The sequence below is a fragment of the Acinonyx jubatus genome, chromosome A1 (genome assembly GCF_027475565.1).
Source record: "Acinonyx jubatus isolate Ajub_Pintada_27869175 chromosome A1, VMU_Ajub_asm_v1.0, whole genome shotgun sequence".
NCBI classification, from domain to species: domain Eukaryota; kingdom Metazoa; phylum Chordata; class Mammalia; order Carnivora; family Felidae; genus Acinonyx; species Acinonyx jubatus.
The window spans coordinates 1,720,637-1,948,975 of NC_069380.1; the positions used below are offsets into that span (position 1 = coordinate 1,720,637).

General features: G+C 41.6%; 3 protein-coding genes across 10 annotated transcripts; 1 reads left to right on the plus strand and 2 right to left on the minus strand.

The window, feature by feature from the left end:
• Positions 1–6,537: 6,537 nt before the first annotated feature.
• Positions 6,538–24,846, plus strand: IL17D (interleukin 17D). Its single transcript, XM_027064514.2, has 3 exons — positions 6,538–6,707; positions 7,073–7,368; positions 24,400–24,846. The coding sequence occupies exons 1-3, from the start codon at positions 6,693–6,695 to the stop codon at positions 24,716–24,718; spliced, it is 630 nt and encodes a 209-aa protein (XP_026920315.1). The 5' UTR covers positions 6,538–6,692; the 3' UTR covers positions 24,719–24,846.
• A 1,079-nt stretch (positions 24,847–25,925) lies between these two features.
• On the minus strand, positions 25,926–55,183 carry EEF1AKMT1 (EEF1A lysine methyltransferase 1). Of its 5 annotated transcripts, none has more exons than XM_027064512.2 (5): positions 52,836–54,476; positions 41,831–41,993; positions 37,911–37,993; positions 32,964–33,244; positions 25,926–26,054 (listed from the first exon to the last, which is right to left on the minus strand). In XM_027064512.2, exons 1-5 carry the CDS (start codon positions 52,904–52,906, stop codon positions 26,017–26,019), a joined length of 636 nt encoding a protein of 211 aa, XP_026920313.1. In that variant the 5' UTR covers positions 52,907–54,476; the 3' UTR covers positions 25,926–26,016. The 5 variants fall into 5 exon arrangements, with proteins under 5 accessions (XP_026920313.1, XP_026920310.1, XP_026920311.1 ...); XM_027064509.2 differs by having other exon boundaries at positions 25,955–26,092; positions 52,836–54,477; XM_027064510.2 differs by lacking the exons at positions 25,926–26,054; positions 52,836–54,476 and adding exons at positions 30,619–30,912; positions 55,029–55,183.
• A 4,267-nt stretch (positions 55,184–59,450) lies between these two features.
• Positions 59,451–174,471, minus strand: XPO4 (exportin 4). Of its 4 annotated transcripts, XM_053205688.1 has the most exons (24): positions 174,135–174,153; positions 145,153–145,258; positions 139,917–140,071; positions 139,665–139,806; positions 135,249–135,387; positions 125,205–125,321; positions 124,311–124,464; positions 103,826–103,938; positions 98,629–98,786; positions 98,204–98,378; positions 86,717–86,893; positions 85,967–86,109; positions 85,306–85,451; positions 84,322–84,499; positions 78,637–78,796; positions 77,985–78,154; positions 76,188–76,362; positions 73,329–73,622; positions 72,096–72,276; positions 70,578–70,696; positions 68,937–69,068; positions 68,273–68,389; positions 67,753–67,845; positions 59,451–64,418 (listed from the first exon to the last, which is right to left on the minus strand). In XM_053205688.1, the coding sequence occupies exons 4-24, from the start codon at positions 139,757–139,759 to the stop codon at positions 64,221–64,223; spliced, it is 3,234 nt and encodes a 1,077-aa protein (XP_053061663.1). In that variant the 5' UTR covers positions 139,760–139,806; positions 139,917–140,071; positions 145,153–145,258; positions 174,135–174,153; the 3' UTR covers positions 59,451–64,220. The 4 variants fall into 4 exon arrangements, with proteins under 4 accessions (XP_053061663.1, XP_053061560.1, XP_053061624.1 ...); XM_053205585.1 differs by lacking the exon at positions 139,917–140,071 and having other exon boundaries at positions 174,135–174,471; XM_053205649.1 differs by lacking the exons at positions 139,917–140,071; positions 174,135–174,153 and adding an exon at positions 171,466–171,501.
• Between the last annotated feature and the right edge of the window lie 53,868 nt (positions 174,472–228,339).

Here is a 228,339-nt window from a genome sequence, read left to right on the forward strand (position 1 = left end):
CGACCCGACTCTAGCCCCAGCTCAGTCCCTGACTGGACTGACATCATTAGTCCCAGATCATCTCTGACTAGCTGAAGAAAGAAGTTTCTCTGGTAACAGTATCATTTGCAGCCTCTGTGTTCTTATATATAACATTAGGCATCCAGTAAAAAGCAAAGAGCAAGAAAATGGCCAACAAACATAAAACGTAAATATAATCAGACCCTTAGATAATCCAGATAATGGATCTATCAGATGGGCTTTAAAATAACTATGATTAGTATATTAAAACAGAGGAAAGATGGACAAAATGAATGAAAAGGTAGAGAATTTCAACAGGATGTTGGAATCTAGGAACAAGAGAAAAACGAATACCCTAAAATTGAAAGATACAATATTTGAGATTGTCTTATTTGGATGCATTTAACAATATGATGGACACAACAGAAGTCCGGATTCATGAAAAGGTCATGAGAAAATATCCAAATTGAAGCACGAGTGAAGTAAGTATGCAAAGAATAAAGCAGATGGGAAGAGATATTTTGAACATGGTCAGAAGTTGAAATAAGCAGAATAGGGATCTCAGAAAGAGAGGACAGCACATTGGAGGTAGCGTCTAGAATTGTCTCAAATTGATGGAAGGCATCAACTCACAGGTGTAGGGAGCTCAGTGAACACAATGAGAGTGGATTCGAAAAGAGAACTGCACCCCAGGGGTACACGCGATGCTTAGAACCAAAGAGAAAGAAATGCTTTAAAATAGAAGAAAAGAGGGCACGCTATCTTAGAGGAACAATAATACGACTTAAGACTGACTTTTCCATAGAAATTATGGACTCAGAAGACAGTAAGAGTGGGATCTTTAAGGTGCTGAAAGAAGGGGTGCCGGGGTGGCCCAGTTAAGCCTCTGACTCTTGATGTCAGCTCAGGCCATGATCTTGCAGTTTGTGAGTTCAAGCCCTGCGTTGGGCTCTCCACTGACAGCTTGGAGCCTGCTTGGGACTCTCTCTCCCTCTCTTTCTGGCCCTCCCCTCCTCACACTGTATCTCTCTCTCACACATACATAAGTAAATAAAATTTTTAAAAAATAAATAAAGTGCTGAAAGAAAAAACTCTGCCAACCTAGAATTCTCTGGCAGTGAATAGATCTTTCAAATGTTGAGGTTAAAGACTTCTCCAACAAAATCTGAGAAAATTAATTGCCGTAAGACTAGATCTGTATAAGAAACACTTTATTTCTATAGGCTAAAGGAAAATTATCCTAGAAAGAAGCATGAAAAGCACCAAATGGTGACTATTTAAAACAACAATAGCAATGATTTGTGGGGTTTTAACATATATAGAGAAAAAAAAGACAATAGTTTCCCAAAGACTAGGAGGAAATATTCATCAGATTGCTCTGAGGTTACTGTATTGTTCAGATAGTAGCAAACTGTAATAAATCAAAGATACGTATTGAAGTCTCTAGAATAACAACTGAAATACAAGAATTTATGTTTAAAAATAGAACAAGAAACAAATATAGAAAGAATGATAAAAATCACCATCTCACAACCACCACAATAGTAACTGATTCAATAATCAGTTGTTCTAAAGCAAGTGGAGGAAAGTTTGATGAGAACAGTATATTTACACAGCCTCAAAGTATTTCCCCACAAATTACTCATTAATTACAAGAGGGAAAAATCCTAATTTTGGATAAATTTGGTGGACACCCTCAACTTGTGACCAAAATTAATATCACTAATAATGGGATGAATTAAAATCATGTGTCTCCTGATGTGATGCTGAGAGTGCCCAAGATTTCTTAGTTGATATTCTTCCCCAAAACACCTAACCTGAACCTACTCATGAGGAAGTATCCCAAATTGAGGAACATCCCCAACATCACTGGCCTGAACTTTTCAAAAATGTTAAGATCATGAAAGACAAGAATGTCAGGAAACTGCTCCAGATTAAAGGAGACAGACGTGTCAACAAAATGGACTGCATGGTCCTCATTCAGATCCTGGACTGGGGGAAATTTGCTCTAAAGGACACTGTAGGGACAGTTGGTTATATAGGAATAGGTCTATTAGATAATATGACTATTAAGTATAAAATTTCCTGGTTTTGATAATTGCACTGTGGTTATATAACTGAATGCCCTTCTTCCTTAGAAATACACACTAAAGTATTTTGGAACAAAGCGTCCTGATATCAGAAAAAAATACAATGATAAATGTGGGAAAATGTTAATAACGGATTTGAGTGAAGGATATATAGAGTTATTTGTACTATTCTTACAACTTTTCTATAAACCTGAAATTATTTCATAATAGAAGTTTTTTAAGCTAATGAAAGATAAAACATAATAAAAGTACTTGATTCATCCAAAAAAGGCAGGAAAGGAAAAATAAAGGAATAAAGAACAGATGGACAAATAGAAAACAAGTAACAGGATTAAACCCAATTATTTTAGAATTTACACAATATTAGTAATTACAAAAAAGTAAACCCAATTTTGTTAATAATTATATAATTAGTAAATGCTAATTATACTAGTAATTGTCACATTATTAAATACAGTAAATGTAAGATTACACTTTCCAATTAAATGACAAAGCTTATCAGACCGGAGTAAAAAATAAGGCCCTGGGGTGGCTGGGTGGCCCAGTCGATTAAGCATCTAACTCTTGATTTTGTCTCAGGTCACAGATCTCACGGTTCATGAGTTCGAGCCCCAAATCAGTGCAGAGCCTGCTTGAGATTCTGTTTCTCCCCTTCTTGTTCTCTCTCTCTCTCTCCCTAAGTAAATAAATAAAAACTTTTTTTAAACCATTTTTTAAAAGACCCAACTACATGTTACTTACAAGAGACACACTTTATTTTATTTTTTAATGTTTTATTTATTTTTGAGAGAGAGCGAGCGAGAGAGAGACAGTGTGAGTGGGGGAGGGGCAGAGAGAGAGGAAGGGAGAATCTGAAGCAGGCTCTAGGCTCTGAGCTGTCAGCACAGAGCCCAACGCAGGACTTGGGCTCATGAACCTCAAGATCATGACCTGAGCCAAAGTCCGATGCTTAACTGACTAAGCCACCCAGGCGCCCCACAAGAGACACATTTTAAATATAAGGGCTCAGATAGGTTGAAAGTGAAAAGATGGAAAAAGATATATAAACATTAATCCAAAGGAATAAGGACTAAGGCAGTGCTCAAGTATGTAAAAGGGTGCAAAAAAATCTAATTGGATAAACACAATTGACTGGCAATTATTGTATCATTTCAACCTTGTTAAAACTTACCGCAATGAAGCATTGGAGATAAATACCCAACTGGAGTAAGTTGAGCAGAAAATGGGAAGTGGGGTTTTGGAGCCAGAAAATAAAGACAGCTCAGAACATTTTGTTATAAAAGGAAGCAAATTAGATGGCTGATAGAGTGGGAACTGGGGTCAAGGGTTTATGAAACGTATCAGGAAAGAAGGCAGGATATATGAAAGTGAATGCGAGTAGGTCAGTATATTTGCTGGTAGAATAATAGGTCTCATCTGTGCGTGTGCAACATTTGGTGAGGAGGGAAATGGGTAGCAGAGATTTGAGAGAGAGGAAATGTGAGTGATCTTAGTAAAAGGGAATAGAACTGGAAAAATGTAATACATGTGTGTGTTGAATGCTAATGTGAGATTTGTGATCAGAAATTAGAATTAAGTCTAGTCAACCAAGTTGTAGGATTTCAATGGAGTTGGGATTATTGTGAGCAAATATTAAGAGGAAAAAAGGAGCAAGGGATTGTGTTTGCAACGGTGTGGTAATAGTGCTGAACCATGAACTCTAGACAAGGAGGGAAGGTCTCAAGAATGGGATGCTTAGAAAAGTGGTGAGGGAGGTAGGTAGGTAGTTAGAGGGTAGATACAAGACCTGATGAGATGAACGAATTACAGGAGTGGAGAAAGGAAGTGTCAAGGAGTAGGTATTTGAAACCATACGTTGGCATGTGGTACAGTTATTGGTAATGATGATGCCTGGAGTATGACAATACGATAGTTGAGAGGTAACGGGAGAAAAGATCATCGGACTGAAGGTAGTCATTTAGAATCAACTGTGTGGATGTCAGAGGTGCCAGGAATGATGAGCAGAAGTACCGGAAGATCCAGGAGCTAACCAAGATGGCAGCAAGAAAGAGAACCACTGGTGGGAAAATGTGACAGTCCTTTGAAGGAGGGAAGAAAGCTTGGGGAGGTAGGTACATCAGTAACCCACGAAGCTAAGCATGGACGTGGCCAACCTCACGCTGGCTTTTGGAATCATGGTGCCTGAAAGTTTTTCCCAACAGCTTGGGTCTCTTGGAAGTTGTGGCTGGTGCTGGAGTGGCTGAGTGAACGAGGGTTAAGAGGGAGGAGCTGCAAATGAAATCATCCGTGACTAGAAGGAAGGTGACATCTTCAGTAAAGAGCACCAGAGAGGCATTCATTTTTAAGGGAACGTGAGGAACTTGGTTTTGAGCATTTTGTTGCCTTTTTCTCACTTTTCTTAAATTTGGATTAAACAAAATTTTTTTTTTAAGACTGGCTTCCTCATGGTGTGACAGGAGTCCCGGCATGCCACAGGAAGATCATAGCCTTTTTGTTGTTGTGTTTAGTTTTTTTTTTTTTTTAATGTTTACTTTTGAGAGAGAGAAACAGTGTGAGCGGGGGAGACACAGAACCTGAAGCGGGCCCCAGGCTCCGAGCTGTCAGCAACAGAGTCCAACGCGGGGCTCAAACTCACGAACTGCAAGGTTGTGACCTGAGCCGAAGTCGCAGGCCTAGCCAACTGAGCCCCCCGGGCGCCCCTGGATTTAATTAACATGTTTATCTCACACGTGCGTACACACAGACTTGAGGGCGACCGACGAAACGCCAGACGAGACACTTTGCACCTGTTGCTACGTTCTCTCAACTGTCTAGTCTCGCAAAGATGGATTTTATGTCCTATCGAGTAGGTGAGTGTTTTCCGGTGAAACAGTTGGGAAGTAAATATTTTCTCATTCCGAAGTAATCAAGGGAGGAGAAGAGAGGTTGAGATGTCATCAAAGAATAGAAGGCATTTTATTGAACAATACACAGAATTAACAGTCTGGCACAATTCAGTTGTGTCACCTTACACATGAAAGGATGTCGTAATGAGACACAGTGAGCGTTTCCAGGAAACTATTGTGATGATGGTCTCTCTCTCTCTCTCCTAGAGGCCTCCCACATTTTTTATCAAATACAAAATAAGCAGCATTTGAGTACAGATCTTTATTCCCATTTTACCAGAAAAGGTAACAGAGAACACGAACAGTTTATCTGCCAGTCAGAAAAAAAAGTGTTTTATAACCTCAAATGTTTACTCACCAAGGGCTGTAAATGGCTTAAATTGCTTAAAATGGAGATTTCAGTGGGATTCTTAGCAGTAATTCCGAAACTCTTCAGTTACACAACGTTCAAGGCATGTAAAAGGGTTGTTTTTCTACACAGCATAACTGAAACGCAGTGGAATCAAGTGGACAAATTACCTCGTAGACAACCAGGGTAGTCAAATACAAAGCTGCAGACCCTTTAGGGAGCCATAAATTACCTCTTTTCTACACTCTCGGCTGGTATCAGTCTTTTTGTTTTCATTTGCGAAGGACTTCTGTAAAACGGCCGTTGACTCATTAGCCTGCCACCTAAAAAGCATCATTTTGTAGAATGAACAAATGAGCAAGTGTTCTTGGAGTATCTAGTTCCCCCATTTAAATACTTTTGTTTTAATTTATTCACAGACTATTAGGCTTATTTTACAAGACCACTTGCACTCACAGGTACCACGGAGTAGGAGTTCGCCAACAGCGTAACAGACCAGGGGATGCCCGCTCACAGATGTAAAAACACAAGTTGGGTTACAGATTTAGTGCTTTGATTTTAGAGTTGCTAGAAGAGGCACAGAAGGTTCATTTCATGAGTGTTGACGGGAAAGGCAATACGGCCTCTCACCCTGTGAAAAGGAGACTTTTTGATCGCTAACATAGTTATTTCTTAGAACTACGGAGTCTCGGAAGAGGAAGTCGTCCTCAAGAGGAGAATCCTTCTAGGTCTTAGCTCACTCCTTTTCCAGATGGCCCGTTCTGTTCTCGGAGAGCTTTCATTGCGAGAAGAATCTTTTTGCCCTGAGCCGCAACCCTTCTCCCCTAACCCACTTTCGAGCCGTGGGGGGCTTGCAGGCCGGGTCCTTCCTTCCTTGCGGGCCTCCTTCGGCCGGGCCGGCCGCCGCGCAGCACACGTCCCGGGCCTCGGGAGCCGCGACAGTCGCCCGGTGCGAGTCGGCGCCGCCGTCCTCCAGACGGCCGGGGCCGGGGCCGGGGGCGGGGGGTCCCGGGCTCGCGGGCTCGCGCAGTCCAGCAGGGGCGAGCGCGCGCCAGTCCCCGACGCGCGCGGAGCGGCCCCGCCGCGGTCCCCGGTCCGCCGACCTCGTGCCGCCCGCCCGTCCCCGCGCGCCTGCCGACGCGGGGGAGGAGGCGCCCGAGGGGGACTTCCTGCCGCCGAGTCCGGTTCGGGGGGCGGCCCGCACCCCGGACCCCGCGCCGGCCCCTCCTCGGCCGCGCGGCCCCCGCGGGAGGGAGGCGGGCGGATGACGAGGGTGTGGGGGCGTGAGTCTGAGGGCGGCGGGCTGCGGCGTCGCTGGCCGGCCGGGCGCGGCGAGCGGAGCGTCGAGGTCGTCGCCGCCGCGGGGGGATGGCGCGCGCGGGGGTAAGCGGCGCGGGCGGCCGTCAGAGGCACTCGCAGCCCAGCGCGCAGCAGCCCGGCAGGCACACGCACACGCGCACCCCGCAGCCGCCCCCCGCGCGGCCCCCGGCTCGGGGCGGCGGCGGCGGCGGCGGCCCGGGGCGCGCGGGCCGGCGCTGGGCAGGGCCCCGGGGCCCCCTGGGGCGGCGGGCGGGCGGGGGCGGCGCTCGGGGGCCCGTCTGGTCAGCACCCATCCTCCGGGCGGGCCTCACGGTCCGCGGCGCGACGGGGGCGGGGGGGGGGGCGGAGGGGTCGGGGGGGGCGGGGGCGCCCACCGGCTCCCAGACCGCGGGCGGGGCGCGGGCGCTGAGCGGCGGCCTGTCTCGCAGGTCTGGATGCTGGCGGTCGGCGTTCTGCTGGCGCTGGCGCCGGGCCGGGCCGCGGGCGCCCTGAGGGCGAGCAGACGCCCGGCGCGGCCGCGGGGCTGCGCCGAGCGGCCCGAGGAGCTCCTGGAGCAGCTGTACGGGCGGCTGGCGGCCGGCGTCCTGGGCGCCTTCCACCACACGCTGCAGCTGGGGCCGCGCGAGCAGGCGCGCAACGCGAGCTGCCCGGCAGGGGGCAGGCCCGGCGACCGGCGCTTCCGGCCGCCCACCAACCTGCGCAGCGTGTCGCCGTGGGCCTACAGGTGAGCGGCGGGGCCCGGGCGGGGCGGGGCCGGGGCAGGTGGGGCCGCGCGGGGCGGGGGCCAAGCGAGCGGGGTAGCGAGAGGGGCGGGGCGAGCGGGGCGCGCGGGAGGCGGGCAGGTGGGGCGGGGCGGGGCCGGCGGGAGGCGGCGGGTGGGGCGGAGGGCGCTAGGTGGGTCCGGGGGGGGGGGGGGGACGGGGCGGGGCGGACGGGGAGACGAAGGGCAGGTGGGGGGGGAGGGGCGGAGCAGGTGCAGAACCTGGGTGGGGAGCGGTTCGTGCCCACAGAAGCCCTGTCGCCTCCCTGGGAGGAAACGTGCTTCCCGCTCTTTACCGTCTCGCTATAGGGTGTGGAACGGACGTTTCTTGAGTACCTGTTCTTGGCCAGGTGTGTAGTTCGATGGGCTACGCGGAGGACCAAGCCAGGTGGTTCTTCATGAAGTTTTCCAGCGCTTTGTACGGGAGGCGCTTGCGTGGAAGTCCTGGTGTGGCAGGCCACAGACGTCTCTGGAGTGCCCGTGGCGGTCCAGGCGCTGCTGAGCGTTGAACCGTCAGGGGCCCATCCTCTGAGAGTGTAGTCTAAGGGAGGAGTGGGGATAATTGGGAAAGAAACCGTCGTGCGAGGCAGCACGTGACTTGACGCGAAAGCCGCAGAGTGGGACAGTGTCGAGCGGTGCGGGGGATCGAAGTGGCGTTGGAAATGCATGCCGGAGAGTGGACGTGATTCCGAGATTGGCCCGGTAGAGGGGTCATCTCGGAAGAAAGGAGCAGCGCGCGAGGCAGGCCGGGGTGCCCTGGGGCCTGAGCAGGGAGTAGTGAGGCCGGAGTGTGTCCAGCGCGCACTTACGACTGTCCTCTTCCCCGCTGTTAAGGCGGACTGTCATCGCCGTCGAGGGGCTCACAGCCAGCTGGACACCGCCACACGTGGAAGAGGCCTCAGTGAAAGAGGGAGGACAAGGGTGGTCCCGAGGGAAGCAGTGGCTGATGGGAAGGGGGAGGAGCCTGAAGAAGCGCGAGGGCGGGTGTGCTTGTGCGTGGCCGGCAGTGGCTGCAGAGGGAGCGGGAGCTAGGTTCGGCCTTAGGAGCAACGCCGCCAGTCCGAAATGCATCCTGCAGGGTGTGTTTTGATCAGGGAGGTCGTGTGACCGCTTTGTGTTTTGGGAAGCCCTCCCTGATGAGGGAGGGATGGGAGGGGGAGACGCCGGACTAACGCAGCGCAGTACTTCCGGCAAAAGGCAGTTAGGGTTTGAACTCAGGCGGTGGCAGGGGAGAAAAGGAGACCGGGATCCATTTGAAAGATATTACTTACAGAAGTGAAAGTGACAGGACTTGATGCATGCTGATCATACGTGGGAGTGAGGGGGCAGGAAAGGGTAGAACAAGTGTAATGCCTCCAGGCTCTAGTCCACACAGCTATTAAGATGTGCAGGGAGAGGCGCCTGGGTGGCTCCATCGGTTAAGCATCCGGCTCTTGATTTCGGCTCAGGTCATGGTCTCAGGATTCATGGGATGGAGCCCCCATCAGGCTCCATGCTGACAGAGTAGAGACTGCTTGGAATCCCCGCTCTCCCTCTCTCTCTTTCTCTGCCCCAACCCCCCCTCTCTAAATAAATAAATAAAGATAGATAGACAGACAGATAGATAGGTAGATGAGGGCTGCCTGGATGGCTCAGTCGGTTGAACGTCAGACTTTGGCTCGAGTCATGATCTCATGGTTGGTGAGTTCAAGCCCCACATCGGGCTCTCTGCTGTCTGGCCCACTTCAGGTCCTTTGTCCCCCTCTCACTCTGCCCTCCCCTGCTCACACTCTCTCTCAAAAATAAATAAGAAACCTTAAAAAAAAAAAAAAAAAGATGTGCAGAGAAAATGTAATGATTTTGTCTGAAACCAATCTAGGCGTCTCCAAGCCTCCACCTGCTGGTCAGTGGGCCTACCTTCTCCTGGCTACTGGGCAAAGAACCGAGTTCCCTTGTGGCTGAGCTCCCTCCCACCATGGACGGTGGGCCCAGAACCCCACCTCCTGCCTTCATCATCTCTTCATTCACCTGATGCCCGCAGGACACACATGTTGAACCATTCATTATGGTGGCTTCATTCTCTTGCTTTCCCTCTTTCTTCCCGCCATTCCCACAGCCCAAAAGGGTGGACTTTTATATCATCCTTCTTCCTCCAACCTCATGTTATACCTTCGATATGCTAAATAGCATTAGAGAAACTTGGAAGATCTCTCAAAACAACAGCTTGGCTTTTCCAGACAGAAGTGCTACCTCTGCGTTTTTCTACAATGAATTCTAATCTCTCCTGGCAAATAGATGCCTCCCAGACTAGGCTGCGGGCCGAAAGGCAGAAGCGTAACACACAGCAGTGATTTTTCAAGACCTCCTGTTGGGCACGTCCCACATTGCTGGCTTGGACTGTTGATGGTATTTAAGCAAAATGGAAAAAGTGAATGAGGAGCATTTTTTGGAAGGAAGCAAGTTCAGCACTAGGCCCGTTGAGTTTTATGTGCCCGAGAGGAGCAGATGCGTGAATGACCACGTGGCCCGCAGGTGGCAGGCCAAAGGAGAGATCGGGGCTGGAGCACGGGTCAGGCGTTGTCAGCCCTAGAATTCTGCATAGTACGTTAAATTGAGTCGTCCTTACTACCTTTCCTGGGGACTGACACCTGTGTCCCCTAGGAAAGATCCAGGAGCCGCAGGGAGGAGGGAATGGCTAAGGGAGGTCACGGACAAGAGCAACACACGGCATGGAGCAGTCCTGGCCTAGGCTGCCCAGGTCTGCCCGTGGAGCCTTTGTGCTGTGTGGAGCCGGGGAGCGGGGGTTACGTCTGCATCAGGTGGCTGGTGGCATCATCTGCGTTATCTGTCTTACTGTTAGCGACGGCGAGGCAGTTGCTCCCCCGGTGAGCAAACGGAGGCTCTCCCCCCTCGGAAGGAAGGACAGTCTTCGAGGGATGGGCACTGGTCAGGACTGCACGTTGCTGGGTGCTGACGCAGGCCCGGCCTTCTCCCGCCGAGAGCCGGCTCTGCCCTCCTGGCCTCTGACCACTTCCCACTGCCTCCTGAGTCCCTGGGAGCCTGGGAAAAGCAGTGCACGGGAAGCTCCAAAGCTCTTGCGTGTGGAAGGTGTGTGGAAGGATAGGATCGGTTTCCTCGTGGTGTCGTGGTGCCTGTGTAACCTGGGGGAAGAGTGTGCTCCCCCGTGCAGCCGTGAGCTTGGAATTGGAAGTGGTATTTAAGGCTAGAAACAGAACTCTTCAGGAGGGTGGACGGGGAAACGGACTGTCGGTCAGAAATATTGAAAGGCACAGAAAGGACCACTTAGGTGGATACGATAGAATTTAAAACAGAAATCTGGATTATAAGGTGGCTTTTTACTTTTAGCAGGGATGGACTATCCCATAAATGGTGTTGGGACAACTGAGTGACCAGCTGGAAAAAACACGGTTCTGTCTCACTTCCGTGTACAAGTAAATAAATTCCAAATGGTTCAAAGATTTAAATGTAAAAATACGACCACAAACACGTAAAAAACATGGTCAGTTATATTTACAGCCTTGGAGTGGAGCGTTAGAGAGTAGCTCACAGACCCCCAAAGCCGTAAAAGACAAGACCGATAAATTCAGTTACACAATTATATGCCATTTCTTCTTGGCAAATAAAAAGTAAAATAAAATTAGAAAGATACAGAGGCAAACTGGGAGACGTAGCCCACGTCCCAAAGGGCTCCTTCCCTAAAGACTTCCTGTAAACCAGTGGCAAAAATGTGTGCTGAAACAAGGAACAGAAGCTGTGGCCAGTTCCTGGGGAAGGAGGATCGAATGGCGGTCGTGTGGAACACCAAGAGATGCCCAATTTCAGGCACCGTAAGTGAAATACATATCAAAACAATGCTGAGAAGCCTTTATTTATTTTGGGGGTGCCCGTCAGGCTCCCTTGGCAAGGCGGGGGAAGGCATTCTCATACCGCAGAGGATACGCGTCGGGACAAGCGGGTATTAGCCATCCACACTTCACATTCGACCCAGCAGTTCCATCCCAACATCCCCCAAAAGGCAACTAGTTGGACAAAATGCCGTAAAAACAGCCAGAGAGAGGAATGGGGTGGCTGCGCACCCGCCTGAGGCGAGCAGCCCATCACTGCCCACAGGCGGATATGGCAGCGCGCAGTGTAGTGAGGACGGCAGGCTGCCTGCGTTTGTGTGCTAAGGACAAGCTGTTACATAACATACGCATATATAAAGTGGTACTTGAAAATGTACACACACACACACTGGGGCCCCTTTGGAGCCTGGTTATCATGGTGCCTTTTGGGGGGGGAGCCTGGAAACTGGGGACAGAGTAGGAAGGACTCTCACTTTTCACTCCTTTGTTACCTTCGAATTTTCTGCCATGTGCATGTATTTTTTATTTCAAAAACATCTTCATTTTTAAATTGAGAGAAGAAAGGGAAATTCTCCAACCGTGAGGAAAAAGCAGATAGTGAAGAAACAAAATTCAGCAGGTAACAACGGCCTTGGATGTGGGGAGAGCACTGGTCTGAAAAGAACTGCCCTGACAGGCCGTAGGGCTTCCAGAGGAGGCCCCGCAGATCCGATGGAGCCCTGGTGCCCCCACAGCTGGGCTGTGCTACGTCCGAGGACCCAGGCCTGGACAGGGCATGAAATCGGCCCAGGGGACAGGCATTAAATGGGAGAGCCAGGGCCTAACCCAGACCTCTGATTCCATTCAGCCCATGCTTCCCATCAGTATGCTAGTAAGAAAAGCAGCATTCAACTTCCAGAACATAAAAATATTTTCTCATTTACTCTGTGGCATCATGTTTGTTTCTCTTAAGCTTTAGAAACAAAATGCCAAAAATAAAATCCATGTGATTGCTCATTAAGCTTTTTTTTCAAAGCCAAATTGACATAGTAAGAAATGTATTGGAAGAACATTGAGGTTTATTAAGGTTTAAGGTACACATCACTCATTTACGTTGAAACCTCAAAAATAAACACCCACCGGTACTCGAAATAATTTTTAAGTTGTTTATATTTTTCAATTTTGGGTCGTAGTCTAAAGATAGCTTTTCTCTAGGATGGGAGTCATGCACAACAATTTAGTTTTAAGCTTTACTACTTTTCTATATAACTCTTTTCCTCCTGGGAATTTAAGAGACTGCACCTAAATTTATTTGACAATAACTCCAGGATCAGAGGAAGGGCAAGGAAGAAATGGAAAGAAGAAACAGGGGGAGTAGGAAAGAAGAGAGAGAACAGGACACTGTGGGGGGGGGGGGTTGGGGGAGCGAGTGACTTAGAAACAGCCCACATGGGGCGCCTAGGTGGCTCAGTCTGTTAAGCTGCAGGTCATGATCTCCCGGTTCGTGAGTTCGAGCCCCGCGTGGGGCTCTGTGCCGACAGCTCGGAGCCCGGAGCCTGCTTCGGATTCTGTCTGTCTCTCTCTCTCTGCCCCTCCCCCGTTCATGCTCTGTCTCTCTCTCTCTCTCTCTCTCTCTCTCTCAAAAGTAAATAAATATTAAAAAAAAAGAAGAAAGAAAAAGAAAGACACAGGCAGCCACCACCCTGGAACTGGAAGACGCGGTGAGACCCCCAGGGGGCAGATCCTTCCCGCGGGTGGCAGGGGCCGTGGGGGTGGGGGAACAGCCAAAGGAGAGTCCGACGGCACCCGCGCCAGAGGGGCTAGGCTGGTATTTTCCCGTGCCCGTGCAGAACCCAAGTTGGCCCCACTCCCTAGTTCCAGAACTTTCAGCAGGTGACTTTCAGGAAGAGGGGCACGGCAGCAGCAACAGCTTCCGGCTCACGCGTGGGTCGGGCGAGGTGACCACCGCCCCCTGGGCCAGACCGGCGATGCCCATTTCCGGCACGACCTTCACGTTCCGGTCGGGCGATCGTCGGAGGTTTAGCAATGCCGCACTTGGGAAGGATTTTCGTCGGGAAGGGTTGGAACGGGAAGCGTATTTTCGCCTCCCCCGCTGCAGACCGTCGGGCCAGCCAACCCCAACCGTCCCGTCTCCCGGGGCGGCCACGGCAGCAGCGCTGGCGTCCACTCCAAATCCTGGCGAGCCCGGGCGGTGCTCGGAGCGCAGTCCCTGCCGCTGGCCTCCTGCCTGCACCGGGCACCGCCTTTCACACCACTTTCCCCTCATCGTGTCGCTTTTACAAGCGTGAAAGGAATGAACGTTAACTAGAGAAAGAGAGAAAAGTTCGGAGTGTAATGTTGAACTTATCCCCGCTGCACCCAGCCCCCTTTTAAAATGTCATCTTTCTCTCAAATGCCCCTCTCCCCTGGGGCACTCGCACGTTTGGGTCCCGGCACTAAGAGGGTCCCCACGGGGAGGGAGGGGCCCCGGCCCGGGACCTCGGCGGTGCCGCCGCGCCCACCGTGACCGACAGGGGGCGGCGCCGCGCCGACCCGCCGGCTCCCGCGCCCGGGACCTGGCTTCTTGGGGAGGCCTGTCCCGGGCGATCTTTGGAACTGGGGGCGTCCTGTCTCGGTCGTAACGTTTCCCCTCAACAAGTTCACTTTTTCCAGCGTCCCTGCTTCAAATCTTCCGGTTATTCGAATGGCTTAAGAACCAACTAGAAAAGCCTGTCTGCCTCCGAGGGGTATCTGTACGTGGTGCGTCGGCACAGGTGCCGCTCGGCGCACGACCGGAAGGGCCGGGGAAGGGGCGGGGAGGAGGGGGGACAGGGCAAGAGCAGCGCCCCCCCCTCCTGCCCGGTGGGGGGTCTCCGGTCACAGAGGGCAAGGCGGCGGGGGGGGGGGGGGGGGCGAGGGGGTGCCCTGCTCAGCAAGCAAGCCCCGTGTTGTAGAGAAGGAACCGCAGCACCTCGTTGAAGAAATGTTGGTGTTTCCCCCCCCAAAAGCTCTTTATGGATAAGTGACCTTTGATTCGCCTCAGTACCGCGTAGATTTTTTTTTTTTCTCCGAGCTACTCAATACTGCAGGCTCTACTGCACCTATCACTGCTTCCAGGGTAAAAATAAGAGCATTGTCACGGAGCATTGTCATGGGATTAAAGTCTCTCTTTCTGAAAATAGATGCGCTCGTGGTTTTGCTTTGATAGTTATTTTCTTCAACTGCCCGGGCTTTGCTCTGGCATTCTGAGAGCAGCCAGGGATGATGATAATATTTCATCCCATCGTCACCTCTTCCAAATTTCCTCACCTGAATAAAATGTCTGTACCGTTAATACCAACAGAAACATTGAGCCAAGTCCTGGAAGGAACACACATACCACGAAGTGAAATTCCTTACGGTGTCTGTCTTCCAGAAATGACACATGAAGATTTTGAAGGACAGTACCCTGCTCACCAAATTAATGAGGTCAAAGAGAGTGATCTACTTGAGGACTCTTCCAGAATTAAATAGAGTCTAAGCTAATGTTTTGATATAAATTATTCCTCGTAACCAATGAATGGCAGCAGCTGGTTCGTTTCAGATCAAGGTGGGCGCCACCCTTCTGCACGCAGGAGCTTCGCCTGCCCCAAGGACGGACACATCAAAGATGGCTTTGAACCCAAATTCTGCAGATAGTTAAGCCACCCCGTGGGCATGAGCTATGTTTTTCCTTTGAAGAGATATTTCCCAGCTGCACTGAATGTGTGGCATCTGCCGTGACAAAAGAATGAAACCCTTTGAGCAGTTCTGGCCCTCATTCTGATTTCCCTTTCTCCCCCTTCCTCTGGGAAAGCTTTTTCTCTAAATTGTCTTCCACATTCTTTTCCAAGCCATCACTGTCTCTCCAGGCTTCCCTGATCGCCCGGATGAGCAGATTTTACGTGGCGTCAATGGATTTTCTGGTTGTAGATTTAGTTTACCGACGACCCCCCTCCTCTCCCCTCTGCAGAGCAGACTCGCGCAGCTGCAGCTGGCCTGTGCGGGCAGGACAGTGCGAGGGGCTGAGCTAGGTGAGCAGAAGACTTTGGACAAGCCCCTCGCCCTGTGGGTGCCTCAGTTTCCTCCTTGAATAAAGGGAGAAGACGCACAGGCAGAGCCCTTCCAGGTTCCCAGCAGCCCAGAGCCAGACCAGTTGGCAGGAGAGCCGGGTCAGTTCTGGAGCCTGCCTCGCTGGCTCGGCTTCAGGGCCGACCCCGATGCCAAGTTCAGGATCACAGCGAAGTTAACCTCAGTCCCCACACAGGGGCAGGGCTGACCCCTAACTCTCCTTGGCGGGCGAAGAGGGCCAGGTGAAGCCCGCTGGGGCTCTGACTCCTGGCATCAGGTGCCAGGTCAGACTTTGCTCTCCCGGGCCCATTTTTTCCATGTCCTCTTTCAGGAGAAATGCACAACTGATGTTTCCCTGGAGGGGCCAGAAGAGCATTTTCCAGAGTTCCTTGGCAGCATGCGTTGAAGATCTTGGCCCTCTCAGGCCTTGGGGAATGGAGGCGGGGGTGCAGCTCAGGCTGCTGGCCACAGCTTTCCAGTGGAGGGAATCTGTTTGTGGTCCTCATGACCCCGGCTACTCCCTGGCGGGTGAACAGAACCCCCCCCCCCGTAGCAGCTCTGGGCCTCGTCACGCACCATTCTTTCCCCCATGGTCTCATAACCACCCCCTCCCAGCTGTGGGGCTGGTTCCAAAGAGAAAAGGCAAGGTTGGAAGGTCACACAAACCCCATCTCAGTGACTCATTATCTCTCTTAGACCTGGAGACGTAATGGCCTCTGCCAGGGCTGCATTCTGGAATTATCTAGGGGGCTTTAAAAAACTACCAACACCCCGGCCCCACGCCGGGGTCGTGAATTGCAGATCTCTGGGGTGGGGGAACAGTGATCACTGGTTCCGGAAGCTCTTTTGTGTGTCTCCGGCGAAGTGCAAGTGAGATCTGCACACCATCCTCTACAATGCCAACTGCTTGTTGGGTGAACAGTGACCTTCTGCATTAGTTAGACTCCTGCAACTGGTGGGATCATGAAATTTGGGAAAAGGCAATCATCCGGTTGTTTGCCGTCAAAGCAGTCAATCTACATATGGCTAACCACCTCCCGGGGATGTTGCTGACTTTGCTGACGGTCGGTGTCCCCACTTCAAGTGAGCAAGACGAGTCACTTGGGCAGCTTCTCGGCATGTGGAGCTCCTGACTCAAGGGTCAAGTGTGAGAATCTGTTTTTAACAGACTCCCACGCGGTTCTTATGCAGGTGGTCCGAAAACCACGGTTTGGAAATTCTTGCTTCTGCCTTCTCTTTATTGCCTATCTCCCGGGCAGAAAGACGGGTATTTTTCAGAGGAATCTTAGCTCTCAGGAAGGGAAGTTGCTTATCCTCAGCTTTCCCCGAGGGCTGCCAGATGTCTTTGTATTACTGTGGTTTCAGAAGGTCTTGATATCTGGTAGAGCGAGTCCCCCTCCGTCTTCTTCAAAATTGTCTAGAGTATTCTTGGACTTTTTCTCTTTCTACGAATTTTAGGGTCAGCTTGTCAAGTTCTAAGAAAAATCTACTGGGATTTTGCTTAGAACTGCACTGACTTTCCAGATTAATTTGGGGAATTCTCTGGGATTTCAGAAACTCCATGGATTACGGTGTCCTTTCTAAGCAGAAGACATTGATAAAAAATAACACATTAATAGTCCTGCCATCAAGAAGTTCGGGGAAGTAGCCTGGATCAGACCCATCCACTCAACCACAAAGAACCAGGCAGGGGCCATGACTTGCCCAATGTCACCATCGGTAACTAAATTGGGCTGAAATTTTAGGTTCAAGTCTCGTATTGACTCCATCCCGCCCTTAAAAAAAAGTCTATTGAGCTGAACTCATTGACCTTACGATCTGGCAAACCATGACCCCTGAGGCAATTTCGTTTGCACTTACACCTTTTCAGCCCTTGTGGGTCCCCAGTCTGAACTGGAGAAGGCATTTTCTCCCACTTTGTACCTGGGTTTGGGGTCTTGGAATGGCTGTGAAGCAATCGTCCTGGGCCTCTGCTGTTTTGAGATCAAAATAAGTCTGTTTCGCAAAGCGGGCAGGTGAGCCATGCCGGCCGGTTTGTGCCAGTAAATCCCACGGCTATACTTGGGCATCAGATGGAGCGCAGCGCGTGGCTGCGGTTCTGTCTGCTGGAACGTACTCATTGTTCTCCCTGTGGCAGTCCTCGCGGAACCGCTTCGAATTGTTTCCTACCGAGTTCAGGGTCCCAGGGGCAGTGCTCTTTTCTGTCTCCTCTGCCACTTACATTCCTCTCCAAGCTCAGTTTCAATCACCTCTAATCATCCCTGGAGGACTTGTCCTTTGTTCTTGGATTAAGCTGGGCCAGCTGTCATTCGCTCAAGCCAAGCTTCACACGTGGCCCCAGGGACACTTTTGGATCCCGTCAGAGGGGAAAACTTGATTTGTTTCAAGTATGTTCCCGTGCCAAGCTTCCACGGAGCAGCATGCAGAAAATGTGAAGACAAAAGAATTATTGCTTACGAGGAGGCAGGACAGCCGTGCGGGGTTCTTGCTGGATTGCATTTCCATGTTTGGTAAGAGAAAAGGCTCCCTGTTGGAGTTTCTTCTGTCTCGTTTTTGTGGCGGCTTTCCTTAACCAGGAAGCACTCCAAGCTGGTAATTTCCTCAGTCTTGAGGCAGGAGGTTGGGGTGACAGGTTTTGGCTTCGTGTCTGTCCCCTGGCCATCTGAGGCTTCCAGACCTTTTCTCCTGACCTCTTTTCCCTCCCCCAACTAGTGTCCTTCACAATGTGTCTTGAGCTTTTAGTCTTCCACGGTGCTTGCTGGCGTCGATACCTACAATACTGGGTGTCAGGGGTGCGATATGCATCGTATCCCCTCCTTTGGTAGCTCATTTCTACTTTAAGAGAAACCTCCTGGTCATAAAACCACGATTTGAAAACCATCAGTGCTTACGCCTTCTTACTATGTTTTGTGTCCCACATACCAGGCAGAGGCGGGGGCAGGCAGATGTCTCTGTCACAATGCCTTAGCCCAGAGGTGTTACTGTGACAGTGGAAATTTCAGTCTGGGGGGACTTGCCCGGTAGGGCTGGGGTAGATATTTTGTCAGATGAGCCGTCTGACCATCACAGCATCAGGTGACTGTCAGTTCTGTCATTAACAGACGGTACATGGGTTGGTACATGGGTCGGTACGTGCGCGCTATGGTGCAGAGAAAGACAAATCCCAGTTGTTTGGAATCGAAAGGGATGTCTGATGCCCCCAGGTCACACGAGCATTCCAGAGGAGGAAACTGAATTTGAAGAGGCTGCCCCAGCCTTGATTTTGTCCTGGACTTGGGTCTATGCCACTATCAGAATGATCTCTCTAAACATCCACTGATCATGTCTCTACGTGATTCGGGTCCTTGTGTGGCTTCTGGTGGTCTGGAAAGTAAAATCAGACTTTTTGCTCTGATCTTCAAGGCTCCTGTACCCGTCACATTTCTTATTAAATCTTCACCCCCTGCACACTTAGGCATGCACTCCAGCTGCAGCCACCTGCTCACAGATTCCCACCCACCTGGTCTCCAGCTTTCTTGCCCTGGGGGTGGGTTGCTCAGCACTTCCTCCCCCTCCCTCGTCCAACTCAGCCCTCCTTGTTCTCTAAAGCCACCTCGGACTTCCCTGGCGCAGTAGCCTTGAGCCACCCGCACGTTCAGGGTGGTCTGTGGGCTTTGTGTTGCTTTGGGGGGCTGGCTTGAGCATTCATGGAGGGGCCACACCCTCTCCCAGTGCCCACCTTGGGAGCTTAAAAATTCTGCCGAATTAATAATCACTACAGACCTTCCATTTGGCAAATTCCCAGGGCACTGTGTAACTTCACAAGCATTTAGCACTATTTGTGTGTGTGTGTGTGTGTGTGTGTGTGTGTGTGAACACTCATGTATTTCATGTGTATCTGGAAAAGATAAGGACTCTGTTAAATAAAACCACACAGTACCATTAACACACTGGAGGTTAATACTTCCCTGATATCTTCTAATATTCAGTCAGGTCAAAATTCCTCGATTATAAGCATTTTTAAACTTAAAAATTTTTTCTCTGTATTTTTTCTGTTATATTATTTAAGTCTGTGTTTTGAAATAGTTTCAAACTAACAAAAAACATTTGTGAAATCAGTACAAAGAATTCCCATGTACCCTTTAGCCAGATTCCCCAAACGTCAGCATCATAACTCAGCAGAATTATCAAGAGCAGGAAACACGCATTGATAACAGTACTATAATCTGGAGACCTTATTCAGGGCAGCCCACCAATACCCCCTTTCTGCTCCAGGATCTAGCCCAGGCTCACACGTTGCCTCTGGTGGTCCGGACCCTCTAGTGGCCTTCAGCCTGCAACAGTCCCTCGGGTCTTTGTCTCTTGGGACATTGAAGAGTGTGGTCAGTTGTTTTGTTGAATGTCCCTCGGTTTGGGTTGGATAAGTTTTTTAAGCAGCCATGATATTTCATCCAAAAGGAGACACTGCACGTAGAAGGCTGCTCGACTCACGACTGCACCGAGACAGCAGGTGTAAAGCAGGTCAGCGACACCCCATGCCCCAGGCTTAGGTCACTCTACTCAATGCTCTTTTGGGTTCCTCCCTTTCCCGCTTGGAACAAACATGTGCTGAGTTTCCCACATTCTGTATGTTGTTGGTCATATCCTCACGGTGCCATTTAACGTGTTCCTCTGTCCCTATATTTCCAGTAAACCAGCCCAATCAACTCCAGTTTTTGACTAGCCCCTCTAAAGCATCTGCCTTCCTTGGCTCAGGGAACGCCACTCCTGATTCTGGCAATCTCGACAATGAGACATCTTCTCCCTTAAAAGTTGGCTTTCCCCTACTTGGCAATCAAAAAGAATGAAATCTTGCCATTTGCAACTATGTGGATGGAACTAGAGGGTATCATGCTAAGCGAAATTAGTCAGAGAAAGACACATATCATATGACTTCACTCATATGAGGACTTTAAGACACAGATCAACACAGGGAAGGGAAGCAAAAATAATGTAAAAACAGGGAGGGGGACAAAACATGAGACTCTTAAATATGGAGAACAAACAGAGGGTTGTGAGAGGGGGGACGGGCTAAATGGGTAAGGGGCCTTAAGGAATCTATTCCTGAAATCATTGTTGCGCTATACGCTAACTTGGATATAAATTAAAAAAAATAAATGTAAAAAAATTTTGAAAAACTGAAAAAAAGTTATACAACTAAAAAAAATTTGGTTTTCCCTATCTTTCATTTTGTCTCTCCACACACTCCCCTGAATGATCTTACTTAACCACCATTAACTATATGCTAATAATTTAAAAATCTCCACCTTCAGCCAGTATCTCTCTCCAGGAATCCAGACCATCTTCTACCCTGTAGTCTGAAAGATCTGTCTGAAATCCCATCTGATTGGATCACTTACCTTTTTAACATCCTTCCCATTGCCTTCAGGGTCCAATCCAAATTTGGCCGTGAACTGGAGGCCTCTTAATGACCCAGGCTCCACAGATGGCTCCAGCCCATCTTGTAGTTCCCCGTCTAGGCCGTGGTTCCTAACACCAACTTAGTCCCTCCACTGTACACTCTGCCCTGTGCCCTAACTACCCTTTCTCCCCTCTTCATCTGGACGAATCCACCCAGGAACCACCTTTGCTGGGAAGCCTCCCCCGCTGCCATGGCTGGATACACCCTCTAAGTGTGTGTGCATTTGTCTCCCTGGACGTACAGTAGATATGTGTTTCACCTACATCCTCACTATCCGAAACGTCACTGGCACTCAGGTGTTGACTGAATGCTGAAGGTGACTGGAGGCGGTACAAATTCCTTTTCCTCTGAACTTTAAGTTACGGTCTCATATGGACTTCAGGGTATGAAGGACAGGAAGCTGTGTGGTCCAGACCCACTGTCACCAGCTCACCAGCCACCGAACTCTTATTCTCATGCTAGGCCACAAGGATGAGTAGAAATACGGCCCCGACTCCTCCCTCCCAGGGGAAGGCGTAGAGAAAGTGAAGCTCTATCTCACGGGCACCCAGTGTTAGGAGGATGTGGGGCATAAAGAGGTTAAGTGACTAAGGGAATTGGAAAACTTTTAATGATCTGAATTGGACCCTGAATATGGCAAGATTTCATTGAGTCGACACTGGTTTGGGGGCGAGGGCATCGAGCAAACGCTTAGCTGAGGCACTTGCAGGGGGCACTCTGCTTGGGGATGACCGAAGGCTGGGACGCGCCAGGGACGAGACACCAAGGCTGGAGAGGTGTGGGGACCACGTGGTGGAGGCCTCTGAAGGCAAGGCAAAGGGCTTGGACTCTTCCCGACACGGACCCCCATAGCTCACCCGCGTACCCCAGTGAGGGGTGGGAATGAGGCTTCACAGAGGAGGCTGAAAAAGCTGGAATGTTACAGTGGACAGCTTCATCAGTCCTCGCGAGGGGAGAGCCCACCACATTCCAAAAGCTCCTGATGGCAGAACTCAGGAAAGAGTAGCGATAAGAAGCTCAGAAAGTCTTTTTCAGCTACTATTTTTGTGTTCATGTTGGAGGGAAGGATGAAGAGACAAGATCGGTGTAGTTTCAGTGTCGGGGCCTCGGAGATCACTCGATTGTGCTGACGGCCCCACCCTGCCCTGCTCCTGTTTGCGTGTAACAGATTTATCAGCTCTCACCCTGACTCTGCCCGGGTAGTTTGAGAGGGAAGCGGAAGGGGTCTGTGACCGAGCGCTAAGCCCCCAGCAGGGACACCTGTGTCTGAGGCCCCCTTGCTCCCCGCGATGCTGCTCCCATTCTTCTGGGCACCCCAAAGGGGAGCCTTGGAGTCACTGCTGACTTCTCCTCTGACCTCATCCTCCACATTCAAACAGTGGCTGCGTACCTGGAGATGTCCCTCTTGGCAGGCTCCAGTGGCAGGTGGGCCTGGGTCCTCTGGTGTAACGGTCACCCTTCTGCTCTGTGGCACCCTGCTGGTTCCTGGGCGCCCTGACCTCCTTTCTGTCTACGTGCAGCAGGTGCCGTCCAGCTCACCCACCGCTCTGCGCTCTGGGATGCACGGCTCCCCGAGTTCCTTCGGACTGTGTAAATGGCACGTAGCTGGCGGCGAGTAAACTTGCTGCTGTGTGAAGATAACCGCTTCTAGGCTCTTCCCCACCCAATCACGCTTCAGTCCACTAACGTCCAAAGACGTCGGATCCAAACAGAAAAAGAAACCCATGTCCTTTCCTGACACATCTGGAGCCACCCACCCTCATCCAGCCACTGACCGAGAGTTAACACTTGCCTCACCGACACGAGCTTCTCGATGGAGAAGCCTCTTGGCCAATCGGTCTAACGATCCCAGCACGCCCATGCCTCAAGTCCATTCAGGCTTCCACCCCCCCACGCCCGCACTCACAGCCAGCACTGTCCGTCTGCCCACCTTTTAGCTCCTTTCCGAAAGAAACCCTCAGCTCTGTTCTTGGACATCCCACTACTCGCTCACCCGCCCCCACTTCTAAGCCCCCTACTCCCCGTTCTTTAATTGGATGGTCCAAACACACTCTTAACCGGAAATTTCTTCACTTTGTGGATGAATTTTAGTCATTAGCAGCGAGGACCTATGGGAGAACCAGTCCAGAGGGGGTTCCATCTGAAGGACGTACAGCTGTGCAAACTCTGCAGGGTGAGGGCCAGCTCGGGCCACTGTCCCTCCCTGTGCAGCCACACTCTGCTCTCAGAGCACGCGTTAACAAAACCCGGATGAGAAACCATATACACCTCGAGGTCTTGTCTGTAAAAACCTTTGGGCACACCTCAAAAGCTTAAGATCATAGGCCCCTTTAAGATTTAAAAGCTTAGATCATAGGCCCCTTTGGCACGGCACACTGGGGGGCCTCCTGGGCTCGGCATGTTGTAGGGCTACGAACGTGTGGCTTGAGAGGTTAGAAGTCGTGGCTTCTGACTCTGAGAGTTTAGGGTCCCTACGACTCGGCTCCAGAAGAGGAAGAAACATTCAGAAGAGGACTGTACATGTTTTCGATGGGGAGATTAATGGAAGTGAGAATTTGGGGTCATAGCAGTCGCCTGTGTGAGGGGACATTAGGGAGGGGCCCTGGGTCCCCACTAGTGGCCAGATGGCCTCTTGGCTCACTGAAGGGGATGATGGGGGTGGGGGGAGGGGTAGAGTTCTGTCTGAAGGTGCTTTTTTTTTTTTTTTTTCCCTCCCAGGGAGCCATCTGACTCCGCCAAGCCCTAGACTCCTCTGGCGTTGTGGCAGCAGGCTGCTTTGTAGGTGTTGACGTTGGTTCTTGGCGTCCGACCAGAAAGTAGGGAGCCTTGGCAGAGAATGGAAATGATCACATGTAAACCGGCGTTCATTCCCCCAATGTTCCGGGCTGGCCAGGCTGCCCGCCCCAGTGCGGCTTTGGCCCCTTAACAGAGGAGGGCACACAGACCCTGACAGACAGACGGACACAGGGCCTACCCTGTGACCTTCTGGACAGGTGTCTCGAGCAAAGGCCCATGGCTCTGTCAGAGCCCGGGTGGCCAGTGTCTGCTCCTTGCAGAGATGGCCCCTTCCCGGAGACCAGCTGCAGAGCCCGGTGGCCGGAGGGGAGGCAGATCTGGGGCCTCAGGGACCACTGCTCTAAAGCTCAGGGCTGGAAGTTGTGGCCAGAGGCACAGAGTTTGTTCCAGGTTCTGGTGGGTGTACCGGTCACCTGTCAGTGAGCACCCCACTGGCTCACCGGCCCCCCGGCCTCTCTCAAGCCGCCTGCTGCCTCTGCCAGGCTGTAACTTTGGTGATGAATTTCAGGCATTAGCATGAATATATACATTTTCCTTTTCTATGTATGTTAGCGCAGACTCTGAGAGCGTTGTCAAGGAACGGCCTGAGAGTAGCTATAAACCCTGTCTTCACCGCTTGACATCCGGCGGACTCACGCGGTGGACCTGTTAGATCGGGGTCTCGCGTGCACGCTAACCGCCTGCCAGATTAACTGCCGGCCCCATCTTTCTTCCTGCCCCAGTAACCAGTGGTCCCCGGGCTTACCGGTCCCGAGGCCGAAATCTTTCGGAGGCTGCCCTCTCTCCGCGCGTCGTGTGTTCCGTTGCCCCAGGGCACGAACTGAGCCCGCGCCCTCTTCCCTGCAGAATTTCCTACGACCCTGCCAGGTACCCCAAGTACCTGCCCGAGGCCTACTGCCTGTGCAGGGGCTGCCTGACCGGGCTCTTCGGGGAGGAGGACCTACGATTCCGGAGCGCCCCGGTGTACATGCCCACCGTCATCCTGCGGCGGACCTCGGCCTGCGCGGGCGGCCGCTGGGTGTACACCGAGGAGTACGTCACCGTGCCCGTGGGCTGCACCTGCGTCCCCGAGCAGGAGAAGGAGGCCGACGCCGTCAACTCCAGCATGGACAAGCAGGGCGCCAGGCTTCTGCTCGGCCCCGGCGACAAGCCGGGCCGGCCCTGAGGCCCTTGCTGCCCGAGGCCCGCGTCCCCGGAGCCGCGTCGTAGGCGAGAAAGCGAGGACGCAGCGAGCAAACGGGACAACGGGACGCGCCTGCGCGGGACGGGCCCTCGGCCCCGCCGGCCGGCCCCCCCCCCGCTCCCCCCGCTTTCCTTCCGGGGACGCGACGTCAGGCCGGCGGCGGCGTGCGGCCGGGACCTGCCCAAGGTGGCTGGAGGCCGGGAGGGGAAAACGTGCGTCGGCGGCCCCCTCGGACTCCGAGCCTTCCCCGCAGCGCCTCGCACCGTCAGGGCCTCCAGGGGGAGGGGTGACCGTCCGGAGCCAGGTGGTAGGTGGTGCTTCCGGAAGGCAGTTGCTTTAAAAAGGTGGGATACATACCTACCTTTTTATTCCACTGCTTTCAACGGAGGAAAAGCTATTTTTATAGAAGGAGTTCTGAGCAATTCTGTTAAGAACTTTTTACGTCACGTGCATTTTCTAACCATTTCCTTTTCACTTGCTCTGGCAAGATTTTTTCAGAAGCACGATTGGAATCTTCAGATAAACTTTTTGGCTGGCGCGGTGGCCGTCCCCGGATTCGGCCAGGCCCCAGTCGCTGACCACACCAGAGCGGACGGGGCTAAATGTGACCCGCTTCCGCTGAAGGTCTCGCAGGCTGCCGCGCGGAGGACAGGGAAGCCCCGGGGCTCCGCTCGCCGCCCCCAGGCCAGGGGTTCCAGGGATGTCGGACTTGGTTTGTTCAGGAGCATACATGTGGCCGCAGATTCATACAGCTGAACATTTGTTTTCACTTTGAAAGCAAGTGGGGCCGAGTAAGAGGTGGAGGGATGAGGCGAGAGGTAGAATGTGCTGTCTCTGCCACGTGTCAAGAATCCAAGTCTCAGTTTCAGGGCCTCAGGAACTAGCGAATGGGAGAAGCCGGCCAACTTACGATTCCCAGAAGTCGGTATTGGGGGCCTCTTTTTCACACCCTGCGACGTGAGCTGAATCCATAGTCTCTTCTGTAGGTTGAACACCATTATTTGTAAAAGCGAGAATTTCTTTTTAAATCATTAAAGCAACGGTGGATGAAGGGTACGTTGGCCGCGTGCGTTTCTCTTGGGGCTCGGCTGGTTTCCAGAGGAAGCTAACAATCTCCACTTTATCTTAATTCCGTGGTTGAGATTTAAATTAAGTCTCATTTGGTCTTTGAAAGATCAACTGCTCCTGCAGTCCGTCTGTCTTCTCTTCCGTGACACCCCAGCCAAACCAAAAAGTGTCTTTCACTCTCAAGCTTCAGGGGCTGCACGAATCCCGGAACTTTAGCTTCCTAGTTGCCGAGAATCAGCCTTAGTTCGATCTGGAGGGAAGGTTCACGGAGAGAACTTTCAACTTGTGCTAAATAATGACAGAAGTTGTACATGAAAAACACATTGCTGAGCAAAATCCAGATTTTCCAAAAAATCAGAAATTCAAAATTGAAAGTGCTAGCTGTGGACAGGTCTAGACAGTCTGGGAATTTCTTCTCCGTTCCACCTCTGAAGCGGTGGTGAATGTGGAAAAAAAAAAGGTATCCCTAGTGGTAGTATATCTGGAGTACGTTCTTGTCCAGAAAGCAGAAGGTTTGGAGCAAACTTGCATTGCTAGCTCAACAACATCAAATTCGTAAGTTAAAAAGTGCTTTTCAAACCACTGGTTTGGGTAATTGTTCAGTCACTGCCACTGCTGGGTAACATTTTCCACTTACTCCTCAAATATAAATAGTGCAAACATCAGAGGAGAATAAACATTTGGAGAAAAGATCACGATTGTATTGTATTATTAGCTTACCTAAACGTAGCTTGTGAAAAGGTAGCACATTCCCAGTGGAAGAAATTAGCTTTCCATTCTATAGAACCAGAAAAGCAACCTTCCTTTGTATTTTTTCTCTGAATGGAATATTCATACACTTAATATTTCTCGAGCACTTGCCGTGTTCCAGGTACTGAGCCCCTGGGAGATACCTGTAAGCCAGGTGCAGTCTCCACCCCTAGCGAAAATATAACCGGCACTGGCTCTCCGAGCAGCTGGGTGTTTGTGGGCCACTCCTCACAGGAAGTGCTGCCCGGTGAATCTAAGCCCCATTTTTCTCACTGATAACGGGTGGTGCCGCCTCCTTGGTCACTGTGAGGACGGAACACCATTTGTAAAGCACCTGGTATGGTGCCTGGCACACAGGAGGTATTAGAACATATTGGCCTCAATGATTTACAAGTGACATTAAAAACAAGTATCAGGTTGGGGAGCTTGGGTGGCTCAGATGGTTGAGCATCCGACTCTTGATTTCGGCTGAGGTCACCATCTAATGGTCGTGAGATTGAGCCCTACATTGGGCTGGGCACTGAGCGTGGAGCCTGCTTGAGATTCTCTCTCTCTGTCTGTCTCTCTCTCTCTCTCTCTGCCCCTCCCCCATGCACGTGCATATACACACACACTCTCTCTCAAAGTAAATACATTAAAAAAAAGATTTGACCATGTTTTAAAAAAATACCAAGCTGTTCTTTCTCCGGGTTATGCCTATTGCTTTAGCAAGTATGTATCATTAAAATGACTTTTTGTGAGGCTCCTGGGTGGCTCAGTTGGTTAGGCGTCTGATTTCAGGTCAGGTCATGATCTCGCACTTCATGAGTTCAAGCCCCGTGTCGGGCTCTGTGCTGACAGCTCGGAGCCTTGGAGCCTGCTTCGGATTCCCTGTCTCCCTCTCTCTGCTCCTCCCTCGCTCATGCTCTGTCTCTCTCAAAAATAAACATTTTAAAAAATGACTTTTTGTATAAAAGTTTACAAAATCTATCACTAGGCAGCAGCGACCAGATAGAATATGTTGGACCAGATAGAAATGTTACCTAATGGGAATTAAAAATTTGGAAAAAAAAAATATGTTGGAGTAAGAGGGGGGTGATGGGAGATATTTCAGTGAGTAATAAGAGTTTATTGGGACAGAATTTTGTTCTTGGTAGAACTAAAGGGTTTTTTCCTTCTCTTCCTTGGAGCGGAGAGAGGTCATTACTGTTTTATCAAATAGGGAAATTCCCTGGCCTCAACTGAGCAGCTTCCCCCTCCCCCTGCGGGTCTCCAGGACACTGATTATTGTTCCCCACAGTTCACAGCGGGCCTTGGGTGGATGTGGGACTTCATGGTCCCGGGCTCCGCCCGTGAGACTTCCATAGCTTCTTCCCTCCTCTCCAAACGTGCCACGGTGACTACGTTCCGTCAAGGGATTCTGTCTGTCGCTGAAGAGCTCCGTGGCCACCCTTGGAATGGACACACCGTGCTGGTTCCTGAAGATTTTTTCCAACCAACCGACAGTATCTCCGCCGTATGCTTGTTTTAGAAAAACGGAACCGTTTGGGAATAGCGATCAACACCCATCACAAATGCCAGCAGCTCGGCTTGCAGGGGCCAATGACCCAAACTTCGCGGTTTACAGCATGTCTTGTAGCAAAGGCGAAGGGGAGAGAAGGGTCATTCTTGGCCCCCGGTTCCTGCTCTGAGAAAGGGAAGAGCATGAAGTGTCCGTTTGAAACGGGGCTTCAAAAGTGACTCCGGCGTTTCGTTCGTTCCAGCTGTCCGCGTTCCCATCGCCCCCAAACACGCAGCCGAGTAGCTGTACGGACTTCACGGCGGTCAGCAGACCGGATACTATCATCCTCCCTCTTTCCCCTCCTACTATGGTTACTTCGTGGCTCGGTGCAAATCTCTGAATTAGCAAAGGACTTTACAAACGTGTCCTTTTCAGCTTTTGAAGTGCTTTGGTCGGGTGTGAGAGGCGAGGGTGCTCCCAAGAATTCAGGAAGCTTACTTCCAGGCCTCCGGGCAGCATGGGCACCCCTTCCTCCCACCCCGCTGCTCCTGTGCCCCGTGTGTGCCAGCCAGAGGCCAGGGGCACGGCAGCCCCGCCTCGTGTTTCCCAAGACTCCAGAGGTAGAGACGCCGGCCTCTGATGAAATCCAGAAGCGGCCACGTGTGAACACAGGTTTCCTAAAATTGAAATCATGCAAGGGGTCCGCAGCAATAAAACACGCGTTGGCCGCCTGTTATTCAACGTGATTGCAGGCTTAATGCGCTGAGCCTTGTCCCTTCCCTCCCCCACCCTCTGTGAAAGAATAAGGTTTCTCTTCGTCATCTAAAGGCTAGACTTCTAGGAAAGCTAAAATTCTGTATTTCTAGGCTGCTATGTGCCCCCAATTCCTAAGTTACACATTACGTTTGTATACATGATTTGTTACTAACATTTATTTGTCGGTGGCCTAGGTAATTTTTACTAAACTGACTCATGAGGAAATAATAAGGTGGGGGTTATTTTCTAAAGAACATTTATTGAACCCTTCACATGTGCCAGGTGCCGATACACCGATAAAAATATAAATGTCTCATAAAAATACCAAGTGATTTTTTTTAAGTAAATGAAAACTTATCCCAAAGTAGAACAATAGAGGACTGAAAAGTTAACAGGCGGAGGCAAGCCCCCCCCCCCCCCCCCCCCGTTTCCTGGGCACACGCACGAGGCTCTCTGGGACAGGCGGGGTTTCCCGCGGGGAGCGGCCATCCCCCCTTCGCCGATTTTCAAGAGCCAACATTTCCCGCTCCCCCTCCACGTGCACTGCGGGTCCACCGCCCCACCGAGGACCTGGGGCCAGAGCGCTTCGGCGGGGAAACTGCCGGAAACCAGGTCAGAGAGAACATAAAGCTCTGCCGGCCAGCGACACATTTTGCTGCCTTTCACGTTTCGATAGCAAAGCGAGTCACGTGAGGTGGGAAGTGTTATTCCTTTCCCAGAGGGGTTATTTTTTAAGTTTTTATTTGCAAATGATTCTGACTTCACAGGAAATTGCAGAATTACTACAGAGAGGTCTTGTGTGTCCTTTCCCCAGTTCTCCGCAGTGGTAACATCTTACATAAGCGCAGGACCACAGCCAGGGAATGGGCATCCGTACCGCCCACACACCTGACTCAGAGCTCACCAGTGGTATGCGTGCGTGTGCACGTGTGTTCTGCGTGACACCGTCTGCGGAGTTTTGTGTCACCGCTGCACAGTCAAGATGCAGACCAGTTCCATGAAGGTCTCCCTTTCATGGCCACACCCACCCCCTACCCCCATCGTAACCTCTGCCGACCACCAATCTGCTCTCCATTCAAGAATGTTGTTATATAAATGGAAACACAGGAGGTAACCTCTGGGGACTGGATTTCTTCACTCAGCACAAGGCCCTTGAAATCCATCCAGTGGCAGGCATCAGCAAATCATTCCTTTGGGTAGCTGAAGAGGCATGTTCTGTGATGCGGATGCGTGATGAACAGTTTCTGCAGCACAACAGAGGCCAGCAGACTTCTCACCTCCTTTTTGCTGTAGTGTTTGGTTTGCTGATGGCACTTTCTCGGCAGCTCGGAGCAGCTGACGTGGCTTTAGCTGAGGGTGCGGGGGAGGGGGGTGCTGAGCGTGCGGCACCCGGGCTGCGCTCCTGTCATCCCTCCATAAATAGGGACAAGAAGGAAAAATCCAGAAGGCTCTAGTTCCGAGGATTATGAATTAATACTACTTCCAAGAATCATCACCTCCTTTCACGGAGGTAAGTGGTATCTCCTTCAGGGGCAGATCAGATGACGGTCCCCTTCACAAGTCCTGCGATGCCCCAGGAAAGCTGCCGAGAAGAATCAGCAGCCCATCGGGGAGAGCCAGAATGGGCCTGTTAAGGGGGCAGATGGCCTGAGGCAGAGGCCTGGGTCCTAATCCAGGCCTTGGCCAAGCCACTAAGCTGTCTGTACTTTGGCTTTAACCTGTACTTAGGTGAGGAGAGCGGATTTTAGACAGGTTCTAAGATTTCTTCCCAGGACAAATCCACAGACTCAAGTTGGCAAAGCCATCCCGAGCCCTGGCAACAAGGAAGTCATGATGAGATGCTGTATTCTTTATTTTGGAAATCAGGCCAGAGCCAGCCCCATTCTAGGGGACAGGAGGAGGTTATAGCTTTTCAATCTACCAAGGAAATAGTGAGAGAGAAACGTCACATAGGATCCTTTACTGTGTTATGTTACTATCTACACTGAGATTTCACGGTCTAGTCCAGAATCGTAATTCACATAACAGCGAAACTCATTTCCCAAGGTCCGGGTGTGTTTTGGAATAAATGTGCACATCTTCACGCCAAGAAGTTTCGCTGCCTCTTCTTCCATGACGGCACCTGAAGGGAACAAACCCAGTGAACTCGAAGCCTGAAATACCAACCACTGTGCCACCACGAGGGGTGAGGGGTTCTAGACTAGAATACGCGAGGTAATGAGATGATCATATCACTCAATAAATATGGGGGAAGGTCAATTCTTTATACCCTTTTTCACTTTCTTCAACAAATTTGCAAATTACCTACTTTTTTCCTTTTTAATTAACATTTTTTTTTGCTTTAAGTTTTTTAAGTTTCTTTTGAGACAGAGCGTGTGCATGCACCAGTGGGGGAGGGGCAGAGAGAGATGGAGAGAGAGAATCCCAGTCCCCACGCTCAGCTCGGCACGGAGCCTGACTCCGGGCTCGATCCCACGACCATGAGATCATGACCTGAGCCGAAATCAAGAGTTGGTCGCTTAACCGACGGAGCCACCCAGGCGCCCCTCCTTTTTAAAAAACAGTTTTCCTACCTCTACAAAACTGAGACACTTAGAAATTTAGAAATAAAGGCACATTCCACAAAGTAACATAAGGAGAGTAAAAATAATTACTAGGAACTAGTGTTTTCCAACTTTGAGTCAAGAACCCCACTCTCATTCACATCTAATCTTGCAAACTCATCGGCACTCATTCACACCAGCTTCTGGCTGACTGGTCCCCACGTCCCACCCACGGCCTGGCCCACGGCCACCGCTGTGGACACAGCCCCTGGGTGTCTCTGAGCACCTCTCCCGAGACACCCCACTGCAGAAAGTGCTTGTGCAGCTCACACAGGCAGGAGACCCAGGGTTCGCCCCAGATTCTCCCCTTCCCTCCACATCCGAGCATAGCGGGCTCTTCTGCCTTCACCTCGCTCCACCCCCGCCCGCCTTTTTACTGCCACACCTTGTCCACGCCTGTCTCAGCTGGACACGCCCTCACAGGGCCTGCTCCCACCTGTGCCCTAAATCCTTTCCGGCGCAGAGTGAAAGTGCACTTCTTGAGGCAAACTGGGTCCCATCAGTTGGGGGCCGACAGCTTTCAATGAAGGTCCCAACAATGGCAGCTGTCACCTGTAAGGGACCCTCTCGCCCCCTCCCCCCACTCCAGCCGTGCTACCGGCACACGCGATGGGGCAGGGCTCCCCGCACCCCTCTAAGAACCAGGGGCCACAGGCCCTGGGGGCCACCCCTCGAGGTCTCCCCTGGAGTGCTACTCCTCTAAGAACCCCTGCCTGCCCGGCCTGAAGGACACCCCTCATGGTTCTCAGTGCCTGCCGGGCCCTTCTGATTCTTTCACTACATTCTCAGAATTGGTCATCACCTCTCCCATCTGTCCGGTTACGTTTTTTAGCCCATCTTCTAAAACTAAAAGGTAGGCTCCACGAAGCCGGGGCCCCCGCCTGGCAGCTGGCACAAAGGGCTAGCAACAACCGTTGAATTGATAACCCTTAGGTAAATATTACTTGTGACAACCAGAGTCACCTTCGTGACAATTCCCCAGCTTCAGGGACAAGAGACCCCCTGCAGCTCTGCTCCCGGCTCGGCCCAGCCTGAGGGGCCCTGGACGCCGGCCGCCCCAAGGAGACAGACCATGAGGTGACGTTCTAGTTCTCCGCCAACGCTCCGCATGTCCACCTTAAGAAAGAACGCCACTCTCCCCAGTAAGAAAACTCTTCTGCTGGTGAGATCAATTTAACCTACTGTCTAGCTCTGTGACCTTGGGCAATTCAGCTTAACGTTATCAATTCCACATTTCTCTCATCACATGTAAGGCTGGATCAAACACTGCTACTATTCCTGATGAGGGTGAGTAAAAATAACACTCAGAGCACACTCACCATGTGCCAGACCACACCCTGTGTGTATCATGTCACTTAATTCCAATAACGCTGAAAGGAGGGTAGTGTTACCAGTCCCGGTTTACAGATAAGGAAACCTGGCACAGAGAGACTGGTTATATAACTTGCTTGAGGTCACACAGTGAGTGGTGGATTCAGGATTTGAGTTCTAAGATCGCTTCCAACTCCTGGAACCTAAGACTGGAATATCTCCTGGTCAACATTCGTGAGTCGTGCAATCCGGCACCTACCTGTGCACAGCAGAATCTTGCCCTGAGTCAGATACTTGATGGTTTCTGACGTTTTCCTGAGACATTCCTCGGAGAGATAGGGGGGATCTGCTATTACGATGTCAAAACTGTGTGCAGCAATTTTTTCAGGTAAATCCAATGGATTATTGTAATCATAGAAGACAAACTCCTCTCCGTATATAGCAAATCTTTTGTCATATTCAAAGATGTATATAGAAAAGTCTTCTCTGTGTAGCTCTCTCAGTTTCTGGTACACACTGGGGGCGCTCACACAGGCTATTCTAGAAAACAAAAGGAACAAATTCATGGAAGATCTTTAATGGAGAGCTACTGGTATCAAATAACAACGGCTTCACTAAAAAAAATAGGTCCTGTGTTCAGCTCTTCAAAGGGAATCACAGTGCAAGCTAATGTAAAGGCAGTAAATTTCAAGAGAAAACTATACTGTTTCGCTTTTAAGGAATACGGTGTTTAAAAATCCTGCAACTCATAAGGTATGAAAGGATAAATAAATGTGCTTTTCTAGTAAAAAATGTAAAACATTAGGAACACATTAGCAAGAAAGTTAGAAAGCCCAAGGCTTAAATTTGCTTATTATTTTCATGTTGGTCCTCATTTCAACATTTATTTCAAATACTTTTAGTCTCAAATTAATTCTTTTGAAGTTACTTTTTAAAAAAATTTTATTTTTTTTAAGTATTTATTTTTGAGAGAGAGAGAGAGAAAGTGAGCAGGGCAAGTGCAGAGAGAGAGGGGGACAGAGGATCCAAAGCAGGTTCCACACTGACAGCACAGAGCCCGATGTGGGGCTCAAACTCATGAACTGCGAGATCATGACCTGAGCCGAAGTCAGATGTTCAACCAACTGAGCCGCCCAGGAGCCCCTGATGTTACTTTGTAATATTCATAATCTAGGAAGAAAAATCCCAAATGATGCCTCAATAGCTCCAGTTTTCTGCAAAGATACCTTAAAATTCAATCGCAGTACGGACAAGCTACTTTAAAACTAGCAGATGCATCTCTGAACAGAAACCATGTTCCACGGACCGGGTGGGTCCCCGTGCCTGGCTAAAAAGCCTTCTCAGCCCCAGGGCACTGAAGCGTGTGATACACTCTGGCGATGATACACACGCTTCTATGGGAAACACGCGTGTCCCAGCCCAGGGACACAAGGGCCAGCAGGGCCCCCAGTCCAGGTGCTGCCAGAGCTCTGGTGAGGAGATAGGCAGAGGACGTGGGACGATGTCCTCACTGTGCTCAAAGATAACAGGCCACGACCCAGGCAAATATCTTCTGAGAAAGAGGGTGAACTACAGATAGTTTCAGACAAGCAAAGTCCGAGAGTCTGTCACCACAGACCTGCACGCAATTCCAAAGCACGTACTTGGGGCAAAAGGAAAGTGGTCTGAGGTGCAACAGGGACTGAGAGCGGGATGGCGATGACCTTGGGGGAGGCAGTGACCTTTATCATGCAGCAACAGGTCACCTTCCGCAGGGGATGCGACCGGAGCCCTGGAGTCTCGATGGGGAGTATGATGGAGGCTTAAATGGGACGTCCCCCGAGAGCACGCAAACAGTGGAGAGGGCGCACAGAAAGGGCTCAATAAGTGCTACTATTACTATTCATTTTGAATATTACGACAGAGCTCGAAAAAATACTGAAGATGCTTTTCAGAAAAAAATAAATTTCTTCCAAAGCCCTTTATTAATGGAAAAAAAGAAAATATGTGTAAATACTGTCATTAAGAAGAACCCAATAAGCATCTATATACAATGTTAAAAGAAAAAGAGCAGCAGAAACAAAAAAACCCCAAAAATTTAGGACTTCCAGTTTAAGATGCAGACATCGCACATTCATTTACATTTGCTCCCTCATGAAAACCTACTAAATAAAACATGAGTAAAATTCTTTTGTTTTGTTGTTTAAGCATAAACCGCCAAGAGCAAAGAGAATTCAAGAGGAGACCAAAACAAACAAACAAAAACCAAAAACCCCACACAAACCAACCAGCCAGCAAAACAAAAACCCCTTAAGAGAGGCAGAAAAGCAGGGCTCCTGGGTGACCCGGTAGGTTAAGCGTCAGACTTCGGCTGCCGTCGTGATCTCGTGGCTCCTGAGTTCGAGCCCTGCGCTGTGCTCTGGGCTGCCACTGCCGAGTCTGTCGGATTCTCTCTCTCTGCCCCTCCCCTGCTCGCTCTCCCTCTCAAAATAAAGAAATAAACTTAAAAAAAAAAAAAAAAAGCAGCAAAGCAAAGGGATAGCTGGTATTTGGCACAGTGGACCCAAAAAAGCCAAATCCCAAACTAGGTGTCATAGGTAAGCTGAGAAGCAACCTGGTTTACGTCCGAGGGCCCTCAGAGGCTCCGGAAGCTGCAGGACCAGGTCACTCAAGAAGTGGGGGTGAAGGTGGGGCTAGGAATAGGAGGGTTCATTGAAAGGTCTCTTTAAGAAGCTCATTCCCGGGATTCTCTTCCCTACCCCAAGTCTCTAGGTGTCTGCCCCTCTGCGACTGTGACAGAAAACTTTCCCCAAACTGAAGGACCTGAGTTAAAAGAATGAAAGGTTCTCCAAGCAGTACAGATGAGAGCACCACAGCAAGACCCAACGAATCCTGGGATTAAGAGAAAACCCTAAGCTTGTAGTGGGCAGGGATGGGAAAACACAGGTTTTCCTGTAAGAAATCAGAATGGCGTTGGTTTCTCAACAGCACCTACGGGAACCTGGAGGCAATGAAGCAATGCCCTCAAAACCTGGAAGAGATACCCAACAAAACTATCACAACCAAGGGGAAGGATAGAATAAAAGTATTTGTAGCCACGAAAGGTTTAACCACTTCCCTCCCATGTACCTTTTCTGTGGAAGCTATTGAAGGATGTACCAACCAAAGTAAGGCTGTAAACTAAGAACTAGGGTACAGGAAACAGGAACCCAGAACAAGAGAGAGGCAAAAGGCTCTGACGCATGATGGTGAAGGGAACACCAAGGTAAGTAAGACCTGTAGCAAAGCCAGACATCAACGAGTCCAGATAAGAGCAGCTTGCAAAGCCTTGGGAGTAACTTCCTTCACAGAGTTGGAACACATCTGAATTTACTGATAGGAGATTCGTGGAGCGTCTTAAAGTTAATTTATGATACGGACACAGAAATACATACAAAATAGAATTATTTTCTTCAGAAAAATGAAAAATTATACAGAAAAGGAAAAGAATAAGGTTCAACTGTGAAGAACATTTATGCTGGCATAATATAAACCCTGTTCTAACCAAGATGAGGATAAATCTATTAGGAGTGTGAACAAAAAGCATGCCTACTTGTGGCAGCTGTGGAGTATGAGAGAGAGCTAAATCCTCACGCTCCATAGTGAGAAGTCAAGAAATGTGGGGAGTAAGCTTAGAAATTTCCCTGGGCTTGCACCAATGCGTTAACAAGGCATCGAGAATTACAAAGCCGTAGGATGTTCACACCCAAGTTTGGGTAAACAAGATTAGGTGAATAAGGATAGAGAAGAGGGGCTAAGGCCCCCAGAATAAAGTGAGGGGGGGCAAAGGCCCCCAGAACAGAGAGGGGGGCAAAGGCCCCCAAGACAAAGGTATATGAGGTAAGCAAGATTAGGTATTCAGGGCGAAAGTGCCCCCCAATTTAGTACTACAGCAGAAAGCTGCTTTCACAGGAAGGAAGGACCAAGTTAGGTAAACAGGTAAATAGGGCTCTAGACTGCTAGGCTGCAGGCTGCAGGTGAGGAGCTGACTCACAAAAGAAAGGTGCCTTGTTAACCCTGAGGTTACTTGCTCTACCTGTCTCAGCCCCTAGGCTAGCTAAAATAAACAGAGGTGGGGCCTCATGTCCGCTGTAAACAACCTTCCGCTGGCCAGCCCCCAGGATTTTGTTTTGTATTAACCCAAACCCCTAAACCCGAATATCTTCAAGACCCCCTTTCCCTCGCGTCCATGAGTTAATGTTCACAGATTCATGGTCTCTGTGCACGTCCACCACCATGTTTGTAAGCCTTCTGATCCTAATAAAAACGGAGCGAGGACCCTTATTCAGGGCTCTTGTCCTTTCCCGGACAATAGTCATCTCTCGCTTTTAATCCTGCATCCGCTCTCTCGCTGGACAAGAGAGTACTTTAGGCTTAGAGTCTACGACAAAGAAATAACGTCTACAAGCGACAGACAGGTCAAGAAGTGCCAATATAAGCATGTATTTAGAAATATGGTTGTAAATGCCAAAAGCGTCCCTGAAAGGGAGCAGGAAAGGGGAGGGGAGTGCACAAGGGGCAAATGAGCAACATGGATATGGTTTCTGAACAAGCCTGGTAGGACCATTTGACGTTAATTATATGCATGTGAAAATTTTGATAAAAACTGAAGTGACAGAAAAGAAAACCTGTATTTTTAAAACTTCAGAAGTCAAACATTAAGATTTTTTTTCTTTTAGGCGTACCGGGGTGGCTCAGTTGGGTAAGTGACCGACTGCAGCTCAGGTCATGATCTTACAGTTGGTGAGTCCGAGCCCCATGTCATTGGGCTCTGCGCGCTGACAGCGCGGAGCCTGATTTGGATCCTCTGTCTCCCTCTCTCTTCCTGCCCCTCCCCAGCTCGCGTGAGCGCATGCTCTCGCTCTCTCTCTCAAAAATAAATAAACATTAAAAAAAACAATTTTTTTTTCTTTTTAAAAGGAAAACAAACTTTAGGAGTATAAAGGTAAGAAACAGATTAGAAAATGTTAAAATAAAGAAGAGGTAGGACATCTTACAATGAACGGATTTCTGTATTCCTGTTTAGGAACTGAGTTTTCAGCACTGGAGCAGTTCTCAATTTGTCATGTCCTGCAAACCATGGACTACAGCTACGGTTCCCACTTCTTATAAACCGCTGCTCATTTTGGAAGGACGTATTCAGTATCAATTCAGATAAGACAGAAGAGAAACAAAATCCGGACCTTACCTGCCACATTCTCCCGCGGCTGCAATGGCTTCCTTGGCAAGTCGCAAAGCGGTCTCCTGGCTGTACCAAAACTGGCTCAACTGCTGTGACAGAGCAGTGACTTGAAATCAGTTGACAACTGCCATACATTCCGTCCTTTTAATGTACGTCTACCACTCCAATGTGCATACGTTTCAAGTGTTTTTTTCTTTTTAAAACTAACTATTCTTTGGAATTATTTTAAGTAACAGAAGGCCCTAATTACTGGAATCTAGGCATTGAGCACCAGCGGCTGCTGACACCACAGAAGGAGACAACGGTCAACGTTTCTGCTGGTGGAAGAACATACTCCCGCCTTTGTGTGACTCTTGCCCCCAAAAACTGAACCTGAGTCTGATTAAGCCTCTAGGATCAACTACCCGCTAGCAGAACCACAAACAGAGGATGGAAGAACGTGTGAAATACCACCACAGGGATGAGAGGAGCGAAACTCAGTCCGTGGTCCTTTTCCACCGCCTCCTCTCTTTACCTTATGAGGACTTCCCGAGTTACTTGTCTTTTCCCTTAGGGGTAAGCTGTCATCTTGCTCCTTCTCTTCACGCTGGTTACCGATTTTCTTTCAACTTTTTAGTGATCCTTAATCATCCACTCACGTTTCTAAATTAAATTTTAAAGGGGAAAAGTGGATTCTCCTGCAATGGAATAGGCCCATTTCTCCAGCAGGCCTCCCTCTGGAATGGCCGTGCCAGGAGCCAGTGGTGGGAGGAGGCAAGTGTGTGCGGCCAGTGTCCGCTGATGGCTCTTAAGTCCAGCTTTGAAAACATTTCCAAAACATATGATCATTTCAACAAGTGCAAACCAAAAAACATTTAACAAAGTTCCACACCACTTCATGATTAAAAAAAAACCTCTTAGAAAAGCAGGAATAGTAAGGAACTTCTTTAAACTGATACAAGGCATCGAGAAAAAACCAACAGCCTTACAAAAATGAAAGATCTATTTTTTCCCCATAAGATAAGAAAGAAGGCAAGAATGTCTGCTTTCAATATTCTCATTCAACATTCTACTGCAAGATCCAGCCACTGCATTAGTGCAAGAGACGAAATAAGCGAGTGACAGTCAAAAAAGAAGTAAAACTGCTAACATTTGCACATTGTGTGGCTGTTTACCTAGAAAACACCAAGGCAGATAAATGTTTCTGAAGACAGAATGTACATATTCATTTGGATATATGTGAATATGAATTCACGTCTAAACATTCGCAGCTGCAGAACAATGCCGAGCCCCGGCCCTCCTTGCTTAGGAAGCTGGAGGAAAGCCCCAGGACACACGCGCACATGGTGTGGGGGTGGGGGGCGTGGTGTTCTACTTCACTTGATCTGGGTACAGTTTTCGGCAGTTGGCTACCAAGCTGCCCTTCTCCCTCACTCCAGCCTTGTCAGGGCACAGCTGTGTGTTTTGGCTCTCCTCACACCCTTCTAGAAAATAAAAATCCTCCTTTTAATCAATGTGCTGCACCAACATGGCTTTCAAAGTCAAATGCACTACTAGGCTTACAAAGAAAAACAACAGTCCCTGCCCCACGTCTCCCCACCAGTGAGTTCCACTCCTCAGAAGCACCTTTCAACTCTTCCTTTGATCATCTGTCTCCATATTTCCAAATATTATGCTTTAAATGCTCTTTTTAAAAGTTTATTGTTTGAGTGATCTCTACGCCCAATGTGGGGCATGAACTCACGACCCCAAGACTGAGAGTTGCACACTTTCCCAACTGAGCCAGCGAGGCACCCCTAAATGCTATCTCTTGATTTTTCCACTTTATACAATGTATTATATTATGACAGATGAGGATATTGCTCTGTCATGCACACCCTTCTCTGTCCCTCATGCTCCCCATATGGTTGTAACCTGTTTCTGGTTAAAATCATTGCCAGTGTTCATTGTGGGGCCAAATGACACATATCCTTCTAGGATGGAACCTTTTATTCTTCCTAGACTTAATAAATGTATCATTTGCTTGCTTCTCTGAGCCGACCTCTAAATCTTCCAACATACTCTGGCAGCTTCAGAGAAGCAGTGTCCCGGAGGCCAATACCATGAGATTTGCTGTATCTAAAATGTTTTTATTTTATCCTTCACGTTTGAGTAAGCTGAAATCTGGGCTGAACAAAATTCTACTCCCAATACCGAAGACACTGCCCCACTTTTTTCTAGTTTCTAACAAAGCTACTGAGAAGTGTGGTGTGACTCATCCTGAGACTTTGTAGGTGACCTGCTTTTCCTCTGGAAGGTTCTAAGATCTTGTCACCTGCATACAGAATTTTCAGAGTCCTGTAACCATGCGTCTTCGTGAGAATCTTCAGGTCTGGGAAGTTTTCTAATGTTCCCCTTTGAAGATTTCCTCTCCCCTTTATTTTCTGTTCTAGTTTTCTAGAATTCCATCCAATTAGTTAAATACTGAGCCTCCTGGATTCATCCTCTAGTTGTACAAAATGTTTTCTTTTCAGCACTTGCATCATTCTCTTTCTCTTTTTGCTTCCTATGAGATTTCCTCAATTTTATACACAAAACAAAACAAAGTATCAAAATTATAAAAATACTTAATTCTAAGTAGTGGGATTAGGAATAACTTATTTTTGTGTTCATGTTTTTACATTTTTCTACAACAACCATGGATTACTTTTAGAATCAGAAAAAAAAAAGCACATAATACTTAAAACATTAAGCAGAGGGAGAGGGAGAAAGAATAATGCGGTCCTTCAGGTTTCTGATACTCACCACCTACAAAAGCATCAAGCTACAAGGCAAAAGCATGTAAAGAAGGGGAATTGTTAGAAAGAGGCTTTTGTGTAGGTGGAAAATTTAGTGTAAATGTAAAGAAACATTTTTATCGAGTCAGTTTCAAACAGATGGTAAATAGGAGAATTTAATACAACTTAAGAGATCCAAACTCGACACAAAATGTAAAAGGATGTTAAAAAAAAAAAAAAAAAAAAAGAGTGTGAGAGATTCCTTCTAGGTGGGAAGTGATGGACAGAGACAAACCCACTACTGAGGGGCAGGCACAGACAAAAAGCCCAAGCTTCGTGTATCTCCTTCAAACGGTCTCCTTCAAAAGCTTACACTTCTAGGTTCTAGCTTAGGTTAGTTTCCCTCCACTCATTTAATTAATTCCCATTTTTAATTCCCATTTTTATTTATACCATAAAAATATAATTTAAATACATACTATGCACCAGAACCTATTAATATCTTTTTCAGAACTCCCTTTCATCTTTTTTCATTGCACATTTAAATGAGTTTCATTGCACGTTTAAATTAGTTACCCCATTTACCGCAGTATTATATTTTACCCCCTCCACAAGGATAATGGGCACCAGAAAAACCAACCGCAAGTGTCTGTGCACAGAAGGAAGCACAAGTTTGTGTTGGTCACAAGTGACATGTTGTCCCCCTGTCTGAAAAGTCCCCTTGTCTGACCACCAACCAGCCTGACCATCAGAACCAGGAAAATCCGCATTTAAACAGTCTTAAATGGGGGGCGCCTGGGTGGCTCAGTCAGTTGAGCGTCCGACTTCGGCTCAGGTCATGATCTCACGGTCCGGGAGTTCGAGCCCCGCGTCGGGCTCTGTGCTGACAGCTCAGAGCCTGGAGCCTGCTTCGGAGTCTGTGTCTCCCTCTCTCTCTCTGCCCCTCCCCCGTTCATGCTCTGTCTCTCTCTCTGTCAAAAATAAACATTAAAAAAAAAAAAAAAATTTAAACAGTCTTCAATGTTTGGGGACTGCTTTCTGTCTTAGCAGCGCACACAGGACATCAGCTCCTGAGGGGCAGGTGAGGCAGACGTGGGTGTGAGGCGGGACGCAAACACCAGACCGGATGGACAGGTGCAGAATCGGCAAGCAGCTCACCCACATTTCCTGAGACATGTGGAATGCACTTACCCAGTTCTCTTCTATTATTCCAATATTATATTTATCATCCCCGCCTGGGTTGCTTTGTTGCTTCTGCTCAGAATAAAATTCCTGGAGGGCTGCTAAGGCGTGGGAAGATAGCCGGGGGACATCATCATCCTCAGAGTCACTCATTTCACGAATCGTCTGTAACCTGCAAGTAAATGAACAAAGATGTTGTGCGGGTATTTTTTTTCCTTTCCCATCAAATAGCGATTTAGAGGGACACCTGGGTGGTTCAGTCATTGAAGCCTCTGACTCTTGATTTTGGCTGAGGTCATGATCTTACGGTTTGTGGGCCCGGAGCCCTGCATCGTCAGGCTGACGGTTTGTGGGCCCGGAGCCCTGCATCGTCAGGCTCTGTGAGCCTCTGTGAGCTGACAGTGCGGAGCTTGCTTGGGGTTCTCCGTCTCTCCCTCTGTCTGCCTCTCCCCCATTTGCACAGGACATTCTCTCTCTCTCTCTCTCAAAATAAATAAATAAACTTACAAAAATAGCAATTTAGAAATTTTTTATCTCACAGCAAGGATCCAAACTGGAAGTGAGGTTTTTGTTTGTTTTTCATTAATTAAAAAAAATTTTTTTTTTTTTTTTTTAATTTTAGAGAGAGAGCAAGCAGAGGAGGGCCAGAGAGAGACGGAGAGAGAAATCCCAAGCAGGCTCCCACATTCAGCGTGGAGCCTGACGTGGGGCTCAGACCCACATCTAAGAACTGTGAGATCATGACCTGACCTGAAATCAAGACTCAGATGCCCAACCAACTGAGCCATCCAAGTGCCCCTGGGAGTGGGTTTTATAAGGGAAACTCATATTTTAAATTTCTGAGATCAAACATCCACAGAGGTCTCCTACTAAACCACAGCTTAACAAATACAGGCTTCTCCTTTACATGTATCATTTTTACAAATGAGATTCTCCCATTTTTAAGACTCCTTGCAGAATGATTTTTTTTACCATAAATATCTAAAGACATATTTGGTTTTTTTCAGGCACTGCAATGGCCATGTGCAGACACTCACTGTGGACTCTCTGAATCAGAGATCTTTCCACCCACGAGTGTCACTGTTCAGGTGATCTAAGGCTCAGGGGTGTTATTGACAGGGTAACTGAAATTAGTATCGAAATTTAAAGGAATGACAAAGAGAAAGGGAAGAAGTAAAACACAGGGAGGGAGAAAAGGAAGATGTCTTGCAGGAACGGATGGCCAGGCCAGTCACTTCTTGTGGTACCACTGGAGTTAGCCAGACTGCTAGGTTAAGCCACAAGCTTGGTCTGGACAGCAAATTCTGCCCAAGGACTCCTGACCTCTCCAAGTTCAGAGGGTTCCCCAAACCACCCTCACATCCACTAATTTGCAAAAAAGACTCAGCACTCACTGAAAGCAATTATACTCACAGCTGCATTTATTACAGGGAAGGATACAAATTAGAGCCAGCCAAAGGAAGAGGTGCGTAGGGCAGGGTCCAGGAGAGTTCCAAACAGGAAGCTCCCGTGGCCCTCAGGAAGCATCACCCTCCCAGCAGGGATGTGGGACAATACGCACAGAGTCCTGCCAGCTAAGGAAGCTCTGCAGGCTTTGATTAAGGCTTTGTCATGCTGGCCTGAGTGACCGAACTATTGCCCACCCGAACTATTGCCCACCCGGCTGAAGTCAGCCTCCAGCCCCCCAACCAGGATGGCTGGATGTGACCTGAGGGACCTCCATGAATAACAAAGACCTTCCTATCACTTGGGAAAGTTTAAGTGTTTAAAGGTTACATCCCAAGAGCCATGACAAAGGCCAAACTTCCCTTTGACTGAGGTCATATTGCTTACTACACAGGTCAATACAGTTTTTTTAGTTTATTTATTGAGAGAGAGAGAGAGAGAGAGAGAGAGAGCGAGCAGGGGAAAGGCAGAAAGAGAGGGAGACAGAGAGAATGCCAAGCAGGCTCTGTGCTGTTAGCACAGAACCCAACGTGGGGCTCAAACTCATTAACTGTGAGATCATGACCTACGATCAAGAGTCTGATGCTTAACTGACGGAGCCACCCAGGGGCTGCCAAACACATTTTTAAGTCAAAAGTTATCTAAGAGAGTAACAACAACACTCCATTTGCTTTGTGTCACATTTTACATCAAAGTCTACACTTTTCAGCAGAGACTCCTCAAGAAAATTCGTCACGTTGCTCCCTTCCTCCTCCAAGACCTCTGGGGGTGTAGCTGATGGACAGTCTTGGCCTTCCGCCTGCGCCACCTACCAAGGGCAGCTGGTAAAACACCATTTGAACCTGGCGAATCCCGATGCTTAGGAAGAAGAGAGTTTAAAAGATGCTGAGCAGCCATTTCAAATGAGAAATAACTGCTTGATGCTTTTTTTCTCCTTTTCAAAATCAAAGAGACAGCCATTCCTAAAAACAACCAAAAAACCAAAACCAAGACCAAAAAAACCCTGTATATACCAACTACTGACAGTGTATTTTCACGTGCTAATAGTCTGTTGATTCCCTTTCCTTTCTTCATCAAAGACTTACCTGTAAAAGTTAACTAATAAAATATCTGGTCACACAAATTAAGCTAGAAATATAAATAAGCGTTCTATGAACAAGCAGTTTCCCCTCTAGGAAGAGAAGGAGCAAAACACAAGGTATATACACTATGATAGATTTATAAAGTTCAAAAACAAGTAAAATTAAACTATTCGTTTAAGGAACATATAGGCTTACATTCAAAGATAGGCTAATTTTGTTACTAAAACCTTCCTACGTAGAAGGCTCCAGGCTGAGAAGAGTCACTGATGAGTTCTATCAAACATATAAAGAAATGTTGATAATTTTATCACCCAGAAGACAGAGGAGAAAGGGATCCTTCCCAACTTGTTTAATGAAGCCAGATTAAATCTAACATGAACACGTGTCAGTATATAACTGGGCTCAACTCCCCATCAGATTTTGAGGGTGATCAGATATCAAAGGGGGTTGGGGGCATTGGTGGTAAGTGGTGGTGGTGGGTTTCTGGGTAAACTGATTTAGCAAGGTTCTTGCTAAAACTAGATTTTACAAAGTACACAGATGGGCCTAGAAGGTTCAGAAGCCTGACTCAAGGTTGGTCAAACAATCTTAGCTACAGGAAACTATGGCCTGCAGGCCAAATCAAGCCTGTGCCTTGTTTTTGCCAACAAATGTATTGGAAAACAGCCACACCCTTCTGTTTACATATTGCTTACAGTTGTTGTCCTTTTAAAGTTTGAACTCACAAACCACGAGATCACAACCAGAGCCGAGGTCAGATGCTTAACCTACTGAGCCACCCAGGTAGGTGCCCCTTGCCTACAGTTGTTTTTAATGATAAGCCTAAAATATTTATTATCTGGTCCTTTACAGAAAGTTTGCTGACTCCTGGTTTAACAGTATAAAAGAGAAAAGCCACATGATCATTTGCATGGATACTACAAAAGAATCTGACAAAATTCAACATCCATTCATGTTAAAAACTCTGAGCAAACTAGCTATAATAGGGAACCTCAATCTGAAAATGGGCACTGAAAAAAAACATACGCCTCATACTTTCTTAGTGGTGAAACACTGAATGCTTTCTACGCTCAGGAACAAGGGAAGGATGTTCACTGTCACCACATGCATTTAACATTATCCTGGCCTTTCCAGTTAATGCAAGAAGGCAAAAACAAACAAACAAAAAACAAAACAAACAGAAAGACAAAAAAAAAAGCAAGCATAAAGACTGCAAAGGAAGAAATGTCCCTATTTGGAGATATGATTATTCACAGAGAAAATCCTAAGGAAATAATGGTCTCATCCATGTGACCAGGTCAACATCAGTGGGGATAATTCACGTCAATGGCATGTACCTTTGATATGTAGTGATGAAAACAGCGCTTCATTTCCATGGTCTTCCCCTCAAAAAACATAATCCCAGTGTAAGCATGACCAAAACTCAGACACACCACAATTAAGAGACATTCTACAAAATATCTGACCAGTATTTGCCAAAACTGTTCGGTCATCAAAAACAAGACGAAAATGAGAAACTGTCACTGCTAAGAGGAGCCTAAGGAAATACGATGACTATCAGTAAGACAGTATGAGGTCCTAGAACAGAAAAGGAGTATTGCATAAAAACCAAGGATGTCTGAATAAAGTATGGACTTTGGTTAACAATAGTGTAGCAATATTGTTCATTAATTGTGACTAATGTACCATACTAACAGAAGATGTTAATAATAGGGGAAACGGAGTATAGGTATATAGGAACAACACGCTATCTTCATAATTTTTCTGTGAATCTAAAACTATTCTAAAATAAAGTTTATGAAAAAAATTTGTTTTAATGTTTATTTTTAAGAGAGAGAGGGGGGTTAGGAGGGGTAGAGAGAGAGAGGGAGAAGGAGACACAGAATCCAAAGCAGGCTCCAGGCTCTGAGCTGTCAGTCAGCACAGGGCTTGAACTCATGAACCATGAGATCATGACCTGAGCCAAAGTCAGACACTTAACCAACTGAGCCACCCAGGCGCCTCTATAAAGTTTATTTTTAGAAAATTTTAAGGAAGCATAACCAACTTCACCAACAAAAACTACTAGAAAGAGTTTATTGAAATTTCAGAGTACAAGGTCAATACAGAAAAATAAATTACATTTCTGTATTCTAGCAGCAAATAAATAGAAATTAAACTTAAAAGCAATTTTCCATTAAATAGCATAAAAATGCTTTGAATATATTTAACATAAAGGCTGTAAGATCTTGAAGCACCTGGGTGGCTCGGTTGGTTATGTGTCTGCCTCTTAATTTCGCTCCCTCTCTCTTGCAAAAATGAACATTAAAAAAAGGGGTGGGGGTAGGGGCACCTGGGTGGCTCAGTCAGTTAAGTGCAGGACTTTGACTCAGATCATGATCTCGAAGTTCAGAGTTCGAGCCCCGCATCGGTCTCTGTGCTGACAGCTTGGAGCCTGGAGCCTGCTTCGGATTCTGTGTCCTCCTCTCTCTCTCTCTGCCCCTCCCCCACTCGCTCTGTCTCTCTCTCTCAAAAATAAATAAACATTAAAAAAAAAAAAGACTTTAAGATCTCAATATTGAAAATTCCAAAGCATTGCTGAAAGAAATTAGAAAAGACCTAAATAAAAGGAAAGGTATACCATGCTCATGAACTAGATGAACCAGTATTATTAAGGTATCAATTGTTCCCAAATTGATCAACAGATTCAATATATCCTAAACAGAGTGTGTGTGTGTGTGTTTACTTAAAATAGAAACTGATGTGCTGCTTCTAAAATTTATTTATTTTGAGAGAGAGGCAGACAGACAGAGCATGAGCTGGGGGAGGGGCAGAGAGAGAGAGGGAGACACAGAATCTGAAGCAGGCTCCAGGCTCTGAGCTGTTGGCACAGAGCCTGACACGGGGCTCAAACTCACGGATGGTGAGATTGTGACCTGAGCTGAAGTCGGACGCTTAACTGACCGTGCCACCCAGGCGCCCCTCTAAAATTTATTTAAACATTCATTCATTAAAGGATATTAAGATTGCTTCCATTTTTTGGTTACTATAAATAAAGTAGTATGAACATCTATGTACAGTTTTACCTTTGTTTTCTGACTAAAGCTTTGTTTATATATACATCAAACAAATCATGGCACTAAACCACTTATCAATATTTTGATTAGCTTCTATATCCCCAGTGTGAGAAACAAATGGCCAAAATCAGAGTAGACCGATAAAACAAGTAAAACAAGTAAAAAAGAATGGCAATGCTGAGGAGAATGTAAGGATATTGGTACTCTAATTCAGGTAATAATTTAAATTGGTATAACCTCCTTTTGAAAAGAATCAGATAGTCTGGATATAAGAATATTCCTACTTGGGGAGGGGGGCACCTGGTGGCTCAGTCGGTTAAGCGTCTGACTTTGGCTCAGGTCATGATCTCACCATTCGTGAGTTCGAGCCCCGCGTTGGGCTCTGTGCTGGCAGCTCAGAGCCTGGGGCCTGCTTCGGATTCTGTGTCTCCCTCTCTCTCTCTGACCCTCCCCCACTTGTGCATGCACGCATGCGCTTTCGCTCAAAAGTAAATAAACGTTAAAAAAAATTAATTGAAAAAAGACTATTCCTACTTTCTGACCCAATTCTAATTTCTAAACTTTATATTTTGAAATATTTATAGATTCACAGGAAGTTATAAAACTAACAGAGGTCCAAGTATCCTTGACCTATTTTTTTTTTTTTTCTCATTCTAACAACTCTAAAAGCAGGACGTAACTTTAAAATAACGGTGTAGAAGTTTATTGTGGGCATGTTTTCTTAAAGTGGTGGTATTCTTATAGTCCATGGCATCTCGGACTCGATGAAATGGGATCACCGTACCAACTGCAGGTGGCAATGCAGTGAGCCATCCGTGCAGCACTTCCATCATTTTACAGCCTCAGAATAAAGTCACAAAGAGGTGAGGCTGTTCTGGGGGTTGGCACTGTCTGAGTGGTATCCGCGGGGAGGAATGGTGAAGAAGAGCGTGCTACTAGGGGATTCTGGGGGACTGTCTCCACACCTAGACAACTGTACTGGCCCAATCTGTCTGATGTGTTTCAACGTCTGAAAGACTATTTTTTAAATGTTCATTTATTTTGACACACAGAGAAAGCGTGAGCAGGAAGGGGCAGGCAGAGGGAGAGGGAGAGGGAGAGGGAGAGGGAGAGGGAGAGGGAGAGGGAGAGGGAGAGGGAGAGGGAGAGGGAGAGGGAGAGGGAGAGGGAGAATCCCAAGCAGGCTCCAAGCTCAGTGCAGAGCCTGACATGGGGCTCAATCTCATGACTGTGAGATCATGACCCGAGCTGAAATCAAGAGTTGGATGCTCAACTTACTGAGAGACCCAGGTGCCCTGATGTAGCTATTTTAGAACTCTAAAATCTCTTCAAAGGCTTGCAGTTTCGTCCAAAAGACAACTTCCAGTTAATTTGAGTTAATCTTGGCACATAGCTCAGCAGTGGCTACCCATCCCCCACTGCTTATTCCTGTGTCAGGTAGCTGTGCACATGATTCTACTTTGTGTTCGGTCTTAATATACAGAGCTGAGAGAGGATATGCTATCAAGTGTTTAATATTATTCACAGTTCCCCTAGAAATGAGAGGCACAGTGCCCCATGAAGGGCCACACGAAACCTGTCATATGTGGGGACAAGGAAGCAGACAGAGACCTGGAACTCTGTCTTTACTGCTAAGATGACTGGGAAGGAACTGGGTGGGGATGTCCCCTATTGGGCGCAAAGTAAAAACACACATTCTACAGTTTGCCGTTGGGAGCTTCGTGATATGACTTTGATGTGCCCATGAGAGCTGGTTTGCAGCAAAGGGGTAAGCAACTTTGGCCACTAGTTTGGCCCTGTAATTAACTGACACCAAATAAACAAATACAAAACCGAAGAACACACAATTTCAAAAGTTCCCGGAGCAGTTGGTACGCAACTTGTGGGAGCCAAGGTATGCAGTAAGGGCTCTGTCCTGCAAATACTGGGGATCTGTGTTCTGATCACTAACTGCTGCTTCTGATCATGGAGGCGGGGACACAGAGTCAGACAGCCATTACCACAAGGCTCCCACTGTTGTCATTACTTCCACCTCCAGCTGAAGCAACTTTCAGGGGATTTAAAGGGCCAACACTTCTTTCCTTGCTTTATTTTTCTCTTTTTCTCCTTTTGGGAGCCAGACATTTAAGGACTAGATCATTACACAAAGCAACTGCATATACAGGGGAATTTAGGTCACTGTACATGCCCAGGAAGAGGTGGAGGCTCAGAAAAGAACTGAGATAAGTTTACACCTCAGGCTGACACTCAGCACAGACAGCTCTACAACAATCAAAAAACAAAAATAATAAACAAAACAACAAAAACAGCAAATCCTTGGGAAGGGGGAGAATCTGATTTCCAGAGTTCCCACATTATTAGATTCAAATATCCAGTTTTCAACCAAAAAATTACAAGGCATACAAAGAAAATGGAAAATATGGCCCAATCACAGGAAACCAACAGAAACCACCCCTGAGAAAGATCAGATGGTAGACCTACTGTCTGAAAGATGCTAAAAGAATTAAATGAAGATATGGGGAAAACTAAGAAAATGATGTATGAACAAAATGGAAATATCAACAGAGATAGAAAACATAAAAAGGTATCAAAAGGGAATTCCAGAGCTGGGAATTACAATTACTGAAATGAAAAATTCACTAGAGGAATTCAAAAGCAGATTACAGTGGGCAGAAAATCAGCAAACTTGAAGATAATTGGAATTACTGAGTTTGCTGAAAAGACAGAATGAACAGAACCTAAGGCCATTGTATCAAGTGGACCAAAATACACATTGTGGGAGTCTCAGAAAGAGAAGAGAAAGGGACAGAGCAATTCTTTAAAGAAATAATGGCTGAAAACTTGCCAAATTAGGTGAAAGAACTATAAACACGTAAGAAGTATAATGAACTTTAGTATGATAAACTGAAAACACCCACACCAACACACATTATAATCACTATTAAAAGCCAAAGACAGAACCTTGAAAGCACCAAGAGAGGTGACTTGTCACATATTGTCACATAAAAGGGCTCACCAATAAGATCATCAGATTTTTCATCAAATTTTGGAGGCTAGATAGCAGTAGACTGATACACTCAAAATGCTGAACAGAAAAAAAAAAATCAACCAGCAACCCTACATCTGATGAAAACGTCCTTCAAAAGTGAGGAAGAAATTAAGACATTCACAGATAAAGAAAAGCTGGAAGTTTGTTACCACTAGACCTGCCTTGCAAAAATTGGTAAAGTGAGTCCAGCAGGTCAGAATAAAAGCACACTAGGCATGCCTGGGTGATTCAGTTAAGCATCTGACCCTTGATTTTGGCTCAGGTCATGATCTCACAGTTCATAAGTTTGAGCCAAGTACTAGGCTCTGCACTGTCAGTGTGGAGCCTGTTTGGGATTCTCTCTCTCTCCCTCTCTCTCTGCCTCTCCCCCACTTGCACTCTCCCTTTCTCAAAATAATAGACTTAAAAAAAAAATGAAAGGACACTAGACAGTGTAGAGTCATATGTAGAAAAAAAAGATCTCAGGATCTCAGGAAAGGTAAATGTGGGCAATTATAAATGCTAGTATTACTGTAACTTCAATTTATAACTCTACTTTTTGTTCTCCAGATTTAAGAGACTGATTGATACCCAAATGTCTATCAACAGACGAATGGATATACAAAGGAATATCATTCAGACTCCAAAAGGAAGAAAATTCTGATACATGGCTACACCATGGATGAACGTTGAGGACATTATGCTAAGTGAAAAAAGTCAGTAACAAAAAGACAAATACTCTATGATTCCACTGATATGAGGTACCCAGGGTCATCACATTCACAAAGACAGAAAGTAGAATGGCAGTTGCCAGGGGCTAAGGGGTGGGAAGAATAGGAAGTTGTTTAATGTGTATATAGTTTTAGTTTTACAAGATGAAAAGTGTTCCGGAGATGGACGGTGGCAATGGTTGTGCAACAGTGTGAACGTATTAACACTACTGAACTGTACACTTAAAAATGGTTAAGATGGTAAATTTGATGTTACGTGTATATTACCACAATAAAAATATTGGGGGAAAATGTCATTAGAGTGGGTATCAACTGACTGTTAAGCAAGGTAATTAGATTGTTGCCATGGCTCTGTTGTCTGGTTTCCCTGAAGAAGTCATATTTAAGCTAGGATCTAAAGAATAAGTTCTCCCTTCGGCAAAGAAAGGAGAAAGAGCACTCAAGGTAGAAGAAACAGCATCTGCATCAAGTGGTTGGTAAGAGAACTGATGTGTTACACAGTTTGAAGTAAATTAGGCGTAACTTCAAAAGAATGGCCTACTAATTCAGCAATAAACCAATGTCTGCAATGTACTGTTAATTTGAATTTTGTTGTTTTATAGTTTTGTTTCTACTGAATTTGAGAATGTGTTAAATTCTGTAGTTGTGGAAGAATCAAAAGCAGGATGAATTATTTACCTCTGAGGTTTTAATTTAGAATAAAAATAACTTAAATCAACATTGAGGTGTCTGCAAAAGTCCCACTGAGGAATGGTATGAAGGCTTTAAATTAGTAATTTTAGTTTACTGCGAAAAGCACAAAGAATAAATTTTTAGGAAAGCATACCAGGAGCTCTCAGGCTGGAGAATTTCCAGGTGGAAATTCCAAAGATTGGTGTGTGTGTGTGCATGCCTAACTGAGAAAGACTAAGAAAACAGCAAACTGATCTGCAACCTACTAAAAGGTCTCATTTTGGTTTGGTATTTCAGGATTAAGAGTTCCTTTCATTCAGGAAAAGAATTGGGCAACTATTAAAATCCAACGTCTCCTGGCAGAGTTGAAGTGTACAACCAGTTTCTGATCAAAGCTGTACCATGATACTGACTAGAAGAGGTAAATGAAAAAGAAAAGTATGTACGTGTTAATGTCTGTATGTACAGATATTGTGTGTGTGTACGTCCATATAGGCACATGTACATATGTATATGCTTGTCACAGACAGGAATATTTGAATTTTTATTTATTAGTACTAAGCACTTTCCACAGCTGCATATGTGGAGAGGACTTTCAAACTGCAGCTTGAAATCTGTTAGCTAATCATTTGGAAATAAAACATGAGGGGCGCCTGGGTGGCTCAGTCGGTCAAGCAGCCGACTTTGGCTCAGGTCATGATCTCGCGGTCCGTGAGTTCGAGCCCCGCATCGGGCTCTGTGCTGACCGCTCAGAGCCTGGAGCCTGTTTCAGATTCTGTGTCTCCCTCTCTCTCTGACCCTACCCCGTTCATGCTCTGTCTCAAAAATAAATAAACGTTAAAAAAAAAAAAAAAAAAAATTAAAAAAAAAAAAAAGAAAACATGAAAACCATAAAAAGAAAACAGCGACATTATGTGCAAAGTAACAAACTCCAAAAAGGAGTTTAAGAGAACTGTCTACTTTCATGGCGGTAAAAGGCAATTACACTTCAATCCATACCTTAGCATGAATTTTGTCTCAAAATAAAATTTTATCCTAAAGCTGATCAAATCCGTTCGTTTGGTAATCATTTATTGAGGAACTGCCTTGTACGAAGCACTGTTCTTGGTGATGGAAATCAAAATCCCAGTCCTCTTGGAGATTACATTCTAGTGAGGCACAGACTATATGCAATAGAAATATAAAGTATGAGTTGGATGATGATAAGATCAATGGAGGAACATGTGGAGAATGAAGGGGCTGCCAACTTTAGCAATCAGACTGTTTTCTACATTATTAAAGTGAGTTCAAGATTGTATCACTTGTTAAATGGGAAAAATTGAAATTTGCTTATGTAACAAACATTGCTACAGACGAAAAGAACTTCAGTTTCAATACACTAATTTTTTTACTCAAGTCACTACTTCATCCTATCTTTAGTGTTGTTTACAAATTTTCTAAGTGGGTTTATGAAATTGATGTAAAGAGATGTTCATGTCCAAAAGCGTTGGGGAGTGCTGTGTCATCTTATTATTGAACGGATGCTGAGCTGCACATGGCTCAAACGTGAGAACCGTGGTTCTCACAGGAGATTTTGCAACCACCTGCCCCAGAAAGGGAACATTCGGCCATGTCTGGAGACGTTTCTCGTCAGAACTGGGAAGGATGCTACGGGCATCTAGCGGGTAGAGTCCAGGAACGCTGGCAAATACCATTTAGGAGACGGTCCTCCGCAACAAGCAACTGTCTGGCCCCAAACGCCTCCAGTGCCACGGCTGAGAAACACACAAATGATTGTGATAATGTGGTGAGCCTTCTATTAGAAAAGCACTATTTAGTGCCATGGGATCAGAACAGAGAGCACGTACCGGCAGAAAACAGAAGTGAAACAGCAGGTGGCATTTTAACCTGGCCTTGAGGGAGAAGAAAAGATGAAGAGTGAGGATTACAGAGGGAACAGCGAGCAAAGGGCCGGACACATTAACGTGCAGCATCAGTAGGGATTAGCAGGCTCCTAGTGTACTGTGGTGGCTTTCTACTGCTTTAAACAGTACTTAACTCAATATAACTAGTGTAATCCTAAAGAGCAATATGCAAATCCAATTACATTTCAAATGTATACAATTCTACAATTGCTATATATCAGTTTTACTTAAAGCAAGCCACTCCCTCCCCCACTGTATAAATTCACACAGTATCGTATTGCCTTCTGCAAGTTATTTTAGTCAAGTAGGTGTGATCTAGTGGGGTGAGCATTAACTTAGAATTCATCCCAGGCACTTAAGTGGGGGGTGCGGTGGGAGAGAGGGGAAATCTGAGGTAGTCTGTGAGGCTCCCTCTGCGAACAGGTAAGAATAATCTAGATGTTCCCTACATATATTTTGCATATTGCCCTATGATTCTACCCTGAATCCGATTTACTGTCAGAAAAGGGCCATAATCTTTCATTTTCTTTTTATCTTTGCATATGTAGTTTTCCCTGCCTAAAATGCTTCCTTTCCTCTCCTTTTCTAAAATTCTATTTATCCTGTTATTTAAAAAATTAACTTCAAAAAAGGTTAAATTTACCCAGGGCGAAACACATACAGTCCCTAAGTGTACAGTGCGATGAACTGCGACGTATACCTCCACGTGACCTCAACCCCGATCAAGACACCCTTCCGGTCGTACACATCATCCCCTCCCCACCCCGGAAGTGTCCCCGGCCCCAGGCAGGTCCTTTACTTCGATCATACTGTACCACTAAGACGCTACTGCCCTCGTGCACTGCCAAGTGTCGCGTGTCCCCGCCAGCCCCTCGGGGGCTGAGGTCTCGCCCCTCCACTCTACACCCCGCGCCCGGCAGAGAGGCCCTGCCTCCTGAGGCCCCGGCAGACAGGTGTGGGGGCTCCAAGCACAGGGTAGTGGGCCCAATCCCACTTCTGACCGGAGCGGAGTTCTCTTACTGTCCTGGCCTGGGGGTTAAGTTTTCTCCTCCGCACCCGGGCCGCCTAAGCCCAGGTTGGGCCGCTCCTCACGGGCCCCAGCCCACGAGGCCAGGTCACGCGGCGCAGGGACCGCGCTCCCTCTCGGCTCATCTGCAGCTCGCCCTCCGTCCCCAGACACCATTAACTGAATCCCTCCGCCCTCACTGCACTGGCGAAAGGGTGACGAACGGAAAAAAGAAACCACAACCGACTCCGAAGCCGCAGACCAGCGCGGAAGCGACCCGACCTTCGCGCCCAGGTTCGTCCACTCAGTAGCCACGCGTGCGCAGTCACCCTCAGGTGCGACAGGGGTCGAGGCCGGCCCGTGCGGGCCCGCGCCGCGTCCGCGCATGCGCACACCCTCCGGCCCGAGGGCGCTTCCGGAAGACCCCGGAACGCAGTTTCCTCCAGGCGTTCCAGTCCTGCCGTTAACAGAGTGCAAGGGCGTGCTGTTGATAGGAGTTGTCCCCTCTTGTCTCTATCTTATAAATGACCTCCAAGAATAGTGGCAATAAAAAAAAAAAAATAATAAGGTTTTAATTAGATTCCCTTCCAATTAAACGTATTCCAAGTAGCTATTTGCACTTGAAACTGGTATGTTTCGCAAACATTAAATTTAGGCCTTTGTCTATTTATAGTTTACTCGGTCTTAGAGGAATTAAGACATTAAATTGAGGCTTTATATGCAGGAAGACTCTCAAACCCTGCACTTTGCTCCTATGATTTGCCTATCCAAACTTAATGTGGTTAAGTCTAGTTATATGCATTTTTCATTTGGGGGTTAGCTGCAAAAAATGGAAGAGATGTAAATGAGTGCACGATCTGATCGGTAAACAGATGATGCAAGGTAGAGGTCTTCATGATGAAATAAGACCAGCTACTAATTTGGCAAACAACGCAATTATGAGGCAACAACATTCTCCACGAAAACGATGGATACTATTTGGTCAGCTGACTTGCCATTACTCTTTCATTCAACGTATGTTAAGACCTCTAGCACAGTACCTACCACATAACAAGAACTTAATGTAGGAAATGTTCCCCTTCACCTTCGCTGTTACCAAGTCGTCAGATTTATTTTCACTCCCCAAGGCAATCTATATTATGTTCCTACCTTCCTTGCCTTCATTTTATTAATTTTATTATCTTGCTAAGTTTTATATATTCTCCCAAATACCTTTAAATCCTTTCTGGGACAAGGTGAGGATATAAATGAACTGCTGAGCTGCCAAACGATGCCATTTGGTAGTTCGTGAAAGAGGTTTACAACTTTGTGAGTACCATGCTTTCTATTTTAAATATAGTTTCCGGGTCTGTAACAACCCATGTTTTGTTTTGTTTTTTTTACTTTGAAAGTTTTGAACTGATGACAAATCTACTAAATACTTCAAAATCAGATGTAACTTAGCAAAAGAGCTGGAAAGAAAAATGTAAAACTAAAGGAAATCAATAACATGAACCAAGAAATAATTAATAACCAACTTTTATGGCAGTATATTTTTACAGAGGTAGTGTTCCATATATACAAGACTGCCTTGGCTTCTAAATTAACAGAAAAGTTTATGCTAAAGAAAATTAGTTTTGGCTTGAAACATCTTTTTAAGCGTTCAAAGTTTCAATTGCTTTCATATCATGTGAGACACAATAGTTACCTTCATGTAATGTATGACATGTTATTTTTATAATTAAAATGACCTAGATGTCAGAAAGTTCATATAATTATACTTCCACCAAGAGCGCTGACTGGCCAGACAGCATGTCTCACTAATACATGAAGATTAGAATTTTCCTGGTGAAACATTTTCATTGTAATTTAATGGTTATTAAAATCATAGAAAAATGTAAAACATCAAAAGCAATTTGACTGGTATTGAAGTAAAGTGAAGATTATTTGTCAAGTTAGACTTGAAAGATGCTTTCAAATCAATTTCAATTCAGGAATTACTCCTTTGTTTATTCAAAAATTATTTTTGTTCATCTCACTACTCTTCAGAAATGGTGCATAAAAGGAACAAAGATTACCCTGAAAAGGTTTCTTAAAAGATGAACTTACAGTCAAGTTTTTCCTTTTCTAAAAAATAACTAGAAATTACCTATAATTACAAGAACAGATTCTGGTGTTTTTCTTCCATTCTCCAAGTACTGTATTACCAAATTACTCAAATTAGCCTAAGCATGTTGCAAAGGATGTTCCCTAGAATTCTAGTCCCGTAAGATGCTTTGAGAAGAAACCATTAAATAAGCTAATGAAAATCTCATTAAGATCTTCTAGAGCTCCTGGGGCCCCCCCCGGGGGGGGGGGTCAGTTGGTTGGGTGACTGACTCTTGACTTCGGCTCAGGCTGTAATCTCAGTTTAGTGAGTTCAAACCCCAAGTCTTGCTCTGCACTGACAGTACGGAGCCTGCTTGGTTGGGATTCTCTTCCTTTCTCTGCCCCTGCCTTGTTGGTGCTCTCTCCAAAATAAATAAATTTTTAAAAGATCTTCTAGAGTTTTCTGATGTGCATTAGTGTAGTAAAGCTTTAACTTCACACAGGAAAACAAAACAAAACAAAACCTTGTTTCATTTCTCCAATTTATTTAGCAACAGCTAAGTTATAAAGAATTAGTGATTGGGGCACCTGGGTGGCTCAGTCAGTTAAGCATCCAACTCTTGATTTTGGCTAAGGTCACGATCTGTTTTGTGAGTTCGAGTCCCACACTGGGCTCTGCACTGACAGCAGGGAGCCTGCTTGGGATTCTTCTCCTCTCTCTGCCCCTCCCCCTGCTCGCACTCTCTCAAAATAAATAAACTTAAAAAAAAATTAGTGATTCATGAAACCTACTTTGGGAATCACTGTTGCGATTTTGTTGTTGTAGAATTACGAGGTGAATATTCAACAGAAACTGAAACCACCAACTTAAATAGATCAATTTTCTCGGATAGAAAAGAAGAAAAACTAATATGGTGAACTCTATTCCAATACTAACATGGTGGTTGTGGCTAGGTCACATTTTATTGATGTTTAGATACTACAGTACTTAAAAGTAATTAATGGCTACCAGGTATTGGACTTTACATTAGAACACATTGATGGATCAAAATGTGTTCTTAGAAACAATCTTTAAATATAATGCAATCTATTGAGCACCTATTATTATATCCAATGACCATGTTTAAATTTTTCCATTTAGGAAGAATGAACATTTATGGTCCTATGATACAGAGGATATATTAGGAATTGGATTTAGGGCTCTCTACCTCTCCCCTGTACTGTACCAGTTCATATGGCTTTACCAGGTCAGTCCTCAGAAAGGACTATCCAGGGCAGTGCAGTTATAAGAAGGGGTGCAAATGAATATTGCAGCCTAAGATCTCAGGATGTTAGAAGACTAACCCTGGCAGCAAAGTAAGCCAGAATGAACACTATCAAAACTTAAAACCGCTAACTACCGTGGAAATAAAAATACTTATTAGCACACCCCTATTTAACTGTCCTTTGCTTCAGTTTTTTTCATTCTTCGACTCCAGGAATCCTCAGAGACTTACCTCAGTTCACTGTCATGCTAGATGTTAAAAATAACCTACCAGGAAGGAGGTTGGTTCATGGGCTAGAACTAAGGCAGTGCACTGCTATTAGTACTGTATGGGACTTCTGAGCAGAAGACTTTCTCATTAGTTTCACCCAACATGCCTTTGCTTCCACTTAGTTTCAAAAAGAGAGTCAAACTGAACTGCCATTTGAAATGACAGAGAATGCACAAGACTCCATCTGGGATGCGACGCTTAAAACACAAACAAAAATGTCAACCTAATCAATGCACCAAAGGCATTATTCAACATAAAATGACTCAACATAAAATGACTATTTTTAGAGAGAACCATTAAAGATGACTATTTACAAATACTAATTTTTATATTTGGGGCCTTTAAAATCATTTATGGCTCTCTTCAAGAGACAGGTGATCAGCCTGTGCTTGAGGTCCCCCTCGAATGTAAGAGGGGAAACAAATACTCAACATGCACTCTACCTACTGTACCTCTTAAACAACCTGCTTTTTCTTATCTACCCTTGGAGTGGAATTACATTTCAACATAACCTAAGAAATACCATTATAAGTCAATGAATATTCAAAGCAAAATCAAGTTTAAAATAAATATATTTCAAAATGCATTTCCTTTTCTTAAAAAAATTGCTTTTCCACTGCACATGTTTACAAGATTGAAGATTGGGTGAAAGGTGAGAGTGTGTAAGTCTACCACAGAGCAGGATGGCAATTCACCACTTTCCCTGAAAAGGCCGAAAAGAAAGACCCGAACTACTAAAAATATTTACTACAAATATGCCCAAGTCCAGTGATTTAACTAGTCACTCTGAAAATGTTTCTAAAGCCAGGAGGTGAGATAAAAATAAATATGTTCAACATTACAGAATATAAACAAAACCTTTTCTTTCGGAATCCTGAATACTCTCTTAAGGTTTGGGTATTTTCCCAGAAGGTAATGCAAATCTTTATCTATACAGATATGTCTCATCCCATGTTTTTTATTTAAAATTATTTTATGACTGTGTAATGTCCCCAGTGTCAATCATCCTATGACTGTAAATGAACTAGCACCATTTCAATAAGCTTCATAAAATAGCCTAGCTAAATACCCACGAACAAATCACACATGGTCAAAACAAAAATGTAATAAAAATATTTAGTGAAAAGACACATTTTTAACTCCCATTTATGGATTTAAAAAATACAAATAAAATTTTATCAATTTGATATTCAGCTTGTAACTGGCTCAATACATAGCCTTGATTTATTTCCTAAAATCATATTGTAGCATCTTTTGAAAAATTAAATGCAACTTTATACCTTCATTAGTAATGTTAATAGAGGTAAATATTTAAACAGTATACTCTCGTCCCTGGGTCTCTTAAAAAAACTGAAAAGTCTTAGTGTAAGTTTAAAATTTTAATATTTATAAATTTAGAAAATTTTACACGTGCTGAATGGTAGCAGTGCTAACATTTTGTGACCATTAAACCACAAACTCACTGCATGGAGCTTCTTTCTTTGTACAGAGAACCAAATCACAATCCCAGTACTTGCAATGTGTCATAATTTTATGTGGTAAAAGACACCACTCCAGGAAGCCTGGGCTCAGAACACACTTGAGGTCAGATCCCCATCAGGTCCATAGTGCGGACACAGTATTTTTCATTTCAGGCTAGGAAAATGAGCTATCAGTACATACCTGACAACTCGTAGTAGCTAAGACTGAAAAGGAGAAAACTAAATCTCTCCACCGGTGAGAAGGGCTCGGAATAAGGGAGGAGTAAAACCCCAGTGGATGGGTGGAGGAAGATGGTTTCGGGTGCGGCTCAGGAGTCTCGGGCGTAAACTGCACCTCCCAGTCACCACCAAAGCCGTCTTACAGAGTTTGTCTTTCCAAAGTAGAGCGCACTACCGGCCAGAAACAGCTCCCTTCATCCACCCTCCTCAACCCAGAACGGACGGCCGTTATGAAGTCTGTAGCTTCACGTGGACCAAACAGATCCTCTGGCGAAGTACGTCCCGGGTTCCCATTAGAACCAGTCAGGAATAGCTCACACTTCTCACATCTAAACCTAAATATTTAAAGTTCAGCCTGAACCAGGGCACTTCAAATCAATTTGAGCTCAGCAATACACCAAACATGGACATTTGTTAATTTTAGAGAACCAATTTTTAACGAATCCTTAAATGTAGCATTTTACCAAATCAGAGAATATCCATTTACATTTTAAAACAATTTAAAACATTATTATATCCTCAAATCAGCTATGCTGTTTTGTAGAAGAATTTATAGAAAATTAGGTTAAAAACTTACATCCAATCAGTTCCTTATTCTCTGGTTAAAAACAAAAGCAAAAACTCTAAGAAGTACTGAGGTTCCTTGTGCCTTAACAGCGAATATTTTATTCAGGAACCGACATCATAATTATCCGTCAGACATAGCTACCTTAGTAAGGTTTAATGACAACCGCTTCTAACAGTAAGTGGCAAACAGAAACAAGTGGAACTGTAACAGACAAGAGTCTTTTAGGGGTTCAACTGACACTGAATAGTAGGACACTCGAACTTGAAATCCTTGAAACTGAAAGCTAGTTACCTTCAATACTTGAGAGATTCATACCAATATAAACAGAAATGGGATATATGGTGCTATTAGAGAGACAAAGACTTGACGTCTTGGGAAAAGAGAAAGTTCAATCAAAGACAGCAAGGGGAGTGTTACGTATTGCCAAGTGGGGGCAAATTATAGAGATGCTTGGTTTTGAAGTGAAAACTGAAAAAGGTAGTAACCATCATATCTGAACAGAGTAATGTAATATAATTAGAAACATGGTTTACAATGAAGGCTAAATTCTTTGAAAAATATTGCAAAGTGTTTTTTTTTTTTTTTTAACGTAAGCTGTCACACTTTAAACCCGACAAAAAACTCAATGCAGTGATGTTAACATGCCCCCGTCTTCGAACAGATTAAGAGGCAACAAGGCAGAAAAGACCCAGATAACTGTGTTGAGAAGGACGCTGTCAAACACTGCCAAGCAGTTTGACCCAGGCAGTCACCCATCCAGATGAACTGTAAAAGCAAACCAATGCTTTTAACAGAGCTACAAGAAGACAGTTACAGGTGCTGTTATATGGATAGAAACTGTGTATGGACCAAGTCCTTAGTGATTGTGCCCTGGGATTCTGCAGAGATTGTGCCTTTGGGAAAACAAATGGGCAAGGAAAATAAAAGAAATAAGTCAAATAAAGAATGAATTGAAACGAGAAGTTAAAGGATGCTATACATGAACAAAAGAAACTTTATAAAACATAAAATTCTAAAAATCATATCCTTGACAGTGTCCCTTTAACATATAAAAAGGGGGGCACAAATAATGTTTTTGTTTTTAGAACTCTTTTTAACAACTTAGTTTTAATAGTAGAAATCAATTTACTAGAATTAAGCCAGTGCTCTTTACACCCACTGGGCCAAGAACATTAAAACAAAACCCCAAAAAACTAGCGTCAATAAACATAGCCAAAGACGAAACTGGACAGAGTAAAACAAAAGACCCAAACACTAAACAAATATTCAATAAGGCAAACGTTAACACAAACACCCTGAAAAGAAGTCTTAGCCGTTGCAATTAAAGTGGCATCCCCGTTACCTAGAAAATGGTGGTTGCTTTTTCCTCCAGTTTGCCACTACTCAACGTTCAGGGGACACTGGAAACATTATTTGGTCCAATCTGAAGTAAATCTCACTTTAACTGAAACTGATCTAATGAAATTGCAGGACTATAATAAAATCTGGGCAAATTTAGCAAATACATTTCTGTCTAGGAAGAAGTTATTAAATACGGACACCTTTTTATTTACCAAGGTATTTCTTTCCTACTCATCTTTATTTATAATAATAATTTGATCATAGTTTTGTCATGGCAGACCTACCCAGTCAGTTGTGTATTTCAGTGTCCTTTGGCAAAGGGACTATTCTTATCGAACACACAGATACACACTGCTCACAACTCTTAAGAAAGCATGAGGGAGCTGGGAAACGTAAAACACCAAGAAAGAACATTGCCACAAGTTAAGGGAAAAAAAGAAGAAACCTAAAAATAAATGCACTTGTTCAAAGTGTTCTTAAAAATACGTGTATTTCATGAAGAGCGATCTTAGTTTTTTCCTAGCTGTCTTTTAAGATGTTTTTGCTCCACCTCAGTTATTAGTCAACAATAATCGAATTAAGAGTGACGTTCCTCAAAAAGTTACGGCCTTAGGCTTTGCATTCACTCGTGTCTAACATCACATGCACAGGTTGGATGTAATTTAGATGCTCCAGTTTTGTTAACTGTGAGTAGCACGGAGTTATACAAAGTTCTGCACAGTATCACGTGTGAAGATGCATATACTATATGCAATTCAGATATGAAGACTACGTTCGAAGGACAGTTGAGCCTGTAGGTGTCAAGGACACAGCAGGAGAAAGCCCACCCCTTGGAAGCAGTTTCAGAGCGAGCCTGTGCCAGATTCCTGTCACTGTGCTGTGGGATTTTGACATTGCAGTGGGCAGAGCTTCATACGCCGGCAGTTTATAAATTAGCTTTCATCTCCATAATTTAAGCTGGCACACAGAACTAAGGGGAGCATGGCAGCAGTACAAAAGTCCTGATTAGAAAAATCAAACTAGAGGATCTAAATAGGAAGTTTTTAATCTCTTAAATTAAATGTACATGGCTCCTGTGAAATGAGGAGAATGTCCACTCTAGCGTAATTATTGCCCCTAATGCCCCAACGTAGAATAGTCTGTATGAATCAGTAATTCACATCCTTTAAAATAGTTATTGCTTAAGCAAGCCATTCAGAAATAGATTATTAGCCATGGGCTACGTGGCTGAAGAGAAACATACCCAAAAAGTTAGACTACATACGAATGAGACTTTCATTTCACTCATAAACCCAACATAAATACACGATCAAAAGGGCACCAGATTCATAGCAGCTAACACCCTAAACCAACTCTGAAGCATCAAGACTTGATTTCTTACTAAAACAAATCTGCTCTTTTTTGTATTTTCTTCTTAAAATTAAGGCAATGAAATGGCTACAGTTCCTAAAGTTCTTTTTATGGAACAAAAATATATACCCATTTTCCCCCTCAAGTTCAGGCATCAGAGTGTGACTGGAGGCCTGTATCACACAAAGCCTGCAACACCAGGCTGATGTTACAAACAACAAAGAGCCAGAGTGTGTGACACAAGAAGCCAGCAAACACCTGATGTTTCTTCTTCCCGCTGAATTACAAACCGAATCATCAAAGGGAGGAAAAGTTTGAAAGCACAAAACCTCGGAAGAGTTTCCACTGTCTTTTGCATTGATTCAAACTTGTGGGGTGGCAGAGGGGAGGAGTGTGTTAAAATGAAGAGTCCAAGGCCCAACAAACAGAAATTCTGACTCTGAGGGTCTACAGTTGGGCCCAAGAATCTACCTTTTCAACCAGCTCCTCCAATGATGCAGGTGGTCTATGGACAACATTTTGAGAAACAATGCCGAGCATATGTCCATCTAATATATTTAATTTAACAGAAAGTCTACGCTTTGGCTAGCCACCTAATGTTTTGATAAGGGGGAAAGGCACTGAATGTGCATTTCATGGTGCCCATATCTGTTTGCACATATACGGAATTGAAAATCTTAGATCACCATTCAAAATCTACAAGACACATATGACAGACTGTGGCTAACACCCAACAGTGGAAGCTGATTCAAAGGTGACCTCTCCTGTTTCACTGCATTACATATCAAACTTTCAGGCTCTCCGAGATCCAAAACGGCCAAAGAACTGAAGAACAGGACAAGACTCAAGTCAGCTTTTAGCAATTCAGTGCACTTTGCAGAAAGGATCTAAATTAAGCATAAAGTTTTGTTGTTTATTTTACACAAAGGAGGCCACCAACATTTGCCATAAACTCTTCTAAACTCTTTAGGAAGGCCATCTTCTGCTTCCGGTCCAGCGTCGGAGGAGTGCTGCTTGCGGTGAGCTTGTTGAAGGCATCTGCTAATCTCTGGTAAATAACCGGGTCTTGCTGACTTGACAGTAATGTTTCAACCAACTCGGAATATTCAGCCTATTGAAGAGATAAAGTGTATACGTAAGAACATTTAGCTTCCTCAAATGTCACACAAGTAGATGATACCAGGTACTACCTTGTGGGATTTCTGAAAGGCAGGGTCTGACAACGGCTCTTCTTTTGCATTAAAGTGCAATTGTCATATAATATTCTATTAGTTTTGGGTGTGCGACACAACCATCCCACATCTAAATACACTGTGAAATGATCACAATAGCTCTTTTTTTTTTAATTAAAAAAATATTTTTTATGTTTCTTCATTTTTGTTAAATTTTTTTTTTTTAACATTTATTTATTTTTGAGACAGAGACAGAACATGAACGGGGGAAGGGCAGAGAGAGAGGGAGACACAGAATCGGAAGCAGGCTCCAGGCTCTGATCATTCAGCCCAGAGCCCAACGCGGGGCTCAAACTCACGGACCGTGAGATCGTGACCTGAGCTGAAGTCGGATGCTTAGCCGACTGAGCCACCCAGGCGCCCCTGTTTATTCATTTTTGAAAGACAGAGAGAGACAGAGCACAAGCAGGGGTGGGGTGGAGAGAGAGGGGGACACAGAATCTGAAGCAGGCTCCAGGCTCCGAGCTGTCAGCACAAAGCCCGACGCAGGGCTCGAACTCACGAACCGCAAGATCATGACCTGAGCCGAAGTTGGATGCTCAACCAACTGAGTCACCCAGGCGCCCCACAATAGCTCTTTTTACTGATTAATATTCACTGAAAGTTCACTCTATTCCAGGTACTGTTCCAGCCTTTTACATTAGTAACTCACTTTTTTTTAATTTTTTTTTTTTATTTTATTTATTTTAAAAAAAAAAATTTTTTTTCAACGTTTATTTATTTTTGGGACAGAGAGAGACAGAGCATGAACGGGGGAGGGGCAGAGAGAGAGGGAGACACAGAATCGGAAACAGGCTCCAGACTCCGAGCCATCAGCCCAGAGCCTGACGCGGGGCTCGAACTCACGGACCGCGAGATCGAGACCTGGCTGAAGTCGGACGCTTAACCGACTACGCCACCCAGGCGCCCCAGTAACTCACTTTTTATAACAATCCTATGAACAGCAGTACAAAAAGTACTGTTATTCTCCTGATTCACAGATGGAAGTACATACATATAGTGAAATTAACATGTCTAAGATCACACTTTCTTTTTTTTTAATCTTTATTTATTTACTTTGAGAAAAAAAGCATGTCAGGGAGGGGCAGAGAGACAGAGAGGGAGAGAGAGAATCCCAAACAAGCCCCACACTCAGGGCAGAGCCTGACACGGGGCTTGATCCCATGACTGTGAGATTATGACCTGAGCCAAAATCAAGACTCAGACACATAACCAACTGAGCCACCCAGGCAGCCCAAGATCACACTGCTTTTAAGCAAGAATCCATGCTGCTTGGCTCCTGAAGCCATGTGATTACCAAGTTTGTTGTATGTCTCCTCTCTATTTTTCAACCACATTATTCATATTTATTTTGCATTTTATGCATAGTCTAAGTCTGCAACCTGACTCTCAAGCATTTCCCAGGGCTTTCTATAGGCACCCTGTCCACACAGCTCTGAGGACAGCAGACCCGTACAAGGCAGACAGGAGCTGTCTGGGAGGGGGTGGCACAAGGGGAGGGGTATATTTCAGTCCTTTCTCAAGGTGAAGGTGCAGACATACCTCCAAACCAGTACTGGACTCAGTGGCTCTGGGAGAAAGGTCAGGAAAAGGGACCTAATAAATATAGGAGCATGGGGGGGGGGGGGGGGGGAAGGGATGGGGGAGAGATATGTAGTGCTTCTACTTTTAATGCCCCTTATAATAAAGCCTTATACAGAAGAGAGAGTGTGGGGTTAAGGAACATTCAACCAAAACAGCTTTCTAAGATAAGCTCTCTTGAGAAACAAACGAACAAACAACAAAAACTGGTCTGACACTATTTTTCATTAGCTTCTTGGGATATCATAATGGACCAAAGGGTGAAATGAAATATTAATTGCATTTGGAAAAGAAGAGTAAGGCACTGGACGCAATCCCTGACCCACAACACAAGCAGGGAACCAGGGTGGCCACCCTAAATGCCCTATCCAAGAGACATACCTACTCACAGAAGAGTAAGTATAAACTCCAAATCATTTCCCTATTCAAAAGACATGGTGGTCCCTCTGGGACCAGACCAGCAGATCTCATGCTAGCCAAACCTAATGCCTTGCTCCCTTTTTTACAATGTGTGAATATGTTGTTGTTGTTGTTGTTTAAAGGCATCTGGAATGCAATGGCTTATACATATGGGGACAAGACATCTATCTTCCTAGCAAGCAACAAGGAAGTAAAATGACACAGAAAGCCCACAGACCTGAGATGGGCACCATGTGCAGAGAGGACAGCAAGAACTCAAGCCCCAGAGTACCTTCAGCTTGGAGCGTAGATGGTATAGGAAGTCTACACGAAGGGAATCTTTAAGTTGTATGAAAAGGCCTCAAAATCCTATCTTTCTTTAAACAGGTAAATAAAATCAAGCCCTGAGTGCCACTCACAGCAAATGCAATGGACTCTATATACTTTAAGGGGAAAAAAAAGGCAAAGCATTTAACAAAAGCCAATTGCTTAGTCATGCTGGGACGTGTGCATGTGCTAGGGGGGTGGGGAGACCAAAAATTGGGGAAAGGAGTGTTGGGAAACTGGGGCAGCTGATGATCTAATATGGTTCTTCTCATACACTTGATGGGCACCTACTCTACCAGAATAGGGAAGGGACAGGTGAGCTAGCGTAACTTTCCTCCCATAACGTTAACCCCAAACAGTGAGTGCGTGCTTCCGAGTCTTTAAAGGCTCAACAAAATAAATTGAAACAATACACTCCTTTCCGTAGTATAATATGAAGCAACACACTTTCCCTACCATGACAGGAAATAATACACTGTTGATTTCCGCACTTTCTCAAGGCAGATCCTCTGGGTCCCCAGTCTTCTTCGTCTGGTCTCCCTTACAAAACTGTGAGTTCCTCAAGGACAGAAACTGTGCCTCTACTATTCTTTCATGTTAATTCTTGGTTCCAAGCACACTTGTTTACAAGGACAAGCTTTAGGGCAGTGATCAATGCAAAGGATGATTCAGAACAGGGGAGAAGGGAAAGTAAGTGCTTATTCACTGACAAACAGCTTGTCAGAAGAGCTAATGTGGAAATGAAGAAATACGCCCTCACTGAAAGCAAATGAAGCGCTGAGTCACAGATTCTCTAAGAACTGGGAGTATCAAAGGCCCACTATCTGCACAAACAATCTCTTTGCTGGAAGAAAAAAAAAAAAAAAAAAAGGGAAGAGACCCAACGAAGAGACTTGTGCCCAGTACCTGATGCAAGCACACCAACGTGTAGAAAGCTTCACCGGCTGCAGTGGTCATCTCTGTGTTGTGCTTTTGCAAAACCAGCATATCAAAAACCAGCTGAAATGACATAATACAAAACCTCTAAATAAAAATACATGATGATCGTACAATCTCCCATCCTGTGTCTAATCCAAAAAAGACAAAGAGGGGTGGCAGTTGCTCTTATTTATTAAATAAATCTGAAAATGGAAGAAAACACAGCTTTTTAAAGACCCAAGGATTTATAACAACAGAGGTTATTCCTTGCTGCGACATGTGCCATCATAAATGACCAGACTGTGACATTTGCCACGTCAGGTTCCAAGAACACACAAGTGGAGAATAAGGTGTCTAGGGAACTGATCTCCAGAAAAGCACAATGAACAGAAAGTAATTCTTTCCTGCCCTCTGAATGACGTAAGCGTTGCCTCATTCGAATGAAGATTTGCAGGCACGAACTGTACCAAAGCAGACAGCTTCACGACATGCCAGCCGAACATCTTACCTTTAGAAAGTGCCGTGTTGCTAGAAAAAGTGGTGAATCTGTTTCCTGTGCTTTTGCACACTGCTCAGCTAATGGCGTCAAAGCTTCCAGGCAAAGCTGGCAAACTTCCGAACTCATTCTGATCATGAAGGTCAAGGAACAGACTAGGTGTATTTAACTTATAAAAGATTAAAAAATCATGGCTATTATCAAATTCTAGGAATGACCACAGTTAAGTGAGTACCCTAGTGTGCAATATGTCTTTACAGGGTTGCGAGCTACACGACAAAAGGTTTCCAGTGTTTCGGAGAAGGTCTCGGACTGTAGATTTCTAATGTGTTTCTGATCATGAGCACACAACTGATAAAAAGCCTTAGTATTCTCTACTACCGGGCAGCTGAGATCAGAGACTCAACAACAGTCGACAACATTACTAATTGGGGCTCTTAATGAAAGAAAGACTGACTTTCGGACCAGGCACCAAAAGCCTTTGGGATTGATCTGTGAACGGAGGACAAGATGAGGTGAACTAATAAGAGAAACACACAATTAGGGCTGTTAGACGACAGCTTTCTTATGAAATAAAACTAAACACAAAGGAAAATTTAAAAATACAAGTTTTTAAAACTTTGGGAGATTTTTTCCCCCCAAAGGATAAATGATAATGATGTTCATTTAAAGGATATGATGTCATGCCTAGTTCTAGAGAGTACATCAGACTTTTAAAAAGATCTTCAGGAAGCTGTGGTATTTTTTCAGGAAAAATCTCACAGATAAATGTGATTAATTTGTAGTACTGATTACAAAGGGTTGGAAACTGAAAAAGAAATATTAAATATTTAGATGCTTAATGATATCTAATTTCTATTTTCATTAATGCAATAAAATAAATAACCAATAAACTTGTAAATATAATGATTTCTCTTAAAAGAATCAAGATATATAGAAAACATAAAGATCTAATTAAATATAAAAATATGTTTCAATAAAGGAAATATTTTAGTAACATGAAAATAATGTACAGTAGAAACAATTATCTTCTGGACAGTTAATAAAAGCTATCGCCAATTCCAGATAGTCTTGTTTACCTTGAAAAAGTAGACAAAGCAGCCAAATTTCAAATAATCAAATGACCTATAATTAAAACCCTTTTGCAAATGTGTTTATTTGATTTCCAGCATGTTAGAAAAATACAAGAAGGTAATACAGATTAGGATTATGCATGAAATAGAGTATTCACTCCTTCACACTTCTAAAAGTTGGTTGGACAGTCCTGGAAAACTGAAGTAAAAAGTAGGCAATCTACAGTTTAGCAATTCTTAAGAAAATACACATCTAAATGTGTAATGGTTTATTTGATGAGAACCCCCCCCACCCCCGCCCCTGCAACCAAACCAAAAAAACCCTAAAAGAAAGCAATATACAGAGCTTACGAAACTTCCCCATCCGACTGGTGGCCACATGAACACTCAGCTCACGGGTCACCAATCATCTCCCAAAGACACTGCTCAAGGAGAGACACATGTGGTCCCCGCCCACTCTGTGGGAATCTGACAGCACCTCCTACTCCTCAATGCAACTTCTAACCACTTCTCAACCGCTATTTTCTTCCTTCCCACGACCGACCTCTCTTTCCCTCTCCCACTCTACCTCGTTCGTGTTCCACACACATGCGCACGCACACACCTCCCTCTTCCTTCCCAGCCATGTCTTTGTCCCCACCCTCACCCTCTGTGACAACTCACGAAAGAGACTCCCTTCTTCTGCGGTACCAAAGGAGGAAGAAAGGGCAGCCTCGTCACCACCACACCCTCAATACTGACTGATGACCCCGAGACAGGGCGTCGTCAGAATGCACACAAATTTAAAAACCGTTAGTCTTGGTTTCTTACCATCCCATTTCTACATGGGGTTGCTGGAAAATGCCTTCTGCTGCTCAATCCTTAAAATCAGAGAATGATGTTCAAAAGCATGAGTGGAATACACCTAAACATATAACTTAATTTGCTTAATGACAAATGAGGGAATCAAAACTGCTAACATCAGAATTCAGTTTCTAAAAGAACCAGTTTTTTTTCTGTCGCTAATTATCAGTGAAGACAGGACTCTGGGGCAGGATTAAATGAGGGCATGAACCACGTACTGAGCTGCATGCGTGAGTATAAATGACACACAATGGGAACCAGAACCTCTGATTTTCGTGTGTACTTAACAGATAAGCAGGTACTTATACCTCCTTAATTAAATCAGAGGTATATTCTTGTCTACAACATCTTTGAACTCCGAGCAGACAGTTGGGGTTTTCACATTCACTGTCTTCAATTACCTTCAAAAGATCTTGTGACATCAGGGGCAGAATGAGGTTCACTCCATACAGAACAACATCAGCCGCGGACACAGACCTGTTTGCCGCCTGCCCTGGCTCATGTCCTCTGAACACCTCATCTGTTAAGACAAAAAGGTAGTCTTAGAATTGCAACATCAATAAACCTACAGAGTTACAGGTATTCCCGTCTTTGTGAGAAAGTAACAAAAGATGAAAACCCCTAAGCCAAAATATATCTATGAGTGGACATCTGATCAATCTGGCCCTGGGTCATCCCTTTGTATTTCATTTGTCAGGGTCTCTGATGCAGTATTCCATGTTCACATTATTATTCTACAGTGATGGAAACTAACGCTTCATGTTTTAAAAAGTAGAATCGAATCTACTGACAAGGAAGTTATACTGTGAGTTAAATAATTTCCACAGTAATATTTATTTTATCTATTAGGTGTGTGAAATTTTTCTATGCTGAAGAGGAATGGGGGAAAACAGAAATTAAAATGTTACAGAAGATGGTAGTTAACAAATAACTACCAATATTAAAAAGGCTTATTATCCTTAATCCATATAAAATGCATATAAATTAAGAATCCTCCTAAGACCTAAATAGGTAAATGAGGAAAATCCACAAACATCTATCAAACCCAAAGCCTAATGAAAAACAGTTCACTGCAATCATTAATGAAACAATGGAATTAAAAAAAATTTTTTTTAACATTTATTTATTATTGAGAGACAGAGGGAGACAGAGTATGAGCAGGGGAGGGGCAGAGAGAGGAGGAAACACAGAAACTGAAGCAGGCTCCAGGCTCTGAGCGGTCAGCACAGAGCCTGACGCAGGGCTCGAACTCACAAACCATGAGATCATGACCTGAGCCCAAGTCAGACACTTAACCAACTGAGCCACCCAGGTGCCCTGAAGCAATGAAAATTTTTAATGAATACTTAAAAAAATTTTTTTCAATGTTTATTTTTTAGGGACAGAGACAGAGCATGAGTGGGGGAAGGCAGAGAGAGAGAGACACAGAACTGGAAACAGGCTCCAGGCTCTGAGCTATTAGCACAGAGCCCAATGCGGGGCTCGAACTCACAAACCGTGAGATAACGACCTGAGCGGAAGTCAGAAGCTTAACTGACTGAGCCACCCAGACGCCCTTTTAATGAATACTTCTGACTCATTACATTAAAAATGACTTTTAAATGATAACATTTAAACTTTTTAACGTTCATTTATTTTGAGAAAGAGGAGAGAGTGTGTGACTGCACATGAGCAGAGAGAGAGAGAGAGAGAGAGAGAGAGAGAGAGAGAGAGAGAGAGAGAGACAGAATCCCAAAAGCCGGCATGCGCTGGGAGTGGAAACCTACGTGGGGTCTGTCTCATAAAGGTGGGAGCCGGACGCTTAACTGACTGAGCAACCGAGGCGACCCCCCCTTTATTTATTTACTTAGTTTTATCTTCCTTTGCTTTACAAAAAAGATAATTAAAATGAAATTCAAAACCCTCACACCTCACCTTACCTGTATCGCTAAAATCTATGAATTCTTTTGACAGAAGGTTAGTGAGAAGTTCCATGATGAGAAGCAGGTCTTGGTACTGTTCTTCCTCTGCTGTAACATCTATTCTTTGCCGCCCCAAGTTATTCTTAGAATATACTTGCAGCAAAGTAAGGCAGGCTTCATACAGGTTCATAGCTTTGGACTGTAAGAGAATGTGCATAAATCATACTTAGTTGGGAAAAAATATCAACCCTAAAAGAAACTTAAAATTATAATCTAATAAATTTACTCTGGATCCCAACAGTAGCTCGAACACTTGTTTGAAACTCTTATAAAACATTAAGAAAAATGAAACAGCATGCATTTAAGATTGCAGTTATGTTTTAAAAATCAGCAGTTTTCTAACGAAATTTGACATCCATTTTTTTTGTTCACTTGATAATACATACTAGAGAGATAATAAGATTTTGGCAACAGAACTGTTTTACTTCTGCTATTTACCTCTGTGTATACTATTTATTATTTTCAGATTTGAAACTGTTTAACTTGCAAAAGCACAGTGTACCAAACCATGGTCTTAAATATCAGAATGGCAACGGCCTGCCCTCTCAGTCATGCATCTATGGCTACATTTGTAACATTTATAAAATAACCTTACTTTTGAGCAAGTGCCTTTGATCTAACAGCAACAACAACAAAAATTTACAACTCAGGAACCCACATGAAATGATTTAAAACAAGATTTATGCTAATCCACAGACAAATACAAATATATTCCTTTAAGGCAGTTTTAAAACAGCTTTCTAAACGATTTCTAAACAGGGTAAAAAGTGTACCTGTGGTTACTGATTATAAAAGAATTTAGCTTGTCTAAATTATCCATTTGATTTACAAAGCAAAGATACAAACTGTCATTTAAAATTTTGAGCCTCAAGAGTTTCAACAGACAGAAATTGGTTAAATTTTTCTACTATTTGTCTTATCAGACACGCCTCATTTGAATGGCTTTGACTGAATAAAATAATATATATCAAAGAAATTACTGGTTTTACTAACAGTTTTAGGTCAGAACTGACTTTCCTTCCATAAGCCTTCCCCTGGATTTTGAGTTTTTTTGAAAAGTTCTGAAGTCTTTTTGAAAACTCCTTTGGATAACATTCACAGAATTTAAAGGAAAGTGTCTGTTATTTTGTTATACTTTCAGGAGTTCTGAAAGAGGAAAATCTGAAAGAGGAAAAATTAGAAAGTGCTTACCTCTCCAAGATAGCATATCTGTTTATGTGCAACTTCCACAAAAACTTCTATTATGAGATTGACGGTCTCTGGGGTATTTTTGTAAACTTCCATCAATCCAATGCAATTGGTAAGGAAGTCCATCAAAAAATTAAAAAGAATTGCTACGTTGTCAATCTGGGTAGCCTCCGCAATGCCACACAGGGCCTCCAGCGTGGCAGTGATCTCCTGCTTGACTTCCTCCTGCTGGCACATCTGCTGAAAGTTTTCTTGATTTATCACTCTTAAGAATCGCTGCTGAAGTGGCTGAAGGACCTGTCAAGTTAAAGCATCATTCTTCTAAAAGTTTAATTCCCACGATCCCTTTCTTTCAGCTTTACTCCCTCAACCTGGAGATGTCCCTTCTAAAACATTTCTGAAAGCACTGAAAACAATGATCGGAACTACATGCTATGTTCCCCATCACGAGGGGACGTGTAACTTCTAACCTACAGAAAGAACGAACACACAGTACACTGGTCCTTAGGGAAACAGAAATCAAAACCACAAGGCGACATCGCCTCAGGTCGTTTAGAATGACCACCATCAAAAAGACGAGACAGAAAGGCTGGCAAGGATGTGGAGAAAAGGAGACCCCTGTGCACTGTTAGTGGGGGTTGTCAACTGGGGCAGCCGCTAAGGAAAACAGTGAGGAGGACCCTCAAAAAATTAAAAACAGAGTTACCATATGACCCAGTAATTCCACTGCTGGGAATATATCCAAAGGAAACCAAGACAGCCCTTAATCAGACGTCTGCACCCCATGTTCACTGAAGCATTATTTGCAATGGCCGAGACATGAAAAAAACCTGAACGTCCATCCGTGGATGAATGGAAGGAGTTGTGATACATATGCAATCATACAGTTAGCCGTACAAAATGAGGAAATCCTACCATTTGTGACCACACGGATGAACCCTGAGGGTACACGTTAAGTAAGTCTGACAAAGAAAGACAAATACCATATGATCTTACTTAGATGAGGAATTTTAATACAATAAAATAATAAAATAACAAAACAAACAAAAAATCCCAACTCTCAGAAAAAGATCTGTAGTTGCTATGGTGGGGGTGGGGGGAGGTGGGAAAAGGGGGATTTGAACTTCCAGTTGTAAGATAAATTAAGTACTGGGAGTGTCACGTATAACATGGTGACTATAGGTAAACACTGCTGTATGACAGATAGGAAAAGTGTTAAAAGAGTAGATCCTCAGAGTTCTCATCACAAGAAAAGAATTTCTTTTGTTGTTTCTTTTCATTGTACTTATACGAGATCGTGGATGTTGACTGAAGTTCTTGCGGTAATCACTTCATAATATATATAAGTCAAACCACTGTGCTGTACACGTTTTGAACTTGCGTAGTGATGTCAATTACCCCATAAAAGTGGAAAAAGTATTATTTATGGAAAAGCAAATCAGCACATGCTATCACCTCACTTTCTAAAGTAATTTAGGTTCCAAAAACCACAAATCACGGAACATGACTTAGTCAATGCCATTCACAGAATTCTGTCACTATCATCATCTCTTTCCAGTGGATTAACCTCCCCCCTCAAAAAGATGAAAGTCTCCAAAGGGTCAGAGAGTAAGTATCAACGTTGAAGAATATGTCAACTCTGGCCCAACTATCCAATTACAATTTAGTACAGAAGCAGCCATAGATAAAATATAGACAATTGAACATGACTGTGTTTCCATAAAACTTTACTTAGAGAGAGAGACAGCAGGCCGATTTTGGTCCGTGGGCTCCAATTTGCCAAACCCTGCTCTACATTCAGCTCTGGACTGTTTTTCTCCTTTCCAATTTCTGTTGGCATAGAGTACAACTTCAGAAAATCAGTCCTGTCCTGAGTGAACATGCATATTCATGAAGATATCTTAATTCTAAAGCTATACATATGATAAAACAATTGTTTAAACTAGAAATATATGGTCAGCCTGGTTTTCTTCTGGTCTGAAGTCACAGATGACTGCCAAATTCTGTTACTGTGTCCCTTCTCAGACATTAAGAGCACTCTAGTCACAAGGATTATAGGCCAGCCACCTATACTGATACCTCTTGGTTCCTGACTTAAATCTAACTTACATAATGCAATGTGTTCACAGTGGTTATTGGTTGATTATGCATCCCCCCCACCCCCGCAACTGATATGTTGAAGTCCAAATCTCTAGTACCTGAGAATGTGGCCTTATTTGGAAACAGGGTTGTTGCACATATAATTAAATTGAGTTCATTAGGGTGGGCCGCTAATCCAACGACTGGTATCTTTACACCGAAATGCACACATGGAGAATATCATGTGAAGATGAGATTATGGTGATGCTTCTACAGCCTAAGAACACTAAAGCCTACCAGTCAACCACCAGCAATTTGGCAAGAAGCCTGGAACAGATTCTCCTTCATAGCCTTCAAAAGGAACCAACCTACCAACACCTAGACCTTGGATTCTGGTCTACACAACTCCAAGACAATACATTTCTGTTGTTTGCTCCACTAAGTTTGTGGCACTTTGTTACAGCAGCCTTAGCAAACTAATAATAATAATTTGCACCTCCTCATTCAACAGAAGCGGATATTTCACTGATTCTTCAGGCTCTCATTTGAGTTGTGGGCAAAAATGTGCCCATAATACAGAACGTTTGACAAAGTCATCACATATGCAGATATGGGCAAATTATAAGATGGTATTTGTAAAATAATAAGCTTCAACCTATTCCATTATAAAGGGAAAAACATTAGAGAAGGTATGACTGAAATGTTTCTGTCTCCACAGAGTATTTTATGCCACCACATAGGGTAAAACATAAGAAGGTCGATCCAAATAAAGGAAACTATTACCTCTGTCCAATACTGCTGTTTGGTTTCTGTGTCCATATGTGCAAAACCACCCAAGACAAGAGCCTTCATCAGTGTCCTCTGCACGGGACTTGACAGGAAGTTCAGAGGTGGGCTTCGACTTGCAAACTGCTTGGCTAAGTTCCACCAGTTTTCACACTGAATCACTAAGTTTGCTCTAGAAGCACAAGTAACAAAACAAAAGATGTATTACTTTACACTGCGTGTATACCGAGTCAACAAAAATGGAAGGTAACTGAATTTAATTAGTTAAAAAAAAATTTTTTTTTAACATTTATTTACTTTTGAGACAGAGAAAGACAGAGCATGAGTGGGGGAGGGTCAGAGAGAGAGAGGGAGACACAGAATCTGAAACAGGCTCCAGGCTCTGAGCTGTCAGCACAGAGCCCAACGCGGGGCTTGAACTCACGAACCACGAGATCATGACCTGAGCCGAAGTCGGCCACTTAACCGACTGAGCCACCCAGGCGCCCCTAATTAGTTTTTAAAGTATAGTATATAGTAAACTGATATAAACTTTGAAGTCACACAAGTCTGTGCTCAAATCCCATTAGTTGTTTGACAATGTAAAATTTATTTACTCTCTTATTTAGTTACCAGATCTGTAAAACAGGGTAACAACAGTAATAACAGCGTTAACTCTCATGGCTGATATGGATACTATAACTAAATAGTTACAATAAAATTAAATAAAATACTATATATGAAATGCTTGAAACAGTACAGTAAATTACAAGAACTCAATAAATAACAGTCAATGCTAAGAGTAATAACAATCACATTCCTATATAGTAAGAAAAATGTTTGGGGGTACCTGGGTGGCTCAGTTGGTTAAGCGTCCGACTTTGGCTCAGGTCATGATCTCACAGTTCGTGAGTTCAAGCCCCACACTGGGCTCTGTGCTGACAACTCAGAGCCTGGAGCCTGCTTCAGATTCTGTGTCTCCCTCCCTCCCTCTCTGTCCCTCCCCTGTTTGTGGTCTCTCTCTCTCTCTCTCTCTCTCTCTCTCTCTCTGTCAAAAATAACAAAAAAGAAAGAGGGGACGGGGGGAGAGAGAGAGAGAGAGAGAGAGACACACACACACAGAAGGAGGGAGAGAGGAGGAAAAATTTCCAGAGTTTGTTGTAGAAAACACTAAAACTCTTAATTTGCAAAATTATTAAATTATCAAGTTTTTCTCACCTTTATTTTTATTGCTTTTTAGGTTTATTTATTTATTTTGAGAGAGAGAGAGAGAGAGAGAGAGGGAGAGAAAACAAGCAGGGGAGGGGCAGGCGGACACAGAGAGAATCCTAAGCAGGCTCTGTGCCATCAACGTGGAGCCCAATGTGGGACCCGAACTCGTGAACCATGAGATCCTGACCTGAACCAAAATCAAGAGTCAGACGCTTAACCAACTGAGGCACCCAGGCGCCCCAAGTTTTTCTCATCTTTAAAACAGAATAATAGGATATCTGAAAAAATTAAATGAGACTACTAAAGTGTATTAAAATGTTTTTAAAACTATAAATTACTAAACACATATGTTTCTCATAATAGTCTTTGATGCCAAATCCTTGAATAGCCAAAGCAATCCTCAATTGTACCATGAGAAAGCTCTATTTACATTTATAGCAATAATATGATATTGACTGTGTCTTTTTTTTTTTTTTTAAACACATTGCTCCAAAATGCAGGGTCTATTTGCATTTAGGACCATGTAACTGTTTGCCACTTGAAAGACCACACACACACACACACACACACACACACACAATCAGCCTCCAATAATCACCTTACCTTTCTCTTCTTTCCACCAAAGTGACAAGGAGCTGCACAGTGTCATTTGCAAGGTCCTGCTCACTACTCCACACTGAGAGGTTACTGATGACTTTTTGTAAGAGGTAGCCAATAATCCACTGAGAACCTTCTGTATCTGCTCCAAATGCTGTACTGAATGGCAGACTTATCTTAAAGGAGAAAACAAAAATTTTAAGGTCAGAAAGATCAGCTTAAAAAGAAGTGCACAGAAAAACCAAAATGAAGTTGTTAGCATCTAAATCTGGAGTACCGTTTACTTCGCATCAATTTTATAAATGCATTCATTTCTGGGAGTCCAAAATAAAACCTCCTCAATCCACAGACATCTTCCAATGTGAGTTAACTTTATTCTCATTAACACACTAACATGGTGTTCATACCAAACACAAAGAACGTAAATTAATCCATTCCCACTAGTAATCTATAAATTAATATGGTCAAAATAAGCTGAATCAAACGATGTGCTCTAAGGAAAGGTATTAAAATCGTACATCGTTCATACAGTTCTCTTCAATGTGGAAGATGTTCAGCTCTTAGTTACATCTCGATGAGAAAATCACCAAGAAAAATATTCTCATTTCCACAAGTGTCGAATTCATAAATCCAAACAAAGCCAGTTTTATATTCTGACCTGATCGTATAGCTTCTCATCCACCAGGAGGTAAGTCTTTGCCCAGCGTTTTAGGAACCAAACAATGTCTTTGCCCATTTGAGGGCTTAGGAGGTGAGTGAGGTCTGCTCTTATTGCTCGAGATTCAACCTCTGAAACTCTGAGAACAGCAGATAATAGCCTGTAGGCATAAAAAAGAAGTCGTTTATTCTTCCATTTATTTGGCCGTCTAATAATAAATATTTGCTTCTGAAAAGTCCTTTTTGTTCTGTTTTCAACTCTCTGAATTTAGGCCAGGCTATAACTTGAAATTTTCATCAGCAGGATGAAAGTCCCCGTTCACTGCTGACCCTTCAGAAGCAGGAAACAAGACTCAGTCATGGGTAGAGACATCCTTCCGTGGAAGTCTCAGCATTACCATCCACAGAGATTTTTCACATTCGAAATGGACAGATACGTACAAGTAAAAGTTCAGAGTAAAGGCTATATTCTGCAGCCCTTCGTCACTACTTCACTCCGGGGTTAGCACTGTTTATTTTGACACATTTGTTATTTTATGGTGGAGGGTCTGGTAACTGACTTATCCAGAATGCTCTGAACATTAAATCTTGCCTCTAAATTGGACAGTCCTATATACTTCCTAACAAACTTGATTCTCACTGGTATTTTAAAATGCAAGTCTTGCTAAAAAAATTATCCACGTAAGCGTGCATACTGTCCTCTCCTACACTACATAATCCATACGGCTGTGTGGTGTTAATAACGGCATGATATGCAGAGAAGTTAGAAAGTCTTGTTCCGGGGGTGGGAGTAGGAGAGAAGAGAATCCGAAGTGATACATATGTAGCTTGACTTGAGCTAAAAGGCAAAGAAGCTGAGGATGTAATTGAAAGGATCCATTTTAACATCATTTTATAGATATCCTGCCAAGACCGGGACCCTAATCACCTGAACCTTGGCTTCTGCTACTTCTCTATACTGTTCTCAAGATGACTAAAAGTATCTCCCTGTAATGAAATCTTACATTTCAGTTCTTTGTCCAACTGTATATCTCGAAAGTACTAGATACTATTTATCGCCCTACCTTTTGAAATAATTTCTCCCCTTGAACCACACAGGTTTTTAAGTTTCTACCCCCAGAACATCCTTTTTCCCTATATAACACCTACTCCCTATACTACCTACCAGTGCTCAAATTTTCAAAAATTATTTTAGGGTGGATATGAACGAAAATACTCCAGGACCTCGCATTACATTAAGTTAATGTATCAGATTTTTCCCGTAAGAATAGTTTGAAATGATATAATCTGCAGCCTAACAGAATTTGAATTAAATAATTACAGTAACTTTCTAAACTTATGCACAGGAATTTAATTATCACTGTTTTGGTACCCACCATCATCCATTTGAAAAACAAGTTTTTCTTTAACAGTTGGAAACTTAATACATTCTTTTTCTCCTTAAATTTTTATTTCTTTTCCCCACAGGTTATCTTTCTGTAATACATTTTTATAGTCATTTTTATTGATCATACCACATCTATCTCTGAGACAAATGTCTAGTTATTGAAAAGTCATTTTAAAAAATTCCCAGTGACCATAAGACTTGGTTCTAAAATGTGTTTTGGACTTATTAGTATACAATTGAGCGAAGTATAACACAAATTTAAATTATTAAACATAGGGGTGCCTCAGTGGCTCGGTCAGTTAAACGTCTGACTTGGGCTCGGGTCATGATCTCGCGGTTTGTGAGTTCGAGCCCTGCGTCAGGCTGTGCGGACAGCTCAGAGCCTGGACCTTACTTTGGAGTCTGAGTCTCCCTCTCTCTCTCTGCCCCTCCCCTGCTCGTGCTCCTTCTGTCTCTCTCTCTTTCTCACAAAAAAATAAACATTTAAGAAAGTTAAAAAAAATTATTAAACATAAAACTAAAATTCTATGCATTTGTGAATGAGATTAATGTACCAGGATTTTGTTTTTCCAAATTAGTTCATGCATCTGTGAAAAAAAATGGCTAATTAAAAAATAAATTTTTTTAAAAAAAATTAGCAGCCATTAAAATATATATATATAAAATATATATATATATATATAATATATATATATAAAAATTCCTTATTCTTAGAATGAGACAGAGTTGAGCATAATTTGATTTGGTTCCTTTTTCATTTTTATAGAAACACTGAGAAAACCTATTCACATAAATGGAAAAAGCAGTTTTAAAATAGCAGGGTTCCTCAATTATCTGAACCTAGTTTTATGCAAAACATCACGAAGATCTACTATCAGAAACTATTTTTAATCATCTCTTAGCTGACAATTTGATTTCTTGAGCGTCCCGTAATGCAAAGGGCTGAAAAGCTCCTGGCCTGTAAAGTCCGTGTCATCCGCTACTCGGTCATTCACTCCCGACACCACACACACAATTCGGAACCGTCGCTTTATCTGGCACCGCGCGCTTTGACGCCCCTGCCTCTCCGTTATGTTAAGACTCAGAACGAGCAAGAGCCTTGCCTTTCTCTGGCAAAGCAGGAGCAACGTAAAGCAGCGCGGGCTCCTGCAGCCTCACTGCCACAGCCCGTCGGGCGAGCAAAATCCCACGGGGCCGCCTCTGACAGAACCTCTCACAGCCGCCTGCCTCTTTCCACCCCCACTTTTACCAGTGGAAACGCTTCCTCACCTGCCTGGTCGCCCTTTGAACCCACCTTCCACGGTACAATCCTGCTACTACCGTCTGACCGGTCCACCTGCCCGTCTCCGACGTTCTTTACCACTTTCACTCCTACCTCAGTCGCCCGATCCCCAGTGCCAACCCTACTTCTCCACCTCCGGAAACGTCTCTCCCCTCCACGTTCACATGTGAGCCACACCACACTTCCTCTTGCTTTAGGCCATGCTCTCCTCCCAGGCCTCGGCCTCTGCTGTTGCCGCTGCCTGGAATCCTCTTCACCTTTTGCTGCATGTTGCAAACTCCTACGCATCCCTCAACTATCTGCCTAAATAAATAAATCTCTCCAAAGCACCCCCTGATCCTTCCCCTGCCAACAGGTTAGGTAAACCCAGGCGCTCCTCTATCCCTCTTATCAGACTCCTGTTGTATCCTCAGATCCTGGCATACGGGGGAGGTGAAGGAACAACTCAAAACATTTTTGTAATTAAAGTGTAGTTGACACACACGTTACATACAAAACATTTTTGAATTGTTGATAATTCCAATTTCTTTTTTTTTTTTTTTTTTTTAGTATTTATTCATTTTTGAGAGACAGAGAGACAGAGTGTGAGCAGGGGAGGGGCAGAGAGAGAGAGGGAGACACAGAATCCGAAGCAGGCTCCAGGCTCTGAGCTGTGAGCACAGAGCCCGATGTGGGGCCTGAACCCACAGACCGTGAGATCATGACCTGAGCCGAAGCTGGATGCCTAACCAACCGAGCCACCCAGGCCCCCCGATATTTCCAATTTCTAATCCTAGTTTAATTTCTTAAGTATGGTATCTAAACATACTTCATATTTCAGACAGCACTCACAGTTTCCCATACTCTACAAATTAATCTTGAATTACTTTTGCATTCATAAACCAAAAGTCTGCAAAATGAGTCAGAGCTTGTTAGTTTCTCACATCTGCTATTATCACTCTGATTCAGACCACTATCATCTTTCTCTTGGATTACTACAACTAGCCTCTTCATTGGTCTCCCTGCTTCCATTTTTGTCCTCATAGTTTTACTCTCAGTGCAGCAGAGGAATCTTTTTGCACAGTTCTGCTCAAACCTTACGACAGCACCCTACTTCATTCAGAGCAAAGGCTAAAGCCTTGATCTGATATCCCTCTGTTTTCCCTTCTATCTTGATCTCCTGACAAAATTCCACCTCATTCTGCTCAACCCACAATGGCAGTTCTTACTATTGCCTGAATATGCCAGACGTGCCACAGGGCCTTAGCATTCCCTGTTCGCTCTGCCTGGAATACTCTTCACCAGGCCTTCACGGCCTCCCTCACCAACCTCAAGTCTTTGCTGACAAGTCACCTTCCAAATGAAGTCTGTTACTGATTACACTACTTAAAATTACACAGTCCCCGAATCTGCGCTCCAAATCCCCTCACCCTGTTCAGTTTCTTATCTAGAGCACGTAGTCTTCTAACACTATTTTTCCTTCCTTCCTTCCTTCCTTCCTTCCTTCCTTCCTTCCTTCCTTCCTCCCTTCCTCCCTCCCTCCCTCCCTCCCTCCCTCCCTCTCATCCATTCATTATCTTTCTCCTACAAGGAGCTTTAAAGGAGGAATGATTTTTGTCTGCTTTGCTCACTGATGTATCCCAAATGCCTACAACAGTACCTGGTACTCAATTAATTATTTGTCAGAGGATAAATTCTTCAAGAAATGTGAACTTTTTTACAAACAAGGAATGTTTCTCTCATACGCCTTTCAATTTCACATTAATTCTTTGGACTTAAAAAAAAAAAATAGGGTGTTTTTTTGTTTGTTTGTTTGTTTGTTTTTTTGGTTTGTTTTCCAACCCTCCATAGTCTGTGCTCTCAGATACAAAAATATTTTGCTCCCACACTGATACCTTAGACTGGCAAAAATTGAAAAAGCACTGAAAATACAAGGAAAGCATACCTGATGGTACTGCCCAGGCAAGAAATATGACAAAGAATATAATATGGCAGCCCTCTGAAATGAGCTGCCTTTGAAATTAACATTCACCATGAATCAAACCAAAGCAAAAGCAATGATTTTCACAAGCAATTAACCTAGCGCCTATAGTAATCCCCAAAAGAAGAGATAAAAATTTTGCAAAAATAAAGCATTGATATTTTATTTCAAACAAGAAAATAAAACAATAAAGGAAATAAATTCCTAAACATTTCCTTGATAGTTCATTAAAAAAAAAATCCTGTTTTCTACTGCACAGGTATAAATGATATCCATGTATTTTTGAATTAAATTGAAAAGATGAAGGGGACAGCACCCTGCTTGAGTTACTGATTCTGCAATTGACAAAAACCAGTGTTATTTCATTATTGGTGTATCTGCCTGCAACTTAACTTTAAAGATACTGAAATTTCAAATGTTGGTTTTAAATCCACTTGTAGGAGGATATTCGGTCTAGGTTTATCCTTCCTTAATTTCACCATTAAGAATTAATGAAAATTTTGCCACTACTCCTAGGAAGATCAAAGTGAATTCTCATTTGAGGCACACAATTGTCTTCTAACTTTACCTGACAGGACACTCAAGTTTCACATATTCAGAACAAATACTTCAATTTTATAAGGCAAGAATCATAGTTTTCCTTCAGAAAGCCACTGAAATGTAGTTTTAGCTTTATGAACAATAAAAACTTGCCAATGTTCACCTGGTGTCTAGGAGGCTCACAGACTTTGACTCACTCATTTAGGGCACCTGCGCCACATCAGCACTGCTTTCTGATGGCCAAGGGACGTGTCCCTTCAAACTTACACTGTATCCAGAATAATTTGACAAGTGTTTTCCTCAGTACAGGATATAGCTGTCAATTCTCACCAGAGTGGCACTGCTTAAATATACCCAGTACTTGCCATCCTTGTTTATTTCAAGGCTTCTCCAAGTTTTATTTTCTTTCACGTATCAGATTTACAATGTGGCCAACACAGGAGTCATCTACCCATCAACTCAGAATTTATTTAAAACATTATCAATTACAAGAGCACAGCTATAGAGTTCATATTACCTAATCACAGAATCTGTTCTGTTGTACCCTGGGATGGAAGAAGCCTTTTCTCCTGGAGATCCCAAAATTTGAAGTGTTGTATTAATGTCAACTTCAGATGAATGCTTAATGGAATATTCCATTATTTCTGGAGGTATTAGCGGAGTCTCTCCCTGAGTATCATCAGCTAAGAGGTAGCCTTCAGTTTAAAAAAAATTAAAAACGAACACTTAACAAATCTACATTTATCAAATTGCACTATAAATGTTCTCAGTTTTATCTGATTTACATACATATTAAGTTGATGTAAAAGTAAATTATAAATGTTAATGTTAATTCCAAGTTTGATGAGTAGAAACTATTTCTCAGATAATTAACTCTCAAAATACAAAGGACAAATATTTTATTCACCAATTTTATAATTCATACTGATAGGTAGGCTTTTTAATCTACTATCTTTTAATAACTTTTAGTACTATATTCTGTAAAATTAACAGGAATTCTATTATCTATATCAAAAGTCAATATTTGGGAGTGCCTTTTCCAAAATTAAGATTTTTTTTTTCTTGATTATTAAAAACACAGAAACATTGACAGTATGGTTATAAAAGAAGACCCTACAAGTCAGACTGCCTAGATTTGCATTCTGGCTCCGGAAATTAATAGCAGTGTGACCACAGGCTACTTTCTTAAAACTCTCTCTTTCAGCTTCTTCATCTGCAAGATGAGGATAGTAATAATAATGAAACCTGACAACAGTACTAAGTTACTGGGCTGCAATGAATTCCACGTAAGACATTTGGTATGCAACAGACACTAAATATGCATGTCAGCCAATATTTTTACAAAATGCATCCCTAGCTCTGTGATATACAGCATCCGTATTCAAATTTCATCCAACACTACGTACGAACTTATTTTTAACATATGAAGCTTCTTCTGACACATAAGAACTTTAAACTGCTCAGTTGGCGATTACACTTCAGAAGGAAACAACCAACCAACCTGTAACTAAAATAAGCCAGTGAATATCTTCATACAGATCATCAAGCATTTTGTTGTCTAGAGTGCTCGAACCAGGTGAAGCAAGTAACTGCTGCTGATGCCGCTGTAACTGACCGTGGAGCCTCGTTACTCTTTCTTCTAATAGGCTAAAAAGGGGGGGAAAAACCCAAAGTTTCATAAAGTTCAATACGCAAAGATCTAGAACAAACTGTATACATAATTTCCATTTATGAGACAACATAAATTAAGATGTTAGCACAAAAGCACATATATGAAAATATTTATTGTAGTACACAGCTGTTCTCATAGCAGTATAGGAATTGTGATTTATTCTTTATGACATAGAATTAAAACATTGCTTTACAAACAATCAAGGCTTACAATAGGCATTCGAAAACTGGTCATTCCAAGTTTTTATTGACATGGGTCAAATCATTCTCATACCATGTTTTCCACAATCTCTCTGCCATCTATGCTGTGGTGCCTGGGCTCCAAATGTACAAGCCAAGGAATGCAACCATGAGTATGTTTCTGTCCGTTTGTTCCAGTGTGCTGGGATACGGGGTGGGGGTGTTTAAAGTCTTTAAACACTTTAAGTGCTCTCCAGGGAATTGTGAATAGAGAGTATTTGCTCCATGGGGTTTCTTTGGACTGTGTGTACCTTGTCAGAAGAGGTATACAGTGTTCTGCAGCAATCCTTCCTAGCATTCCTACACTGGCTAGTTGATCTGAAAACTGGTCTCGATCATCCTCTTGAAGTTCACTTATTTCTTCTTCCTCACGAGAGGCCACACCATTGGCAGTCTATTATCAATGAGAGAAATAAAGAGTGAGGAGCTGCACTCCTTTGTGCAACAAATCATGCATTTCTGTTGCACTGTAAAATAACTTCGGCACTTCACACAAGGAGGAGAGCTGGACGGAGCCAACCCAGTGGTCTAGAGCCTGTTGGAATGACAGTGCTGGTCATTCCAAAAGAAGGAGGTGGCGGGGGGCACAGAAGAGCAAGAAACAGAAGGTATCACCCCATGGTGCACATATGTAAACACAGCACACTGCATTCACAACCCACCTCCCACCCCTGAGGATTTAACTTCGGTCACTGAAAAGATCTGACATCTTTAAGATCCATGGAGCTTTATATGCAAGAAGTCATTTATACCGCTCAACAACTAGGAAGACATAGGCGGATAACTGAACACTGAAGAGAAACGGGGTAACTACCAAGCAGCACCCACAATGTGAACTCATTTAGACAACAGGGTTACTTTTGCTCGCTAATGCTCTCCGCGAACCTTCTGAGGATGGTCCCCCTAAATTTCTAGTATTATGCAATGTATAATAGGATAAATGAGACGAAATAGAGCTATGATGAAATGCATTTTTACTTACAATCCAGCTTGAAGCTTACCAAATTCCTCGTGCCATCTGGAGCAGCGAGGTGGCACTGAATATAGGAATTGAAAACTTGAACTGCATGTTGGGTAAAAAAGCCTTTGTGGAAATGTTTGTCGTCTTGGACCAAAGTTAGCCAGGATTCCAGCAATTTGTCATAGGCTTCCATGTACACCATGTCATCTTTATCAAGCTAAGAGGAAAGAACACTCATAAAACAAATGGCTGGAGAAAGAAGACGGGAATTATAACAAGAGTTACACAGTTATACATATAAATAGTTTTATGAGTTTTTCCTTTAGCAAAGGTTCCCAATTATTCAATAATCTCGCTGACTGAGCACATTCTAAAATTAATCAAACATTGCAGTAAAAATGTGTAAGCTTTTTATTAAACCTTCCAAAATCTTTCTAACTTAATCTAAATAATGCTTAAGCAAACAGAAATTAATGTTTACTTTTTAAGAAAACTAGCTGTTCAGTACTTCATGGAACATGTATTTTTCAAATTAAAATCGTATTAACATTTCTCTGTAGTCAAGAGACCTGTTAGAATAAAAATACTGTGTACTTACTATACACTTTTAAATGATTTCAGAAAAAGTGAAGAATGATGAAAACAGACTGGTCTAATCAGCATATTTAAGAATAGGTAGGGAGAACTTCATAGATGTTAAGTCCTTATTAAATTATCTTATGACATTCTTTTCATTTTCCCCTTCATTCTTTTGTAAATTTTTCACAAAATGACTTAAAACTTAAATAAAAATTTTAATGTTTGTTTATATTTGAGAGACAGAGAGAGAGACAAACACATAGGGTGAGCAGGGGAGGGGCAGAGAGAACCAGAGACAGATTCTGAAGCAGGCTCCAGGCTGTCAGCTGTCAGCACAGAGCCTGACACAGGGCTCAAACTCATGAACTGTGACATCATGACCTGAGCCAAAGTCCAACACTTAACTGACTGGGCTTCCCAGGCACCCCTAAATGGTGACATTCTTAAGAGTAAACTAGGCAGTCCTAATAAAATTATTATTTAACACCTGGAGGGCCTAGCTGATACAGCAAGGAAAAGGAGTAAGTGCAAAAAACTGGAAAGAAAAGAAAAAAAAAAAAAAAAGATTATTTGCAGGTGATATTCAGAAAAAGAAATCCAAGGAGATTAAACTTAGAACTATTAGAATAGTTATTAGGTAAGGTGGTCAGATATTAAAAACAAACAAAAAAAAACCCCATTGTGATGTTTCCTATATACCAACAATGAGATTAAAATTGGAGCAAAGATCTCACTCCATTAGAGCCTGCCTGGGATTCTTTCTCTCTGCCCCTCCCACACACGCTCTCACTCTCAAAATAAATGGATAAGCTTTTTAAAAAAAAGATTAAAAAAATAATAAATGATATAAATGATGGCATGGATTAGGAGAAAAGAGAACTTTTTATGCACTGTTGGTGGGATCATAAATTGCTACAGCCACTATGGAAAACAGTATACAGAATCCTCAAAAAATTAATAGAATTACCATATGATCCAGCAATTCTACTTCTGGGAATATATCCAAAGGAAATAAAAACTCAAAAAGATAATCTGCAACCCCATGTTAATAGCACCATTATTTATGACAGACAAGACATGGAAACAACCTACGTGTCCATCGACAGATGAATAAAGAAATTACGGTATAGATACACCTTGAAGGTACTATGCCAAGTGAAATAAGTCAGAAAAAGACAAATACTACATGATCTCATGTAAATGCAGAACCAAAAAACCCACAAAACACAAAAAAACAAAAGCCCACCAAACTCAGAAAAAGATATCAGATTTGTGGTTAGCAGATGTGGGGCGGTGGGTGTGGGTGTGCGTGTGTGTGTGTGTAAATGGTTAGAGGAAGGTGGTCAAAACGTACAAACTTTCAGTTATAAGATACATAAGTACTAGAGAAGTAATGTTCAACATGATGACTACAGTTAACATTGCTGTGTGATATACAGGAAAGTTATCTGAGATCTGAAGAGTTCTCACCACAAGGAGAAAATTGTCTTCTTTTTATTGTATCTATATGAGATGATAGATATTAACTAATAAACCTATTGTGGCAACCATTTCACATATATGTAAATCCAACCATCATGCTATACACCTTAAACTTACAAGGGAATGTATGTCAATTATTTCTCAATAAAACGGGGAAAAACAGACACATAAATAAATATCGCTGGACAAATCTGTTATCCATGAGAACAAAAAGGAAACTGAATCCTTATTTGATACCATATTCAAAATTAAATTCTAAGATGGTAAAATCATGAAAGGCAAACTTTAAAAACATTTAGAAGAAAACACAGGAAAGATAGGTGTCTGAAACAAGGAACTAATAATGCAAATCATTTTTTTTTTTAAGTAATCTCGACACCCAGCATGGGGCTCAAACTTACTACCCCGAGACCAAGAGCCACAAACTCTACTGACTGAGCCAAGCAGACACTCCTAATAAAAGAAATGACAGTAAGTTCAACTCCACTAAGATGAAGAACATTTGTTCATCAAACAATACCATAAAGTCTACATGCAATATGGTGTCCAGGATTAGATCCCAGAAAGGAAAAATAACTGGTAGAAATTTGATGAAATCCAAATAAAGACTAAATGTTTAGTTAATAACAATGCATCTAATGTTAATTTCTTAGTTTTGACAAGTGTACCGTGATAATATAACATGGTAATGATAGAAGAAATTAGGTAAAAAGTACTCTTTGCAATTTTCTGTAAATCTAACATTAACCCAAGTTAGGAATAAGAAAAAAGGTACCATAAAGTGAAAAGAAGAGCCACAAAACCAGGAGGATAAATCTGCAACAAGTAACTGACAAAAAAAATTAGTGTACAGAATATATGAAAAATGTCTACAAAGGAGTAAGAAAGGGGCACCTGGGTGGCTCAGTCGGTTAAGCGTCTGACTTTGGCTCAGGTCACGATCTCGCAGTTTGTAAATTCGAGCCTCATGTCGGGTGCTGACGGCTCAGAGCCTGGAGCCTGCTTCAGATTCTGTGTTTCTCTCTCTGCCCCCCTCCCCTGCTTGCACTCTGTATCTCTCTCTTAAAAATAAATAAACATTAAAAAAAAAAAAAAAAAAAAAAAAGGCAGTAAGAAAAAAGACAACCTGATAGGGAAATGGGCAATGGACTGAACAAACATTTCATAAGACTAACCATGGGAATCATATATTTATATAAAGATGTTCAATATTATCAGCACCCGGGAAAGCAAATCAAGACCATATCATATACTTACAAGTTTGGCAAAACTATGATGGTGAAGACATGGATCAATGGGAACTCGCACACACCACTGCTGAACATGTAGTGGGTCCCATCAGTTCAGCAATCAATTTGAAACTATCTTGTAAAACTGAACATTTACATATCCCAGCATCCAAAAATTCCACTTGGAGGTACCTTAGAAAACCTCTCACAAATACATACTAGTAGACATGCAGAAGAATGTTTACTGTAATGCTGTTTGTAATGGTAAAAAAAAGGGAAACTCCAAAGTTCACTTACAGCAGAACAGAGAAAAACTGTGGTATAACACTCACACAACGATACATCCTGTACATAGAAGTGATCAAAATCTTTATTTTTTAAATTTTTTAAAATGTTTATCTATTTTTGAGAGAGAGACAGAGCGTGAGTGGGGGAAGAGCAGAGAGGGAGGGAGACACAGAATCGGAAGCAGGCTCCAGGCTCTGAACCGTCAGCACAGAGCCCGATGTGGGGCTCAAACCCACAAACAGTAAGACCATGACCTGAGCTGAAGATGGACACTCAACCGATTGAGCCACCCAGGCACTCCCAAAATTTTAAAGCAAGAGAATAGACAACATTCAGAACAGTGGTCACTTCTCTTGCAGGGATGGACGAGGGGAGCGGCTGGGGTCCCAGGATTAGGATGAACACACTGGTACCATCAATGCGGTACTGGTAATGCTACTGGGTTGAGTCACAGGTTCACTCACGGTGATTTCATAATGTTTTAGAACATCATGTTTTATTTTTTATCTGTATCAAATATGACATAATAAAATTATCTCTGGTGGTCTGAGGACTAAAAAAGATATATAAAATGAAGAAACACAGCTAAAATGACCATGCAGAGTGCTCGATGGATTATTAGCACCAAGAAAAAAGGGTGGTTTTACGCCTTCAACAAAAATATATTGAATGCTGAGAGCGAAGCATTGGAATACAGAGATGAGTAAAATAGTTTCTTCCCAAAGAAACATCTGTGGCCTGTTTATATACTTAACAAAGCACGTGCTTTGCAGACATCATTTGTTAAGTCTTAACAGTTTATCTTGCCAAAATAAACAGACTGGTAACATATCTTAAGAGGAACTTACGGAACAGCATCCTCTGACCTCTAGTATCTCAAAAGGAAGAAGCGGGACATTTTCTAAAAACTATCTTTGCTGTTCTTTAGTACATATATAATGCACGCTATCATATTTTAATTATTCGTATATAAAAAAGTATAAATAAAATGTAAAAGCCTTTCAAGCCTTTTTATTATTGAAAGAGCAATAATCCCTCCTATAAAGCCCTGATATTAGACAAGGCAGAAGATCACAGACTGTTAAGAGCCTCTATTCACTGGATGGTGATTTAAAAGAAGAACCCAAAACTTCTAGAGCCTTCTGGTTCCTTTTGGATATCAACACGTAACTCATCAGGCAAAGTGTGAGAAATCTGGTTGATGACAATTGGCAACTAAATCTTTCAGTCTAATCATGGGGAACTGAAACCTGACCAAGTGCTTTTTCATACAGAATACCTTGGCCCTGCTCCATGACCACTCTGGCCAACACCCAGCAGCCAAGCCAGAGCACGTGCACAGGGATGACGAAGGAGTCCAAGCTAGACTCTCTGTGCTCATGCCCTAAGTATTGTCAGGCCTGCTGCCAGAAAGGCTTTGGAAAGGGGCTTAGAGCTTATGAGACTACTTGACCCCACTTTACTCCATTTGGGGATGGAGGGTGCAGAAGGTAATCAAACTACGATAACAGCACTTACATTTCAACGCCCATATTTAACTTAGAAGGGTACAGAGGAGTGAATTTGCAGCCCGTCAGCCACAGAAAAACTGCTTTTATGACTGGTAACTATGAATATAAAAAAACAGTGGTTAATTTCATTTACGAAAATGTTACCAAATGAGGCTTTCTAAAAAACATATGTATATGTGAATCTGCTCCCCCTTTAACACTGAATTTCAGAAGTTAAAATCTAACATGGATTACTTGATTCCGACTATATGACATTCTGGAAAAGGCAAAACTATGGAGGTAGTAAAAGATCGGTAGTTTCTAGGGGTGGGGGAAGGAGGGACGAATAGGTAGAACACGAAGGATTGTTAGAGCCATGAAACTATTCTCTATGATTCTGTAAGAGTGAATACACGTCATTACACATTTCTCAACATCCACAAAATACATAACACCAAGAGTGAACTCTAAAGTAAATTATGGACTTTGGGGGATTAAGGATGTGTCAGTCCTGGTTCCTCAACTGTAACCGATGTTTACCACACTGGTGGGGGAGGTTGACAGGAGGGGAGGTTGTGTGCATTTGTAGGGGTGGAGGAGGGTGAAGGATGGGATATGGGAACTCCGTATTTTCATTCAATTTCACTGAGAATCTAAAACTGTTCTAAAAAATAACGTATGTGTTTATTCCTAAAATGAGATATCATAAAAGTGTGTAAGATAACTCTTGTACTGAAAATACATCTCATGCTTGAGTAGTTCTAAATTTTATTGTTACATTGCAAACAACTGCAAATCTACTCCTAGCTACAACAGGATTATGGTTACTGTCAGGTACTCGGTATGATCCATGCCACTATACTAGATCTTTTTTCTCTGAACAACAAATAACCAACATGAGAACTCCACATCTTTTTCATGAAATTGAAAAGTTCTTTCTTTGATCATCAGTATCTTCTTCATATGTAAACGTAAATTACATGAGTTAATAAAAAGAGAAGCGAATGATTCAGACATAAAAAATCCAGTAAGATGGGCACGGACAATTCACTCTCACGTAGAAAATTTTATTTCTAAGGAATAATCTTTAAGAAGTTCCTTAACCTGATAAGACTTTGCATTCCGTATTTCCAGCCTGAGGCTGCTGCTACCATAATTTCTCTTTCAAGGACCTGGGACTGAAAACAAATTAAACAATCAGAGATTATAGAGGCCAGGAAAAAAGTGCCAGGAACATCGACCAGGAAGTTCCCTAGCAACGTTCGTTTGCAAACATGATTAAAAAAAATCATTTTGCAGAAATAACTGATGTGACAGAAATGTGTCTTCAATAAAAGAAGGGGGCAAGAAAACTCCAGATAAATGTAAAGGTTAAAAAAGGGGTTCTATCAATATACGGTTTCTTAATATGGATGGTTGGTATACAGTTGTTCATTTTATTATTCTTTACAACTTTTATACACATATGAATTTTTTTTTTACTTTATATGAAGTATTTCACAGTAAGTTTAAAACATACAGGCATTGGTACAACCTCCCAGGTTCAGTGACAGATCAAATAATACATGCACTGCAGAGGGTAAAACATTAAAAAGAAAGGACATGCGAAAGATTCAAGACTGAAAGAGCTGCATTAGTTTATGTTGTTACTCATCTGCTGGAAGTAGATTCTTTTCCTGGGGTACTAGTATTTAAGGCAATTATTGAAAAAAAAACCCACAGAATTGTCACAAATGAAGCTTCATGAATTCTATTAAAAATTAGGAAGTCTTTGAATGTTAACTGCAAAAGGAATTAATTCATTCTTTTTTTTTTTTCTTCCTAGCCAGTCCTAAAGGCACAGAAATAATTTAACTTCAGAATACCTATGCAGCTGACAGTATTCCTGGCTTCTAAAATCCCTCAAGAGGAATTGATTTAGTGGGCAAGTACTGCAGCTGTTAGAAGAATCCTATAGATAGATCACTTAAAAAAGTCTGCCCCCACAAAACCACCAAGAGTCCAAGCTGCAGTTTGCAGAAAGAGTTTTTGAACATTAAACTCCTCGATCAATAAACTTTCTTCCTTTTGGAAACGCATATGAATTTCCAAATTTTAATGCTAAACAATGTATATGCATCAAGCACCGTGACTGGCACATGGCAGGTGTTCAATAAGTATGTATGGAATTGAATTAATCCAGCAATAATCCTAGCAGGCCAACATCTCAGGGACTCGCCTGGCTTACAAGGGGTAGAAGGGCAATCCCTTTTTTCTACCTCACTCTAGCGTTCATTTTTGAACTCCTGGCACATCAGATCTGTTTATGCTCCTAATGCTGTATTATTGTTTTAAACAATACAAAGGATACTAAATGGAGTAATAGTTATGACAGTAAGTAAGCTTTATTCTCAACAATCTACGTAGTCTATCTCAAATGCAAGAATGCTGTAAAATATAAACACTGGATCTGTGCTAGGATTAGCACAGCAAATTGAGAAAACCAGAGGTGACTCATAGACAAGTCAGGAAACACTGCATTGGTAAAATTAGGATCCAACCAGGATTAAATGCAACAATGAAATTATTTTGTAAAGACTTGTTTTAATAAGAATCTTTATTTAAGATGTCATTGTAGCCAATTTTCTTCCAAATGTCCTAACAGAGGGAAAGCTACTGTTAGTATTAAAAAGAAGTGTACTGTCCTTTAAATGTGCAAGGTTTAATGCACCTCATCTAATTCCCTCTCTTAACCATTTCAAGCAGATGAAACGAATGTGCATAACAGGAGCTGGACAGCTGTCTTGCTCTCAACAGTATCACCAATTTATTCATTTCTTCTTTCCTGGCCATCAGGGCCACCATGTGGGGGGCTGGGATGGCTTTCCAAATGGCCCCATCCTCTTGCGAGGTTAGGGGAGAGGCTGACTACGTCCGAATATTGTACTGGCCTCACCATGCCCTCCTCCCCTCCCCCAAAAAGTGAATAATAGCTTTCTCTCTTATCACGGAAACAGTCCCAAATTTATGCTTCCTGCTTCCAACTTATAATGTGGCTTCCATATACTCCTTTTCACTGCATCTCCTCCCCACAAAGTAACTGTCCACTGGGCAGGGAAACTAGATTCTGAATGAAGAATGTTGAATTCTACCACATTACACTCTGTACTGAACTTCCTACAAGTATCTTTTTCTTCACTGCTTTGTCCCACACGTCTTGAGATTAGGCTACAGATGTACCAAAAGGTTTTTCTCTGCCAGGTTTACCTACCACCACCTCCTTTACATACCCACCCTCACACACCTGTGCACAGCCAGACACACATACATTTCACATGCACTTCAAGTTTAAGCATCGTGCTTGGAAGCTCTGCTCAATTAACTCAACAAGTTCTGCGGCTCCAGTGATGAACCTACTGGAGGCTGAACTTAAGATTTTCTCTGACAAAAGAAACCAACCGAGTATAAACCGAGTACAGAGTTCAAGTCATAGAGTTCGATTTCACTGAACTGATTCCAATGGATGTACCAGTAGTATTAACATTTGATGAAACAATCGATATGGTATCAACAACTACCGTGTTCGAATTTTAACTTTAAAGGCAACGGTTCCCTGTCTATAGTCCTTCTCACCTCTTCAGTACAGCAATAGACAATCATTTGATTTCTGGGGTGCAGTGAAAAAATTCTTGGCCTCAGGAAGCCTCAAGTAACACCAGGAAATTTTAACGGCCAACAGAACAACTTGGCTGAAGACTGGAATTACTCTTTTTGAGCACAGACTTTCGGTTTACTTGCCAGTTGAGGAGCATAAATAACTGTCTTCACCCACAGGCTAAAGCCACCAAGTAAGGACATACTTCATGAAATGCACATTAGTATCAAGAATTTTTCCTCCCACGTCTATATATTTTTTTCTCGCTGCGGCCACATAATCACCACCAGAGACACAAATTTCAAAAAAAGGAGACAATCTATATGTATTCCTAAGTAAGTATAGTTCCGAAAAAATGTTCTCACAATGAGACAAAAGTGTATATGCTGAATCTGTTTTCCTACTGGGGAAAAACCTCCTTCACCATTAGAGAAAAGCAGAACATTTCACAAAATTAAAATTATGAAGAAAAGTAATATTAAAACTATTACAGCCTGCACAAAATAACAAAACTCAAAAACTTGTCTTACTTGGTAAGACAGTGTTCACAATATAGGTTCTCAATAAATGCTGTTATTATGAAGGTTCATTTTTACCATTATTATTCCACATTTTGATGTGCATACCGTACAGGAACTGTCATATTGTTAACCCACCCCATAGAACATTAGAAGAAATAATTATCCTACCTATATCAACATGCTCAAAAAAGGTTAAGCAATTCGCCCAAGATTCTGTAGTTTATAATTACTTGGCTCATGACTATACAGTCTCCTTTCAAAGCTCATGACCTTTCTTTCTGAATCACTGACTCTCAAAGCAGTTCTTTTTGTCTCAGTTTTTCTAGTTTTACTTAAAAGATCATTTACTTATGTATTTTTCCACCTGAGGTCAACGACTATGTGTTAGGGACCAGTACTCCAATCACCGGGTACCTAAGGAAACAAAAATGATGTGACCCGCGTCCCCGAACTTCCACTCTGGTTTGGCGAGATTTGTTCGCGTAGTTTGGTATTAGCTGCACATTCCCCAGCCTCCCCTCCCCCAGCACACACAAGACACGTGAAAACCGCACGAGGCTGAGATGACATTTAGGAGGATTTGTTTAGTCTTCTGGCAACTCATCGTGCAGGGGCCTCCCCTTCGGCCGCCCCCCAGCTTCACCGAACCTCGCCTACCCGGCTGCTCCGAGCAGTACCAAGCTTCGGACCCATCTGCCCCCTCTGCCTTTTGAAACAGGTAACCAATTCTTTTAAAACCATTTTCAAATGTCACAAGCAGATCAATTAGAAGAAATTAATAAAACAAATGAAAAGAACACTTCTGCAGCACACCTTCTTGTGAAACAAGCACAAATACACCTACTCCGAACGAGTACCCACACTTGCCGCTTTCTCAAATTTCTCGACCAACCTTGACAGAAACATTGTTTTCCAAGTTGTCAGTCTCCTGGTCAAAATAAATGAATTCTAAACTTAAAATCTGCAAAACAAGAGTGATATATATCTTCTAGCAATTCTTCTATAAAATGTTTAGCAACTTCCTTAACCCACAAACAGAAACTAAAATATAGCTATGTTTCTAAGTATGTGATCAACATACTGGTTCATCTATCTGGTTTAGAAGAGAAAACAAACCAAGGGGAAGAAAGCACAATGAGACCATGTCAAATGAAACCTGAGTTGATTCAGAATTTGTAACAACCTGAGAGCGTTTCGGATAAAGCTGCAATACTTAAAACTGACCTACATTTCCATGCATAGAACGTAATTTTTCCTCCTGAGAAATTCAAATCTCACATACAATGCCTTTAAACTTCTACTCCTCTACTAACTACATTTTTTCAAACACACAAATGTCTGCCTGACCTGGTTCCTTTCCACATCAAACCGCTGAGGTGTCCAAGTACATAAATCATTCCCGAGTTCTGTCTTCTGAACACCTCTAAAGGGATATGAAAATGCACGGACGTTGCCACACCCCCAACAAAACACAGGATTTTGTGTCTAATACCAATTCTAACAGGTACTGACAAATATTCTTTTTACTCTTACAGTCTTTGAAAGAAATTCACATATTGACTCATAAAAAGAAAAATTTGTTTCAACAATTTAAGAACCACTATGGAGGAAAAAATTATTTCCCATGATTAATGTAGTTATTCACGGTAACTTACAAACACAGCTGTGTCGTCAAGGAGTTTTAGTACATGTTTCCTAAATTAAGTTTTATATCTGGAAAATATACATTTGAAAACTTGTACGAAAAAACAGCTTTTGTACTGTTACTGGTCTTAATTTAATGAAAATTAAGTGCCACCAAGATACACTATTAAACCAAAAAAATTAAAAGAGCACACAGCCTAATCAAAACCAGCGTGGTTACAATCAAGTGAACCAAATTTTGTCTACATAATTTCCAGGTAAGTCCAAAATTTTTAAATTCTCAAAACAATATAAAATTATAATCACAACCACACTACAATGTTAGCAGCGCCCTTTAAAGTTTTCACTGTTCAAATGGGGTTTCAACATAATCCTTAATACAAACGTTTCATTCCATTTCCTATATTCAGACACTAAATTATCTCAAAGTTAAAATCTTGACACCAATAAACACAATCTACAAAAGTGATTTTAATCCACAGAAATTTTTAAAGTAACATTTCTAAACACAGATTGCCAAATAATTTTCACATGTAAACAAAAAAGCAATTTTAACAATAGCTAGCATTTGCTTAATTACTTGTCACGAGAAATGTTGCAGAGGCATTGCAAATTTCCTTGTAAAAAACAGACACAATTTATTTTAAAACAGTCACTCACCACTTCTTCCAGTGCAGCACTTTGCCCAAAAGAACAAGTGAGGTGTGTGAGACAGTTAACAAAGGACGAGAAAAGTTCATTTGGAATGGCAGTTAAAACATTTCGAGGGAACACAGTTATCAGGTTGCTGATAATGCTGGAGATTCCCACAGCTTCGGAATCTTCTATTTCAATTCTACAAATCAAGTAACGAGTATTATTAAGTGGCAGAAGAAAAGTCCCAAAAACTCATCTCCAAACATGCAAATATTATCACCTATTTGTTTTTCAAGGCATGTCTCTGTGTATTAATTTCAAATTACCCGCATAACTACACTTTAAAATAGAAACAGGGAAAATCACTAGTTTCTTTTTCTCCTCTACTGTTAAACATAAAGAAAAAACTGAAAGCTCTTTTTTCAGTTATAAAGGGCAAGTATACCTACCCATTGATAGTATTCAGTAATCCCTCAATGAAGTGTGCTAGATAATCAACTTGTGAGCCTTCATCGGGGAAGATGGGTCCATGAAGAGAAGCTAACTGGGCAAGGCACTGAAGAGAATCTTGTGCCATATCTGAATCTTCTCTGATTTTTCGATGTACCTGTTAGAAAGAATTACTAATCCATAAAAATAAATTCTTCTTTTGTAAGGGTCACGTGTCTATCATGCCGAATGAGGTAAGAGAAAAATTCACTGTAGCTAGTTATTTCTAGAAAATTAATTCCTGAACCTAACTAAATTTGAAAATTGCCCCTCAGTCCACTTTACATTACAGGCCATGATTTTTTAAACATATCGAGTAATTTTTAACTGAGGGCTACCTACATTTTGAAAATTGAACTGTCTCCAGGATGTTATGACAAAGAGAGAAACAGATGCCAGCCAGTCAGACATACTGCCTTCTTCTAAAAACAGCAACGACGACAGTCATCTGTATTATGCTAACTATGCCTAGCTACAGCTTCTTGCTAAAGTTAGCAGACAAGTTCAATCAGGAGTATATAGATGCTGCTTTAGTACAAGTAAACAGTTGTACACTTAGAAAAGCAATTTACCTTTCCATCACCAGACACTCACTCACTCAACTAGTACATAAGCACACTCTTGCATTAACTCTGACATTGCCACAATTTGTCTGAATCTCATTTTATCCTGTACACACTGCTATGAGTAAGGGCTAAACGTTTTTTTAATTTTACTTAGTCCACTTTAAGCCTCATCTAGATTTTATATCAGTGATGCAACACTGATGTGAAACACCTCGTACACAGTATTCTGTTTGAAGGACATCAATTACTGCTCCCTAATTTTACACGGTTATTAATATTCTCAGATTTTAAAGACGTTTCATTGCTTAAATCTGACACAATTAATCATAATTAAGGAAAATACACTTAGTAAAGAAATTACAGGGGCATCCGGGTGGCTCAGTCGGCCGAGTGGTTGACTCTTGGTCATGATCTCAGTTCCTGAGATCGAGCCCTGCGTCGGGGCTCTATGCTGACAGCAGGGAGCCCGTTTGGGATTCTCTCTCTCTCTCTCTCTCTCTCTCTCTCTCTCTCTCCCTCTCTGCGCCCCTCCCTTGCTCGTGTGTGCTCTCGCTCCCTCTCAAAAATAAATAAACTCGGAAAAAAAAAAAAAAGAACTTATAGGTATTTTTTATCTTAATCCACCAACCACATTGATGGCAACCATCTTCTATTTTCCACAAGCATTTGACTTCTGCGGCCCTTCTTTTCTTACACAAATTTCTTTGCTTTCTGAATGTCACAAAATTTTAAACACTTGTGCTCTATTTGTTTCAAGTTATGTTCACTTCAACTCTGAAATCATTTATAAATTACTTGCCGTTAGAATATTTCTTATAAATATTCACAGGTACACTTTTGGTACCCAGGTACACAGCAAACAGGTAATAAACCCTTATTCACTGATTGATTCTATGACTCTTTAAACCTTGAACTTCTTAAGGCTCTAGGATATTTAAAATACTAAAGAGTTACAAAGTTAATTGAGACGCTTGAAATACACCACCCTCTTTGGTCTCCAACAGGGGCTGGAAAACCACAGCCGATGGCCGAGTCTGGCCTCCTGCTCATGTTTGTATGGCCTGTAGAATGGTTTCTACATATTTATATGGTTGGGAAAAACAAAACCAAAGAATAACAAAATCTCAAGACATATGACAATTAAACAAAATCCACATTTTGATGGCTGTTACAAAAGTTTTGCAGGAACACTGCCCCGCTTGTTTGTTTAGGTATCGGCTATGCTGCTTCTGCTCCACAAAGGGCTTCTGTACTACAAAGGCAGAGCTGAACAGCTGCCTCAGAGAACAGGTGACCAGCAAAGCCTAATGTTTACTACCTGGCCTTTACAGAAAAAGTCTGCCAATCCCTGGTCTAGAATAACACAAATGTTTCCCAAAATATGTTCTATTACATTTTAAGTTTTATATAGTAAAAGTATAATGCACAAATTCATATAATCTACATTGTCCAGTTCATGAACTTTTGAACACAACTCATTTTTAAGTTCCTTATCTGAAAAGTCTAACTCAATTTCATCATGCTGTTTAACCTAATCAACATTTAAGCATGTTATCCAGGGGTACATTCAACCAATGGATACAATGCAATCTGGGACAATAGAGGGTTTCTTTTCTACCAATAGAGAGCCAAATGGTTATTCATTACTGGTCCAGAAGTGAGGAATCAAAAGAAATGATGAGTGAAATGGCTAATCTGATGATGTAATACAATCAAATAAAAATAAAGAACTACCACAGAGCCTGCATGTACTGTTCAAACTTAATTTATGTTCTCTGAAATGTGAACCATATAAAACTCATGATACATAATGATTAGTTCTTGCGTAATACAGTAGACTCCTGCCCTTCTTCCAATGTCAGCCTTACAAAGGAGTTCTTCCGCAACGGAACCATGTGACACAAATTAAAAACTGAATTCATCACCTGAGTAGGGAAAGCAGAGGGCTAAGGAAACGCAAAGTCTAACAGAACACCCACAGAGGTGAATGGTGAAGCAAGACAAGAATAAACAGAAGCAAGTCAGTAAGACGATAAATTCTACTGGAACATGCTGGATCTGAGATGTTTGTAGGCCTTCCAAATTAAAACATCCAGTAAGCACTTGGATTATAAGGCTCTGGAACTTTGGAGCAGCCTGTGCTGAATATAGATTTAGGAGTCATCGGTGCAGAAGTGGCAGTTGAAGTCCTACGTGTGGAAGAGATAGTCCGAGGAGAGTGTATGCAGTCGGCAGGGTTGAGAACTGAGACAGAACACTAGCAGTTTGGCAATGAGCAGAGAAAAACAGAGAGCATAAATGAGGTCAAGAAGGATCAGCCAAGAAGGTAGGAGGAAAAACTAACCAGAGTGGTTCTTCCAATACCTCGTGGAAGAAAGAAAAACTGAGACATCTGTAAACTTCTGAGGGGCAGAATGTCACCTCGAGTGTTTCTCGATTCAGATGTGACCAACATATTTAAAGTTTTCATTCCGTTCAATAGTGTATTTGTGTCTATATACTCAAATCTAGAGAAACGGGGACAACCAATGGAACACTGCTTTCTATTCGGTAACGAACTCACGATTGAAAATAAGTTTAACAAAACCCGAACGAAATAAAAAGATTAGCCCCCCTGTCATCTCTGTAACAACTGACAAACTAAAGTTGCTTATCAACTCCTCAAACGAAAGTACCAGGCCCCAGACACAAAACTGCTAAAATGACAATGCAAAAAGGGTTAACTTTCAGGCTGAGAAGCCATCTGCGTGTGGTGGTTCGCAGCTGACGGGAACAGCTGTCTGCTTTGTCTAGACAGCTGCTCGGATTCGGGGTAGCTGTTTCCAGTACCGCCAGCAAGTTTTGCACCTTTTCAAAAACTGCTGGAATGGGCTCTTCTTTCAGTCAAACGAACAACACAAAGAAGTGAACTCGGATACGTATCGAAACAATTTCTGTCAGATACGGCAGGTGCTAGAACCTGTTAATTTAGTTACAACTGCCTCTTTGATACTGATATGCTTTCGGCCACCATTGCTCCGATTTACAGAATATACGGCAAGGTAATGAAGCCCCAGCATTTCTATAGAAAGCGTTTTTATGTATACAACCATGGACGAACAACCTTATTCTAGGTATTTTAAAATACGTACCATAGAACTACAATATTTTACATGGTTCAATCGAGAAGGGAAGGCAGTTGTAAGGATAGTAAATAATATTTTTCAAACGAATAAAAAGGTGAGAAACTAAAATGGTTGGGATTAAAACAGCTTCCATTTTTTTCTTCTTAACTGGTCTTTATTGGACGTTTGCCCCAGTCATTACATCTAACTTGTGTGCTTAGGCTCTTAACAGATTGAAATCCACATCCCTCTCCCCTCCACACACATACATTTCTTTCACCAGCCTTTGACTATTACAGTGGGGACCCTCATGAACAAACATGGGGACGTACAGCCTACTTCTTTCTAAAAGTTTTTTGATAGAGACAGAGCGTGAGTAGGGGAAGGGCAGAGGAAGGGGGAGACACAGAATGCGAGGCAGGCTCCAGGCTCTGAGCCGTCAGCCCAGAGCCCGACGCGGGGCTCGCACTCACGGACCGCGAGATCGTGCCCTGAGCCGAAGTCGGCCGCTGAAGCCTGGGCCACCCAGGCGCCCCGAGCCTACTTCTTTCTGGCAGATAATAAACAAGACCATGTGAAGTTATAATCGAAATAAATTGCCATTCAAAAACGCTACCTCGACCCACGGCTGATAAATGAGCACATGAAGTGCACTCTACTCTGTTATGGCAGTTCTTCAACTGTCGTCCAGGGGCCCTGACACACGGCTAAGACCACGTCAGCTTGTGTGTAAGGGCGAAACTGCTTCCACACTGGCACTAGCACACTGTCGCACATGTACACAGTGGAGTTTCCTCCAGGTTACTTGACCTGCGATATTACAACCAGCTGGATGTAGAAGCAGATCTGAGAATCCGTCTTCAGGTAAGCATGACATTAGAGTTTTACGAAAATATAAAACAACGCCACTCTTCAGTAAACTTTTCTTTTTCCAAAAATACAGCTGTTCATTAAAATGCTATTTGCGTTAATATGTAATGGTTTGGGTACTATTTTTTTTTCTAAGATTTTAAGCAATCTCCCCACCCAACAGGGGGCCTGAACCCACAATCCTGAGATCAAGAATCACATGCTCCACTGACTGAGCCAGCCACATGCCCCTCCCATTGCTACTTTTACATGAATCAACAAGTCATTTTTTAAAGTTTTTCGTTTGAAATTTTAATGTGGTAAATATTAGCAGTTATATCCCCATAAACAAAAGCTCTTCGGGGTCTTCAATAATTTTTAAGACTGTAAAGGTCTTCTGAGATCAAAAAGTCTGAGAATATCAGCTCCAAGATATTCATACTTCTATAACACTTTTATAAATTACCAAGAACATTTCTCTGTAATTTCTATTTAAGCAGATGTATCGATTAGGAGGAAGGGTTTAAAGGAGAAAAGCAACCTGTCCTGTTTTACTTAGGACAAACACAGAAGCATGTACTCTTTTCGGTGGCACTCTTCCTTGGCCTTCACCACCAGAAATGAAAAGCAAGACTTACTGTGAAAAACAGCTCCATAACTCTGCTATCCAGAAGAGTCTCCCGCCAGGACTCTGTTGGCTTTAACAGCACATTTTGCGAAGATTCAAACATAGCTATATAATGTCTGCCCAGTTATCTGGTGTCAAGGTCAACAACAATAACATTCTTACTTTGTCTAAAGTATAAGTATATCCTAAATATAACAGGAGCCATCCAGAAAGAATGTAATGGAAACAGTTTAAGCCTCTTCACATATGCTACATAATTCATGCATGAAGCTTAGGAATAAAAGGCATTAAGTGCTTAAAAAAAAAAAAAAAGAAAGAACTCTACAGAAAATATAAGGTAACAGTTTCATCAGAACTACATGTCATGCTGCAGGGATATAAAAACTTCGATGATCAGAGATGCTAATGGTGGCAACAGAAGGAAAAACATGCATGTAAAACAGATGTCAAAATTCAAGCAAAAAAGGAAAATCAATTTCTGCATATTTATCCCACCATTTCCCCCCAATATCTTAAAACAGCTCAAACCACATATACAAAATGAGTCTCACAATAGACTACTTGGAAAAACAGCATTTCCACAAGAAATATATTATTTGGGAAACAAAAAAAGAACAAGAATATATAGCATACTGAAGCAGAAAAACTCCCACATATCAGATTATGCAAACACCACTTTCAGACAAATACCTAGTTTACAGACAACTCTACAGGTGCTCATTTACAATTCCCATGGACTAAAAAGCCACTTTGCTGGTGCTCAAGTGTTTCAACATCAAACGTACCCCGAATAGAATAGCATCTTCGCCATATAGAAGTTAACCAGTAACCATCACATATTTCTAAGTGTGCACGAACATAATCCACTCAATGACACTGACGTAGAAACTGAGGTTTTAAGGAAAGGGAGAGCTGTCTGGACATAAACACAGTAGTTATGCCACTGCACTGGTAACAAATGTCCAGCTAAGTACATCAACTAAGGCAACATTTGCATCACTCAATGAGAAATTTCGCCAACAGTTATCCAAAACTGCAGCTTCCAAAAATCAGACACAAGTTCAAATGCTGTATTTTCATTAAAGCCCAAATCACTAACAGAGAATATTAAAAGACCGTGATAATGCTGTGGAAACTATTTTATAAAAGATTATTACTTAACTCTCTTTTGAAACATCTAATATTTTGTCTCTGTAGAGCAAGGGGGAAATGGCGAATTGTTTCAGAAGTCTGCTTGCTTGTTTCTGAAAAAATATTTCTGCTCCAAAACGTTCTGCAACTCCATCTGACTGATGAATAAAAGTGAAACTCAAGTCAGAGTCACTTAAATTTCACTTTTCTCTTCCTTCATCTGCCACCTTGTGGAGGTGCAGGGAACGGGTTGGAAGCCACAAGAAGAACTGTTAGAACTGGGAATGGAGTAAGCCTGGGTTTTGAAAAGACGGAAAAAAAAATCAGCCCACAAATGCTAAGCTTTAGTGTGTCAATAGTTATTAAAATGATTTCACTTTCTCACCAGGCACCTATTCTGGTCTCACGTTATTCACAGTGTGTTGTGCACTCAGAATATGCAGGCTGAATACTACGTATTTTATTTAACATGTCTAAAAACAAAGGCTTGATTATCTTTTAGAGAAACAAAATGAAATATTCGTGGATGAAACCACATAATGTCTAGGATTTGCTTCACAATTATCTAAGGACGGAAAGAGTACAGATGAAACAAGAATTTAAAGCTGTTGAAGCTGGATATTTATTTTTGTACATCTTTGAAATTTTCCACAATAAAAGGCTGGAGCCTAAAAAAAGGAGGAGGCTTGAGCATAGGAAATAAAGTACCCGAGTAAGGCAATAAATTCTTTGCGCTTCATAAAACCGATTTCACTTCATCTTTTCCAGTTTTATTCCCCTTAAATTTCAATGTCCCGTTTTATTAATAAAAAGGTAATGATTTTGATATATACTGTTCATTAATGGAAAATATTTATTACTTATGCTAAGTACTATGTTGAGCAGAGATGCATAAAGAAAATCGTGACAATCCAGTTCCAATTTTTTAGGAGTTTGCAATCTTACATTAAAATGGTAACAACTTGTTATTTTGTTGAATATCCAGATCTAACAAACTAAATACACGTGTACAATTTTACTAAATATTTTCACCGAGAAAAATAACAATTTATTAATACTTTATATGCTTACATAAGGTATAGATTTCTTTTTACGTTAGGGGGATATGAGACACATTCACATAACCATAGTAAAGTGGTTAGTCTCAAAGGAGACCATTTGCCCGTTTTCTTGTCAATACAGCCACCGAGGCAGCCAGCAAACGCAAGCTGCTCTAAGAAAGGCAAATACTTCAGGTGCTGGTCAACTGCCAGAGAAAGTTAAAATCTATAACCCCGAAGAACGCTACCCAGACAGTTTAAGCACAGAGGGAGAATACTGGCAGAAGCAAAGGGAGCAATACTTACGGAGTCTGCTAGTCTTGGAAATAAGGCCAATCTCATTCCAAGAGGGTAAAGAATCTCCCATATCCTAACTAGGCCAGTGCTAGTCGACAAGGGGTTGGCCACTGTTCTTCAGTGAGTGGAAGGTGAACACTTCAAAGATTAGTAAGCATTGCAAAAGGAAACAAAACCTAAACCAAGATACTTGTGTAATTCTCTTTTCTACCCTTGATTTAGAAACTGTGTATGCTCCATAAATTCTTTCGGATTTCAAAGATTTATATTAACAGAAAATGGAAAGACACACATGCCAGCGAGGGCTTTTTCCAGGCATGAAATGGACATAACTGCAATTGCTCACCTAAACACAGGGTTCAAAATCATTTTCAAACATTTAAGTTTTTAAAAATCCTGGTTCCAGCTTCCCTGTTCTTGGTCTGTCTTAAGCATACTTTTCCTGGTGCCTCGTATGTATGGCCAAATGTGCTTTAAAAGCTGACAATCAGCGTATTCTTTAAATGATGTCAATTCCTTACATTTTGCTAACAGCACATGGAGATCTGTGAGGTTGATATCTGACACCTGTCAGGAAATACCTTTCCCCCCAGTTATTTTAAATTTCATTTGAGTTTTGTTTTCCAACTCCAAACCTAGAAGGGGCTTTTATCTCTGGCATGGTATTTGCCTTCTACTAGAAGGCTCATTCATAACACACTTTGCTAAGAGGTTACCCTAACTGTTCTTTGAAGAATTGCTCTGCAACACTGCAAACTTAACTACCTTCTCTTTTAAGTCAGCCCGGCACAGCCACTAACACCATTTCATCATAATAAAATTGCACATATACTCCCGTTGGTACATACAGTAAGATACAACCACGTGTATCCATGTGACCATTCCCAAAAGCATTTTAATAAAAACTTGAAAAAAAAAAACAAAACAAAAACAAAGCAGTGTCATAATAACGGATGGAGCAAATTTTTAAGAACAGAGCTATTCAGACAAGAAAGACATGTTTTAGGTGGCAGACTGTGCTGTGAGCTGCTGAAGTGCTTGCCTTTGAATGAGAGGCTCTGAGGGTCCTTCCGAGTACTTGAAATACTGTTACTATGGATGTACAAGTATTACTTGGCAACTTAAAAAAGAAGTGAGAAGCACATCACAGTGTGAAAAGAACAGTCATATACAGATCTGGACCACATCTGTACACTCAAAATGTAAAAAATTCAGGTATTTCAATTTTTAATTTGTTACTGCCAATTCACTATTTCTGTGTGTATGCGTGTGTGTGCGTGTGTGTGTGTGTGTGTGTGTGTGTATGAGTGCATATATATATATATATATGTATATATGACACCCCAAAATATCACTTCTCCAGATAATTCACAGTGTAGCTTACTTTAAAAACAAAACAAAGACTACCTCTAAAATTCAGAGATCTATCTAGCATTTCTATTCTTAAGACAACAATTTAAAAAATGATGTCAAGTTTAAGTAAAGCAAAAGTGTCTTTCAAAAACAAGTTTCCTTTTCAAAAGTTTCGATTTATACCACTACATTAACGCGTCATAATATCTAAACATTATACTGCTTTACCTTTTTAATCCAAATGTGTCACTAATGAAAGAGAAGTCTGACAATGAAATGATTATTTACTAATTAATCATTCATTATACATTTTATACGCCTGTCAGATTTTACAAGACGTATAAGTCACAACAGATTGATACTGGTTAAATAGCTATCATTTACCAAAATCTGCATCAGATTCTAAATCGAGAATCTTCTTGGGCTATGGCTTTAAACATTTATCTACAATAAATACTGAACTCAAGTAATTTATATTAAAAAAAAATTTTTTTTCAATGTTTATTTTTATTTTTGAGACAGAGAGAGAGTATGAATGGGGGAGGGTCAGAGAGAGAGAGGGAGACACAGAATCTGGCTTGAACTCACGAACCGCGAGATCATGACCTGAGCCGAAGTCGGACGCTTAACCCACTGAGCCACCCAGGCGCCCCAATAATTTATATTTTGTATCAGAATAATTCATTTGTAACCAAAGAAAATAAAGTGCAGTAAGACAGCCATACAGAGAGCTGCTTTCAGTCTTTTAATGATCCTATGTCTTTTCAAAAATCTGTCATCCACATCTAATCTTACTTTACCTTCCCATACTTTCACCAGATTCAAAAATCACGAGTTACAGGGCAATGATGTCTCTGTCACTGTACCAAATAGAAGCCCGCAAGGGTTCAAATTCTGAAGTGCTAAAACCCAAGCAGTCATCTAAGCTCAACACTACCTTAACCCTCTAGAAAATCAGCTGTAGTCAGATGTAAATTCAACTGCACCTCAGAACAGTGAAGTATTAACTCTATGTTCTCTACCCTCTCTTCACAACGATCCTATCGAGCTCTAAAATTCTCTTAGGGAAAGCTCAGCAAATTCGAAGAACTCAAAGGCATATAAATGTACCACCTGTCCTATTTTATAACTATATGACCGGAGACAAACACACCAGGCTGAGAGCCAGAAGGACAGAATCGAATCCCACCCTGCTACGGAGAGTCACCGGAGTCCCGAGCAACAAGTCTCGAGGTTTGAAACAACAAACGGTATTATCAGTAAGCACATATCTTAATATGAGAGGAGAAAAGTCATCTTTGGAAATACACGGGTCCTTATGTATGCAAATAAGTTCTTGTTGGTCTAACGTCTTTCGTAAGGGTATCGTCTTGTGGCGGAAGCAGACTGTAAAAAGTCGATGAGTTATACAGTAACTGCGAATCATCCTCAAGCAACTGCAGAGAGTCTGAAAATTCCCGCAGCCTATTCTTATAACTACTTCATGATATAGGAAGATCCTGTGGCAACAATGAACATTTTACAAAAGTAATAAAAACTTTCATTTCTCCATCTTCCCATATTCTTTTCAAGCTACCTCATTTGTAAAACCAAGCTTCAGAAGCAAAGGGAAGCCAAGTTTTTCTTCTTAAATATTTAACCTCTGTCACTATAAACTCTTCTAACAACAAAAACGGTTATTTCTCTTTCTGGCACAACACAGAACCAATGAGCCCAGGCTTAGTAAGACAGCATTCAGCCCAAGTAACCAAAAGTCCTTTGAAATAAAGGAGAACTGGCCTCACCTGAATGTTTTCCCAAGCCTTCCCTGCAAATAGTAACATCGGCTTTACTGGAAATCCTAATTTAGGTGAAGGCTTCTATATCCCATTACTATTTTATGATCCAGTTAGCTTTACCCAAGAGACAGAGTTGAAATTTTTTTTTATCAAAACCAAATCAGATCCACAAAAACAGAATATCAATAAAAGGCAGTGTAACCAAACTAAAACAAGAAGTATTAAAGCCAACATACCAAACATACCTGCCAAACATTCTTATTACAAATGATACTGTCATTTATGATTAGCATTGCCAAAACCCTTAAGCATTTATGGACACCAGGTGAACTACTAGCTAAATAATCTTAGCAGCAAAAACAAACATCCAAGAACTGAAATAACACTTCAGAATCAAATCACCTTACCTCAATAATTAAATAACATATATTTGCTAAGCATCTATTACTACATGCCAGACTGTGCAAGGCGCTGAAACACAGTGAACAAAAAACATGACCCATGTTCTCATGAACTTCTAAATGAGTAAACAGATTTACTCAAATAAGCTACAAATGAAAACTTACAGCTGAGAAGTGAGCCAAGAGGAGAAAATCACATATAACATGCCTATGAGAAAACACAACAAAAGAAACCTGATTCAAGGTACACAACTGCGGCACACTTAGAGGTGATCAGGCGAAGGGGAGGGGTCCAGGCAGAAAAACCCATGTGAGAAGGTGCCATGGCAGAAAGGAAACGGCCTGAGAGAACAGCTTCACCAAATGAGCAAACAAGAGTTTTGAGAAAGAGGCAGAAATCAAACCACCCAGGACTGTAGAGCCCGTTTTTAAATTGGGATGATCCCATGACAGAGGATCACAGGACTAGGGACACTTTCTTTGGACAGTAGTGATCTGCAACAGAATGAAAAGCAGGTGGATTCTGTCTCAGTTTCCTTCAGCAGACTGAGATCGGGGCACAATGGCTGAGTAATTATGATTAGCTCAATGGGCAGGGGGTGATTCTAACATCTACCACAACCCAGGAGCCTAGTATACGTTGCTCCACCAGCCTGGGGTGGAGGACACTTTCATAAATCACCTTCTACACATGTAAAACCTAAATATAATAAGTCCTGAATAAAAATAAGGGTTTGTAGACGACACTGTATATATAATACTATTTTTAATCCACTAAACATAATATTTGAGCTAATAAACAAATTCAGCAACATTACATAGTACAAGATTAACATTAAAAATGTATTTCTAGGGGCGCTTGGGTGGCTCAGTGGTTAAATGTCCAACTTCGGCTTAGGTCATGATCTTGCGGTCCTTGAGTTCAAGCCCCGCTTCGGGCTCTGTGCTGACAGCTCAGAGCCTAGAGCCTGCTTCGGATTCTGTGTCTCCCTCTCTCCTTGCCCTTTCCCTGCTCGCTCGCTCACTCTCTCTCTCTCTCAAAAATAAACAAATAAACATTAAAAACAAATTTTAAAATGTATTCCTATGTACTAACAATGAATATGAAAATAATTTTAAAAACAACTCCATTTATAATTGAATTAAAAAGAATAAAATATACACGAATGAAGTTGACAAAAGAATTCCAAACGTTCTACTCCAAAAACTATAAAATATTGTTGGAAGAAGTTAAAGATCTAAATAAACAGAAAGATATCCCATGTTCATGGACCAGAAAATTTAACAATGTTAACATGACAATACTCCCAAAATTCATCTACAGACTTAGCACAATACCTATATCAAAATCCCAGCTGCCTTTCCTGCAGAAATTGATAAACTGATCCTAAATTGCATATGGAAATGCAAGGGACACAGAGAAGATAAAATAATCTTCAAAAAAAGAACAAAGTTAGAGAACTCACACTTCCTGATTTCAAAACTTACTACAAAGCTATAATAATCAAGACACTGTGGCAGTGGCACAGTAACAGACATAAAGACCAACAGAACAGAAATAAGGAGCCAGAAACAGACTGTCACATTTACAACTAGAAAATACTTTTTTTCAACAAATGATACAGGAACAACAGGATATTCAGCAAAAAAATGAAACTGGATCTTCACCTTTCACCATATACAAAAACTAACTTAAAATGATGACAGACCTAATGTATGACTGACCTAACTGTATGGGCTAAAAAACCATAAAACTCTTAGAAGAAAATAGAAGATTAAACCTTTGTGACCTTAAGTTAGGGCGCCTGGGTGGCTCAGTTGGTTGAGCATCCCAACTCTTAATTTCAGATCAGGTCATGATCCCAGGGTCACGGGATCGATCCCCACATTGGGTTCTATGCTAAGTGTGCTTGAGATTCATATTCATTCTCTCTCTCTCTCTCTCTCTCTCTCTCTCTCTCTCTCTCCAACTCCCTTCTCCCTTGCTCCTGCATTCTAAAGATAAAGGACAAGGACAAAGTCAGAGGACTGACACAATCCAACTTACTATAAAGCTACAACAATTAAGACAGTGTGGTATTGGAAAAAGAATGGACAAACAGATAAATGGAACAGATAAAGAGATTAGAAACAGACCCACATAAATATAGTCAAATAATCTTTAATAGAGGGGCAAAGGTAATACAACGGGGTAAAGACAGTCTTTTCAACAAATAATGTTTGAACACTGGACCTTTAATGCAAAAAAAAACAAAAAAAACAAAAGCAAATTTAGACACAAACCTTACACCCTTTACAAAAATTTGCTTAAAACGCATCACAGACCGAAATGTAAAACACAAAACTAAAACTCCTAGAATATAGGAGAAAATCTAGACGAACAATGACTTGACAATGCCCTTTTAGATACAATACCGAAGTCACGATCCAGGACAGAAAAAAATGGTAGGATGAACTTCATTAAAATTAAAAACGTCTGCTCTGTGAAGGAAATGTTAACAGAATAAGACAGCAAGCCACAGATTAGTCGAATATATTTGCAAAAGATATTTCTGGTAAAAGACTGTTATACTATCCCAAACCCACAAAAACCTTTAAAGTTCAACAATAAGAAAAACAGCCTGGTTGAAAAAATGGGCCAGACCTTACCAGACACGTCACCAAAGATATACAGGTGGCAGTAAGCACGTGGACAGATGCTCCACGTCGTGGTCACCAGGGATATATGCAAATTAACACAACAGTAAGATACCAGTGCAACCTACCCCTTTGGCCAAAATCTAGAGGAGACAACACCAAAAGCTTGCAAGGACGTGTGGCTGAAGGAACACTCATCCCTTGCTGGTGGGAGTGCAGAACCATGCAGCCACTTTTGAGGTCAGTGTGGCAGTTTCGTATAAAACGAAACATACTCTTACCAAACAACCCAGCAATTGTGCTCCTGGGCATTTACAGAAAGGAGCTGAAAATTTTTGTTCACACAAAAACCTGCAAATGCATGTGGAGCCATTACTGCTAAAACTTAGGGGGAAAGAAGGATACGGGAAATCTCTGTACCTTCTGCTCAATAGTGCTATGAAACTAAAATTCCTCTTCAAAAAGTCTATTAAAAAAAAATCTCTCTTGGGAATACAAGCTGGTGCAGCCGCTCTGGAAAACAGGATGGAGGTTCCTCAAAAAGCTGAAAGTCGAACTACCCTATGACCCAGCAGTTGCACTACGAGGTATTTACCCAAGGGATGCAGGTGTGCTGTTTCGAAGGGACACAGGCACCCCCGTGTTTATAGCAGCGCTATCGACAATAGCCAAAGTAAGGAAAGAGCCCAAATGTCCATCGATGGATGAATGGATAAAGAAGATGTGGTGTGTGTGTGTGTGTGTGTGTATGTAAATATATATAAAATATATATATGTACGTACATACATATTATATATAGTACACTGTACATACATAATATATATACACACATACATACATACATACACACAATGGAGTATTACTCGGCACTCAAAAAGAATGAAATCTTGCCGTTTGCAACTACGTGGATGGAACTGGAGGGTATTATGCTAAGTGAAATTAGTCAGAGAAAGGCAAAAATCATATGACTTCACTCATATGAGGACTTAACAGATGTCAAGAAGAGACAGAACAGATGAACATATGGGAAGGGAAACAAAAATAATATCAAAACAGGGAGGGGAACAAAACAAAAGAGACTCATAAATATGGAGAGCAAACAGAGGGTCACTGGAGGGAGTGGGCGGGGAGGGGGATGGGCTAAATGGGTAAGGGGAATTAAGTAATCTACTCCTGAAATCATCGTTGCACTGTATGCTAATTTGGATATAAATTTAAAAAAATAAAATTAAAATTAAAAAAAATCTTTCTGACCTTAAGTTATAGACAGAGCTGTCTTATAAATATATCCAAAAGCAGAAACAACAAAAGAAAAACAGATAAATCAGACATCATCAAAATTAAAAAATTTCTATGTTTCAAAGGCCATTACCAATAAAGTAAAAAAGACAACCAACAAAATAGGAGAACTTACTTTAGATTTTAATAATATATACAGGACTCTTACAACTCAAAGATTAAAAAAAAGACTAACTCAATTTAAAAATGAACAAAGGATCTGAACAGATAGTTCTTTAAAGATACACAAATGACCAAAAAAACCCCAAATGAAATGATGCTCAATAGCATTTATCAATAGGGTAAGGCAATTCTTAAGCCACAACAAGATACCACTTTGTATGAAACAAGATGGTTATAAACAAAAAATCAGAAACAAATGTTGGTAAGGATGCAGACAAAATGGAATACTCATATACTACAATGTTAATGCAGAAGTAGTGTAGCTATCGTGAGAAACAGTCTGATAGTTCCTCAAAATGTTAAATAACAGTTATCATATGACCTAGCAATTCCACTCCTGCATATACACCCAAGAGAAATGGAAACATACATCCACAAGTATGGAAAAAGATGTTCTCAGCAGCAGCATTCTGTACTGGAAATTATTTTAAAGCAATGGAAAGAACTCAAATGACCATCGACCGATCAGATGAACAGAGAAATAAAACACAGTACTATGCACACAGTGGAATATTACTTGGCAATAAAAAGGAATGGAATACGGATACATGCTACAACATGAATAAACCTCAAAAACATGCCACATAAAAGTGACAAAAAACCCACGTATTGTATGGTTCCATTTATTTATTTGTTTGTTTGTTTGTTTTATTTATTTTTGAGAATGAGAGAGAGAGAGCGAGAGCAAACACGTGATCAGGGGAGGGACAGAGAGAAAGAGAGCCATAGAATCCGAAGCAGGCTCCAGGTTCTGAGCCATCAGCACAGAGACTGACGTGGGGCTCAAACCCATGAACTTCAAGATCATGACCTGAGTTGAGGTCAGATGCTTAACATTAGACCGAGCCACCCAGGCACCCCTGTATGGTTCCATTTAAATAAAACATCCAGAATAACAATTATCTATAGAGACAGAATGTGGATTAGCAGTTGCTATTAAAAGGGAGTGGAGGTGAGTGGGAATGCAGGGTGGGAATGTTCAAGGGTATGCTATGGGGTTTCTTATTGGAGTGATAAATATTCCCTATATCAATGGTGGTGATGGTTGCACAACTCTGAGTAAACTTTAAAGAAAACACTTAACTGTACATTTTAAATGTGTGACTTGTATGGTATGTGAATTATATCACAATGATTTTTAAAAAAAGCAATATATCTTAGGTCTCAAAATTTATGCTATGTCCACATGTATCTTTTTTTTAAAAATTCCAAACTTAAGTTTTTATTTTTTTTTTATTTTCTTTAAAAAAAAATTTTTTTAACGTTTATTTATTTTTGAGACAGAGAGAGACAGAGCATGAACGGGGAAGGGTCAGAGAGAGGGAGACACAGAATCTGTAACAGGCTCCAGGCTCTGAGCCGTCAGCACAGAGCCCGACGCGGGGCTCGAACTCACGGACCGCGAGATCATGACCTGAGCCGAAGTCGGCCGCTTAACCAACTGAGCCACCCAGGCGCCCCAAACTTAAGTTTTTAAATATGAATCCTCAATTAAGCATACAGTTGTAGGACTTTGTTTTTTTAATGATTTTATTTTTAAGTAATCTCTACACCCAATGTGGGGCTTTAACCCACAATCCCAAGATCAAGAGTCACATGGGGGCACCTGTGTGGCTCAGTCAGTTGACCTTCTGACTTCGGCTCAGGTCATGATCTCGCGGTTCATGGGTTTGAGACTCGTGTCGGGCTCTGTGCTGACAGCTCGGAGCCTGGAGCCTGCTTCGGATTCTGTGTCTCCCTGTCTCTGCACCTACCCTGCTAGCACTCTGTCTATCTCTCTGTCTGCCTCTCTCAAAAATAAACATTTAAAAAAAAGTCACATGTTCTATTCTTGGTGCCCCAAGAATACTTTTAATGAAACCACAAGACATAATGTACCAAGTAGACATTTTAGATGACTTATAAACATGGGTTTAAAATGTTAAAGTCTTCCATATATGACAATTCCCCACTTCCTTCTTTTTTGTGAAGGAAATTGATATATAATGAGGAATATTTACTATCCTCAGTGGATTAAAAAATAGAGAGCCTGGGGGCTCCTTGGTGGCTCAGTGGGTTAAGTGTCTGACTTCAGCTCAGGTCATGATCTCATGGTTCATGGGTTCAATCCCCAAGTCAGGCTCTGTGTTGACAGCTCAGAGCCTGGAGCCTGCTTCGGATTCTCTGTCTCCCTCTCTCTGTCCCTTCCCCTCTCACACTCTGTCGCTCAAAAATAAATAAACGTTAAAAAGAGAGAGAGAGAGCGCACGCGCCTAAGATTAAAAATGCAAAAGACTATAGTATATCATGTTTACCCCAATTAGATTACATTTCCATTACTTTCATACAGTTAACGCTACACATTTAGATGTGGATAAATGTTTTGGTGGTTAGGGCAGAGAACTTTCAAAGGTTATCTAGCTCTTTTTTGCATTCCATTCCAATATGTTGGTTACTTACCTATCCTAGTGTAGGATTAGCCATCAAAACAGATGTGAAGAAAGAGAAAAGGCCTAATTCCCTCTAACAAGCAACTTAAAAATCCGATTCAAGGCTGAGCTGCAGAATCACAATAATAATATTAATCACTGGTATATCCACCAGAACTGTCTAGGGTGGGTGGTTGTGTAATCTTCATATATAAAGATCACCCTATCAGCCCACTGTCAGTAGAACAGTGACTCTGCATTAACTGGTAACAGATTCGCACAAACACTTTTTTTCCCAGTGCAAATAATGGTCAAATCTGCTAAAGACAAATGATCAGGGTAGAAAGTACAGTTCTACCCATGGGAAAAGCAGTTTACTTAACCGATAAAAAGATTAAACCCACATGGTCTTAATGCTCTCTCTAAACCACAGCTTTCTAAAGCCAATGAAAAAACCCTGCCATCAAAATTAAAATGCATAGAAAGGCCTTCAAGAATTTACTGTAGATATTAATCAACAAAAACCCTGTATACAATTGTAATTTCTTGAGTATTCACTACTCACTCAAACCTAACACATGGGAAAAACATGGATTTAGTGGAGCTCTTTTACCATCTTCCCATCAATATCATTCTGCAAATAATACAATCTTAAACTCGATACTTCAGAGCACAGCACAGGATTACCATGTAAGTAGCGGCATTCATTAAGAATTTATTGAACTGATAACCTAGACAGTTCACGGAATTAAGAACTCAATGGATTCCTTTATAAATAATTAAGTAATTTTAAAGAAAGTCATTTTCTAATGAGAAATCCTGCATTTAAAGGAATTAAGTCAGATCTGCCCAACAGACACCTACATAAATGATCTAACTTACTGAGCCAAAGGGGCACCAAAAGACACTGCTCTTGGCGCACAGGGTTCAACTGTTAAGTTGCCTGTGGCCTTAAATTACTAAGCAATTAAGAGAGTTAAAAAGTTAAGCTTCCTCTTGGGGAGACTTTTTTCTTCTGCTCAATCCATTCCTCCCTGCTCCTGTATGGATTCGAACTACATAAAGTAGTAAGTGAAAAATCCATGGGCTCACGAAGAGAAAACAAAACTGCACAGCCCTGTTCATGCAGAAGCAAAGAACTTAGTGGGCATCCTCTTGTTCACTCTCCAACCACCTGCAGGTTGACATCAAAAATCAGTTTTGTTAACTGTCTCCTACAGCCAAAGGCCCTACTGTCTCTGGTAGTTATATGTAACTACAGTATGTATAATGGGATAATAACTGCAAGCCATTAGGGGGATATCACGGGCAAGAAAACAGATATAACAACTACCAAGTTCAAAGCTCAACTACAGAATATTTTTCAAAATATTATAGTATAGTGAACACATAATTTAGCATAATCAATCGTAACCTAAGATTGAAGGACTACTCTCGACATAACCTTTCCTTCTAATGGCCTGAAGTCAGAAATTCTTCTGGCTGGTTCCTCCTGGATATGTTTCTTGTAAAGCAGAAATATACCTGGAAGGATAATACAGCTACTTCATACACTGGTTAATGACTTTACAGATCGACTTTCCTTTTAAAGTGTACAATACCAGTATAAATAGAGAACAGTTCGGGGAAGAACTAAAAAAAAAAAAAAAGAATTGAAGAAGAAACTTCGTAATGGCTTTATACATCCTCTCTCTCCCTCCCTCTCTCTCTCTCACACACACACACACAGACAGACAGACACACACACACACACACACACACACTTAAAAACTCTATCAGTGGGGCGCCTGAGGGGCTCAGTCGGTTAAGCGTCCGACTTCGGCTCAGGTCATGATCTCACAGTTTGTGAGTTGGAGCCCCGCGTCGGGCTCTGGGCTGACAGCTCGGAGCCTGGAGCCCACTTCAGATGCTGTGTCTCCCTCTGTCTGCCCTCTGTTGCTTACACTCTCTCACATTATCTCAAAAATAAATAAACATTAAAAAAAATTTTTGTTTGACTCTATCAGATACTGATGTCTACCACTTTGCTCCCTACTTTTGAACAAACCTGGACAAAGCTGATCAAAACGGCATTTGAGAGCTAAGAAACTTGGGTCATGGTGGCAGGCATGCCATGCATCCTAAAGCTTACTATCTTCCTCACTACCTGAACTGCATCCTAGGCTATCTAAAAATCCACATCATTGGCTTATCTAGTACGTGTAAGATCGCATTTTCTCGCTTCAATTCTGACTTCTTTCCCTTGGGCAATAAATAGGTTCATCTCTCCAAAGTACAAAGTACAAACCCAAACCAAAGGTTCAAGTGTCTCAAATCCTCATTCCATTCCTCACAGTTCATGGTCTATGGAATATCTACACTTTCTACCTCATCAATGACCAATCACTACTCATTCACTGAAATGGCTTTTGCGCAATGCATAAACAGCTCTTCACATGACTATCTATGTCCCGATACCCAATCTACGTCTTCCCTGTCAGTATCAGAGTATGTCTATTACCTTTATTTTCTGAAACGCCCACGTATCTTTGCTTCCCAGACTACTCACCTAGTTATCCCCCTCTGCTTATCTAAACTGCCCACTGTCCTGCTCAATCTCTTTTGCTTCTTCCTGGTTCTTACTACTGTTGGAGCCAAAGATGCTACCACTGATCTTCTCTGCTTCTCTTTGATCTTTCTCACTCCCTTTACTTCAGTGGCTCCATAACAGGAATATCTCCCAAAACTTTATCCTCACCCTTAATCTCCCTCTATAACTTACCCTGACAACAGGCAGTTGATCCGTATGGCACGATTTCTAACCCTTGACATGACTGATATTTTTAAAGACTTGAGACTTCATTCACATACTACACAATTTACTCATTGACTGTACAACTCAACGGTTTTTCAAGTTATACGACTGTCACCATGATATAATTTTAGAACACTTTCATCTCCCAAATGGAGCTCTATGCACTTAAGCCATCATCTCCTACTTCCTCCAACCTCCTGGCCCTAGGTAACTACTCATCTGTCTGTCTCCACAGACCTGCCTACTCTGAACATTTCCTACGAATGGGATTCTACAACATGCAGTCTTTTGTGAATGAATTCTTTCACTTAAGATGTATGATGTTTCCAAGGTGTGTCCATTTTGTTGCATGTACCAGTACCAGCCTTCCTTTTTATTGATGAATAATATTCTGCTATGTGAGCAAACCACATTTATCCATTCATCAGTTGATGGCTACTTGGGTCACTTCCACTTGATGCCCATTATAAATAATACTGCTAAGTACATTCACATAAAAGTTTTTGTATGGGTCACTATTGACCTTTTGGGCACAGTAACTACTTCTCGTGGGAGCTGTCCTGTGCATTCTACGGTGTCTAGTAATACCCCTGGCCTCTACTCACCAGTTGCCTAAGTAGCACTCCCCTAGTTGTGATAACCAAATATGTCTCCAGACATGGCCAAATGTCCCAAGTGTGCAAAATCACCCCAACTGAGAACCCCTGCTGTAGAGTTAGGATTTCTTTAGCGAAACCCTGTATGCACATTAATCTTGACCCAAGATCACTGCAAATTAATTATGACAGGACTAACAGTCTTAAATACTAATAAATATCTCAATATTCAATCCGTGCATCCTTTTCACTAATATCTCTCTGCACATCTTAGCTCCACTGTTGAGTCAGTGTCCACTGGATTCACAAGAACGTTTTTAGGTCATAATTTACACATTTCTCTGTAAGAAATTTACAAAAGCTTCAGCAGTCAATTACTCAAAATTTCCTCCCAAGCAGCCTAATATATAGTTCAGGTTATAAGCATGTCCTTTCATTTATCAACAATATTTACGTAATACCTGCTAAACACAAACCTGGTAGGCTGAGCATGCATATCTAACCCTATAGGCCATTTATTCATATGAATAATTTCCCCTATCAATTCTTTTGGTATTCCAAATTAAAGACTGATGTTAGGGCAACTAAACTACACATTAACAGACACAATAATCATTCACCGCCATGACATATATCAGGTACTTCCTACTTCCCCAGCCTCTTCTAGATCGATTTATTTATTTACTAAATGTTTTATTTATTTTTGAGAGCAAGAAAGACAGAGCATGAGCAGGGGAGGGGCAGAGAGAGGGAGACACAGAATCCGAAGCAGGCTCCAGGCTCTGAGCTGTGAGCAGAGCCTGACGCAGGGCTCAAACTCATGAACTGTGAGATCATACCCTGAGCCAAAGTGGGACGCTTAACTAACTGATTTCCACCCCCCCCCCCCGCCCGCATCCCACCTCTTCTACCTTTCTAATCAATGGTCAAACATCTGTTGGGATACCTGATATCCACATGCAAAAGAATAAAGCTGGACCACTATCTCACATCACACATAAAACTTAACCCAAAACGGATCAAAGTCTTCAATATAAGAGCTTATATGTAAGAAGCCAGTCTTAGAAGAAAACACAGGCATAAATTTTCATGACCTTGGATAAAGCAATGATTTCTGAGATATGACAACAAATGAAAAAATAAATAAATTGGACATCATCAAAATGCAAATTTTCTGTGTTTCAAAGGACAACATAAAAAAGTAAAACGCGACTCACAGAAATGGAGGAAATACGTGAAAATCGTGTATTTAAGAGACTTGTATCCAGAATATAAACGAACTATTACAACTCAATTTTAAACAGACAAACCAATTAAAGTATAGACAAAGGATCTGAATAGAAGTTTTCCAAAGAAGATAAACAATGGCCTGTACCTACATAAAATGTTTAATAAATTAACCATCAGGGTAATGCAAATCAAAACACAATGAGATCCTCCTTCGTACGAAACAGGATGGCTATGGACACACAGATTACGAAGTCTTGGCCAGGATGTAGAGAATCTGGAACACTCATATACTGCTGGTGGGAATGTAAAATGGTACAGCTACTCCAGAAAACAGCTTGGCAACTCCTCAAAAGGTTAAACACAGAGTTTCCATATGACCCAGCAATTCTACTCCTAGGTATATCTCACAGAAATGAAAACATAAGTCCAAACATAAACTTACAATGAGTGCTCACAGCAGCAGCATTATTCACAGTAACCAAAGAGTTGAAACCAACCGTCAATAAGTTGATCAATGGATAAATAAAAAATGTGGCATATCTTTACAACAAAAAATTATGTATATATAGAGACAGAAAGAGAGAAAAAGAAAGGGACAAAACGTTTTCAACTGGTGAATCTTGGTAGTAGGGCATACAGCAATTCTTTGAATTACTCTTACAGTTATCTCTGAATGTTTAGAATTACATCAAAATAAAAAGATGCAAAAGAGAAGCAAATCATAAAAAATTATGAATTAAGGATTGATACTGACAACTTAATACAGCCTCATTTAACATGATATCATTGCAAATGATCAAATATATTTGATACAGGGGCACCTGGGTGGCTCGGTTTGTTAAGCATCCAACTTCAGCTCAGGTCATGATCTCACGGTCCGTGGATTCGAGCCCCACATCAGGCTCTGTGCTGACAGTTTGAAGCCTGGAGCCTGCTTCAGATTCTGCGTCTCCCTCTCTCTCCGCCCTCCCCCCACTCATGCTCTGTCTCTCTTTCCTTCAAAAATAAACATTAAAAAAAATTTTTTTTAATATATATGTATGCTACAAGATACATATTTTACAAGGTCCACTTGCTACTCATCTACCTTAAAAGATAAATCATTTCTAAAAAGCCATGCACTTAATACATATAACTAGGTTAAACTTGTTCTATAGGCCCTCTTAAAGGTACAAAGCTTAATATCCAATTCCCTCCCCACTGACTGAATAGATCACCAAGAAATTCCCAAAATTAGAAATTATATCAGAACTGGATTCCATGAAACTGATTCCGTTTAATTAGCACTGAAAATGTAGCTTAGTTTAACTCCACTGCCATGCTCTTTCTCCTACACTTAAAGCTAACCCACTTAAAGGAAGGACTAGGGAGCCAACAAATGGCGACTATGCGAACTACGCTCACGGAAGAATTCATTTGTAAGTCACGAAGTAGAATATCCAAAGGTCAAGATGAAGACTTACTTTTCTTTAAACAAGGAATTATTTCCTTTGGGAACACTGTAGCTGTGCTTATTATTTTCAGATGACAGGTTTTCCAAAGCTTTATCTAAATACTTTATAAAAATATTTTATGTGTGTGTATCTTTAGACAAACTTTGTTTCCAAACTCCCAGAGCACTGTTTCCCTCTACAAAACAGTCACTCTTCAGCCAACTACATTTCCCCCTAACGCAGAGACTTTAAAATTGGCTCCAATATATGCAGTGTAACTTTTGTTGATTTTCCCTACGTTTATAATTAATGTTTTGATAGCTCCATATGGTCTGTTACTTTTTAAATCTGTCTCTAAGTTTTTCAACATCTTTCCTTTTCTTACTAACAAAAACTGGAGCAAAACTCACACTGCAACACTCAAAGGGGAAATTTTTAAAAAAGCAAACTTAAAATATGTGCCTTTTAACAACCCCAAAAAGAATATACTGAAGACATAAAATAAATTACTTGTAGAAAAATGATTAAAGAGCAAGGATAAAAAGGGAAAGTAATTACCGTCACTGTGAGCTCTGCCCCATAAAGCAGCAGCTCATCAGGACTGCCTTGGGGAAAGAAAACTGGAGAACTCAGGGTCTGAGTCACAGACTCAACACCCTATGTACAACACACAGTTAGTTTTCTACTACATGAATGTATTAGCTTGAAAATAGAAGAAAACACTGTACTTCACCCTACCTGACCCCTTTAAAATTTAAACTTTTACCAGCCAAAAACATTTGGTGATCTCTATGTATGTGAATGTAACAACCCTCGGCTCTGTTGGGATAAAGAGGGGTCTCATCCTAAATCTCTGATACGGCTGAATACGTATTTCCTGTTTGCTTATCGTCTTTTTTCTCCTAAACAGATTCCCTCTCCCCCTCATCCAGGTCCCCAGGAGGAGACTGATTAAAGACACATACAACAGATTAGAGCTCCTATATATCAGATCAAGAAAAAAAGAGCATAACGCAGACAGCTAGCTGATGAACTTCTTTATTCAAAGAAGCTATTACAAGCTCAATAAATAGTAGCTAACTCCCGAGAGTTTTAAATGTATTACTGCATTAAATTCACTTGACTATCCATATCCCCATTTTATATTTGGAATAACTGAGACTCAGAGACTTTAAGTAATCTGCCTAACATCAGCTAAGAATTTGTCTGATTCAGCTATGAAAAAATTAAGAGACACTAGATAGTATTGCTTTCAATCTATCAACAGGCAGTAAATGTTCTAGAAAGCAAATCATAAACCTTAAACTAAGAACCTGCTTTATAAAATACAAATTTCTCTACTTCAATAACTGATTTTTCAAAGAGCAGATATACATACCTACAATGTAACTCACTTAAACTTATTTTATATTACTAATAATCAGCTAGAAATAAAAGTTTGAGATTTTTATTTTAAAAAAGGTCACCAAAGAATAACTGTATTACTTACCTTGTTATCCACACTTGAACAATACCGTCATCCATAAAAATCAAACTAGAGCATGAAAAATTAGTCTTTAAGGTCAGCCAAAAAAATCCAACGTAATTACATGTTACACAGAGAAAATGATTCAGTTTCCTGATAGAAATGCGCTTCCCACCTTTTTCCTTTTCCTTCCTAAGAAACACTGCTAGTCCTTAGTTAGCAATAGCCCCACTATCCACTAAATGCCTTCATTTATTGAACTCTTTTCTATAAAGCTGTGAATGAAATTTTAAATCTTGTAAGTCGTCCACTGCATTGTATATTATAAAAAGAAAAAAATTAAATTCCATTTCTAAAAAAAGCGTATTTTCTTTCAACAATGTGCTTTACAAACCTGCAAAGATAAAACGTTTTCAGCCATAATTAAGTAATCTATGAAAATCACCACAATTCAGTTGTTAAAAGGATATAATTTGGAGGAAGAAAGTTCCAGCTCAAGACTTGATTGGCGAGGGCAAGGTAACGCTGAAATACCGAAGACATCTGAGCATTGAGGTTTTCCCGCCTGCTGAATTCCTGAAGAACTTCAACTGTTAGCATGAAGATCTGACGAAGGTCTTCTTCCTGTAATAAATAAATCACACGTATTTTTCGATCAAAAGCTTATTCAAAATGTATTCCCATTTAAGAACCATAAAACAAAACAAACAAAACCCCTAAAATTTCCGATGGAAACCACTACCTCCTTAAGAAAATTTTCCATTTTTAGGCCTGCTCATAATTTATAGCACAGTATGCTTTCCAGTGACACCGGTCGGAACGCATCTACTATAATACAAATGCTCGAGAGGTCGAGTCTTTGACAGCTACTACAGAGCTGGAGGGGGTCAGTTGCTTTGGTGCAGAGCCCTCGGATTTAAGCCAATGCCTTCACATAACTTTCCTTCGGAGCCAAACAATGCATATGAGACAAAGAGCCCACACCATCTGCAATAACATTTTAACTACATGGCCCTCGTTGGCATTCTGCCAGGCCTATTTTAAGGCCAGCAGAGTCCTACCAATTGAATTAGTTGTATCTGAACGCAGTAAGAACAGCGTAACTAATCTAAGGATGTTTGGAGCGGTATTTCCTTTTTTGTTTTGTTTAAAGACTAGAATTAACAAGAAATCTTAAATTGTTAGCTACGTGCACCAAGTCTCTATCCTATCCCATCCTTTATCCTTTACTAAATACGATGAAATTGCAACACAAATCTTCAAGTAGAGGCCATCACTCAACTAGACAAAACAAGTGTTCTTACTCCATTAGGAAAAGACTGTGTTAACAATGTAATAAAACGTAAAAACAAAAATACCAATACCTGAAAAACTCTTTTGCAGTTGCCATGGAATTCCATACTGAGTCCAATGTTGCTAGTTTTACTTGAACTTGAGAATTCGCTCAATAGTGCAGTTAGAATAGAACAGGCCAAAGTTTGCTGTAATTATTTGATAAGAAACAACTGTAAGGCATTATTTTCTCCCAATGTTTTGCTTCAATACAGCATTTGTTTACAGAACATTTTCTATCTTTAGATCTTACACCTACCAGTCACAAAACTAGGCCTGACAAAGTAAAGGTAGCTCTTCTTTCTAAGTAGCCTGGTAATCAACTTCACTTATACAAATCCACCTATGACTTGAACTCGGGACATACATGTATTCAATCATGGAGTGCAAATGACATTTCAAGATTATCAATGGTGAATGTATCACTTCATTCCCTTCACACAACAATCCATATCCCCATTTACAGTTGAACAAGTAAGATTTGGAGAGGTAACTAATTAAGGCCAGCTGAGATTTGAATCCAGGTCTGTCTGTGTTCTCATGTCTATAAAGTGCACAGATGAAAAATGCAACAGATTTTACAGCATCCAGAACATTAAATGGAATAGTTCACAAAAGTTTTTTAAATGAAAACTGAAGATGGTCGTTCTTAATGGCTCTATCCAACAGGCTCCTAATATCAACTTGTTGCTTTTATTCATAGACTGTTTAGATTTAGAGTCAAGGTGCCAAGGATGGAGAGGATACAAATTATTTTGGCGAGTTTCCAGGGGTTAAACAGAAATGTGCACGCTACCTCTGAACCACCGAAAGGTTCAAGTCAAGACGATACTATTCGTGCTTGTACGACAGCTGAACACAGTTCTACCCGCCCAGCAACCGCAACATCTTTGTTCAGAAATGCTTCTCATGTCAGTACCTTGACCTTACAGATGCTTATCTTGGCAAATCTTAGCAAACATACACAAAATTAAATTCCTAATGGCATGCGCTGACATTTGCCAAGGCTGAATGAAGGATGATTGCATGGATGACCAATATACTCTATGTCTATTTTTGTACACGTCTGAGACTTTCCTCTAAAAACTGTAAAAAGAATTAAATGCCTATCTGCCTCTTTATCTCAACGAAAATAAACATGCACGTCTGTATAACTGATATTTATGGATGGCACACGAGCTCATACATTCAAGCAGTTTTTAGGCTTTTTCACACTAGGGAAGCTTAATAATAGAGAATATATGCAAATTCCCTCAGGAATCTCGGGTATAGACCAAGCTGCCTTCAACAATGGTAAAAGTACCCTTAATACGCCCGGTTTAGTTTAAACACACACACACACTCTCTCTCTTTGTAACTTTACTTCAAGATATACATTTCTTTCATTATAAAAACGTCCTCCCTTCCCCAAATCATCAAGAGAAGTGTACAAGCTTAACTGCCTCTGCATGGCCCCAGGCATATGAGGAAGAAACCTGGTCTGAGAAACCAAGCACTAGAGAGCCTCTTACAGAGAACACAGTCTGGCACATACTCACTTCATTCTACACATTAAAGGGATCTTAGAAATTCATCTTGTACCTTCCCTCTTTCTTCTTTTTTTAGTTAAAAAAAATTGTAGTTTAAAATACGGCTTTCTTTTAAAATGGTGATTGACGATTAAAGTACCAACAATCAAAACCTCACAGATACATTTAAATAACACTGGGACCAACTATGAACATTTTAAAAACTTAAGATTTTTAAATATACCCAGGCTTTAGCGGGGGAAAGTAGGTATTAAATTCAAATTAATAAAATTCAAAGCAAAAAATTAGCGCACAGAGAGATCTAACACGATGGATTGCATGGATCCTGATTCTGGAAACATTTGACGACATCCTATATTTTCTATCTTTCAGCCTTGGCTTTTCTCTCCTTTCTAAGTCAGACTTCAGCGAATAGAATATTATGAACCCAGAAGCTCTCAGTAAACACAAACTTATCACTCTTACAAATAGATTATTATTATCTGTGTAATTTTCCACAAGTAATTTACCACAAACTGTTAGTGTCAACCTCTATTCACCACAAAATGGCATATTTTTAAACTATGACCACACTCAAATTTTCAATAACACAACTCTAATTAGTGAAATACATGCTCACGATGAAGCTTCATTTTTATGTGAAATAAACACTTCCTAAGAATACACGCATGTGTTTTAAGTCAAGATAGGAAAAAATGAGTGAAGAAAAAGGGCAGGAGCATTGAGAGCTGAGGACTTTCTGGGGTTAATGCTGCTCAGAAAAAGGAAGACGTTTTAAAAATAAGTCTCTTTTAACTACAACCTCATGACACAAACAAGGAGCCCTCGGTGGGATGGGAAGGCTTCGTGAGTGGCAGTAAAGACCATCTCTCCAAGACAGCAAACTTTCCCACTGATGAAGTAAAATTCACCCATAAAAGAAAGTATATTCTTAACACATGATAATTAAGAATAAAACAGTCTTACTATATATAGACTCAGTTCTCCGAACATAAGAATGTTTTGTTTTTAACTTTTTCCCATAAAAAGATCTTAATCTTAGAAAAACTAGAAAGTACAGAAAAGTACAAAGGAAGCTGCCCACAATCCTACCATCCTGAGATTACTGTAAACATTTGTTCACAGCTTTCTAATTTTTAATACATAGGTATACATCATTTATATGCCATTTCTAGCAACCTGTATGTATTGTTTTCCACTTTATACTTTTGAAATAAAAAGACAAATTTTTAAAAGTAAGTTCTTTTCAAATTGCTGCCAAAGACATAAGAAATACATAAAAATAAATTATGCAGCATGGTTACAAGTATACCAGAAACCAAATATTCTGGTGTTAACGTACCTAAAATTACCAGCTTTCAAAGAACCATAATTCAGTAAGACAGTCTCATCATTAAAAGATTTGTTTTACTGCTCCTTAATTTGGAAGTCCTGTAAGGATTTGAGATTAGCATCATAAACATTCAATATCCCATAGCACTAGGCTCCATGGGGCCAAATTAACAGAGATTCCTGGAGAACGATGGATAACTAAGCACTGAGAACGAAGCACTCCCACACATGTCAACACAGTATTTCTCCCTATTCACAGACCACATATCACAGTGCCCAGGACTCAATTCCCAATATGGTTCCTCATTTCCAGTGTTTGATTATCAATCAAGTCTCATTACAGTCAAGTTACCTTCACAGTAGGTGCATTGCACTGTAATGAAGACAGCTAGGGAAGCAAGCCAAAACTGAAATCCTATGGGAAAAAACGAGGACAGCTCCTTCTCAGGACAAAGAAACAGAGGAAGGGGGGGTGGGGGGTGGGGGGCATCAAATCTGCCTCTGAGAGATCACAAATTTTTGTTTTTCTTACCCTTGTAGAAGGTCCCTGTCTGCTCCCTTCAGACTTTTCGGTCTCAATGGTCATCCCAAGTGCATAACCTCTTAACTCCCCCTCTACTGATCAGTACCCTCAAGTGCTGCCTCTCTGCACTCTGTCATAGTCAGGGTTAGACATTCTTTCTGTGCTTGAGACAGAGACTCTGATACTTAAGAGGGTCAGAAACAAAAGCTGTTGTGAATAATTTAGAGTGGTGAATTTCAATGAAATCAGATCAAAGCTGATTGACAAGGAGTATACTAAGACTGTCATACCAAAGCAAACAGCGATGAGACCAGTATAAAATACCATTAGTACAAATCTTAGAAGTGCAAGAGGTTAACACAGCAATGCTTCATTTATCCCAGATTATAGAGAATTAAGTTAATATCTGTTAATTTTCCAAATACAGCCAACAAACATTTTTTTTTTAAACAAATTTTTTTAACGTTTATTTATTTTTGAGAGAGACAGAGATAGAATGCGAGTGGGTTAGGGGCAGAGGGGAAGGGAGACACAGAATCGAAAGCAGGCTCCAGGCTCTGAGTTGTCAACACAGAGCCCAACACGGGGCTTGAACTCACCAGCTGTGAGATCATGACCTGAGCCGAAGTCAGACGCTCAACCGACTGAGCCACCCAGGCGCCCCCCCAGCAAACATTTTTAATGCAACTTCCTCCATGTAAATTTTCCCAAAATTATTATTTCTAAGGCAATTATTATATGATGTTGTAATCAAGGAAAGACTTGGAATCTATCTACTAAAGTGTATGAGGCTTCACGCCCCCTGACAAAGTGCACCGGAGTCAGTGCGTTTTGTTTTGTGTTTGCTCCGGTTTCTTTGTTGGTGTCCACCACTCACTGCGGCCGGCAATCTGACCAGCACTAACGAGCAGTCCCGAACTGATCATCGTCGTTTCAACATGTTAGAAACCAAGTAAGAAAATGTACTACAACTATGTCCAGAAGAAATTCTAAATTAAAATACTCTACATGACTTTCTGGAGGCTTAGTCCAAGGCTCTTACTGTTTTGACAAAGGAGTCAGAAAATATGGGTTCTAATGGTGCAAAATTTACCACCTCAAGTAACTGGGAGCAAACCGCTTCATCTATCCTGGCCTCAGTTTTCTCATCTATAAGGGGGGTTAACACCCTCTGCCCCACCTAATTCATATGATTGTCCAAAGGTTCCCATAGATAATGCAGGTAAAAGTATTATATATATGTGGCAGCTTATGATGTGAGAAGGTAAAACAACAGTATTATCATTATCATAAAAAACACCTTTTTTGGCTTTTTTGGTCCCACTTCTTGATTATCTACATTCTACGAAATTAAAGTCACAAGAAAACTTACGATTAAAAAAAAAAGAAAGTCATAACTGAAGCATCACTAAAGCAATGTAGTAGATGCTCAGTAAATCTTAGTTGGATTAATGAATCAACATGTACCTCTATGCCTAACACTCTATTAACAAAAGGAAAGTGGAAAACGAATCCATGATGTGTTCGCTATTCTTTTAGCACTTGCGAATTTCAAAATGAAAATTTAAATCTGTAAAACAAATAGAAGACATTCAATGAGGTCTCAAAGTTATAAATGAGTTTTAGTATGTTTTCTTTCACTTAAGTACTGGAAATTCACAATTCACTAACGTAACTGTTGTCTTCGCATTACAAGTCCTATAGCAGCATTCTCATTTCTAGTGAAAGCCATTAATTTCATGACAGTGAAAAAATACCCTTCTGAAATGGCTTGCCTTACTCATCAGCTTACTGTCACAAGCACAAGATATTCAAACACTAACTCCAGCTGACAAAATAAAATACTCTTGTTCAGAGAGAGGACTGTCTCTTATAATAGCCTGGCTCTTACCCCAGGAGATTTATTACCAAGAATAAACTTTATGAAAGGTTGCCATACATAAAGCAGACTTCCAGCTGCTCTTCTAAGCAAACATCAATGAGACTTGTGATAAGAGAGATTAGGTTGGCTATCACATCCAGGGGCAGCACTGCTGTAGACAAGTGAATTTCTCACCCACTTCTCTCTAGCACAGGAAAGAGGAAGACAAGAGGCTTAAATACTAAATTAAAGAGCTTTAAAAGTGATTTAATATACGCCTAGTACTTTCAAAGGAAATAAACGTGAAATAGGTGAAAAACTCAGCTTAAATGTTAATTTAAAATAAAAAATTTAGCTAATTTTCTTAGGAAGTAAAGTCTCCATTTCTATCCCTCTCAAATTAGTAGAGCAGGTCTGACATTAGTACAAAGTATGACGAGGTAACCATGGCAACTTTTATAACCACAGAAGGAAAACAGCCTGTCCACAAAGACACGCACGAAACGACTGTTATTTAATAACTGCACAAACACAATTACTCTGAAAATATATCACGATACCTGGAAAATGTACCGTATTTAAAAATATAACCTTCTTAGGAAATGCTTTATGAATCCGTATTTTCCCATAAAACTATCTGTGAAGAACAAACACTGTAAGAAACTTAAAGCATTTGAACGAAAAGTTATTATGTGGGTTACATGTATTTTTAAAAAATGCACTTTCCACTCATGAATAAAAGCATGAACACTTTCTTCTGATTTTGATACTTAAAATATTACCTGACAGAAAAAGAAGTGACGTAATGTAGCATGTGTCCCAAAGTTCTATAAGCCAAAGGGTGTTAGGCTGCCACAGAGGGGAAATGCACGCTCACTGAATGCTCACTAAATGCACTTAACATTGCCTTGCCTCATCTGGTGAGCCCCAGACATGGACATTATTAAATTTATTTTACAAACAGTATTAGTAAAGCAGAGCCTAGAGATGGTAAATAATTTGTACAAGTTAGTAAGGCAGTAAATGGCAGAGATGGATGGGATTTACGCCTAAATGTGAATCCAAAATCAGAATCGGTGTTCTATTATACTCTACTGCCCCTAAACCTATTTGAACATGTACTTTACACTAGTACAAGGGGATGGACCACCAAAAAAATATACTCTTAGAAAGGGAAGAGGGAGAGCCAGACTACAAACAGTTTCTGACCAATGAAGGTTGATGGGAGCATTATTCTAGAAGAGTATGATGGGAAAGTTACTTACTTAACTTAGTAATTCATAAGGTCAACCCTTTCATCTGTCGAAAACCATCAGTCATTTATCTCTTCTTAAAATCTCTTCTCTTAAAATCACCCGTATAAAGAAAATTTCAGGGGCACCTGGATGGTTCAGTCAGTTAAGATTTCATGGTTTGTGACTTTGAGCCCCACATCCAGCTCTGTGCTGACAGTGCAGAGCCTGCTTGGAATTCATTCTCATTCATTCATTCATTCATTCATTCATTCATTCTCTCTCTCTCTCTCATTTTCCCTCTCCCTCTCTCTCTCTGCCCCTCCAACTCTCTCTCAAACTCTTTTAAATCAAACGTTCTCCCACTGGTATTCATGTCTCTGAGACTAAGAAAATCTTAAGTACATTCTTAAAGCATTCCCACAAACTTAATGGTCTCAGAAGAAAACAGAGAAGTATACATAGCAAAATGTTTTCCTGGTCCGTAACCTCATTGTTTTAGATCTGCCGAATGAGCTAGTTTCAAGCTGCTGGGCAAGGACAAGTAGGGACGGCCACGCGGTGGCCTTTTGCCACACGGGCATTTCACCTGCTGTGTAAACGTGAAAGTACTTTTCTAGTTAAATGTTTCAGCGTGCTCCCCGATGTAAATTCATCCAGCAACCTTGAAATTAAATTCTATCTCCCACTACACATTCTCTACAACTATAAAAGTTCTTAACCCTGCTAGTAGAAATTCAACTTAAAACAAAAAAAACTTTCTGTTTTGGAATATTTCATGAGGATATTAAATTTATCCACTATTCTCAGAGTGTATGCGCTGTGAACAGAACAAAATCTTTTCTAACTCAAGAGTTACATCTGTTCTATCATTGTCAAAACATCGGTTATTTCAGTGACTCAAAAAGATCCAAATGCCAGGTTGCACTGGGACTACTTTCTGTGGTGGGTCAAACTACCCAAGGGGAAAGAAAGGGAAGAACACAATTCCTGAGAATGTGCTCATTCCTGAGAGGCAAGGACTCTTGATCCTTTGCCTTCTGCGTCCGGAGCCATAAAGCTACTTGTGGGGGGTGAGGACAAGCCACAGAAATTCTTCCTTAACGCTGAAATCCCAGCTGATGTAATCGCCAAACTAACCAGGGAAAGAGCGTTAGTCATAAACATATAGATCTCAGAATTACTAGTTAAGTTCCTAAAGTTTAAATCCTGGTCAGCCACAATGAAGCAAACTCCTTTACTGCAGATTGGCAAATGAAACAGTATGTCCTTAAGTAGAATCTAAAATAGGAAGAGTAACTTGATTCAGAACAGTAAGGGGCTAGGATAACATCTCTCAGTAGCAGCCTCAGTTCCAAACCTTTTCCCTACTACTTCTGGCTACTTATCTCCACTTGCTTTTCCTTCAAGCATCAACGACAGCCACCGTTGGCCATGGCCATTAATCAGGCAACAAATGCTAACAAAAATCCATGCAAATGACAAGATTGCCATTATGCAACTGATGTAGGTAACCCTGAGGCATCAGCATGTCAAGAGCAAAGCTCTTCATCAGACATGGATACCATGCCTACTAACACAAGATTAACAGAAGTAAAAAGTAGCTTCCCAATCACTTTTATCTAAAGGTTTTAAATGGAACCTTGAGGACTATTTTCAAGGGAGCTTCTCACTACACAAAACAAAGCCAAAATGACTCCTAAAATGCAATGATTCAAACATGCACGTTTTTACTTTCTTTTTTAAGTGTTTAAGTAATCTCCACACCCAACGTGGTCTCAAACTCACAACCCCAAGATCAGGACTCACTTGCCCCACTGAGCCAGCCAGGAGCCCCAAAACACGCACGTTTTTAAAGTTGTTAGTTTATGCAAACAACTAAATACTAAGATTAAGTGAAAAAGACAAAAACAGAAACCAAACAGACATAAAAATTAGACCTTCAGAGTATCAAAGCGCCTAGAACTGCACTGTCCAATATGATTGCCACTAGCTATGTATGGCTGTTTGAATTTCAGTTAAAAAAGAAATTAAAATTAAACATTCAGTTCCTCAGTCACACCAGCCACATTTCAAATGCTCAAAAGCCACACGTGCCTGGCACAGTGGTGACATATTGGAGTATAGATCTAGAACATTTACATCAAAACAGAAAATTCTATCGGACAGCAGTACTCTGGAAGAAATCTGCCACCAAAATGGCAAACAACACAGTATCCGTACAATTAAAAATCAAAACAGGAATAGAAATGCTCTGGGGCGCCCAGCTGGCTCAGCTGGGGGGGCATGTGACTGGGTCTCTGGTCTCAGGGTTGTCGGCTCGAGCCCCACGTTAGATAGGAGAGAGTACTTACATAATTTTTTTTTTTAAAGAAAGAAATGTTCTGTATCTTGACTCCTAGAAATGGACATCTTCAATGGATACGGTAATACATGTAAATTATTCCTCAAAAAAGATAAGGAAAAAAACAATAGATATATGACCCCTGGCATATTCCAAAGGAAAAACAAAACATACTTTGGGTATGTAGAGGAAGGTCCAAAATCCTGACAACTCGCTTCTGTGGTCCCTCGGGTAGGTGAGACCCTCCTACATCAGCCAGACTGGAGGGCAGATGGCTAGAGAAAGAGGACGGTGCGGGTCTGCCCGTGGTACAGGTGTGCGAGGCAGGAGGACCAACACACTATGGAAATGAAGGGACGCTGCGCGGGCTCCTCCAAAAATGTACCTGCAACCTATCCTCAAACTGTCAAGTTAATTATTAAACTCACACCGCTCACTGAGGGGCCACTGAAAGATGTAAAGTAATTCATAAAGAGTTGTAAGGTGCACAGTCACACACAGGTATCTTCCAAACGATTAAAGAAAAGAAACTGGGAGAATGAAAAAAACTACCCAAAACATTTAAAGACTTAATACCTGAAAATCAGGACAGCCAGGTATTACCATTTCCAATCCCACAATACCCTTCAGCTGATTAACAGTCCATAGTTCTCCCCAGGACCACAGCTGATCACTCAACACCAGCTCCAACTCTGAAGAGGGACTACCACCAGTCACTCTCCCAGGCACGACTAGTTCTCAAAAGGCAGACAGGAGATTGAAAGGGGGGGAAACGGGCTCTCCGGAGTAATTCCATCACGGACAATGGTTCTCAAATTTGTTCACTTAACACCTGGTAGGTAGTCCAAGTATACCTTGGCCCATTACTGTAGCAACGTGAAATAATCTGTTACGTTACGTGTCACTTTATTCAAACATCTCTATTATCACCAGCAGTTGTCGAAGGCTTATTAAAATGGAGGAAAAGAAATGGCTGCGTATATTACGGTGTGTTAGCTTATAGTATTTTACACCATTATAACGATGACTGTGAACACTGGCAACATGGAAAAACAGAATCAAATGAAAAAACAAAGTCCATTACATCCAGAGTATGTAAACATATAAAAAGGGACTAAAAGAAAACACGAACGAATGAAAACTCGATTCTCAGACTGTGCACTTTTTCTTTAATGTAGACGTTAGTATTGCTGTATTATTTGCAAAATACAGAATAAAAATTTTAACTATTTATAAATACAGATAGCACACTTACCACAGTGGGATTGCCACTACTTATCAACTGGCTGACTTCATGAAAAATGCTTTTGCAGTCAATTGATTTATCTAAGGATCCTCGTTTTACAATTACTGCTACTGCTAACAGAATCTGTTCCCGAACATACTTTTGGAGGCTGTAAAACAGAAAGATCATTGTGAAAACCTTTACGTGATCCCAATATAAAAACAGTCCCAAGTTTCTCCCTACGCCTGACGCTACTAATCACACGGCTCACATCGGAGGGTGGCACAGCCTACTGGTTATGCACTGTCTCCAGAGCCAGGAGATCTCGACTTGAATCCGTGCTTCATTACTTACGGGCTTGGTGACCCTGGTACGCAAGACCGTTTCAGAGCCTTAAGTTTTCTCATCTGTGAAATGGGGGTAACATTAACAGGGTTGTGACTAGGCTCAAATGTTCTTCAAACCGCCCAGTGCATACTAAGTGCTACGTAAATGTTAGCTGCTTCAGGCAGTGTTCAAGAGATCTAAGTCAGTTCACTGAGAGCCAGATTATGATTCTACCAATAAAAAGAAATTCTGATCTAATATCCATCTCCAACCAGTAGTTATAATCTTAAACCCACTCCCTTTAATGTGAAAAGGCAACAGGCTAGCTACCCAAAATATATTATGGACACACACACATTTTAAAAAACGTTTTGGAGTGCCTGGGTGGCTCAGGTGGTTAAGCGTCTGACTTCAGCTCAGGTCATGATCTCACGGTTCGTGGGTTCCAGCCCCACATCGGTCTCCGTGCTGACAGCTCAGAGCCTGGAGCCTGCTTCAAATCCTGTGTCTCCCTTTCTCTCTGCCCCTCCCCCACTCGCACTCTCTCACAAATAAATATTAGAAAAAAATTTTATATTAAGTTCTAAAATTCCTTATCTAAACTGTGCTCTTCAGTGTGATGGCAGAAGCCATGATCCCAAGTGAAGGAATTCTACAAAGTACACAAAGTAGACTAGACCACTAGGGCACGGAGATTTAGTTGTCCTGTCACAACCTTTTCTTAAAGGTAAGGCTCAGATAACATAACTTTATAATCTGGCTTCTAGAATGCCACAAGGATACACCAACCATGTGCCCTTTGGAATAAACCCCCAATTCCTTAACGGGGCTTACAAGCAGTGGGACCCAACCCAGCTCTCTTTGGACACTACCAATCTACCTGTTGTCTTATCCCCTGCAAAGTGTCCCCATTGGGACATAACTGATACGGTCACCCGCTTCAACAGTCTGTCACGGTCAGGGACCTCCTCCTGCCTCTCTGATTCCCGCTTCCACATTCGCTCAAAACTGCAGACATGCTGAGCTTCTTTCAGTCCCTGGCACAATGCACAGACCTCTGAACGTCTGTGTCCTCTGCTAAGACTGTGATGTCCCTTTCTCCAGAGGGGACTCCCTGAAGCTCCCTGAACATGGTGGGCCGTTACTAAGGAGGGCTCCCCCGACACATGACAGGCATCTATTAGACATACAAACAAACATGCCCCCCATGTCAAGACTGAAGTGAAAAATATCCCTTCAAAATACACACTTGAAGCACTCATAAGCAAATAAATGCAGAGATTGTACGGGAAGAACAGGAGGAACGCAAGTTAACCAAAAGGAGTTTTTGTACATTTCGGGGGACATGAGAATTTCAAATACACCGACTCCTACTAGGAAGTGAACATAAAGCTAGTTGTAACGACCTCCATTGGCAAGAATTATAAATTACTAGGAAAATAAATAACAGCTCACATTTGGTTGGTGTTTTTGGTGTTTATGTTATGCAAGGCTATAAACGAACTTCACAAAAGTTAATACATTCAACCCTCACAACTACCTTTTGAGTACAATACTATTATTAACTCTAATAGCTAATTAAATACTAATAATTTTAAAAACTAATGCACAGAGAGGGCAAGCAATCTGCCCGTGCACACAGTGGCAGCAGTAGATTCTCAACCGCCCTGCTATACTGTCAGGTGCGCCTGGCATTTCACTCTGTGAAAATGCTATCTCAATTAGGAGGAAAAAACTAGAAAAGAGAAAGTTCTGTGCACCAAACGAGAAGTATACAACACTATGTATGCAGCATTCCCAGTATTCTACCTATGCAGTATACCAACAGTTTTGACTTGACTCTGGTCCATACTGTAGGAAATTCTACAAGACAAAAATGTCTGTGTCATGAAAGACAAAAAAAGGCAGAACTATTCTAGATTAAAACAGAGTAAAGAGACCAAACACAATGTATAATCTGTGGTTAAATCCTGGATCAAACAAATAACTTATAAAGGAGGAAAGGATATCAATAGCATTATTCAGACAACTGGGAAAATGAGAATATAGGATCAAAATTATATTAATTTAATATGCCAATTATATCAAGAGTATTGAGGGCACCTGGGTGGCTCAGTCGGTTAAGCCTGTGACTTCGGCTCAGGTCATGATACCACGGCTGGTGAGTTCAAGCTCCACCTCGGGCTCTGTGCTGACAGCTCAGAGACTAGAGCCTGTTTCAGATTCTGTGTCTCCCTCTCTCTCTGCCCCTCCCCTGCTCACACTTGCTCTCTCAAAAATAAATAAACATTTAAAAAAAAAAAAGGATGAAGTATCCTAATTTCTGCAGCATACTTTCAGGTAATTCAGGGGAAAATGCATATATGTGAGAGAAATCAAATGTGACAAAATGTTAACTGAGCCTCCACTAGGAAGTGTGTTCATTGTATTATTCTTTCAACTTTGCTTAAAGTTTTTTTTTTTTTTTTAGTGTTTGGGGGGAAATACGTAAGTGAACTATTTCAATGTGGAACCTTACAATCAACTCTAAAATAGCTCCTGAACTAATGAAAATTACTGAAGAATTAGATTGTTTTGGATAATAGAAGAGATCATGTGCATGTGTGCATGCACGCACACACGCGCGCGCACACACACACACACACACACACACACACGCAATCAAAATTTACCACACATTTAAGTCTATCAAACTCTCCAGAGTTCAGCAGTTCCAACTTGGGGAGGGTGGAGAAAAACTGGGATCAATGAGCAGCTCCAGGAGCACACCCAAATGGCCTCATCAAACAACAAATTAAAATTTAAATAAAGAAAATCAGCATGAAGGAGAAGAGAAAGGTTTGAAATTGGGACAATTTCCCCTTATTCTATTAAAACCAGAAAAAACAAGCCAAACCCTCCCTTTACATACATCTCTATCCAGTCATCTACAGAAAGTATTACCCATTACACCTGTAACGTTTGTTTACAGGCTAAGTAAATCTTGCCTTTTTTCTTTTATGCATTTTTCTTTAGGCAAAGCAACTGGTACTTACCTGCATGCTAAATTCACGCCAGTAATTATTATTAAATATTATGAGCTCAGAAGACCGCGAGTGAACAATCCGTAGAAAGAAAGGTGTGCTCTAAATTATGTTTAAAGCTTCATGCATACTGATCACCATTAATCGACATGCCTAGTTACCAGGAGTTCCAATTAGAGAGCATTTCTTCACTGAATTTGAAAGTGTATGTGTATGGAAAAAGGATTCAATTGTTCAACTGCACAAATGGCAAACGTGCGGTGTGCAGTGCCTCTTCCTAAAAGACGACTTGGTATTTGAAGGATTTACCAAAAAAAAAAAAATCACACAAGCAATGAATGTACAAATCTTGTAAAATGTTCAAACAATACAACGTACATAACACAAAAAGAAAACTCACTTTTACCCTACTTCTTAAAACTGATCCATTTTCCAAAAGAAAGTATTGAACAAATTTGGTGCTTTCTCTTCTACAACCTTCCTAACGTGCATTTCCGTGCACATGTACGTGTAACACCTGGTGTTTTAATGGCACCTGACCACCCTTCGCACCCGTGTCCTGGAATACTTACCTATGTCTTACGATGCTACCAAACACCGAAAGAACGACTATGTACAAAGGATTTTCCATGGAGTCCAAGATCAACTTTTATTCATAAGCAAAATCTTTGGACCTAACGTCCACAAAAAACCCTTAATATCCAGCACCATCTTTTCCAAGAAACAAAACCCTGTATCATAAGCTTAAATATAAAGTCGTATTTCATTAAGCAGTATAACAACCCACAACCACGTGTGTGTGAGTTTTTAAAATATGAGCCCAAGCAGAGCTTAACCATAAACATCTATCATTAAAAACATAAAGGAAAAAAGGGAAAGAAAGAAAGAAAGAAAGAAAGAAAGAAAGAAAGAAAGAGGAAAAGAGAAAAGAAAAGAAAAGAGAAAAGAAAAGAAAGGAAAAGAAAAGAAAAGAAAAGAAAAGAAAAGAAAAGAAAAGAAAAGAAAAGAAAAGAAAAGAAAAGAAAAGAAAAGAAAAAAGACAAGACAAGACAAGGGCAGCGCAGGTATTTGAGCAGCGCCTCCGCCATGTACTTACTTGGGCCTTTGTAAGACATAGGTTAAAAGGAATGTTCGCAGTGACTCGATGCTACCTTTTTCCAAGAGAATCCACTCTCGGACAACTGCTTCCATTATGGCTGTGGCAGCTTGAAAGAGGACATAGTCCACTTTACTTGTTTCTGAGGAGAAAATCGGCAACTTTCTTTAAACAGCAGTTCCTCCTTCTTTGAACAGTTTGCATTTATTAATTTAAAAACAGAACTTTTCAGACAAGGAATAAGATGGTTACCTGTTCTTTTTTTAATCCAGTGACCTTGCTCTAGCACCACAAAGAGGTTAGTTCCTCTCAGAAGACACCCCAGGCAGGTGGCAGCTAATCACCGATCACAATTTTCACAAACTTTCCTCACCTCTCTTCAACTGTTACTTCCAAAGCATGAAGAACTAAAAAATAACACAGCTTTAAAAAAAATAAAAATAAAAATATAAAGCAATCAGAAAATTTCCTAAGAGATTCTCACCCTGTGCAAAATAGAGCTTTGCGTTTGCAAAATATCTTAATAAACTCGTCTTTGAACATTACTATTTGTGGTGAGCCATGCTGTTAAAATATCTGTTAAGAAATTAAGCTTTCAGCAGGATGGCCCATCCCCAATAGCAAGTTCAGAAATAAACACAATCACATTCAGGTTATTTTTCTCAAAATGTTTAAAAAAAAAAAAAAATGGGAGTCACATTTACCCAAGGTGAGAAGTTCTTGTGAATTTTCTGATTGCAATACTGATCAAACTGAGTAAAATTCCAAAGCTACACTTAGAAAACCCCAGCCTTAACTAGCAAGTTATAGTATCTGAACTAAAAACTGAATCAGGAGGGAAAGAAAAAACAGAAAATTAACATACCTAAGAAATATTTTAATTTTCTATTTTTTCTTTTATTCACCAATACCACTACAATCAGTTTCCAAACAGCATTATCAAAAGGGAGAAACAGTCAAAATGAAGTCAAGAAAAAGTAGAAATTTTCTGAAGTTCTGAAAAATAACCATCATGTGAAATCCATGAAAGTTTATGATTAGATTGCAGGTTATTTGCCAAGATCACCAGACATGAGTATCCGAGAGCCCTGACAAATTAACTCTAGGCATAGAATGGCACCTTCAAGAATTTATCAGAAGAGCATGAAGACATAGGGAGGCACATCATTTTCTCTCCTACTCAAGCTCAGGTCATTTAAAAATCTTGAGTGATCTTGACACAATACGCTATAAAAATGGGTGGAAAAAAAGGTACACCCTACACACATTCCATCAATTTAGACTACCAAATAGGAGTTTTGAACATAACAAAACCAAAAAGAGGACCCAATTTGGACCTTTTTAAAAAAGTTTGATTATTCCATGCTTTCTTAACATGAATTCTAAGTGAGATGATCATCAGAACTCACAAAAATTTAGAAACCTTAAAATATTATCAGTAAAGAAAGCAATAGCTTCCAAAAACGTAAACCTATCATAAAAAGATGTGTTTAAAGTTCCAGGAGGAAAAAAAAAAGTGAGTGTAAGAGGAACTGAAACAGAAACTAGCTACATCTATTTAGATCACGTAAGGAGAAATACGGTACTGCTTCATAAAGGTGATTCAAGTAATGTCTTATTATAAACCTCTTCTATAAAGTAAACGATGGTTGATTGCCTAACTTCACTTTCTATTGCCATAGTAAAAATCTTAAGGACAAGAAACCCCAGATCCTTAGTTATGGATTTTAACAAAGAAGCAAAATCTTAGGGACTCACAGAATTTTGGACCTAGAACTCCAAAGGTCACCTAATTCAATTCCTGCCTTTTAAGGCTGAAGAAAGTGTTGACGCACCAGGGGACTAAGAGAAAAGAATTCAGGATCACGTGGCCGGTGAATGTTCCTGGAGCGACACTAAGCCACCCCTAAACGCACGTGCCAAGGAAGAGAAGACCAAACGAGCTCCTTCCTGTTTCCAGAAGCAACAAAACATGCTTATTTCTAACTACCTGTGCTTACAGCCAAGCTGTTTTTCCTGCCTCCCCCTCCTTTTTGCAAGGGACGAGGGAGGGAGGGAGTTAACTGCAGAAGGTGAATGACAGACATTCAACAGTTTCCGAGGTGACTCTTTCTTAGTGCCTCTGTTTGGGCATCTCTACATTCCTACTCCCGTAAGAAGCTTCTCTAAGAATGGAGGAACCTGAAAAAAAGAAAGCCAAATTCCAAATTTCAAGGAAGGAATTCTCCTAGCCTAATGGATCGCACTACACCTTCTCACGAAACTGTCACTAGCCTTCATAAACCGCACTTCAACACGATATAAGTGTGCAAAAGGTGCTCTGTGGAACTCTCGAAGCTACCAGCAGAAGATTGGGCCTTCACGTGGATAGATGAGCCTTATCCTTGCTCTCTGCTCCAAAGATGCTTGAAATGGCAAGGTCTTCACGAGGAACTCACAAGTCATCTAGAATTTCTGATACTTTTCAGTTGTTCTCCACTGACCAGGGCATTGTCTAGAGAATAAATTATTTTAGGCCACTTCGGCAGCAAGTTGTCCCTTTTTACCACGGTAACTTCAATAATTATGTAAATAAAATTCATTTCTATCACGTCAGCCATCTGAAACCACACAGGGCCATGAGGACAAAAAGTGAAGTGAAGGAAACAATGAGAGGCAGAGCACCACATTCTGGTCAAAAAATATCTTTAAAAGAAAACTAAAACCACAGTAGTCAAGGCCCAGATGTTCAGCTACCACGACCACCTCTGTGGCATGGAAGACTTCTGTCCAAAGCACAGGCTCCAGAGCACGTGGATACCACGTGTACACAGGCACCCCAGCTGTTTCGCTTCGTTCTGCTCCAACCACTTCTGAGACAGAAATTGAAGAAAGCCGTGTCTCCCTGGGAGAAGGACAGAAGAACGCTACAAAGTTGGTTGCGGAAGCGCTGGTCGGGGTGTATCTTTAACCGGAACAGAACTCACAGGATTTGCGAACGCACATTTGACCAAACCACAGTAACACCTTCCTGAATGCCAAAGACTTCTGTCTGAGGTGCAGAAATCCAAAAGTACCCTTCTGACAAAACGCGCCGGGGCGTGCAACATGCACACGCAAATGCGCGCGTGCGCACACACAGAGTGGAAAAAGCACACCCAGAATGACAACAAAAGGATGAGAAGAGAAGGAAATGAGGAAAACTAGAAACGTAATAAAAACTTAGGTCAGAAGTGGGAAGGAAGAATTTTAAGAGGCCAGAACAGGGAAGCATCAAAGAGAAAGTCTCCCCTTTATTAGAATATATCACCCAGACACTGTATAAAAATGACATATTATCCCTAGCTAAGAATGTGAAAATTCTGAATTGCGATTGACTGCCACTTGTATGAGAAGTCTTCTTAGAGGAATTAACCCTTCTGTGCTGGTGGCAACTGAGTAAGGAGTTGAAAGATTTTCTGTGAAGTTTAGATGTAAACATTAATGTAACACAGGGCTTTGCAGTACATTAATGATTAGATTACAATACATGCACTCAACCTTTTAAATAGTTAATATCTCAAAACCCAAACTGGTTTTAAAAGCACAGCCAGAACTAGCAATACTATTCTTTAGACATTTTTATCAGGAAAACAAACGTATTCCAGACAAGCTCAAATCGTAACAAAGCAACAGTACTTCATAAAATATACATACTCTAAAAAGGAAAGAGTCGTATAAACAAATACACTCTAATAACATACTTACAACTTAGATCAACTATTTCCCAACTAGTACTGAATGACAACTGCATTACAATAGAAAGTCCGATGAAACTGATGGAATCCTAATTAACGTACTTAAGGCGTATGCCATAAAAACCAGACTCGAATTATGTTAGGCGACTAGTTTAACACAATGGTTTCCTAAACTATTAACGCTGAACAATTTCAAGGCAGTGAAGACGAAAGCTCCCTTGAATTCTTAACGCTGATGTTTAGCTTTACTTCTTGTGATTTAACTCTGAATTAAATATTCTCCACAGGCATGATAGCAAGTTTTCTTAGTGCCAGAAACAAGCTCACCCAAGTATGACACCTGACCACTAAAAAAATAAAACAAATAAAAACTGCCTCATGTAGAATTTAAAAGGTGGTTATTAAAACTGACTGCTCCTCTAGTGAAAAATCTGACTCCTGAATGAGACACAGCCACCTTCAACCACCTCTGCGAGCTCCTTGCAAACAGAACAGAGCACTTTGTGAAGGTTATCTTATTTTTAAAACGCCATCTGAAATCAGGTAACGGTGCTACTCGCGTTACCGTTCACAGAGTGGTTTTATATGTGGCTACTACATTTGTGCCTCACAACAACTTAAGGCAACGAAGCCCATTAAGGAAAATGGTACCACTGTTCCCATTTCATAGATGCAAACAGGCTCCGAGAGGCTAAGTGGCTTCCTCAAGTTGATACCATGGAGAATAGACCTCACAGGTCCTACAGCAGTGCTCTCTATTCCAACCTAACAACGCACTCATAAGCCCTTATACGGAAAGCATTTTTAACATTTAAATTTAATTGCAGGCTATTTCAATCTGGAAACCAGAGAGTGCTGGTGGCTAACAGATAAGTCTTACTAAAAGCATAAGAATAAAAGGTCAGATATTTTAGTTCCTAATATGCAACTAACCAATTTTATGGTCAAGAATAACTCAAATAGCCTTTCAGAGGCTCAAGTGTGGGTTACAAAAAATGGCTCCAATTAAGAAAGAGTTAATAAACAATTACGTTTTAAAATAACAATAACCAATGAAATCTCTCTTACTATCACTGAAAAATATGTAAGAGACAGAAGACTGTGTGTCTATGTCTGTGCGGACTTAGAAAATGCCATCTCTGAACAAGAGTTACAACTTTTGTGATTATTTTTAAAGGAAAGAGATTGTTTCTGTATGTATGTCAGATAAAAGGTACTTGTAAAATATTTTTACAAGAGTAAAAATTAATGTTGCATTTTACAATTCACAGCGATCATCTACATAGAACTAATATTTGCTAAGCAAGCTGAATACAAACTATATGGTTAAAAAACTTTTTTGCACGAAAGAAAAATTGTTGAAACCTCCAAAGACAATCATAATTTCAAAACACTAGAGTAAGATATATTATAGTGCATTTCCTATAACAAGTGATAGCACTCTTGAGAACTGAAAAAATATTAGATTTTCCCCCCACCATTAACAGACTTCATGTTTTGGTCAGTAATAAAACAAATTATACATATCTACCATATTTAGTAACTTACTGTATTTATAAATTACTATAGTTGGGGGAAAAAAAGTCAAAGTAGAAACAGTCTTCTATCTGGCTTTATGGACTATCTTTAAAGCCACTTCAACAGAATGACTATTAATGGAAAATTGTAATTACACACACCTGCTTGTTTTAAAAGGCATTTAAAATATCTAACATCCAGGATAGAAAGACTATATTCGATTCTGCAAAAATATTTTAAAAGTGAATACTTACCCAAAATATGCTTGCAAACTGCAAATGGTGACTTTGATTTCCTAAACGATAAGAATATGTGCTCTGCATGCTGGCGTTGTTCGTTATTAACCATGGAAGGTGGCGCCTTGAGGGTTAAAACAAGAGGAGCAAAACAAAACAAAAAACAGAGTACACTTGTTTAATAAGACAGCTTGAACAACAGCAAACCTTCTACCCGCAATAAGAGAAAACACTTTCACTTTCGGGGGGCGGGGGGCACTGGTACGTCAAATTCCTGCTTGTTATTTTACAGAAACTGAAGTATAAAACTTCGTAATATTTAAAATACGGTTTCAGGAAAAAGGAAGAAATTCCTGGCAAGGTTTCAAAGTTGCCTACATTTTAGAAGACAGATGCTTATATAACATTTTCTGTATCTTTTAAACACAGCTAACTTAATGCGTTTTATTCCAAAATATACCACTTCATCTAACTTGACTAAATGAAAATTATCTCTAACTTTTTCAGCACTGGTGCAACCAAATCCAAAGTCACTAAAAATTGATTTCTCACAGCAATGCTTTACGATAAAAATATTATCAGATAATTAATTCTACTTCAAGTTTCCTAAAATCACCATTAAACCAGAAAAAGTACGGGAACAGTGGAGTTGGAAGTTACAAAACTCCTATCTGAATAAATGAATCCGTAGAAAAGTCAGACTTCTGGCTTAACAAAAACAACTTCTAAAGTCTGCCAGGTTTTTAAATTCCATTTTGTTCTAACAATCTTTCCTCTAAAGATAATATTCTTCTGAACCTAAAATATAGCCACCTAAAATACATAGTCTCATTGCATGGCTTCATTATCTTTGACTCACTGAGACCCATCTGAAGAGAAGAGTTTGCTTATGCTGCCTACCAATTAAATAGCAGAATTCTCAATTTGGGAGAGGAGAGGTAGGAAAATAAACCTTCGCTACTGTGACCAATATGAAATGGGGAAATCAAAATTTCAACTATATTTAAACAATCTGAAAGAGAAAAAACATTTTGCAACAAAGTACATTATAAACTATATTACTGAAACCAAGTACATTATAAACCATATATTAATATAAACTATAAACTGTATCAATTATGCATCATCATTTCAAGCTGTATCAATTATGCAACATTAGTCACTATAATTTTAGTTAAAATAAAATAATAAGAAAACCAAATTTGATAGCCTGGCCTAAAGGTATTCTTATAATTAGCCAAAACCAGTTCAGACTACTATTCCTAATGATACAGCACCCTCTACAGCTCTCTAGATAAAAACGAAAATATTTTCATTATAAAGAACTGTGTTAAATTCTTTTTATTTTTAATGTTTATTTATTTTTGAGAGAGAGAGAATGAGCAAGAGAAGAGCAGAGAGAGAGGGAGACACAGAATCCGAAGCAGGCTCCAGGCTCTGAGCTGTCAGCACAGAGCCTGACGTGGGGCTCGAACTCACGAGCCATGAGATCAAGACCTGAGCCAAAGTCGGACGCTTGACCAACTGAGCCACCCAGGTGCCCCAAATTGTGTTAAGTTCTTTAATACATTTTTTGAAAAAGTGTTACTATGAACAACTAACTATGCTAAATACAAATATTTTTGTCCTTCCATTTGCAAATTCTTCATTCTCACCATTTTCCTTAACTCAACAAGTTTGTGTTTTTACAAGATATTTCATCATTAATATCTGACTATACCCCCAAAACCAGCATATCAGTAAACACTATTACAACATGTTATACTGCTACGAATATAAGGCAACAAGTATGGATGGCCCAGGTGATTCTGATTTATATATTCTTTCTTCTCATCACCCTTGAAAGGCAGTACACATACATAATTTTGCAAGTCATTAATTATGCCAGTTATTCTGCAAACAAAAATAGTTCTTAAAGCTAATGATCTTCGGACATCCTGATATTCACATAGTTCATAAAATACAGGTCTCAAGACAACTTTAATATAACAGAATATTTCATTTATAAAATATCAGATTTCATAAGTAATGAAGTATAATGTAAAAGTTGGTTTATATTAACCACCTGGTTGAACATGATCATACAAACAATAAAATCATCCATTGATTCATTAGATGGCAACACGGTATTCACTTTAGTTTCCCAAAACCAAAACTTTTAATTCTTTTTGAAAATGAATGACTTGGCAATGGTTTGCAAATAGTAAATTATGTGCATCAGCGAGTTCTGAGAAGATTTTGTGTTTAAAAAGAAAAAGAAAAGATTCCCAGCCCCCAAAGATTTAACAGGCTCAGCTTCTAAGTCAAAAACATGCATCTTTCCCACAAAATTCCCTGCTTAGTACTGACTTATATACCTATACCTCTACCTGTGGAACTCCTTCCTGCTCAGAAATCAGAACTCATCCTTCAAATTGCTTCGGCTTCTCCTTCGTCAGCCTTTCCTGACCTTCTCCCCGTGGCCTGAACACAAACGTCTCCATCTCACCTCGGGCAATGCACTAGATATGTATCTCTACCAACCCAACTTACCATAATGTACTGTACGTATTTGCTTGCCCCTTTTTCTTTTTCGCTATGATTTTTCTGATACCAGAAACCTTACTTTACTCATCTCTAAATTCCTAGAGCCTTGCACATACCAAAAGAGAGGCAGCACCACCATAACTAACATTCACTGAGTACTCAGTGTTGCGAGGCATTATTTTCAACAGATGGATAGGCACACAGATATATAACCTCATTAGTCCTAATAACCTTATGAGGTAGAAACTATTATTATTCCCATTTTACAGATGAGGAATGGAGTGATCAATCTGCTAAAGGTCAGGGAGGAAGCAGAGGTGGAAACTGACCTCAGGGCCCTAACTCTTCAACAGAAACTACACTTAGGTGGTTCAGGATCAGGTAAGACTTATTATGCTTAAAGCAAGGGGATAGAAAGGAAGAAAATCCCTCGTAAAAGTCCTCCTCTAAGACCCGATACAGACATTAGTGTTTTACATAGCTTGAGAAGTTTCAGTAAAGATATAATAATAGTAAAAAAGCCTTTTTGTATTGCCTGTTTATGTCCTTTCGTTGTCCCTAATAGCAAAAGATTGAGAAGAGCTCACACTTCAAAGGTACAGTCAAATGAATCAGAAGAGCTGGAATCAGGCGGAAGCAGAGTGCCTGATGGAAGACAGGAAACAACAGATGAGCAATTCCAGGAGTCTTCAGGAAAATAAAGGCAGTAACAGGAAGAAACTGAAAGGTGTTTTTTATTTTTAAGTTTGTTTATTTATTGGGGCGGGGGGGGGGGGTGCGGCAGAGAGAAAGGGAGAGAGAAACTCGAGCAGGCTCCATGCTGTCAGTGCAGAGCCAGATGCAGGGCTCCATCTCAAGAACCGTGAGGCGAGATCAAGAGTAGGATGCCTCACCCACTGAGCCACCCAGGCGCCCCGAGAAGTGTTTCTAAGGAGTCGCACCAGCAGGAGATCTGAAGCTCACAAAGCCCTAGCCCAACATGCTGGTGTTTCTGGCACAGCCCATGCTGTTCCACCAGCCTGGCCGGACCCCCCTCAATCTACAAAAAATCCTCAAGAAACACCATTGGTGGTGCACAGCTAGGGGCATCTGAAGCTGGAGCTCAAGATTTACTGAAAAATAGATTAAATGACATATTTAATATGAGGGGTTTTTTTTCGGGGGGGGGGGCATCAGGAGAACCAGAAGTACCAAACAATTTCTGTTTACTGAGGGCTGACTATAATCTAAGCAGCATGCAGAAGCTAAGGATACAAGAGTAGAGAGAACCATCTCCGCCCTGATGGAATTCTGGGTCTTACCAAAGACATACATTAATCAAATCACACAAACAATTATGAGTCTATCATTTTTGCCTCCCCTAACTGCATTCTAGCTTCTCCCATCATGCAAACCCGTCCTCAAAAAGTCAGAAATTCCACGTGCCAAATCCTAGGAGACCTTTAGACTCTTTCTTTCTCTGGAGAGCTACAAGAACTTTTATTAAGACTAACAACAACAGCACCACTGAGTCCTCGTGCAGAGTGCTAAATTACATACGCTGCCTCATTTAATCACCGCGACATCCCTGTACGAATTATTGCCTCTCTTTTACATATGGAGAAACTCAGATTCACAGACTGTCACATACCCAAGATCACAGTATCAAAGGAAGAATTTGGTCTTAAGTCTGTGTAACACCAAAGCCCCTGATCTGACTGTCTTAAGTATTACTAACGAGGAGACATAGTTGAGTAGGCTAATTTCTGTCGGATAACTCGCAAAGAAATTCAAACAATATTCTAGGCTTACTATAAATATCATCGTTTACAGGACCATGAAAAAAGGATATGAAAGTCAGACTGAAAAATCAGGCACGACTTGTAGATAGGAAACAAGCTACAAAAGTAGAAAACAAACTTGGAAGTCATGCCACACAACTCATAATAAAAATTTTCTTCGCTCTAATCGCTCGCCCATCTTTCCTTTTTGTGTGCGTGTACACATTTAGTATTGTAACAAAGCCACTTGTACACTTTCAACGTTTAAAACTGAGCATCTTTCCTTTCCGGTGAAACAAAAAGCAAATTGAAAAATAAACAGGAACACAATTACAAGAGAATGTCAATTCCAAATAAGAGCCTACAGGTTCTGCTGATTCTCCCTGCGAGTGGCAGGGCTTAAGTCATCATCAGGAGAGAATTTTTATTTTAAAAGTGTCATCTTCAACTGCAAGGATGTCCATTAAACATCACAGTTAAACATGCCGAAGGAGAAGCCATGTTGTCAAAATGCCCACCCAAACGTCTCAAACTTTGCTGACCTCCTATAACCCCATTTTTTAAAGATTTTTTTCTTTTTTTTAAACAAGAGAAAGTAGACAGATACATGTTGGTAAATGCTAACTGTCCATATTCACATAGAGACACAGTGAAATCTCTGAGCCCAATATACAGAGAAAGGAGGAAGAAAAACTAGAATTCCACGCACTACCCAGGGACCCAGCACCCTCCAGCTTCCAGCAGGCTCCCTCATCTTTTAGAGAGAGAGCATGGTTTAATGTTCAAATTAGAAAATCACAGACGTACTACCCAAAAACATGTTTACCAGTAGTTTTTGACTCATTCATGGAAAATTTTAAGTTAAGAATTGTTCAGTTTTGGGGCGCCTGGATGGCTCAGTCGGCTGAGCGTCCGACTTCGGCTCAGGTCATGATCTCACGGTTCATGAGTTTGAGCCCCGCATCGGGCTCTGTGCTGACAGCTCAGGGTCTGGAACCTGCTTTGGATTCTGTGTCCCCCTCTCTCTCTGACCCACCCCTGCTTGTGCTCTGTCTCTCTCTTTCAAAAATGAATAAACATGAAAAAAAAATTAAGAATTGTTCAATTTTTAGTTTCCTCTCTATAACCTTTCCTTTTAAACCTTTGGAACTTAACACTGCTCCTACCTAAATTTAAATCCGTAACACAAAATGATACATTTTATTACTTTAAATGTTTCATACCAGGGGCACCTGGGGGGCTCAGTCGGTCAAGCGTCGGACCTCAGCTCAGGTCGTGATCCCACAGTTAATGAGTTTGATCACGCAGTTCTTGAGTTTGACCCCCACATCAGGCTCTGTGCTGACAGTTCAGAGCCTGGAGCCTGCTTCAGATTCTGTGTCTTCCCCTCTCTCTCTGTTCTGCCCCTGCTCACGTTCTGTTCCCCTCTCTCTCAATATAATAAAGATTTAAAAAAAAAATTTTTTTAATGTATCATAGCAGTATTTCATGGTATTCCAAAAAGAGTAAATCCCAGTTACTGGACCTTTTCAGCTAAACAAATTTGAAAGATGTGCCCTAATTAATTAATCTCTTGCAATTTCACAGCATATCCCCAAAAGCTGTCTTTCCAAATCTATTTTCCTCTCAAACCTCTCATCTCACGACACCCATTACTCCAGTCTCTCACAAAATGACCTTATTTTTACTTTCCCAAAGTGAAAGCCTTCTTGCATGATTAGCTCCTTTATGTGACTTCCTCTCCAAAAGGAAGGTTCTTCTATCCCCTTCTCCAATTTCTTAACAAAATACTCCCTTCCCCTCAACCTTCTCTGAACCCGAAATCCTCCTCCCATCCCTGCCCTGCTGGCTCCCCCTCACATACAACCCCATTTCTTCCCTCATCTCTTCTCACTCTTTCTTTTTTTAAGTTTATTTACTTTTGAGAGAGAGCATGAGGGGAAGGGCAGAGAGCAAGAGAGGGAGAAAGGGGAGAGAGAATCCCAAGCAGACTCCACGCGGTCAGTGCGGGCGGGGCCCGACACGGGGCTCAAACCCATGAAGAACAAGTCCTTGACCTAAGATGAAATCAAGAGTCGCTCCATCCAGGCGCCCCCTCACTCTCTTTAGCTTCTCTTAAAGTTATACTTAGTAATGGCGCCCTGCTTTCTGCTTACAAACAGGTTTACCCTACCTTAAAAATCCTTCCAAACAATCTTACGGTCCCCTTTAATTAAAAGAACAAGATACCGAAATCAAAACGACCTGGTTTCTAATCCCATCTCTGCAGCACAATAGTTAGGAAACTTCCAGGCAAAGACACCTCCAGGCAAGTCAGGGTCCCTAGCATCTGATGATGCTAATGAATGCATCTCATAATGGTATGAGAACTGCAGTTAAAAATACACATATGGGTCTCCCCAAATTAACCTACAATAACTGATACAATTCCACTTCAAATCCCAATAAGGTTCATTTCAGAAGGTGACAAGGTGGTCCTAAGACATGTAAGAGAAAGGCCAAAAAGAGTTAAATTAAGTAAGAAAAAAGGATGTTGAGAGCATTATACTAAGGGAAATAAGTGAAGCAGAGAAAGATACTCACTTATAAAGATCTCACTTCCATGTGGAATCTAACAAAAACAAAAAAAAAACATGACCCACCCCAAGCTCCTCCTAGATACAGAGAACAGACTGGGGGTTCTAAGGAAGAGGGGGATGATAGAGTGGAGAGGGTCAAAAGGTACAAACTTCCAGGTATAAAATAAATAAGTCAAGAGGATGTTATGTATAGCATGGTAACTACAATTCATAATAACCTATCGTGTATTTGAAAGTTACGAAGAGAGCAGACCTTAATAGTTGTCATCATAAGAAACAGATTCAGTAGCTACGTACGGTAACAGGCATTAATTGTGATCATTTCACAATATACACAAATACTGAGTCACTATATTGTACATCCGAAACTACTAAAATATTATAGGTCATATATGAATAAAATGAGTAATTTTAGGTTCGAAAAAAACTATTAAAAACCTGAGGAAAGAATAAGAGAGGAGGGTGGAGGGACGGGTTAAATAGGTGATGGAAGTTAAGGAGCACGCTTGTAACGAATACTTGTGATAAGGAAGCGCTGAATCACTGACTGTACACCTGAACTTAATATTCCACTGTATGTTAACTGACTGGAATTTAAACAAAAACTTTAAAGAAAGAAAGAATACGAGTCTTACAGAGCCAGATATAAACACTTACAAAGGCACAGTAATAATTTTTTTAAAAGTAGTATTAGAACAGGAGAAACAAACAAGGGAGCAGAGAGACTTCCCAGAAACAGACCCAGGACATATGACAAAATAGTGAGGAAAGGTTAGACTGTACAACAAATGGCACCAGAAAGTTGGCTATTTATAAGCAAAAACAAAAGGTCAGATATTTAATTCATATCATACATATAATAAATTCTAGGGGAATGGAAGACTGAAAGATGAAAAGCAAAAATTTTTTAAAGTTTTTAACAGAATATTAAGAAGAAAACGTAGGAGAGTATGTCAGAGTGGGGAAGAACTTTTTAAACAATAAAAGGCACAAATCCTTTTTATTTGACTATATTAAAAGTATAACCTTTTCAACATTAACTGGAAGTGAAAAACTAGACACAGATTAGGAGGCAATAATAACTGCACTGAATATAATTAACAAAAGACTAATACTCGGAACATAAAAACTCCCACAGAAGACAACTTACAGGAGAAACTGACAGCTCCCCGTCTTCTTCCTCAGTCAAGAACTTGAGCATGAGGCACCGTGCCTCGCTGAGTAACACTTCTTAGTGCCCTGCGGGACTAGGGACTAAGTTCTGGCCAATAAGACATCAACAAAGCTTGGGGTAGGACTTCCTCAAGGCAGCTGATTCAGCTGAAACACATTTTTCTCTTGCCCATGGATCTTCTTTCCTACCCCCTGGAAATGGATATGGTGACTGTAGCTCTACTGACCGTCTCGGACCACAGAAGACACCAGCTACGAACTGTAAACACAGAAACGGAAAGAAGAAAGCAGCAGCAGCAGCATGAGCCCCCGGTGCTATCCTGGAAGCCATCAGACCATCGTCGGATCACTTTATCGCCACGCTTTAGGTGAGAAAAAATAATCCTTTTCAAAAAGACAATGTTACTGGACTTTGGGGTTACATGCTGCCTAATCCAATCCAACCAATTACACAATGTAATAGAAAAATGGCCAATGAACTACGACTAGACAAGTCACAGAGAAGAAAGTAAAAATGGCTAATAAGCCTAAGAACATACTCAACCCCACTAGAAACCACTGAAATGCAATTAAAACAGTAAGCTACTGTTTCTGAGGGGGAATGAAAAATGACGCAGATTAAAAAAAATTAGTACAAAAACAAGAGTTTAAGAAGTTTGGGAGTACTGTAGATAGCTGTCAGCCTGCATTTTTCCAATGTAAAAATGGAACATTAATTTGGAATTTTGGAATTACCTAGAAAAGGTTGATGGCCCTGAACAGCAAGGTATGCACAAGTCCTCTTCTAGGCATTTATTCTCTAGAGAACCTCTCCCCCACACAAAGAAAGCTCACATAAAGATGTTCCTCAGCACTACCATAACAGACAAATAAAAAAGAGTAGCAATTTGAATTCCATCAATAGGGAATATATCATAGTACAGTCATACAGTTAAAGACCAAACTACAGCGACATTTACCAAAGTGGCTAAACTGAAAATTATTCTGAGTGAAGCAAATGACTGAACCTATACAACATATCATCTAGGTAAAACTTCAAAAACTCAAAAGTATGGTAGTATTTTTATTTTCCTTTGTGGACAAAGTGTAAAAACATGGAAGGTAAGGAAAAACAATTTTACTTTACTGGTTTTTTTTTATTATTTTTTAAAATGTTTATTTATTTTTGAGAGAGAGAGAGGGAGGGAGGGAAGGAGGGGGGAGGTACACGAGCACACAAGCAGGGGAGGGGCAGAGAGAGAGAGGGAGACACAGAACCCGAAGTAGGCTCCAGGCTCCAAGCTATCAACACACAGCCCGACACGGGGCTCGAATTCACGAACTGTGAGATCATGATCTGAGCCGAAGTCAGATGCTTAGCCGACTGAGGCATTCAGGTGCCCCTTTGAAAAAATGTCTTAAAGATTTATTTTTTAGCAATCTCTACAACCAAAGTGGGGCTCGAACTCACAACCCTGAGATCAAGAGTTGAGTGCGCCACCAACTGAGCCAGCTGGGCGCCCCAAGGATCAACAATCTTAAAAGCATGCTTCTCTTTAGAGATGAAGAAGCAGAGTCTGGAGAATGGTACCTAAAAGGGACCCAGGGCATCTGAGTGGTTCAGTTAAGTGTCTGACTTTGGCTCAGGTCCTGATCTCACAGTTCGTGACTCTGAGCCTCGCGTGGCGCTCGCTCTCTGCCGTCAGCACAGAGCCCACCTGAGATCTTCCTTGGTCTCTACCCTTCCCCAGGTCTTTCTCTCAAAAATAAATATTAAAAAAAAAAATCTTATAAAAGGGACCCACAGGCAGCTTCAATAGATTATTTTTAAGTTTGTACGCAAAATGGCTACATTCACATTTGCTAGCCCAGGAGATGAGATCATGGTTATGACCTGTACTGTTCTCATACTTGTGCATTTTTTAAAATGAGCCATTCCTCACAGCTCTCCTGACTGGATGCCCAGAACAACTCTTCTGCTAAAATCAAACCAAATAATGTGGATAAAATATTTCTACATTTTTAAACGTATTGCTGAGCTTACAAGAAATTAAGGAATCCTCAGAAGCTAAAAAAACAAAAAACAAAGAAAAACCAAAGCAGGAATCCAAAGATAAAAAATGGCACTCATGCATGTACCCTAGAGACATTTGTCAACTTCAGGGGACCTTGAGTTTCCATTCTCATGGCTACCCAAGCAGTACAGAAGACATAAGATACATGGTCAGGGCCCTCCTAAGGTGGGGATCTAATAGGACACCCCTCCACATAAAGCTGGGGTCCTCAGTGTAAGCATAAAGCATTAAAAAACAAAAACAGGGAGAAAGGGAGGAAGAGAGGGAGAGAGCAACTTGCTAGTTTGGATCTTAATGACAGATGAGAAGGAACATTACTTCAGACAACTGATAACCAAGAACAGGCCTTCAAATAGGTTTCCTGCCTCATCTCAACAGCACCCATGTGGTCCCAAAACTTCAAGCCAATAAACTTAAAGTAGTCCTATGTTGGTCATGCACCTAAGGCACCTGGAGTAATGCACCATAATCCAGGCTTCAGACTTTTCCAGAAACACTTCCAAGAGCTAATATTCAAAAATGTTTAAACACATGAAGAAACAAGCTACCATGGGTCTGCAGAACCACACATTAAAGAATCAAATCAACAAAACTCACAAATATTCAGAAACATGATACAAAATGTTTAAAAAACCTAAATATGTATGAAGCAGACTTAATCAAATAAAATCTTTTACATATCAAATGATACTATCAGCAGAATAAAAAGTCAATTCACAGAGGGGTGACTGGATGGCTCAGTTGGTTGGGCGACTGACTTCAGCTCAGGTCATGATCTCACAGTTCGTGGGTTCGAGCCCCATATTGGGCTCTGTGCTGACAGCTCAAAGCCTGGAGCCTGCTTCGGATTCTGTGTCTCCCTCTCTCTCTGTTCCTCCCCTGCTCGTTCTCTATCTCTCTCTGTCTCTCAAAAAGAAATAAATGTTAAAAAAAGCAATTTTTTTTAAAAGTCAATTCACAGATTGGGAAAAATTTTTTACCAATCATGTATCTGATAAGAGATTAATAGCCAGAATCTATAAAGATTCCTAAAACTCAGCAGAAAAACAAAAAACCCAATTTAAAATGGGCAAGGACTTGAATATACATTCCTTCAAAGAAGACATACAAATGGTCAGTAAGCAAATATAAAGATTCCTTCCCAGCATCACACTAATCATTAGGGAAATGCAAATCAAAACTAGTGACATTCTACTTTACATCTACTAGGAGAATGACTGACATAGAAAAGAAAGGAAAAAAAGGAAAGAAAAGGAAATAACAGTTGTTAGCAAAGATGTGGAGAAATTGGAACCCTTGTCCATTATTAGTGGTAATGTAAAACATGCAGATTTTTTTTTTAATGCAGCCACTATGAGAGATAGTATGACAGTTCCTCACAAAATTAAACACAGAATTATCACACAAGACAGCCCTCCACATCTAGGAAGATACTCAAAAGAACTGAAAACAGGGCTCAAAGAGACCACACACCAATATCCATAGCAATATTATTCCCAATAGCCAAAAAGATGGAACAACCACACCCACTGATGAATGAAAAGGTAATAAATATACACAAACAATGGCATATATCCAGCCTTAAGAAAGAATGAATTTTTGATACATGCTACAACAGGTATGAATCTTGGACACATTTTGTAAGGCAAATAAGCCAGACATAAGATAAATGCCACAGGATTCCACTTATATGAGGTACCTAAAATAAACTAGAAAAAGAATGTAAAAAGCGGTTACCTAGGGTGGGGCGGGGGCAGAAATAAGGAGTTATTATTTAATGAGTTATACAGTTTTAGTATGGAATAACGGGAAAATTTTGGAGACAGCAGTGATGGTTGTACAACAATGTGAAAGTACAGTAAAACCTTGGATTGTGAGTAACTTGCTCTCTGAGTGTTCCCCAAGGTGAGCAAACATTTCTTAAAAACCTTAACTTGATAAACAAGCGATGTCTTGCAGTGCTAATAGTACGTGATGCCGAATGTCACATATCAATACTGAGTCAATGGTTCTTCTCTCTGTCTGTCTGTCTGTCTGTCTCACTGTGGGATTGTGGGTGATCATCGCCCATGCTCAGATGCTTGCTCTCAGGCCGCGGTGTTTGGCAGAAATCAGTGATGTTTCAGAACGCTTGGAAGGCGCCCACAACTGGCACTAGTCTATTTTTTGTCACTTCAAAGCACCTATAAACAGTCCTTTGCTTTTCCAGACAAGAGAAAGCTTAGGAATGCTTTGCTTCATTCTAGGTCAAGCGCCTGCAGATATAGACCCTTTCCTCTGCTGCCTTATTGCCAGTTACGTTAAATACAGTACATGACAAGAGTGCATTAATACTGTGCTGTAGTCAACGTCCATGCGAGTGTATACAATGGCCCCGTGCAGAAAAAGATTCCATTGAGCCAACAGATAGCAGTGATTCTGGTAGTGATAGTCAAAGTCGTCCTACACAATAACCCTACACAATAACCTCCCTCACACCAGCCACGAAGGTTTTCAAAGGTAAGTGCGGGCTAATTTGTTTTTCTTTATATTTTGTACTTTCTTTTTAATGTTTTTTAATGTTCATTTATTTTTGACAGAGAGAGACAGAGACAGAGAATGAGTGGGGGAGGAGCAGCGAGAGAGGGAGACCCAGAATTCAAAGCAGGCTCCAGGCTCCGAGCTGTCAGCACAGAGCCTGACGCGGGGCCTGAATTTATGGACTGTGAGATCACGACCTGAGCCAAAGTCGGACGCTCAACTGACTGAGCCACTCAGGCGCCCCTATATTTTGTACTGTCTTTATTATTTTGTATTATATTATAGTATTGCAATCACTTTTATATGAATATTTCGGGGTTGTGGAACGAATCACCTGAGTTTCCATTATTTCTTATGGGGAAATTTGCTTTGATATACAAGTGCTCTGGATTACAAGCATGTTTCCAGAATGAATTATGCTCACCAACCAAGGTTTTACTATACTTAAAAATAGTAAAAGCAGCAAGATAACACAACAGATCTCTTAGGATCAACATAACAAAAGAAACTTAAGTATTTATAGACATAAATCTTCTTTAGAGGGTAGTTACAGGGATATACATACAACTGTCCAAACTTGTCAAACTGGACACCCAAGATCTGTGAATTTTATTGTACATTAATATGCCCCCCAAAATGGCAAAACCTCAATGGATAGATTAAAAGGCAGATTAAACACACTGAGGAGAAAACTGAAAAGACAAAAAATTATGAAGAATGCAGAAAGGCACAAATACTAAGAGTCTTGGACAACAAAGTGAAGGTGAAAGCCCCAGGAAACTAACCTACAGAAACTGTATCTTCCAGGCTTCCTTGCCCCAGCCCCAGCTGCTCCTTTTCTCCACCAAAAGCCTGTCAGGCTGCTCTCTCCTACAGCTATAGCTCTCTCAGATTCTCCACTCTCCCTCCCTGCCCATTCAGGCTCCAACAATGACTTCTCCATCCTCTGTGGTTCCCTTACACCGTATCCTCCCCAACCTTTGTCAACAGTCCCTTCACTAACTCTCCTAAATTATCCCTTTGAGTGTTCCTCTGCCAAGATCTTGACTGATACAGCATCCGGCAACAACTTTGAAAAATAAAGGTTAAAAAGAAAAATGCCAGGAAATATTCCAAATTTGTAAGTTTGTAAAATTCCAAAATTGATGAGAAACACTAAAAACCCAATGAATTCAAACAGAATAAAAAAGAAATCGTATTACTGATACCACAGTGAAACTGAAGAATTCAAAAATCAAAAGATCTTAAAAGCAGCCAAAGGAAAAAAAGATTACCTTCAAAGAAGTAACTGACTAAAAGTACAACTTCCTAAAGCAAGGGGAAACCAGACTAGAGAGAAAACAAAATAACATTTTCAGAGTACTGATGGAAAGTAACTATTACCTTAGAAATGTAGATCCAGGAAACATCTTCCAAGGATTAAAATATAATTGAAGATATGTTCCTCCAAATAAAAACTTTTACTACCGAAACACACACTTCCTTTAGGAAATTCTGAAGAAGGAAAATGATACCGGATGGAAAGCCTTAAATGCAAAGGATTATAGACAAATTAACTATGTGAATAAATCTAAGCAAATACTGATAGTGTTTAAGTGATTAATTTGTGAAATTAAAACAGGTGATTAAGGGGCACCCAGGTGGTTCAGTCGGTTAAGCGTCCGACTCTTGATTTCAGCTTGGGTCATGACCTTGCAGTTCCTGAGTTCCAGACCCACACCGGGCTCTGTGCTAGCAGTGTGGATGCTGCTTGGGATTCTCTTTCTCCCTGTCTCTCTCTCTGCCCCTCCCCCACTCATGCTGTCGCTGTCTCTCTCTCTCTCTCTCTCTCTCTCAAAATAAATAAACTTAATTAAAAAAAAGATGATTAAGATTCTGGAAAATATATAGCATGTAAGTCAGGTGAGGTGGTTTTAAGTTCTTGCACTGTTCTGAGACAGTATATACAGATTACCTTTAAACTAAATGGAGTACACATGCCAAAACGTCTGCCATGGTCAATAAAAGAATAAAAATAGAAAATAAAGAACATGCACATTAGACACCCAAACTATGGAAGCAGGAACAAAAGATTATCAAATTCTCAAAGAAGGCAAAGGAAGAACCACACACACACAAAGACAACAAAAATATGTAATTTATCGGTAATCACAAATAAATAAGATCAACTAAACTGTAGATAAAAAAACAGATTGTCAGGCTGGATAAGAGAAATCCAACTTCACGCATACAAAAAAACCAAAGGCACAGAAAGGCTGAAAATCAGGGCTGGAAAAAGACGTACCAAGCAAATTCTCTAATCAAAAGAAGTTAATGAAACTGATATAACTATGATAACAGCAGGAAAAAAAAACCCCAGAATTTAAGAGGGGTGCCTGGGTAGCTCAGTCGGTTAAGGGTCCGACTTCAGCTCAGGTCATGATCTCCATGGTTCGTGGGTTGGAGCCCCACGTCAGGCTCTGTGCTGACAGCTCAGAGCCTGGAGCCTGCTTCAGGTTCTGTGCCTCCCCCTCTCTCTGCCCCTCCCCTGCTCCTGCTCTGTCTCTCTCTGTCTCTCAAAAATAAATGAATGTTAAAAAAAAAAAAAAAAAAAAAGAATTTAAGATAAAATGTTACTAAAGAGAAGTGGGTCATCTAATAATCATTAAAGGGTTCACTGAAGTAGTATGTAAATAATACACAGTCTCAAATATCAATTAAGCCAAAATGAGAGGACTACCAACAAATCCACTAATGTCTCTCTTGGTAACTGCCAGCTTATGGAGACAAAAAGATTTAACAAGCTTAATTTAAGGGACATACATAACTTGCATGTTTAACTGGATATCACACATTCTTTTCAAATATATGCTGAACAAAAACTGAGAATATTCTAGGCCATAAGGCATATTCTAACAAATTTTAAGTAACTGATACATACGTAACACATTCTCACAAAGCAATTAAGTTAGAACCTGACTAAAAACAAAAACTAGAAAAATTCAAAGATGAAAGAAACAATAATGGAAAACATTAAAAATGAACCCAAAAATACTTCGTTGTTTTTAAGTTTATTTATTTATTTTTGAGAAAGACAGAGACAGTGTGAGCAGGGGAGGAGCAGAGACAGAGGGACAGAAAGAATCCCAAACAGGCTCTGTCCTGTCAGCACGGAGCCTGATGCAGGGCTCAAACTCATGAAACCGTGAGATCATGGCCTGAGCCAAAATCAAGAGTAAATAAATGCTTAACCCACTGAGCCACCCTTGACCCAAAATATGGTGTAGCAAAAATCTGTGATATGCAAGTTGAGTGCAAGAGGAAAATGCATAGCTTTAAATGCTTGCACTGGAAATTAAGAAGGTTAAAACCAACAAGCTAAACCTCCAATGTAAGAACTTAGAAACCATAGCAGAACCCACGCAAAGAAAACAGAATGAAGGAAATATTAGAGAGTAGAAAATGATGAAACAGAAATTATATATACAATATGTACAATAAAGATAAAAAAGCAAAAAAATAAAATAAAAAATAAAGCAAACAAAAGTTGCTTCTGTGGAATGACTAATAAAATTAATAAAACAAGATTAATCAAGGGAGGGAGAACACAATTTATAAACAGGCAATATTAAAAAAGCTTGTAACTACCTGGGTCTTGAACGATAAAGAGATAGTGAAAAAATAACAAACAACTGTATAGTGATAAACATAAAAACATATGTGATATGGACAAATTCCTAGAAAAATATAACAAAACGAACTTGAGAATAGAAAACTTGAGGGGCACCTGGTGGCTCAGTCAGTTAAGCGTCTGACTTCGGCTCAGGTCATGACCTCACAGTTTGTGAGTTTGAGCCCCGCATTGGGCTCTGTGCTGACAGCTCAGAGCCTGGAGCCTGCTTCCGATTCTGTAGCCCTCCCCCACTCACACTCTGTCTCTTTCTGTCTCTCTCTCTTGAGAATAAGTAAACATTAAAAAAAAAAAAAAAAAAATAGAAAACTTGAACAGTCCTGCAACTATTAAATAAATCAAATCAGTTTAAAATAGTTTTTCCTTTAAGTTCCTGATCCAGATGATTTTACCAAACAGCAGGGAATAAATCATTCCAATCCTACAACACAAATGTCCAGAGAATACAAAAGACAGAACACTCTTTGACCCATTTTAGTTAGCATATCATCATAAATATGCAGATAACCAAAATCAGATGAGAACAACGTGAAACTTACAGGCAAACCTTACCCATGAACAGAGATGGAAAAATCTTGAGAGTTCACCTACTAAATACAACAATGGAATTTTTAAAAAATAAAATTAATAATGTACACTGTGACCAAATTAGTTTATCCCAGGACTACAAATCTGGGTTAACATTAGAAAACTGATGTCTTTTACCACATTAACATATTAAAAGAGAAAGATATGTCATCACAAAAAATGCAGAAACATGTTTAATAAGATCCATGGGTAAGCTTTTCACAAAGTAGGAATAAGTGGAAACTTCCTTAACCAGATAAAAAGAATTCACAAAAAAACCGTAACAAACATCACACTAATGTGGAGACAATAAAGGCATTCCCTTAAACTATCCACAAGTGTTAGTATACCATCAGGGTCCTGTGGACTCATTTTTTTGTTTAAAGAACGTTTTTTTAAATTATTTTTTATTAAAAAAAAATTTTTTTTTTTTTTTTTTGAGAAAGACCGCAAGAGGGCGGGAGAGGGGCGGAAAGAGAGGGAGAGAAAGAGTCCCAAGCAGGCCCCGTGCTGCCAGTGCAGGGCCCGATGCAGGACTGGATCTCACCAACAGTGACATCCTGATCTGAGCTGACCTCAAGAGTTGGGTACCTGGGTGGCTCAGCCAGTTAAGTGTTAAGCATCTGACTTCAGCTCAGGTCGGGACCAACGGTTTGTGGGTTCGAGCCCCACGTCAGGCCCTGTGCTGACAGCTCAGAGCCTAGAACCTGCTTCCTGTGTCTCCCTCTCTCGCTTCCCCTCCCCCGCTTACACTCTGTCTCTCTCTCTCTCAAAAATAACCACTTACAAAAAAAAAAAAAAAAAAAAAAAGCTGGAGGCTTAACCTATGGAGCCACTCAGGAGCCCCTAATAAGCAAGTTTTTGGTTTGTTTTTTTTTTTTAAGAACTATTTGTAATGCTGGCTATTTTGTAATTTTTGTTTCCTCTTAGCGGTATTAAAAAAAAATTTTTTTTTTAGTTTATTTATTTTGAAAGAGACAGAGAGAGTCTGTGTGAGTGGGAGAGAGGCAGAGAGAGAGGGAGTGACAGAATCCCAAGCAGGCTCCACACTGTCAGCACAGAGCTCCATGCAGGGCTCAAATTTACAAACTGTGAGATCACGACCTAGCTGAAATCAGAGTCAGAAGCTTAACTGATGGAGCCACCCAGGCGCCCCTCTTAGAGGTATTGCAAAGAATAAAAAGAAAATTTACTTTTTAAAAATTAGAATCAAACTCATTCTAATTTGAAGTCACTTATGAACCTACTAGACCCTTTTCTAAGATTCATAATGGGATCTTAGCCATCTTATTTTTATTACTTTTTTTTAATGTTTGTTTATTTTTGAGAGAGAGAAAGAGAGCAAGGGAGGGGAAGAGAGGGAGGGGGACACAGAATCCGAAGCAGGCTTTACGCTCTGAGCTGTCAGCACAGAGCCCAACGTGGGGCTTGAATCACAAGATGCGAGATCATGACCTGAGCCGAAGTCGGACACCTAACCGACTGAGCCACCCAGGCGCCCCCCAGCAATCATATTTTTAAATATCTTGAAATATTTTGTCATTTCACCATTCTAAGGACTGTGTCATCAGAACTCATCAATTATTCCCAACTATGTTAAGGCTAAAATAAGAACAAAATTTAAAAGTAAGAAATGATTAAATCGCCTAGAAAAGTAATGCAATAGCAAAATAAATCAACACTATTATATTAGCCTCTTTTTCTTTCTTTTTTTTTTTTACTACCTTGCTCATTGTAAAGCATGACCTTTCAAGAAAGGTATAAAAGAAACCTGGAAACGGCATTTTAATAGTCTTTATTTTATTTTAGGTTTCGTTGAATAGTGCTGAGATTTCAGAATTCTTTCTTTTCCTCCCATAATGAGAAAGAGAAGAAAACTGACAAGACACAATTATGAGGTGAATCAGAAGATGATGCACAAAGACAAAAGAACAGCACTCTAGATGTACACTGGCCACATTCAGTTGTTTAAATTAGTTTAAATTAAATTAAATTAAAATTGTAATTCCTCAGGTGCACTGGCCGCATTTCTAGTGTTTAATAGCCAAGTGTTACTAACGGTTATCACATTAGACAACACAGATATAGAAAATCCTATCACTGCAGAAAATTCTAATGGACAGACTCTATTAATGATGATAAAATTGATCATATAAATGTAATCTCAGAAGCACCTGGGTGGCTCAGTCGGTTAAACGTCTGGACTTGATCTCGGCTCAGGTCATGATCTCAGGGTTCACAGGACCAAGCCCCACATCATGCTCTGTGCTGACAGTGCAGAGCCCGCTTGGGATTCTCTCTCTCTCTCTCTCCCTCTGCCCTCCCTGCCCCTTTGTATGCACTCTCAAAATAAACATATAAACTTAAAAAAAAAAATCTCAGACCCTGTGTCTATAGATGACAATGTTCCAGATCACTGGTTCTCAACTGAGGCAATTTTGATCCCCCAGGGGATGTCTGGCAATGTCTAGAGACACCTTTGTTGTCACAACTGGGAAGTGCTCCTGGCAACTAGTGAACCAGGGTTAAGGATGCTGCTAAAAATACCTGATGCACACAGCAGACCACAGCAAGAATTATCCAGCCCAAAACGTCAACAGTGGCAAAGATGAGAAACCTTGTCCTACTTTTCTAGAGAACACAAGAATCAATGAATGAACTATATACTTCCAAGAACAAGAAGGAAATGATAGTATCCTCATCCCGTCAGTCATTACACAAGAATCACCTCATTACCCAATACTCTGTAATGAGAACATGGATCAAGTTGTTCTGCTCAGAGGATATGTGACACTTTTTTTTATTCTTACTCTTTAACGAGGTCTGCATAAAAAATTGCTTGATGGAGTTTGTTAAGTGGGCAAGTGTAACAAGGCAGGTGTGTATACAAAGGCGATGAAAAATTCACTGTCTTGATCATTCTAATTAGCGTTTACAAACCTAAAAAAGTTATAATTATGATGCAAAGGAACACGGTCACCTTCTCTTCATCAATGTTATGTGCCACCACCATTTGCAAAAGTATCTGTTTTGATGATTCTAGAGCAAGGATCAGAATTACAAGGTAAAACCTATTAAAGATACAGCATCTGACATCTAGCATCAGCACCTACTGCATTTTAACAGTGGCAATGCCATAACCAGAAGTAATGACAGAACCTATGAGAATTACATGAAATCTGGAATCGGTATTTACCAATCAGAAGAACGCAAAGAGACACAGGGCCACACTCCAGACGTGTGCTGCCCAATATGGAGGTCACTATCCACCACATGTGGCTATGACATGAATTAAAATTTTAGCTCCTCCATGCCACTAGTCCCATTTCGAGTGCTCAATGGCCACACGTCACTAGCCGCTACTGTACTGGAGGGTGTAGATACAAAACATTTCCATCAACCCAGAAAGTTCTGCCAGCACTACTCTAGAAGAAATTTAATCAACTGAACAACTATTTCCCGAGTGCTAACTTACAAGCTTACCTTGACTCATGTGCTTTGATGCAATGCTATCCGATACATTAAAGTACATGTGCCAGGCATTACCCTAAACACTTTCCTTTTAATGTAAATGAAATCGTTTAATTCTCACATTAACTGCACGAGATAGATATTACGATTTTTCTATTGTAGAGACGAAGAAACAGATGCACAGAGGTTAACTGACTTGCCAGATGTCGTACAGCTACTTGGAGGTTAGAGCCAAGAAGAATCCAGTCTGGCTCCAGAGCTGCTGTGTTATACTCAATTTCTAAATTTCAACAATTTCTCATGTGTCTAATAAAGCAACAGGGTGACTTTTCTAACATCTCATCCAAGTAGCTTACTATCACACTACTACCGTTATCTAATTAGTCCTCTAGCCCAGCCACAAACCACAGAATAAAGACAGACCAGCTTTCTAACATTATTAATTTTATCCAGAGTGAGGTCAAACAATTTTATATTAAAACAGAGACATTAAGAATCAAAATGAAATTTCTGTTAACTTCTCAGGAAAAAGTTGAGAAATCTGGGGCTTCTATAAGCTATTGCAGGATACTCCCAGCTTCCCCGAAATATATATTCACTCTCCTTTACCATAAGAGTCACTGCGGCATTAAACACTTTTTTAGAATATTAATGTCCCCCACCCTTCCTCCCAGCTTTTTGCTTATAATCTCATCATCTCTTTGCTGCACAATTTTAACAGCCTCCTAACTGGTCTTCCTACCTCACATTGCTTCCCTCAGTCAGATTTTCACATATGGAACCACAGATCTGACAAGTCACACTACTGGGGACACTCAAGCTGCATTATTGTGGCAAATAAGGCCTTAAGATAACTCAGCCCCTTGCCTGCTTCCCTAGGCTCATCACAAAGTACTCCCTTCCTCATTTATTTGTACACACTTTTTTCATTCAACAAATATTACTGAGCAAATACTATGTGCAAACAAGCTTACACATATTAGAGTCTAGCAAAGGAGACCGACATTTATTTGTTAATCACACAAATAAGTGTAAAATCTCAAATGTGCTAGGTGTTATGAAAGAACTACACAGTTATCTAAGAGTAGGACACATAAGTCTCACCTTTCAGGGAAGCTGAAGAAGGCCCTCCTGAGAAAGTGACCATGGAGAGACCTGGAGGCTTAGATGAAAGTGAAGGATATTCTAGGCAGAGGGAAAGATACATGAAAGGTCCTGAGGCAGAATCAAGAACAGGAGAAAGACTGAAAGAGAACTAGTATGGCTGATGCAGAGAAAAAGCAGAAGAAGGTTTCTTAGAAGCCGAAAAGACAAGACTTACTCAGAGCCTTGCAAAGAGCAAGCACTAATAAAACCTCAATTCAAACCTGGGTAATCTGCCTCTGAAACCTACTGCTATGTTATCTGCCTTCCCCTACAGCAGTCTGTTCATATTATTTCAGCCCATAAATTATTACCAAATGCTCACTGTATGCCAGGCAATGTGCTTCAGACACCACCATGAGTCAATGGTAAGCAAAAACAAACAGAAGCCCTGTCCTCGTGAAGCTTACAATCCAGTAGTCAACTGTATAATCAAATAAGCAGCATAAAATGGCAGGTGTAATAAATACCACTAAAGTGGATGAAGCTACGGAAAAATAATGTACCCTAAGAGTGGTCAGGCTCCTGTAATAAAATAAACAACCACATCGAGATCTGAAGAATTCAACGTTGACTAGGCAGAAAAAGGAGAAGGGTGTTGCAAGCCAAGAGAAGACGTACACGTAAGGGCCTGGAAGGAGCGTATCAAATGTGATGGCCTGAAGCCCAGCATGCTATAGCCAAAGGCCAGCTTCCTGGATGTGTGACCTGTGCAGTCTCACAGGGTCCAACCCTCAACAGGCCCCTGGCTCAACGTGACACTCAGCTGTCACCATCCTGAAATTCTTAATGATTTTATTTCCGAACTTGTGTTTCAAAGCCCAATTTTATCTGCTAGCAAGATTATGCTTAACTAGCACCCATTAAACACATCTGCAGAAATGGGATGGCCTGACTTATAAATTAATTTTTATTCACCTTGAGCCATGATACAGCTTTTAGTTTTCTTTGAGATAAAAAATGAACAGTCAAGAAGGCAGTCACAGATTTTAAAAACACATGCAACATTCAACCTTATCAGAATGACATGAATTATATGTGATTCAATGTTTTATATTGTAAAAAATTCAACCTATATGGAAACATAGAAAGGACTCTTGCCACTTCCAATCCCATTCTCTAGACAGCCATTCTTCAAAGTTTAGCATACATGGGGTGCCTGGGTGGCTCGGTCAGTTAAGTGTCCAACTTCTGCTCAGGTCATGATCTCACGGTTCATGGGCAGTTAGACTGCTTCGAATTCTGTGTGTCCCTCTCTCTCTGCCCCTCCCCAGCTCGCACTCTGTCTCTCTCTCAAAAAATAAACATTAAAAAAAAAAAAAAAAAACCTCTGAAAAAGAAGAATATCACCACGATTTTTATTGTACTTTTTTTCCCCAATTCCTAGTTTATTAAGTTTTACATAAAATGCTGTTAAACTTTATCAACTGCCTTTGGGGTATCTATGATTTCAAAGGTCTTCCCACATTTCTCCAGATCACTGGCTATGTTCCAATTAGTGGAGTTTAACACAAATCCAACTGCAAAATACACACTTAATTGAATTTTAAATAAAAATTCCCCACTAGTTTTTTTTTAAAAAAAAGAATTATATTAGTGGGTGATGGGATGAGCACTGGGTTTTGTATGGAAACCAATTTGACAATAAATTATAGTTAATATTAAAAAAAGAATTATACTAGTGCCAGTATTCTAATATCCAGTGCCACAGCAGACAAAACTGAAGTAAATAAAAATGCTTACTCAATATAAAGCATCTTTCCAATAAAAAAAAGTAAATGCTACAATCAAAATTCTTAAATTTATGACATGTGCATCACTGATCAGAAAAAAATAAAAGCACTAAGCACTTATACATAGGATGGGCTCAGGAAATACCAACTGTTAAACAAATGTTCAAATATTCCCGAAGTACGGCATTTGGTTCTCTCAGACCTTCATGCAAATGTATCCCTCTACCTGAGATACCACTATCCAACTGGAAACTTCCAAATTGTCGGCCACTGACAACTCAGCTTAAGGATTACCTGTTCCAAGAGCTCTTCCCAAGGTCCCCACCTCAGTCTGAGACAGCTGTCCCTCCTCAGTACTCTCACAGAGCACGACTTTAGCCTTTCATTGTGTTACTTATCAGCTGCTGATCGTTTTGCCTTTCTCCCTCATTAGACTATACTCTCCTTTCTAGACAGGTCTTTCTCCTATCTCCTTAGCACACAGAGCATTATGCCTAGCAAACACATACTGAAGAAATGCTCCAGAATGGATGAGTGGCCAGAGACTTAATTCCAGATCCAAAGTAGCTCTGTGACCACAGGCAAATCACTTACCATCTCTGAATCTCAGATTTTCTTTATTTAGCTTCCTATCTCTTCTATTTCCTTCACAGGATTGATGTGAGAATCAGATAAGAATTTTTGGTATCGCGCTACAATTTTGTAGATGCTTTCAAAATAGTAACTAGATTCCACCACAATAAAAACCATGAAAACCAGTCATGAATCTCTAATGAAAGCTGCATTTATATTTATTAAATCCATTTTGGTTTAAAAAAGATATAGTAAATTATTTTTCTATGAAGTATCAGTTAACATATGTACTCCATACCTTCTTATGTCAGCGCTATGCAGACTCACCAAGGGCAATCCCTAAGAGCTCAAGTGAGCCAGGAAAACAAAACCAAGGAAACTCAAGAATATAAACAAATAAAGCACTCTTCGGGTTTGTTATTCAAATGAGTGTGATATTAATATTAAAAGAATACATTTCCATTAAGATGTCTCTAAAATCAAAACACACCCTACGTTTTATATCTGTTCATGCGCACACACAAAATGGAAACAAACTTCCTTTAAAATTCATTTACAATTAAAAAGAATTTTTAAATTCATTTACAATGAAGTGAACAGAGAAAAGCACAGGAACATACGGACTGTACAATTTTCACTGATGTAAAAAAAAAATACTTTTTTTATTTTGAGAGAGAGCGCACTAATGCACGCATGAGCATAGAGGGGCACAGAGAGAGAGAGAGAGAGAGAGAGAGAGAGAGAAAGAACCCCAAGCAGGATTCACTGTCAGCACAGAACCCATCACAGGGCTCAATCTCATGAACCGTGAGATCATGACCTGAGCCGAAAACAAGAGCTGGACGCTCAACCAACTGCACTCCCCAGGCACCCCAATCCGTTTTTTAAAAATACATTTAAAAAATGATATGTGTCCTTCTTTGGGGAGAGGTGGGAGGGAAGAGTTATGGAGCCTCAGAACATGGTCCCTGTCACCCCTTGGTGCTAGCTACAAGGTTTAGATGTGATTCTGTTAGCCCTGGGGCCTACCAGTTCTACACATCCTGTGTGCTGGATGCATCTACAAATGTAAAATTGCTATCAGCATTACAGAGGCTGTGTCAGTCTTGTGCTGGTCCCATTGATTTATGATTACCCACAAATAAATATTTACATGTTGAAAAAGAAACAAAAAAATAAAATAAAAAATAAACATGACGTACGCTCTTATATGCCTAGAGATTATTTGTTAATTTTTTTTAATGTTTATTTATTTTGGAGAGAGAGATACAGAGCGTGATCGGGGTAGGAGCAGAGAGAGAGGGAGACACAGAATCCGAAGCAGGCTCCAGGCTCTGAGCTGTCAGCAGAGAACCCAACGCGGGACTCGAACCACCAACTGCGAGATCATGACCTGAGCTGAAGTCGGGCGCCCAACCGACTGAGCCACCCAGGTGTCCCTATGCTCAGAGATTTCTAATATATGCACCCAAGAAACAGAAGTGTCTGAAGAGATGGAACAGGAGCTTAGGGAACTTTTACGTTCCCCTATACACTCTTCTGCGCAGCTTGAATTTTTTACTCTTGAGAAGGCATCTCCAAGATTTCTAAAATTAAGAATATTTATAGCATTCTCATTAACATAAAAAAGGAAAAACTATATAATGGGTATTATAAAAGCACAGGAAAAAAGGTATATTCAAATTTAATATGGATTGCTTAAGGAGGCAGACTGAGAGTGGGGAAAGGAAGAAGAGAGAGACTCGTTATTCTATGTATTTGTGTGCTGTTGCTATATTTTAAAGTAATATGTTCCAGTACTGCTGTTATAATTTTAAATAACAGAAAATGTGTCTACAACATCACATTTTCAGGTCTGTAATGTAACCTGCTAAATTCATGCAGTCAGAGAAAAGACTCTTACTGATAAGAATGTTATTAGCACAGAAGTATGACCCACATTACTTACTCTAGTATGCATTTAATATCCTCTCAAAAATTCAGGGGTGGGTATCTTAAACAAAAAGCTGGTAACTGAAATCTTTTTTGGGGAAGAAACGTTCAGCACCTACTTACATAACTTTCCATTCGCACAATGTTTTCAGAATATCTTCACCTGCACAGTTACTAACCTACAAAAGTCCATCCTCATTCTAGTTTGTTCACCTTCAAATTTATTTTCTAGCAAGTAACCTCGCTTGAATCAGAAGATTAAGCAGTATTTACAAGAATCTATAGAAAATGCTCCCTATCACTATTTGAGGCAGAGGAAAATCACTCTTTATGGTGAGATCTATAAGATCAATGAGTATATTTTTCCCTCTAAAGGTCTAATACACGATTTGGCAGCTTATCCAATAACCTAATTGGGACTGAATATAGATGTTTACAAAGAAGCAACTGCAATATCCAAAAACACATTTCAAAATTTCCCACCAAGCAATAAAATGTAACATTTATGGTATTATAAATACGTTGACTTTAAGAAGCAACATGATTGAGTAAAAAAAAAAATTTAAGTTCTGAAACAGGAGTGATCTAGGTTCTGAATCACTCTTATCACTAGTTTGTTCTGTGACCTACCTTTGGCAAGTCACTTCTACCTCTTTGAACCTCAGTTTCCCCATCTGTAGAATGGAAGGGAGAATGCTTAGACTAGGTGCTTATTGCTCAGGGTCTCTACTTCCTTAGAAAAGCTGATAAAAATCTATAAACCCTATTACCAAAAACGTATGTTTGCATCAAAAAACTTGTTTTAATTTCCTTCTGATAGCCATTGTGGACTCTCTAAGACCCGTGTACTAAATAAAGATGTCTTGAGATTCTTCTGCAAACTAAAATTCGATGCCAATTTTCATAAAAGAAGTCTACGGACTACCAAATGAAAAAACTAAGCAAAGTGATTGTGAAAGACATCACCAATTACTTTGAATCCCAAAACATAGTAACAACTAAAATATATAGCAATTTCCTATAAGCGATATTTCTTCAGATGGATAAATGCTAAAACCATTCACCCTTTTAAAAGGTATCATCATGCTTAACAGTTGAGGATTTAACAATCTTAACTATTCCCAAATGAATTAATATATTAGCTTTCTAGTCCCACTTCCCTTTAGGTTAAGAACCACAAACTGGTGACAGACAGACTTGAGTTGAAGTTCCCACTCTACCACTTTCCTCGAAAATTTGGGTAAATTACTTAGCATCTCCATGTTTGAGTCTCTTAATCTATAAAAGGAAAATGAAAGTAATAATAACCACCTCATAGTTAGTAATGATTAAAGTTAACGTACGTAGAGCGCTTGGCATAGTGCCTCGCACACAGTAAGCACTTAATAAAGTGAACTGTTATTACTAGTAATAAACTGGAATACAGCTTTCGTGTTGAGAAATAACACCATAATTGTTACTTACACATTTGTGAATAGTAAGTGGAAGCTTCCCAAAACAAATTTCCTAATTTTAATAACTTTTTTTTCAGTACTTTACTCTGGAAAGATTAAAAAGTATGTAAACGGATATCTACACAACATATATAAGAAGTGGTGAGATAGAGTGGAAACAGCCCCAACTTTAGAGCCAGACAGATCTGAGTTCTGAACCTAAATCATCAACTTAGTAATTATGTAACCTGTGCCACTTAAACTTTCTCTCTCAACCCTGTAAAGCTGTTGCCAGGATTAATAGAGTATGTAAAGCATCAAACACAGTATCTGGCATGTAGTATGCACTCAATAAACAGTACTTATTACTATTCTTCTCAGCTACTCCGTTACAGATGATAAAACTAGCTTTGCCAAGGAAGAGGGAAGGTACTAGCAAACACAAATGCTAATTAATATTCAGGCCAGTGATGAAAGACACTAATTTTATCTTATCAATGTAAGAACTAAAGCAATGCTTTTTGGGGTCACATACTCCTTCCAGAGCCTAATAAAAATAGAGTCCCTGGCTCTTAGAAACTTTTTCAGATGTTTCAGGAAACACCATGTCAGGGATTTTAAGAACCTTGTATTAAGGGGGAATACTAGCTAGTTTTTTTCTGGACTTAACTTGCAAGAGTCTGAAAACTTTATCTACTCAGTTCTGTGACTAAAAAGATTCACTTAGCTTTGCTCATAATGAAGCAAATATATCCTACTTTCATTAGACTTCTCAATTTCGTTAGCTAAATTTCATGAGCTATCTGGTGTTGGCGTGTGAAAACAAAACTTTATAAATCCAACTAGAAACTATGCTAGAATTAGTTCAAACACTTTTAAATGTGATGTTCGAACACATAATCCAAGCACTGAACCCAAAGGAAAAATTCTCAAAAAAACAACGAATCTGGCTGTATTAGATTCTTGGAAAGGCTGGATCAATTCAAGCAATTTACTGAGCCTCTAACTTCCAACAAACATCTACAAACGCGGAGATGAAAACTTACAAAAACAAAACCGAGCCAAAAAATGCATACGCAGTTGACGAGTAACTGAATATGGTTTATCCTGACTTCTACTCCCTGCGTGGATTATTTTCTTTAAATCCCTTTACTCAGCCTCCTCAAACGCCCTGGGTAAATAACCTACTCATCAAGCTGTTCACTGTACACTGTAAGAACGACGTCAACGAGCACCTTAGATTCAGCGCTCCTCAATGTGCGACCCACAGGGAGCTTGGTACTTAATAAAGTTTTGCCCCAATGACCTTGGTCCCAAAGATTCCCCTCCCTCCCTCGCCGTCCTCCCACGTGCTGGCGGCTGCGGTTACCCCAGAGGTGGCAGGTCAGAGAAAGAGCTTGAGGACCCGAAGGCTCGGAGGAAACCAGCGTTGCTAAGAGCACCTGGGCTGGGCTATCCCTTCCTTTGTGGCACCAACTCCCCAGCGGCGTACGCACTGCCCCCGACCAAAGCCCTGCGGGGATGACCGGGACCTCGCTCCCCGCGCCTCGCTCTCTACCCAGTCTGCGGGGCAGGGCGTACGGTGAAGACCGTGGCACAGGAAACCCTCTTTCCTACGGCACCATGTTCCGTCGCCCGGCTGGGGTGCCAGACACCTGGGCGATGAGGACAGCCCCGGGAAGCGGGGGGAACGAAGGCAAGAGGAAAGTAGGATGGAGAATCCTGCGCCACGCCACCGCCACCTCCACTTCCAGGGCTCCCTGGAGGCCCTGGCCGGTCGCCGGCCCAGCGGGCGGGAAGGCCTGGCACGGCAAGGCCAGCCAGAGGCCCGCAGATGCTGGGGTACGGGGGTCGCGGTGTACTCACCATCAGAACTTTGGCCGCGTTCTCCAGCTGAGCGATCACTTCTGGGGGCCCCAGCGCCGCCGCCATCATGGTCTCTCTTCAATGACGCGCCATGCGCTGCATTATGGGAGCGGGCGCCGCGGCCGGCCAATCGCCGCAGCGACCCCGGAGCCTCACGCGCTCCCAGAGGCCGTCGCAGCCGCGGTTGACGCCGGCGTCGCGGCCCCCGCGGGCCTGACCTGGCCGCCGGGTTTGGGGCCGTGGGAAGGCGAAGAGCGTGAGGCGGGCCACCTCGTTAGGGCTGGGGGGGCGCCCGCCGTCCCGTACCGGGCGAGAGGCCTGGGCGGTCGGCCCGGGCGGCGACGGGGCTCCGGACCCGCGCATGCGTGCTCTCCGGCGCCCCGGCCTCTCGGCCACTTCAGCCCTCGTGCCCGTGACCCGCTCGGTTCCCTCCGCGGTGAACGCACCCCGCCCCGTCACCGGGCACTGCCCTGGACGCCGCTCCAGGCCGCCGCTCTCTGTTCTCCGACCCTCACCGTGTGCACCCCGGCCCCTCCTTCCCTTTCCACGCTCCACGCTGGGTAGGACCTCACTCGGAACCGCTCTCCCCATTTCCTCTCCCGAGAGTGCGCCTCCTTTCAGAACATCACTGTCCTCGGCGCCCCAAGTCTCTGTCCCTCCTTGCGATAAACAGGAGCATTCCAGGATAGAACGGTTCACTCTCTTAATGGAGGTCCCGCAGGAGGCTCGTCCGAATGTCTTCAGCCGGCAGATCATTGCGAGCTCTTCCCAAGGGCTGTATCAGACCGGAGAGAGAAAAGGCAGGAACCCTAACCTTGACTGCCAGACTTCTTGAATTCAGAAAGAACTCGTTGCCGCCTGTTTTGTCGGGTTTAAGGAATTCATCACAGTAATGCTAATTTTGGAATCCATGTTGACAGGTTCTTTAGAGTGTACAGGGATCCGACTTTCCCTCCAGTGCCTCCATCTCGTTTACAGCATTCCAGGCAGGCAGTCCTTCCTGAAGCAGCTATTTCAGTATTCAAACCAGCTTCAACTGTTAGAAAAGTTGTTTGGACGAGGGGGGTTGTTTTGAGCTGACGTCTGCTTTCCTATAACATGCCTTTTGGTGCTGGTCGGCTTCCTGGGGCTACGCAGAAAGTCCGATGCATTTCAGTTTGTTAAATTTACTCTGCTGAAATCTGTATTTATTCTTCCTAGTTATAAGTAAGCCATACTTTTGAAGTGTGTGTGTGTGTGTGTGTGTGTGTGTGTGTGTGTGTGTGTTTTAATGTCACTGCAACAGAAAGGCATTATTTTCTCCATTGAAGATCAGGTTGTGTCTTGTATTTGACGTCTCTACAACTTGAAGTTGAAAAAGTGAACGAACAAGGTTTACACCGCTTGAGTAACAAAGTACCTTTTATTTCATTACAAAAGGGTAAAGTGAACCAAAGTGCAGTAAGTGACCTTTTTTTAAGAATTGTGTGAAACTAAACAATTAGCATAGTGCCTGACATATAGTAGGCACTGAATAAATATTAGACTGAGGATAGCAACCTGAAAAATGATGTAGCTGCTACAAAGAGTAATTACTGCTGATCAGTGGTATCTACAAAAGTGTAGTCGAATGAATAGCTTATGACATTAAATGTTTGAGGCCTATAATGCTTCAGATTGGGCCTTGTGTTCAAAAGATTTGTGCAATTACATAAGAACGTTTCATCTAAATACTTTTTTAAAAGGGAAAGAAGAAAAAGTATTTTATCAAATGTGTTGAGTATGCTTCTTTTCAAATTAAGTTTTTTTAATTTAGAGGCTTTATAAAGTGAGTTATAGACATCTCACATTAACTGGGAGCCTTGAATTTTAGGGTAGGGTGAACAATGAAGGTGTGAAATCTCAACGTTGGCAAACAGAATTTACCTACTAATTTAGCCTCCCCTCCAATACCTGACTATTATTTCTTGATTTATCTAACAATAACACTCTCCTGGGGAGGGTTAAGAAGTGGTATTCCAGCCTACCCACATGTTCTTCCTATCCTGGAGTAGAATAGAAGGAAGTTGTGCAAATTCCAATAATTTCTAAGAGAGAAATGTTAATTGTCTAAGAAAAGGTAGATACCTGGCTGAAATATTCCTGAAATCAAGAACATTTTACAAATACATACCGTCTACTTTTAGAGTACTTCTTTAACGTTTATTTATTTTTGGGACAGAGAGAGACAGAGCATGAACGGGGGAGGGGCAGAGAGAGAGGGAGACACAGAATCCGAAGCAGGCTCCAGGCTCTGAGCTGTCAGCACAGAGCCCGATGCGGGGCTTGAACTCGTGAACCGTGAGATCATGACCTAAGCTGAAGTCGGACGCTTAACCGACTGAGCCACCCAGGTGCCCCTCTAAGAACATTGTTAAGTGAAAATACATTTGCTGACTATCTCCACTGTTGACATTCCAGTGCAAAAGAAAAAGCAACTGTTGTGGATCACAGGTAATGATATTTTAAAAGTAGAAGAGAATTTAGAGATTATAGAATCTTAAGATTTTGGAAATGAAAATCCTTTAATCCCATTTCTCAGATGGAGAAAATAAGACCCAGAGAAATTAGATGATTTTAGGACCAAGTTAGATAGAACAGTCACCTATCTTCCAGGTTAATATCTTTTGTGGTGAAGTGGACAAGGCTAGAATTTAAATCAGAAGAACTGAGTTTGTATTGTATCTCTGCTTCTTCTAAAAGATGTTATGGGGTAAGTAATGTAACATCTCAGGACCTCAGTTTGATCATCTGTAAAATGTTGACCATCACAAGTGTGTAAGATTCAAAGAAGATAATTCATATGAGACAACTTTGTAGAGCTACGAAGCATTCTATGAATGCAAGGTAGCACAGTGACCATTGAGTACTTATCTCGCACCATGCTTGATATTGTAGGACAATTGAAATTGAAGTCCTGGTATTTGCTTCTGAAGAATTTGAGGGCTACTTGAAAAGATATGACTATGTATTTAAAATAACAATTTTCTCTCCTTTCCAACTCTGCTACAATAAAAAATACACTTGGTCTTTTTTCCTCCTTCCCGGCAATCTGAAAGCTCCTAAAACCCTTGGATTTCCTGAGTAATAGGAGTGTTTTTCGTTAATCATAATGATGATTGTTCCAATCACACCTAAGTTTATGCTAATGAGGTAGCAGGGTGGGGCCCCCAGATGGCCCGTGACGGGGCTGGTCTCCTGAAAGGGCAAAGGGTAGAAACCTTTGGTTCCTTTGTTTTGGGACCCACTCTCCAACCTCCAGGGAGGAGAAGGAGTGCTGGAGATGTTAACAACTTCAATAATGAGATTTGCTAAGCTTCCAAGTTGGTGAATGTGTCCACCTGCAGAGAGACTGAGACTGAGGTTCCTGTGCTTGGTACCCTTCTGGACCTTGTCCCATGTACCCCTTCATCTGGCTGTTTTTTTGTATCCTTTACAATAAGCTGGAAAATGTAAGGAAAGTGTTTTCCCGAGGTCTATGAGCCATTCTAGCAAATTATCAAATGTGAGCAGGGGGTCGTGGCAATCCCTGATTTATAGCCAGTGGGTCAGAAGTATGGGTTGTTCCTAACACTTGAAACAGCCATCTACGATTTTTTAAAAGTGTATTTATTTTGAAGAGAGAGCAGGGAAGGAGCAGAGAGAGAGGGAGACAATCCCAAGCAGGCTCTGCACGGTCAGCGCAGAGCCTAACATGGGGCTTGAACCCATAAACTGTGAGATCAAACCTGAGCCAAAATCAAGAGTCAGATGCTTAACTGACTGAGCCATCCAGGCATTCCAAAACAGGCATCTAAAGTGGAGGCAGTCTTGTGGGACCGAGCCCTTCATTTGTACAGTAGTTAGTGTCAGAATTGAATGATAGGACACAGTTGGTGTCTGAGAATCAGATCAGCATACGGATTATTTAAATATAAGAATTTGGATATTGCAAAATAGTGAACATTCCAATCAATTTGAGAATACTACCAAATGATAGTTAATGTTTACACACAATTACCACATGAAGGACACTAAGTTGTTTTTATCTATTAACTAATTCCATCCTCCCAATATAATTATGCTATTATCCCAAGTTGAGGAAATTGAGGCATATAGCAACTTAAGTACTTGTCTCAGAAATGGTAGAACTGGGATTTGGGCCCAGCCTTCCTAGCCCCATACTCCATGCTTTTAACTCTAGGCTATTACTTCCAGGTAAAGACTAAGTCACTTGGAATTATTATAGCTTAAGGAGATAAATTTCAAGCTATCATGCCAACTTTTCCAGTTATGTATACTGTAAAGACTGTATTAAAAATCCGTGTCATACTTGAAATATATAAGAAGTAGAGTAAAACTGCCTATAGAAAGTCTGAAGATTTTCCTTTTTAAAAGCTTATTTTAGAAATGTCTTGAAATTTGCTGTATCCATTGATAGTGCAGCACTGAGTGCTCAGATATTCAGTAACTTCAAATTTATACCCTCTGTGAAAAAGTTGACTTGTTGCAGCTTAGTACATTATCTGAGTCTTTCAGATAAAATCACGAAATATGGCAAAGTAATGTAGGACCACTATCAGATTCCTTATGTCTATACAATCCGTAATATAGTGTTTGCATTTTTTAACCTTTTCACAATAAATGAAACATGCATATTGTTTTGTTTTTGTGTTTGCCAAGGGCCCATCGTGTGTTTTTGCAAAACCATTTGTCAAGTCATAACCATCTTGTCTACATAAGCACACAGATGAAATACCAGCTGTTCTCAAAAGTGTGGCCTGGGGACACCTAGTAGGTTCCAGAATATCAGTTGGTCCCTAAGATACTTTCAGAGGCTCTATAGGTCAAAACTATTTTCAGATGGCAATAGTAAGTTCTTCCCCATCAGTAATTACTTTATTTTTATTTATTTATTTTTGATAGAGAGAGACAGAGCACAAGTGGGGGAGGGCAGAGAGAGAAGGAGACACAGAATCCAGGCTCCGAGCTGTCAGCACAAAGCCCGACACAGGGCTTGAACTCACAAACTGAGATCATGACCTGAGTCAAAGTCGGACGCTTAACCGACTGAGCCACCCAGGCGCTCCAGTAATTGCTTTAAATATAAGTGAATAAAACTCCCCAATCAAAAGACACAGATTGGCTGAATGAATTAAAAACAAACGAGCAACAACAACAAAAAACCAGGATCCAACTATACGCCAACTCTCACTATTGCTGCCCAACATAGTACTAGAAGTTAAATCAGTTGCATTTCTATGTACTAATAAAGAACTACCTGAAAAGGAAATTAAGAAAACAACTTCATTTACAGTAACATCAAAAAGAATAAAATAATTAGGAATAAACTTAAACAAGGAAATTAAAGATTATACTCTGAAAACTACAAAACATTGCTGAAAGAAAGCAGACACAGATAAATGGAAAGACTGCCCATGTGCATGGATTGGAAGATCTATTATTGTTAAAATGTCAGTACTACCCAAAGTGATGTACAGATTTAATGCAATCCCTATGAAAATCTCAATGGGATTTTTTTTTTTTTTTGCAGAAATAGAAAAATCCGTCCTAAAATTCATATGGAATCTCAAGGGACCCCCAAATGGCCAAAACAATCTGGAAAAAGAAGAGCAAAGTTGAAGGACTCACACTCCTGATTTAAAAACTTATCACAAAGCTACAGTAATCAAAACAGTGTGGTACTGGCATAAAGACACATAGACCAACACAATAGAATAGAAAGGCTAGAAATGAGCTTTCATATGCACAGTCAAATGATTTTTGACAAGAGTACCAAGACCATTCAATGCGGAAAGGATAGTGTTTTCAGCAAATGGAGTTGGATAAACTGGAGAAACATGCAAAAAAAAAAAAAAAAAGGAAGTTGGACACGCACACGCATGCACACACAGATTATAAGTATGTGAGGGATAGATGTGTTATGTAACTTTATTGTGGTAATCCTTTTGCAATATATATGTAAATCACCATGTTGTACACTTGCACAGCGTTATATGTAAATTATATCTCAATAAAGCTGGGGGACCCTTTCTTACACTATAAACAAAAATTAAAATGGATTGAAGACCAAATGTATAAAACTCTTAGAAGAAAGTGGATGCATGGCTAAACAAAATGTAGCACAGACATAAAATAGAATATCAATCAGCCTTTAAAAGGAAGCAAATTCTGATACCTGGTATAACATGGATGAACTTTGAAGACTATGCCAAGTGAGATATGCCAGTTAAAAAAAAAAGACAAATTCTGTTTGATTCCACTTATAAGAGGTACTTAAAACAGAAAAACTCATAGAAATAGAAAGTAGAATGATGATTGCCTGATGGTTAGGGCATAGAATTTCTGTTTTTTAAGATTGAAAAGTTCTAGAGACCTGTTGCACAACACTGTTAATATACTTAACACTACTGAACTGAATACTTAAGAATGGCTAAAAGGATAAATTTTATGTTACTGTAGTGTTTTTTTTCCACAATTAAATTTTTTTCTTTTTCTTTTTAAAGGTTTTTTTTTTAATGTTTACTATTTATTTTTGAGAGAGATAGAGCATGAGAGGGGAGGGGCAGAGAAAGAGGGAGACACAGAATCTGAAGGAGGCTCCAGGCTCTGAGCTGTCAGCACAGAGCTCAATGTGGGACTTGAACCCAGGAACCGCGAGATCACGACCTGAGCTGACGTGAGACGCTTAACCGACTGAACCACCCAGGCACCCCAATTTCTTTTTTAAAAGACCAATATAGGGCGCCTGGGTGACTCAGTCAGTTAAGTGTCCTACCTCAGCTCAGGTCATGATCTCACAGTCTGTGAGTTCAAGCCTCATGTCGGACTCTGCTGACAGCTCAGAGCCTGGAGCCTGTTTCCAATTCTGTGTCTCCCTCTCTGACCTTCCCCTGCTCATGCTCTGTCTCTCTCTCTCTGTCACTCAAAAAATCAATTAAAAAATAAAAAATCAATATGAACATCCCATTTTTCATGTGAAATTTGATGACTTGGCTTAAATAAAATAATTGGAAAATTATTTTCATAATAAAACTAAGATATTATTTGCCTTTTTACTCTCTTTCTTTCAGTGTGAACACTGGGGTTTTCCAAAGGCTGCATGATGCGTGATGTCCCCATGTATTGAGTATGAAGACACATATGAGAATGTAGGTGTCTTCCATTAAGACAAACATTAAAGAAAACTGCAAAAATGTAAAAACAATGCCACTTATCTCACTGAATTTTTGTTTTAAAATATTTATTTTTCACAAAAAATGTGTCATGTGACCTTGTAATGGATTTACTATTGTTCATTTAAATAAATTATTATTTCTTTAATTTGCCAATTTTAATTTCTTTACATAGTAGATACCAATAAATATAATTCACATGTACAAAACTCTTTGGAATCATCATTAAGTTTTTTTCCCTTTCATTTTAATTGGTTTAATGCTTGATTTTTTTAATGTTCAGATTATTGAGGGGAGCATAATTTTAACTTAAAAATTTTTTTATGTTTATTTTTGAGAGAGAGAGAGAGAGAAAAAGAGAGACAGAGTGGGAGAGGGGCAAAGAGAGAGGGAGAGAGATAGCCCCAAGCAGGCTCTTGTAGGGCTCGATTTCACTAACTGAATCGTGAGATCATGACTTTAGCTAAAATCAAGAGTCGGATGCTTAACCGACTGAGCCACCCAGGTGCCCTTTAACTTTTTAAAATTAAAATGCTGCATTTTCCAATGATTAAAATAAGACGAAAATTATAGTCTAATATGCTGTCATGAAAAATAAAGGAATTGCCAGGAATTGAACACCTAAAGTGTTTCCAAATGAAAGAGAAGCTTGGGAAGACCACTCTGGACCAGCTGCCAACTCTCATCATCACATAACTGTCACCCGTTCCTGTCCCATTGCTGTGCACATTGCCACATCAGGTGCCAAACGGCTTACGTAAGTTGGCCTCACTCTACGAAGAGCCACCGTGTAGATATAGCTGTAGATCCAGCTATTTGTTTTGCAAATGCAGCGCTGTAGGTCATAGGGGCATAGAGCCAGGAATTCTGACGGATGTCCGTAAAGCCATTACTGACCTTACTAAAAACCAGAGAATGCCTTGTTGGTGTAAGTCACTAACAAGTACTAGTAAGTAATCCATTCACAGTTAAGAGGCATATCATTAGGATAGCACTGTGCCCTACTATATATGAAAGTCCTAACGATGGAAAGAGCCCAAATGTCCATCGATGGATGAATGGATAAAGAAGATGTGGTATGTATATACAATGGAGTATTACTCAGCAATCAGAAAGTCTTGCCATTTGCAACTATGTGGATGGAACGAGAGGGTATTATGCTAAGTCAAATTAGAGAAAGACAGATATCATATGACTTCACTCATATGAGGACTTTAAGACCCAGAACAGATCAACACAGGGAAGGGAAGCAAAAATAATATAAAAACAGGGAGGGGACAAAACAGAAGAGACTTAAATATGGAGAACAGAGGGTTCCTGGAGGGTTTGTGGGAGGGGGATGGGCTAAATGGGTGAGGGGCATTAAGGAATCTATTCCTGAAATCATTGTTGCACTATATGCTAATTTGGATGTGAATTTAAAAGAAAAAAAAAAAAAAAAAGCCCTGACGAGAAATATACATGAATTAGGGCACCTGGCTGGCACAGTCAGTAAAACATGTGACTCTTGATTTTGGGGTCGTGAGTTCGAGCCCCACATTGGGCATAGAGATTACTTTAAAAAAAGAAATATAGATGAATCACATGAATTATGCAACAGAGGGATTATACTATTTTACTTGAGAATCAAGAGAAGAACAAAATCTCTTTTAGCAGCTATCTATCTGTAAAGCCCAAATTAAATGAGAACACTTAATAAAAATGATTCCCTTTGATATAGAAGATATTTGATCCCGAAAATGGTAAGGAATCTTATAACTCAAATTTCTGAAAACTTTGGAGGCAGCAGTACAGAACCAGAAGAGTTACAGTACCAAATTTATAGGAACCTAATATATTTCCCCAGAAACAAAAGCATGATAGACCAAAGGGAAACATCTCTTTAAACTATTTCTTTTCCACACAAAGCGTGTTTCTGCGTATATCACGTGTCTGTGAAGTGTCTGTGTTAATATTTGGAGTTCTCAAATATTCGGTACTTTACTAAGATACAGCGCATCTTTGGGGTGTGTGCATGTGAGTTATCAGCGAGAAGTAGCTGGGGAGCGGCTGTATCCCTCCTCCTGTCATTACCTACCATCCCGAAATTTATTTTGAACCAACTTAACTTTTAGAGTGCAAAATCAGGACTTTTCTCCTGCCATTGACCTCTGTGGTACAACAATTTCGTAGTCTATTTTTCTCTTCCTTTTTTTTCTTCGCTTATATAAAAACTCAGTGACTCCCCTATTAAGAAAAATGCTTCTAACCAATAACCGCATAGAACACTCCACATTGCTTGTATGTAGAGCTCAATATTAGAAGCCGTCGATTAGGGGTGTCTGGCTAGGGCAGTCCCTAGGGCATGGAACTCTTGATCTTGGGTGTGTGACTTCGAGCCCCAGGCTGGGGGTAGAGTTTACTTAGTTTAAAAAAGAAGAAGAAGGAGAAGAGGAAGAATAGGGAGGGGAGGGGAAGGGGAAGAAGAAAGCATCCATCAAATCAAAACTTTCTGAGATTGTGATAAAGACCTTTTATATTTTTCCAGAGAACTGTCTGGGACTAACCCTATCACCAACAACCCGAAGACATGAGTTATTCACAGATTCTCACGGGCTCCAAATGAACCCATCTGCTGCAGGAGACCCCTCCCAGAACTGCTTTGTGACCTGATGGCGGACTCAAGTCTAGAGGTTACTAGCTGACGTGGGGTTTGCTGCGCAGTTCAAGTGCATGATGCTACAGCCAGGCCATGCAAGGGCAGGGGGCTGTTGGGTTCGCAGCACCCTCGGGAGCTTTCCTGATATAGATGGAAACTGGTCCCCATAAGCAGAGGGCAGGGAGAGACTGAAGAAAAAGGAGGCCACTTCGGGGTTGGTAGATAGCAGGGTTTTTTTTTTTTATTAATGTTTATTTATTTTTGAGAGAGAAAGAGAGAGAGACCAGGTGAGGGGCAGAGAGAACGGGAGACAGAATCAGAAGCAAGCTCCAGGCTCCGAGCTGTCAGTACAGATCCTGACGTGGGGCTTGAACTCACGAACCGTGAGATCATGACCTGAGCTGGTAGCACTTTTAATAATAGCAAAGGGAACTTACATTCAAGGATTGTCTTGGGCAGCAGCAAGACAAATGGATCTCCATACCCACCTGCCAAATCTTAAAAGTAATTAGAAGGACTTTTTTTTTTTTTTTTTTTTTTTTTTTTTTGCTTTTTGAGAAGCCAACTCACTGAGCTGTTTATTTTTTTTTTAATTTTTTTTAATGTTTATTTATTTCTGAGACAGACAGAGACAGAGCATGAGTGAGGGAGGGGCAGAGAGAGAGGGAGACACAGAATCAGAAGCAGACTCCAGGCTCTGAGCTGTCAGCACAGAGCCCGACGTGGGGCTCGAACTCACAAACCATGAGATCATGACCTGAGCCGAAGTCGGTCTCTCAACCGACTGAGCCTGAGCCACCCAGGTGCCCCTAGAAGGACTTTTGGTATCAGCGCAGGTCAGGATCTCTCACTTTGTGAGATCGAGCCCCACGTCGGGCTCTATGCTGACTGCTTGGAGCCTGCTTGGGATTCTCTGTCTCCCACTCTCTCTGCCCTCCTCTGCTCTCTCTCACACATGCACTCTCTCTCTTTCTCAAAATAAATAGACATTTAAAAAAAATTTCTAAGTGCTCTGTCAGGTATATGGTGCAGTTGTTCTTGGCACCAAATCATTTCAAGACTATGTCCCTGGAGCAGCCTCTGGGGGTGGGAAAAGCAAGTGGAACCCACATTCCAAGGACAGGGGAGGAGGGAGGAGGGGTGCCTGGGCCCAGCTCATAGGTCAATTGGCAGTCGTGTCTCTTTGACGACGTTCCCCAACAGGAGCGTCCCGACCTGGAAAACGGAATGACTTCTAAACAGCCTGGAGCCGCTGAAACGGAGCGGCCGCGGCAAGACTGGAAAGGTGCCGTTGAGAGAGGGGGTGTTAGCGGATGCTGCAGCGTGTCAGAATCCAGATCCTGGGCCATTGGCGGTTGTGGAGCGTGAGAGGTTTGGAAGAGGGGTGGGCAAAAGGACAGCTTGTTCTTGGCCTGGAAGTTCCTCTCAAGCAAGCCTGCTCAGCCTTTTCGAGTCATATCAAGGGGACGAAATCCTGCAATTTCCTCTGGTTGTCGAGAAGAATCCAAGCCAGAGCTGCTCGCCAGTGGGCAGAGGATGATAGTGACATGCTTTCTTTTTTTCTTTTTTAAAGCTTATCTATTTATTTGGAGAGAGACAGACGGCACAAGTGGGAGAGAGGGAGAGAGAGAATCCCAAGCGGGCTCCGCACGGCCAGCACAGAGCCTGATGCGGGGCTCAAACCCACGAAGCCGGAATTTCATGACCTGAGCCGAAACCAAGAGTCAGACGCTTAACCAACGGAGCCACCCAGGCGCCCCTGATAGGGACACAATTTCTTCTGTGAGGAGGTGACACAGGCCAGTCCCTGGATGTTGTGGAGGGCTGGAGAAAGGAGGAAGCTCGCCTGGGATAAGGTTGGGTTGTCTGAGAGCGACAAGTCTCTTGTGACTCTGTCTCTGCCCTCCCCACAAAGGGGACCATGCTCCGTGGCCGCAAGAGCTGAGAGGAATGACCGGGCTGGATTTTGATAAACCAGTGGGCGAGTGAAGGCCTATATCGCTGTCAGATGTCTGTGGGGACTGTCACTTCCCTGTAAGGGAGAATCTGCAGTGATGTTGCTTTGCCCTAATTCTTAAACATTTAAACCCGTGGATGGTCACAGAAAAGTGGGATTAATTTCTGAAGTTCTTCCCGCAGCTTCTGTTCATACTCTTGGTGCTCTGGCCTTGTCCTCAGATTTGTGTACACACGAGCAGTGCGTCTTCTTCAAGCAGCCGCCGCAGTAGGTGGCTGTCCCTAGAGACGCCTCAGGTGGTTCTGCGGCCTCCAGCATGCTGTCGTCACGCGGCGTGGCCCAGAAAGCACCTTCTGCCCCAAGTGTGTAATATGAACACTGGCACCTGGACCCCGTGGGCCTGAGTAGAACGTATTGTTATTGATGGCACCTTTTTTGCCAAGCATCCTAAAATATCCTGGTCCATAAAGCCTCCGGGTCACCTAGGCACTGAGAAGGACCTGGAACAAAGACAGGGTTCTTTGAACAACAGGAACACAGAGCAGTTGTTATCAGTTTTCTGATAGACACCCTGAAGGAGAGTGGGGAAAACCCCTCAGCTTCTGTAAGCAATCTCTTCAGTGGAGAGAGGGCCTCTTAGCTTTCAGTGGGTCCCTTGTGAATACTTTTTTTAAGACTGTGGAGGTGTTAGGGGCGCTTGGGTGGCTCAGTCAGTTGAGTGTCCGACTTCGGCTCAGGTCATGATCTCACTGTCCGTGAGCTCGAGCCCCGCATCGGGCTCTGTGCTGATGCCTCAGAGCCTGGAGCCCGCTTCGGATTCTGGGTCTCCCTCTCTCTCTGCCCCTCTCCTGCTCGTGCTCTGCCTCACTCTGTTTTTCAAAAATAAATAAATGTAAATAATAATAATAATAATAATAATAAAGAATGTGGAGGCGTTCCAAAACAAAAACTTTGAGAACCACTGCTTTAGAGAATGCATCTCTTTGGAATAGCATCCTCTGACGCTAGGGCAAAGGAACATAGTATAGGGCAAGAGCTGGTTTGCTTGTTTTTGAACTACAGAAGTCATAATCTACCTCAGCCAGGCTGGTTCCCCTGTCGTAGAGACCAGCCACAGCAGCTGCATTTGGGCCTCTGCCCTCTGACTGTCGCCTCACCTGGAATAGGATCCCTGTCTCCTGCAATGATTTTCCTCCTATTTATCTTCCAGCAAAGCTCAAGCCCACTTCTTGTCAAAGACTGCCCCGACCAGTCCTCCTTACACATTTCCTTAAAAGAAAGAAAGAGTCATATCTGAAGTAAAACTGTGTTCTTTCTGTAATCTTAAAGTGATTCTCTCTCCAGAGTTCTAAATTCATCTAAATCTGGAAGGTATTACTTACTACAAATGTCAACGTTTAAAAAAAATTATTTTTTTTAAATTTTTTTAATGTTTATTTATTTCTGAGACAGAGAGAGACAGAGCATGAGAGGGGGACGGGCAGAGAGAGAGGGAGACCCAGAATCAGAAGCAGGCTCCAGGCTCCGAGCTGTCAGCACAGAGCCTGACGTGGGGCTCAAACTCATCAACTGTGAGATCATGACCTGAGCCGAAGTCGGTCTCTCAACCGACTGAGCCACCCAGGCGCCCCCCCCAAAAAAATTATTTTAAATAATCTCTACACCCAGCACGGGGCTTGAACTTACAACCCTGATATCAAGAGTTACACACTGTACCAACTGAGCCAGCCAGGTGCCCCTACTAATTTCAAGTTTGATGAAAGTAAAGACCTTAGAGCTTATGAATGGAATCAGATAATCCTACCTGCCTTATTGTGTTGTTCTGCAAAGACTTGTGATAAGTTTATGTAGAAATGCCCAGGGATTTTACATTCAAGCTTTGATTTTAAGCATTCAATCAATCTGTACAAAGTGATGCTCAATACCTACATTGGACATACTGCTGCTCAGTATATTTTTGTTGACTCAGTATGGAATGAACAAATATTAGGTGTCCCTAATGGCTCATGAACAGAGTAAGTCATGCCATTCAAGGGTCCCTCAACAATTCTCCAGGTTTTTTTGGGGGGGGGGTTGCATATACTGCAGATTTGCCTTAACGTTATAGAAACCTGTTTCTGACTATGTAGCTTCAACAGCACCTTCCTAGAATGTATAAATATAGAAGGAAAAACCTAAAAGAAAACATTGCAATTCACAGGTGATTTGGCAAAGAATTCTTATTTTCCTCTCCATGAAAATAGCTTGCCAAGAAATTTTATGGACCCTTGGAGTGAACACAGATCTCACTTGCAAAAGTACTTCACCAGCTCCCTCTGCTGTTTGTTGGTTTGATTTGGAACTCCGAGAAGCTATGGTACTTAGTTAGTATGGACTGAGTACCCCTAAGTATCGGCTAAAATAATGAATAGAATTCAGGATAAATTGTCTACTGGATTAGGCACAGACAAGTATATCATTATCAGTATATTCTGTACTCTATTCTAGAGTAAAGGAAATCAAACCACTAAATATATTTGCCTAAGAGTATTTCCACATGTATTCTTATTATCTTAATATCTGTTTTTGTTTCAGCTGTGATCACATAATGTAAACTATTATCGTGAAGAAAAAAGACTTGCAGCAGTTATCTATTTGTATTTATTTGGTATAAACTCTCTCTAAATACGTACACACATACATACTTAAAAAAAAAAGAGAGAAACAGGTAGCATTAAATGATTTCTGTAGCATTCGCAATCATCCATTGTCAGACACAAACGTTTGAGGTTTCTTTTATGAGTTAGAGAGATTGTTCTCTTTATTTTTCTCAAATAACCATTTTAACCTAGAAGTGATGAAGGAAGACGCAAGATTAGGTCTCTAGAAAGTAAACTTTTTTTAAAACCATTTTTTTGGGGATTTTATTTTTTACAGTAATCTCTATATCCAACGTGGGGCTCGAACTCATGACCCCAAGATCAAGAGCCACAAGCTCAACCTACTGAGCCAACGAGGCATCCCTACAAAGTAAACTTCTAATTTTATTTTTTTATTTTTTTAAAGTTTATTTCTTTTGAGAGAGAGAGAGAGAGAGGAGACAGGGAAGAGAGAGAATCCCAAGCAGGTTCCACACTGTCAGCATGGAGCCTGATAGCGGGACCCAAACTCACAAACCATGAAATCATGACCTGAGCCAAAGGGTTGGATGCTCAACCCACTGAGCTACCCAGGCACTGAAAGTAAGCTTGTAATTTAAAAAAAATGAATTTAACCTACTGAAATTTAGAAGATTCCAGTTAGCACAATAATTGGCCTTTCTGTCTGAATGGTTACTTCAAAAATAATTAACCCATTAATTTTTTTTAGAGACATCCTAGGAAGAAGTGACATTTTGAAACCTTAAAGAGGTTCATATAAAAGGAATGTCATGGAAAGAATAAATATAAATGACCAGTAAACATAGGTACAAAAAATGCTTGCTTTCACTAATATTCAAACAACTGGTATTTTTTCTATCAAATTGACATTTTTAACAATTATATATATATATATATACACATATATATGTATATGTATGTATGTATGTATGTATATATATGTATGTATGTGTGTGTGTATATATATATATATATATATATATATATATATATATAAAGATAACATACATGGGGTGCCTGACTAGCTTAGTCAGTAGAGCATGTGTCCCTTGATCTCAGGGTTGGGTCTCACCCATGTTGGGTGTAGAGATTACTTAAAAATAAAATCCTAAATATCTAAAGCTGGCACAAAGGTAATATAGAGTAAATCTAAGAGCTCTGACCCTGAAGGCATGATTGAGGGTGTGGATTTGGGCAGTTAATTAGCCTCCGAGTGTCAGTGTCCTCGTCTATAAAAGGAGTAATCACAGCATCTGTATCCTAGAGGATTCAATTCATTAAAACATGCAAAGCTTAGGAAGAGTGCTTGACACAAAGTGAAATTTAAACAAATGTTAGCTACTATTATGTGCATTAAATATCTCTAGGACATACAAGAAATAAGTATCTGTAGTTGCCTCCCTGGGTGGGAACTTACTGGCAGAGAGGGAGACCTACTCACTATTGAACATTCTAGTCTGTGTATTCTAGTGTCTCAGTAATATTTTCTCAGTGCTCCGATGCCAAAACAACCAGCTGATACTTCCATTTATTATATAGTTAGTTCTAAGCAACTTAGTATTTGTGTCCCAAAAACCTAGTAGTCGTTTGAAAAAAAAATTTCATTTAAACTGAAAGAAAAAATGCAATTTTTATTCTATCCTTAAGTAACCGCAATTGCTAATCGGATGTGTGCGCTTCTTGGGCACTGCACAACTCCTCAAATCCCGGAACGAGACTAGATGCCGTTGCCACTCCTTTCCCATTCCGCAGTGATCTTCACAAGGTACTTGCTTTTTATCATGGCACCCACAAAATCCCAGCTTTGCAAAGAAATATGTCATTGCAAGGAAAGTAGTGTGATCTGATGTTGAAAGTATGAGCTCCCCGGAGTTAGTAGAATGGCGTCCAACAGACATTACTTCTGTTTTCCTACCAATTTGTGAATTAAAGGGAAAAAAATTAGAACATCTCTTACTGCCCTTGTGAATTGACTGTGCACAGGGTACCTCAACATATGGTTTGAGAACCACAGTTAAACACCTTTTCATAACTTAACATTTTTTTAATTTTTTAAATGTTTGTTTATTTTTGAAGGAGAGAGAGATGGAGTGTGAGTGGGAGGTGGAGGGCAGAGAGAGAGGGAGACACAGAATCCGAAGCAGGCTCCAGGCTCTGAGCTGTCGGCACAGAGCCCGACGCGGGGCTCGAACCCACGAACCGCGAGATCGTGACCTGAGTCGAAGTTGGGCGCTCAACCGACTGAGCCACCCAGGCGCCCCCATGACTTAAAAATGTTTTCATGTTTGTTCGTTTGTTTAGTTTGAGAGAGTATGCATGCACTCGTGCTAGGGAGGGGCAGAAAGAACCAGGGAGAGAATCCTAAATAGACTCTGTGCAGTCAGTGCAGAGCCCAACGCAGGGCTTGATCTCATGAACCAAGAGATTGTGACTTGAGCCAAAACCAAGAGTTGGATGCTTCACCGACTGAGCCACCCGGGCGCCCCTATAACTTTTCGTAACTTTTGAATCTAGTTCATTTAAATCCATTAGAATGTAACATAAAATATAGTATATATCCCTCTCCCCCAGCAGTTTTTTCCAAAATCAAGTTACCTTTCCCACCAGGTAGCTAGTCCCTTGAAGACATTTTGGGCGGATTCTTTACTTTCAAATGCAGGCTGCACAAATGCCTTGGAACCTGAAATGGGCGGTGGGTAAATCAACCTCCCCACCTTTTCCTCTTTCCTGGCATCTTTGATGCTGGAGAAAGAAAGAAGAGTGTAAGAGACAGAGGTCTCCTTATGTGACTGCCTGTCAGGTGCAGACCCAGGACTTAGGGCTAAAGCTTATAAAAATGTATGAAACGTTGGAGACACTTGAGTACTAAAGCTGAAATGGGCTTATGCAGGTGAGGGGCCCTGGGGTTTCACTTCATTATCTCATGCTAAGTTCCTCCTTCGGTTGGTCATCCCTGTCTCTCTAGCCAGTCCTGATTGACATGAGCTCTGTGAGGTTGTCCCCCAAGGCTGGCGCTTCCGTGGGAGCATGGGAGGGGACCTGTGGAGGGAGATTCACACGCCAGGAGCAGTGAATCTGGACAAGACCCTGACTTGGGAGGTCCAGCTCCTATCTGGCCTGTTGTACAGGCTTCTGCTCCCCTTGGCCCTCCACACCTGCTACACCTAGCTCGATGGGCGGCCTTCTTGGCTCGGCTTGTCAGGTACGGCTCTCACCCACGGCATCCACTCAACTCACACAATCTTACTTCACGGAAGGGCAGAAATCTAGCCACGTGATTACTGTGAACTGCTTCTTGCCTTCCCTCTTTCACCCTTCATCCCCTCCCTGGTATCCTTCCCTGCTTAGATGACACAGTTTCCTGATGAGCAACAACTCCGGCTGAGCCAAAGTCCAACGAGTGAGTAAAAAGCTTTATCCTGACTGGGGAAGTGAGAGGGTTTGGAGAGCTGACTGGTGATGGGGTGGGCTGTCCCCTGGCATTTCTCAGGAAGTCCAGAGGGGTCTCGACGTCTCCCTGAACATAGAATGTGGAGTTCTTAGCATCCTTTGTGCGTGGCTTTGGGCGTCAGCCGCAGTTCCAGAATGAAAAGCAAAAGCCTACATGAAACATCATGTTGTATATATTCATGCATATACATGTTGTGTATATTCAAAATCCAGAAATGAAATATTTAAAGAGTAAGATAAAGACAACATTCACAAGAGATATTATCAAGTCAACACTCTCATGGGAGTATAAATCGGCACAATCCTTCTGGAAAGTCAAGTTGAAAATATGTGCCAAGAGCCTTAAAAATGGTCTTAAGGATATAATTGGAGATACAGAAAAGGATCTATGTACAAAGATACGCCTTTTTCTGTTTTTTAGAAAGTATTTGTTTTCTGTTACTCTTACTTCTGTGTTCTACTTAAGAGCCTGTGGGAGAACAGCCAACCCTTCCAGTGGCCTGAGCAGTGGGAGCCACAGACCAGTGTTCAGCGGTGGGCTGGGCCCTCCGGGCTCCAGTAGGGAACCGCCGGACAGGCACAGAGGGCGCTTGTGCCTTCACGCTAGGCTACAACCTTGGGTTGAGTAGCAGCGAGTACCAACCTACCACAAAGGATGTGCCCACTAGACTGAGCCATCTTTGCTCAGGAGGGGAGAGGAACCCATGGCGGGGACATGGCAGGGGATTGTAGGAGATTTGGGTTCTGGTTTTAAGGGATCATCTACAAGACTGCTGTGAAAGAAGACAAAGAAAGGGCCTTTTGTGTAGGAAGATACAAAAGGATGGGACAGCTGGAGAGAGAGAAGGAACAAATCAGGAATTGCTGGGCTGGGTCACCAAAGGCCTGGGACATAAACCTGGACACTTGTTCCAGAAGGGGCCCCCACGCTCTTGAATGTGGTGGCGAAGAGCGGCACCGCTGTGAGGGACAATAGGCCAGAACTTCAGGGGCTTTGCACCTGAAACCCACCAGGACCTGACCGAATCCCTGCTTTGCTTGCACAAGAGCCACTCTGGGGAGTCAGCCCAGGGCCTCCACCACTTCTTCCCACAGTGGCCCAGAGAAGGGAATGTCTGCCCCGCAGCTAAGTGCCAGAGACTGTGCCCCAGACAGTTCCCTCACCAGCTGGGGGACCTCCTACCCTTCCCTGGAGCAGACGGCAGGCCCAGAGGTAAGACACCCCATTCCCTGCTTCTGGACACCTTCTCCCCGGGAGGGAACAGAGGACGAGACTTTGGGCGTGACAGGCACATGGCCACACATCCAAATGCACTAGTTTATATCTAGTTGTTTATCATTCTGAGCAGACTGGGTTGATCTCCTTGTCTTAAATTATTACACGTGTCATTATAATGTAGTAAAATCAAAACGTCTCTTAGATGATTCATGGCTGCATTAACTGTTATATTACCGGGAATGTCACATTTATAAGTAAAACTTTATCATCTTCTACTCGTATTACTTTCTTAAGGATTCGTCTTCTGGCACCTAGTGACCTTAGAGCCCAGGCCTTTTATTTATTTTGCGAGAGGGTGAGCAAGTGTGAGCTGGGCAGAGAGAGAGATGGAAAGAGAGAATCCCAAGCAGGCTCCATACTGGCAGCACAGCACAGACTCGGGGCTAGATCTCACGGAGAGGTCATGCTCTGAGCTGAAATCAAGAGTCGGCCACTTCAACGACCAAGCCACCCAGGCGTCCCACATTTTTACCTTCTTATAATTATATAAAGCATCATACTTTCATTGCAGAAAATTTAGAAATATATAGAAGATATAAAGAAGAAGGAACAAAAAAGCACCCACGATTACACCACCCCAAAAAGGCAACCATTTTTTAACTTTGTCGTATTTCTTTTCAGACATTTAAAATTTTGATATATTTCACTTTCTTTTTCTCTCTACTTTCCATAACTGAGATCACAGTATACATATAGCTTTATTTTACATATAAATAAATACATATAGCATTTTTAAACTTAACATTATATATTGATTATTTAGCTTGCCATTAAAAACTCTTTGGAAAATAGGGGTGCCTGGATGGCTCCATCGGTTAGACACCCGACTTTGGCTCAGGTCATGATCTCACAGTTCGTGAGTTCGAGTCCCACATCGGGCTCTGTGCTGACAGCTCAGAGCCTGGAGCCTGTCTCCCTCTCTCTCTGCCGCTTCCCTGCTTGTGCTGTCTCTCTCTCCCTCTCTCTCTCTCTCTCAAAGTAAACAAACATTTAAAAAAAGAGACTTTAAGCAAAAATTAAAAAAAAAACCTCTTTGGAAACAAGATATCTAAAGATTCATAAAATGTCAATATGGCAGTAGAATTAGATCATAATATTGTTCATTGTCATCATATTACTGGACATAAAATTGCTTTTTAAAAATACTGTTATAAAATTGTTAAAATAAATACTTGTGTGCATAAATGTTTGTCCTCAGTTTTCATTGATTCCTTAGAAATGATCGCCAAATCATTCTCTAGAAAAGTTGTAACCATGTTTATTTTCATCAACAGCACAGGAGTGTCCATTTCAATGTAACCATATCAGAACGTCATCGTTTTTAGTCTTTGCCATAGTGTTAGGTGAAAATGGTACCTCAGTATTTTAATTTGCATTTGTTCACCTAATGGTGAAGATTAGGTGAAGCATCTGCCATACATTATTGGTGCCTTGTTTCCCTTCTGTGAACTTCCCGTTCATAATCCTCACCCATTTTTCATATCAGGATGCTGTTATTATTCTTTTTTTTTTAAATTTTTTTCTTCATTTATTTATTTTTGAGAAACAGAGTGAGACAAAGCGTGAGTGGGGGAGGGGCAGAGAGAGAAGGAGACACAGAATCCAAAGCAGGCTCCAGACTCTGAGCCGTCAGCACAGAACCTGATGCGGGGCTCGAACCCACGAACTGTGAGATCATGACCTGAGCTGAAGTCGGACACTCAACCGACTGAGCCACCCAGGTGTCCCAATTATTCTTGTCACTTTGTAGGTGTTCATTGCATACTAAACACATAAGCTCTTAGAAAAAATTTAAGTCGGAGTGTCTTCTCACATCATACATGAGAATATGTTTCAGATGATTAATGAGTGAAAAGTAAACATGAAAATAAAGCAACACTAGAATGAAAAAAGATTAATAGCCCATTTCTGGATAGATGAGAACACACATTTAAACATCTCAGAGGAAATAATGTCACATTTGACTTTATAAAAAATCTAAAATTTTTGTACACTAAAATTATTCACTTATTCTTCCAATAAAAATTAAAAGGCAAATCACAAAATGTTAAAAATGTTTTTCATTCTCTCCATAAAAGCCTGGTTCTTTTATTTTATCTATTTATTTTTTAATGTTTATTTATTTATTTTGAGAGAGACAAAGAGAGAGAGAATCCCAAGCAGCCTCCACACTATCCGTGCAGAGCCCGATGTGGGGCTGGACCTCATGAACCGTGAGATCATGATTGGTTTTGGCTCAGAAAAAACCAAGAGTCTGACGCTTAACCAACTGGGCCATCCAAGCGCCCCTGGCCTGATTATCTTAATCCCAGAATTTATTACATTAAAAAAGAGTAGCTGTCTATGTGTTTGTCTTCCCTACAGTGTGAGCTCCCTGATGGCAGGACCGTGCCTTAGTTGTTTTGTTTTCTCGTCTCCTGCACAAGTCCTGTCACTGGTGGGTGCTCTGTGCAGGTTTGTTGAAAGCGAGAAGGAAGTAGGGAAGGGGGGGGAGTGCAGAGAGGAGAAACAGAGGAGGGAGGAGGAGCAGGAAGATGGAGAAGGGGGAGAGGAATGAATTATTTTCCAAGAAAAAGTGGGCCTGTTGAGGACTGAGCAAGGCTGTCCAGCAAGCGGTCTTGGATGGCTGAGCCCACCAGGGACTCACCGTTTACTGAAGGGGGTGCGTTGGCACAGAGCAGTTGGACCGGGAGAGGCCGACCCGAGTCAGACAGAAGGGCACTCTACTCCTTGGGGCATCGGTAAGGGACGCAGGCTCTTCAACCCCAGGGGGGAGTGGGCCCATTGGTGCTGAGGCAAGCGTCCAAGACGCAGTCCTGGAAGTGACCTTGAAGAGTCTTAAGAGACAGCTCTTCTGGCGGCCACAGCCCCCGCAGCTGTCCTCGGTGCTCATGGGAACCGACCCTTCCCTGGACTGCGGCCGGCCTGGAGGTGAAAGGGCTGGGGAAGAGAAAGCAAGAAACACCGGCCGGTGGTGGCGTCCTTCTGAATGACACTTCCCTTCTCCCTTCTCGACCCCCTCCTGCGACAGTAAATACCACGTCCCCTTTGTCATGCAAGCCGGCCGGGCGCAGCTTCTTCAGCTCACCTCTGGTTTCCTGGCAAGACTGCAATTTGCACTGAAAATTGGCCAGGTTGCTTGCTATTGAACACAGCATCCTGATTCGTAAAGTTGAGGAGGCTGTGAGGATGGCAGTAAGACTACGAAGGCGATTAGCTGAAAATAATGACAGATGCAGCCACTTTGGAGAACGGTTGGGCACTTTCTTGGCTAAACATAAACCCGCCAAACGACCCAGTGGTTTCACTCCCAGGAGAGATGAAATCGTACATCCGCACACAGACTCACATGCGAATATTCAGCCAGCATTATGCCCAACAGCCAAAAAGAGCAGGAAAAAACCCCGCAAATATCCGTCAGCTGGTGAGGGGACAAAATGTGATATCCTCACACAATGGAATACTGTTGGGCAGTAAAAAGGAAGGCGATACTGTGACACAGACGACACGGATGGACCTTGACAACGTTAGGCTGAGCGGAAGAAGCCAGTCACAAAGGGCCACGTGTTGTATGATTTTCTTTCAATGTCTGGAAAGGGTGAACCATAGGGACAGAAAGTAGATCAGTGGTTTCCTGGGGTTGGGGTTGGGGTTGGATAATGGTGAATGGGTGTGAAGGATCTCATTAGGGTAACGGAAATATCCTAACACCGGATTGGGGTAATGGTTGCACAGTAGAAACACTTACTTAAAAGCACTCAGTGCTATATTTTTTAAGTGTGAATTTTATGACATGACAATTATGTAAGTTACATCTCAAGGTTTCAAAAAATTTGAACGGGATAAGTAAAAACTCAAAAAGAGGGAATTCCTGATTTCTCCTTTATTATGTAACATGTGTAGTAGATGAACTTGAGTCAATACACAATTTTACACAAATTCCTTTAAGGATACAGACATACAGACTATAAATTTTGAGAGTTGTTTTTTTTTTTTTAAGTTTATGTATTTATTTTGAGGGAGAAAGGGACAACGCGAGTGGGGGCGGGGCAGAGAGAGAAGAGAGGAAGAATCCCAAGCAGGCTCCATGCTGCCAGCGCAGAGCCCAATGAGGGGCTCAAACCCACAAAGCCACAAGATCATGACCTGAGCTGGAACCAAGAGTCGGACGCTTGACTGACGGGGCCACCCAGGCGCCCCTGTATCTTGAGAGCTTGGAGAGAGCCTGAACACCCTGCGCGGTAAATGATAACATTTTGCACAGTAGAAAAGAACGTCACTTTGGGAAACCCTGAGGCTTTCGTTCTCGGGAGACTGCGGTGCTGGCAGCGGCTGCTTTGACTTCATCTTGTGGCTCTGAGTCCAATGAAATGGCAAAATAACTCACGAGAAGTGCCACTCTCTTTTGAAGATCATTTGGCGGATGCTGAGAATGTGGGGAAACGGCCAACTCTGCCCGGGCCTCGCTTTACAGAATTACAGTTTTGAGAGAGGCCTTGACCGCAAGGGCCAAGGAGCTAGTCGCCACTGGCCCCCAGCGCACCTACCTCACTGCTCCGGCTCCTGGGGGGGCTGCAGAGAAGGCTGGGCCTCAGCACGGCCCGTGGCAGGCAGGGGGGAGAGAGACACGTCCGCTTGCCCCCAAATGCCATTGGTCCAAGGCTGGCCCCACAGGCTTCAACTTCCTTGCCCTCCTGGGTTCCCAGTGCGGGGGCCAGGAGTCCCAGGGTGCTGGTGTGAGGTGAGGGCCATTGGTGGCGCCGCATGGGGCCGTGGCGTCCACACACAGCCGGTCTCCTGGCGGCGGTGCAGGGGAAGTGCCTGCCCGAAGGCACCAGAGACGGTGAAGGGCAAACATCTAGGGGGACATCTAGAAGGTGTCTCCTACAACCTCACAAGCAGGAGATGTTGGGCCTTCAAAGCAGAGGTTGATGGAAAGACCAGTGCAAGTTAACCTGATTCTCCGCCCGTATGCGGTTCTGAGTCACTCATCCGTCCACGTTCTGTGGTGTTTTGAACGCTCAGGACGACCTGTTGCTCTATTCCAGCTGGTCTCCAACTTTTTGTGCTCACGGCCCCTTGACGCTCTTAACCATTAGCGAAGACCCCATGGAACTTTGTGGGTGTGGAGTGAGGGAGCGCAGCAGGGTTATGTCTATCAATGTTTATCATGTAGAAATTAAAACTTAGAAATTTAAAAAGTATTTGTTAATTGAAAAGTAATTACGTGTTACCATAAACAACACGCTTTTTGCAAAATAACTATCTTTTCCAAGAAAAAAAACCCCTCAAAAGTTATGGTGATGGGGTATCATTATTTTACATTTTGCAAATCTCTTGAAATATCTGCTTTAATAGAAGACAGCGGGATTCTTAGTTCTTCTTCCACTTTCTTAAAAAAAAATTTTTTTTTTAAGTTTCTTCATTTTTGAGAGAGAGAGAGACAGAGTGTGAGCAGGGGAGGGGCAGAGAGAGAGGGAGACACAGAATCCAAAGCAGGCTCCAGGTTCTGAGCTCTGAGCTGTCAGCAGGGAGCCTGACACAGGGCTCGAACTCGCGAATCGCGAGATCATGACCTGAGCTGATGTTGGACGTTTAACCAACTGAGCCATCCAGGCGCCCCTCTTCCTCCACTTTCAACCTGTTGTGATATGGTTTTTTTTTTTGGATGACATAGTTGAAATGTAGTCGGAGAAGGTGACTTCGTGGACCTCCTGAGTCCCACAGACCCCACTCTGAGAACTACGGCTCTGGCCTAAGTCACGAGTTGTTCAATCATACAATGCTCTTAGCAGAAATCCATACTGCTTATACTCAACAGAGACTGCAGATTAATTCTGTCTGAAAAAGGGTGTCCTGGGAGTTGCTATAAACCACACAACTCCTTTGAACATTTTTATTACTTTGAAAAATGCTTTAGCTTTACAGCCTGTTCCTTTTTTAAACCAAAAACGTTTGCCTGGTTAAACAGCCATGTTCTGCACTACTCTGACCACAAGGTGGCTCCCAGCCCAGGCTTTTCTAGATGGACCCACCCCGGGCCTTTGGTTCCTTCACGGTGCATGAGCTGCTGAAGTCCTTTGAGGGTAACTTTCTTTGGGTGGTTCAACGCAAGAAAAGAATCTTTTGGTTATGAGGAGGCATTAATTTCCAAAAAAAAAAAAAAAAAAAAGGAAAGTTAAGAAAGATTAGAACTACCTTTTTAACATGGTGCGGAGGGTGGGTAGTGCGTAAAAAAAATTCCAAAGTGTTGTTCTAAATATTGTTCTAAATGTTGTTCCAAATAAGTACTATTTGGCACCTTCTCTCTCTTACCAGTGAATGTGGTTTTTTTCTCCTATTATTTTCAGTTGAAAATAATGCTTAAATTCTGTATTACTATCCCTACTAAAATGATTCTCTGTCAGAGCAAGGTATTGTCCTGGAAAACACATGATAAATAAATGGTGGCGGTGGGGGGAGGCACTCCATCCTGAGCCACTGGGGCCCGAGTTTTTGTCTTCACTCACTGTGACGTGGGACGAGTTACATACGTTTCCTCTTCTGGAGCCATCCCCTCCGTTTCTACCTGCCCAAAGGCTGCGTTCCAAACCAACGATGTTTGGAATTCCTCTCTGGCTTTGAGATGTACGAATCCATGACTCAGTCTGAATCTGGTAGAGTTCTTGAGTTGCAACACAAACCAGTGTTGGCAAACCCTGCCCAGTTCCCTTAACAAAACTCATACCACCCTGCAGGGTCCGGGCCTGCCTATGTCTCTGGCCTTAAATCGCCATTGGCACCATAGAGCTCCAGCTATAATCCGCCGTAATGCCTCCCACCTGTCGTGCCCCCCTTACCTGATCATCTAGTTGTTAGTAGGTCTCAGCGCGGGCATCACTTCTGCTGAGCTGCCTTCTCTCACCTCTCCAGTCTGGCTCAGGTGCCAGGTACCTCTTGTTGGTGCTCCCACAGCAGCCTGTACTGCCCCGTCACACCTTTTAGACTGTCCCATTGTAATTTTCTAAATGTTTTACTCCACTGTGCATCTTGGGGGACAAGAAGCACATCTGCCTTCTTCATGGGTGTCCTCAATATATAGCATTCTTTCTGGCACATAGAAGGCACACAAGAAAATATTTATTGTATGAATGAAGAAAGGAAGGGAGGACATCTTCCCTTGGGTGATGCCAGTCACATAGTAGGTGATCATTAAGCGCTTGTTAAACTGAACTGAAAACACGAATATCCTTAAAATGATATTTTAAAGAAGCAATAAAATGAACAAAAATGCTAACAGAAAATTCTGATAATAGAGTGATTCCCTTAGCATCAGAGTAAGTGGCAGATCTGAGATCTGAGTCAAAACATCCTGGTTCCAACGTCTTTCACAATAATTTTGTTTAGAAAAGGGAAATGCTGCCTTCTTTATTGTACACAGACACAGCCTTAATAATTGCCTCTCAGGACACACAGTTAAGCACAGACTGCTCTCTTGAGATCAACCCCAGGGAAGGAGGAAAGGACACAAGGAGAGACTGAGGAAGGATGGCTGGACAGTTGGATGCTAAGATCGAAGCGAGGAGGTAGGGAGACTTTTCCGGTATTGCAGTCAGAATAGGCACTGCCTGATTGGGAAAAACAAGAAGATAAACAGACTGAGATAGCCTTTGCCTGAGCGTAAAGCACACTCTCGCCCGTGCACATCTTCTCTGCTCGCTTTTCTTCCCCTTGCTGCCCACTAATCCTGACGAAGTCACAGCAGATGGGTCCCCATTCATGAGCAGTGGTGTGAGACACTTCCCTTGCGTGGCTCTTGCACAAATGTGGCCTGAGCTTCTGAAGGGGCCTGGGCGTGGGACTGAGCAGCTCAGAAAGACGTGGCCCTTCAGTGTCAGACGCCAGAAACCAGCAACGCTGACACATTGACCCGGGATGACCGGACCCCACTGAAGGCTCCTGACGAGCGTGGCCCATAAGCAGGTGGCCTCAAGTCTTCCTCCAGACCCGTGTCCCCTGGAGGGTTATTTATTTATTTTATTTCTACTTGTCCTAAGACACACATAATATAAAGTTCACCACCTTAGTCATTTGTAAGCATACGGTTCAGTCCTCTTACGTGTACCCACATGGTTATGCAACCATCATCACCATCCATCTTCAGAATTTTTTATCTTTCCAAACTGAAACTCTGTACCCAGGAAGGGACAGCTCCCCATGTCCCCTCCCTCTAGTCCCTGGCCACCACCACTCTACTTTATGTCTCCGTGATTTTGGCTACCATAGGTAACCTACATCGGTGGAATCACACAGTGTTTGTCTTTTGGCATAATGTGATCCCATTCCATCTATTTTCTTTTTTTTTTTTTTTAATTTTTTTAATGTTTATTTACTTTTGGGACAGAGAGAGACAGAGCATGAACAGGGGAGGGTCAGAGAGAGAGGGAGACACAGAATCTGAAACAGGCTCCAGGCTCTGAGCGGTCAGCACAGAGCCCGACGCGGGGCCCGAACTCACGGATCGCGAGATCGTGACCTGAGCCGAAGTCGGCCGCTTAACCGACTGAGCCACCCAGGCGCCCCCCATTCCATCTATTTTCATAGCGTGTGTCAGAATGGGTTCTTTTTAAGGCCTGAATAGTATTCCTTTGTATCTGTATACCATACACAGATCTGTATATCTTGTTTGTTCATCCTCCTACTGACTGCCTCCGTATTTTGGCTACTGTGAATAATGCCGCAATGAACGTAGGGGTGCATACATCTTTTTGAATGAGTGTTTTTGTTTTCTTCGGGTAAATACCCAAAAGTGAAATTGCTGGATCATACAGCATTTCTACTTTTAGTTATCTGAAGAAACTCCATACTGTTTTCTACCGTGTCTACACCAAGTCACATTCCCTCCAACAGTGCACGAGCCTTCCCTTTTCTCCACATTCTTGTCCACCTTGTTATTTCTCGTCTCTTTGATACAAGCCGTTCTGACAGCTGTGAGGTGCCATCTTCTTGTGGTTTTGATTTGCATTTCTCTGATGATTAGTGATGTTGAGCATCTTTTCAATCTTTTCATGTATCTATTGGCCATCTGTATGTCTTCTTTGGAGAAGTGTCTATACAGGCCCTCTGCCCATTTTTTAAAAAGTTGGATTGTTTGTTTTTGTCGTTGAGTCATACGGGTTCTTTATATATATTGGATATCAACCCATTATTAGATATATCATTTGCAAATGTCTTCTCCCATTCAGTAGGTTGCCTTTTTGTTGAGGGTTTCCTTTGCTGTGTTAACGTTTTTTAGTTTAATGTAGTCCTGATTGTTTATTTTTGCTTTAGTTGTCTTTGCCTGAGAAGACAGATCCAAAAAAATATTGTTTAAAAAATTTTTTTAATGTTTATTTATTTTTGAGAGAGAGAGAGAGAGAGAGAGAGAGAGAGCGAGCACGAGTGGGGAAGGGGCTGAAGCAGGCTCCAGGCTCCAACCTGTCAACACAGAGCCCAACACAGGGCTCGAACTCACGAACCATGAGATCATGACCTGAGCCAAAGTCACGGGCTCAACTGACTACCCCGCCCCGGTGCCCCAATATTGTTAAGACCTATGTCCAACAGTTATTGCCTATGTTTTCTTTCAGAAGTTTTATGGTGTGGGGTCATAGATTTAGGTCTTGAATCCATTTTGAGTTTATTTTTGTATATAGTGTGATAAAATGGTCACGTTTTATTCCTTCGCATGTGGCTGTCCAGTTTTCCCAGAACCATTTATTGAAGAGACTGTCTTTTCCACATTTGTGCCTCCTTTGCCATAAATTGATTGACTGCATAAGTGTGAGTTTATTTCTGGGCTTTCTATTCTGTTCTACTATTCTATGTGTCTATTTTTGTGTCGGGAACATACTGTTTTGTTTACTTTAGCTTTGTAGTAGTTTGAAATCTGGGAGTGTGATACCTCCAAATTTGTCCTTCTTTCTCAAGATTATTTTGATTATTAAAAGTCTATTGTGATTCCATACATATTTTAGGATTCTTTATTCTAGATCTGTGAAAAATACTACTGATAATTTGATAGGGATTGCAGTGAATCCATAGGTTGCTTGGGGTAGTATGGGCATTTTAACAATATTAATTCTTCCAATCCAACAGCATGGTATATCTTTCCATTTACTTGTGACATCTTCAATTTCTTTCAACAATCTTATAGTTTCCAGAGTACAGGTTTTTCACCTCCCTGGTTAAGTTTATTCAAGGTATTTTATTATTTTGGGTACAATTGTAAATGGGATTATTTTACTACTTTCTCTTTCTGCTGCTTCATTATTAGTGTATAGAAATGCAACAGATTACTGTATATTGATTTTGTATCCTGCGACCTTACTGAATTCATTTATCAGTATTAGTAGTTATTTGCTAGAGTCATTAGGGTTTTCTATATATAGTTTCATGTCAAGTGAAAGTTTTACTTCTTGCTTACCAATTCGGATGCGTTTTATTTCTTTTTCTTGTCTGATTGCTGTGGCCAGGACTTCCAGTCCCATGTGTAATAAAGTTGTGAGAATGGGCATCCTTGCCTTGATCCTCATCTTAGAGGAAAAGCTTTTGGCTTTTCTGTTGAATATGATGTTAGCTGTGAGTTTTTCATATATGGCCCTTATTATGCTGAGGTATGTTCCCTCTATATACACTTTGTTGAGAGTTTTTTTTTTTTTATCATGAATATATGTTGAATCTTGTCAAATGATTTTTCTGCACCCACTGTTATCATATGATATTTGTCCTTTATTTTGTTAATGTGATGTTAATGTGATGTTAAAATAATGTTATTTTGTTAATGTGATGTATAATGGTGATTGATTTCTAGATGTTGAACCACCCTTGAATCCTTGGACTAAAAAACGCACTTGGTCATGATGACTGTTCCTTTTGATTTATTGTTGAATTCAGCTTGCTAATATTTTGTTGAGAATTTTTACTTCTATGTTCATCAGGGCTATTGGCCTGTATTTTATTTTTTGTATTACCTTTGTCCGGTTTGGTATGAGGGTAATGCTGGCCATGAAGAATAAAATCATTCCTTCCTCTTCTATTTTTTGGAATAGCTTGAGAAGAATAGATAGGTATTAACTCTTCTTTTCATGTGTCTGTTAGCCATCTGGATGTCTTCTTTGGAAAAGTGTCTATTCATGTCTTTTGTCCATTTTTTCCCTGGATTATTTGTTTTTTGGGTGTTGAGTTTGGTAAGTTCTTTATAGATTTTGAATAGTAACTCTTTATCTGATATGTCCTGTGCAAATATCTTCTCTCATTCCTTTGGTTGCCTTTTAGTTTTGTTGATTGTTTCCTTTGGTGTGCAGAAGTTTTTTTATCTTGGTGAGGTCCCGATAGTTCATTTTTGCTTTTTCCCCTCTGGAGATGTATTAAGATGTTGTTGTGACTGAGGTCAAACAGGTTTTTGCTTGCTTTTTCCTGTAGGATTTTGATGGCTTCCTCTCTTACATTTAGGTCTTTTATCCATTTTGAGTTTATTTTTGTGTATGGTGTAAGAAAGTGGTCCAGGTTCATTCTTCTGCATGTCACTGTCCAGTTTTCCCAGCACCATTTGCTGAAGACACTGTCTTTATTCCATTGGACAGTCTTTCCTGCTTTGCCAAAGGTTAGTTGGCCATACGTTTATGGGTCCATTTCTGGGTTCTCTATTCTGTTCCATTGATCTATGTGTCTGTTTTTGCGCCATTACCATACTGTCTTGATGATTACAGCTTTATAATACATCTTAAAATCTGGGATTGTGAAGCCTCCAGCTTTGTTTTTTTTTTTTTCAGCATTGCTTTGGCTATTCAGGGTCTTTTATGATTCCATACACATTTAAAAATTGTTTGTTCTAGCTCTGTGAAGAATGCTGGTGTTATTTTGATTGGGATTGCATTAAATATGTAGATTGCTGAGGGCGCCTGGGTGGCTTTGTCAGTTAAGCATCTGACTTCAGCTCAGGTCATGATCTCATGATTCGTGAGTTAGAGCCCCACGTTGGGCTCTGTGCTGACAGTTCAGAACCTGGAATCTGCTTCAGATTCTGTCTCCCCTTCTCTCTGTCCCTCCCATGCTCATGCTCTATCTCTCTCTGTTTCTCAATAATAAATAAATGTTAAAAAAATTTTTTTTAAACCCATGTAGATTGCTTTGGGTAGTATCAACATTTTAACAATATTTGTTCTTCCAATCCATGAGCATGGAATATTTTTCCATTGTTTTGTGTCTTCTTTGATTTCTTTCATAAGCTTTCTATAGTTTTCAGTGTATAAATTTTTCACCTCTTTGGTTAGGTTTATTCCTAGGTATTTTATGGGTTTTAGTGCAACTGTAAATGGGATCAAGTCCTTGATTTCTCTTTCTGTTGTTTAATTATTGGTATATAGAAATGCAACCGATTTCTGTGCATTGATATTCTATCCTGTCACTTTGCTGAATTCCTGGATCAGTTCTAGCAGTTTTTTGGTGGAATGTTTGGGTTTTTCATATGGAGTATCATATTGTCTGCAAAGAGTGAAAGTTTGAATTCCTCTTTGCAGATTTGGATGCCTTTTATTCCTTTGTGTTGTCTGATTCCTGAGGCTAGGATTTCCAATATAAGGTTGAATAACAGTGGTGAGAGTGGACATCCCTGTCGTGTTCCTGATCTTAGGGGGAAAGCTCTCAGTTTTTCTCCATTGAGGATGATATTAGCAGTGGGTCTCTTGTATATGGCTTTTATGATCTTGAGGTATGATCCTTTTATCCCTACTTTCTTGAGGATTTTATCAAGAAAGGATGCTGTATTTTGTCAAATGCTTTCTCTGCATCTATTGAGAGGATTGTGTGGTTCTTGTCTTTTCTTTTATTAATGTGATGTATCACATTGATTTGTGGATGTTGAACCAGCCTTCATCCCAGGTATTCCACTCAATCATGGTGAATAAATATTTTAATGTATTCTTGGATGCGGTTGGCTAGTATCTTGTTGAGGATTTTTGCATCCATGTTCAACAGGGAAATGGTTCTGTAGATCTCCTGTTTAGTGGGGTCATTGTCTGGTTTTGGAATCAAAGTAATGCTGGCCTCATAGAATGAGTTTTGAAGTTTTCCTTCCATTTCTATATTTTGGAACAGCTTCAAAAGAATAGGTGTTAACTCTTCTTTAAATATTTGATAGAATTCCCCTGGAAAGCCATCCGGGCCTGGACTCTTGTTTTTTGGGAGATTTTTGATTACTAATTCAATTTCTTTACTGGTTATGGGTCTGTTCAAATTTTCTATTTCTTCTTGGTTCAGTTTTGGTATGTGTTTCTAGGAATTTGTCCATTTCCAGATTGCCCAATTTATTGGCATATAATTGCTCATAAAATTCTCTTATTACTGTTTGTATTTTGCAGTTTTGGTTGTGATCTCTACTCTTTCATTCTTGATTTTATTTATTTGGGTCCTTTCCTTTTTCTTTTTGGACAATCTGGCTGGGAGTTATCAATTTTGTTAATTATTTCAAAGAACCAGCTCCTGGTTTCATTGATCTGTTCTACTGTGTTTTGTTTGTTTGTTTGTTTTTTATTTTGATAGCATTGAGTTCCACTCTAATCTTTATTATTTCTGGTCTTCTGCTGGTTTGGGGTTTTATTTGCTGTGTTTTTTTTCCCAGCTCTTTTAGGTGTAAGGTTAGGTTGTGTGCCTGAGACCTTTCTTCCTTCTTTAGGAAGACCTCAATTGCTATATACTTCCCTCTACGACCACCTTTGCTGCATCCCAGGGGTTTTAAGTTGTCATGTTTTCATTTTCAATGGCTTCCATGTACTTTTTAATTTTCTCTTTAACTTCCTGGTTAATCCATTCATTCTTTAGTAGGATGTTCTTTAGTCTCCAAGTATTTGTTGTCTTTCCAAATTTTTTCTTGTGGTTGATTTCAAGTTTCATAGTGTTGTTGTCTGAAAATATGCACAGTATGATCTCAATCTTTTTGTACTTGTTGAAGGCTGATTTGTGTCCCAGTATGTGATCTATTCTGGAGAATGTTCCATGTGAACTTGAGAAGAATGTGTATTCTGCTGCCCTAGGACGAAATGTTGTGAATATATCTGTTAAGTCCATCTGGTCCAGTGTGTCATTTAAAGCCAGTGTTTCCTGGTTGATTTTCTGCTTAGATAATCTGTCCATGCTGTAAGTGGGGTGTTGAAGTCCCCTACTATTATGGTATTATTATCAATGAGTTTCTTTATGTTTTTACTTAATTGATTTCTATATTTGGGTGCTACATGTTGGGGGCATAAATGTTTACAATTATTAGATCTTCTTGGTGGATAGACCCCTTAATTATGATACAATGCCCTTCTTCACCTCTTGTTACAGTCTTTATTTTAAAATCTAGATTGTCTGATATAAGCATGGCTACTCCAGCTTTGTTTTGGCAACCATTAGCATGATAGATGGTTCTCCACCCCCTTACTTTCAATCTGAAGGTGTCTTTAGGTCTAAAATGGGTCTCCTGTAAATAGCATATAGATGGATCTTGTTTTCTTATCCATTCTATTACCCTATGTCTTTTTTCAAAAATTTTAAAATGTTTATTTATTTTTGATAGGTAGAACACAAGAGTGGGGAAGGAAAGAGAAAGGGAGACACAGAATCTGAAGCAGGCTCCAGGCTCTGAGCTCTCAGCACAGAGCCCTACATGGGGCTCGAACCCACAGACCATGAGATCATGACCTGAGGTGAAGTCGGTTGCCCAACCGACTGAGCCACCCAGGCGCCCCTACCTTTGTCTTTTGATTGGAGTGTTTAGTCCACTGACATTTAGAGTACCGAAATATATGAACTTATTGCCATTGTGTTGCCTGTAGATTTGGAGTTTCTAGTGGTGTTCTCTGGTCCTTTCTAGTCCTTGTTGCTTTAGTCTTTTTTGTTTTGTTTCATCTTTTCTCCCTTAAAGAGTGTCCCCTTTAAAATTTCTTGCAGGGCTGGTTTAGTGGATATGAACTCCTTTACTTTTATTTGTCTGGGAAACTCTTTATCTCTCCTTTTATTTTGAATGACAGCCTTGCTGGATAAAGAATTCTTGGCTGCATATTTTTCTGATTGAGTACATTGAATACATCTTGCCACTCCTTTCTGGCCTGCCAAGTTTCTGTGGATAGGTCTGCTCTGAGCCTGATCTGTCTTCCCTTATAGGTTAAGGAGTTTTTTTTTCCCTTGCTGCTTTCATAATTCTTTCCTTGTCTGTGTATTTTGTGAATTTGACTGCGATATGCCTTGTTGATGGTCGGTTTTTGTTAAATCTAATGGGGGTTCTCTGTGCTTCCTGGATTTTGATGTCTGTGTCTTACCCCAGGTTAGGAAAGTTTCCCACTATGATTTATTCACATAAACCTTCTACTCTTTTTTCTCTCTCCGTTTTCTGGGATCCCTATGATTTGGATGTTGTTCCTTTTTAATGAGTCACTGAGTTCTCTAATTCTTAGATCTGCTCTTTTGCCTTAGTCTCTCTCTTTTTTTCTGCTTCATTATTCTGCATAAGTTTGTCCTCTATATCACTGATTTGCTGCTCTGCTTCATCCATCCTTGCCGCCATGGCATCCATGTGAGATTGCATCTCCGTTATTGCATTTTTAATTTCATCCTGACTAGATTTTACTTCTTTTATCTCCTCAGAAAGGGATTCTATGCCTGTTTTCGACCCCAGCTAATAATCTTATTACTGTGACTCTAAATTCTGGCTCAGGCATCTTGCTTGTATCTGTGTTGATTAAGTCACTGACTGTCATTTCTTCCTGTTCTTTCTTCTGGGGTAAATTCCTTCATTTCATCATTTTGGAGGAAGAAAAAGAATAAAAAGTAAAATTTTAAAAATTAAAAACAACACAAAAACATTCAAATGAAGGAAGCAAGATCCAAGGTGTGTTTTGGTCTGCTTGTTGAAAGACGCTTGATAGACTAGAGAAGAAAGGGAAAGAAATGAAAAGAAAAAAAGGGGGGGGGGTGGGAGAAAAGTAAAGTAAGTAAATATTAAAAATTTTTTTAAAAGCATACAATAAAATAGAACAAAATTAAATGAAGAAAGTAAAATAGACTAAAAAATTTACAAAAATATTTTAAAATATGTTAGAAAAATGAGGAAAAATCTTTTTTATAGAAACAGAAAATGTTTTTTCTCTTTCTGTATCCAAGAATGAGAAAAGAGAAAAAAGAAAGAATATATGGACGATTGAACAGAATGAAATATGATTGAAATTACATCCAGATTCCCCTAGGAGACAAACTATGAAGCACTTCACAAACTATGAAGGAGACTTGTGGTCGTCCTTTAGGGTTTGATTGGCGCAGTTGGACAGGGCTTGGTGTAATGGCTCCGTTCTCCACTAGGTGGCACTGTATAGCTTACTGGGGTGGATCAGTGTGGTGCGCATGTGCTTGTATGCACATGTGCAGGGGAGGTGGAAATGGCGGCACTCAGCTACCCAGTCTGTAGTATCAGAACTCTGCTCTCCTGGCCAGCAATCAAGCACCCTTCCTTTGTCTTCAGCTTCTCCATCTTCTCCCCGATTCTACACTGTCCACAACCAAACGGTCAGCTAGCCAAGTGGCACCTCCCTCCCAAATTTTATCTCAGATGGGGCTCTCTTTCCAAACCCTCACTTCTGAAGGCCCTCCGGCTGAACCTACTACAACCATCTGGGGGATGGTCTCCCTGAGCAATGACTGGGTGCCGGACCATTCTGGGAGCGCTCATGCAACCATGCCATGGCAGGGGCCCAGAGACTGTGGCTGGGTGCCAGCCCGCCTCAGAAAAATTTTGTGTGATTGTGCAGCAGCAGCAGCAGTTCAGGGACTATGGTAAATCACAATACACACCTGGCACCAGGCTTCACCACATCCTTGCATCTTTGTTCCAACACCAGAAAACATGGCTGTAATCTGGAGTCTGCTGGGACCTTTTCCTGTGGGTAAAATGTATAGTTTTACCAAATGTCCTCCTGGCAAGGGAACTGCCTCTCACCGTGTGTCCCGAGGACCCCGAGGACCTCACTGTCTTCTCCTGGGGATTCACCCTTCCCAACAGAGCTAGGAGTTTCCAACTCTGTGCTCATCTGTTTATAGAGTTCTAATGGTAACGAAACCTTCTCCCTTCTCCTTTCGCCCTTTCTTGTTGAGTTCCTTGTGGGTGTTTCCATTCTTTCTTTTTCTCTCCGACTGCTTTTGGGGGGAGTGCTCTTCCTGAACTCTCCCCTCCTGTCTCCATCCTCTCTCCACAAACGAAAACAGTCTCCTACCCTCTGTGGCTTCTCTCTCCCCCAGTTCACCTTTCCGCCACATATACCTACTGAGTTGTGGCTTAAGTTATGCAGACTGTTGTTGTCCTCAGATGAATTTTCTATGTGTGCAAAATGGTTTGGTGCCGATCTAGCTGCATTTCAGGGATGAAAGAAGCAGTGAATTTCCATGCTGCTCCACCATCTTGGCCCCTCCCTTTTGAATGCTTGGCTATCTGAACTGTCTTTATTCTACCCTCACACTAGATTAATAATCTGGGTATAAAATTTAAAATGGGAAACAATTAATTTACAAATGTTGAAGACCTTGTTCCATTATTCTCTAATGTCTAGAATTGGTGTTATGGTCAAAGTCATTCTGATTATTATTATTATTTTTTTAATGTTTATTCATTTTTGAGAAACAGAGAGAGACAGACTGTGAGCAGGGAAGGGGCAGAGAGAGAGGGAGACACAGAATCAAAGCAGGCTCCAGGCTCTGAACTGTCAGCACAGAGCCCGATGTGGGGCTCGATCTCACAAGATCATGACCTGAGCCGAAGTTGGATGCCCAACTGACTGAGCTACCCAGATGCCCCTGATTCTTTTTATTTATTTATTTATTTAAATTAAAAAAATGTTTATTTACTTTGAGAGAGAGAGTCAGAGTGCGAGTGAGGGAGGGGCAGAGATAGGGAGATACAGAATCTGAAGCAGGCTTCAGGCTCTGAGCTGTCAGCACACAGCCCAACGTGGGACTCAACTCAAGAGCTGTGATATCATGACCTGAGCCAAAGTGGGATGTTTAACCAACTGAGCCACCCAGGCACCCCAAAGCCATTCTGATTCTTGATCCTTTGTATATGAACTATTTTTTCTTTCTGAAAGCTTGTAGAATTTTCACTTTGTTCCAAATATTCTGAAATTTTGAGATGATGTACATTTGTACACATCTATTTTTATCCATTGTTCTGTGCACTTCAGGTCCTCTAAATCTAGAAACATATTGTTTAGCTCTAGGAAAATTTCCTAAATTATTGCACTGAGGAGTTCCTCAGTTCCATTAAAAAAATTTTTTTTTCCTCTTTCTGAACTCCTATGATCCAGAAATTAGACACGGACTTATCCTCCAATCCCTTATGTTTCACTCTTATTTTCCATTTTTGGGCTCTTTTTTTTTCCTGGAAGAGTTCCTTGACTTTATTGTTCAAACTTTCTACTGAGTTTGAAATTTTTGCTATCATTCTTATTTTTTTTTTTAATTCCAAAGAGGTCTCTTTTATTCTCTGAATTTTTTTAAAATATAGTATGATGTTTTTATTTCAAGGTTGCAAGATCTTTTCTCATCATTTTGAAAATACTAGTGATAGTTTATTGAAAATGTCTTCTCCTCACACAAGCTCTTATTTAGGCCCCCTTTTCATCTGTGTGTTTTCATCTGCATCTTCCAAGTTATAAGCTTTACCTCGGGTTCACATTCTTCTTCAAAGGTTCGTACCTGAGAGCTAAACACTAGAATGCTGACTGGAAGCTATGAGTGTGTGGTGAAGCTTCATTGTAATCTGGCTTGGCTTTCTGGTTGGAGAATCTTGATATAAATATTTTCAAGTCTCTCCTTCCAGGCTGTTCAGAGGACCTGGAGAAGACCACCAGTTTCCTGCCCAGAGGACAATGGTCTCGTGGCCAGTATCCGGAGAACTGAATGAGCACAGGACATACCTCCGTTTCATCCTACTGTGGATGGTCCCATGGTTCTGTCCAAAACCACGCCTTGTAACCCCACGACGTTCCAGCTTGTCAAACTCAGAGAATAATTTCCTGACATTTTCTAGTTGGGGGAAGGGTAGCTGGAAAGATGATGTGGGTAGCTTTTAATATAAACCTTCAGCCAATTCTCTTTATTTTAGCATGAAACATTCATCAAAATGGACCCCAACCTGGGCCATAAAACAGACTTTTATACGTTTATAATAATAGATGGAAATCGTACCTCTCAGACCACAGTGGAATCAAACTAGAAAGCAGCAACACAAAGATAGCTGGAAGATGCCTCGGAAATTAGGCAGAACACTTCTAAATAACATATGCATCAAAGAAGAAATCTCCACAGAAATGTGAGCCTATTTTGAAGTGAATGGAGATGGAAATACAGCTTTTCCAGATGTGTGGGAGGCTGGAAAAGGAAAATGTGCAGCACTGAGTGTTGCAGTCGCAAAGAAAAAAGTACGACACCAACAACCTAGCCTTAGGAAGCTGGGAAGAGAAGAGCAGTGGAGTCCAAAGCAAGCGGAAGAAAATAAACGATAAGTGCTAGATAGAGCAGAAATCAGCGAGCTTGAAAACAGAAAATCAGAAGAGAAAGTCAAAACCAGATGCTGGTTATTTGAAAAGAATTAATAAAATCGGTATGCCTCCAGCTAGAGGAATTAAGACAAAAAGAGAGAGAACATAAATTGCCAATGTCGGAAATGCAAGAGGGGACATCGATAGAGGGTGGACATGAAAAGAACACATTTGGTAACCTAAATGAAATGGACCATTTCCTTGAAAGACACAATCCGCCAAAACTCACATAAGAAGTAATTGATAATCTGAATAGGTCTATATCTATTAAAGAAATCAAATCAATAGTTAAGCTTCAAAAATGAAAGCACCAGGCCACAGGGGTTCACTGGTAAATTCCACCAAACATTTAAGGAAGAAATTATACCAATTCTCTAGAATCTCTTCCAGAAGATAGAAACCAAGGAAAATTTCCTAACTTATTGCACGAGGCCAGCATTGCCCTAATACCAAAATCAGACAACAACATTACAAGAAAAGAGAACACAGGCCAGCATATCTCATGAACACAGATGCAAAAATTCTCAACAAATATTAGCACATTAAATCAAACAATGTATAAAAAATTATACATCACAACTAAGTGTGATTCATTCCAGGTAGGCAAGACCTTTTCAACATTCAAAAATCAATTAAAGTAGTCTATCACACAAACAGGCTAAGAAAGAAAAATCACATGATCATATTAATAGATGCAAAAAAAAAACCCACTTGACAAAATCTAAAACCCATTCATGATGAAAAGAACAACAACGCTCAGCAAAATTGGTATAGAAGGGAACTTCCTCAACTTGATAAAGAACATCTACGAAAAACCTACAGTTAACATCATATTTAATGGTAAGAAACTCAAAACTTTCCCGCTAAGATCAGGAACAAGTCAAGGATATCTCTTCTCACTTTGGTTATCAACATCATACGAAAATTTCTAGCTAATTCAAAAAGATGAGAAAAGGAAATACGTTTATACGGACTGGGAAGAAAAAAACTGTATTTGTTCACAGATGACACAATGGTCTATGTAGAGAATCTGAAAAAAAATCTATACGAATACTCGTGGAACTAATGGTAATTACAGAAGTTTGCAGAATACGAGGTTAATATGCAAAAGTCAATGAGTAAAGGTGATCAAAAGGTAAAAACCTCCCAGTTGTAACATACATAAGTCTTGGGGATGTAATGTACATCATGGTGACTATAGTTAACAATACTATATTGCATATTCTAAAGCTGTTAAGGCAACAGATCTTAAAAGTTCTCATCACAAGGAAAAACATTTGTAACTATGTGTGGTAATGGATATTAACAAAACTTTTTGTGTTAATCATTTCCCAATATATACATATATCAAATCATTATGTTGTAACCTAAAATGAATACAATGTATAAATGTCAATTATATCTATACATATATATCAATTATATCTCAAAAGAAGTCAATGACTTTCTTATATGCCAGCAATGAACAAGCATAATTTGTAAACTGTAATTTGTAATTTAAAAACACATTACTATTTACAATAGAACCACAAAAAATGAAGTACATAAGTGTAAGTCTAACAAAACATATACAAGAGCTACAGAGGAAAACCACACAGCTCTGATGAAAGAACTAAATACATGGAGAAATATTCCATGTTCGTGAATAGGAAGACAATGTTACCAAGGTGTCAGTTCTTCTCAACTTAATCTAGAGGACCTACACGATCCAAATCCAAATCCCAGCAAGTTATTTTGTAGGTATTTTTAAGCTGATTCTAAAGTTTACATAGAGAGGTAAAAGACCCAGAATAGCCAACTCAATGTTGAAGGGGAATAACAAATTTGGAGGACTGATACGACCTGAATTTAAGACTTATTATAAAGCTACAGTAATCAAAGCCGTATGATACTGGCAAAAAAGTGGACAAACAGATCAATGTAAAAAGATAGGGACCTTGGGAATGAATCCATAGATGTCGTAAACTGATCTTTAACAAAGATGATTGGAGCAAAGATAATCTTTTCAACAAATAGTGCTGGAACGACTGGACATCTGCAGGCAGAATCTCTAGACACACACCTTACACCCTTCACAAAGAATATTTTCACAAAAAATCGTGAACCTAAATGTAAAACACGAAATTAGGAAAGCCCTAGAACAGGAGGAAGCCTAGGTGAGCTGAGGCATGGCAATGACATTTTGTTTATTTATTTATTTAGTTAGTTATTGAGAACATTTTCTTGGAACTTGTCATTGTAATGGCTTAAATTTCTTCTTAAAAAATAACTTTCCGTAAGTTACAATTAGCATTTTCACCAATACTAACAGGGTCACTAAATGAAATATTAACAGCAAAACAAAAAACACGATTAACGAAGAAGTTAAATGTTTTAGTATTAAACTATTTATCTGCAAGGTTGTTGCCGCGTTGTATAAAAATGGCACCAGGAGGTCACCTGGGTGGCTCAGTCAGTTGAGTATCTGACTCTTGATTCTGGCTCAGGTCATGATCCCAGGGTCATGGGATCAAGCCCCCCATTGGGCTCCATGCTGAGCATAGAGCTTGCTTAAGATTCTCTCTGTCTCTCTCTGTCTCTGTCTCTCTCTCCCCCTGTATCCCTCTCCCCCACTCATGCTCTCTCTCTCTCTCTCTCAAAAATAAAAATAAAGAAAAATGGGGGGCGCCTGGGTGGCTCCGTCGGTTAAGCGTCCGACTTCGGCTCAGGTCATGATCTCACAGTCTGTGGGTTCAAGCTCCGCGTCAGGCTCTGTGCTGACAGCTCGGAGCCCGGAGCCTGTTTCAGATTCTGTGTCTCCCTCTCTCTCTGACCCTCCCCCATTCAAGCTCTGTCTCTCTCTGTCTCAAAAATAAATAAATGTTAAAAAAAAAAAAAAAAAAGAAATAGTAGACATTTAGGCTATTTCCATTAAAAAAAAATAAAGGAAAATGTTAAAAATGGCACCAGGAAGCAGTATATTGCCAAATTGCTCTTTATCTGACACTGTACAGCTAAGAAACCTTTCTCCATGGCCATTTATTTCCAAGCGGAAGATCATTTAGATATTTCCACTCCAATCCAGGAATACATGTCAGCAAGTTACAATATTCCCTGAGACTTAAGATAACAATGTTATCCTCGAATTACATAATTTTTATAACTAGTTTTTAAGCACGGATACTTTCAGGCCTCTGAATGTTATAAATGGAACCTAGCCTAAAAATCATAAGGTTTTGCAAAAATAAATGCACGCTGTGTTTACCTGCAGTCATTAGAGAGTTAAGGGGTGTTTTCTTCCACTAGTATTGTTGCAAGTACGTTCTTTGTCCATTGGTATTGTTAAAAATTGCTATTTTAAAATCCTCTATGTACCACTAATTTAAGACATCTATGCTAGATTAAGTTCTTTCATAGTAGTTTGTTTAGGGGTTCCGTTTTCACTCCTCAGTAGGGTTTATGTATTTCTCATATGCTTCTCATTACTTCTCGTTACTTCACACGGTTCTGGAGAATTACTGAGTGTTATTTTGATCAGCCAACCATCTTCATAACAAGATTTGCTGACAAGTCCTGGATTTTCTGCAAGAGCTTCATTAATTTCAGTTACTTCTCCTGATAGAGGAGAATAGAGTTCCCTAGCAGCTTTCACACTTTCTAAAGACCAAACTCATGTTGCTTGTTCAATTTTGTCCCAACTTCAGGCAGACTACAGTAAACAACATCTCCCAAAGCTTCCTGTGCAAAATTGCTGGCTCCCCCTGTTCCGGCTCCATTTTCTGTTGTTACCCATTCGTGTTTGTCTGTGAATTTATGCACGTAGAGCAGAGCGGAGCCCGCACACTGCTCCCAGATGGTGCCAGTCCCCAGCCCCCAGGGTCGCAGCCTCCAAATTCCACACTGCTCCTAGTGCCAGGTTCTCATGTTTGCAGAGGTGTTGGGCTCACAGTCTGGCAATGACATTTTATTTCATTTTATTTTATTTTATTTTATTTTATTTTATTTTATTTTAATTTATTTTAATTTAATTTAATTTTAATTTTAATTTAATTTAATTTAATTTAATTTAATTTTAATTTTAATTTGAGAGACAGAGAGAGAGCATGTGCACAAGCAGGGGAGAGGGGCAGAGGGGGAGATCCAACACAGGGCTGGATCCCATGACATTGGGATCATGACCTGAGCTGGAATCAAGAGTGGGATGCTCAACCAACTGAGCCACCCAGGCACCTCTAGCACTGACATTTTAGATGGAACACTGAAGGCACGATCCATGGAAGAAAGAAAGAATTGGTTAGCTGAACTTTATTGAAATTAAAGATTTCTTCACTGTGAAACACAATGTCAAGAGAATGAGATGATAAACCACAGACAGGGAGAAATTGTTTGCAAAGGACACATCTGACAAAGGACATAATATACATAGAATTCTTCAAATTCAACAATAATAGAACAAGTATTCTGATTTTAAAGTAGGCTAATGATCTGAAAAGAAGCCTCACTAAAGAAGATATACAGATGGCAAGTTAGCATATGGAAAAATGTCCAACATGATATGTCATCGGAGAATCACTAATTGAAACAGTGAGATATCACATCATACACCTGTTAGAAGGGCCAAGATCCCAAACACCGACCACACCAAGTGCTGGTGAGGATGTGGGGCAATGGGAACTCATTCACTGCCAGTAGGAATGCAAAATGGCTCAGCCACATCAGTGGCTCACGAAACTAACATACTCCCACCGTATGATCTAGCAATCATGCTCCTTGGAATTTACCCGGAGTTGAAAAGTACGGCAGTCCACCCTTATCTGTGCTCTCACTTCCCACGGCCCAGTTACCCACCATCAACCACCGGCTTAAAGCAGAAGATCCTCTTTCTAACTTATTGTCAGAAGGTTAGCATTAGCCTAATTCTACACCACCCATGCCTAGGTCGTTCACCTCACTCGGTCCCGCTGCATGGGCATTTTACCACCTCGTACCATCACAAGAAGCGTGAGCACAGCACAGTTAGGTATTTTGAGAAAGAGAAAAACCACAGTCACATAACTGTCATTACAGGATATTGTTACAAGTGTTCTATTATTATTTCTTGTTAATGGCTTACGGTGTCTCACTGACAAATTAAACCATATCACAGGTATACACGTACAGGAAGAGTATAGCATATACAGGGTTCCGTACTATCTGAAGCTTCAGGCATCCAGTGGGGACATTGGACACGTCCCCCATGGATAAGGGGAGACTACGTATGTCCACACAAGAACCCGCATGTGGGTGTTTAAAACAGTTTCATTCATAACTGCCCAAACTTGGAAGCAACCAAAATGTCCTTCAGCAGGTGAGTAGATAAATAAACCATGGTACATTCAGACAATGGAATATTATTCAGTGCCAAAGAGGAATGAGCCATCAAGCCATGAAAAGTCATGGAGGAACCTTAAATGCGTACTAAGTGAAAGAAGCCAGTCTTAAAAGACTATACATATTGTATGATCTCAACTCTACGACATTCTGGAAAAGGCAAAACTATAGACCGTAAAAAGCCAGTGGTTCCCAGAGGCTTAAGGAGGTTAAGTTAGTGAAGCAAAGGATTCTCAGGGCGTGCAACTACTGTGTATGATGCTGTGATGGTGGATACATGACACGATATATTTGCCAAAACCCATAGAATGTACAACACTAAGTTGAATTCTAATGTAAACTATGGACTTTGAATGAGAACGACGTGTCAGCATGACTTCTTTGATTACAACAAATGTACTCTGGTGGGGGTGTTGATAACGTGGGAGGCTATGCACGCGTGGGGGCAGGGTGTATGGGAAACCTCTGTACTTTCCATTTCATTTTGCCGTGAACCTAAAGCTGCTCTAAAAAAAAAAAAAAGGCATATTAGGGGCACCTGGGTGGCTCAATCGGTTAAGCGTCTGACTTCGGCTCAGGTCATGATCTCACGGTTCGTGGGTTCAAGCCCCACATCAGGCTCTGTGCTGATGGCTCGGACCCTGGAGCCTGCTTCAGATTCTGTGTCTCCCTCTCTCTCTCTGCCCCTCCCTCACTTGTGCTCTGTCTCTCTATCAAAATTTAAAAAAAAGCATATGAATATTAAAAAATCTCTTTTCTGCCATTTTAGTGGTGTCAGGGGAGAGAGAAAGTGTAGACACAGTCAGAGTTGATTCTTAGATGCCTAAATCAAGATGCTACGCCGAAACCGTGAAGTGTGTTGAAGGAGCGATGGCTGGTGGAAAACACTAAGAAGCTGGTTACTTTGGGCCCTGAGGGAATAACTAGGCCTCTTGGTACAAACTGAGGGCAAAGGAATAGATACTCACTAAAGAGGGCCCGATGGTTTGTGTGAGAATCCAGGATAATAAATATCCTGGCCATGCCAGATGCTGAGTAATGGAGAGCCTTCAAGCTTCCTCACTGCAAAAGATTCCCGACCCAGGAGGGAGAATATGGCCAATGTACATGCAGCAGAGGTAGAGATCTCAAGGTAGAGAGAGAGAGAGAGAGAGAGAGGCGCACATTCTGAGCCATCTCTGCTAGGTTCCAGGTCCACAGAATGCCTGCACTTGGCTGTATAACCACCAACAGGCAAGGCAAGTGAAGCCTTTTCTGCAAATATAGAAAAACCTCAGAGTCATAAATAACTAACACACACACACACACACACACACACACACACACCCCAAGTGGAGCTCCTAGTCACCCTCAGTGCTTGAGACTTTATTTTATTTTTTCTTCCTATAATTTAGAATTAATTTTCTTTCTATAATTTAGAATAAATAAAATTTTTTCTTTTTATAATCGTATCCAAGTCAGCACATGGTGCAACAATGATTTCAGGAGTGCTTGATACTTTGAACAAGAATGGATAGCAAAAGGAAAGGTGCATCGTTCATTAAATATACTGGAGAGTCCAAAAATAAATCTTTAAATTTATGGTCAGTTAATCTTTGGCAAGAATGCTAATAAGACAATCCAATGGGAAAAGAATAGTCTTTTCAACAAATGGTCGACATTCACAAGCATACTAATGAAATCATACCCCTTCATCTCACCATACACACAAATAAATTGAAAATAAATCATAGAGCGAAATGTAAGGGCTAAATTAAAAAAAATTTTAAAGAAAATATAGGAGTAAATTTTCATGACTCTGGGCCAGGCAAAGCCTTCTTAGATATGACACCAAAAGCAAACCCACCAAAATAAAAAATAAATAAATTGAACTTCGTCAAAATGAAACATTTAGGGGCATCAAAGAATACCGTCAAAAAAATGAAAAGACAGGGGCGCCTGGGTGGCTCAGATGGTTAAGTGTCCGACTTCGGCTTAGGTCATGGGCTCACAGTTTATGGATTTGAGCCCGCGTTGGGCTCTGTGCTGACGGCTCAGAGCCTGGCGCCTGCTTCGGATTCTGTGTCTCCTCCTCTCTGCCCCTTCCCTACTAATGCTCTCTCTCTCTCTCTCTCTCTCCCTCCCTCTCTCTCTGTCTCAAAATAAATAAACATTAAAAATTTTTTTTAAAAGTGAAAAGACAACACATTTCCCAGAATGGAAGGTATCTGCAAACCGTATTTCTGATAAGACTCTTGTCTCTAGAATATAATAAAGAACTCTTACCACTCAATAAGAAAAAAGCAATGATCCAATTTTAAAATGGGCGAGAAATTTGAAGAGACGCTTCTCCAAAGAAGATATAAAGATGGCCACTAAGCACGTGAAAAGAGGCAACATCCTTAGTCACTAGGGAACTACAAATCAAACCCACAACGATACTACTCCATACCTGCCAGGGTGCCTATAACAAAAATGATAGATAGTAACGGGTATTGATGACATTGCAAAGGAGTCGGAGCCCTCATACGTTGCCGGTGGCAACGTGAAACCCCGCAGTGGCTTCGAAAAAGGTCTGGCAGTTCCACCAAAGGTCGATTACAGAGTTCCCATTTGCACCAGCCTTTCCACCACCGGGCACATACCCAAAAGAAATGAAACCACACATCCACACAAAAACTTGTTCACGAATGCTCATAGCAGTATTATTCTACATAGCCAAAAAGTAGAAATAACCCAAATGTTCATCAACTGATAGATAAACAGGATAAATAAAATGGGGTAAATCTGCATAATGCAATATTATTTGCAATGCAAAGGAATGACACGTACTACAACATGGATGAACCTTTAAAGCATTATGCTGAGTGAAAGAAGCCAGTCACCAAAAGCCATAGATCGTGTGACTCTATCAGCATGAAATGTCCGGAACAGGCACAGCCGTAGAGACAGGAAGCAGATTAGTGATTGCCGAGCGTGGGCACCTGAATGGGGACAAAAAATGGGAGTGATCGCCAAAGGGAACAGGGTTTCCCTCGCGATGAAAATTAAAATGTTACGAAATTATGGTGATGTTTGCGCAACTGTGAATATCCTAAAAATGTTAATTTTGGACTTTAAATGGGTGGATTTTATGGATTTATGTGAATTATATTTCATTAAGGGGGACTTGCTTTTAAAGACTTTAAGCAGTCTCTGCACCCATTGTGGGGCCTGAACTCACAACTCCAAGATCAAGAATCACATGCTCCACTGACTGAGCCACCAGGTGCCTCTAAAGCTACTTAAAAAAAAAAAAAAGATGGCCAGAGTCAGAAGGAAAGCTTCCAACATGAAAGAGAAAGAATAGAGGAAAACAAAGAAGCAAGCAGCAAAAAGGCACCCAGAGACAGCTTGGGAAACCACAGAAAACCCTGAAAATAATAAGAGGGCTAATAAACACTCATACTGAGGGGCACCCAGGTGGCTGAGTCGGTTGAGCGTCCGACTTTGGCTCAGGTCATGATCTCGTGGTCCATGAGTTCAAGCCCCACGTTGGGCTCTGTGCTGACAGCTGGGGGCCTGGAGTCTGCTTTGGATTCTGTGTCTCCCTCTCTCTCTGCCCCTCCCCCACTAATGCTCTGTCTCTCTGTGTCAAAAATAAACATTAAAAAAAACCCCACTAATACTGAAGACATAAAACAAGAAAAGGTTCGTTAGAGATTAAGAATGAACTCTTGGGAATTAAAAAGATATTGCTTGCCCCTCCCCACCCAAAGTTTAATATGAAATCCGCAAGATAATGTCAATGAACTCTTCTAGAAAGTGGAATCAAAAGACATGACAGCATATAAACAAGAAAATCGGAGGATAAATTGAGGAGTCCCAACATATGGGAGTTCGAGAACAAAGTGAATAAAATTCAAAGTAACACAAGGAAACTTCCCAGAACTGAAGGGCACAAGCCTCTAGGTTGAGAGCTCCGTGTGTTCAGGATAATCAATGAAAAACAGCGTATATCAAGGAACGTCATCATCAAGTGGAGAGCGCTGGGTATACAGACATGACTCTAAATCCTTCCAGAGACAGAGATAAAAGGCCACTCATACAGGACTGAGAATCCCAACGGCATCAGACTGCTGACAGCAACAGCTGAAGCAGGAAACAAAGGATGAACGCCTTCCAAATGCATGTGGATTTTCATCCTGGAATTTTATGCGTGCCCATATTTTCAATCAAGTACCAAAGGGGTATTTTCAGACAAGCAAGGACTCTGAACGTTTTTTAGGTGTAAATCCTGCAAAACGAAGATATAGCTTTTGGCAAAAATGGGATCTGACACAGGAAAGTGACAAAGAGAACTCCCAAGACGACAGCCGCTTGTCGGGTTTGGAGAGCAGCCGGTGCAGACTGGGAGGAGGTGGACAAAGCATTTGTGCTCCTGGAACACAGTCTGGCATTTGGCAGATCTGTTGCAGCGACTGGGAAGGAAGGAAGGAAGGGAAGAAGGAAGGGAGCGAGGGAGGGAGAAAGGAAGGGAGGGAGGAGAAAAGGGTGGATGGACAGACAAAGACACCTGTAGGTTCAAAGAAAACAAAGCAAATGGAAAAATGAGGTAGTTATTAAGAACAAGAGGGGACAAAATTTCTATAAGAAGAGAAACATAGTCACAATATAGTATTCGGCTCCAAGGCTACTTAGCATAGTCTTAGTAGTAATATTTCCATTGACAATTGATTTAAAAATTGTGATCGAACTCTATTAGGAAACAGAGGTTGGGAAGAGCACTGTAAGAGAATCAGCAGGAAATGCTATTGATAAAAATAGTTGAAATAAGTAAGTCAAGCAATAGCATTAAAAGTTTATTACAAATGATGGAAATGCTAGAAGAAATAACATAGAAGACATGGGGGTTGTGTTTGGGGAGCAAGAAATGGCAAGAGATGGACAGAGACTTTTTTTTTAGTCATACAACTTTTTAAAAACTATACACATTTATTGTTTATAAAATTTAAAATTAGCTTTAAACAAAAAAGAAAAGACATTACTCATCATTGAAACCAGTGGTCTTAAAACTTGTTTTGTTTAGAATGCTTTTTTGGGAAATCTCATGCAAGATAAAAGCACAGTTAATATATGACAGAAGCAGGGGCAGAGACCCTCTTGCCCTAGCAGCCTCTGAGACAACTCTTAGAAGCCACTAATTCTTAAGAAGAATTTAAAAATTGGACTCTCTCTGACCCATGTTACTAATAAATCTGCAGAAGTTCTAACTTACCCAAAGTTATACAAAGCTGGGCTTTAGAATCAAAAAACCCCAGGATCCCTACCTAAGACTCTTTCACGTATACGGTCCTGCTTCAGAAATTTAAAAACAAAAGAGACAGAGGCATCAATTAAAGCCAGTTCATTTTTAGAGACAGGGAAAATGTAGACACCTTTGATCCTGTTGGTGTAGGAGTTAGAGGCCAGTGGAAAGAAATAAATGAGTGTTGAGGCTTTCACAAGAGGTAAGGGACAATAAGGTCAAAGGAGAAAGAGAGGAAGTTAAGAGGTTGGCGTTATTACGCCGAGAGTGGCAACTAGGTATTATCTCAAGTACCTAGTTTGATCAAGCGATAAGATTTACTCCAAGCACTGAGTTGGATTTTGAGGCCGAGTCTGGGTTCAGCTGGAAGGTGTATCTTGATTGATTAGTGACGTCTGGCAAGAAAAGGAAGAGATTGCTGTGGTAGATGTGCTACGTATCTGCTATTCTTGTCTTATTTCTACAAGCTGTCATGATCCTTTTGGAGACATTAGGCACCAGCTTCAAGAAATAGGAAAACAGCGATGCTGGGAAGTACCACATAGTCAGAGCAGCAAAGCAGCAAAGGAATAGGCTGCTGAACCAAAGACAAGTTGGGACGCACTGTAGATTTTTAGTTAACTCTGCTCCTTGAGGAATAATGTGGTCTCTCCCTTGCCCAAGTGTAAATGACACGTAAGAGATGAAGGGTAACTTACCTATCCTAAAATTCAGCAAGATGTTTGTCGATGCAGGGATTAATGCAAAACTAGAGAACTATTCTCTCGGATCTGAGCTATCCAATATGGCAGCCATTAACCACATGTCTCTACTGAGCATGTGAAATGTGGCTGGCGTGACTGAGGAATTGAATACTGAGTTTTCATTGTTTAAAACTGAATTGCCTCTTCCAGATGGCGTAGACATACTTTTCCCTATTCCTTCCACTAAGTACAAGTAAAACTCTTAGACATTATATATAAAAGAAACAAAAGACACTGAAAGGAAAGGAGGAGGCAGAACAGCTAGGGACCTCGTACCCAAGGAATGACACAGTGGTGAATTCCCTGGTTTTCCTTCTGCCTCCATGATCCAGACTTGAAGCTAAAGAAGTCAGCAAATTGGAATGCCAACAAGCACAGACAGAAAGGGTCCCAACAAGGATCTGCTCTCTCCACCAAAGGAGAAAGAATAGGGTAGACTAGCAAGACGGCTTTTACACCATAACTGCTCTACTCCAGAAAACTGCCACAGAAAAAAACGGTGGCACCATATACTTATCCTAAAATGCCATGCCAGCAAAGGCAGAGTGGGGGAGCCTGGAGTTCTACCCTCGCAAGACTGAGATGAGGCTTCCTGCTGGGGTGATTTCAGAGAACTCCTAGCAGGATGCTGAGATGTTCATCCCCACTGGCTGCTAACGCCTTCCCCAACTTGGCAGTCTAAGTGGAAAATGTGGGGACACTGGACTTCGATACCTATGTCACCATAATGAGGCACCCTTTTCTCTCTGTCACTAGGGTGGTGTCAGAGAAGGCCTCCTGCCGGCGACAGGACTGCTTGGTGTTAATGAGGCCACCCTGACGTGATGTCAGTGGACACAACTTGGACGGCAGGTACTGCACCCCTGCTCAGCAGTAACGATGAGACTTCTCTGTCCCTGAGCATCCAAAGAGGCCAAGTGGCGGCTTCTATCTCCACCAGGCAATAAGTAGGCAATATGGCCCTCTTTCCTACCAGGGCAGTGTCAATGACAGCCACACAGAAGATCCAAAGTCTCGGATCATGATGCAAAATGGCCAGGTTTGAGGGGAGTATCATTTATCACAACAAGAAACAGTAAGATCTTTAAAAAAAAAAAAATCAATAGACGACAACACTGAGATATCAGACTTGTCTAAGATAATAAACGCTTCAAAGAGCAACCACGCTTCTTAAAAAATGAAAGCTTCAGCAAAAAAGTAGAAGATATAAAGAAGAATGAAATGGAACTTTTTGAACTAAAAAATACGATAACTAAAATAAAGAGCTCGGTGGGTGGGCTCAAGAGTAGAATGGAAGGACAGAGGAAAGAACCTGTGAACTAAAAGATAGAACAATAGAAATTATTCAACCTGAACAACAGCACAGAGATGGGGGTGGGGAATGAACAGAGCCTCGGGGATAACAAAAGATGTGATACTTGTGTCCTCGGAGGACTGTAAGGAGATGAGAAGTGGGGCAGGGATGAAAAAGCAACCAATGAAACAATGGCCAGGAACTCAAAACTTTGGCAAGAAAAATGAAGCTGCATGCTCAAGAATCTGAGCGCGGGGCACCTGGGTGGCTCAGTCAGTTGAGCCTTTGACTTCGGCTCAGGTCATGATCTCACTGTTCGTGAGTTCGAGCCCCACACGGGGCTCTGTGCTGACAGCTTGGAGCCTGGAACCTGCTTCGGATTCTGTGTCTCCCTTTCTCTGTGCCTCCCCAGCTCTCTCTCCCTCTCTCCCTCTCAAAAAAAAAAAAAAAAAAAAAAAAAAGAATCTGAGTGAACCACAAACCAGGTAAACCCAAAGAAATCCAAGCCAACACATATCATAATTAAACTTTTTAAAAAAATTTTTTTTTCAACGTTTATTTATTTTTGGGACAGAGAGAGACAGAGCATGAACGGGGGAGGGGCAGAGAGAGAGGGAGACACAGAATCGGAAACAGGCTCCAGGCTCTGAGCCATCAGCCCAGAGCCCGACGCGGGGCTTCAACTCACGGACCGCGAGATCGTGACCTGGCTGAAGTCGGACGCTTAACCGACTGTGCCACCCAGGTGCCCCTCATAATTAAACTTCTGAAAAGCAATCAGAGAAAACATGTTGAAAGCAGTCAGAGACAAACACCTGGTCTCTAGAAGGAAAACAGAATGACAACAGATTGTCATCAGAGACCGTGCAGGCTGGAAGGAAGTGACACACTCTTTGTCACATGCTGAAAGAACAGCTATCAATCTAGAATCCTACATCCAAAATAGGATTATACCTCGAATTTAGACATACCTAAAATACCTTTCAGAGCAAAAGGGGAAAGGAAAACATTCTCAGACGAAGGAAACAAGAAAATGTGTCGCCAGTTGACCTAACCCTAAAAGAGTGGATAAAGGACATTTTCTAACAAGAAAGGAAAAGATAAAAAAACCTCAGAACATCGGGAGGAAAGGCACGGTCAGCAAAACTATCAGTAAATGCAGCAGGCTTTCCTTCTGGAGCTTTCTAAAGTATGTTTGATGGTGAAAACAGTTTTCAATTGTCTGATGTGAGTTGCAAAAGAAAAACAAAGTTGCAATTCAAGCTAACGTGTTCCCTTTAACCGTGGGCCCTATGTATTTCATCTCAATGTTCAACAATAGAATGTTTCTTCCTTTCTACAGTGAATAAGCACATTTTGCCCAGTAACTTTAAGCTGCCATTTTTGCAAATTGAAATTCTCTTACTAAGGAAAAGTTCTTTACTGACGGAAAACGATGTAATTAATGGTTAATAATGCCAGCATAGTACTACTTACAAACACGCACAAAGATCTTTTTTATATTATGCTGAATTTTTGCCAGTGGAAATAAGATATTAATGAAGTACCGGGGCTTTAAAGGTGGTTTGTAAGTAAAATCTGGAAGACGTAGGATGAGTTTGATAAACTCCATCTTAAAAATTTCCAACTGAATAATGGTTTGGACCACAGGACGTTCAGAGGAAGTCTGCCGCGCTGGATAGCGTCTTTCTCTCCGTGATTTGTGTTTAGATTTAGCAAGGGACACGTAACGTGCCAAGTGCGAAGAAGGAAACTTCGAAGGAATGTGGTATTTGTTCCCTCAATGCACTCCAATCACACCCAGCAATGACCACGGATGCACCGAAGCCGGGCCTGGCTGTGTCCTTGCAACATCCTGAGCGGAGTATTCACTTCCTGTGGAATTTGTCAAAAACACTGAAGCAGTCTGTTCGCGGTAATCTGTTATCTGGCCATCAGCCCAGTTAAACAATTCACTTCAGCTGAGCAGGAAGGAGAAGTTGAAGAGTGAGAAGCGAATGGAAATCTTCTGGGATTCCCTTAAGGGCCGCCACTCAAAAAGTGCATAATATTAGGACCATTACTTTTTAAGGATATTCAAATGAATATTAAGCATACACAAATATGTTCTACCTCTTTCAAAATAAGAGGAACATCAAGCAAAAGTATATCAAAGGCACACACACACACACACACACACTTTAATCTAGTCAATGGACAAAGATCAAAAAGGTTGGTAATACACAGTGCATTTGGCAAGGCAGTAAGTAAATACTCGTGTACTTTTATTGGGAGTATATACTGGCATAATACCTGTTGGCAGGTGAAAGATTTGCTTTTACCCTACTTATGAGCTAAGAAGTCAGTCTATTACTCCTTCATGAATCCTGAAATCAGACAAGGGACTCCAGGATCAGACACACAGGACTTTATTACTCACAGTACACTTGTGATGAGAAGTACCATGCGGTATAATAAAGCATGACAAGTTTCTGTAAGTGCGGGCTCGGATTGCCAAGTGAAGGAAACAGATGCAGAAAAGTACACGTAATGTTCTCGCATTTGTGCTGGTGGGGCAAAACATACGTGCATATGTGTTTCCTTGTGCTGTGTGTGCATGAGAGGTGTCCTTTCTCTAAGGACACGATAAACTGAGAGGTGGACTCAATGGCTGAGACAAGGAGTATATCCTTTTTACACGTTTGGATTTTTTTTTCTTTTTTTAACGTTTATTGATTTTCGAGAGAGAGAGAGAGCGCGTGTGCGAGTGGGGGAGGGGCGAGACAGGGGGACAGAGGATCCAAAACAGGCTCTGTGCCAACAACACAGAGCCCA

Coding starts and splice junctions, on each gene's coding strand:
- IL17D (XM_027064514.2), top strand. Junction 7,369..24,399: donor GTGTCGCCGTGGGCCTACAG/GTGAGCGGCGGG, acceptor TCTTCCCTGCAG/AATTTCCTACGACCCTGCCA.
- EEF1AKMT1 (XM_027064508.2), bottom strand. CDS start 52,906: ATGATTACCAAACGAACGGATTTGATCAGCTTTAGGATAAAATTTTAT. Junction 37,994..41,830: donor GAATAATAGAAGAGAACTGG/GTAAGTGCATTC, acceptor GCTCTGTCACAG/CAGTTGAGCCAGTTTTGGTA. Junction 30,913..32,963: donor CAAGATTCTGCTGTGCACAG/GTAGGTGCCGGA, acceptor TGTTCCCTTCAG/GTGCCGTCATGGAAGAAGAG.
- XPO4 (XM_053205585.1), bottom strand. CDS start 174,203: ATGATGGCGGCGGCGCTGGGGCCCCCAGAAGTGATCGCTCAGCTGGAG. Junction 125,322..135,248: donor GTAGTGGCAATCCCACTGTG/GTAAGTGTGCTA, acceptor AAATAATTACAG/CAAACTTTGGCCTGTTCTAT. Junction 86,894..98,203: donor GTGCTGCACTGGAAGAAGTG/GTGAGTGACTGT, acceptor CTTTCCTCTTAG/CTTGATAAAGATGACATGGT.